The 277,352-nt window shown below is 52.3% G+C and overlaps 8 protein-coding genes across 14 annotated transcripts; 6 read left to right on the forward strand and 2 right to left on the reverse strand.

The window, feature by feature from the left end:
• The first annotated feature begins 1,215 nt into the window (after positions 1-1,215).
• On the forward strand, positions 1,216-83,223 carry LOC104375031 (phosphofurin acidic cluster sorting protein 2-like). The gene is made up of 24 exons (XM_086630613.1): positions 1,216-1,274; positions 60,675-60,762; positions 67,775-67,864; positions 68,229-68,354; positions 68,543-68,705; positions 68,875-68,954; positions 69,979-70,059; positions 70,855-70,914; positions 71,559-71,710; positions 77,007-77,100; positions 77,443-77,508; positions 77,814-77,944; positions 78,068-78,200; positions 78,325-78,429; positions 80,081-80,187; positions 80,504-80,658; positions 80,757-80,867; positions 80,955-81,057; positions 81,805-81,847; positions 81,934-81,976; positions 82,084-82,225; positions 82,416-82,639; positions 82,842-82,955; positions 83,055-83,223. The coding sequence occupies exons 1-24, from the start codon at positions 1,219-1,221 to the stop codon at positions 83,168-83,170; spliced, it is 2,583 nt and encodes an 860-aa protein (XP_086486739.1). The 5' UTR covers positions 1,216-1,218; the 3' UTR covers positions 83,171-83,223.
• A 1,008-nt stretch (positions 83,224-84,231) lies between these two features.
• On the reverse strand, positions 84,232-103,650 carry LOC147529312 (cullin-9-like). The gene is made up of 30 exons (XM_086631806.1): positions 103,619-103,650; positions 102,173-102,777; positions 96,336-96,490; positions 95,457-95,975; positions 95,180-95,315; positions 94,546-94,736; positions 93,685-94,069; positions 93,257-93,458; positions 92,742-92,949; positions 92,446-92,639; positions 92,085-92,302; positions 91,726-91,957; positions 91,266-91,371; positions 90,745-90,972; positions 90,491-90,581; positions 90,235-90,406; positions 89,918-90,023; positions 89,422-89,517; positions 89,159-89,334; positions 88,488-88,621; positions 88,232-88,408; positions 87,838-87,953; positions 87,176-87,358; positions 86,666-86,823; positions 86,102-86,312; positions 85,840-86,005; positions 85,553-85,698; positions 85,258-85,375; positions 84,628-84,830; positions 84,232-84,547 (listed from the first exon to the last, which is right to left on the reverse strand). The coding sequence occupies exons 2-30, from the start codon at positions 102,762-102,764 to the stop codon at positions 84,263-84,265; spliced, it is 5,904 nt and encodes a 1,967-aa protein (XP_086487932.1). The 5' UTR covers positions 102,765-102,777; positions 103,619-103,650; the 3' UTR covers positions 84,232-84,262.
• Positions 103,651-104,460: 810 nt separating this feature from the next.
• On the reverse strand, positions 104,461-106,076 carry MRPL2 (mitochondrial ribosomal protein L2). Its single transcript, XM_086630621.1, has 6 exons — positions 105,821-106,076; positions 105,573-105,714; positions 105,376-105,491; positions 105,182-105,292; positions 104,769-104,842; positions 104,461-104,679 (listed from the first exon to the last, which is right to left on the reverse strand). Exons 1-6 carry the CDS (start codon positions 106,074-106,076, stop codon positions 104,467-104,469), a joined length of 912 nt encoding a protein of 303 aa, XP_086486747.1. The 3' UTR covers positions 104,461-104,466.
• Positions 106,077-106,295: 219 nt separating this feature from the next.
• KLC4 (kinesin light chain 4) lies at positions 106,296-132,968 on the forward strand. Of its 4 annotated transcripts, none has more exons than XM_086631809.1 (16): positions 106,296-106,370; positions 117,253-117,519; positions 117,716-117,946; positions 118,313-118,391; positions 118,481-118,706; positions 119,029-119,116; positions 119,510-119,611; positions 119,937-120,110; positions 120,269-120,368; positions 120,919-120,971; positions 123,755-123,822; positions 123,914-124,022; positions 124,823-124,945; positions 131,728-131,852; positions 131,975-132,032; positions 132,537-132,968. In XM_086631809.1, exons 2-16 carry the CDS (start codon positions 117,271-117,273, stop codon positions 132,624-132,626), a joined length of 1,875 nt encoding a protein of 624 aa, XP_086487935.1. In that variant the 5' UTR covers positions 106,296-106,370; positions 117,253-117,270; the 3' UTR covers positions 132,627-132,968. The 4 variants fall into 4 exon arrangements, with proteins under 4 accessions (XP_086487935.1, XP_086487933.1, XP_086487936.1 ...); XM_086631807.1 differs by having other exon boundaries at positions 124,823-124,972; positions 132,537-132,967; XM_086631808.1 differs by lacking the exon at positions 106,296-106,370 and adding an exon at positions 108,206-108,281 and having other exon boundaries at positions 124,823-124,972.
• A 275-nt stretch (positions 132,969-133,243) lies between these two features.
• On the forward strand, positions 133,244-138,035 carry LOC104383399 (heme-binding protein 1-like). The gene is made up of 5 exons (XM_086631814.1): positions 133,244-133,403; positions 133,614-133,699; positions 136,336-136,477; positions 136,621-136,804; positions 136,995-138,035. Exons 1-5 carry the CDS (start codon positions 133,244-133,246, stop codon positions 137,167-137,169), a joined length of 747 nt encoding a protein of 248 aa, XP_086487940.1. The 3' UTR covers positions 137,170-138,035.
• Positions 138,036-140,319: 2,284 nt separating this feature from the next.
• Positions 140,320-181,293, forward strand: PTK7 (protein tyrosine kinase 7 (inactive)). Of its 2 annotated transcripts, XM_086631813.1 has the most exons (21): positions 140,320-140,336; positions 165,911-166,025; positions 167,585-167,878; positions 168,424-168,526; positions 168,981-169,171; positions 169,847-169,994; positions 170,999-171,129; positions 171,402-171,668; positions 171,891-172,024; positions 172,441-172,576; positions 172,707-172,826; positions 172,984-173,133; positions 173,403-173,553; positions 173,895-174,022; positions 174,320-174,523; positions 178,478-178,633; positions 178,817-179,049; positions 179,645-179,725; positions 179,806-179,957; positions 180,035-180,213; positions 180,436-181,293. In XM_086631813.1, the coding sequence occupies exons 3-21, from the start codon at positions 167,602-167,604 to the stop codon at positions 180,594-180,596; spliced, it is 3,102 nt and encodes a 1,033-aa protein (XP_086487939.1). In that variant the 5' UTR covers positions 140,320-140,336; positions 165,911-166,025; positions 167,585-167,601; the 3' UTR covers positions 180,597-181,293. The 2 variants fall into 2 exon arrangements, with proteins under 2 accessions (XP_086487939.1, XP_086487938.1); XM_086631812.1 differs by lacking the exons at positions 140,320-140,336; positions 165,911-166,025 and adding an exon at positions 148,849-151,052.
• A 6,084-nt stretch (positions 181,294-187,377) lies between these two features.
• Positions 187,378-200,639, forward strand: SRF (serum response factor). Of its 3 annotated transcripts, none has more exons than XM_086631817.1 (8): positions 187,378-187,821; positions 189,221-189,487; positions 194,782-195,043; positions 195,387-195,566; positions 197,211-197,330; positions 198,048-198,255; positions 198,772-198,848; positions 199,118-200,639. In XM_086631817.1, exons 1-8 carry the CDS (start codon positions 187,378-187,380, stop codon positions 199,207-199,209), a joined length of 1,650 nt encoding a protein of 549 aa, XP_086487943.1. In that variant the 3' UTR covers positions 199,210-200,639. The 3 variants fall into 3 exon arrangements, with proteins under 3 accessions (XP_086487943.1, XP_086487942.1, XP_086487944.1); XM_086631816.1 differs by having other exon boundaries at positions 198,064-198,255; XM_086631818.1 differs by lacking the exon at positions 195,387-195,566 and having other exon boundaries at positions 198,064-198,255.
• A 7,616-nt stretch (positions 200,640-208,255) lies between these two features.
• On the forward strand, positions 208,256-251,367 carry CUL9 (cullin 9). Its single transcript, XM_086631815.1, is given in 42 exon segments — positions 208,256-208,294; positions 209,457-210,064; positions 210,870-211,024; positions 211,385-211,918; positions 223,405-223,543; positions 225,355-225,545; positions 225,995-226,370; positions 226,598-226,799; positions 227,122-227,329; positions 227,432-227,625; positions 227,770-227,987; positions 228,115-228,346; positions 228,701-228,806; positions 229,100-229,327; positions 229,492-229,582; positions 229,667-229,838; positions 230,050-230,155; positions 230,552-230,647; positions 230,735-230,910; positions 231,448-231,581; positions 231,661-231,837; positions 232,105-232,220; positions 232,702-232,884; positions 233,237-233,394; positions 233,743-233,953; positions 234,050-234,161; positions 234,164-234,214; positions 234,355-234,500; positions 234,678-234,795; positions 235,217-235,413; positions 235,494-235,753; positions 235,831-236,194; positions 236,540-236,680; positions 239,885-240,049; positions 240,142-240,305; positions 241,216-241,309; positions 242,248-242,322; positions 242,815-242,925; positions 244,236-244,353; positions 245,862-245,995; positions 246,189-246,280; positions 247,238-251,367. Coding segments are annotated over 41 exon segments (7,542 nt in total). The 5' UTR covers positions 208,256-208,294; positions 209,457-209,469; the 3' UTR covers positions 247,440-251,367.
• The last annotated feature ends 25,985 nt before the right edge of the window (positions 251,368-277,352 follow it).

A 277,352-nucleotide genomic window follows, 5' to 3' on the forward strand; every position in this document is an offset into this window, starting at 1 on the left:
AGAAGTAGTGCCATCAGACCCTCTACTAAAGCCCTGCTAAAGATGAAGGTCCGGTAGGGGATCCTTCACGCTTTCTGCTGGAACAGCACCACAGTCAGGCTTTTCTTCAGCTGCTGTGCCACAGGCTTGCCCTGAGCCCTGCCCCTGCACACCGTGCTGGCTCTATAGGTGCTCCGGCGAGTCCTTGTTCCCGGGGGTTTTGAGGAACGGGTCGATTTGAGCTCTCGGCTCCTTTTGGCAAGGTTTTGCCTTGCTTTTGGCTTCAACTCGCCACGTCTGCGGGTCTCCACTTTCCCCGCTCCGGCACTTCGAAGGCCGTTCCTCCTCTTGCCCACCCGCGGACGTGCCGTGCTGCTCATCTGCTCCCGCTTCCCGTCACCCCCGTCGGGCACACGCACGCCCCTCCCCGCAGCACCCGAAAGCTCGTAACCGCCCCGGGGCTCCGACAGACCCCTCCGTGACACCCCCTCACGCGCCGCGGCCAGCGGCGGCGCAGCTCCTCCACGTTCGGGCTCCGAACCGGCCCCCGGGGACCTGCCCTCCCGGGAAGGCGGCCCGGGGGAAGCAGCGGCGCGGCAGCGGCCCCGCCCCAGCAAACCCGTGCGCAGCCCGAGACCCCGGGGCGGGCGGGCGGGCGCGGGCGCGCGCCCGACCGCGCCCCTCACAAGCTCGCGCAGGCCGCGGCTCCGCGCTTTAAAGGGATCGCCGCCGAGCCCCACCCAGCCCCGCCCCAGCCGGAGCAGAGGCGCTGTTCCCATTGGCTGGCCCCTCCCCGGAGGCTGCGTCCTCTGCCCTCTTCGATTGGCTACTGGCCGCTTCGGCCACCGCCCTCTCGGTTCCGATTAGCTCGTTGCCCTGGTCGCCATCCTCGTCCTTTCCCCGCTCCGATTGGCTCATCTCCCGCCGCAGGCCGCTCCCTAGCCGCACTCTGATTGGTCACGGGCCTCCCCCGCTGCCCCCTGCCACGCTCCGGTTGGCGGCCGCGGGGCACCGGGGCCCGCCCCGCCCCGCCGCGCGAGCGAGCGGGCGCGCGCCGAGGCGGAGGCCGGCGTTGAGGCGAGGGGCTCGGGTAGCCCCCCCCATCGCCAGCGGCGGCGGCGGGATGGCGGCGGCGGCGGCGGCCGGCGCGTTGGGCTCGGGCCCCGCCGCGGGGTCCCCGGCGGTGGCCGGCGGGCAGCGGCGATGGCGGTGGCCGGCCCCGGGCCGGTCCCGGTGCCCATGAACCTCTTTGCGACGTGGGAGATCGATCGTTCGGCGCCGAGCTGCGTGCCCAGGTGAGCCGTGCCGCCCGGGGCCTCGCCGGGGGCCGTACCGCTGCGCTGCGAGGGCCCTAGTGACCCCGGGGCCGATCGGGGCCGGAGATGGCACGGGCAGGGGGGAGGCAATCCCTGGCCGTCCTCCCGCTCCACCGGGATCTGCAGCCCCCGCAGCATCCCTGCCCCGCTGGGCCTGGGACCGCGCCCCCTCAGTGTAGGCTGGGCCTTGCCCCAGCCAGAGGCTGGATGCGCGGCGAACGGCTGCCCAGGCCGCCGTTCCCTCACCGTGCCGCCGGGTGTTCTTCCAGTAGGAGCAGCAGCAGCACCGGGGACCGGCGACGCTGGGTGTGCCAGCCCCGGATCGCGGCTGCGTTGGCTCCATTTTGCGGCCTCTGGCTAGTGTCCGCCGTGATGGCTGTGGAAGATCTCAGAGCAGGGTATATCATAGCGGCCATGCTGCTCCGAAAGCTGCCTCTTCACCCCCGAAGTGAGTGGTGGCCCTAGCAGCCAGTCCCCTGAATCCAGGCAGTAGCCCCTGGCATCCATGGGCCCGTGGGGTTACCTGTGTCACCCGCGCTCCAGACCATAGGTAACAGAAAAAAAGGATTCGCTGTGCTGCCAGCTGAACTCACACTCGTGTCTCTGGCAGAGCTGGAAGACAAGCTGAACGGTGTAAATGTCGTTGCTGACTGTATGGTTAAGGGTATGTCCAGGCTAGATGTGCTTACGGGAAGAATGCAAGACCTGTTTTGGAGCTTGGAGGTGCTGGATGTGTTAATGAGCTAGGTGTCTTTTGGCCCACTCATCAGACGTTGATCAGGAGGTCTTCTCATGAGTTAAGGGGCAGATTCAGGAGGTCACTCTGGATCCATGTATTTCTGGGCTGTGGTATGTGGTCTGGAAGTGATGTATTAAAGTGGTGCACAAAAACTAGAGGCATAACATTCAAGAGGGGAAAAATAATTGTTCCTGTAGGGCAGGAGAACACCAGGCTTTGTGAAAGGGCTACAGAAGGTTGATGTGTTTATAGGGAGAAGCTTGGTGACTGAGCGGCCAGATGGGTCAGAGTAGAAACTTTCCTAAATACTCTGAGCTAGTAGAGGAAGCCTGTGTGATTGCGGTGCCCAAGGAGGTCCTGGGCTGAGCAGGCAGCAAATGGGAAGGAGTTTGCAACATGTGTCTGTGAAAAGCCAGTGCACCTTTTGATGACACATGCTGAGGCTGTTGTGTAGACCAGGATTGTTCTATAGCTTTAAAGTGACTTGAGGTATTGTTTATTTGTGGGTAGGTTACTCCCAAGCTGGAATTTGGAGGGCAGGACGGAATTACCAGATTGACTCCCTGCAGAAAGAATAGAAATTCAGATACAGAGCACAGAACTTAGTGATGGTAAAGCATAGTCTTCACAAATGGAATTGATGCAAGAGCTAGAGAGGAGGAAATGCTTTGGGCAAACCAAAGACTGGGAACAGTGAGACCGAGTTTAGAAGTGGGTTACTTGAGTGGCTGAATGCCAGTGAGTGAGCACAAATGGTGCGTCACCAGTTTGAAAGTTGTTTGAAGAACTGCTCTTTGGCCCAGTGAATCCTGTGCCTTTTCACAAGGACAATTTCCATTACATTGTGTAGATGCTTATCCTAATGCACGAGCTTCTTGTGTGTTGATAGCCATGGGGGCAGCCCTCTGACATACCAGGTTGGAGAAAACTTGTCTAAAATTAATCTGAAATTTCATCTCTGGAACGTCTTCAAATGCAATGTTTGTTAGGATGGGAAGAAGCTGATGAAAGCCTATTCTTCCTTCAGAGGCCATGGCACTAACATGATGTGCTGCTATGCCTGTAGAGTCAGCAGGTGTCTGGTCAAGTCCTGTCAGGCCATAGTGACCGGTGTGAGACTGTGCTTCTGTGTTTTCTAGTATTCAGCTAGCCCAAGCTTTCCTGAGTGAGTGGGTCACAGATGGCCACCTATTTTCATCCTCTTCCTGAATTTTTCTTTGATACCTAGGGAAAAAAAATCATAGAATGAATGAGGTGGGTGTTTTGTGTTCTAATACCTGCTATCAGGCAGGTATTTGTGTTCGCTGAAACTAAAGGGAGGTCAATCCCCAAATCTGAGCTGGGTTAATAGCATATCTGTGTACCGTGCTTACTTATTGCTTGCCCATGTTCTTCCTCTGCTGATCTACTTGTAGAATGTTTTAGTCTTGATATTACGCTCTTCAGGGTAGAAACTCTGCTGTACTGTCTCAGCGCCCAGCACAGGTGGTCTCTGGTCTTATTGTGCTTTGGGGCTGGTAGTGGTGGGAAAATAATACCCACTTAAGGGCAATAATCCTTCTCCCTTGGGCCTCTCTGTCTCTACATGTGCATAGTCTCAATTCTTCCAGCCCTACGCATGTCTAGGGAAAGGAGAACTTTGCACTGATTTTAAAGCTATAGAACATGCTTTCTTTTTCTAGGCTCTGTATTGTAAGTCTTTGCTGTCCCTGTGCTCCTTCTTAGGTGTTTCATTTTCTGAAAATGCAGCTTCATCTGCTGCAGGAGTGAGTCCGGGCTAGATCAGCCTTTGTGGCGTTGCTCTGTGTTTGACTGTTAATGAAGGACAGTTGGGAAGTTGTCTTCAGGCCGTCAGGATTTCAGAGAGGCTGTCTGGGCCAGTAAAAATAGGCACTGTGAAGTATAAGCCCCAATGTACTGAACAGTTTAGTAGTATGACTGTAAGACTTCTGGTGCCTTGTAGGAGGATCTTGGCTTCTAAGATGAACTGTCACCCATAATGGAAGTCTTTCCTGCTGAATCAGAAATGTGCCACTGAACTAAGTCCACGTTTAGTTTTGGAAGTTGCCTTGCTCTCAGAATGGAGGTATCATCCGTCCTGCTGGGGTCTTTCTATTTTCAGGGCCAAGTTAAGAGAGATCTGTGAACTCTCAGTGCCCCTCCTATGAACGGAGTAAGCACAGCCTAGGCCCAGCTGCCTTGGCTCAAGTGGCTCTCAGGGGAGGCAGAGCTAATTTTCTGGGCAGTGGGCTATCATGCAGAGAGGCAGAAGGAAGTAAACACCTGGAAACCAAGCAAAATGTGCTTTGCATCTTCAGTTAGGCTAGTCACTGGGCTGGGGGTTATTGGCTTCCCATGGTGATGCCTTAGAAGGAAAGCAATCTTTGTGGATTCATGCTGCAGGGCGTGAAATAATCAATCAGCCTCAACTTCCACTCATAGTTATCTTGGTAAAAGTCTTCATAGTGGTGTTCTGAGGTGGGAGAAAGTGTCTTATTGTGAGACCATGCAAATAAGTACCCTTAAGGGTTGTAGCAGGTTTTCACGATGTGAAGACTCCAGGAAATGAACTAGAGCTTTTCCAAAGTAAAATGTCTATCTCCATCAAGGCAATGCCTTACTGTGTTTTCTTTGTTTTGTATGCTGATCAGGCAGTATGTTTGGAAAAATGTGTGAAAGGACTTAGTGCAAACATGCTTGGGGTTTTGTTCTTTCCAAGTAGCAGTATTTTTCAACCTCTGTTAATAGGACTGCTCTCCTTTTTTTTTTTTTCCCTTTAATATCTGAGAGCCCGTAAATGCAAGTTCTTAATTAGGAAACAAGATAAGATTGTGTGATTGTGTTCACTCTTACGCTTTTTCCATGACACAGCTGTTGTGTTCGGTGTTACGTGGATGTTGTTTCAGTGGTAAGTCATCACATTTCTAGTTAGAGGTGAGATATGAGCTGCATTTTCATTAACACGTCAGTATTGTTGAGCTCAGATTGCAAAGGCAGATTCTACCTGTACAAATCATGTTGTGAATGGCGCATCGAGGTTTCAAATACACTGTTTCCTCCGGAGTGCCTTGTATCTTAGTACAATGCATGAGCTCAAAAACATTCCCAGCCTTGCTGCCACCCACACAGCGTGCTCAAACACAGTGTCTCCTGTTTATGGTAGTCAGAAAAGCATTGACCTGGGGGAAACGCATGTGGTTTGGGCTCGCTTTGTGAGACTGTGCATGTGCACCTCCAGCATGTTGTGTTGCAGAAGGTGTTCTGAATTCTCCATCATTAAAATTCCCAAGTGTGCGTTTTGGAATGTTAGAGCCTAATGAATGTCTACTTGGAAGGAGAGCAGTTGTTGCAAGTACAACTGCTAATATCCCCTAAGTGCCAGCTACGGTGGTCCTTTGAAGTGCCACTAGGTGAATGTTCTCTGCCACCCTGTTGTCCTGTTTGGGTGGACAGTGTCTATCACCTGACATCTCATGGAGAATAGGGTAAGACTTCATTTGTGCAGCTGCTTTCCTTTGCCTGAGGTCAGGAAAGCCCAGCAGTGAGCAGTGCATGTCGTACAGCGTGGAGGAACGCGCTCTCCTCTGGCACAGCTGCATTCAACTGGGTTGGCAGCATCCCGCAGCCCATAAAGCAGGCAGCTCTGTCAGCTGTGGACTCAGGGATCTGTTTCCCTCTCTGCAAGGAGTATTGCCTGTCTTCTACAGCCCCTACTCTTAGAGTTTCCTTTTCTGAAGCTGATTTGGTGGTGAAGAGCCTCTGAACTGGGTGTTCCTTTAAGAAACACTTATTCCAGCTGGAATAACATGTATTTATCTGCCTGAGATGTTCTTGAGTGGTTTCCTGGGTAAATCAGGCATTTTCATGGTAAACTTCCAACCTCAGCAAAATCTGCTCCATTTGGGTAAGCTTCAGAGTTGCACCTCTGGGAACGTGAAATGATTCCAGATCCTTCCCTCAAAAGATACTATGATGCCGTGACAAACCAGAGTAACTCCAGGCAGGGAGTGCTTGGGAGAGGCCACAGTTTCTTGTAAGGAAACAGTCTCCTATAACTGGTGATATTTGCCATGTTTGAATGATGATTTCCTTTTAGTCCTATATAGAAAACAAAATGTTCTAAACAGCCATCAGATTGCTTGTTATTCTTAATATTGTGGGCTTGGCTACAAGCCTGCAACATAATACATCTGAAGTGTCATCCACTATCTGTCGCGCTCTGGGTCTTGTCTCTTGCCAAGGGGCATATTTGGGATTTCTCCATGGGCAGTGTTATGTTTCCCTTCTGAGCACATGCTAATTGATTTGGTGTCTGTTTTTCCTTCTTTCTGCTGGTTAGTGGAACTCAGGACGAGTGGCCCCTGCCAGTGTGACTGATGAGGGGGTGTGCTTCTTTCAGAATATTAATAGTGACTTTCCTGAAGGCTTAATTTAATTCGAAGTACCTGCCGCGCTGCCTCCCAGCCTTGCTCTCCAGTGTTTCATTCCTTAGCTGGGCTGTGTTAGCTTCCTTGTCAGTTGGCTTACCAAAAACATTACCTTGTTCTTATTCTGCTAGTGCCCCATGCCTGCTGGTTGTGCTTCCTCTGGCTACTTGGTTACTTGTGATTGATAAGTAACAGCCATGGAGTCTGCCCACAGAGCACTCCTCTGGGACGGAGATCCCTTGACCTTTATCCCGTCGAAAGAATAGATTGCTGAGCACTGGTATCTCGCGAGGTTCCCGCAGCAGACACATTCTTCGATGAAGTCTGTGCTGATGCTTTTGTGTAATTGTTTGTGACGTGGAATGATTCTAGATTGAATGCAGGTCTCCAATCAACTTCAGAAGAGGTTATTTCCAAAAATGAGCTAGAGGTGAGAAACATACTGCATTTTATAGTGTGCCAGATGACCTTCTGGGCAAGGCTTTTTTTTTTTTTTTTTTTGACTACATCAAAGCTGGTGGGTACTGTTTTGGGAAACAAGAAGTGAGAGTGTCTTACCCCTCTGTTTGGGATGTTGCAGCAGGAACCCCTCTCTGCCTGTGGGAAGCAGACAGCTGAAGTGATACTGCTCTTGTAGTTAGAAGTGTCTTAGATAAATGAGGCTTGTTTGGATGCTTCAGTGTAATCATTGAAGGAGAGATGCACTCCCTGCTCTGCAGTGCGATTCAGCCTCTGTACACACAGCCCAAAATTACACTGACTTTTTCTACAGGCCTGTTGCAATGCCATCTCCTTTATAATTTACTGCCCACTGTCATCTCTCATGCTCTTTCTGTTTCTCCTGTCTCATGCGGTCTAATCCAGTGAGGTATTCTGTTTAGTAAATAAAATCTTTTGTTGCTATTCTAGTTTTCTAGATTCTTGGTATTTTCCTAGTCACGCTGATTTTTACTGTAAATCTTTCTTATCATGCTTGTTATTCTTCAGTGTGAGCATATCTTAAGTAACATGAGATCCAAAGCCAGTGCATGTGGGACTATCTCCTGGACAGAAAATGGCCAGGTTCCATGCCCAGCTGTGTATTTTTAACTGTTTTTCTGTGCATATGATAACTAAATTCTCATCAGTATAGGTAGTTTGGGATGATGGCAGAACTCATGTTTTTGGTTCCATTTTCCAAAACTGAAAAACACTGACAATAAGCTGTTGTGCTGTTACAATGATAGCAGGGTTAGAATAAGAGTAGCTCTTTTGTAAGGGGTTCTGCTACTCTTTTCCTGTTCTTTAATACCTTTTCTCTACCAGGGAAGAAGATCATGTTCATCCAAAGCCTCTCATTGATTCTTATGCTATCTGATTTTCAGTAGCAGTTCAAGAAGTGTCTCTGAATCCATATTATTTAGATCAGGGTTTTTTTTAGATTTAAATTATTTGTGTATTTTTAGAAGAGCTCTCTTGTATTTGTTCTGCATTTTCCTCTGTGTTTCTTCAGCTATCTTCTAGTAGTCCATTTATTTTCTACCTTATCAATAGATTCACTTTCTTCTCATTGTTCCTTTCCCTCAAAAGCCCTGCACATGCCTGCTGATAATTTTGGCACTGTTCTCACTTTTTTTCCTTGCTTCTATCTAGCCTTGCACACCTGTAATTGAGTAATCTTTAGTTCTGAATCTTAATTTTTCTCTTTTCAAAGTAATTTGCTTTTATTCTCAGAATTTAGAGACTATTCCTCATGAAGCTGCAATGGCCACATCTTGTTCTTGTATGGCTTGTATTTTTCAGCTGGACTATGTTCTTGATGTGCTTGGGTTGTTTTTTAATGGCTTTTAGATATTTTTAACTGTTAATGAATATAATCTTTTCTCTTTTGTTAGACTTTCTGAATTTTCTTGTATATGCATCCCTGAAATACGGTCCCATAAGTCATCCCATTTCTTTCAGTCATCTCATACCTTATGCTTGAGGCTGCTTGCTCCAAGTATTCCTTCTTGTCTTGTGTGCTCCTTTGTCAGAAGCAGACTCAGGATGTCCATTTGAATTTCACAGCACAGTGTATATATGAATAATTTACTCATTTTTTCCTTGATGTTTGTCGAGTCCCTTGACTTCTCAAGCTTTTTCTCTGCCTATTACGTTCCTTAATCTCCAGACAAAAGGGCAACATTCCCATTACTCTGTATTTACACTTTGTTCATCTCACTTATACTTATTTGAGGATAACTCTATCTGTTGCAATACTGGTTTGTGGAAGCATGGACAAGTCACCCTTATTTCAGGGACCTGCTCCACCGATAAGGATATGAGCAGGGAACTGCATAGTACAGGCCCTGGTTATTAACAGCTTGTGTTGCAAGGGGATGAAAAGCCTATGCACAAATTTACCATTTTTGGTGAGAATCATTCTTTTGAGTGAAGAATGTTAACTGTGCAACTCTTTAGAATTAAACTTTTTTTTTTTTTAAATTTTTTTTAAATGTAGTATCTTTCTTACGGTTAGGAACAAGCCTGAAAAATGGATGCCCATGCTGGCTTGACACTGTTTCTTCCACAGGTCTGTATCACTGCTACTGTATTACTTCAGTCCCTCCCCTGCGCTTTCTTACCAGATGTATGTTCCCTTTTTCGTCAGTGTGTGTGGAGATCTCTACCAGGACAGTCTGGTCAATGGAGGATGCCCTGGGTTTTAAGCCACTGTAGCAGGGTTTGCCAAACAGATGTCTACCGGGAAATGAATAAATTCCAGCAGCAGAGAACTGGAGGAAGTTGGTGTGGATCAGTGAACCAACTTTGACCTAATTTAATTGCTTTTCCCAGCTTGGCTGCATTGGCATATCTCCAGCGGACTTGGAGGTGTACCTTAGCAAGCTCTGCCAGGTGATGAGCGTTAGGATGTAGCCTGTCCTGCATCCCCATTAGCACTTTCAAACTTGGTTGCCAAGGTACTTGTCACTGTGTCTGAAGCACTTGTTCTTTTCTTCCTGTAGACAAGGCTGCAAGTGGTGTTTTTGTAATCACTCACTGCTTTGTGGTGGTTATTTCATTAGCATATTTTATTTTAGCCTGGAGACACAGTGAGCAAGCCGTTTAGCAACAGATATCGTGGCAGACTGCTAGTGCTGTGGCTCCATGGAGGTGTGGTGCATTTGCACCTTGCCATGCCATCGACTGCTGCTCTCACCTAAGCTGGCAGTGCAGCATCTTTTGTTAAAGCAGTCTTGGGTTTGGGGACAGCTGATGCCACAATTCTGCTGCGTATGTAGGCAAAAAAGTTCAAAATGAGTTACATTTGTGAAAAAGTTCTGTGACGTTAGCCATACTAATGCTAATGCCTAATTTCAGCATGGCTAAAATGAGAGAAGAGCAATGTGCTGCTGCAGACTTCCACGTTTTTTCTGTCTGCACTGAGGCTGCTTTCGGGCAGACCCCAAGTGAACAGGTGGAAGTTCAAAAACAGTGGTCTTAAGTAAAGCAATGACCAGTTAAAGATGTCATGTTTCCCAAGTAATGTACACTTTCTGTTGCCTATAAAAAAATAATTTAAAAAGTTTGCTGCAGCATGTAGCCTTACTACTGACCTGTGGATTGTTTAGTAAGCATTTTGTAATGTTTCTAGGGAGGCTATTATGCAGAGGCAGTAAATTTGGTCACATGATTTTTGTTAAACAAGTAACTTGTTTGAAAATAGAGCAAATTAAAAGATGACGTTGTGGTTTGGACATTGAAGTGAGGCTTAGATTCAGATCCAGGATCTGAAGTTGCTCACTCCTCTTCCAGTTCAAGTAACCCTTTCCCTGCCTGAAGCCATAGCTATGGCTCACGTTACTGCTCTCCTCACTTTGTTCCCAGCTGCTTGTTTCCATGCTGCAGTGATTCTGTTTCCTTGCGTGTATTAGGGCAACGGTGGAGTTGTATTGTAAAGCAGAAATGATCTTGAGGTGTGGCAGGGTTGCTCTCAAAGCCAATGTCTTGCAACGTGGTGCCAGCACTCATAAAGGAAGAAATCTGTCCTTCTTGGGAAAAACAGAGCCTTACAAGACTGCCTATACACTCTGTTGCCTTTCCCTGAGCTGGAAAGATGAAGGTGAAGCCAGAGGAAATGGCTGGGGATTCTTCCCTGGATTCCACAGACTGGAGAGCTGGGCTAGGAAGCCTGAGGGTGCTCAGAAAAGGGCAACTGGAGAGAAACCATCTGAGAGCCAGATCACCAGCAGAGCTTTCCTTGCTGTCTAATCTGGATGCTGCTGGCTGGGAGTCCCCTGAACAGGCTCAGAGGACCATGGGAACTGGTGGAGTCTGGAGGAAGGTTTGGGGAGCAGTACATGGAAATCAGTTGGGATTTTTTGGACTTTCTGCTGAGGTTTTAAGGGCTCTTTGTGCTGAGCAAAGGTGTGCTCCTGGTAGGGACAATTAATGTCTGCGTAGCTTGCAGTGGAGCATGAGAGAGGCTAAGGGTTGTGTGACTGTGTAGCATGCTGTGCATGCTGGGACAGGCTGTCTGGACAGATCCTAATGCTTCCTCAGGAGATGCTTCTTGACAATGTGCTTATTATCTGGAAATCAACTTGTGTGACAGGAGGTGCCAGGAGGCTACAGCAGAGTCTCGTATCCTGTTGTGGTAGATGCTGCATGATGTGCTATAATGAAACGCTTGCCTGTGCTGTAGGGGTTGCTCCATGGTTTGGACAGGCATGGGTGAGGGGGAAGCAGATGTGAAGTGATTCATCCAACAGTTAAAAGTGGCAGAGACGGATTAAATCTCCTCTCTCTGCCTGGAATCAGATCTTAACCCTAAGTTGCTTCCTTCTGTAAAAGCAGTGAAGTCTCACTGTAGCAGAGCCTGAGGGATGTGGTTTTATCACTGCAACTCTCCTGTGCACATGGTGGGGCAGCAGTTGTTTGGTATGGTTTGTCCTCAATTAATTTTCCTTTTTTTTTTTTTCTTTTCCTCTCTAAATGTTTGGGATTTGTGAATAGCACAGCAAATGAGTCATAGTCTCACACAGGAGACTACCAAGAAAATACACAATGTCTGTCCATCTCTCCCAGCTTCTGATCTGTTTGCCCTATTTTGTCCTGGCTTGTCAAGGGCAACTGCCTCAAAGTACCACATTTCATAGAAATCAGTGGTTAGAGGGAGATTGGTTGTCCTGTTAGATCCCCTGTGAGGGAGAACCTGGCTAGCTCCCAACCCCTTGTTTGCAGGCTGATGTGCCTGTGTGCGTGGAGGAGATAACTCTCAACCATCCTCAAGGTTTGCTGTCTTTTTGCAGTGGGGTGGTGCTAAGAGTCAGGACAGCGGGGAAGGAGAGAAGACAGCCTGGAAAGAGCCGATGTAAGTGCGGGAAAGGGAGTGGGAGAGAATGGTGTGTTTTCTGGCTAAGCCATTCCATGACTAGTAGCAGTAGTTTAAGCACAATTTGAGTGGTGATCTTTCCAGTGATGGGTCTGTGTGGGTATTTAATGTGAAAGGATGCACAGTGATGGGAGAATTCGTTCAAGGAGCCTGTTTCATGCATTGTTTGTGTGGCAAGGTGCACTGGTTCCTTACATACATAGGTAAATGTGCCTTTAAACCAGTAAGGTGAGAAGCTCAGCTGTAAGTAGGAGGCAAAATTAACAACCCTAAACACCCCTCTTAGGCAATTAGAGGAGGAAAGGTTTAACAGCCACCCCCCTGCCTTGTGACTTCTGCCTACTCAGAGACTAGCCGAGAGGAGGGAAAGGAAATCTCTTAACCTTATTACTGTTTGTGACTACAGTAAGCAATCCAGTTACTGCCATCCTTTAATCCTGACACTGCTGAACAGAGGAGTCTTGGTTTTATACCCTTGCAAGCAGGGATGTGGTGTCTGTGAAGGAAATCACAAAGCATCTTTGTGCCTTGACCATTACCTGAAGAAACTGTGATGAGGCTTCACACCAATCGCTTGGAGTTTGTCCAAGGAGTGTGGGAACAGTTGACCCCAAAATTTGAATCCTGTCTGTCTGTCCGGGTAAGGAATGACTGCCTGGCTGCAATTCGGTTCTCCAGCCTCTCTTTTTAAGCAACCAGGACACTTCCTTCGTAGATCTAAGTGTCTTTTGAGGGAAGTTTGGAGCTTTCAGCAGATCCTGATAGTTCCTTCCTCTTCAGAAGAGGAATCTTGAAAAGCATGTTCCAAAGGCCACTTCTACCACTGCATCCATGGTTATTTCTCCTCTGGGTATCTAGCAGAGCTGTGAGATATGTAAGAAACTGTGCTGTAGGCTGTAGTAGCTTGTGTCTGTGCCAGGGGAATGGTGTTCTTTGGACGAGATGCGGAAAAGCAAAAATGGTTGGTGATGGGATAGCAGAAGTGGTCAACGTCCCAGCTAGATGCTCCTGCGAACAGAAGGCAGAACACTTAGTCATTGGCCCCCAGAAGATCTTATATTCTCTTCTGAAAAATGATGAAGCACTTTTGTTGTGTCCAGTCCTGATTGTAGTGGCAAACGCTCCTGTTGACATGAATATGAATAGGTTTTGGGTCCCAAGTGACAAAAGATTAATAACTCTGCTTAATTATAACCTAATTTTTTTCCTAATACTCTGAAAGTAAATGACTTTTCAAGGAGAATTGGCTGTGAGAAGTGCAGGATGTCAGAACTCTCTTGGGGAAGAAAGCAAAACTGAGTAGATCAAGGTTTAAAATCCAGGGTAGCTTTGTGTGAGAGAAGTTCTGTAGTCTCTGCCTTCAGAGTAGATGTGATTTTGAGCCAAATAAACTTTGTCGAGGTTAGAAGTGTTCAGTGTAGGTATTTTCCAGGGTGGTTCCAGCCTCAGCTGTCCAGATAGAGATAATTCTACAGAGCACCTTCCCTGAGATACCTGACAGCACAGCACCCTGAAAGAGGCTATGAAAAGGAAGTGTAGAGTTATGTGTTATTTTGTCAGCACTAGTTATATTTGATGGAATAAGTAAAGCACGTGAAGATTCAGAATTCAATTCCTGTTATCCAGAACAAACATTTGCTGCTGAGAGCCCTCAAGAAGGATCCCTGAGTTGTCAATAATGCAGCTGAATTGATACCCGGTATGATTTCTCTGTGTAAGCAGTAGGGCACAGAGCAAGATGAAGGACTTTATCAGAAGCAGCAGCAGCAGGTAGAACAAAACATGCTTAAAAAAGGAATCTTCTTAAAAAAAAAAAAAGAAGAAAAAAACCCACAAACGTAGGTTGTTGACAATGTGAGGATTTCTAGAAGTACCTTTGAGTATCCTGGCTCTTAGTTCTTGACTAACTGTGGGAGGTAAAGCCACTGAAGGGGAAATAACTTGCTTCTTTCTGAAGGTTGGGAGAGAGAATCTCAGACTGCCTGAAAGGAGACTTTTGAACAACTTCTTCCCTTATTTTGCAATAGCAAATCTTTTCTTCCCACAAAATATGTGGTGTATGTTCTGTAGAGCATTTATGGCTCTTTGGGCATGTAACTGAAACACACATGCTTGAGCACCACCGCCCCCTCTTCGTCCCCACCTGAAAGACAAAAGATGGACCTCAGCAACAAGTTACCACCCTTGTCAAGAACATTTTGGAAATGCATGCACAACAGAAGACCATTGAATTGGAGCTGTGGTGACATGTCCTTCCTGTGTCTCCCTGTATCTGTGGACTCTTTTCGGAGTGTCAGTTCTGTGTGCTAGCTTCCATACCTGTAGGGTGCTCATGGGGTTGCAAGTGACAGTTACCTAATGATGAGAGGTGGTGATGGAGAGTATTTGAAATGCTGCCTTTGAAATGCATGTCTTGGCTCCCCCAGCATGCTTGTCCTGGAAATCATGCTGGCACTGTGCTCTGCTTCTTGTGCGTCATCCTCCTCCTCGCACAAAGGTGCTCAGCCTTTTAGAAAAGCCATAAATCCATTTAAAGCAAACAAGTTGCTAGCTGGTACTGGCTATGTCTCTGGTGCAGGTGTAGGGAGAGGGGCAAAAATGGAGGAGATTTTGTGTTCTTCTGTCCTGTTAAACCCAAAGCTGTTTTGCAACTATCACTGTGCTGGGGCTTTGGTAGTGGAGGAAGGGCTGCAGAGGTAGCCCCTGTAAGGAGATTTGAGAAGCTTCCCTGGCTCCAAAACCAGTTGGACCTGCCCCTGGCCTAGCTGGACTCACCTCAGGCCAGGGCTGAGCCCATCAGTGCCTCTACGAATGCCCTATTTAAGAAGGGGACATAGGAACCCAAACCAGCCTGAACCTACAGCAAAGAGAGGGAGCAGGTCCCCTGGCCTCCCAGGTGGGTGGCTGCCTGTGCTGGGCTGCCACCACTCGACTAGAGATGGCCACGGCATCAAGGCTTGGAGAGCTTCAAAGTGCCCCACTGCTGGGGTGCCTGCTGGGTGAAGTTTGTTCCTGTCAGGACTACCGAGGTTCGTTGGCCCCGGCATGGTTGCAATGGAGAGAGGAGTGTGCGAGAGAAACAACTACAGTGACACCAAGATCAGTGAAGATGGAGCAGGAGGAGGTGTGCCAGAGCTGAGATTCCCCTGCAGCCCGTGGTGAGATGGCAGGTGGCCCCCCTGCCACCTGTGGGGATGACCAGTGGAGCAGAGATCCACCTGCAGCCTGTGGAGGACCCCACACTGAAGCACAGATGCCTGTGCCCAAAAGAGTTCGTAGAGGACCGTCTTCCATGGGAAAAGACCCCACACTGCTGGAGATTGATGGTGGAGCAGAGATGCAGCTGCAGTCTGTGGGAAGGAACCCTATGCTGGAGCAGGTGGCTGCGCCCTAAGAGGCTGTGACTGTGTGGGAAAAGCCCACACAGGAGCCATCTGGTGGGTAATGATTGTGTCCTAGGGGAACGACTCAGCGTTGGAGAAGTTCATGGAGAACTGTGTCCTGTGGGAAAGGACCCCATGTTGGAGCAGGGGAAGAGTGTAAGGAGACCTTCCCCTTAAGGAAGGAGCAGCAGAAACAGCATATGATGAACTGACCTGCAACCCCCATTCCCTATCCCCTGGGAAGAAGGGATGGGTGGAGGGAAGATGTTTCGAAGATCTGGCTTTGCCTCTTTCTCCCCTTCCCTCCCCTCCCCTCTCCTCCCCTCTCTTCCTGATAACAAATTAAATTGATTTGTCCTCAAGCCAAGTCTGTTTTGTCTGAGGCCGTGGTTGATGGGTGATCTCTACCTGTTTTTATCTTGACCTCCAGGCTTTTTGTTACATTTTTCTTATCTCTTCCCCATGGGGTGGGGAAAGGAGAAGGAGGAGTGAGCGAGCGGCCCTGTGGTAGCTTAGCTGCCAGCTGGGCTAAACCACAGCAATCAGTAAAGGACAGTAGGAACACCAGCCTGTGGTATTTGCTTAGGATCCCTCTGATTCCCACAGTTCTCAAGCTTTTCTCTGTTTCCTACGACATGCAAATTATATAAAGGACAGGTGAGGCTGGGTGAGAGACGGCCATGCTTTGCACTTGCTAATTTTCTTTCCTTTATATTCTTGGGATTTGTACTACCTTGAGATTTCCCATATTTCAGCTATGATACAAATATTTTGAAGGATTAAGCCTTAATGTTAGGATTAGATAAAAGGGGTGTTGAGGGAAGCAGTCTGTTTTTTGCATAGTGACCTTGTTGTTGTTGTGTGTGGACAACCTGCAAAGTTTGGGAGGAGAAACAGCTCCTGAACAAACCGTTTGTTGAGTAGATCTGCTAAAGACAGATGGGGTGGGATGGCAACTGCTAGTGACCTGGTAGTAAAATGACCAGGCCACTGAATCAGAGTAGCAGGGAGATTTTCAGGCTTGGGAATTGGTAAGAGGTTGTGTATGACTGATTCAAAAGAGCCTTTCAGTGTTGTGCTGTGTCGCACTTCAAGATGCGAATGTGCAGCTGTTGCCAATCTCAGATCTTCCGCCTTTGGTTTTGACATGCTGTCTTAAGGCTTACAGCCTGAAACACAAGGATTTATTGCTTGTGCTGACTTTCACCACGCTCTTTCGCTAACATTAAGTTGCCCCAGTGGAGGACAAACTTAGAGCAAGTTCACTAAGTTGAATGCTTCCTTTCCTCTGCCTTAGGCCTGCATGCTTTGGGGAGTGAGCCTCATAACCTCTCTTGCAGTATGTATGCAGGTCCACAACAAGCACACCCGAAGTGTGATTTTATTTTTTCCTTCTCTAACAGAAGGCCTTGAGACATGAAAAGCTAGGAAAAAATCTTGCTCTTCCATGTGGACACATCTGAGAACAAAAGTGTTGAGAATTGCCCAGGACCCACAGTGCCCATCTTCCCCATCCTCGTAGAATTTGGCACGTGGTTTCTGTTGCATTGACAGTAGGAGGTTTCCTGTAAAGCTTTGTGATTCTTAAGGCAGGCTTCAATTTCTTTTTAGTTTGCCTGCTGAGGTGGTGCTTGTGGGGAATGTCATCCTCTGAATATCAAGGATAGCAGCTTCCCTGTCCTTACGAGTAAATATCTGATTTTGAAGGCGTATGCAGACCTTGCTCTGAAGGAAGATATCTGATTAAGTAATTTTCCATTAGGACAAGCTGTGTGTTTCCTGGTGGCTGCAGCTTCTAGATGAAATGAGTGAGATCCTCCTGCAGCATATGTTTTAGAATCAAATCTTCTCTGTGCTGTGAATTACTAGGCTACGTCCAGTTACAAAGCTGAATGCAAAATCTTGCCTCTGAGTGCAGACAGCTCCTGAGGCCACAGCTCCAGAGTGTAACAAACGTCTTGAGCTTTAGGTTGTTCTTCAGGCACCTACTTTATTGCAGATCTGAGTATGAGGTGTGTGCTTGAGTTTTTTCCCCTGTCCTTTGGGATGCATTTGGAGCTGTTTCTCAATGACTGTTGGCAGACTTCCAGTCTCTTGCTGCTTTGCTAAATCACCTGTAGTGTGAGTAGTTTAGTAACACATGAGAATTGCAGCAAGCGTAAGGTGGAATGACTGCAGTGTGTGGAGTACACTGTTGTGCCCTGGGAGTGCAGATAGAAAAGCATGCCTGAAAGTGGTGTTTGGGGTGACTGATTAGTATGAATTTGAGTGCAAATCCAGCGCTTACTCCCAGCAGCTGACGTCACTAGGAAGGGATAAGCTGGTAGGAGTTGTTTTCTCTCTTCTGAGTTGGTTTTCTCACCAACCCAAAGGAGAATGGAGTACTGTGGCAAGGATGCTGAGAAGCTGCCCCTTCACAGAAGAGCGTTGCCTAGTGGGACTCTAGAGCTAGCAGCAGCTCTGCTGGAAGGCAAAAAGAGGGTTTGATGAAAATCTACTCTGAAACATGGCTGTTGGAAGGATACTATATTTTTGATTTCTTCTGACTTCTATTTTCTCTTGTATGGACTTGGGTAGGGTTAGTCAGCATGTTTTTGGTGGAGAGGAGACAATCTGCCTGCTTTCCAGTCTTTTCTAAGGAAACTTGTCACTCAGTGGGTGATGCGAGAAATGCCAGCTTTCCAGGCAGTGGTGCTGCTAGAAATGAGCACCCCTTGCCTTTACTCCTTCCTGCCGAGAAACCTCCTCTTCCAGTGCACCTGAAACCCTGCCCTCCCTCCTCTTTTCCAGAAGAGATGGGAAGGGGTGTGCAAGCTATCTGTGAAGTATCTACTAGAGATATTGATCTCCCATTGGTGGCTCTGCTTTTAGACAAAGCAGGGGGCTGGATAATTACAAATATTCTTTCTTAGAAAAAAAAAAATCAAGTTTTTCTCAAGCAGAACCCCACCATTTCCTCTCAGTTGCTTCTCCTTGGGCATACGGAGAAAAGAAAAGCTGTCTGCAGCCCTTCTGAAAGTTGCCCAAAAGTTTAGTTGACCATGGTGTGAAGCAAATCCTGCAGCTGCACTGATGTCCTTTGTAGGGTGATTGGTTCACATACTTCAGGTGTTAGGCGAGTGTGTTACGATACGATAGAAGACACATTTACAGTTCAAATATCATAGGATCTCCTGAGTTGGAAGGGATCCATGAGGATCTTTGAGTCCAACTCCTGACTCCACACAGGGCAACCTAAAAGTCTTGCACTTTAGATGGAAATGAATGCTTCCAAACCTTGCAGCAGGTAAAGCAATATTAAGTATGTGGGTTCAGGTAACTCAGTGGTGGGGCCTGCGCCAGGGAGGAAAAGGTAGAGAACGGTAAAGCCCACCAGACAACCAGCCATCTGAGCACTTGACATGGGAACTGACTGTGGACAGCTTGTGCAGATGGTTGTGTGCAGTTAAGCTCTGCTATCTGCTTGAGATGCAGCAGAACAGATGGGTCATGGTGTACTGCACTCTGGGTGCTTAGACTGTAACCTGCTGCAAGGTTGGGAGGATGGATGAAGAACATCTAAAGAACATCTTGTAGCTCCCTGGCTATGTGTTGGAGACCTGCAGGCCAGGAGTGTATGGTGAGGAAGGGAAGCTTTCTCCTACTGATTAGTACTTTCTTTTGGGAAAGGAAACAATTTCTAGGCAACAACTTGAGGAGCCATCTACGGATCTGGGCAGAGATATTCAGGATGAGAATCAGAGCCCTTCAAAGAGCTGTAAATTTTCTTCTAAGCGTAAAGATTTTGGTGCTGTTTAATACAATAATGACTTCGAAGTTGCTGAGTTTCAACTTTGCAAATGTTAAATTCAGCTCCTGTGGATGAATATCGGACACTGTGTGGCTGGAGGAGTTACTCCTGGAATCAAGCTGTTGCTTTGTCTATCTATTGAAAGGAGCTGCATTCAATATCTGATGAGGAGGCACTTTTTCAGCCATGTAGCCTTTTATTGTTTTGACATACCTTACAAAAAGGGCAATAAACATCAGAAATGGCTTGACACTGGCCCAAGTTATTTTGTGATAAACGATGGACTTCTATGGGTTTTTGGTGTGTTACCATTTTTTGTTTGCCTGAGCAAATACAGTGTTTGTGCATGCTCTACAGGAGGTCAGGCCAGACAGACCTTTAAGACTTATGTCCCTTGTGATCTTAAAAAATGTGGAGAAAACCCCCGATGGGAAGTCTTATATGCTGGGCCTTGGGAGGTGACGTGTTAGATCCTGACACAGAATGATTTTCTAATAATTATCTTCTCAAATATCGTCTTTTTCTTTTTTTTTCCCCTAAAGAAATGTAGGCATCTTTCATCTTCTGCAATGCAAGTAGCTGGGACGCATGACCCAAAGCTGTTGTGTGAGCCCTTATCACAGCACGGCCAGTGTTGTCAGTAGACATCTGTGTAGCAGATTGCAGGACTCGGCATAGGACAAGATTTGTGAAATAAAAGTACTCACAAAAGCCAACAATGCTGTCTTGATGGAGCTGTGTTAGCACTGTGGTATGCTGAGGGAGAGAAAGGTGAGAAGTGCTCCAAGGTGGCTAATTGCTGTTGTCTCACCTCAACTGGAATGCCTCACTGAGTTGCATACCTTTCTGCTGGGGTGCCGGGTGATATGTGTAGTTGGCATTAAAAGTGCTTCCTGTGGGTCACATGCTTTGAGTTGTTTCAAAAGAACGTAGGAGAGCTTGATTCCTTTCTCAGGCTGAATTCCAAACCCACTATACCTACACTCAGCATGACACCTTGGATGGCATGAGTTGGCAGTCCGAGCCTCACAGCTTGGGACTGGCATCCCCTCTCTGGTACTAGTTCCAGCACATGCCTGACTATGTGGAAAGCCATCTCAGTGCTGGCCTGGAAGGAGACAACTTGTTATTTTTTAGGTTCATTTTTTGCTGGATTAGCAGGTTGAGTCAGTTCAATGTGTGCTCAAACACATGGTGATGGCAGGGAATCACACGGAGTGGAGAACAAGGCATTGGCAGCTGGTGGTGGAGGCTGCTGGCTTGGTTCACTGACTTCTCTGTCTGTATCCTCTGCAAGGGATATTGGTGTTCCCAAAGAACTGGGGTGATACTTGATTTCTGTGGACATCTCTTACAAGGGCCTGAAAAAGAGCCTGGAAATGAACCACCTGGACCCCTGAGGGCATCGTGAGGGAAGCTGACTATGAGCAGCAGCATATTAGCCCAGATTTCTATCTGCTAGATGCAGCCCATCGCATGATCTCTAATGGGCGCAACCTGCAGCACGAGGTCCACAAAATGAAGCCGTGCTGTTTTTCCTGTGGAGGGGCAGCTGTATAAGGAAAAAGTCTTCCTGATTTACCCCTACTGTAAACAGATGAAACCCTCCTTGTTATTTCTTCACAAATGTCTTTTCATTCTTTCAATGAATGTGGATAAATAGCCCACTTTACATTTTGTTTTGGGCTGGCTTCAATTAATGATGATTTGGAAGATAACTTGGTAGAGTAAGGTATTTCTCACTGACTGCCAGTTCTAATGGGTGTGTTATCAAGTGTCCTCTTCCTGACACCTTCTCCAGGTGATTCCCTGACGGAAATTCTCTGCAGACATGAAAATATGTCTCGAACTGGAGGAAAGGGTCTTCCAAAAGCATCAAAGCATAGTGGAGTTGCACTGAAACATAGAGATTCCCAGGGAGATTGCAGCAGTGTGTGCATGTGTAAGAACTCATCCTTTCTCGTTATGTTTGAAGCTGTTACAGAATTTCCTGGGCACGGAGATGTTTTGAGCCCAAATTGCCATGGTCTACCTGGAGCCGCAAGCAAACGTCGTTCAGCAAGTGAGCGGCAGGCGTATTCACAGGGCTTTGAAATCTTATGCTAGAGACAGTTTAATTAGGAATGCAGTGCTCAATGAGAGGTGTGTGCTGGACAGATTATCAATAGTGCTCAGATACCAGCTTTATCAAAAGCAGTGCAAAATCAAGAAAAAGCTGCCAGAAACAGCTAACAAACAACCCCTACAGTTCTTTGTTCTACAACTGAAGTCTTTCCTTTAAGCCTTTATTTTTGCAGGGGGAAAATTGACCTTGAGTCTGAAACCAAGCGCTTTAATGTCTGTGAGCAGCTCTTCTTTGTGCAGGATCCTCAAATAAAGTAGCTTGTGGGAGGGTGTCTCAGCCTGCCTTGCGAGGAGTAAGCAGCATTACTCTGGAGAGGTGGGGTGCTGGTTCACACGCAGGGTGTGCACAGAGCTCATTCATAAAGAGCTGGGGGCAGGTACTGTGTGCTTTATGTAGCTACCAAACCTGGAAGCAGAAGTGGCTTTAACTGATGCAGGGACTTTTCATAGTCACATGCCTGATCTCTGTCCTAGATCTTGGTTGTCACCTGTGTCTTCTGGACTTTTTTCTTCATATTTCGTTCACATTGCTGGGTTAAATCTCTTTTTTGAAAGAAGAGTTAAGGCATATATCTTACATTTCCTCTGTCAATGAAACGTGTGCACATCTGGGTTTACTATGTTTTGCAAGTGCTCAGTTGCAGAGTTTTTGCATCCCACAGCATCACCAAAAGTGAGGCTGGACTTGCTGTCAAATTGGGATATTGCAGGAGGCAAAAGCAGTGCTGACAGAAATGCAAATTGTGGATGAGTCTCATGTTTCAGGTTATCTCTAGAATTGCTAGAATGATTTGTGCTTTCTACGTGGCAGTTACAAGCAGTCAGAGGGGCTGATAGGAGCGATGGTGTTAAGCCTACTAACTCTTGCTAATACTGCAAGCCAGCGGGATTGTGCCGTTGTCTGCCTGAGGCTTAAACCAGGTGTTTTATATCAGGTACTTCAGTTCAAGCTTGGAGAGATGATGGAAACAAGAAGGAAGGGAAAATACCAGTTTTATTTCTGGGGGAAAATGCTGGAAGACTACTGCAGTCTGAATTATCGTCAGCCCTTGTAAAGTGGCTCTGAGGACTACTCACTGCAGTAGGTCTAGTTTTATGTTTTCATTGCCTGTTGGGCTGAAGCAGCTCAGGCTACTTTTTAACAGAGAACAAGCTGTTTGTGTGGCACGCAACGTGCATGCTGCTCTGAAACCAATGTGTGTGGTCTTCAAAGATCTCCAACGTGTTGTTCCCTCAAATGGAAAAAGTTGGGGCATCAATCAAGGTTCAAGGATCTGCCTTATGGTACCTTCACAGCCTGGCTTTGCTGGATGCCAAGCCTGCACTGGATGTCCCAGCTGCACTGGCGTCCCTTGGAGACCTTCCATTCATAAGATTGAGCTGGGTTGATCTTTCTTAGACTTGCAGTCCTGTTGCCAGAAAGCAGGATAACTGGCTGTCATCCAGGTGCTAGAAGGGCTTTGCTGTCTGAATTTTCTGAGTATGGTGGTCTCTGGGATTTCCAGAGTTGCTGTGGCAACCTGCATAAGTTTCCTCAAGCCCCGGCCTTGTTCCCGGCTTCTCAATTAGCTTCGCTATTCATCCCACTTGTGAGAGGGGGAGTGGATGCTGGGGCTGGGGGCAGTTTGATGAGCAAAGCAGCCTCTGAAGGGGTAGGGGCAGAGAGGACCACCTTCCCAGAGCCTGTCCGGAGAACTGCAGTGCCATGCCTGCCCTCCCACCCCCGGCTGGGCAGATTGGCAAGAGCCGCTGCCTCTTTGCAGCCTCCCTGCTGCCTTTGCTTGCTTATTTCTGCCGTAGTTAAAGGGTTTCTTGTCTCCCGGGCCTAATGCATTCAGGTCAGAGTGAGCTAAGCCACAATCTAAATCAAGATTTTTGGAAGTGATTTGAAAACTTGTGATGTTTTCATTTCAGGTAAAAAAATATGGTAACTTAAGCAAAACATGGCTCTTAAAACATTGCTCGCTGCAAAGGAGCTCGTTCCTCTGAAGTTTGTTTGAGTGGAGTGTAGTTCAAACAGGGCCTTGAGCTAAGCCCTTGAAAGCAGAATTTTTAAAGGTCCCAAGGTAATTTAGGATCTCATGCTTCCTAGCTGAGGTCCTCCTTGGCACATGCAGGCTGTGCAGAACCATCCCCTTCACTCCTGTGAGTTCAGAATGCGGCACTCTTGGCTCCACATACTCACAAATTTTCTGCTGAAGCTCCGATGCCTCCTTGTGAGGATGCTCACAAGGCCTTGGGTGGCTGTCTCTTTGAGCGTGACAATGTGAATCACCAGGGAGAAAATGAAACTTCCCATTTTATGTGGATGTTTTCTAATACATAAGAAGCTGATTAATTAAATGGTAGACACAGCTGTAATATAGGGAAATTAAGAGTTGGAGAGAGATAAAGGTATCTTTTTGTTTCTTTTGAATTGAATTTTAATCATATTCTTATGATTAAATTATGCATCGTGGGGTATATATGCATATCTGGATTGAAATTTTCTCATCTTCTCTTCAGGATCTGACCACCCATCCCAGCATAATAGTCTTGTTTCCATGTTTCTCGTGAGGTGCCCAGCACAACTGTGGCACTTAATGTTCAGGTGAAGCTAAACATGCAGCGTTCATCAAAAGCTGTTCCAGTTTTTATTTTTCAGTCCAACAGGTTCTACATAACTGATGTCTTTTTGTGAATTTTGATTCAGGTATAAAGCACATAGTTTTCTCCTATTTCTGTGAAGTTTAACAGCAATTATGGAGAAAAACCTAAGCTTAGTGAAAGGCTGCTTGGAGTTCCAAGACAGCAAGAGTTGCTTATGTTTTGAGCTTTATATGCAGTTGAATATGCACTTGGGTCATGATCATAACAGTTTAGAGTTTAAGATGCTGGTCTGTGGACAGCAGAAGTATCAACTCCTCTTGGTGGCTCAGGGAAGCTGGAAGCATCGAAGTGTTTGGACCTGACCCTTTAGTTCCCATTGTACCTCTCAGTGATGCATGTTGGGAGCTGGAAGATGTAGAACTCGTGGAGTAGCCTTGGCTGATCAGCTGGGTGTAATGCCTGCTGGGATGCACAGGTTATTTTATTCCGTATACCTAGCAGATGAAGATGATAGAGCCAAATGTGGTCATGGACATTGCAAAGTCTTTCTGCAGCTTCTGAGGATTCAATGGCCCCAACACAATAGTGCAGGTCATGCTTTGTCTAGGAGGAAGGTTGATCTCAGGATCCCTACCCTCAGCTACCTTATTTGTGCCAGATCACCTCAACCCCTTGCATGTTTTAAGTATGCTGGTAAATGACGCTTTCTTATAATATAGACATTTTTCTTAGACTAGATTGTTGCCAGATGGACATGCGTGTCTGATGATGTTGTGGTGCATGGTCACCGCAGTTGTTGTTCCCTTTATACTGTCCAAGTCACACAGTTCATTTAAAGTAACTTTTGACTTAGCTTTGCACAGCCTTGAGCCTGGAGATGTTCTGGGTATTGTATGTGTGTGATAAAAGCAACAGAGAATCAAATATGTGATCAGGACTTTAATTCTTGCAGAGCTATTAGTGATCTCAGGAACAACAGGAGTGTCATGTTACTCAATTCCCAGATGGAGATGCCTTGTAATGCCTGTGTGAAATGTTCCAGCACACTACAAACATGGAGCCTGGATGCTGCAGATGCCATAGAATCATAGAATCATAGAATGGTTAAGGTTGGAAGGGACCTCAAAGATCATCAAGTTCCAACCCCCCTGCCATGGGCAGGGAAATCCTCCACTACACCAGGTTGCCCAAAGCCTCATCCAACCTGGCCTTGAACACCTCCAGGGATGGGGCATCCACAACTTCTCTGGGCAACCTGTTCCAGTACCTCACCACCCTCAATGTAAAGAATTTCTTTCTTATATCTATTCTAAATCTGCCGTCTTTCAGTTTAAATCCGTTGCTCCTTGTCCTATCACTACACACCCTTGTAAAAAATCCCTCTCCAGCTTTTCTGTAGGCCCCCTTTAGGTACTGGAAAGCTTCTATAAGATCACCCCGGAGCCTTCTCTTCTCCAGGCTGAACAGCCCCAACTCTCTCAGCCTATCTTCATAGCAGAAGTGCTCCAGCCCTCGGATCATCTTCATGGCCCTCCTCTGGACTCGTTCCAGTAGCTCCATGTCCTTCTTGTGTTGGGGACTCCAGAGCTGAACGCAGTATTCCAGGTGGGGTCTCAAGAGAGCTGAGTAGAGGGACAGAATCACTTCCCTCGACCTGCTGGCCACGCTTCTTTTGATACAGCCCAGGATACGGTTGGCTTTCTGGGCTGCCAGCGCACATTGCTGGCTCATGTTGAGCTTCTCATCGATCAGCACTCCTAAGTCCTTTTCCTCAGGGCTGCTCTCAATCCATTCTCCGCCCAGCCTGTACTTGTGCATGGGATTGCCCCTGCCCTCGTGAGACCTCACTTGGAGTATTGCGTCCAGTTCTGGAGCCCCCAACATAAGAAGGACATGGACCAGTTGGAGAGGGTCCAGAGGAGGGCCACGAAGATGATAAGAGGGCTGGAGCACCTTTCCTATGAGGACAGGCTGAAAGAGTTGGGGCTGTTCAGCCTGGAGAAGAGGAGGCTCCAGGGTGACCTTATAGCGGTCTTCCAGTACCTCAAGGGGGCCTACAAGAAAGATGAGGAGAGACTGTTCAGGAGGGCCAGCTGTGATAGGACAAGGGGTAATGGTTTTAAAATAGAGGGAGGTAGATTCAGGTTGGATATTAGGAAAAAATTTTTTACCATGAGAGTTGTAGAACACTGGAACAGGTTGCCCAGAGAGGTGGTGGATGCTCCATCCCTGGAGGCGTTCAAGGCCCGGTTGGATGAGGCCCTGAGCAACCTGATCTAGTTGGAGATATCCCTGTTCCTTGCAGGGGGGTTGGACTAGATGGCCTTTGAAGGTCCCTTCCAGCCCTAACGATTCTATGATTCTATGATTCTATGACCTACGTGCAGGACCTTGCACGTGTCCATACATGGACAGAGAAGAGCTGTTTATCGAATGGTAGCATTAAGTTCTGATCTTCGGTCTGGGCACAAGACTGTGCAGGCTAGTGTCTGTACAGTTAACTCACTGTGTGAAAAGAGGGTGTGCAAGGGGAGCTCTCGCACGTTTGAGTTGGGTTTGCAGTCCACCTTGTGTCTCCTGGGTATATCACAAACATACCTGAGTGTCCATTCCCAAACTTCTGTAGGGATGATGTGAAATTTAATAGACCAAGGGACAGGGGTGATGCTGGGGGCGCAGAATTGCCGTTAGTTGTTTCCGCTTTTGCTATTTCAGAGTCATCTTTAATATTTGTGTTACATATCATTGCATTCTGCCTCTTACTTGCCAAGGCTGGTTGCCTTAGTCACCAGGGCTTTGGTAACTAGGACAACAAGACTGAGCAGGCAAAGGTAGAAATAATGGTAATAACTTTCTCAACTCTTTCTGAAACTGGCTTGTATGAACCGATATCATGCATGTGGGCGACTTGTGTCAGCACTGTCTGTTCTCCGTTTCTGCCTGACACATACTGAAATCCTACTGGCAGCACCACCCTGACAAAGCTGTGTGCTGTGCCCTCCTGCAGCTGCAAACAAGCCTGTCAGGGACATACTAATGTTGCTGGCCACCTCCTTCCTGGAGCATGGCAGCCTGTGTTGAGGCTGGAGCAGAGTCCACAGGGCACCTAAGGCAAGCTCTCGGGGGCCAGCCCTTGTGTGTCCACAAACTTGGTGGCAGATCCTGAGTGGGAAACATCAGGGCAATGTGTCTGCTGGGATGAGGAGGCTGGTTTACAGTGCTGGGAGCAGCTGGTGGCTGCCATAAGGTCAATTTCTTCCATAGACATTGTCCTCTCCTGGAATAATTATCTATTTGTTGGTTTGTTTGCTTACTGTTGGGCTGAGGAGGGTCTGGGAGATAGTAATTGGTGTTCCTTCTCTCATTCCTAGGTGACTGGCTTTGGAAACTGTTTACACTATGGGAATAGTTGGAGGTCAGCATTGGACAGAGTTCTGCTTTGCTTTGAGAGCAGGTTGTTTCTATCCTACCAAGTAATCCCGTATACTAATTTGGGACAATGAAATTTTATTTCCCAACCCACATTCGAAACGTGTTGCTTCTGGAAGTTCCCATGGAGCCGGATCCTGCTGTGTCTGTGCCTTGTTACTAATGCCTTTTCTGCAGTAACAAACCAACACTGTGTTCTCTTCTCTGGAAAGCCCTCAGGTCCATGAACTTGTGCTAGCAAGGCACTTAGAATGAATCATAGAATCATAGAATGTTTGGGGTTGGAAGGGACCTTAAAGATCATCTAGTTACAACCACCCTGCCGTGGGCAGGGACACCTTCCACTAGATCACGTTGCTCAAAGCCTCATCCAACCCGGCCTTGAGCACTACCAGGGATGGGAAATCCATGTCTCTGGGCAACCTGTTCCACTGCCTCACTACCCTCATTGTAAAAAATTTCTTGCTTGTATCTAATCCAAATCTGCCCTCTTTCAGTTTAAAGCCATTTCTCCTTGTCCTATCACTCCATGCCCTTGTAAAAAGTCCCTCTCCAGCTTTCCTATAGGCCCCCTTTAAGTACTGGAAGGCTGCTATAAGATCGCCCCAGAGCCTTCTCTTCTCCAGGCTGAACAGCCCCAACTCTCTCAGCCTGTCTTCATAGCAGAAGTGCTCCAGCCCTCGGATCATCTTCGTGGCCTCCTCTGGACCCGCTCCAGCAGCTCCATGTCCTTCTTGTGTTGGGGACTCCAGAGCTGAACGCAATATTCCAGGTGGGGTCTCACGAGAGCAGAGTAGAGGAGCAGAATCACCTCCCCCGACCTGCTGGCCATGCTGCTTTTGATGCAGCCCAGGATACGGTTGGCTTTCTGGGCTACCAGTGCACATTGCTGGCTCATGTTGACCTTCTCATTGATCAGCACTCCTAAGTCCTTTTCCTCAGGGCTGCTCTCAATCCATTCTCCGCCCAGCCTGTACTTGTGCTTGGGATTGCCCCGACCCACATGCAGGACCTTGCACTTGACCTTGTTGAACTTCTTGAGGTTTGCACAGGCCCACCTTGAACACTTTAAGACAAAATTAGCCACCGTCCCCAGTAAAATTAAACCTCCAGAGAAACCTAGGTCAAGGAACTTAGCAGGATCTGGGGGTTTCAGCAGCATTTGGAAGAAGGGTCATAACCTGGTAGGTAGGTGTCGTGGTTTTTTTTTTTGGACTGAGGGTCGAGACAAGAACCGAAAAGGGAGCACCCACCAACCATGGTCTCGGGCAAAACATGACTCAGGCTTTCTTAATAAACCGGAACAATTTATTAACAGTTACTTAACAAAAAAACATAAGGGAACGAAACCGGTTACTTGAGAGGAGAAAAGAGAAAAACAAGGCCCGATCTTAAAACAACACCTCCCCACCCCCTATTTTCCTTTCGTTCCTGGCTCTGCCTTCCCCCCAGCGGCGCAGGGAGACAGGGAATGGGGGAGTACAGGTCAGTTCATCCATGTTGTTCACTGCCGCTCCTTTCTTAAAGGAGGAGGAGTCTTTACACCATTTTTCCCTTGCTTCGGTGGATCCCCTACTCACAAAGAAAAAGTCCCCAAACTTTTCCAAAGTAAGTCCTGCCCGCAGGATTGCAATCCTTCCCCATGGATCGCACCAGTTCGGGCTTTACCAGTCTCGGCCTCTTAGGGAGCTGCTGCCACTCGCGTCGGCGTGGGTCGTCCCACGGTCTCCAGATGCCTCCACGACCTCGTCGTGCATTCCATGCCCCATTATCAACAGTACCTGGTCACGCATCCCCTGCTCCACGACCTCTCCTGGGCTCAGGCATCTCCTTCCTGACGTGGGTTTCTCCACGGGCCACGAGTGGGTCGCTGCTCCGCCGAGTACACCCTGGCTGCAGGGGGGCCGCCTGCCATCTCACACCGATTTGCAAGGGAAGCCTCAGCTCCAGCACACCTCCTCCTGCTCCATCTTTGCTGACCCGGTCGTTGTGGTTGTCTTCTCTTAGATATTAATCCTCTCTGGGGGAGCTCGGCCCGGCGAGCACCCCGGGAGCGAGGTGCTTCCCGAGTCCCCCATGCGGCTCCCCCGGCGCCATCTTGAGCACATGGCGCCGGCCCGGGCCCGGGCAGCCGCTCGGCCGGGAGCCGGGAGCGAGGGCAGCGCCCTCCTGCTCTCTCCTCGCTCCTGAGCAAAAAGCCCTTTCCCGCCCCTTTGTCTCAACTTAAATAGGGCAATTCGCAGAGGCGCCAATTTGGCTCAACCTCCCCCGGGGGGGATGGGACTCAGATCTGGTGGCACAGGGAGCAAATCCCCTCCCCTGCCACCAGAACACCCCCCCACACATCAAACTATCACAGTAGGCCTCTGCGAAGACTGTCTTTGAAGTGGCAGGGGAATATGTGTGCAGGGCAGGAAATGGGAATAGCTGTGGAAGGCTGCTGCTGCTGTGTGCTTGCAAACATCACTCCACACTCCAATAAGGAATCCTGCTGCTTGCAGAGAAGAGAGCAGCCTAGACTGGTGTCTTTCTGCAAAAGGAACTTTGTACACGCTTTGCCTTTGGTTTGGATTTCATTTAAATTTTGATCTAGATGCTCAAAAATTGTTACTTTTCACATTAGAATGCAATACCCAAGCATTAGTGTGTATGCCAGCCTTCCTCCGAATTCCCTGGCCATAGTAGTCAGACATCTGTGACCAAGGCTCCCTTCTTCTGTGCCACAGTGCAAATTTGGGCTCATCCAGCAGTGCAGAGAGAAGGGCTGGAAGAACTGCACCTTCAGGAGCAGTGGGCTTTGGGGACTGCAGCATGTCCATCTTTTGCTCAGCCACAAAAAAAAGGAATAGTTTGGGCTGCTTTGCTCACCTGGCAATGATTAAAGAAATTTCATTGTTAGCTGTGGTTAGTCAAAACTGTCTGCAGGAAGCCTGCTCCTTATATCTCAGTTGGCTGTGACCATGTTTGTTCCTTGATCTTAGACAGATGATATCTGAGGTTGAACACCAGAGTTTTGTGTGGCCATGGCCTGGCTCAGAGAGAGGGTGTCCTGTATTGCTGAGCCTTACCAGTGGCTCTCCTCAGAGAGGTACACAACCATGCCGGGAAGGAAGTGACGGGTTTGGGCTAATGTGATGGGAGCAGTGTTGGCCTCTTGCTTACCAGAGGAGTGCGTGTCTGTAGCAGGGCACAGGGAATCACAGGTCAGAAATGTCAGTGATAGGATAACTCTGAGCTATTTCTGAGCTGGTCTGGGGTCCAGTGAGTGATTGAACCTTCCCCAAGATATCCATGCAGCCTAATGAAAAGCTTAGTTAAAGATCTGAGCCTTCTGATGGGATCCCTTTGACAAGCAGCACCTAGACTAGGGCTGCAGAGGATGCTTCTGCTGTGGTTATCATGTTCCAGTTTGAACAAGTATTCCTCTATGTGATTTTAAGAACAGTGGCTCCTGATTTGATCATGTGTTTTTTTTTTTTAATTTCCACAGACTTAGCTACTGCTATTATTTGTCACTGCTCACCCTTTGGATACAGACCCTGGGAGTCTTCTACAGGCCCAAGAGCATGTTGAGACTTTGACAGTGTTCTTGAGCTTCAGATGGTGCCTGGACTTGTAGCTGTTGAGTGTTGCGCGATGCCCGTGGTTATATGCTGTTGACCTACTGTGAAAGCAGTTGGTTACCAGCAGCAGGGTGCTAGACTGAAGGTGGGTGCTGTGGGTGCCCTCTGAGGAGTGACTGCCCTTAGCCAAATCCCAAGGGTGCCCTTAGCCTATTACCCTGGTCGTCGCTCTCCAGGGAGGACTCTGGAGAGCAGTGCTGGGGAGAGATACCGTGCCACCTCTGTTACCAAGGAAACAGTGGCTGTGTTTCACAGCTGCTGAAGATCTCTGCTGATTACAGAGTAAAATAATAATTTCCAGACTGGAGCTGCATCAAGCCTCTTGGGCATGAGCATGCTGATCTGTTTGGTTGTGCCTGACCTCTTGGCTGAGTTGCAGCTAGATCTCAGATGTGAGTTTTCTGATGCTTTGGATCTCTCTCCAGGAGCTTTTTAAGTATCTGAGGATGCTGAGATTTCAGGCTGGCTGAAGTACATTGAGAGGGTATTGGGAACAGGTCTTGGAAGGTCATCCCTTTCTGCTGAGCTCAGCTGGCCATCTCTATTCTGCCTTTTTTCCAAGAACCTATTCATTGGCTGTGTGTATTGTGTGTGTACACGGAGTTCCACAGTAGATTACTCTGGTGAGGAGGAGCAGTAGTGGTCCATGGTAAGAGCTGCAAATGCTCTTACAACAAAGACGTGGTTGGGCAGTATCTCACAGTAATGCATCGTATTATTGACCACAAATATTGCAGTCATCATTGTGAGGAGATTCTGTCTGCTTTAACTGAGCATGAGAGAGCTGTTGATTGTACTGTGGTTTGAGAAGTCTGGGGATAACCTTCCCTAGGGTCTGGCTGTCTTCTGTGACTTGTACTGGAGAGGTTATGCTTGTGGTTGAGCAGCTTGCTACTGACTGGTAATTTTAGGTAAGCTGTGGCTCCAAGAGCTGAGAAGTCTTTTGGAGCAGGTTCTCACTGGGACATCTTCTGGTCATTCTGAGCCATTGTCTGATCTGTGAGTCCTTCACTAAGATCACCTCCTAGGGTGAACCTGGAAGCTGTTCTTGCTCAGATACCTCATTAAGGACCTGTCTACCAAAGGAAAACAGGCCGAGCAGTCGTGACTTGGCAGAGGGGCAGTTGAAGTTGTAAATGTAAGTCCAAGTGTCATTTTCAGGAAGGGCACTGACTCTCGCACTCTGTGTGGCTGCAGAAGAGGTGCTCTGTTCCCAGGGTCGGGCGTGGAGCCTCCTATGTGTGCCAGGGAAGCAGCTGCTAGCACAGATATTGTGGAGGCAGCTGGTAGGTAGAAAGCTGACAAAAAGACCTTCTCTCTGCTGTCTCGGTTGCCAGGGGAGCAGTGCTCAAGAGCTCTGCTGTATCTGTTTGCCAGGAGCAGTCCCCTGTGCTTCCCCCACCCCAGCTCAAACCGCTGGGATTTTAATGTGGTGCCTATAAGTGACAACAGCGGAGGCTGGAATGGCAGCTTGTACATGACAGAGGGCACTCAGTGCCACAGCATCAGCACTATGGCTTTCTCCCGCTGTGGCCCCGTGCTCATCCAGCTGTCCCACAAAGGGTGGTGTGCTGTGGCGGTCTCTTTGCGCATCAGCAACTGGCTGTGATTGTGGGAACGCTGGAGGCCACCTTGGAGGAAGGAAGGAGAGGATGCCGGGTGTAGCTGCGTGTGTTCCGGGAGAGCTCTCTGCTGAAGTCTCTTTGTTAGTGCTACTGCCTCCCACGTCGCTGGTAGCTGTATAGGTTCAGTGGTATGTCTGACACTTTTCAGAAGGTGCCAAGCTCTTTGCTCTTTCTCTGTAAGGCTAGAGAAATGGGAGGCTTGAGACAAAGTAACTTCAGTTAATTTAGTGTCAGTGACTACATTTCTTTGTCTGTCCCTTCTGATGCGATGGGCTAGTTCCTGGGTTGAATTTGTTTTTAGGGAAGGATTTTCCATCTGAGGATGAATAATCTCGAGAATCACTGTGACAAATCAAGATTGGTTTGTCACCCCTTCTCATCCCTTGGTTGCAAGGCGTGGTGGCTGTGCTGTCTTTGTTCTGGTGGACAAGGTGGTACTAAAAGCTCAGCCTCACACAGAAGCGTTGGACACTGCATGAGCAGCGTCATACAGTTGAAGCTGGGATGCCAGTTGTTTACTAAGAAACCCTGCTCCAAGGATGGAGGGTTCTTTTTCTAAATAGTTTTGTATTTCTTGATTTAGAAGATGAAGTTCCTCTTGCCAAAGGGGTTGGGGTGTTTCAGTACAAAAAGAATGGACATACGTAACCACTGTTATAGAAGTTTGAAAGAAGAACATTAAATAAACCTGGATTAAAGGTATTCGTGTAGACTTGCCGTAGTTCTGCTATTCTCTTAGCCTTGACAGTTTAAACCAATGAATTTTATTTTAATGCAGTTTGAGATTGCGGAGTTTTTAACAAAACGGAAAAAAAAAAATCCCAAGTAAGTATCCTGCTGTGTGGCATTATCTTGATATTTGCATGGTCACTGCTTGGGTTAGGGTGGATCTAAGAACATGCATATGGCTGTACTGTGTTGGTTTAGAACTGCCTTAGCCCTGAGTCCTGACTGTGGCTGGCAGCATGCTTGAAGAAGGAGCATAAGAAGGGCAGGCATGGCCCCCTGGCTCTGAAGGTGAAGAGCTTGGGTGCTTCCTTGACTGGAACCTTTCTCTGTAGTGGGTGCATTGGAAAAGCCTTTAAGAGCTTGAAGTGGTGGCAGAAGAACTTACGGAAAAAATGGGGAAAAAACCTGTACAGGTGTCCCAGGACTAGATTCACAGGAGCAGTCTGGACAGATACCAGTCTGTAACAGCTGGACTACAGAGTGCAGTATTTAGCCTGTTGCTTCAGCTAGTGTCTTTCCCAGGAGACAGAGAGTAGCTGATGGGAAGCCACACTTTCTGAGGGTTTTAAGGGAGATTTGAGAAACTGTAGACTAGTAAGCGTCAAGCACATTAGTAGAAGCTAAAGAACAGAGGTAGTGGAGCACATGGATAGGTACAATGTTGGTGTATGGGCCCTTTTGTAAAAAGAAGACTTGCCTTTCATATGTTTTGGAGTTGTTGAGACATAAGAAGTGTGAGATCCAGTTGATATATTGGATTTCCAAAAGGCCTGCAGCAAGGTTTCTCAGAGGAGCTTCTTAAAAAGCAAGGCTGCTGTGGAACAAGGGGAAAGTCCTCACATGGATAAATAATTGTTTGAATAAATAGCAGGAACATGTAATCATTTGTCATGGTGAGAGCTTGCCAGTGGAGATCTGGAGGGATCTGCACTCAGATACCCACTCAGTATAATCCTAAATAGAATTATTCCTTCTTGGAGAAGATTGCTATAGCACTGAAGAGCTCCTGCCCAGGAGTGTTTGCTGAGGGACCGTCTTTTACACACGCTCACACATACTTACTCTCTGCAGAGATTTAGCTGCCTAAATTTTTAGGGAGAGTTTGTGATGTTGTGCTGCAGACTTGAATGTAGCTTAGGTTTGCATTTCAGGAATGCAAGCCTGTTCAGGCTCAATCTTATTTTTCCTTTTTGACTTGAGACTGTTAAGAATCTGACACATCTCTTCTTGGCAAAAATATTGGTTTGGAGCCCTTGAAACTTTCCAGAGATCAGCACGGGTATTTAAAGTAGGCATATTCCTTCATCCAGCTTCTTTTTGTGAAGTATTGGATGATATTAGACTTCTTCCCTTTCCTTAGAAAGAGAAACATCAACGCTGAATCCCAGGGAAATCATCGAGCATGGTTTAAGGAGTACATTCTGATCAGCCTCTGGCAGAAGCCATTGTGTGAGGTGCTCTGGCAGCTGGAGACAAGTGATGGAGCTTACTGTGGCAATGATATGAACCAGCTGCAAGTTTTGATGAGCTCTATGGTTTTTTTTAATATTCATATCATATGTAGTAGTGTAGTGGCAAGCCTTTATTCTATTATCTATGCTCATGTCCTCAGTGCATTGACTGTTCAGGCATGTTATGTATAAGCTCTGCCAGCCAGACTTGCTACTCTTCCATCTTCAGAAGCTGGCAGTGGTAGTTCATAGTGCAGTGGAAAGTGAGGAGGAAATAACTGGGAACAGAAAGCGTGTATTATTCCAGACACTGGGTAAACAGTTCACTCAGCCGTGCTTTGCAGTTCAGCTCTAATCCATGAAATGCACAGTGCCTGCTCGGGCACCCAGGGCTGAGTGGCACTATGTTGCACAGGAGCTCAGGAGGTGTGCAAATCCACATGCTGAAATGGATCACGTTTCAGACTCTGCTCTCACAGCTACTTTGGCTGCCAGAGCTGTATGTTGACCCTCTTGCTCTGCAAATGTTCATCTCTGCTCTCAGAAATGAGAACCTGAAAATTGAAAGGGTGGAATGGTGAACCCAGTTTACCTTGATGACCTCCCCTCCAAGGTGGTTGCTGTTGCCTCTTTGCAGTCCTCTCTCCTGCATTTTGCCCATGCAGGGGTCCAGCCAATTCATAGAGAGGCGCTGAGCATTTGGAGAGGGATGACAATGTCTTAACAGCTGCTAGAGGGGCTCATGGAGATGGGAGAGTGAGCGTTGCTGGGCTTCTCCTTCTCTGACCTCTGTGTTTGGAGACATGCACAAACAGAATGTGTTTAAACTTTTCACGGGGAAACACAGATATCTGTTCACATATGGAAGCCAGCTTGCATCATGTGTTGCTAGCCCCTGTCTTTGCACTGCAGTATCCATGGATGTTTGAGTGGGCTTGCATTGGTGGCAGGGCTCGGGAGCTTCAGGTTCTTTCATGGTGTGGCTGTGGGAAGTGCTGGCTACTCACTCCCCTGCTCTTGAGGAGCTGCTTGCTGGCATGTGGAAGCTCATTGCAATTCAGGGGAAGTAGCTGAAACTTCTCTTCTTCTGGAAAAGTAGGTCAGGGAAATCTGCCTGTCAGGAATGTCTGGAGGGAGAAAAGGGGATTTGATGAAGGCAGTAAGAGGCCAGCACAATCCACCTCCATCTGTTTTTGTTGAAGAGATTTGTGGCATAAATGTAAATCATAAAGGTTTCTATAAAAATGCCAGATCCTGCTAGAATGGCATCTGTTGACCTGAGGTGCAAGTCCAAAATGGAACATTTGGATCTGACTTCTCTGTGGTCTTGGGCATCTCACTTTCCCTTTCTGCACCATACCTTCTCGTCTGCAACAAGGAGCAGTTCTGATGGGGTGTTGAGGAGGTGTGACTGAACTACCAGCAGCTTTGCTAAGTTGTGCGGTGGGATGGCAGGATGAGGTGAATTGTCCAAGCTCTAGTGGTCCGTTATAGTACCAAAACAAAGAGATAAGTACAAACAGCTGTGTTTTGACTAGTTGCTTTTTATCTGGAGGGGAAGAGCCATGTGTATGTGTGGAAGGATTGCTGTTGCTTGTCTTCCACTACAGCAGTGGAAGGGAAATTTTGTCAGCCAAAGAAACGCTGGGTCCGGTTCAGACCAGGCTCAATGGGAACCGAGCATTACTGTCCAACTTCTGACAATCTGACTGGCTCTTGTTTGCACCCCTCATTCTCCCAACAGGAGTGTTTTGAGCCTGCTCCAAATGGGTCTCTTTCCTTTTACCTGAGAGGTCTCTGAAGATGTGCGATTGCTGCTGCAGGACTCCTGTCAGATGAGTGCTCTGGTGGGAGGAACATCTGCCACTGCGCCCTGATCTGCCTTACCTTCCGAACAGCACATCCTAGGCCAGCCTGCAATGGGAGTAGCTGGCAGCAAGTTGGCCGTCCTTCCCATACCTGTCTTATTTTCATGCCTGTGTGTCGTGCTGGAGACAGAGCAGCATCTGATAAAGGGTCCGTGGACATGCATTGCTCACAGTCTGGTAAAGGCAGGCAAAGAGCAGAGCCTGGCCATGGGCACGCTTGCATTTGCATGGGCTGTATTTGTGCACAGCTACACAAAGCAGCAGCTCACAGAATGTACTTGCTTGAGCGTCTCACAGCAGGAATTGAAGTGTGGACATGGACAAGGAGGGGCTTATCCTCTGCCACTGACTGGGCAGTGACTTGCAGCCTGTAGAAGACATTGTGGCATGGTAGCTCTTGTGTGTCTGAGGCTTTGCTACCTTGGAGACGGCGTTTTAGCAGCCTTCTGGACTTGCAGGGTACAGACTGATAAGTCTTGGAGGGCAGCAGTGTGTCTTGCTATAAGCTTGTACTGTACCCAGGGTTCCTGTTTTACCACGGTACAGTAGAACAAAAATGCTTTCCTTTCAAGAATGACTGTACTTATAACAGCATGTGCATAAGGCTGGATGGAGGAGTAACCTTATGAACAACAGCAGCCTCTGCTATTGTAGTAGGTAGACCTGTCCTTGCATTGCTGAGAGTCATCAGCATTTAGGTGCATCTATCCTGTCTCTTCCTTTTTGCAAATATGCATAGCTGGTAGCCAAGTGGGTCCTGAGTTTTCTAGTTGTCTCAAACATGAAAGAAATTTATTCAATGATGCTGCTTCCAGTAGGTGCTGGTCCGCTTACAAAGTGGCAAAAGCTAGTTTTGGTTATGTTAGTGAGGCAGGTCAGGTTTTCATGAACAGTGATGGCTTTATGCCATTCTCTGTGTATAAAATTCATTCTGGGTGGTGTGAGCAAGAGTTTCTCATGCTGACAATTCTTAGCCCAGCAACTGGTCTTTGAATATGGGAGTAACATGTCAAGAAGACAACGTCAGTTTCCTGCTCTGCCAATGCTTTGAGATTGAAGTCCAAATTTGGACCAAAAGCACTAGATGTGGGTGTCTTAAAATGCCAGACTCAACTAGGGGCATACATTTCAAGATGGAAGTGCCTCATCAGTTCATATGATAAAGGCATGTCCCCGGGGCAGAGGTTTGCTTCAGAAAACTCACTAGGACTTACACTAAAAAAATGGGGCCCATGAAGAGAATCTTGTTTAGGAACAACGAGATTAATGCATCTTCATGTTAGTTACTTTTGGCAATGTGTCAAAATCTGTGACTTCTGCCAGCACAAATGCAATGGACCTCAAGCGTCTTTGACAGAGTTCAAGATCTGTATGCTGCTAATAGGAGTCCTTGGATGATAGTTGGATCCCTTGTCCCATTTGGTGGTGAGAAGAGAAACATGCAAGGCTGTCAGACAACATAAACTTCCTTCAAAATGGATCAGAGCTGGAGTATCAAATGCTAAGAGTAACGCTGCTGCTACTGCTAGCAGGCTTCCTGGGGCTCTGCTGCAGCCTTAATTCTGGTTTCTTACATTCTGGTGCATCTCAGCTGTATGGAAAAAGCTTTATGTACCTTCTCACAGAAGCAGCTTGAAGTCAGTAATCCATCTCTGGAAAGTCCTTTACCACTTACCTATAACTAGCTGTTGACAGCAGCACGGGCTCAGGATGAGCACCAGGGTAAACTGTACCCAATCACATGCAAACTCCCTGTGGCTTTTCCTCCTGGAGCCCTAGAAAAATTATACTATTATTTAGTGTATTTGTTTCTAGCTTCCTTTTTTAAAAGGGAGTGACTCGCTTCCTATTTACTAGGTTGAAAATTCACAAATAATTAATCTACTTTTGTATGAAAATGAAAGTTCAGTTAAAATGTCCAAAGTCAGTCTTTAAAATTAGCTCACTAAAACTACTTCAGATATACTGGATTATAAGAAGATTAATCCAAACATGTTTTGTATAGAAATCCATTTAATTGGATGGAGGATTATTATTCCTGAGTGGTCAGAAATTAATGGATTTTGTCCAGTGCCCTTCAAGACTCTGGAGCTAGCAGATCTTATCATACACACTCTCTCTTTTTACTTGGAGGTTCAAAGAGGAAAATCCGCTTTCACAGAATCACAGAATGTTAGGGATTGGAAGGGACCTCAAAGGATCATCTAGTCCAATCCCCTTGCCAGAGCAGGACCACCTAGATCTTGGACCACCACAAGAATGCGTCCAGGCGGGTTTTGAACATCTCCAGAGAAGGAGACTCCACAATCTCTCTGGGCAGCCTGTTCCAGTGTTCTGTTACCCTTACTGTGAAGAAGTTCTTCCTCATGTTTAAGCAGAACCTCCTATGTTCCAGCTTATATCCATTTCCCCTTGTCCCATCATTGGATGCCAGTGAGAAGAGCCTGGCTCCATCCTCATCACAGTCACCCTTTAAATATTTATAAACATGAATGAGGTCCCCCCTCAGTCTCCTCCAAGCTAAAGAGACCCAGCTCCCTCAGCCTTTCCTCATAAGGGAGATGCTCCACTCCCTTCATCATCTTTGTGGCCCTGCACTGAACTCTCTCAAGCAGTTCCTTGTCCTTCTTGAACTGAGGGGCCCAGAACTGGACACAATATTCCAGATGCAGCCTCACCAGGGCAGAGTAGAGTGGGGGCAGAACCTCTCTCAACCTACTAACCACACCCCTTCTAATACTCCCCAGGATGCCATTGGCCTTCTTGGCCACAAGGGCACATTGCTGGCTCATGGTCATCCTGCTGTCCACCAGGACCCCCAGGATGTTCCTTTCTGTTTTTTCAAGCTTCCAGTTGGGTTTCTCAGCTCTGCAACTTGCCAGTGACCAAAGTGCTTCATTTCTGTTTCTTATGATATTTTGTCTGTGCATCCATGGCAGGAAACAACTGTCAAGGCTGGGGCTAACACTCAGCTAACTCTGGTTCCAGATGTCAGTCTGCTGATTTCCCTGTGCTCACTTCAAGTTCTTTAAAGCTATGAAGCATTTTTACTGCAAAACCTTTTTACTGCAAAAAAGTTCACAGAAAGTAGTTTTTGTTAGCTATATAGTAGGATGATCGTTAAAATGTCGATGTACTTTTTAGGTGTATTTCTCTTTTCTAGAAGATTGGAATAGAATATCTCAGCTTTTGTGTCCACTCTAAGAAGTGCTGGCTTGGCTTTTATCTACCCATCTGCTTTGGAGGAAGACCGTTACAGAAGAGATTAAAGAGAAGAGATTTTTGCAAACATTCTTGCTGCACTGAGCCTCCAGTGTAATGAAATAAGAAGGGAGACCCAGGATTGCTGAAGGATGGAGGTTCTCAGCCCAGAAGTACACTTACCTGAAAATCGTTAGTTGTGCAACCATGACTGACGAATCTGGCCTGAAGTCTGGGCAGAACTGTGTATTTTATTAGTGAAGTCCAGCTGTGAAATCCTGGCCTAGGGGACTGTGCCCTGTGAACTGCAGGTCCTGGGAAGGTGATTTTCAAGGGCAGGTGCTGTGCAGCCAGGACTTGCTATCTGACTTCCATTCATTCTTGGCTTCCCCAGAAGTAGCAATTTTTACCTACAGTGGTCCTGCCTCTTGCAAGATGCTCTTGCCTCTTCTTCTGACATGAATCATAGAATCATGGAATGGTTAGAGTTGGAAGGGACCTCAAAGATCATCTAGTTCCAACCCCCCTGCTATGGGCAGGGACAGCCTCCACTACACCAGGTTGCCCAAAGCCTCATCCAACCCGGCCTTGAACACTTCCAGGGATGGGGCATCTACAACTTCTCTGGGCAACCTGTTCCACTGCCTCACTCACCTCAGAGTGAAAAAATTCTTCCTTATATCTAATCTAAATCTGCCCTCTTTCAGTTTAAAGCCATTTCCCCTTGTCCTATCACTCCATGCCCTTGTAAAAAGTCCCTCTCCAGCTTTCCTGTAGGCCCCCTTTAAGTACTGGAAGGCTGCTATAAGATCACCCCGGAGCCTTCTCTTCTCCAGGCTGAACAGCCCCAACTATCTCAGCCTGTCTTCATAGCAGAGGTGTTCCAGCCCTTGGATCATCTTTGTGGCCCTCCTCTGGACCCGCTCCAGCAGCTCCATGTCCTTCTTGTGTTGGGAACTCCAGAGCTGAACGCAGTATTCCAGGTGGGGTCTCACGAGAGCAGAGTAGAGGGGCAGAATCACCTCCCTCGACCTGCTGGCCATGCTGCTTTGGATGCAGCCCAGGATACGGTTGGCTTTCTGGGCTACTAGTGCACATTGCCGGCTCATGTTGAGCCTCTCATCGATCAGCACTCCTAAGTCCTTTTCCTCAGGGCTGCTCTCAATCCATTCTCCGCCCAGCCTGTACTTGTGCTTGGGATTGCCCCAACCCACGTGCAGGACCTTGCACTTGGTCTTGTTGAACTTCATGAGATTCTCACAGGCCCACCTCACTAGCCTGTCAAGGTCCTTCTGGATGGCATCCCTTCCCTCCAGCGTGTCCACAACACCACACAACTTGGTGTCATCTGCAAACTTGCTGAGGGTGCACTCGATCCCACTTTCCATGTCACCAACAAAGATGTTAAATAGCACTGGCCCCAGTACTGACCCCTGAGGAACACCACTCGTCACTGGCCTCCACTTGGACATTGAACCATTGACCACAACCCTTTGAGTGTGACCATCCCGCCAATTCCTTATCCACCGAGTGGTCCATCCATCAAAACCATGTCTTTCCTGTTTAGAGACAAGGATGTCGTGTGGGACAGTATCAAATGCTTTGGATAAGTCCAGGTAGACAATGTCAGTTGCTCTTCCCCTATCCATCAATGCTGTAACCTCATCATAGAAGGCCACTAAATTAGTCAGGCAGGATTTGCCCTTAGTGAAGCCATGTTGGCTGTCACCAATCACCTCCTTATTTTCTATGTGCCTTAGCATAGTCGCCAGGAGGATCTGTTCCATGATCTTGCCAGGCACAGAGGTGAGACTGACTGGCCTGTAGTTCCCTGGGTCTTCTCTTTTTCCCTTTTTAAAAATGGGGGCTATGTTTCCCCTTTCCCAGTCATTGGGAACTTCGCAGATTGCCATGACTTCTGAAATACGATGGATAGTGGCTTAGCAACTTCATCAGCCAGTTTTCTCAGCACCCGCGGATGCACCTCATCAGGTCCCATGGACTTGTCCACCTTCAGGTTCTTAAGATGGTCTCAAACCTGATCTTCTCCTACGGTGGATGGTTCTACATTCTCACAGTCCCTGCCTTTGCCTTCTGTGACTTGGGCTGTGCCGCTGGAGCTCTTGCCAGTGAAGACTGAGGCAAAGAAATCATTGAGAACCTCAGCCTTCTCCATATCCCGGGTAGCCAGGTCCCCCATTCCTTCCGGAGAGGGCCTACATTTTCCCTAGGTCTCTTATCACTGACATATCTATAGAAGTTTTTCTTGTTGCTCTTGATGTCCCTGGCTAGATTTAACTCTATCAGGGCTTTAGCTTTCCTAACCTGATCTCTGGTTGCTTGGACAATCACTCTGTATTCTTCCCAGGCCACCTGTCCTTGCTTCCACCCTCTATAGGCCTTCCTTTTGTGCCCAAGCTGGTCCAGGAACCTTCTTCCTTCCTTTGATTGTGCTGTTTGCTTGTTCCCATCCTGTCCTTGCTGTCACCTTTCATCTCCTCTGATGACACAGACCATGGATGGATGCTGCGTAGAAGCTCCCTTGACACTGAACGTGAGTTGGATCACTTGGGATTTGTGGGATAATTAGGTATGATTGCGTGCAGATGAAACAAAACAAGTTTGAGAACAAGCTCACAAAAACCCTGTGCTGAACAAGGCTGATCTCTACATGCAGAGTATTCACTTTTGACTAGGGTATGACCAGCTCAGCTTGTGCATTGTGATAGTGCTGCAGAGTTAGTTGCTTTTAAGCAGGTAAATTTTGTCCCACAGCTGAGACGTGTTGGCTCTGTGCTGCACGTGCCTTGGCTGCTGCAATGTGACGGATGGCAGGGGCGGGTATATTCTTGATGAGGGCAGGAGTAACTTCAGTGTGATCCACTTTTAACTGACCTGTACAGGCTTCTCTAATTACATGCTGATTTTAAGCAGGGATTATTCTTGTAAAGCTGTATTTAAATTTGTCAGTGCAATTCTAGTGCATGTTAAAAAAACTAAACTAGTGCAGGCTTGGCATATACCCTTTGTCAGGTCGATAGCCAGTTATAGATAGCATGTAATGGGTGCAGCTGAACCTACTGTGGCAGTTTGAAATTGCATGTTCAGCCTCACGTGGGTGTTTACAGAGAAGTTTGAGGGTGGTGAAACACTGGAACATGTTGCCCAGAGAAGTTGTGCATGCCCCATCCCTGGAAGTGTTCAAGGCCAGGTTGGACGAGGCTTTGAGCAATCTGATCTAGTGGAAGGTGTCCCTGCCCTTGGCAGGGGGGTTGGAACTAGGTGATCTTTAAGGTCCCTTCCAACCCTAACCATTCTATGATTCTGTGACTCTAAGTTTTGGCAAGCAGTGCAGTAGTTGGTAGTGGACCCCAGTAAGCCCCTCTGCCTTTCCACTCAAAAGCATTGCAGTGGTTTCCTCTCTGGTTAGCCTTTCTAAAGCAAAAACCTTCTCCATCAATGGCTGATGCCTTGGAAGGAAGACCTCCAGACGTTCTTCCTTCTTTCAGTGTACAAACCTATTTTTAATTCTCTTGTTGCTGGTTCAGTTCCTGGGCTGTCTTTCTCCCTTGTACAAAGCAGGGTTGCCTGCACTCCAGATCTGTAAAGACCCACATGGAATTGCTCGTCACAACTGGTTATTCCCTTTAAACAAGCATTATTAGGTGCAGGTGACACCAGAGGACCACGGTGGTATTTGCTTCTGTGGACAGGACCAAACTGTACTCCTGTTCCCTCAATGTGTCTTTGTACTTGATACTGGAGCAGGACCTGGTGGTACTGCAAAATAGTTCTTCCAGACTGCATTGCCAGGGTTGCAGAGGATGAGGGGTTCATGTAAGATTGGATGGGACTTCCCTGTATCGTGACATGGCTCTGGACCATGTTGTGTTGGCTATGAGTGCTTGTTGGTGGAAAGCTGATGGGACCTAGCTTTTTTTTATCTACTATAGGGCTGGGCTGAATACGGGAATCCTGGAGATGCTGGGCTGCTGCTCTAATGCAGGCATTGCGAGGAAGCACACTATATCTGCAGTGGTGGTGATGGAAGTGTTTCTCCCGTGTCAGGTTTGTCCAGAGAGCTGCTCTGAGCATCCCCCTACTGTTGGGCTGGGCATCACCTGCCCTGCCACTGTTGGAGATGTGGCTTGTGTTTGTAAGGCTAGATGCTCTGAGCATGTTGGATGGTCTACGCAGCTTCCTGGATTCTAGAGAGTTTCTGAGTCTCCAGGTATTGTGGACCTGTATCTCCCCTCATCTCAGCCTCTGTGCCTCTGTGCCCTCCACCCCATCTGGGTTGATCCTGGCACCTGCCGCTTACCATAAGAAGCAATGATGATGCTTGATGTAGAATCTCTGATCAATCTTGTCTGTCTTACACAAGGGAAGAGTAGGGCGATTGCACCCAAGAATCATGCTTTTGTACCAAAAAGACCCTGTGCTTTTGTACTTGGGTGGCAGTGCTCTTCAGCCTCTCTGGGGGAACAGCTTCCTCTGCCTCCTCTCCGTATGTGATTATCCCAAGGAAGGGATTCACCTCTCTTTTGAACTGACAGCCTGTTTATAGCTGCAAACTGAGCACCAGCGAATATAACATGCTAGTAACAAGCTGTTGAATGCTTTGGGGGCCTTGGCTTCTCTGGGCTTGCGTTTTGTTCTTGTTTCTGCATGTTACTTTTCATGCCCTTGGTAATTTGACTTGGTTTCATCTTTTAGGTGCTTGTTTCTTGGCCCTGGGAACTGAATATAGCACAATCTAGCCAGGCTGCTGTGCTGCCTCTACCTTTGGGCATTACGGTGGGTTGTCTGATGCCTTTGCAGCATTTCTGTTAAGGAACTTCCAGATGTTTCTGAACTAGTTTTTCCTTTGAGTGGTAGACTATTGGTATGTCCAGATCCTGAGCCTTTAGTTAAGTTGCTCCCCGATGTTGCTGTCCCTTGACCTTGTCCTTCTCTTCAAAATTGTAATTGGCTAGAATTTCACAGTCACTTGCAGTTTTATTGCCTGCCCTTCTTAACCACTTTCTCCGTCTTAGATAGAGACAGATTCAGAGGTGTCCCCTCATAGCTGTTTTCAAAACTTTTCAGTGTTATTCTGGGCTTGAACCAGCCTTTATTTCTTTCATAGGTTTCTTTTACAGTTTGATCAGTGAACCAAAAAAAGCCAAATTTTTGTCTCTTCTGCTTCAGTTGGCTGGTGCAGAGCCGCCTGTGGGCCAGTCTCAAGCTATGTTCACTGGCATATGATTTTCTAACAGGCTGTGTAGAAGAGCCAGGGACGACTCATTTCAGAACGTTTAACAACCTCCTGTATAAAATTCAGAGTACTTACAAAGAAAACAAGGACACTGCATCAGAACATACAGGTTTGGCTTGGTCAACACATGCCCAGATAACAGGCACAAAGGAGCGCCTCTGTTGCACCAGGTGACTTTGTGTGCACCTTTTGTGCAAGAAACCCTTTACCTCAGCTACGGATTCCCATGAGTTTGTGGGAAGGAATGTATGATAAACCACTTGTCCCTCCATTTTCTGAGTTCTCCGTTAGGTACTCTGTTGCTCTGGTGAGCACTACAAAAATGTGCTTTAAAGAGAATAAGTGGACGGTAGGGTGTTGAATTTTTCACGCATGTTTTGAATTCAGATTGTCTGAGCCAGGGTGTCTTTGGATGGCTGCACGTGCCTGGTGTGGCTGTAATACAGGATGTGGTGAGAAGGCACACTAGATTATTCACAGACTCTTTTGCTAGATGAAATGATAGCTCCTGGCTCTGCTTGCAATTTGCTGAGATGCTGGATGGGCACAGTTGTTGCTCACCAGCCTGGGCTGCAGCACCAGGGACGCTGTTGCATCTTCTGCAGCCAGGAGGAAATGGCCTGCCTCTTGTAGGCAGGATAGGTACCTTGAGTTAAGTAGTTAATTAGTAGTTCATTATCTCAACTCAGTCCAGCTGGATGAGAATGATTGGTGCCATAATTCCCCCTTTTTGTTTTACCATTTTTTCTGTTTTCACAAAGGCTTTATGGGTGAGCAGAGACCCGGCCCATTCATCCAACTCCAGCACGCTTCCCTCCCGCAAATACCATGTCGGGGCTTGCGGCTTTACCTTCTTCTCCAAAGGACTCTCGCTTGAGCTCCCGGCTCCGGTGCTGGCTCCGGCTCCTTAGGCTCAGGCTCTCAGCTCGGCAAGGGAGTCGGGGCTTCCCAGGGCTTTCCAGGGTCTCATCGATGTATCACGTCAGGGTCACCAGTTGTTGCTCACCAGCCTGGGCTGCAGCACCAGGGACGCTGTTGCATCTTCCACAGCCAGGAGGAAATGGCCTGCCTCTTGTAGGCAGGATAGGTACCTTGAGTTGAGTAGTTAATTAGTAGTTCATTATCTCAACTCAGTCCAGCTGGATAAGAATGATTGGTGCCATACACAGTGATCCTTGGAAAGAATGTCCCGTTCCACTGGGACAGTGGCTGGAAGTGAGCAGCTCCAGGTGCATGGAGCTTAGTCTATGTGCTGCTTACCGGAGCCCCCGGAGCCCTGTCAGCCTGTGAGTAACTGTCTGACGTGGCTGAGCCCAAGCTGCAGCACCTTTGAGAGCAGGGATTGTGCCTGCTGGGCAGCCTGGCAGCCTGCTGGGAAATCTTGTCGTGCCAGTGAGCATGAATGACTGCAGGCAGCAGCTGCCTGCGTGCTTTGCCTGGAGACGTCCTCAAGGGGAAACCGCCTTTGCTTTGGCCCGCTGGAGCTCAGGCTGCTCCCTGGGCATATCTCCTCTACTTTCGCAGGACAGCCAGTCCATGCTTCTCAATGCCTGCTTGTGGATACTAAAAAGCTAGAAGGAGAGAAATTTTCCAGTTCCTGCAGCATCTTGTGAAAGTTCTCTGCTTCTAGCTTTTTAGTATCCACACCTGCTCCCACAGATCCTGATGTTACAGAGGTGGACCTGAGCACAAGGCACTATTCTATTGCTGGGGTTTTCTGGTAAATACCGTGGTACCCCTCAGCTAGGGATCTAGCATGAACCATAGCAAAGTGTACAGCCTTCTCACTTCCACTCCAGCTGCGTGGCTTGTGTGGCATCTCTGCCTCAGAAAAGCATGCGTGGTTGGGTGGAAACAGCTCAGCAGCGTTGGATTGCAGTGGTGTGACAAGACGGACGTCTCTGCCAGGAGGGGCTATTTCTGCAGCTGACTGATGAGGAGAAGCAGTGCACGCTAGTGTATTTGCAGGCGTCTCTGTTAAAAGGAAAACTGTTCTGTAGCAGCAGGTAAGCTGCAGCTCCTTGCCATGTGGTGTGTGAGATAGCTCTGGTATGTCTGTGACAGTGACAGCTTGGAGCAGCCGACAGGGTCTTTCTAGGCAGATCTCAGGGCTTCCGTTCCACCTTCTGATCTCGCTTTTGACACTGAATGCACAGAGTGATTGTTCTCCCGTGATTTTAACAACTGTCTTTTCATAGCTCCCCCACTTTTCAGACAAGGGTCCTTGTGTCATGTGTGATGAGCACGATGGCCTCGCTGGTCTAGATTAGAAGGTTAAAGAGACCTGTGTATCACAGAGGTTAAAAGCCTTTTGGGAAACTCTGTGCAGAAAATTTAAGCTCAATTTTAGTCAGCCTCAATCCCTTTTGCGACCACCTGGGAAGTAGTCCACAGAGACCCAGAGGTCTGGGGTGGTGGGTGAAAAGCAGTGCTTTAGCAGCACTGCAGTATGAAGGTACAGGTGGGTACCAAATTACAAACTGGTTAAAAGGAAAAAAATTAAAGCGAAGCTAGTGAGGAAAGCTGTGAACAGAGGCTGAATACATCTGGGAAGACGGCACAGCAACTTTATTAAAATAGCAGTGTTCCAGCCTCTGCAGATCTTGGGGATGATACTACTAGGCCATGATGCTTCAGTAGGACATTTTTCTGTTGCTGGCTTTTTCTAGCACAGAGCAGCATGACCAGACTGTAAAATGACGTTATGAGGTGCCAGGTTTGTATCTGACTTGAATCCAATTAAATGTTAGCAGGAAAAGAATTTTGTTGGAAACATGCAGTTCCCAAGAGACTTTTTAGTCTTTTTTTTTTTTAGACTTTTCTCTTAGCTTTTGAACCTGTTAGGCAACTGCATTTAGTATTTATGGAAGAATAGAAGGAGAGAAGTTTAAAAACCACATCGCTAGGTATAAGGAGGGTGCGGGGAAGCCTCACTAGCAGCAAAATGTGTCAGTTCAGATTTCATAGAATCATAGAATCCTAGAATCATCGAATGGTTTGGGTTGGAAGGGAACTCAAAGATCATCTAGTTCCAACCCTCCCTTTCCAAGCTGCAGCCCCATCAGAGTGGAGAGCTGAGCATTCTCTGCCTTGTCTTTGGTACTCATTCCTTATGTTTTCCCTTAGTGTAGTTATTTTGCCTACCTGGGTAGGCTGGAAGCTTGTGGAGCAGAGCTATACTGTGTGAGGGAGGTGTTTAGTGCAGCTTTACAGGCAGGCATGAAGCCGTGATAAAACAGTAGCAGCCTGGCTGGTAGCTGTGTGGGGTCCAGGGCTGTACCAGTGCCATCAGAGATGGAGCAGCTCTTCCCTGAAGTGGCTTGGCTCAGAAAGGATTAATAGCACAGAGGAAAGCTGGATGTGCAGAAGACTGTAGCTTGCCTCAGTGAACAGTGGTACCTGCCTTAACTCCCCTTACTGGTGGGTTCAGTCCCTGCTAGTTTACACAATCTGCTGGGTAGAGCTCTGTGTTGAATTCCGTCTGGAGAGAGGAGACTGGGGAGGAAGGAGGGGCAGGAATAGCCCTGCCAACGTTGACAAGCTGTAGTGGCTTGTTTCCCATTGCCCAGGTTCTGCGCTGGCTGCATAGTCAGGCTGTGCTCATCTTGTCTGGGAATTTGCCTGGTGCCACAGTAGCAGCTGCTCTTTCTTCCCACAGTGGGACTAGCCACACAGGCAGGAATGACCCCTGAGATCAATGTAGGAAGTATGCATATCTTTTGTGTGATTTGCTCTCCAGGCTGGCAAAGCATGTGGCAGCTCTCAGTCCACAGCAGGGATGGATCAGGAGGTGGCATTTCTCAGGAGAAAGCAGTCCTCGAGTCAAGAGGTGGCGTTCAGGTTATACATTGACATTCAGGTTATATATTGACTCTTTATCTTCTGTGTACAGTGTCCCATGCTAAGCCATCTTTGCATAGCAGCAAGTGCTTGTGTCCTAGACGCAAGTCCACAGCCCAGTTAGCAGGCCAGAGTGGTCCACTTCTTTTCAAGGCTGTCTGGATTGCTGCGTCCAAAACTGTGGAGCTGTCTGTGGCTATTGAGCCTGCGAAGGGCAGTTGTTCTTAGAGAAGTCCACTTGGGAATAGGAAAGGATGATTTCATCATATAGGCTTATCTTTGACTTGCCTCCATTGTGGCATTTGCATTGGTCTGAGAAAGCAGCATCTGTCTTGTTCAGAAGCAATTTGCATGGAGAGACACTCGCGTCGTACACTCACCCATGTGATGAGGCATGTCCAGACCTCAGAGGATGGCTCAGCAGCCTTGAGAAGGAAAGTACACATGCACTGGAGCAGTCGGCTGCAGGCCTGACCAGTGAGAGTCACGGGCAACTTCACTGGGTTGAGTGTCACTGCTGTCTGTGTGTCGTGGGGACGCTGGAGAACAGGGAATACTCCCTGGTTTGGTGTATGGCCTTGTGTCGTGGTTTTTGGACTGAGAGTTGAGACAAGAACCAAGAGGGAGCACCCACCAACCATGGTCCCAGGCAAAACATGACTCAGACTTTCTTCTTAAAACAAAAAAAATTTATTAACAGTTACTTAACAAAAGACACAAGGGTACGAAACCGGTTACTTGAGAGGAGAAAGAGAAAACAAGGCCAGATCTTAAAACAACACCTCCCCACCCCCTATTTCCTTTCGTTCCTGGCTCTACCTCCCCCCCAGCGGCGCAGGGGGACAGGGAATGGGGGAGTGCAGGTCAGTTCATCCATGATGTTACTGCCGCTCCTTTCTCAAAGGAGGAGTCCTTACACCATTTTTCCCTTGCTTCGTTGGATCCCCTACTCACGAGGAAAAAAAATCCCCAAACTTTTCCAAAGTAAGTCCTGCCCGCAGGATTGCAATCCTTCGCCATGGATCGCACCAGTTCAGGCTTTACCAGTCTTGGCCTCTTAGGGAGCTGCTGCCACTCACGTCATCATCGTGGGTCATCCCACGGACTCCAGATGCCTCCACGACCTCGTCGTGCATTCCATGCCCCATTATTAACAGTACCTCGTCGTGCATCCCCTGCTCCACGACCTCTCCTGGGCTCAGGCATCTCCTTCCCGACGTGGGTTTCTCCACGGGCCACGAGTGGGTCTCTGCTCCGCCGAGTGCACCCTGGCTGCAGGGGGGCCGCCTGCCATCTCACACCGATTTGCAAGGGAAGCCTCAGCTCCAGTACACCTCCTCCTGCTCCATCTTGACTGACCCAGTCGTTGTGGTTGTTTTCTCTTAGATCTTAATCCCCTCTAGAGGAGCTCGGCCCGGCGGGCACCCCGGGAGCGAGGTGCTTCCCGAGCCCCCCATGTGGCTCCCCCGGCACCATCTTGAGCATATGACGCCGGCCCAGCTCGGGCAGCCGCCCGGCCGGGAGCCAGGAGCGAGGGCAGCGCCCTCCTGCCCTCTCCTCGTTCCTGGGCAAAAGACCTTTTCCCGTCCCTTTGTCTCAACTTAAATAGGGCAATTCGCAGAGGCGCCAATTTGGCTCAGCCTCCCCGGGGCGGGGGATGGGACTCAGATCTGGTGGCACAGGGAGCAAATCCCCTCCCCTGCCACCAGAACAACCCCCCCCCCATCGCACTATCACACCTTGGCAAAGCATTTGCGTGAGAGGGATGTTTTTGCCTCGCAGCCAGGCCTGCTCTGTCCTGGCTTGGGATGCCATGACTTCTGCAATGGCATGGAAGAAGCCGTGCATCCTCATGCCTCTGCTTTGTTGCTCTGTTGCTTGGAACAGCCAACCCTTCCTCACTATGCCACAGGCAGCAAGCAAGCAGAGGGATCTTGTTGTTAACTCTTGTTCTGAACAGCCATTCTTTCAGCAGAAATGCAGTGTTATGAGTAGTTCAGATCTTCTTCCACATGCACTGCCTGCATATTAACATTGTGGCAGCACAAAGGCAGCTGAAAGCCTGTAGTAGATGTTCTTTTTTGGGGAAAAAAAAAGTACTACGCAGCCTGAGCACAGCACTGCTGATGGTCTATCTGCCTCTCCTCGCATGACTCCCTGTGTTTAGGGCTGGTGTACGCTCAATAACGCATCTTGTCTAATCTCTTTTAACAAGGATCTTTCAAAAACATAACCCCTTAAAACCATGTGAAGGAAACATAGTGGCTGGTCCAAGAACAGTTTTGGCTACAGCTTGACTACAGCTGTCCGAGACCAGTTTTCAAAGCCCTAGGGAAGAGAATGATTTTGCAGGACATGTTAGGTGTTTAGAAAGATTTTTATATTCTCCTGCATAAATCCAACAGTTCTCTTCTGTAATGCTGAGTGAATCTTATGTCTCCCAGACAAAACCAGTGAACTCATTGCCTCGCTGTGCTTGATCCTCCTTCAAACCTGGCTGCTTTCACATAGGTAGTGAGCAGCTCTAACAGCTGTTGCTGGTGATAGCTACTGCTGCTGACTGAGACATGCACATGGTCTGTCAAACGTTCTTGTCCTTCTCCGAGCCTCCTTATCTTGTAGGTGCATTTAGAATCATAGAATCATAGAATCATAGAATGGTTAGGGCTGGAAGGGACCATCAAAGGTCATCTAGTCCAACCCCCCTGCAAGGAACAGGGATATCTCCAACTAGATCAGGTTGCTCAGGGCCTCATCCAACCTGGCCTTGAACGTCTCCAGGGATGGAGCATCCACCACCTCTCTGGGCAACCTGTTCCAGTGTTCTACAACTCTCATGGTAAAAAATTTTTTTCTAATATCCAATCTGAATCTACCTCCCTCTATTTTAAAACCATTACCCCTTGTCCTATCACAACTGGTCCTCCTGAACAGCCTCTCCCCATCTTTCCTGTAGGCCCCCTTGAGGTACTGGAAGACCGCTATAAGGTCACCCCGGAGCCTCCTCTTCTCCAGGCTGAACAGCCCCAACTCTTTCAGCTGTCCTCATAGGAAAGGTGCTCCAGCCCTCTTATCATCTTCGTGGCCCTCCTCTAGACCCTCTCCATGTCCATGTCCTTCTTATGTTGGGGGCTCCAGAACTGGACGCAGTACTCCAGGTGAGGTCTCACGAGGGCAGAGTAGAGGGGAAGAATCACCTCTCTCGACCTGCTGGCCACACTCCTCTTGATGCAGCCCAGGACGCGGTTGGCCTTCTGGGCCGCAAGAGCACATTGCCGGCTCATATTGAGCTTCTCGTCCACCAGTACTCCCAAGTCCTTCTCCTCAGGGCTGCTCTCGATCCATTCTCCGCCCAGTCTGTACTTGTGCCTGGGATTACCACGACCCAGATGTAGGACCTTGCATTTGGCCTGGTTGAACTTCATGAGGTTGGTACGGGCCCACCTCTCCAGCCTGTCGAGGTCCCTCTGGATGGCATCCCTCCCTTCCAGTGTGTCGACAGCACCACACAGCTTGGTGTCATTGGCGAACTTGCTGAGGGTGCACTCCATGCCACTGTCCACGTCACCGACAAAGATGTTGAAGAGGGCCGGGCCCAACACGGACCCCTGAGGGACGCCACTCGTGACCGGTCTCCACTTGGACATCGAGCCGTTCACCACTACTCTCTGAGTGCGGCCATTGAGCCAATTCCTTATCCACCGAGCGGTCCATCCATCAAACCCATGCCTCTCTAGTTTAGAGAGAAGAATGTTGTGCGGGACAGTGTCAAAAGCTTTGCACAAGTCCAGGTAGATGATATCCATTGGTCGACCCTTGTCCACCGATGCTGTCACCCCATCATAAAAGGCCACCAAGTTGGTCAGGCATGATCTGCCTTTGGTGAAGCCATGTTGGCTGTCACCCACCACCTCCTTGCTCTCCATGTGCCTTAGCATGGTTCCCAGGAGAATCTGCTCCATGACCTTGCCAGGCACAGAGGTGAGGCTGACCGGCCTGTAGTTGCCCGGGTCCTCCTTGTTCCCCTTTTAAAATGGGGGTTATGTTCCCTCTCTTCCAGTCATCGGGGACCTCGCCAGACCGCCACGACTTCTCAAATACAATAGCCAGTGGCTTGGCAACTTTATCCGCCAGTTCCTTCAGGACCCGCGGATGGATCTCATCAGGTCCCATGGACTTGTGCACCTTCAAGTTCCTCAGATATTCCCGAACCTGCTCTTCAAGTACAGTGGGCGGTGGTTCATCCTCACAGTCCCTGCTAGTTCTTTCCACAGCTTGGGCAGTAAGACAAGAGGCTTTATCAGTGAAAACTGAGGCGAAAAAGTCATTGAGTACCTCAGCCTTCTCTATGTCCCGGGTAACCAGAGCACCAGTATCCTTCCGGAGGGGGCCTACGTTCTCCTTGGACTTCCTTTTGTCCCCTACATACCTATAGAAGCTTTTCTTATTGCTTTTTATATCCCTTGCCAAATTTAATTCCTTCAGGGCTTTAGCCTTCCTCACTTGATCCCTGGTCACTCGTACAGCTTCTCTGTATTCCTCCCAGGCTATCTTTCTCTGCTTCCACCCTCTATAGGCTAACCTCTTCATTTTCAGTTGGTCCAGGAGCTCCTTGCTCATCCACGTGGGCTTCCTGGTCTTTTTGCCCGACGTGTTCTTCATCGGGATGCACCTCTGCTGAGCTTGGAGGAGGTGCTCCTTGAATGTGGACCAACTTTCCTGGGCCCCTCGTCCCTCCAGGGCCACCTCCCATGGCACTTTGCCCATCAGGTCCTTGAAGAGGCCGAAGTCCGCCTTCCTGAAGTCTAGGGCACAGAGCTTGCTGTATAGTTTCCTTGCTGCCCCATGGATCTTGAACTCCACCGTGTCGTGGTCACAGCCTGGTATGACCCAGCCTGGTATGTCTGCTATGCCTTGTCCTTAACTGTTGTGTCTTTGGGGTGTGACCGGCTCTTTCCTTTTGTGAGTGACTGTGCCGTCTCAGTGGTATTGCAATACTACGAAATATGTATCTGAACACAGGGGAGTGCGAAGAGCTTGTGATGGGAGAGCGTGCGATTCCCAGGAGGACTCTGGGTGGCCTTCAGGGCTCCTGGGCAGATTCGTGTGTGGTCCCTGCAGTGGGAAAGCTGCTTCTGAGTGTGTTTAATAGAGCAGCTGGGTGCAGCAAGCTCAAGGACAAGAAGTCACTGACCAAACCAGAGCTGTTCCGAGATCATCTGCCCAGAGATTAAAGAGTTAGGCACTCTTCCAAGGGCTGATCAAAGCAGGGCATGCCTGATAAATGTACACGCATGGTGAGGTGGTGATGCTTCGTACGATTAAGAATGGACTGCCCAGTCAGAGGAGAACAGCAGGAGCTGTTGGAGTGGGCTTTCTCTCCTGTGAGGATAGGAAAAATGAAAAAATGAGGTGCTCCAGTTCAATACAGTGGTGCTACAGTCCCATTTAATGTGCAGCACTGGCAGGGCCTGCACTTGCCTCTTTGGAAAGAGGCCGAAGTCTGTCTCGAATGGCCATCCCAGGGATGATGGGCTAGCCAGGACTCAAGGCTGTGAGGAGGACTCTGGGCAGCTGACTGAGGATGCCGTCTTGCTCTTGGTAATGTATACCTTGCCGACACTGGCATTTTTTGCTGTTCCCAGTATGCCGTTGCCCTCTGTCTTCCTCCTGTGTAGTGTGGCCAACTTGCTGCTGTGGGGAGAAGGAACCTCTTTTCAGCATGGGCTTTACGTTCCTTTGCTGTTATAACCCTCAGAGACAAAAAGAAAAAGTGTCAGCTGGTCCTCCAGAATGCCTGAGTTTTGGCCCTGGCTTTGGTCTGTCTAGAGGCACTTGGAAGGAGGTGGGATGGAGGGGACCAGGAATAGTCACGTGGGAAAACAGGCTGGGTTTCCTAAGGCAGACAGAGTCAGAAGCTCTTAAATGCTTTACAGGAAATGAAGGGACCTAGCAACCTGGGAAGTTTTTTCTTCCTCATGCTTTGAGGGTTTCCTTTGGGAAGGGCACCTGGGAATTGGGATGAGTCAAACCTACTGCAATTCACACTAACAGAAGTCTGCTCTGGATCCAGCAGTAGGACAGATGTGTGCTATTGGTAGCAAACTGCTGTCAGCCAGGATACTGGGGAGCCAAAACGCCCCTGTCGTGGCAAGGAGAGGATTGCTGGTCAGCACCAGGACCCTTGCGCTGCACAGCTGGGGGACTGGATACACAGCAGGCATTTGATGGCCCTGGCCCCAGCTCTTTCCTTGGGGACCCCAGGAGGGTGCTGTTGTGGTTTTTGGCCTCTGCGTTATATTTCAGTGCAGCTTGCTTTACTTTGCCCTTCCCAGGCTGCAGCAGAGGGGCAAAAGTGTGCTAGCAAGCCTCGCATGCTCTGTCACACTTTCCGTGGGGAAGGCTTTCAAAGCAGGCTGATGTCAGCCTTCATCCCAGTTCATCTTAAAGCACATAATCTGCCCACCCACCCATCCTGATACCTGAGCTGCAGAGCCTGATGAAGAGCCTGCTGCTGTCCCAGTTCATCACTCCTCTTCGCTGGCAACAGGGACATGGTTTCTGAAAGTGGAGTAGGTCTCTCATTCCCTCTGCATGAATCAGTGGTGTCTCATACATACATATATCACTTATGGCTCAGGGAGTATCTCGAATTTGGAGAGCTGTGACTAAGAGCATGTTCCATGCAGTATCTCGCTGCTCGCACCCGGTTTGTGTTCCCTTCTCTGCCTTGGTCACTATCAGAGGTGACCTGGAGGGCTGAACACCTCTCTGGTCGGAGCGGGTAAAGCTGCTTTTGCAAACTGCAATTTGAGGCTCGCCAGTTTGCAGGGCGAGAGCTGCAGGGCATCCCTGTCGCCCTGGGTGTCTGGTCCTGGCTGGCTGCCTTCTGCCCTCTAGTGGGAAGCTTTGCGGGGAATAGGTGCTGCACAGCAATGGAGCAGGGGTGCGAGAGCGTCCCGTGCTTTGTGAGCCTCACTGAACATCTGGCATCTCTCCAGAAGCCAGTCTCAGAGGTAAATATCGCTTTGAAAGGCACCCCTGAGCTGTCAAAGTCAGACAAAATATTGAGGAACTGCCAGCAGGTCAAGAGAGAGATAATTCAGCCCCTCTACTCTGCTCTCGTGAGACCCCACCTGGAATACTGCGTTCAGCTCTGGAGTCCCCAGCACAAGAAGGACATGGAACTGCTGGAGTGGGTCCAGAGGAGGGCCATGAAGATGATCCGAAGGCTGGAACACCTCTGCTATGAAGACAGGCTGAGATAGTTGGGGCTGTTCAGCCTGGAGAAGAGAAGGCTCCGGGGTGATCTTGTTGCAGCCTTCCAATACTTAAAGGGGGCCTACAGGAAAGCTGGAGAGGGACTTTTTACAAGGGCATGTAGTGATAGGTCAAGGGGCAATGGATTTAAACTGAAAGAAGGCAGATTTAGATTAGATATAAGGAAGAAATTTTTCACTCAGAGGGTGGTGAGGCAGTGGAACAGGTTTCCCAGAGAAGTTTTGGATGCCGCATCCCTGGCAGTGTTCAAGGCCAAGTTGAATGAGGCTTTGGGCAACCTGGTGTAGCGGAGGGTTTCCCTGCCCATAGCAGGGGGGTTGTAACTAGATGATCTTTGAGGTCCCTTCCAACCCTAACCATTCTATGATTCTATGATTCTATGTAACTCAGGGGCCAGGTTGCTGACAGTGTTACAAGTGTTTCATCAGACTTCAGAGCAACAACTCCCAATTCGTCATTTAATTACAGAGGAAGGAAACAGATGGGAAGCTGCAACCTGGAGCAGAAAAAAAAAAAAGGGGAAAAAATGTGTCTAGAATGATGCTTTGGGGTGTTTTCAAAGTATGACTTCAGTGTTTAAGAACATACTCTAGAAGATGCCACATTTGAGGTTTTAATGCTATTGGAGGGTTAACTCGGTGAGTTCCTGGGTTTGTTCCTTTCTTTCCCTTCCCCACACTCCATCTTATTTTGATGTAACTGCTAGCAGTTTAGAATCCCAACTTTGAAAGTCAGTGCTTGCTTAGCTAAGGTGAGTGAGAGTGTGTGTATGAGTGCACGTGTGTCAGTGCACACATGCACACGGTCCTTAGCTGGAGTGGTGCTGTTGGGACGCGTGTGTTTGTGTGTTGCTCACCAGCCTGGGCTGTGGCACCAGGGACGCTGTTGCATCTTCCGCAGCCAGGAGGAAATGGCCTGCCTCTTGTGGGCAGGGTTGGTACCTTGAGTTGAGTAGTTAATTAGTAGTTCATTATCTCAACTCAGTCCAGCTGGATAAGAACGATTAGTGCCATAATTCCACCTTTTTGTTTTAGTATTTTTGTTTTCACAAAGGCTTTATGGGTGAGCAGAGACCTGGCCCATTCATCCAACTCCAGCACGCTTCCCTCCCGCGAATACCACGTCGGGGCTTGCGGCTTTACCTTCTTCTCCGAAGGACTCTCGCTCGAGCTCCCGGCTCCGGCTCTGGCTCCGGCTCTTTTGGCTCGGGCTCCTTTGCAGCCAGGGCTCTCGGCTCGGCGAGGGAGTCGGGGCTTCCCAGGGCTTCCCAGGGTCTCATCGATGTATCACGTCGGGGTCACCAGTTGTTGCTCACCAGCCTGGGCTGCGGCACCAGGGACGCTGTTGCATCTTCCGCAGCCAGGAGGAAATGGCCTGCCTCTTGTGGGCAGGGTTGGTACCTTGAGTTGAGTAGTTAATTAGTAGTTCATTATCTCAACTCAGTCCAGCTGGATAAGAATGATTAGTGCCATATTTGTGTCTATGTGCATGTGCTCCTTTTCATTGCCATCATCTTAACTGGGGGCGGTGGCAGTGATGGATGGGTGTGTACATGAGCTCCACTCCTGTTGCCTCCTCAGCCAGCAGCGGTGGTGAGATGTGTGCTTGTGCTTGCTACCAGGTCGAATAAGGAGGTAGAGCGGAGTCAGTGAAAAGTAGGAGCTGCTTTACTTTGTTGCATGTTTAAAAAGTCATGGTCAGGAAAGGGGATTTTTGGCTGACTGACCATCCCAGTTAGCGATGGAGAAAAGGCAGCATTTTTGAAGATAATACCAGGAAATAGTGAGTACCTCTCACCAGTAAACGACCAATAGTGAGTGTAGGAGTACTGAAGTTCCAGGAGGCTGTCAGACTGCCCTGTTGGAGCTCATTTTCTTTGTTGCTGTCAGTCACTGTTACTGTCAGTGTTGCACAGTCATGTTCGCCACAACTTGATATAGAGGAGTTCTTGCAGTAGTTCCACAGCTCAAGAGCAGATACTACTTATTCTGTTTAATTATATGAGCAAGCAGTTCCAGATTCATAACTTATCTATCAAAAAGTCCAGTGACTTGGGAGCATCACACAGTGATCAGTTCTGGACAAGACCATGGGGATTGGCCACTGGACGTTTGCCTCTGGACAAGCTGTGGGATTTGTCTGAAGTGTTCAGAGAGGCATACCGTTTTGATCACTGTGGATCAATCCTGTCCTACAGAGATCTGCAGGGATTCATGTGAGACCCACTGCTGTCTAGTACTGGTGCTAAATTCCTAATGGTGACACAAATCTGGGTGGCGCAGGGATGGGTTAAGTAACAGATCAAAAGAGGGTCATTAGGCACAGCCAAGCTGCTAGGGAGCACTCTTTTAATAATTGCGTGCTCCTGTGCTGCAAATAAGTACATTTAGACTCCAGAACATGCGTGCTAATCCCTGCGGGAAGGGTAGTGGTATTTTAGAAGGCACTGTTTTGAGAAAGGGTTGCAGTTGCAGAGAGCAAGCTATACCTGAGCTGGTGAGATCTTTGAGTGCTGGTGGGGGGGCAGAGCAGAGGGTGGAAGGGGGTAACCACCTTCCTGCATGTGGTATGGGCAGGACCGGGGTCAGAGAATAGGGTCGCCCACTGCGTAAAAGAGATCTTAAAAACTGGGGAGAGGTAGAAAGAGTAGAAAAAAGCTTTAAAGTGCCTTATGAGAGATAAAAGAGCTGCCCAAGTGGGCAGAGCTGACCAGTATGCACATACTCTTCACCAAGGAAAAATACCAGGTACTGATGGGACTCCAGGAGTGCCTCAGAGAGAAGCATGAAGAGCTAATGAGTGGATTAGTTTGAATAAGGAGCCTGGTTTTATAGTGAGAACAGCTGCCAGGTAGAATTATAATCTTTCAATATCCTCAAATTAAGAATGGATATCCTTGTGGAAGTTTTAATCTTTTGGGGATAACTTCCATGCAGGTAATTATCTCAACTAGAGCAGTGCTGTATGGAAAATTTGAGTAGATGTTCTGTCCTTGGCTTACACATTCATGCCTCATTCCTCTCTGTGGCTTGTCTAGGGACTAGGGACAGTCAAAGTTAGCACTGGCTACTGATGATGTTGGTTAACTTAGCAAGTTTTTCCTTAGTACATCCGGTGTGGTTGCTGTACCCCATCTTTCTGGCCAGCATCCAGTCCTACCCTCCCTGCCCTAGAGGTGGCCACCTTGTCTTTAGCCACACTCCCCGCAGCTCACTCCTAACCTTGCCTAAGTATTTCTAGGGAGCAAGAAGCCTGCCCTAGATGACAAGATTTCTCCCTTCCCAGAAACAGAGGCTCAGAGGGGAAGGGTGGACAGAGATGAGGTCACTGATTGCAGTGTGAGGGTGCAAAGGGTATGAGGGCTTAGGGAGCTGTAGCCCTGGGCTTTGACTGAAGGAATCCGGGCCATCTGACAAAGAGGCAGGCAGAGCTTGCCTGCACTCCCAGCTTCCTGACTTCTGGTCACCCCCATGCCCTGCTATCCACACACAAAGGACAGAGCAGCAGGGTTGCAGTCACAGTCCAGCAAACCTTCTGCGCAAGCTAAAATCATTCTATCAGGGAGGGCAGGAATGTGGTGGAAGGTGAGTGCTTGCTAAGCCCTAAACCTGTCCTGCAGTATGGCTGGCTGTCCTTCCCTTTCCAATATCGCTCCACCTCTGGGCTGTTCTACACGGTTGCTATACATTAGCATCGCAAGAGCAGGTTTTCTTTCCTTCTAAAAAAAAAAGCAGAGAAAAATAGCTTTGGCCCTTGGAGAGCACAGTGTGACAGACAGAAGGGTATTTGGTAGCAGCCCATCTGTTCTCCAGGAAGGGTGGCCTAAATCTCAGGTACAGCACACTGATATCCACAAAGGTCCTGGGTACCACTGACTGCGGCAATGCAGATTTTGAGCGTGGAACAGAGGATAGCTTGCAAAACACGAAAGCGCTGGTGTTGCTTGTTGTAAAAACATGTCTGGCCTGTGCTCCCTGACACGTAGTTCCTCGCAGGTAGTCCGTGGGTGTCCTGCTGCAGGCTCCTAGGCAGGAGGTCGGGGTGGCTGGCTGTCTCACAGGCACCGACTGATCCTTTGAGCAGCAAAAGTAGCTCTTCTCACTCAGCCTCAGGCTCTGTGGTGGGTTTTGCCTGGAAGTGCCGCTTACTGTGCTGAGTCCCCAGGGTTTGAGATTGTCAGGGTGGCTCTGCTGTATGAGGCTTCCTGCAGGGCTGCTGCTTCCCACCTTCCCAAGTCAGCTCTGCGTGGCAGTGTGCAAGAGAAGAGCTGAGTTATAATGTCTGCATGAGAACATTTGCCTTAACTAAGTCCAGGATAAGAGTGGATTTAAGTGCTTTGGTTTATAAATAAACAGTGCTGTGGCCAAGGTAGATTTAAGCAGAGCTGGCAACAGCCATGCATAGGCAGGGATCTCTTTACCACATGGCCTGCTGTTGGGCTTCCTGTCACATGCTAATCCCTTAAGCCTGCTTTAGCTCTGTTAATTTTCCTTCTTTCCTTTTTTCCCCAATGGGCTGTCTCGGTGGCGCATGAATGCCAGTGTTCCTCGGCCAAGCTTGTGCCTGTGGCTGGGCCAAGCATCCAGGCTGCCTTCTGAGCACCGGGTACCATGTGACAGGGCCCCAGGGATGGTGGTGCCTGAATGTGTCCCATTCTCTCTGTCTTACAGGCTCTGCAGTCTGCGCCTGAAGAAGCTCACGGTGCTGAAAGAGCTGGACAAAGAGCTGAGCTCTGTGCTTATCGCTGTGAAGATTCAGGTAGGCTCCTCTCCTTACTGCTGCCTGATGGCAGCAAGCCCATCCTTGTGCCCCCTGTGACGTGCTAGTCTGCATGTCCCTTGCCTTGTGCCAATCTGCTGCTTCTGTCGTGGTTAGCACCCTTAGGGAGATTTTGGCTCCCAGGCAGGTGGAAATGATGCCCCAGGGACAGCAGCAAGCCGCCTGATGCTGGTTCATATCAGAGATGAATTTGGTTAGGCCTCTCTACTGGAACAGAGTGTGTCTTGCTTCCCTGCCTGCCTCAGCCAAGGCTCTTCTCTCAACCTGCTGTTTGGAGTTTGGCATTCCCTACCCCGCTGTTCCCGACCCTTTAGACAGGCTCAGCGCTGGGTGGTTTCTGGCGGTGCCCTCAATCCGGATTGCCTCCTTGAGCAGTGAAGGGTGGGAAGAGAAGGGTGCAAGGGATCAGCAGCTCTGTGCATGACTTCTGCTGACATTTGCACCCTGTGTGATCTCACTGCTGCCTCTATGGTCCCTTCCCTTTCTCTGTGCATCCCCACTAGGCCTGGTGCCCCTGTTCTAAACCAGAGAGGGGTGGGGAGAAGATCTTTGTCACCAAGGAGAGAGGGAGTTTGCCCCCATCCTGATATGCGCGATCCTCCCCACTCCCTCTCTGCAGCTGGTGGTGAAGAGATGGGTCCCTGTGGGTGCAGGCACATCCTTTCCCCCTGCCAAAGGACAGCATGGAAGAAAAGATGCCTCTTGAGTATGCTGTCCTCGCCACAGCTCCCCTGACCCAGCCGGGATGCTGGTGTCCTTCCTTCGTTCTTGTCAGCTGGCATAAAAGCTTCTGATTCCATTGAAAGCACCGTGAGGCGGGAGCTCGGAAGCTTTGTGCTCCCACAGAGCTCTTTGTGCAGCACACATTAAGATCTAAATCCTGGATTAGTACTGGAAGCTGCAGTATTAGTGGAGCTCTGGGAGCTGGGGTTTGCCTTCATGGCAGACGCGATTCATTTGCATAGAAGGAACTGAAAGCAAAATGTGTGAAACCCAGGGCCAAGACAGCAGGAGGATGCTGTGGTCCATATGCTATGGGTCAGTGTCCCACTTTGCTGGTCTTTCCATCACTGTGTGTATGGTGCCATTCAGGAGAGCTGAAAGCACTGGGCTTTCAGCCCTGAGACCTCTGTGATTTGTGCCCCTTTGGTGCAGGCTTTAGCAAGGGAACAACCTGGGCAGGAGAGAGCTGCCTGGCCCCCGGAAATGCGGGAACAATCACGGCTGGGCCACAGGTGCCACCTGCACAGGACTGGAGGGCTCGGAGCCAACTGAGGACTGTGGGTCCCACATGGCTGGGAGGGCTAGGCTGGTCCTTCGCTCCTGTTATCTCCTATGCTGTCGGCCCAAGCTGTCTGTGCTTCTCTGGACTGGGGAACTTTGGGCTCCTGTGCAGCCCCCTTTATGCCAGGGCTGCCATGTGTTGAGCATATGTGTCCTCAGCTGCCCCCTCTCTCATGCACTGCAGACATGAGACTGTGGAAGAGACTGCACAGTGTGACTCCAGGTTTTTCAAACAGATTGTCCCTGTCCCTGCCACAGGCGAACCTTGCTCCCTGTTGGCAAAATAAATTAACAGGCCTCAGCAATGACTGTTTGAGGCCAGAGGTGCTCTTCACTGCAGGGCTTCTTTCCCTGCCAAGGAACAGAGGCTGCATTCAGGATTTTAATCTAAACATGGTCACCTCTTCTCTGCATGGCCACGTACCCAAGGCTGCATGCTGGTGAAGGCTCCCTGCAAAGCTGAAGGAAACTGGAGAAGAATGCTTCTGCTCCCATTACCCTGTGGCTTATCACTCATTGTGGGAGTGGGGTGGACTTGTGTGCCTCAGCCTTGTGGGCTGTTTCTACCTGCCTGATCAGCCGCCTTGGCAGGGTCTGGGATTGCTGAGCCTTCCTGGAAGGCAAATGGAAGCTATAGGCAGCTTCAGCAGAGCCTGCCTACAGAATGGCCTCAGATGGATCCATCCCTCCTGCTCCTCTCCTAGGTGATGATGAGTCATGCTAGCAAGAAGCTGTTTGAAGGCTGCCCAGCAGGCGTTGCCATCTCCATCTTTCAGATGGAAACAGCTGATGCATGTAATTTGTGGAGGACCTGCAAGTTCCCAAGGGGGCAGCTGGGGACTAGTGGAAAAGGGAGATATATTTTCTCTCATTTCAGTAGTAGTTCTGTTGGCTTAAGGAAGTTGCCTGTCAGGAAGTTGCAGCTCTGAAAGGCAAATTTCATGGAAACAAAGCTCTGACCCTGCTTGAGTGGGGCTGGCACGAAGACAACAGCCCCAGCACTGGAGGCAATCTGCTCGATGAATGTACGTGACCCAAAGGATAGCATAAGCCTGTCTAGACTTCATCTGAAAAGACCTCTGTCGAAGGACTAAGGGAGCTTTCTGTGTCTACAGAGCATACCCATTTCCCAGAGGTGATTTGAATATTTAATGTTCAGTGGCTTCCAGTGAGATAAAGTCTAAACTGCTGTGAAAAAGGGACTTACTCTCATATCACTTGAGTGGTTTTTAAACCTTTGTCCCTCGTTATTTAACAGACTGGAGATGTCAGAATGTTTCCTTCTGTATATTGTTCAGCATGGCTTTAAGAGATTCAAATGTGCCTGGCTCAGCTCCATAAAGGTGCAGGTACCTGTCTTTGTGGTGTAACTGATTATGGTGTGAAGGGAAATGTGCTCCCTCTTGGCAAAAAACACCCAGACTTGAGCTATGAATAGAGAAAACTATCAAAGAAAAAAGAAAATAAGCCCCAGTGCTCCCAGAACTTTTAGCTCCCGTGGCAGGTGCTGTGGGAGGGATGAGGATCCTCTTGCAGCTGCTTGCAGGATGTGGCTGGTGACTCAGGTTCAACACTTGGTGCTGCTGTAGGGGGATGATGCTGGCAGCCCATACATAGTGGACCAGAATGTGTGCCAGGCTAAGAAAACTTGTTTGCCTCTGCCAGGCCTGCCTGCTGCCCCAGCCCTGCTCCCTGCAGGAACTTGGATTTTTTGCTCCTTTTTGCTACGCATGGAAGTTACATGCAGAATTTTCTGTCTACACCTCACTCATGCTTTGTTTCTAATCTTTTTGCAACCATTTGAGAATTTTCCACTCCCAGCTATCCCCTAAACATATAAATTTGCAGATGACATTTAGTGGGCTATTCTCTCCCAAAATGCACCTTTAGCTTGAATTCTGAGTAGTGCTTTGCTGTCTGCCTTAAGGTGGTCTCTCTGTTGTGTTAGTTCTCTCTCCTTTTCCAGGTTTAGTATGCACTTATAGCCTCAACACTGCATTTTACACAAGACCCATCAGGACAGATTTATACCTGAAATTGGGGATCATACATTGCAAACCAAATCTGGGCATTGTACACCTGTGTATAGTAGTGTAGTAGTGTAGTACACACCTGTGTATAGTAGTGTAAGCTATACTAGTGTATGTTTTCAGTCTATTAGGTACTGAATATCTGTGACCACAACCTCTCCCTATTGCTTTTCACTCCTTTGGCAGTGTTTTTCATCCGTGATCTTCACTGTAACAGTCGGATATTAAGTTTTCCTGTAGTACTGATGGTGACACTCAACTGCTTTGCTGAGAAATTGGTCTTGCCTGCCATGACTCGAATTGCAGAATAGCTGAGCTACGTCAGGTACTCAAGGCCATGTCCAGTTGAGATTTGAATTTCTCAAGAGACGAAGAATCCTCAGTCTTCCTGTGTCCTGTCCCAAGGTTTGACTGCACTCATAGAGAAAAAAAAATAATCCCAACATCTAATGGTAGTTTCCCATGTTCTGGTTCATCCCCATTGCCTCTCACTCTGTCCCTGTGCATCTCTGAGAGGAGTTCAGTTATGTTTTTTCTGCACTCTCCTGCTAAGTGTCTGTAGACAGCACTAAAGTACCCCTTCACCCTCTCTTTTTCCAGCTAAACAAACCCAGCTTACTTGGGCTCTCCTTGTATGTCCTGTGCTCCAGCCCCTGACCATCCTAATGTCTTCTGCTGAGCTTGCTTCAGTCTGTCAATGCCTGTCTCGTACTGAGGAGCCTAAACCAGCACTGGAATCCAGTTGTGGTGTCACCAGTGCTGAATAGAGTGGAGGAATCCCTTTTCTCTGCTTGCACATTCTCTGAGGCTGAGATTGGTGTCATTGCTGCAACACGGCATGCTGCTGATGTAGGGGTACCTTGATGTTCTCTAGGATTCCCCCTGTCCCTTTCTGCTGAGTCTGTTCTGCTGCCTGGGCTTCTTCCCAGGCAGCAAAGTCATGGGATGTCCTAGGGAAGGACTTTGCTTTTGCCTTTATCTAACCTCATGAGGTTTGTGTTGACCTTACTAGAAATGGCAAATTGTTCTTAACTCCCTGTTGCTGATAGGCAGGTAGCAGCCCCCAGGTGCTAGTTTCTAATCTGTTTAATTGGAACAATGGCTTCTGCTGGGTCATGGTTTACTTCTGAAGGTGCTCAGTGTTTCCTACTAGATATGTGAGAGCCATCCATTTAATGAAACCTAGCGTACCTTGCAGGCTGAACTTGAACTGTAGGTAGTGGCTTTACCTTGCAGAGAGGACTGTGCCTCACCCATTTGCAGGACAATATCTAGCCCTTTTTCTACCCCTTGTCCCAAGTGCTATGCTCCATGGTGCCCTGGGAACTGGTCCTGTGGCTGAGCTTAGACATGATGATCTCTCTCCCTTCATGTGACCTCACAGGCCACGTATCGCCTAGGGCTTGAGCTCAGCCAGGGTGCAGCCTGCCAGGTCATTGCACCCATAAAGAACTGGCCCGGACCTGAAAAGTGCTGGTGTTTACAGGTCTCTGAGCTCCACTGCTGCTCCCTTCTGCTTGTGCTGTGATAATGAACCAGCCTTTGTCCCAGTCCTTGCAATGCCATATGGATGTACACCAGCGTTTGACTGAGGGCCAGAGCTTAGGTTTGGAGCTGAGTGTGTCACTTCTGTAGTGGTAAATGACAGTGACAAACAGGACGCCAATGTTTATGAAACCTTCACTCACTGGATATGCTACCCAGGCTGTCCTCACCTTTCCTTTGCGGTAACTCTATCCCCAGAAATAGCATCGTCCAGAAAAATAATTGCACCAGTATGTGTGTTTTGATGAAAGAACAAATCTTAGGTGGATAGTCTCTCTGCAACAAACAGCAAATGGTAAATGTGCTAAAGTAAATGGCCACTGTCATAGTGACCAACCATCATCTCATATTAAAGAAGAGTTCAGGAAGGAAGAGTGAGTGCATTCTTGGCCAGGAAAGCTCACAGATGTGAAGGGGATAAGCTCTACCTCCTCTCTTTGGTTTTAGGAAGACCTTTCACAGGAAAGCCTCACTCCTGGCACAGTTGCTGGGATCAACGTTGCAGGCAGCTCAGACTGGGCCTCTTGAAAACCAAGGAGGGTTTTGCTAGAGCTTGTCTTTGCTCAAGTATCAGTGGGAGCTGTAATGCTGCATCACTGCAAAGTGTGGAGGCCTTTCTTGCCCCCCTCTATAGGTTGTTTGGTGTTTCTTGCTAGCATGGGCAACACCAGCAATGGAAGTGCAAGAAAGGAGTTAAGTCAGTGGCACCCAGGCTTGCTGGATCCTGCTGAAGTTCCCATCAGAAAGCTTCCTTGGTGTTTGCTGGGTGCGGAAACATGCCTGTTCCCATTGCCGTTCTCTTTGATTGCAGCGGGGATGTAGCCATGGCCTCCTTTACGGTGCCACCAGCATGCTCCTGCAATGACTTCTGGGGCTGCTGTCTCATTTGCAGTGGAGAAGAAGAGCTGGGGCTCCAACCTCGCCAAGGCTCTAACCTTAGCCAAATCTAGGATTTGTCTACATTTCTGAAGGGTCTGTGACTATGGCCAACTTAGGATCCTGCTGGCCACGACATCTGTCAGAATCAAGCTGGAAAGGGTATGGGAATGCAATGAGGTCCTGGAAAGGGGTAACATATATGAGGTGGATCCTGTTTCCTTTGGACTGCTATGCCTATTTGGTTAGCTTTGACCCATGGGCTCACTAGCCCACAGTTTAAACTAAGGAGTGCTCACAAAAGCAGCGATAACTGATTTGCAAGAACAGCTGCACTGGCCTGTTCTGTTGCCTCCCTAAGTCAATGTCTCAGCTTGCTGGCCCATTCACAGGGAGGCAGGAGAGAGTGAGGAACCACTACAGGCTATTTTATACTTGGAGCTGATCCCACAGCCCCGCAGGGACACAGCCAGTGGGCATGGGTCTGTGAGTTGTGCCACCCTGCAACCAAGAGAGCCTGGTGCATGCAGAGAGCGTTTTTCATCCTCCAAGTCATTCATCAACGGTCAGGCTGTAGGGATAGTAAAGCTAGGACAGAAGTAAAGGAAAGAGGTGAAGTGGGCACATGGTTAGAGTGCCACATTTACTGCCCTCCTGGGGCAAAAAAACATTTGTGTATGTGGAGAGATAAGGGCTGTTGCCCGAGGGAAAGATTGGAAGGAGTTTTCGAGAGACAAGCTGGGCAAGTGGGAGGACCCCTGTTCCCCTGGGACATCCTGCCATGGTCCCAGCAGAGCCATCCTGCCATCTGTGCTTGGGCAGGGGTCTGCACCGGGCCTGTCTGCTGGGAGGCAGAGCTGTGCTGCAGGACCCAGGAATGGCTAGGCAGTGTGTTGGGACCCTTTCCTTCCCCTCCTGGTGCTGTATGCGTGGCTCCCTCTGGCTCGAGCAGTGTCCCCCTCCGCAGTGTCTGATGGGCTCCAGGTGCAAGGAGTTAGATTAAGCAGAGCAGGCTTGGGAAAAGCAAGTGCTCCCTGGCAGGTGGGCAAGGAGAAGAGGCCTTTGTCAGCTCAGGAGAAACTGCAGGCTTTTGGGAAGCATTGGTTGGTGTGTGTAAGGTGGCTCTGCAAGGTGGAACAGAACAGTCAAGGCACTGGCTCTTTCTTTGTGGACTGTGAACACCATTGACTTGTGTGTGTGATCTGGTGGAGTCTGTGGCCGAGACACTCCAGTGTGTGCTTCTACCGATCTTGTAGGGTTCAAAGAGAGTCCTGAGATCAAATGAATACATCCTTCCACCTGGTGGCCTGATGGAGACCGAGCTGGAGTTGACCTTCTCACTGCAGGTACCTTGCATTACCTGGTCCCCTGATGCTCCCCTCGCCTGGCATTTCTCAGTAAGCATGGCTTTGGGGGCCTCAGCATGAAGGGGACAGCCTCTGAGGAGGGGCCTCCTGTGGTTGCCCATGCTCAGATCATAACAGCACAGATTCCTGCTGCTGACCAGCTGCTCCATTGCTCCAGGGGTTGTTTTGCTGGGCAATGTGGATTTGGAGGATGAAGCAGAGTGCAGGTGGCCTTTGAGGGGCACCTCAAAGCTCAGCAGGTCAGGTCCTGCTGTACATCAGCACTGAGGAAGTGTTTTCTACCTGTGTGTCATGCTGAGCCCTGCCCTCATGCTGCTATCTTCCCTGTGTTTCCTTTCACCAGTACCCACACTTTCTCAAGAGAGATGGCAACAAACTGCAGATCATGCTGCAGCGGAGGAAGAGATACAAGAACCGCACAATCCTGGGCTACAAGACCCTTGCAGTGGGCATCATTAACATGGCCGAGGTACAGATTGCTGGGAACAGAGGGGAGCTTTACATGACCTCCCTGTGCCCGTACTGGGAAGGGAGCTGGGCCGGCTGGCAGACGCTCGGTGCTGTGAGTGCTTTGGCTTGTTGGTTAGCTATGAGACAGGGGGTGGGCTGCCAGCTGCTATTGTGTCACCCTGACAAGGGGCTTGTCTGTCTGCCTAGGTGATGCAGCACCCGACAGACGGCGGGCAGCTTCTGGGCCTCCACAGCAACATGAAGGACGTGAACATCCGAGTGGCTGAAATCAGCATCTACTCTTTGTCCAGTCAGCCCATTGACCATGAGGACGGGAGTGTCCCCTCAGGTCCTAAAATCAAAGCTTCAGGTGTGTTGGCGCTCATCACAGATCTGAAGGCAAGCGTTTGGGACAGGACATGGGTAACGGAGTGTGTCCCCAAGTGCCTGCCTGCAATTCCTGTCATTTTACTGGAGTCATGACAAGCATCAGGCTTAGTTGTGGCATCTGCACTGTCTGCTTTCAGATCGCTCCCCAGACATTGATAACTACTCTGAAGAAGAGGATGACAGCTTCTCCTCAGAGCAGGAGGCCAGTGATGATGCTGTGCAGGGTCAGGTAAGGGAGGCCTGGCAGAGTGGCTTATGTCCTGGTCCCATTTATGGGGCAAGAGTCAGGAGCTGAGGGTCTTGATCACCCTGAGCCCTCTTATCTCCCTTGTAAACATTTGTCATGATTTCAGAGAGTAGAGAGCCACAATACCTGACAGCTGCTGTCAAGTCCGTGGTGGGGCAAGGGACTTTGGAGAGCCATAGGTCTCACCCATATGTTCTTGAAGCTGTCTGGTCTGCAGCATAAAACCCCTGCTGAGCCCCCTCTACCTTGCACAATGATTCTCTCCCATCTCCCTGTGATAACAGGCCAGAGGCTGCCCTCTCTCTGAGAGAGAACAGAGATTTTAGGAAGAAGTACAGTCTTGGTCTGAAAATGGTCGGAGGTGACAGACCATCCCAGCCCTGTGATGAGCTATACTGCTGCTGTTTGCTGTCCTCTTGTTGTGGTGCCTACACTTGAGGCCAAAAATGACTTGTGGTAGCCTGCTGATCAAGCACAAGGACAAATCCCTGTTCAGGGTTCTCTGCATTACCTGTCCCATTGGGCTGGGTTGACACATCAGGGCCTCATGTTCCTGGGAGGTGTGTGTATTGTTGAGGCTGATCCCTGGAAGAACATTTTGTGTGAGCTCAGGTGCTGTGCCCTCTGAGCTAACTCTGGAGAGAGAAGAGCAGGAGAGCAACACATGGGTTACAGGGAGGCTGGTGAGCACAGAGAGAAGAGTTTTAGGTTGTAGCAAGGACTGTTGCAGAAAGCTGCTGTCTCTCTTCTGAATCATGCTGTTTCATGTGCCCCTGGAGGGGCCTGAGGGCAAAGGCACTGGGGAAGAAGGCCTGTTGGGGACAGTGCTAAGGAGGGAGAAGGAGCTGCATGGAGAGAGGTGGGAGAAGTTGAGAAGCAAGACTCTGGGAGCAGAGTGGACCAAAGACTTCAAAATGTGGGGCAAGTGTGGGGCAGGGGAACTTCTAGGAGGTGCTGCTCCCTGCAGTCTGAGTTGCTCTGATGTACTGTGACCTTTTGCCTGCAGGATCTGTTTGATGAAGAGGATGACTTGAGGAAAACCAAGAAGGCTAGGAGGAAAATGATCCGAACAACATCAATGACCAGAGTAACATCAGCATTTACAACGTGATCAAAAGGATGGAAGGATTCACTTCCTCCGCTCCCTGCAGGGAGCGAGGAGGGTTTGAGGGGGATGCTGGCAGTGGTGTAGAGCAGGAGAGAGAGCCCTTGGCTCTGAGAAAAAGGGGCAAACCTCTTGCCATTATGAGTTAGCTTACTGCTCAGAGCTTTACCCGTGCTTGTAGTCTGTACTGTGTTTAGCCTGTATCATTGATGATATGTGGCAGCACAGTTTTTGACTTGCTGCTGCGATATGGTCGCTTCTCTTCCCACCCTGAGGAAGGGGAAAGTTGATGCAAGGAATGGTGAACCATTAGCACCTCCTCTGCCTGTCAGTAGAAGGGGGGAGTTGCCCTGCCAACCCTCTGCTCTCCAACCATCTCCTTGTCCTGATCTGCTTCAGCCCTGCAGATCCCTGGGCATCCTCTTCCTGAGTTTGTTGCCTGTCTTTCTTGCTTGAAGGCAGTATTCTTGACGAGATGATCTGGGAGAAAGAGATTTAAATGGAGAGAAAGTGCTATTCCGGCCTGTAGCAGAGAGAGTCTGAGTTCTTGCACCCTCTCTCATGCTCAGATACAGTGGCTTCTTGCAGTGTCCCAGATTTATTCCAAATCCTACAGCAATTTAAAGAGCAAGAGACATCATAGCTGACCTTGGGCCTATGGACCCAGAAAGATGCCAATGGCATGTTAAAGAGAGCAACTGTGGTCTGTACATTAGTCATCTTGGAAAGTGGTTTGGTAGATTTGCTGATCTTTTTTCTTCCTTTGTTTTGTTTTAGCAACCAAACTTCAAGCAGAAATTTGTGGCTCTGCTGAAGAGGTTTAAAGTGACGGAGGAGGTAAGAAGCAGGAAAGCTGCTCCACCTGGCAGTGTCTCCTTCAAATGTGTAGGTGTTAGACTGCTGGTTCCCATTCACTGGAAGCACAAGGCATGAGCTGCAGGTGCTCAGGGGTGTCACCAAAGGTGGTGTGAGACATGACACAGACTAGGCCTTGGCTTTTCCAAAGCCTTCTGCCTCAAGAAGGCAGCTCTGAGCCTCATGATCAAATCAAAAACACTTTCCTGTTGGGGAGAGGGGCCAGAGGAAGAAGAGTGCTGTCACACACTGGCTCTGCCCCAGGAGATGGCATTGCAGGCACAATCCTGTTCATGACTGAGAGCAGGCTAATATCAGCCTGGGCATAGCTGGCCTTGGCTGGGAGCCTGCATGGAGTGTGCAGCATAGACAGTGGAGGTCCCTCCAGGTGTCTTAACTCCTAGCAAGTATTATGAGTATCTGAAACTCCTTTGGATGTCATGCTCATTGCACCTTTCTTTGGCCCAATGACAGCATCACTTGCGTCTTCCACAGCCTGGATTTGGCTCCCTGAGGTAGAAACAGTGTTGTGGTGTACCTCGTGGCTGGGAGGGAGCTTGTACGTGCCGGCCTGGGATGCAGGTGACTCCATATCTCTTCATTGCCCTCTGGGCTTGGTCCCACAGGTCCTGGACTCTGACCCGGTAGACCAGACCCAGGAGGTGGAGGAAGATCTGGGCTTACTCTATGACAGCCTGGAAGAGTGCAACAACAGTGACAGCGGCCCGGAGATTGAGGACAATGAGAGTGTGCACAGCACGCCCAAGCCCACCCTGAGGTAAGGGCTGCAGGGTGTCATTGACAGCACAGTCTATGGGACCTGGAGAAACGCCCTCTGACATTTTTCTGTTCCTTGGGCTAAAGCAGGCATTGTCTTGTCTCCGCTCCCATCACCATCTTCTATCAGCAGCACTGAGCTCCTCACTTGCATATCCTGTTTAATAATCTCAAAACTGCCCATTAAAACTGCCTTCCTTCGCATTTAGTCTCATTTAATTCCCTGCCACTCCAGCATCTGACACTTGCTGATCTGCTGGACGAGGAGCTACTTTATCTAAGCCCCCGCTGTTCCCAGCTCTCACGTCTTTCTGCTGACAGTTCTGGCCTTCTCAGGGCTCTCCACACTGAAGCATGCCTGTCTTTTGAGCACTTTGTGACTGCTTGGGCCAGTCCTTGTGTCCCTGTGAGACCTGCATGCTGCGTTCCCACCCTTTATGGAGATGTGTGACTAGGAACCATCAGCGATGTTCCTCACCTCATTCCCCAGGCATCCGGTGGCTTCACTTACTCTGCCAAGCACTGGTGACTTGGCACAGATGTCTCCAGTGGACCATGCAGTGAAACCAGGCTTTTCTCCCACATGATCTATGTTCGCCTGGCCTCTCTGCTCATGGCTGTTCTGTTTCTGAGCTGTCCTTTTGTGAGAAAGTTGCTTTTTATTGTCTTTCTACTTGACTGCCTCACAATGCGCTTGTTCTCTTCTAGGCAAGCCAAGCTTACTTGTCGTTGTTGTTTCTATAGTTCCATATTTAAATACGATTTGGCTTAGTTGGAATCCCTGCAAGGTACTTAGCAGGGGTAGCAGACTTGGTTTGCCACAGGCAAACTGTTTGAAATTAAATCTACTGGATTCAGGAACCCATGGGGCACTGGGGAAGAAGCAGGAACATGGCAGAAATCATGTCTCCCACAAACTCACAAGTTGTTGTGAAGGAGACAGCAGGCGCATAGGCAAGGGGGAGCTGCTTAGGTGGTCTGCTTGGACCCCAAAAGGAGTTTCACATGGTCCCTCATCAAAGGCTTTGAAGAAAAAAAGGTGCTGTGGGAGAAAAATAAAGATCTTTTTATGGTCAGATAATGGTTTATATGTATGTAAACTACGTAAAACTATGTCAACTGTAAGAAAAGTCTATTGAGAGTATTTAAATATAAGACCCTGCCCTGGTTCTGCAAGTGCCTACTTGCAAACATCTGGTCACTGGGAGAGCATCCTAGAATAAGTGCTGATTTGTGCTTGTACCTGCTGTACAGTCTTCCTTGGGTGTTTGCTGCTGTCTGTGGTAGGACAGCCTATTGGGCCCTGTGCTGTTTTTCAGCCTCTTCACAAAGCATCCCTAGCTTGATTTGGTCTCTAGTGCCTCGGTTTCTGACAGTGCTGAGTGTGTATCCCCTTGAATTCATGTTACTGGGTCTGTACTCCTTCTAAGGGTGGGATGTGGGAGCTGGCTGCCAAGGTCTTTAGTGTAGACTGCATGGTTCCAAGGCCCTGTGTAGACTTCTCAGCTGGTGATGACCTTCCAGCCCAGCCTGTAAATTCAAGATGTGATCCTCACACTGGATTTATTTATTGTCATAGACAGCCTTGCTAGACACTGTCAAGGTCTCCGTGGAGCAAGGGTATTAAGGTAGTCCTTAAGGGTGAGCAGTGGCCAGTGACTGGGAAAGTGGATGGGAGAGAGAGGGCTTCGAACTGCAAGTGAGAGAGGACAGAAACAGACACAGCTTCTGTGGAGAAGGGGGAGATAGCCCCATTTAAATGGGATGTTGAAAGTCAGACCAGGTTTATACAATCTAGACACGTCCAATGTCTAAGAAAAAGGAGGGGACAAAGATACCTTTTTGAGGTGCCAGTGGCACCAGGGCTATGTCACATTCTCGTAGGATTACTGGGACAGTACAGAGGAGTGTGGGAGAGATGCTGATTGGGAGATGAATTAGAAAAATTACATATTTCTCTGGTTTGACTCTTAAGTTATGAATATAGTCTGTACGGATTGAAATTGCTGGCTGAGAAAAGGCGAGTGTAGAATAATGACTGTATAGGTGGTGACAATGCCTGAGATCCTGTAGCAGAGATTGGAGGCATGGAGAGAGCAGAAATGTGTAACAGGAGACATAATTTACCCCTGTGTGACCTGGAGAAAATGTCCCACCAGTGTCGCTCACCAACCTGGGCTGCAGCACCAAGGACGCTGTTGCATCCTCCACAGCTAGGAGGAAATGGCCTGCCTCTTGTAGGCAGGATAGGTACCTTGAGTTGATTAGTAATTAATTAGTTCATTATCTCAACTCAGTCCAGCTGGGAAAGAATGATTGGTGCCATAATTCCCCCTTTTGTTTTAACCATTTTTGTTTCACAAAGGCTTTATGGGTGAGCAGAGACCCGGCCCATTCATCCAACTCCAGCACGCTTCCCTCCCGCGAATACCACGTCGGGGCTTGCAGCTTTACCTTCTTCTCCGAAGGACTCTCGCTCGAGCTCCCAGCTCCGGCTCTTTTGGCTCGGGCTCTCGGCTCGGCGAGGGAGTCGGAGCTTCCCAGGGTCTCACGGATGTATCACGTCAGGGTCACCAGTTGTCGCTCACCAGCCCGGGCTGCAGCACCAAGGACACTGTTGCATCCTCCACAGCCAGGAGGAAATGGCCTGCCTCTTGTAGGCAGGATAGGTACCTTGAGTTGATTAGTAATTAATTAGTTCATTATCTCAACTCAGTCCAGCTGGGAAAGAGTGATTGGTGCCATAACACCAGGGCACAATGCCAACTCTAAACCTGTAGCTTTGGTAAATGAACATGTCGTGAAGCAACAGGTAATGGAGCCAGTGAGAGAAAAATTGAGCCTTGACTTCCCCCAGCCAGTATATAAACACTGCTGCTGAAGAGCTGCTGTGTGGTGGGGACCATTGTTTACTGAAATGAAATGTCCTTGTAGGAGCAGTAAAAGCAAAGAACCTGACAAACACTGTTGTGCCTGGCAACACACTGTGCTGTATACAAATGAGGAAACGTGTTAAAAGAAAAGTAAAAGGAGAAGCCAGGATGTTCAGACATTTGTAGATATCCTGCAGAAAGCTGCAGATATATCCAGATGAGGACAATAGAAAACAATGGAAACCCTGGCTGAGTCCTAACAGAAGAACTGCTCTGTATCCTACACCTCTGTGGCCGTCTCTGGAAACCTGCAACCTGGTATCCCCATCTGCACACCAGGAGAATCAGGAGAAACTTTTCCTGGGAATTAGGGAGCAAATACATACATACGTCTTAGAAGGAAGCTGGCTCAGAGCTCTTACATGGAAGACACACATTGCAGATGGGCTGCAGTTGCTGCAAGAGTCCTGGGATAGCTGATGGGTGAAATCCAGTGATAGAGTCTGCTTGTTTCCTAAAGACTGGTATTTGAGCAGCACCACAGGATGTGGAGGGGGCCCTTGACAAATAAATAATGGGTGGAAAAAGAGTAAACAAAAGTGGAAGCTCCCGCTGTCGTGGCAGAGACAGTCCTGCTGCCCAAGGGGAGTTCCTGTGTTGACCATTGTGACTTGGGAGCAGGACTTTGGAGTTGCACTGTCCAGCTGTTGCAAATGGAGTATTTTAACATGGTTATGATTTAATAGCAATTTAAGGTTTATTAATGCTTTGAGGTAGATGAAAGGTTAAATTTTAGCACCACTCAATGATTAGTCAATTTAAAAATTAACAAGATGATTCAGGAGGATATGTTATAATCAAAACAGCGACTTCTTAATTACAGATTTGAAAATGACAAGATTCACACTGACTTACTACAAGCTATCCTAAATCAATATATATATATATGTACATATGTATAAAATGAAGCATGCAGACATAGAAATATTTGGATCCAGTGAAATATAGACACCCACATGGGTGAAATGTGTATGTTCAAACACGTAGATAGGTAGAGGTGAATGGAAGAGGCTGGTCTATAGGTAAAATTTCCCTCTCGAGTTTAGAGTAAATACTCACAATGCATCAACATTCCTCAGTGGTGATAATTGAGACTCAAGGACAACTCGCCTTGGCCTTCCATCACCTTTGTCGGGAGACATCCCACCTAGTTGGTACCTGAGAGGTGTCCCAGCTCAGGGGAGATGCTGGTCACAGCCCGCTGCGATCCAGGAGAGCTCAAAGGATCTCACTTAGAATCTCTGTTTATAGGGTCTGAGATAATTGACTTTTTTCAGGTACTTTTCCATTTTGGATACAATTTGTGTTAGGTAATCTTTGGCAACTTTCAAAGATGGCTGTGGTCCAGGCAGGAGGGGTTTCAGGTATGTTTCCCAGGCCGCAGGATTTCCAGGTGCAGTTAGGGCATGCCTAACTGTCCCAACTCATTGTATTTGTACCTAAGACTGAAAGGTACCAGACTGTTTCAACTCACTGCTCCAGTAGATGAGATCAGAAAGTGCCAGATGGTCCCAGCCCACTGCACTTGCAATTGAAACAAGACCAATGCTGGCTGGTGCTAATACCGCAATGTGGCCTGGGGTGGGGTTTACACTACCACAGCAGCTCTACCAAAACATCACCTCAGAGACCTAAAAAAAGACAAATTTTAGTGCTGGGGAACAATAGAGGATATTGCTATGCTGCTGCGCTACCTGCGGTGTGATTCTGTGTGCAATACTGTGGTCTTCAGAGCCTTGGGAAAGGAGAATGCAGAAAGGGAAGGTGGAAAGTGCTGCTGGAAGTGTGCAGCAGTAGCAGTCAGAGGCGAGGAGCCCTCCCTGGAGAAGGGAGAGCAGAAGGGAAGGCATCAGAAATCTGTGGAAGCTGTGGTGGTGCAGAGGGGCAGAGAGGCTCAGCAGCGCATTGAAGTTGTGGTGTTGACAGAGACCGTATACCCGTGAGATGGGGCAAGGTGGCGGTTCCTCACCCTGCCCTGCAGTGATAGGGGATCACCTGAGAGAGAAATCACTGCTGGCTAGGGGATAGGGACCCTACCTCCAACTCACCGGGGTCACAGGCTTAGCCCTGTTGGTCTGGGGTGGCCTTATCCCATCCCCACACCCAGCGTTGTTGAGGCAGATCTCCACATAGTGTGTGGGGCTGGCAGTCTGCTGGCAGGTCTGCTTCGAGGCTGGGAGTCACTCAGACACTTGAGTGTCTGGCCCTGTGTCCTGCTGGGGACCTCTCCACAGTGCTCTTGTGCTTGGGACAGGCAGGTGGGGGTGTGCTGGGATCATGGTGACTTTATTCCTCTCTTATTCCTGCCTTTTTCTCTCCCATCTGTCTGTCTGTCCGTCCGTTCGTCTGTCTGTTTCTCTGCAGGCGTTTCTTTGAGGGAGTCTCTCATTCTGGTTCCCAGACTGAGATCGGCAGTCTGCACAGCCAGAAAGGGCAGGATCAAGAGTCGGGCAGCCCTGTGAGTTACACCACCACCACCACCACCACCACCACCACCTCTTGCCCCCTTCCCTCCCCAGCCAGCCCAGCAATGCCTGCAGCTCCCTCTGAGACCACAGCTCCCTCTGAGACCACAGCTCCTGGCAGCACCTGCCTGGGACTGCTCCTTCCCTTCTTTCCTCTTCTTTTTCCCAGCGCAGGCAAACAGATAGCGATGGGGGGCATCCTCTGGGGCCAGTCCCAGGGGGATGCCAGGCTCCCCTGTGGGAGCGTGTATTCTGTGAGGCATGGGTCACTGGCAGCTGCCCCGCTTGGGGTGCTCCATCCTGCTCTGACCCCACTCCCTGTCCTCCAGGGCGAGGCAGACAAGCGGAAGCCAGGAGCACTGCGACCACAGGAAGAGCCAGGAGCAGAGGTCCCTGCAGTGGTGAGTCCAGGCTATGGGATGTGCAGTGAGGCTGGAGCTCCCTCAGGCCTCACTTGCTTTCTGGGGTACCAGGGCTGCTCAGCAGCCTGGGAGCAGGGCTGAGAGGCCGAGTAGATTGGGCTGGAGAGCAGCAAGTGTGGAAGGAGGGTTAGGGTCTGCAGCAGATGCAGCCCAGCCCCCTTGAGGCCCTGCAACCTTGGCTCCCCAGCAGGACCACTAGCCCTGTCCTGAGTGGGGGCACTCATGGGTGCAGGGAGCAAGGCAGGGAGAGCAGTGTGTGCAAAGTGACTGTGTGTGGCCCTCAGGAGCTGGCCGCAGAGGAGCCGTGTTCACGGCTGGCCCCCGCAGAGGCTGCCACAAGGGAGGGCAGTGTGGACAGGCTGGCCCAGCTGGGCCCCGGGACCAAAGCCGAAATCCCCAGTGCCCTGTCACCCAGGTAAGGCAGATCCGTGCCCTGTGCCAGGGCTGAGAGGGCTCATGGTGGCTCCCTGCAGTGAGTGGGGATTGGTGGAGATGGGAGTTCCTCAACAGTGTTGCCTCTCCTGCTTCTCGCTCACAGCAAGGCAGAGAGCAAGCAGTTGTGGCGTCCCCGCAGCACCTCTGTGAAGGACCGGCAGAGCTCAAAGGGACCGGGTGGCCGCGCCAGCAGCCTGGACAGTGAGAGCTCTCCAGACTCATGGCACAGCACCCAGGTGAGGCCCTGGAAGCTGCCTCACCTGGAGGCTTCTCACTCAAGAGACCTGCCAGACCTTCAGCCAAGGTCAGAGTGGCCGAGGTGACTGGCTGGGGTTAACTTCCATGGTGATGCTGTCATAGGTGCCCCGAAAGTCTGTTTACGATCAGCTGAACCAGATCCTGGTCTCAGATGAGCAGCTACCTGAAAGCATTGTGCTGGTGAACGTCGCTGAGTGGCAGGGGCAGGTGAGTAGGCGTGATGGGAGCTGGATGCATGGGAGGAGCTGTAAGCAGGGTCCCAGGGTCTTCTCCCAACCATGACAGGGTGTCCTAGGGAAACTGGCACCAGCTGTGCCCTCCTCTGCCACAGCATGGCCCTTCCTTCGAGGAGACAGTGCATTTGCACAGTGCTGAGCTACGTACACAAGAGTCTAGTGTGTCTTCTCTGTCATGTGCCACACACCAGCAGTGCTGGATCTTCAAAGCACAATGCCCTGAGCAGTCCCAGAAAGGCTGGTTAATGGGCCGTGCCTCGTACCCTCACTGCTTGATCCTGACTCCCAATGAGAGGACCTCTCACTGGTCAGAGCTTTGTTGGATGCCTTGGCAGAAGGATGACACTCCCTCTGCTGGCACCAGGCCCTGGGAAGCAGCAGAGGTGCAGTTTCTCACTCGCGGATGGGAGAGCGTGGCCCACCACTGCCAGGGAGCATTAACTGCATTGTCAGAGCTGGGGTCTCTGGGCAGGGAGGCATGTGAGGTCTTCCTGCCTCGTGCTGGTCACTGTCGTGTCCATGTGAGGTCGGGCCCAGCCCCTGACAAGCACATACCTCTGCCATGCATGGACGAGTTGACTGCTGAAGGTGAGCAGGGTCATGTACCTGTGTGCAAACATGCAAACAGCAGTTATATAAAGCACTGGTGAGACTCTTTTGGGATCTTGCACCTATGTCTGACATCCGAAAACAGTGCTGGAAAATCAAGGCAGGGTTTATGGCTGAAGAACTATGGCTTTAAACCGAAAGAGGGTAGTTTTATATTAGATAGAAGGAAGAAATATTTTACAATAAGGGTGGTGAGGCACTGGAACAGGTTGCCCAGAGGAGTTGTGGATGTGCCATCCCCAGAGGTGTTCAAGGCCAGGTTGGATGAGACTTTGAGCAAACTGTTCTAGTGGAAGGTGTCCCTGCCCATGGCAGGGGGGTTGGAACTAGATGATCTTTGAGGTCCCTTCCAACCCAAACCATTCTATGATTCTGTGATTCTATAAGAAAGGGCTTCTCAGTGAGAGGCGGTGGAGTCTTTGACCCAAGTCGCACATCCTTGGCATGTTCCTGCCCTAACTCTTGTCCTGATGGGGGAAAAAGCAGCAAAGCCCATTCCCAGACCCTGTCATGGCATCTTCTAAGCCCCCCTGTCTACCATGACTGCCTATTTTACCACTGTTCAGCTGCATGGAGGCACCTGAAAAGGCGCAGAAGGATTTTGAAGTGCGACAATAGGAGAGAGCAAGAGAAGGGAATGAGCAGAGGGAAACTGAACCTAAATCTGGGCCCTGCTGAGAGATGGCAGGATTTAAATCGGAGGATCCCTGGACCAAACCCTTTATCTGGTTCTTGGGACAGTTTTGCTCGTGCCATCGCAGGGTGCTGACTGCTGTGCTCAAAGGCAAGAGCAGGGGGCTGCGGCAGCCAGCCCCCTGGAGCAGAGCTGGGAGGAGTTGGGGTGCTCAGGCCAGGGGTGACCTGATGGTTTCAGCCTTCTCTCATGGCACAGTGTGGACAGGGGTGCCAGCTCCATCCCAGGGGACACAGTGGCCAGGGCAGGCGTGGGTTGGTGCTGGCCAGCACAGCTGTGGCCCCCAGGGTGCCTTAACCCAAGCTCTCTGCATTGGCAGTACGTGAGTGAGCAGCTCCAGGCGCACAAACAGTTGGTCGTATCCACCTGCTCCGTGGCGGACATCCAGGCAGCTTTCAACACCACTGTCTCCCGCATTCAGCGATAGTGAGTACAGCTTGGGCTCAGCCCGGCATCTCCCTATAACTGCAGAGAAGGGCTGGGAAGGGCCCTGGCTCTCCCAGGGCTTATTAGGACCCTTTGGAATTGTGGATACAACTATAGGAGCAGGTGTAGGCCCTGGGGAAAGCCAGGGATCCTGGCACTGGTTCTGCCCACAGTAGTGCCCAGTGAGCTGGAAATTGTCAGCAAGTGGTTTCTGATGCTGGGTCAGCTGGCCTGGCAGGGCATATCCCTTGCCATCTGACCCACCTGCCTTGCCACAGCCCATCCCTCACTGTCTCCTTGTCTCTCCCTGTGGCAGCTGTAACTGTAACTCCCACATGCCTCCCCCGGTGAAGGTGGTGGTGGCGGGGGACCAGAGCTACCTGAGCATTGTCCTCCGTTTCTTTGTGGAGCAGCTGGCCAGCAAGACTCCTGACTGGCTCAACTACCTTCGCTTCCTGCTTGTGCCTCTGGGTGAGAGCCACCATGAGCCCAGCAGGAGGGTTGTCCTCTCCCACCCACCGGGGCTCCCCCAGTTAGCCTGGAGCTAATGTCACACTTCTCACCCACAGGCTCTCACCCTCTGGCCAAGTACCTGGCCTCGGTGGATAACAAATACAGCACTCTCTTCCTGGACACTGCGTGGCGGGAGCTGTTCAGCAGGGCTGAACCACCCATTGCAGGTGAGGAGCAGGGCAGGCTGGGGCCAGCAGCGCCCTGAAGGGGAGCCCAGCTGCCACCAAGGACTTCACTGCTCTCTGCACCCACAGACACTGTGGACATTGCGGGCCGCGTTGCCCAGTTCATCGCTGGAGCCAGCCTGTCTCACCAGCTCCCCATCTCTGAGGCCATGCTGACGTACAAGCAGAAGAGGTGAGCATGGCCCTGCGGTGCCTGTCCTGCCTCACGTTGCCCCAGTCTGGGCTGTGCCCGGGACAGGGCTGTGGGAGACAGGGGACAAGCGAGTGAGACTCCGCACTCTACTGTGCTGGCGAGCCGCGTGGTGCTGGGGGGAGCTGGGGCTCCACAGAGAGAGGCCCGCAGTGCTATCCCCTGCCACCCGCTGGTGTGCTCGGCCCCTCCAGCAGCTGTGGGCTGTGATGGCCCCAAAGGTGGGGACCGGCTGCCAGGGCTGGGCTGGGCTGGGCTGTGGGCTGTGAGCCAGCACTGTGCTGCCCGGGGTTGACACTCATGTTCCAGCTGCACTCTCACCTCTCCCTTCTCTTGGTTTCTGGCACCCAAGGAAGAGAAGTCTCTATTTTGATTTTTATATCAGGTATTGGCTTGTGCTTGCTGTGCCGCTGCCTGGCCCCCTCCCTTCCCCATGTGCGTCCATCCCTCTTGCTGTGCAGAGGAGCTGTGACCCCAAAAGGGGGCAAGGCTGCCCTCCCGCATGCAAGCCCTCTCCCAGCACCGGAAGGGCCAACTCCTTGCCTCCTTGTGTAGTGTGCCCTGTGCTACCATGTCGGGTACAGGGGGTCCCATGGGAGGGAGGGCAGAGGAGACGGTCCCCGTGGCCGTTAGCCAGCATCGGCCCCTGCCAGCGTGGGGGTCCCTGGGCCACAAGGCACTCAGTGCTCAGCACACCCAGACCCTGACCAGCCTCTTTTCCTTGTGCAGCCCTGACGAGGACTCCTGCCAGAAGTTTGTACCCTTTGTGGGGGTGAGTGGGGAAACTGGGGCTGGGGTGAGAGGGGCAGCGCACAGCCCTGCTGTGCTGGGGATCGTCTGACTTGCCTGTCTTTGCAGGTGGTGAAGGTGGGCCTGGTGGAGCAGTCCTTCAGCGCCTCCGGTGAGTCCCTGGGAGCCCACAGTCCCTTGCTCCCTTCTTCGCAGTGGGGAGGCCCTTGCTGGTGTTCCCCAGCGCCTCCCCCCCCAACCCACACTCTTTCTCCCCAGTGGACTCCGATGATGCTGCAGTCTGCACCCCCTCCCTCCTGACCTCAGCACCAGCCACTGGCGGAGCAGCCCCCTATGGCAAGGAGACTGTGAGCACCCCGCCACCCTCCCCGTCTGTCAGCAGCGGCCTCTCAGGAGCTGGGTAAGGAAGCCCCACTCAGTCTGAGGCAGTGGGTGCGGGGTGGGAGGGTCTGGGGTGCTTGCTGGTCAGGCTGCCACATCCGGGGGCTACTGGGCCAGTGTGCTCACACGGCAGCTGCAGCTGGGCTCTGGGGAGGGAAAGGAGCAAGGACAGCAGCTGTGTGCTGCATGGTGCTGCCCATCTTGCCCAGGTCTCTAAGCCCTGGTGTGGAGGTGATGGGCCTGCAGGTGGACTACTGGACAACACAAGGGCTGGACAGGAAGAAGGAGGGCGAGAAGCGGGAGACGGGTATCAAGAACACACTCAAGAGCAACTTCCGCTCACTCCAGGTCAGCCGCATCCCCAGCACAGGGGAGCTGGTGCCTCCTAGCACCATGGCCATGACCGTGGTCACCAAGGAGAAAAACAAGAAAGGTAACCAAGCCCACCCTGGGGTGCTCACCGGCTGCGGGGCCACAGCCCATTGCAAAAGGGCAGGGGGGGAGCCCACAGGAGGGCAGCGCTGAGACCCAGCCCAGCAGGGGCCAGTCAGTGCAGCCAGCCCGGGGGTGAGGGCTCCCACCCAGGGCCAGGTGGGGACATCCTAATATTGGTCCTGTCTGTCATTGGCCCCCAGTGATGTTCCTGAGCAAGAAGCCGAAAGAGAAGGACCTGGAGCCCAAAAGTCAAGTCATCGAAGGGATCACACGCCTCATCTGCACAGCCAAGCACCAGAACACCATGTTGCGAGGTGAGGGGGGGCACAAGCCCCATGGGGGCTGTAGGTGCCAGACCAAGCAGCACAAGCTGCCTGTGGCAGGGCTGTGCCTCACCACACCTCTCCTCTCAGTTTCCATAGATGGGGTGGAGTGGAACGATGTGAAGTTTTTCCAGCTGGCAGCACAGTGGCCAACGCACGTCAAGTACCTCCCTGTGGGCATCTTTGGCTACTCAAAGAGCGCGTGAGATGTGGGGGGCAGCCCTGGGATGGAGCTGTGGAGGGTCGCAGGAAGACACAGGGAGACAGCAAGATGGACATGCTCTTATCCCCTCTCTTTTGTGGCCCAGCCCCTCCCTGCTCTGCAGAGGGAGATACCACACTCGCACTGCTCCCTGTGGGCCAAGACCCATGAAGGTGAGGCCAGTGAGACCGGGTCCATTCACCCTCCAACACCAGCCAGGGCACCATGCCATCTGCCTCCCATGACCCCCAAGAGCAGCCTGGGATGAGGGTTGGCACTAGCCAACAGGGATCCAGAAAGGGCTCTGGGCCCCACTCTCCCCATTCAGCTGCCAGGCCAGCTCCCCAGCCAGCCGGGGCCCCAGCTGGGCTGGGCCCAGGCTGGTTCCCCAGCACTGGAGCCAGCAGGATCACTCATGGGGTGGGCAGGTGCTGAGCAGGGCCCACCAACCCTGTGCCGCCCCTCACCAGTCCCACTGCCAGCCTCATGCTGCTGTGCCTGGCCCTGCCCGGTGGGGCTGAGCCTCAGCAGCTTTTCTAGTTGCCCTACAGCTCTGCTGCTGAGGCTGGCATAGCACTGCTGAGGCTGCCCCAGGCTGCTGGGGCTCACCCTCATCTCCCCATCTTTTCCTGGCCAGCCCTGCCCCATAGTGCTACCAGCTGGAGGTGTGGCATGGGGGCACTTGGGTTTTTTTTTTACAAGATTCTATTTTTTTTAAATTTATTGTACGGTTACTTTTCACGATTAATTTTAATAAATTAATGCTGGTACCATTACGGCAGAGGAGTGTGTGTGTGTCTGTCCATGACTGACAGCACAGCCCAGCACAGCAAAGAAAGAACAAATGCAGGCATGGTGAGGCTACCACCACCAGCCCAGCCATCACGGCTGCCTGGGCACAGCAGCCAAGGGTAGGACCTGGCCATGCTGCCAGCAATGGCCACACTCCCAGCAATGGCCCAGCTGAGCTCACCAACAGACTACAAACTCGGACTGGGTGGAGCCTGGCTCGTTTATTTAAAACAAAACCCGCAAGTACTCAGGAAGAGATAGACTGGACTCAGCCTGTGTGCTCCCAGCCCAGCCAGGTCCTTGTTTACCTGAAGGTGGAAAAAGTCTGTCTCCTTTCAGCAGAGGCGGGGCTTGCTGCTGTCTTGATCTCGACAGTCTGGAAGGCAACCTGTGGCTGGACCTGGGAGGGAGGTGTGGTTGTGGGTTCAGCAGAGATGTATTCCAAGACATGAGGCCTCTCCTCCTGGCGCTGGAGATAGCCCTGGTTCAGCAGGTGCAGGACACAGGACAGCACGTCCACGCTGTGGCAGTAGAAGCTCAGGAACTGCAGCCCTGGCCCCAGCTCACCCTTCTGACAGGCATCAATCACCTACAGCAGCAAGGGAGCCCCACACTGCAGTGCGGCGCAGCACCCAGGCGGCCCCTCTCTGCCCCTCAAGCCCTCCATACCCTGAACACCAGGTTGTCAATGTGGAGCTGCTTCTCCGACTTGAGGATGCGGGTGATGAGGCAGCAGAGTATGTTCCTCTTCCTTTCCAGGGCGCTGACCTCAGCCCTCTCTGCCCACAAGTACCTCTGCCGAGGCAGCAGCCTCAGGTGGCGGCCAGAGGCATGGGCCAGGGCTGCCTGGTTCAACCGCAGCGCACCTGGAGCTAGCACCCAGCCCAGAGTCAGCCGAGCCCTGAGCTGGGCCCTGAAGGAGCCCCAGAACACACGTGTGGCTGTTGGACACAACCCCGGGCCTCCCGCTGCTGCCCTCACAAGTGTCAGTCCCATCCCTGTCCCCCACACATGGCCCCAGGCAACAGCTGCCCGCACAAGCCCTGGCCCCGGTCCCCAACCCCACTCACAGACCTGAGACCCAACCACCCATGCACGGCCCCAGCCTCAGCCCCACACACCACCTCCAGCCCTACACATGGCCTCAGGCCCCAACCTGACACACAGACCTGCGCCCTGAGCACCCACAGACTGACCCCAGCCCACTCGCTTCCCCTACAAGCTCACGTACCCCCACCCCAGCACCCACGTGGGGCTCAGACCAGCACCTCCCCAGGGCTGTCCCAGCCCCACGCTCACCTCCCGGCGTGCAGCTCCACACCAGGACACTCTCGCCGTGGGTCAGCGGCGCCAGTGCGTGGTGCACCAAGTCGGCAGGGAGCCCTGTAGTGTGCACCAGGGCCTCCACAGCCACCTCCTGCAGGAGAGCGTGGGAGTGGGATGGCAGCCAGGACCCACCAGTCATGGGCCCAGCCAAACCAGGCGGGGTCTGTGCCCCAACCACCGCTGGAGACACCACCAGAAGGGAGGATGTGTCCCTGCTACGCTCCAGCATCTGCAACCTCCCTCACTCCGCTGCAGCCTCGGCCCCTACCTCGGCACTGTTGAAGTGCAGCAGGATGTACATCTGCAGCGTGGACACGTGGAGGATGCAGTCTCCGAACCGCAGTTCCGCGTGGCCCAGCCACGTCCACTGCAGCTGACGGGGCTTCATGCACTGCCAGCCCAGCTGGCCCTGGCCTGCCAGAGACAGCACCCGCACAGGGGCCGGGGGTCAGCCCTGCCAGGCGCTCCCAGTGGCCCCAGCACTCATGACTGGGCTGCTGTGGAGGGCCTGGCCCCAGCAAGACCCACACACACTCCCACTGCCGTGACACTCACGCCGCCTGCAGAAGTCGACAAATTCTTCCAGGGGGGAGCTCAGGGCTGATGAAAAAAACCTCTGAGGTTCATCCATGTAGCAGAATGGGGAGACGGGCCAGCAGCGTGGGGACAGGGCCAGCACCTTCACCTCTGGCACATCCACCACCGCGGCCGTCCCTGGTGCCTGGCACATGGACATGAGGACAGCTCAGGACAGGCCCCAGGATCCCTGTGAGGAATGCAGGAGACCCCAGCCTGCCCATCCCACCGGCACACTCACCTCCTCCAGCCCTGTGTCCAGCTCCAGCAGCCGCTTGTCCCGCTCCTGCAGCTGGAAGAGGTAAAACTGCTGCTGGAGCTCTTCTGACTCGGCCAAGTTGCTCAGCATCTCTTGGGGGAAGCGGCTGGGGAAGCACAGCCCAATCTGCTCCACAATGGCTCCTTCCAGCCAAGACAGCCCTTGCACCAGGAGTCGGTCGCCCAGGTAGTGCCTGCCACAGCCGCCAGCATCTGGTCAGGGGCCAGCCTGAGCCCCAGGGCCATCACCCACCCGCCAGGAGACAGAGACGGCCCTGGCCCTGGCCTCACCCCAAGGCACACAGGCCTGGCAGCATCTGCCTCCCCTCCCTGTCGCCAGCCAGGAATGTGCCTCCGCAGCCTGGCAGCGCCCGCGGGCCCCCACAGCCTTTCCCTCCACACTCCAGAGCCGGAAAAAGCAAAGCAGGAACACTGCTGCCACACCGGGCTCAGCCATGGCCTCAGCGCTGCCTGCGCCTCCCCCGCACACCACACCAGCACCAGCGTGCCAGGCCCTTCAGTCCCACGGAGATGTGGCATCCCTCACCGGTAGAAGTGCTCGAAAGTGTGGGCGAGCTCCAGGCCACTAAAGACAACAAAGGGCTCCAGGATCCGCTGCAGCTGCTGCAGTGACCCTGCGCTGCCCACAGCCCCGTGGAGCTCCTGGATCTGCCCATCGAGGTAGCGGGCAAACTGCTCACTCACCTGCAAGAGACAGGGCTGGCTGCAGAGGGGGCTCACCAGGACTTGGAAAACATCCCTGGGGGAAGCAGCTGGCAAACCTTGAGGCACTCGGGCAGGGACTAAGGTTGTCCAGGCACTGGCCCGAGGCAGGAGCACGCCAGGGCTGGGGCCACTCCGTGAGAAGCGCCACACACCCGCAGCTGGGCACCATCCAGGGCTGCCACAGGGCAGGGCTCCGTGGCGTGGTGGGAGGCGAGGACACCACCCGCCTGGAGCTCTTCCCGAGGCCATGGGCCAGAGCAGCCTCCCCAGCATGCACCCGGCGCTGGTGAGGCCAGGGCTCCAACACCGGTGCCACGCTCCCTCGACTCACGTGCAGGGCAGTCAGGAAGGAGAGCTGCAGCAGAGCCCTCGCAAAGCCCTGGGCCAGAGCCAGCATAAAGGCAGCCCGCTGCCCAAACAGCTCCTCCGTGGCACCGCGCAGGCGCTGGTACAGCCCACAGTATTGCTCCACAAGGTCTGGTGCCTGCCCTGCCGCCTCCAGGAACCGCTGCACCTGCAGGACACAGCGTGAGAGGGGCGAGCCCTGCAGCAGGACGTGCCCGTGGGTCATGGAAGCATCCACAGCCTGTCTCACTCTGCTGATGTCAACTGCCTGGATCCGGGCCAGGGCCTGACCAGAGGTCCCGGTGCTGCCACAGGCTACCAGGAGCTCGTGGCGAGAGGAGCACAGCCCCAACGGCCAGGCAGGGGCTGCGGGGGCAGGACAGAAGCGCAGCAGCATCCCAGCAGGAAACAAACAGCCTGAAACTGTACCTGTCTCCTGGCCTGCGGCACCAGCCTGGGTGCAGGGCCAGGCTTACAGGCGCTGCAGGGCTGTCCCCACACCCCTCTGGATGCTGCAGGAGCCAGGTGCAGCCCCGCATCCTCCCCGTGCTCCCTGGGCACCCCTAGGCCCTGCTCCCCCTACATCCTGCCCAGAGCAGGGCCCCACGCGCCCTCTCCGGCCCCCACACCTGGCCCTCCACGCTCTACCTGCTGCTGCACCACTCCACGCCAGCACTGTGAGATGCCCCACAGGCTGCTCAACTTCTCCACCACCGCCTTCGCAGCCCTGGCCGGCACCTCCTTGTTTTTCCCCTCCTTCCCGCCTGCCAAGGGACAGCCCTGGGCTCAGTGTGGCTCCGTGGCCAGGCTCCGCACACCGACCGCCAGCAGTCTCCCCCTCTCCCTGGGGAGCACAGGCAGAGGAGGTGCTGGGAAGGCACAGCCACTGCAGGGGCATGGCCACGAGCCTTCCCCGGCTTGGGAGCCTCCCGTGTCACAGGGCCCTCCCCAGAGCTCCCCAGTGTGAGGACCCCCACAGACACAGCCTGGCACTCCGCACCACGGCCCTCCCAGCCTCACGGGACGGCAGCCCCTCACTCACCAGCTGCTCTTGCCTTCTCTGGCTCTGGGCCACGGGGGTCCACGTGCACTAGGAGCTGGGTCAGGCGCCGCACACGGGAACCAAAGACGGCACCGCGGCTCATGGAATGGCAGGGTGGCTCTGCGCTCTCCAGGTACTTGCTCAGCAGCCAGGCCAGGGGGCTGATGCCGTGGGGGTCTGCGAGACCAACCAGACTCAGAGCAGGGTGCCTCAGCCTGGGGCACAGCGCAGATGGGCCCGGCAGAGCGCAGGGTACCTGGGCTGGTGATGCTCTGCACCAGGGGGTTCACCAGGGCCTCCCAGCACGTCCTGCCCAAGGCTCGGGCCGCCTCGTCGTCAGGAAGGAACCGGTCGGCGAAGCCCTGCTCGTGCTGCAGTGCCCGGTTCAACCTGCAACAGTGACCAGGCAGCACAAGGCACTACTGGGCACCTGTCAGCAGCCGGGAGGACTCCTCAAGGAAAGCAGAGCATGGTGGTCGCTCCCTGTCCCTTGCCAGGCACAACAGCTCAGCAGCCCCACTCGCCTCCAGCAGCCAGGGCCCCTCACTGCCCCCAGGCCCTGCCTGCACTGGACTCTGGCACCCTATTGGCCCCTGCCAAACTGGGCGGCTCTGCGGGGCCTGCGGCCACGAGATCCCACCTGCACCTGACCGGCCTCCAAAACGTCAGGACGCGCTGGCCCCTGCGATGCACGTCTCTGGTGGGTTAGCTGTGCCCACGTGCCCAGCTTAAACCCGTGGGAAAAAAAGGTTGCCTTGGCCCTCCGGGACCACCAGTGGCCAGGGACGAGTGAGGCCCCCTCCCTGTCCATGCACGACACCCAGTTTCTCCTCTCCTGGCTCTGCAGTCCCCTCGTGGGCTGTCAGCACCGTCCTCCCAGGCCCTGGGATGCTGGGGACGCGACAGCACAACCAGGAGACAACTCACCTGCCAAAGAGCTGCAGCAGTCGCCCCCGGTCGCGGCAGATCTCCTGGCACCAGGCACGAGCCCGAGCAGTGCAGGAGAGGAATGTCCGCCGGCACAGCTGCTCCTTGAAGATGGGCCAGAAAGTGGGCTTGGGACCCAGCACCTCGATGCCGCGCACACGTGTGTCAATGCCGCCCTACAGGAGAGCGCAACCCTCAGCTCCTCAGGCACAGCCCTGACACCCCACACTGCCAGCCCCCTGACCCGGACCCTGCTCCCCTACCTGCTGGCACCGCTTCACCTGGATCTGGATAACGGGCCAGAAGCAGGTCATGTTCTCCAGCAGGATCACTCTGCTGTCTGAGGGCAGGACAGTCACCTGTGGGCACACAGCAAGCCGTCAGCACGCCAGGCAGCCAGCACCAGACACCCTGCATGCTCCTCTGGCCACCCCTGCTAAAGTCATCACCTCCATCCCCCCAGCAGCCCCTAGGCAGCCACAGGGCACCCCCCACCAGCACCCCACTTCTGGCTCATACATAGCTCCAACACACCAGCCTGCTGCAGACTGTGCTGCAGGGTTGCCCATGCCCAAGTCTCCAGCACCCGCTGCCTACAGCGAGGAGGAGGCTCCCACAGCCCAGCTCCTGCCATCCCCATCTCCCTGGGGGTCACCTCCCAGGGCCCCGCACCAGGGTGAGACCCTCACAGGGCACGACAAGGACCAGCCCACCGCTCCCATGGGGCACCATGGCCTGAGCGGCCCATGCAAAACTCACCACGTTGAGCTCTGTTCTGATGGTGGCAGGACTGTCTCCCCCCAGCACAACAACATGGGCCGGCATGTAGCTGGAATCCTCGCTGGCCACCAGCATGCTCATCTCCCTGCAGTGCAGCCAACACGGTGCTGCCCAGCAGCCCCCACCTCCCTGCCCTGGCCCCTGCCAGCCCCCTGCACTGCTGCCCACAGCCAGCAATCCCCAGGACAGGTGCCACAGGGGCAGGGGTGAAACCAATTCCCAAAGCCCTCTCCTCCCAACACGGTCACTGGCCCTCCTGGCCTCAAGACCTCCCTGCCCTCCTGGCCCAGCCCCACCTGACCACCACACCACACTGCATGTGGACTGTGATGAAGTGGGAGCCGGTGCTGCCGTTCGACTCCCAGTAGGTCTTGGGGTTCCTGTCCGTGAGCCTGCTGGCCCGGTGGGGGTTGGAGGAGACCTCCACCTTCTCCCAACACTTGTCCTCCTTCACTTCCACGCTGGAGCCTGTGGAGAGAGCACATGGAGCCTCCAACTGCCAGGCCAGCACATGCCAGGCACGGGGCTCCAGCTCCTGCTCCCTGCACTCACCTCGGCACAGGTTGTGCAGAAAGACATCAAAGAAGGGGATGCTGATGGGCTGGTGGGTCCGGCGGTGCTCCTCAATCTGCCCCAGGACCAGCTATGAGACGGGGCAAGTCTCTTACAGGAGGCTCTGGGTCCTCCTCCCCTTGCCCACCGCAGCGCTGGGCAGGCAGAGAGCAAAGGCTGCTCCATGGTGCCAGGGACAGCTGGACAGCCTCAGGACCTTGAGCCCCAGCACAGCCAGGCCTCCCCAGGCCCACCTGGATGCAGCCAGCCAAGATGCTCGTCATCAGCTTCTTGGAGAGGCTGGCGTACTTCTCGCATTCCATCACCAGGTCGAGGAGGGCTGGCGCCAGTGACAGGGCTGTGCTGTGCTTGTCCAGGGCTTTGGACAGAGCCTCGTGGGTGCCCACATGGCACATCACCACCGCGCAGTCCTTGCTGGTGGTGGCCAGGCGGTGCAGGAAGCCAATGACCTCCTGCACCACCTGCTGAGCAGGCAGCTGTGAGCGGCCAGGCCAGCACCGGGAACCCACCGGGCCCCAGCAGAGGAGTACTGCAGTGCTCTATCCCCTCCACCCCGACATCGCAGCAGCACCCGTGAGAGCCTGGCCGGACACAGCACTGGGCACGACGCTCCCCGCCTCTCCCAGTGTGTTGGCCACAACAAGGCCGGGCTGCTGCAGCCAGGAACCCCACTTCACCAACGCCAGGCCCGGCCGATCCATGGCACAGCCAGCAGAGCCACCACTGCCTGTCGGGAGTCCCGGGGCCCCCTCACCTCCTGGTCGTTGCTGTGGGCACTCAGGAAGGACAAACAGGGCTCCACACACTCATGCCAGGGCAGCACATCCTCCTGGTAACCGTCCAGGAACTTGTTCAGGATCCTGAGTGACAGAGGGGGCTCACTCAGGCCAGGGCATACAGACAGTAGTGCCAGAGGTGGCCCTGCTTCCCTGCTCCACGGGGAAGGCCAGCACCCCACAGGCACTGGGAGCCAAGGCTCCTCAGGCACCTCAGACAGCCCACCAGCACCCAGCATGTGCTGCTCGTCCCCACATGGCCCATGTGCCCCAGGACACCCCAATCAGCACCTGCACATGTGCTGGGTACACCTGCCCCTGCTGAAGAACAGCCCCACCAGGACCCACAAACACGTGCCGTGTCACCCCAACATCCCACCAGCACTCACACACTCACTGCAGAGCCACCAGACCCCCACCAAATCCCTCTGGACCCACCTGAGGATGCTCAGGCTCACGGCCTTCTCTGCCCCCAGCAGCTCAAAGCTGCGCAGCAGCAGCCTAAAGCACCTCTGGTCCCGCAGCAGCTGGGCTGCCTCGCCAGCGCAGACGTGGCCTTCACTGCAGAGCTGCCGCTCCAGGGCCACCACCACCTCCTTGGACAAGACGCCATCCCTGAGGCCGCTCAGAAGCATCCGCATGTCCCTCAGGTCCAGCGGGGCCTCTCTGCCTGCCACGACAAGGACACACGTGCCCAGCCCAGGCACTCGCTTGAGAGGCGGCAGTGGGCTGCTCTGTGCTGGCAGCCGAGGCAGCCCTGCCCACTGCATCCACGGGGCCATGGCACAGCACAGTACCTGCCGCCTCCGAGCCGAGGCACAGCTGGTGCTCCGCGAGGCGGTTGATCGCGCTGAGGGCCAGCACTGCGTGAGGGCAGCCACTGCTCTGCCCGTCTGACCAACAGCCCTGCAGCACCGTGGGCAGGTTGCAGCTCACCAGCTGCTCTGCCAGGCCCCGGTGGCTGTCGATCAGCATGTTCACCACCAGCAAGCCGTTCTGCACGCCTGAGGAGCCCCTGCAGGGACACAGCAACGCGGGTGCCCTCCTCCCCTAAGCATAGAGTCCACTCTGCATCCACAAGCCACCCGCCTCCCTTGCCTGACCCCGCCCCCCACAGAGGGTACTCCCCCCCAGCCACTATCCTCACTCTGCCCCTACCCTGGCACCCTCTGCATGGTGCTCATGGCAGCAGGGATGGCACTCAGCAGGCTTGCTGAGCCCTCGCTGGAGGTGGAGCCGATGCTGGCAAAGATCTCCCGCATCATCTCTGTGTCGGCATGGTTCAGGGGCAAGGGCTTCCCACCAGCACCTCCTGGCTCACTGGCCACAGCTCCCACCAGCACTTTCAAGGCCTGCAAGGTCAGCAGCAGTCAGAAGGGCAGCAAGCATCTCCACCATACTGGGGCAAGCCTGCACCCTGCCTGCCCCCTCAGCATCCCCTCTGCCACACTCACCGCCAGGCCAGCCTGCTGCACCAGCGCAGAGGAGGTGTGCTGTTGCATGCAGGCCAGCACAGCCCGCACACCGCCCTCCATCGCAAATGGCACACGCCAGTCGTACTTCGCCATGAGCATGGCCAGCAGCCGCAGCATCACCACCACCAGGGCCTTCTCTTCTACCTCAGTGCTCAGCAGCTCCACTGCCACCTTCACCAGCTTCTGCCTGTATGGGAAAGGACACCTCAGGAGGAGCCTCCTGGCACTGCTTCTGGCATGCCAGCACCCTGGATCCTGCCAACAACCTTCTCCATGCCCACATGGCTCTACCACAGCCAGGAATGGTTCTCTGGTCAGCCCCAGGAATGGGCCTGCCTGGGTCAAAGGGACACAAGATGCACCTCTCTTCTTGCCGAGCATGCAGGCACATGCCGGCCTTCATGCTTTCACTGCCACCTCCCACACTCCCACCTCCAGTGCTGTTCCTCACCCTGCCACACAGCCCTCCCCAGCCAGCATGGCCCAAGGCTCACCCAACACTCCTGGTCCCCAGCCCGCCCTGGGCTTTGCTGACTTGCTGCTCAGGCTCCGGCTCCTCCTCCAGGATCTTCAGGATGTGCTTGAGCCTGGCTAAGCGCACTCCCACCTCCGAGCTGCTGCTCTGGATCACGTCCATCATGGCTGCAATCTTGGCCAGTGAGCCCCTTTTACTTGCTCCCTCAGAGCTGCCCAGCACTGGCGGGAGGGAAGCAGGGGTGCGGGCGTCGGGACAGAAGTAACACCCCCAGCAACTCCTGAGGTGCCAGGCACCCACAGACCCAGCACCCACAGGCCCCCTTCCCCAGACAACCTCCATACACCTGGCGTCCCATGCCATGCCCAGAGCCTTCCTCTGTCGAGGGAATGGAGATGCCTCCAGTCGAGGTGCGTGTGCCCCAGCGCGTAGCAGGCGATTGATTACCTTTGATCTGCTCCTCCGTCACCTCTGGGAGGAACAGCCCTTCCCTCTCAAGGAGCTCGTTGAACAGCTGGCAATCCGACTTCGCCGCCTCAGCAGGGGCTTGGGGCAGCACTGTGGCTGCAGAAGGGTCTTCCTTCGCTGCCTTGGCTGTCATGGCTTCAGGGCCAGTGCTCCTGCAGCCAGAACCCTCTGAGGACACCACGGTGCTCCCCCTGCCATCCTGCTCGGCCTCCCTACCAAGGAAGTATTTGGCATAGATGTGGGAACCACGCAGTTCATGCTGAGTGCTGCCCTGGCACCGCTCCTCCAAGATTCGCAGCACCTTCTGCGCCAGCTCCACAGGTACTGACAGCTGGATCAGGGCTTCTTCATCCACCTCTGACAGCTGGACAGATGGGATCAAGTTAACCCTCACGGACCCACCACAGACCCCACACCCCTTATGACAGCCAGTGCCAGAATGGGCAGAAAGGCTGCACTGCCAGAGGCCCTCAGGGCCATTCCCCAGCACCAGCCTCCCCTGGATGTCCCCAACTCAACTACCACCAGCCCAGACCTCCCACCTCCGCTCACCACTCAACCACAACTGGCAGAATCACCCGATGGCTTGCCTCGCTGGGTACAGCCACTCTTCCAGGGTCATGGCAGACTGCGTTTCCTCCCATCTCTCCTCGCCCCTTTGCTGTGCCCAGCTCCCCATGCTTTCGCCATCCCCTGCTCACCCTCCCACTTCAGCCCCACTTCTGCCCCGTTCAGGCTGTCCCTGCACAGCTCACACTTGCCGTCTCCTCCTCCACATCCAGTCCCTTCCCTAACGTTCTCCCTTTCTCCTGTCTCCCCACTGCAGGCTCTGGCCCATACCTGCTCTCCCCGGTCCTGCTGGATGAGACAGGTGATCTCTTTCTGCTCTTGCGCTTCCAGCGTCTTCACAAAGAACAGCAACTCCCACCACTCGGCACGGCTCAGGGCCTCTGCAGCCTTCGTCGGCTGCTCCCCCAGGTAAGGCAGGGAGTACAGCCCCGCAAAGGGCTTGCAGAAAAACGGCTGCACGACTGCAGGAGAGCAGAGAAGGGAAGGGCACTGTCACTTCTGACAATTCCCCCATCCTCTACTGCACACCCCACATTCCCCAGGGAAAGAGCTCATGTGGACTGTCTGGCGGAAGAGATCCCCGCTATCCCTCAGCCTGCTGTGGGAAGGGGAGGTGACAGGAGGGTAGAGAGAGAGAGGGGGAACATGCTGGGAGGAGACCCCAGAAGCTGTATGGGTGGGAACTACCCTCTTCACTTGAACCTCTTTGGGCTGTACAACAGAAAAAGCACAGCTCAAAATGGGCACCTATAGCTCACTGCTCCCTCAACCTGTTCCCACAGTGCCTGGACCAGCCAGGGCAATGCATTTGGATGCTTAGCACCAGCAGAACCCACAGTGCCAGCGTGCAGATGCAGAAGAGCTGGGGAGAAAAGCTGAAGGCCAAGCTGAACAGGTTGCTCACCTGCTACCGATTTGTGGTTGTGTGTCAGGGTGGACACCTTCTCATGGCCCTCATGCTCCTCTTGCCTGCAAGGGCCAATGATCTCCACCATGTGCCAGTGAACCCAGTAAGTACAGCCCAAGGCTTGCCAGTACACCTGAGGAGGAGAGCCCAACACACACTCAGCTGAGGGAAGGCAAGCCCAACCCCATTGCTCTCATGCAAGACTGCGTGCTTCCTACAGCACACCCGAGCAGCCAGGCCTCTTGACAGCCCCTGCCCTCCCAGCAGAGGATACCTGCACAGGTGGCACGCTGTTGTTACTCTGTCGGAAATCTCCCTCGTCGCCCGCGCTGACCTGCTCGTAGTCTTCCAGCATACGCACCCGCATGCCGCGCACCAGGTTCGCCTGCACGTACTCCACGTAGCTGCTGCGGCTTGGGAAGGTGGAGCGCGTCTTGAAGATGCTGGGCTCTTTTGGTGGGGGAGTGGGGGCTGCTTGAGTAGTGGTGTAGAATGTGGCCCCGTGCTGGAAGATGGAGCAGGTGGTGTGAGGCTGCAGCTTCTGTTGGGGCAGCAGCTCTGGCTTGCAGCTGTGGTCCCAGCCCATCACATGCACCAGCTCCAAGATGAGGTTTGCCATAGCCATGTTGAACTCAAATTCCTGCTTCACACGGCTCCTCTCCTCAGGGAGCACACTGGGCACAGCGCAGTCCTGCTGCTCCCCTCCCTGCTCCTCCCCACTGCTGAGCTTGTCCAGGAGAGAAGTGACACACAGGTAGCGCTTCACCAGGACGAACAGCAGCTTCCCAGGGATCTGCAACAAGCACGGCTGTCACACCCTAGCCCGCAGAGCACCTCCAGACCCCAGCTCTCTCCGAGCCACCAGCTCATCCACAGTCAGGCTCCTGCAATAGCTGCAGACCAGCAGGCAGCAGCAGAGACCTCTCAGCCCACCCTCACCTCCCTGCTGAGAGACAAGGCTCTCCACGTGCATCTCCATCACTCCCCAGCCTCAAGTCAGGCTCAGATCCTGTGCCAGCTCTCCCAATACCCAGTCCTGCTCAGCTGCCCACTCCCAACTACCCTCCTGTCCCAAACAGGAACACCAGCTCTGCCCCCCACCCTCAACCCTCCTCATCCCTAAAGCCCACAGGCTAGCAGGGCCTGTTGCTACCTGGGGGAGGTGAATCCCCTCAAAGGACATGCAGTGCTCTTCAGAGGAAATCGTCTCAGCAAACAGCTCCAGCAAGGTGTAGCGACTGTCAAAGTCCATGTGCTGCTCAATGCCATCCTGCTGGCTCAGGGACAGCAGGACATAGGCCTGGCTCCCTGCAACAACAACAGAACCCCTTCAGGCCCCCTAAAGATAACCCTCACCCCACCCTCCCTGCGTGAGACAGACTTGCAGGCAAGGAACACTGCTCAGTGTGACCTAGAACCACGTTCTGTCCTTTCATCTGGACTGGCAACATTTTGCTCCACTGAAAAACACTGAGTTTTTTCCAACCCTAAAGCTGGAAGATGACCCCAAAGCAGCAACTCCAAATAACTGATTCCAGAACAAGGTTCCAGGGAAGAAAAAAGTTAAGTTTTAATCTGAATCAGCCCCCCATCTGCCCCACTGGAGAACCATATGAACCAAGGCACTAGGAGAGAAAAAGTCAGGTCTCTCATGAGACACACCACCACTAGCAACCTTCCTGGTGCACCTAAGCCTCATCAGGCACTTCCAAGCCATGGCAGCTCCTCTAAAATGAGACGACTGGGTCAGGACCAGGCCTCCACCCACCAGGGCTCTGCCAAGCCCCTTGGCACAAGTCTTGATTATAAGGGAATGTGGAAGGTGACTGACTGCTCCTTTAAGTGTATCTGGTCAAGGACCTTTTGCACGCGAAAAGGGATTCTAAGAAGGAAGCCATAAACAAGAACATAACAATCGTAAACCTCACTGACAAATGCTAATGGAGGCAGCGAGGAGAAACAAATCTGGTCAGTCACACTAATTGTTAAGGACATCTGGAGTGTGAGAATGATTATTTTTCAGTAAGATTGTCTTAAGGACCTTGTCAAATTGGGATGATAGGGAAAGGGATGGAGACAAACACACAGAAACATAAAACCTGACCAATTACCGCTTCCAAAGACAATAATCAGAAACAAACCTGTCAGTTCCACTAACTGACAGGCTATGAAGAAACTGCAGGCAAACAAGGACTTTGCAACTGATAAGGATATAACCCTGAGGGTCCAGGATGTGGGAGGGGAATTGGTGGAACTATGCTAACAGACAGGGCAATGTGCAAGGGAAAGAACAGGGGGGGTGCACAGAAAGGGGTATAAAATGGGGCAGTCATGTGTAAACTGTGGCTGGTCCATGCACTTGTCTGACTGAGCCCTGTGTCTAACTGCCGCAGTCTGTCCTACCTTCTGACATCTTCTTATCAAATCTTTTCTATTTCTCGATCTTGCGTGTGTGTGTGTGTGTACTGCAAGGACTGAATGCCAGCTAATGGTGAAACTGGCGTGCGTGTGAGCGGAATTTGGTGCCAGCAACTGAGCCTGATTGAGTGTGTGGGAGCCCTGTGGTCTGTGGTGTTAACAACTGGAGCGAGGGTCCTGGCATCAGCAGCTGGAGGGGCCATTGTGCTCTGGATCTGGAGAAGGTCCTACAGACTTTGAGCCCAGAGTGTCAGCTACTGGGAAGACTGGCATAGAATGGACTGACATAGAACTAGCTGGGATCGTCAATAGGGCTTTAAACTAGATGTGAAGGAGGTGGGGGGCATTGCCAGACTTGGAGGAATAACAGCCGAGGACGGCCCTCCAGTGTCTGATGACAGGAGTGTAGGCAGGTACCTTCGGCCTGCCGCCTCAGTGATAGTAGGGGGTGATATGTGTAGTAAGGGGCAACACACAAGTTGCCTTGAGGTAAAAGAAAATCCCAAAAATAACGGCTCAGGAATTAAAGCTACCCCCCCCAGGGGTGCAGTGGGGTCGAGAGCCCAACTTAAGTGCTTCTATACAAACGCACGCAGTATGGGCAATAAACAAGAGGAACTGGAAGCCCTTGTTAACCGGGGAAACTATGACATAGTTGCCATCACTAGAAACATGGTGGGATGACTCGTATAATTGGACCGCTACCATGGATGGCTACAAGCTCTTCAGGAGGGATAGGAGAGGTAGGAGGGGTGGCGGGGTTGCCCTTTATGTAAGGGAAGGTCTAAACTGCTTAGAGTTAAATGTTGGGGATGACTTGGTGGAGTGTCTGTGGGTAAAAATCAAAGGGGAGCCTATGAAGGCGGATATTGTAGTGGGAATCTGCTACAGGCCAACCTATCAGGACAGTGAGGCTGATGAACTATTTTTTAAACAATTGGGGGAAGTGTCGCGCTCACTAGCCCTTGTCCTTGTGGGTGACTTTAACCTACCTGATGTCTGTTGGAAGTATAACATGGCAGTCAGGAAACAGTCTAGGCGATTCCTGCAGTGTGTGGAGGACAACTTCCTATCACAACTGGTCAGTGAACCGACTAGAGAAGGTGCTCCCCTAGACCTGCTGTTTGTGAACAGAGAAGGCCTCGTGGGAGATGTGATGGTTGGAGGACGCCTGGGGCATAGTGACCATGAGATAATAGAATTCTCAATTCTAGGGGAAGTTAGGAGGGGAAGCACTAAAACAGCCAAGCTGAACTTTGGGAGAGCTGACTTTGGACTGTTTAGAAGTCTGGTTAACAAAGTCCAGTGGGAGACAGCTCTCAAGGGTAAGGGGGCGCAGGAGGGCTGGTTACTACTCAAAAAGGAAATTCTGGAGGCACAGGAGCGAGCTGTCCCTGTGTGCCGGAAATCGAGCCGCCGGGGTAGAAAACCAGCTTGGATGACAAAGGAGATTTGGGAACACCTCAAAAGAAAAAGGGATGTCTATAAGTCTTGGAAGAATGGGCAGGCTTCCAGGAATCAATACAGGGAGGAAGTTAGGGCATGTAGGGAGATAATCAGGGGGCAAAAGCCCAACTGGAACTTAGACTAGCCTGCTCCGTAAAGGACAACAAAAAGTCCTTCTACAAATACATTAATAACAAAAGGAGGGCTAAAGATTACCTCCAGCCCCTACTGGACACAGGGGGTACGTTAATCACTAGTGATGAGGACAAGGCTGAGGTCCTTAATGCCTTCTTTGCCTCAGTCTTTAATAATAAGGTTAGTAGTTCCCAGGTGAGCTGGCCTATGGTGTCTGAGAGCAGAGAGGGAGAGCAAATCAAAGCTCCTGTGATCCAAGAGGAACGGGTCAAGGATTTGCTTTGCCAGCTGGATGCGCACAAGTCTATGGGGCCTGATGGTATCCATCCGGGAGTCCTGAGAGAGCTGGCGGATGTCATTGCCAAACCCCTGTCCATTATCTTTGGGCAGTCTTGGCTCACTGGGGAAGTTTCGCTGGACTGGAGGCTGGCAGATGTTACCCCCATTTACAAAAAAGGGCGGAAGGAGGATCTCGGGAACTACAGGCCTGTCAGTCTGACCTCGGTGACGGGCAAAGTCATGGAACAGGTTATCTTGAGTGCTATTAATGAGCACATACAGGTTAACCGGGTGATCAGGCCCAGTCAACATGGGTTTATGAAAGGCAGGTCTTGCCAATCAAACCTGATCACCTTCTATGATGGGGTGACCCGCCTGGTTGACAAGGGAAGGGCTGTGGATGTAGTTTTCCTTGACCTCAGTAAAGCCTTTGATAGTTTCTTATAGTGTTCTGGTTGAGAAACTGATAACTGCTGGCCTGGATAGGCACACCCTCCTTTGGGTTAAAAACTGGCTGGATGGCCGGGCCCAAAGAGTGGTGGTAAATGGGGCTAAATCCGTCTGGAGGCCGGTCACCAGTGGGGTTCCCCAGGGCTCGGTGCTGGGGCCGGTTCTGTTTAACATCTTTATCAATGACCTGGATGAGGGGATTGAATGCACCCTCAGTAAGTTTGTGGACGACACCAAGCTGGGAGGCTGTGTCGATCTGCTCGAAGGTAGGGAGGCCCTTCAGAGGGATTTGAACAGACTGGATCATTGGGCTGAGGCCAAAGACATGAGCTTTAATAAGGCCAAGTGCAGAGTCCTTCACTTGGGGTATAAAAACACCCCAAGCATCGCTATAGGCTTGGGGAAGATTGGCTGGAGAGCTGCCTGGCAGAGAAGGACCTGGGGGTGTTGGTTGACTACTGGCTTGATATGAGCCAGCAGTGTGCCCAGGTGGCCAAAAAGGCCAATGGGATACTGGCGTGTATCAAGAATAGTGTAACCAGCAGGAATAGGGAAGTGATCCTGCCCCTGTACTCGGCACTGGTGAGGCCGCACCTGGAATATTGTGTCCAGTTTGGGGCCCTCCGCTTTAAGAGAGATATTGAGCTCCTGGAGCAGGTCCAAAGAAGGGCGACCAAACTGGTCAAAGGGATGGAAAATAAAACCTATGAGGAGCAGCTGAGGGCGTTGGGGCTGTTTAGCCTGGAGGAGGCTGAGGGGAGACCTGATTACAGCCTACAAATACTTGAGAAGGGATGGTGGGGAGGTAGGGGAAGGGCTCTTTACATTAGTGATGGGTGATAGAACAAGAGGAAATGGGTATAAGCTTAGTCAGGGGAGGTACAGGTTGGATGTTAGAAAGTATTTCTTCTCTGAAAGGGTTGTCAGCCACTGGAATAGGCTGCCCAGGGAGGTGGTTGAGTCCCCATCCCTGAATGTGTTTAAGAAAAGGGTGGATGAACTACTTAGGCATATGGTTTAATGGGGGATTAGGGACGGTTGGACTGGATGATCTCGAAGATCTTTTCCAACCTAGAAATCTATGAATCTATGACTGGGTGCCAGTTACTAGAGTCAGACCAGGTGTGTAGGCACCCCTGGCCTGTGATGCCAGTTACTGGAGCGAGCACGAGGGTCTCAGTGCTAGCGACTGGAATGGGTGGAGTCCTCAGCCATCAGTCAGTGGGGAGGGAAGGGTGTGTGTCCCTAAAAACAGCTACTAGGAGGGAGGCAAGTGAGGAGCTCAGCACCAGCAGCTCAAGCAGGACTGCAGTGCCTTGCGCTGGGGGTGCGAAGGCGAGTGTCTCTTCCTCAATGCCACTGTGCACGGGGTGTGCCTGTAATTTGTTTGCAAAACTTTATGCTGGACTAGCTGGCAAGTAGGAGGCCTTGGGTCCCGGCCAGGGTATGAAGCAGGTGGCAGTCTGTGCTAGAAGTCCAAAGGGACCTGCGAATGTGGACTGCACGAGGGACAAGTGTCTGAGTGCTACACATTTGCTAATGAGCATCAAGCTTGACCAGCTGGCGAGCACAGGGTCTAAGGTGGGTAGAGGGGCTCAGACCCAGGCAGGGGTGCCAGGTAGACAGAGGGGCCATGCTGGTACTCAAAGGATCTGTGAATATGTGTGTGCTTGTGAACCTGGAGCGTGCTGTGTGTGCTAGCATGAATGACCTTCTGTCTCTGCCAGTTGAAGAGGAGAGGACATGGCTGGCTGTGCTTGTGTTTATGTGAGTCCCGTAAGTGTGTCCTGTTGAAGGCAGCGCCTTGTCTGTGGACAGCTGCGTCAGTGTCCTGTGTGTGTCTGTGTGTCTCTGGGACAGGTGCTCAGATTTGCTGCTGGGTGAACCTGCAAACAGGAAAGCGGCAGCTGCATCCCTCAGCCTCAGGGACCCTGGATCCTTGGGCTGGGCTCCAATGGTGGGGCCCGAGAGGTGCTGAGCCTGCTGGAGAAGATAGCTATCCCGAACATCCCCTAACACTCCTAACAGTTAAGCAGCACCCCAGCTCAGGAACCCACCAGGGGGAAGAGCTATCAAGTTTTAGAGCACCCGAGACAACTACGACCAAGGAGATGCTTAGAAGCTTTAGTCTGATTCTCCGCGGTTTGCCAACAAGCCCTGAGACACGCTGCTTCCCAGGCATCTCACACCTACAAAAGGACTGGCACCCCTCAGCGGCCCTGCAGCACCTCCTCAGTGGCACTGACAAGGAGCAGTCCCCACCTGCATCATGCAAAGCCAGAGCCCTCAGCATCTTGCCAGCACTGCGGCGGATTTGCTTCTCCTTGTGACACAGCATCTTCATCAGCAAGTTGAGGGCTCCCGTCTCCTTGAAGGCACCCGCCAGCGAGCCAATGCTGGCGTACGCGCTCAGCACGTGGATGGTGTTGAGGATGGACGACTCTGGGATCCCAGTCTCAGCTATCTGCCGGCCAGCTCGCTGCACCAGGCTCCTGACATCAGCCTTCATCTCCAGCAGTGTGGCTTCATCCAGCGGGACATCTGCAGCGAACACGCTGGCTGTCTTCTCTTTCACCCACTGCCCTTCCAGCTTCCTCTTGCCCAGCAGTGCCGGGCAGCTGGCACAGACTTCTTCTGCAGACATCCACATCAAGATGTTCTCTGGCTTGGTCTCTGCAGAGGAGGCACTGCTGCCTCCCACCGCTCTCTCTTCCAAGCTGACAATGCTCCACTGGATCAGGTACTCCGGTTGGCCATTGTGGCCTCGCCGCTGTCGGAGCAGCTCCTCTGGGTAGGCCTGCAGTTTGGGTCCCAGGTGCACAAGCAGGTTGTCATTATGCCTCTCATTCACCATGACAGGAATGTGCCTGCAGAGGGGAAGCAGGAGCGGGGAAGAGGTGGCTGAGGCAGAGGCTTTGCTATGGCCAGAAATCTATGATCCTGTGGGTTGCAGTGCTTGCAACATGGCAGTGTAACAGAAATAAAACATGCTATGGCACTAGCTGCACTCGAGGTCAGCGCTGTGAGCCCCTCACACAACAAGACAGCTGAAGTATGAGACATAGTTCACTTTCCTCTTGGAAAATAGCAGACATGCAGCAACCAGGTAACAGAGCAGGACACAGCGATCTTTGGACTGTCAAACGGGTGGTGGGTACAGCAGGAACACGGACAGCAGCGCCCAAGGAGGGAAGCTTTTCCCAGGAAGCTCAGCTGTAAAAGCCGGCTGTGTGCTGACAGAGCTCTCCCAGCCAGGCACGCTGGCCCTGAGCGCCAGCACACGCCTGTGCACACCACCCGACCAGGAAGCACGGTCCGGCAACAGGCCCACGCACCGGCCGCCCGGTTCCTGGGACACGCACGCTAAAGGCGGCGGCACGGCACCACGATTACCGGAGGGAAGGCTTGTGTGGGCAGGTCCGCTGGCAGCAGGAATAGGGCTCCTTCTAAGCGTGGGCCAAGCGAAAGCTGCCGGGGCAACGAGAAGCGCCTGGCCCTGCCCGGCCCGGCCTGGCTACCGCAGCCCCGCCCCGGCAGGCCGGGCTACTTCATCCCACGGCTCCGGTGCCGAGACCTCCCCAAAGAAGAACGGCCTGGGACCGCTCCGGGATAGCTCCGCCCGAGGCGCTCGCTAGGCCAGGCCAGGCCAGACCCATCCCCGACCCGCCGCCCTCCACCGCGGAGTCGGGCCGGGCTGCTCCGCGTTACCTTCAGCACCGCTCACACGCCGCTCCCGGGCCGACAGAGGCGCATGCGTCGTGGCCCGCCCAGACGGGAGCGCGCGGGGCCGATATCCGCCCGCCGGCGGACCGCCCCCCGCTGACGGGGCCGCGGCGAGCGGTACTGGGGGGGCCGGGGCAGTCCAGCACCAGCGGGGACCGCATGGGCTGAGGCGCACGGAGAGCTGGGGGCCAGGTGGGGCACGGGGCGGTGCAGTACGGCACTCGCGGGGCAGCCGAGGACAGCGGCAGAATGGGGGCTGGGGAGGTAACGGAGCGGGACACAGCGATCTTCGGACGTTGGATACAGCAGGAACATGGACAGCAGTGCCCAAGGAGAGAAGCTTTTCCCCAGGAAGCTCAGCTGTAAAACCCGGCTGCGTGCTGACAGAGCTCTCCAAGCCAGGTGGAGCATGCCTGCTGGCCCATTGCAGCGAGGGCAGTACTGGAGCTAGGAGGTGCTGAGGTCTGAGCTCACCAGCTGCACAGCAGGTTGCCCTGGCTGGCTGCCACCTTCCTGCCTTACCCCAGGGCTGCTCACTTGCCTTTTCTGCTCTGAAAGCAGAATGCAGGGGAAGAGCCTGGCTGTCCTGTAGTCAGGCTTGGCACAGTTGTGCAGTGCTCTGTTTGAGCCCACCAAGACCTGCACCCACCCCAAGCCCACGCCAAGGTAGACCACAGCCCCGCAACTCATCTCTCTTGGCAGCCCAAGTACCACCAGGGGCTGAACGCTGCTGAACATGTCCTGTGGGGAAAGCACCCTCCGAGGCCCCGTGCAGAAAAGGCAGTAGTAACACGACAGCAGTGCCATGGAGAACGCTTTATTGTCCCCCAGCATCACTCCTGTGCTGTGACCCGTGGCAGGTTGACATAGCTCTTCATGGGCGGAAGAGGCTTGATCTTGCGCCCGGCCCAGCCACCCTTGCGATGCCACAAGCCCGTGTGTGGGCGCTTGCCCAGCCAGCGGTTCCGGCCAGCCTTCCCAATCACTCGCTTACTGTGGTCAACATTGGACACACGGCCCACCGTAGCCACACAGGTCTCCAGCACCTAGGGGACAGAGAAAAGCTGCAGGCCTACCTGGGGACATACAGCTTCATGCCCAGGTGGTCAGGTCAGGGACAGCATGGCACCTCTACCTGCATATGCCTCTTGGAGGGCAGCTGCACGATGGCTGTCCCATTCACCTTCCTCAGTAGCACCCCACAAGTCCCTGCAGGCAAGAGGAGAGGAGGTAGCTGCCCTGAGCAGCACGACAAAGTATCCTACCCTGTGGCAAGCACATCCCCATGCTGCGAACTCCCCAAAGTCGTGTTGTTGCCCTTCGTGTAGCACTTTTTCCTGAAGACAGGAGCTCAAGGCATCACCAGGAAGCGACGGGGCAGAGCTGCCCCTGCCTCTCTGGAGGGATGTTTTGCACCCTAACATGGGAAGAAGAGAGGACAGCAACTCACTGTCACTGGCCACCCAGAGCAGTGCCCCCCTGCCCTCCTCTCTGCCTACACTAAGCCAAACCTGGCTAGAGACAGTGGGACCCTGCTGAGAGGCTCACCAGCTGCCCGGATGTACTGCGCTCCCTTCCCAGGGTGGCTCTCCAGGTTGCAGATCAGCGTGCCCACAGGCAGAGCCCCCAGTGGGTAGGCGTCCCCTTCGTTGGCTGCCACTAGAAGACAGAAGCTGATGAGTTGGGCAGGGAGCAGCTGACAAGCCCCTGGCAGGGCCGGCGCAACCACCCCTGGCACGTACCTGCCATCCTGCCTATGTGAGAGGAGTTTTTGATGATGTCCCCTGGCTGCATATTCTCTGTGGCAATGATCCAGCGCTTCCGGTTACCGCCGGCCACCAGGGCAATATCAGCTGACCTGCACGGGGAACCCACTGTGGGATGCTCGCCACAGAGGCAACCGCCCGGGCTCGGGGTTGAGACCGCACCCCGCACTCACCTGCACGGGTCGTATCGGACGTTGATGACCTTCTCGGTGAAGGGCTGCGGCGGGGCCCCCTCCTCGTAGCGCAGCCGCTGGAAGTCAATCATGCGGTACCGCCGCTTGTGTCCCCCGCCGATCCCCCGCACGCGGATGCGGCCTGCGGGACAGGGGAGCGGCTGCGGGCGGGCCTGCGCCCGGCCCCTCGGCCCCGGGCGCCTGCCGTGGGACCCCACCTGCCCCCAACCGCCCGCCCGCCCGCCCACCTGTGTGGTCGCGGCCGCCCGTCTTCTTCATGCCCACGGGCCGCACCGTGTACTTGACCCGGCACTTCCACATCGGGTCGGTCGTGCAATGCGGTACCGAGCCGCTCAGCTCGCGGCTGGCAGCCCCCGGCGCCGTCGCCGGCAGGCGAGGCGGGCGGCCAGGCGGTGGGGCGCAGAGGGGGGTAGGGAGCCGGGCGCGGCGCGGCGCGGCCGACAGCAGGAGCGCCCCGAAGGCGCGGCACAGCGCCACCGCCATCGCCGCCGCTTGCGCCGAGGCGGAGAACCGCGGGCCCCGCCGGAAGCGGCGGGGCGGGGCGGGGGCGCGCGCGCGCCGCTGGAAGTCCGCGGGGCCGCCGCGAGGTGGCGCGCGCCTGCCAGCGAGACCAGGGCGGCGGCCATGTTGGATTTAAAGGGGCTGCGCCGCTGAGGGGGCGGGCGGTGCTGGGTTCGGTTCTTGCCCCGCCCCGCCCCCGCACCGCGATCGCGACTGTGACGAGGACCGGGGCAGAGACTGTGCCGTCGGCGGTCACCGAGGCCTCGCGACAAGCAGGTCGGACGGGCGGGGGTGCCGAGTGGGGCTGCGGCGCCCGGGGGCTTTGTCGTTTCTCCGGCCGCCGAGGGCAGGCGGCGTGGCCGGTCCGTGTCCCTGGCGGCCGGCTGACTGGCTGCCGCGCGGGGCCCGCGGGAGTGTGGTCGTTCGCCTTGGCGTGGGTCTGGGCGGCCCCCGCACCGTGGGGGGAGCACGGCCCTGGCCCGGCGGATGGCGGGGGGACAGGGCGCGCGGGCCCCGGGCAACGCTGGCCGGAGCTGCGCGGCCTTCCTGGGGCGGCGCCCGTCGCGAGCAGCGGGGCCCCCGCGGAGGAGGCCCCCGTGGCGGGGCTGAGCTCGGAGACGACGGGACGCGGGAGCCGCGGCGCGCCCTGGCCGCCGGGGGAGCGGGGCAGCGCCCGGCCCGGGACCGCCGTGCCTAGAACCGGCGGGCCGCGGTAATGCTGCCGGTCGGGACGCGCTCTCGCCCGGCGGCGAGGTCGGCGGTGCGGGCGCTGATTCTGTGGACTTTGGAGCCGGCGAGGCGTGCCCCGCGGCCGGCGGGACCCGGCACCAGGGCGGGCCCTTGGCGCGGGGTGCCCCGCCGGCTCCTGCCCCCTCGGCAGCACCGGCTCCTGTGCGGTCAGCCTCCGTGCAGGCGCGGCCAGCTGCCGGAGCTGCCGCCCGCCTCGCACGGACGGCTGGCAGGCCGGGAGCCCCCGAGGGAGGCGTGTGTTCGTGACAACGGTGGCACCGCCTGGAGTCCCAGTCATGGCTGTTTCCAGGGTGCTGTGGGCTGTGGGATTCGATGTTCTATAATTAGGCTGCGTCTTCGCTGCCAGGAATGGCTTTCAGTGTAAGATAAATAATACATGTTTGCCCTTCTGCTATGTAACTTGTGTGGATTTTCTTTAACCCTACTGTAGCCAACTAAGTTTGCTCTCCACAACTAGGGAAGGGAGAGCAATAAGATGCTTTAGTGAAAACGCATGTGTTGTGAGATGAGGGAAGAAAGCCTATGTGTCGTAATGCCTGGGCTCCCTCCTGGAACACCTGAAGCCCTTCCCTCTCTGGGGGAACCTGCGAGGAGGAATAGGAATCCAGATGAAGCACTGGCTTGGGCAGATGTAGGTAGTCGGGGACAGCATGCCTCCAGAGGCTCACGAAGCACTGTAGAGAGCACCATGAAAGTTGCGTGTTATTGTGGATGGCACATTGTAGCAACAATCCGCTGGCTGCATTGGATGCTGTGGTGCTTATCCTCTCTCTGCATAAAGGATCTAGAGATCAAACGCACGCTTCCAGGTGGCGCCAGGCCCAGCTCTGCACTGCGCAGTGCTGATGCAGTAGGACTCCCAGAGATCTTGTCCTGTATCTGGTCGTTTTTGCAGGCACAGCAATAGCGATCACACAGCTAGAGGGTTCTCTGCAGCTCTACCTGCTTGTCTCTAGGGGCTGAGATGGGGCAGCAGTGAGGGCACAGGTGAGGATGATACCAAACAGGATATAAAACCTTTCGCTGCAAGATTGAGTGTAGGATGGAGGGTGCAGGGTGGGGGTGACTTTGGCCATCCAAAAGGAGCTTGATGGTGGGCTAGAGCCCCTTGGGCAGGATGCGATGGCAGCTTGGGGGCTCTGCCCTGCTCCTTGGTGCTCCACTTGGTCCTTGAGGAGGGAGCCCAGGGCTTGGTATGGGTGCCGCTTTCTGCGCTCCCAGGAGAGCATCCTGTTTCTGGAGCTCGGCTGCATCTCCTCCCCTCCCCCTGCTGCAGTGTGGTTGGCTGCCGAGCGCCTGGTGCCTGCGCTTCTGCTAGAACCGGAGGGCAGCGCGGCAGATGCCGTGGGAGCTGTGCATCGCTGCGGAGGCTGCCTTCTCTGCGGTACTGGGGCCTCCGGGAGTGCCAACGCTGGACAAGCCACTGCAGGCAGCCAGGTACTGCTCCTCTTCTGTGCGGGGTGGGGAAAGATTCCCATCCAGTGACTGAGATGGGCAAGGTGCCCAGCCGTCCTCTAACAAAGGACCGTTTTGAAGTGCAATTTCGGGCAGAGCTGATGAAAACTCTTCTGCTTGGGAAGCTTACAGTTAGCCAGGTGGGCACAGAATTTCTCTGTGGTGATATTGAGGAGGGATGAAGGGGTTTCTCTGGCTTGCGTGTCCCAAGGATACGCAGCGGGTGTGCCTCCTGCTGCCAGACAAAGCCGGAGAAACAATGACGGAGGCAGCTCCTAGCACACAGTAATGGCTCTCAAACTTTCAGAATCTTGTTTCCTCCCAAACCTTCCTCCTTTTAATAATAAACTGCTTACTAAGCTATTGTGAAATAGAGGTGCACCCTACCAAAGGCAGGGGGGCAAGGGGGCAATTGCTGATAAGCTTCTGGGAGGGAAAGGATGCGGCTGGGAGGAGGTGTCTGACGAAGGGCTGGGGGATGGCGTGTCAGCAGAATGCTCTTGCCAAGCAGCTGGGAGAAATTTGCACAATAGTAGGAGGCAGCGGCACATTACCAGTAACCGAAGGCTTCGCTGTGTGTTGCATAGCTGGCATTTGGCACTCTCTTGTGGCTCCATGCTAAGGTCTCCTCTAGTGCCCTTGGTCTCCTGTCTCCAACGCCACCGTGGAGAGATGGAAAGCACCTGTCCCTGCCTCTGTGGGAGGAGGGTGGTGTTCAGCACACATCGGGTCAAAGATCTGGCCAGCTCAGACACAGGGTAAATAAACATGGCTGAGCTTTGCTGTAGTTGGCAGAAGGAGCAGGAAGAGCGTGTTCTCTCATCTGCTGTTTTGGAGGAATGTCCAGGTTGGAACAGCACTAACCCCAAATACCAAAATGGCTCTCAGGGCACAAAGGACATGTGGCAAAAATTTGACTGTGGCAGAGTTACTGGATAAACGCTTGATTTGCTAGGAAAGAGCCATGTAACTCCTCAAAGGACTCCAGCTGTTTGGGAGAGCCAGAGGTAAAACAGATCCTTTGCTTATTATGCTGGTAGAACTTTGTCTCTGTGGATTCGGATGCCCTGTTACGATTTACAAGACCTGTTTGCTTCTGGAGATGTTAGCTCAGTCTTGCAGCCTGTAGTCAGCTTGTCTTTGCAGCTGCCCCAGGTACACCGTAGAGGGAGTGTGGGCACTCCAGAGCCCTTCAGGGTACACAGAGTGGCTCCAGGACGCTTACTGGTCCTAGCTGCATCCTGGCCATCTCCTGTACTCCTGAGGCACGTACAGTGCATAGCTCTCACATTAGACAGATACCTGCAGAGGTACTGGCTCCTGGGAATTATTCTGCCTGCTTCAATACTACATCATGCTGTCAGGGCAAGGTAATGGCTCTCACTCTGTCTTTTATAGAGCGAGACTCCCAATCAGATTCTGAAGCTAGGAAGAGATGCTTGTCCTGGCTTCATTCCAGCTGCTTAGCTTTTGTCTCTGCTAGCCTGGAAACAGGTTTTAATGTTTTTCCACTGTAGTCCTAGGCACAGCAGATGCAGAATGGATTTGGTGAGCTGCTGCAGACATGAGCAAGAGTTTAAAAACAAGGACTTATCAGCTGATCTGGAGGTGCTAGCACAAGCTTGCTGGTAGGGGTGGTGAAGTCTGCTATTCTAGTTCCAATGGCCTGCTGAAAGGTGCATGTTTCCCTGGCCAGCTGGGGTTGTAAACAGCATGAACTGCAATAAAGAGCAAAATGGCTTTTGCTAATAGCATATGTAGGTGCTGTTTTGTTTGGTTAATTGTTCTGTTGGGGTTTTTTTAACCCTTGTTTCCTCCAATGTCTGTATTCTTTGATTGCTAATGAATGAAAGGAGTAAGAGCTTTCTGTTCTTGAAAGGAATGAGTGATCTGATACAAAGCCAACCAGGCCATCTCCTCTGTCTTCATCAGGCATATATGCTTATTGGAATTGGATCCTGCTTTGGTAACAGGAATTGCTTGCTTTGGTCAATCAGAACAAACCCTAGCAGCTCTCCACTTACCTTTTCTAGCTGTGGGCTGGAAAGCAAGAAGGGAATGGGGAGCTCCTGGGTCCTTTCTGTAGTGATGTGAACCTGAGTCACTGTAGCTGAGTCCCTGTAAAGCCAGCTTACCACTACCTTGCTCTAGGTTTCAGGAAGGTTATGCTATGAAGTGTTTTCTGTTAGAAATTGTAGGTGGTGGGGAGCTGAAGCTGAGAGGAGTGTTTTTAGTACTGAAAGGAGCCTCGTATCTTCTTTCCACAGAGCCCTTCCACTTGAGCTACAAATCTAGTTCCTTAGTCCTTGTTCAAAGCCCCTGGGGCTCTTGCAGCCTGCTGGTTAGCACAGGCTTTCCCAGCGCAGACCTTCCGGGATCTAGAGAAATCCCTGGAGCTTCACACTCAGCTAGAGCTGGCATGTGTCAGCTGCTGCTGAAAGAAGCAATCCTGGCCTTGATGCCCGTCCAGGGGATGGGAAGGGCTGGGCTGTTTCCAACAGCACAGTCAACTTGTACTGAGTTATGCATGACTCTAAAGCTTGGGGAACTGGCTAGGTGAAGCCTTTCTGGGCTTGGAGATTGACTTTAAAACCATGTGAGGGGATGCCTGCATGCTAAGGAGAGTCCTGAGTTTTGGGCGTGGGAGAATGTGGGTGAGACAGCTCCTTGCCTCCACTCGCTGCTCTGCTGCTGGAGGTGGATTGCATTGCCTCTCTCGCTCTTAGAGGGACCCTCTCCCCGTGGGACCTTGCTGAAAAGGAGATGTGTGCTGCATTCCCTTCCTCTGGGCCTAGGGTCAGTTTGTAGTGCTGTGGTGCCTGGCCCCTTTGTCCTGAAGTGATGTTCAGCAAATGTAATAAGGAGTTTATCTAAGGAATTCAGATGAGGAATTTTTTTTTTGGTTTTTCTCCCCTCCCACATGAGGATGGTTAAGCCATGGGACAGGAGTCTGAAGAGCTTGTGGGATCTCCACTGTGGGAGATGAGATACTCAACCCTTGACTAGACACAGATACCTGATCAGATACCTGCTTTGAGTGAGGGGATGGACCGGAGGCCTCCAAGAGACATCTAGACATCCCTTCCAAGTGATACAACAGCCACACTCTTATCAGTGGTACTTGAGGTCATCTGTGTGTTGGTTTGACTCTCTGGACTGCCTGCAGTGCAAGAAAGGGCCAGGCTGTAGGCTGGAGTTGGGACAGAACTTTGAGCAAAAGGTGGGGCTCTAGGTGTCCCCTGTTTTGGTAGTAGGGTGGAGAAACTCATGAGCCAGAGACAAATGGTGACAGAGGACCTCATGCACGTCAGAGTTTGAGTGACATCTTTTGGCTTTGGGATTGCAGCTCAGAGATGTGCTGAATATGAACTCCCAGGGTACTGACCCCTGACTGATCTGCTCTTTGTATGTTCTTAGTGGCTCTAAGGGAGCACGAGATGTACCAGGCATTTCTGGCAGTGGTAACAAGCATCACAGAGCATCGTTCCTGCTCTGAATCTCACGTGAACCTCAGCAGACACATATCACATGGTGGAGCTGTATACTGCAGTTATTCCACCAGTTCTTACTTGTAAGAGTCCAGCATTTGCTCTCTACTTTCTGGCTCTTATTCATCTTGCAGTTCTTAGTGTTACTCTGAAGCTGATTGCACACCCATCTGTCCCTTCATTTGCAATACATCCTTCTCTTGCCTTTGTTTTTAAAGCCTTAACGTGTGTGTGCAGCTGCTCTTAGCTGTGAAGTTCTTGGACACCATACAGAGCTGATATTTCTTGTTTTACCCATACTGGAGCAGCTCTGGAAATGTCGGATGTGCACCAGTTCATCCCTTTTCTGTGGCTCTGTTGCAGGTGGCCTGGGATGGTGATCTTGAAGCACAGTGGCTCTTCTGGCAGTGTCGTGGCAGTGTGCAAGTTTCCTGGCAGTGTCAATATGTCCTGGCTGTGCAGTGGAAGCCTCAGAGGCTCTGTGCAGCTACCTGTAGTCTCCTACAGTCTCTGTTTGTTTTCTGACACTATGGTATCAAAATAAGGAGAAAACTTGTGCTTATGACACAGTGTCTGCAATGGTTGCAACCTTGGCACTATGTTTGCTTTTTACTGATTTCATTTTATATTTTAGCATCCAAGGTATTAGGTCTAAGTTTTGTTGCAGTATTCCTTAAGAGTGGAGATTCAGCTGTATATTGGCAAACTCGTAGCTTCGTTGGAGGTCAACCAATCTTTTCAGAGACCCTTTATTCTGTTGTTTAACTATAATGAGCTGGCAGAGGTCCAAGGGGAAAAAAACCCCATACCTCCTTGCTTTTATCAAGTTGTTTTGCTTTCCAAATACATAACCTTACTGTTTCTCCAGGTAGAAAAAGCATGTCTCACAGCATGAGACTGGGATAATTATTGTGAAAATAAGACTTTAAGCCCTGTGTTTCCATTTCTAAGTGCTACTATCTCTATTTGTCTCCCAAATGTGTTCACCCATTCTTGCTATGGGTCAGACTTACTCTTTTCCACAGGAAGCTTTTTTCCAGAACCCAGTTGTTGTCTGCAAATACCATATCCTTAAATCACCTTCTCCTACTGAAGAATTTGCTGCTAAAAATCCGTGCCCACTTCTACACAGAAAGTACTGTCAGCCACCTGCAGTTTGAAGGAAGCAGCAATTATTGTCTTGACAGTATCGCTTGTGCGAGTTTGATGGTACCCTGTGTCTCACATATACTTGCTCTAGGGACATGTAGGGAGTCAGTGAAGTGAACTGTATTTGTGGAGGCATATGTAGACCTGAAGTCTCTGTCCTATTGTAGTTGACTCCTGATTTCCCTGGTGCTTATTTTCTTTGCTCTCTGTAGTCTTCTAGCATTAGGCATTGTAACCTAAGCTTTAAGCTTCCCTTGGACCCATTCAGTGTGGCATCCTTGTTTCTGTTGTGGCAACTGTTGTGAGTTTAAGATATAAGCAGTGAAGCTTCCAGCTCTTTCCTCTTACAGCTCTTGCATGTGGGAGCAGTTTTCAGAGGCAGAAAAGTGGGCTAGTGAAATTGCTGATGCTCAGTGATTTCCGGGTTACATACTTGAATACAGGAGGAAGGTTTCTGCCTGGCAGAATGTGCTAGTTAGTGGATTCCCAGCTGATTGCTGCAACTGCCACAAACCTCAGTGTATGCATGTTCCTTCCCTGTCTTCCTGCAGCACTTCTCCAAATGGGAGCAGGGGAGGAGAGATGAGATGGGTGTTGCCAGAAAGCCAGGCTATTCTAGCAGCTCACTGTAAATAGGGAAGACATGTCAACTAGAGCAGAAACATGCTGATGGACACCTGAGCTGTGACACCCGCAGAGCCAAGAGGAATGCAGCAGGATAAACTAGGAGCTGAGCTCTCCAGCTCCCGAGGAACTCACTGGAAAAATCATTCTTCCTATTGCAGTCTGAATCTCCCCCTGCCAAAGGCAAATGATGGCGTCTCCTCTTCTCTCTGCAGGAACTTCTGAATGCCTTTTCTGTCTGAATAAAGGACACTCAGTGCCATTTACTGAATGTGTGGGAGTAGGAGTGCTTATACAGCAGCCTCAGCCTGCCTGACCTTGGCTTTGGTTGCCATAGAGTATGTTTCCTCTCTGGAGGGCTGGGCACTGAGTGTAGACCTGCCAGCACTGGGGAGAGCTAGAAATAAGGCTCTGTAGGGAACAAGTGTCACTTTGGAGGATAATAAGCTGTCTCCTACCAGTGTTTGTTGGTTTTATTTGCTGTGCAAAAGATAGCAGTGTTTAAGTGACTTCTCTCCAGTCTTGTCTTTGTTTTCTTGTTGGTACTTTGAACTGAACAGCCCGTGCACTGTTCTCAGGTTTTGCACCCTGTGTCCAGCCTGGACAATCCCCTATCCACCCTTGAACACTGGAAGCATGTTGGCACCTAGCAGAGCTGTGCTTCTAGGATGCCATCCCAGGGGTGAAAGACCAGAGTTCTGTAGAGATGTTTGCACAGCCAGTGAAAGAAGAGGAGCCTGTGTTGGTATGTTCTGAGGATCTGTGGATATAGTTGCAGAGTAGGATGAGTCTGATGTGCTGTGGGTCAGGATGCCTAGATTATTTTCCCTTCTCTGTCTGAAATTTTTACAGTTCTGAAAAACAAGTTGATTGTGGGGGCTGTGAAATGCTTGAAGCTTTTTCTGCTGGAAGGGCCGAAGAAAGACAGGATGTTGCTGGAGTAGAGGCACTGGTGTTTTAATACACAGCTCAGTGATTTCTCAGTTGAGGAGTGTTCTGTGAACAGTGGAATTAATGAGGCTGATTTTCTATGGATCTGGGTCTTGTCTGACTCTATTACCTAGCAAGGTGTAAGCTCTGGTGGCTTTTTGTCATGATTTGTAACATGTTCTTCTTCCCATTGTGTTTGTATTGTACATTTTAAAGATGGCAGCAAGATCTCTGAATGGATGTTAAGTAATGCTTCCACAAAAACTTTCAGCATTTCACAGCTGACCCAGTACGCAGAGGGACAGATGAAGAGGCACTTGTGCTGCACAGCTGTGTGCGCCTTAGGACAGCTCTGATTTTGTTGTATGCTGGGTATGAGGCTGCTCCTGAGGGATTTCCTTGTGTCCCAAGCATTGCCTGTGCTCCAGAGGGCTCTCGATTTCCCTGTTTCTGAGTCTGGGGCTGTGTTTCTCTATGAGTTGAGACCAGTGTTGGGGCCATTTCACCCTTTAGCAGTTGTTACCTTGGCTTTTGTGGAAGCAGGTAAGTGCCTGTTGAGCCTTTCTGAGAGACTTTCTGAACCCACTTTGGCACAGGGCAACAGTGCTTTGCCAGATGTGGCAGCGCTGGCATCCTTTTGGGCTTTTTCTGGAGCTGGTTTTTCATTTCTTCTCTCTAAAGCAAACTGGGAAACATCATGGTCTAGATGAGACTTTTCAGTGTAAAATGCACAATGCACAGGATAACTGCATGTGGACCATGGCAGATACTCAAAAGCAAAGAATATAGTGAAGTATGGCTCAGGGTTGGTGCTGGATCATGAAGTGAATGTGAAGTCAGCATTGTGACTCTTGGGTAGGTGGGGGCAGACTCTGGTCTTGCTCAAAGGTATGAACAGGAACCCAGTCTTCAAGAAATATGAAGTGTTTCTGCCCTGGTGATGTTCAGTAAGATCTCTGCTGTGTGTTGAGAGTCTGCTGGCCTTCATGAGGGATGGATGCGCATCACTGGAACAGAAACTGAAGAGAAGCTGAGAGGAGAGCTCAGGCCTATAAAAAACTCAAGGAACTTCTGGAAGAGTGTGGCTAAAGAGGTGGAAATGGGTGGGTGCAATCTGATGTGTGTACTTATAGTAACTGCCCCAGCACTGTTCGCCATCTTCACTTTCAGTGCTGCAGTGAGGAAGAAGCTGGACCTCTCAGGGCCCACTCCTGGGCAGGGATGGTGGTAGCTGAGCTGGGGGATTGTCCTGAGCCCCCCTGGGTAGAGGGCACAGCTGGGGAAGAAAGGAGCCCTGCCAAGATGAAGAGCTCTGCTCTCTCTGTTCCTGTACCAGGGGCAGCATTTCCACTCGCTCAGTAAACCAGGCACAAGGCTGCTGCTGAACAAAGAGCTCGAACCTGCGGAGGTGGGTCCTGCAGGAGGACAAAGACAAATCTGTTGACAGCTCTGCCCCCACCTCCTCTGGCAGAGCGCCTGGGTGTTTGGCCAGCTTCTGGCCAGCAGGGCCCTGGGTGCTGAGGCTGCTGTGCCTCCTGCCAGCTCTGGGCGCAAAGGTGGTGTGGCTGGGCAGGTGCTGCTGGTGCAAGGCATTGCAGCAGCAACCAACTGCAAGGTGGGTGGTGGCTCTTCTGCCATCGCTGAGTAATGTGAAGAGGCTGCTGGGGTGGCCCTGCAGGAGGAACGGCTGGGGGAGAAGCTGAGAGTGGGTTAGATGAGGAAGTCGTGGAGTGTCCAGGGCACTGTCAACCTGCCATAAGGAGTCTTGCCTGCTTCTTATGTCTCTTGCCCTCTGGCCTGCTGTCTTTCCTTAGCTCCTGGATTTTCTATGCAGGGATCTTGCAGCCACGCTAACGTCGTGGGTTGTAGTGCTTGGTGTCCCTGTGCAAAGGCAGTAGTAGCTCAGTACTCTCCTGTTGTATATCTGGGGGAATGGTAGAAGTACAGAGTCTTTAAGCTATCCTGAGGAGTCCTTGGGCTGGCAGCAGGGCAAATGAGGCTGGAAAAGCTGTTAGTGTTTCAAGCTGACACCCACACAAGGGTTACAGTAGTGTAACTGTAGCAGTTGGTGTATGTAAGCTTTCCCACACAGGCTGATTCAGGTCATGCTTGCGATGTTATGTCCTTTGTCACCACGATGTCCACCCTGTGCTGGAGCTGGGATTGTCAGGGTGTGCTCTTCTGGACAGGGAATTTTTTGTTCTGCCCAGTAAGGCCACTGATGCCTTCCTGTCTGAGAGATGCTCTTCCAGGAGATTTTTTTTTTTTTCCATTGAGAAAGCAGAAAGCTTTGAGCTGCCATCCCTCCACTTTCTATTCCCGTTCTTCTGCAGTTGGAAGTGGTGTTGAGCTCTGACAGCCTCCTTGCATCAGTGGTCTGTGGGCAGGAGGCATACGCCTTGCAACCCCAGCTGCCAACTACAAATCTCTCTGCTCTTAAATGGAAGCTAAATCAGCTTTCTTGGTGCTGGGAGCGTGAGGGTGTTAGAGGTTAGCACTGATTCTGGTCTTTTTGTCTGCTGTCCACGTGTGCCACCCACACTGGTTGCCAGCACTCCATGCCACAAAAGCAGAGACACGTGCCCTGACAGCTGTGTCCTGCCAAAGTGAGAGAGGAAGATGAAGGGGAAGGGCTTAGCGTGGACAACCAGTTGAACACTGTCTCTGGCTGCTTGAAGGAGGCTATGATGCTTGTGTCTGGTTGTGGATCTCTGAAACAGCACTGAGGCACTCAGATTCTCTCTCTCTCTCCCTCTCTGTAGGGCTGCAGGAGCAGGGCTATGTCCACCATGGTGTACCCAAGGGAGGAGAAGCTGGACAAGCTGAGCCAAGAGGAGATAATTTCCAACACCAAGCTGGTGATGCAAGGGCTGGAGGCACTCAAGAATGAACACAACTCCATCCTGCACAGCTTGCTGGAGACCATCAAGTGCCTGAAGAAAGATGAAGAAGCCAATCTTGTGCATGAGAAATCCAACCTGCTCCGCAAGTCAGTGGAGATGATTGAACTGGGGCTTGGAGAAGCTCAGGTGAGAGTGATGGGTTCCCCACTAGGTGTTACCCAGGATAGACAGGGGAAGGCGGGCATGTGGCCATTTCCCATAAGCTGCAGGGGCAGCAAAGGGTTGTGTGTAGAAGGCCAACGTGACCGTGAGGTTGGGCCATAAGCATGCATGTGAGGGAGATACAAGATTGTGGTAGTTACTGACTGAAACTCTTAACAAGGTGATGATGGCATTGTCCAACCATCTGAATGCTGTGGAGTCAGAGAAGCAGAAGCTACGTGCTCAGGTGCGGAGGCTGTGTCAGGAGAACCAGTGGCTGCGCGACGAGCTTGCTAACACCCAGCAGAAGCTGCAGCGCAGTGAACAAACAGTGGCTCAGCTGGAGGAGGAGAAGAAACACCTTGAGTTCATGAACCAGCTGAAGAAGTATGATGAGGATGTCTCACCCTCGGTATGCCCTTTTCCTCTCTAGCAGCTACCTTCGAGGGTGGGAGAGGTTGAACCGGCAGGATTGCCTAGGTGTGATAACATTGACCTGGATTTTTCCCCTTCCCAGCTACTGTGCACAGCAATGTCTCTAACTAAAGGGAGCATGCATGGGGCAGGGTCCCTGGAAGAACATAGAGTAGCATGCCAGGGTGTGCTGGGGAAATTTGGCTTTTAGTTTTGTTGAATGAAGGGAAGATGGTGGCAGAGACAACAGGGGAAATTGAGGGTGTTGGTGGGCTGCAGCAGAGAGAGATTGGCAGCTGACTCAGCTGAGACCGCTGCTGTCTCCTCTGAGAACCGATGCGTATTGTGATTCCCATCCTCTCAGGAGGAGAAGGAGGGCGACTCCACCAAGGACTCTCTGGATGATCTGTTCCCGAATGAGGAGGAGGAGCATGGTCCTGGATGTAAGTGTTTGCTCATGCACGCTTGCTGGCTGTCTCTGCTCAAGCCTGCTGTGCCAACTGTGCCCATGTTTATTTGTCTGTGCCTGCAGTGCCCCACCAGCACAGCAGTGCAGTGGCAGCTGCCCAGCAGGGAGGCTATGAGATTCCCGCACGCTTGCGCACCCTCCACAACCTTGTCATCCAGTATGCCTCACAGGGACGCTATGAGGTGGCTGTGCCGCTCTGCAAGCAGGCACTGGAGGACCTGGAGAAGACATCAGGCCATGATCACCCTGATGTGGCCACCATGCTCAACATCCTGGCACTAGTGTACAGGTGAGCATGATGGGGAGAGCAGGGCTGGGCCAGGAGAGCTTTCTGCCTCTCCCGTTTACCAGGGCAGTGCATTCTGGTGACAGAGAGCTCCCCCAGCTTCCAGTGGTTTGCCTTTCAAAAAGGTTTTGGCACAGATGAGGCGTTTGGACTGCCAAACTCCCTGATATAACTAGGGAGTGACTAAGGTAGGGAGGAATGGAGAAATGAAAGGGCTGTGGGGGCTGGATGTGTGCAGAACGAGGATGTGTGTGTTGTTCACAGTTCTGCTTGCCATGGGCTGTGGTGTCCAAATCCCAAATAACTGGTTGCCTTTGTACTGCAGAGATCAGAATAAATACAAAGAGGCAGCACACCTCTTGAATGATGCTCTTTCCATCCGTGAGAAGACCCTGGGCAAAGACCATCCAGCAGTGAGTGTCTCCTCCTCTTTCAGCCACTTCCCTTGGCCTGTGGGTGCTGCTGGGGCTAGAACGGTGCCCTTATGGTGTGTCTGCAGCCAGACTGCCAAGGGACAGCAGTGTGCTCTCTGATGTGGAGAGCGCTGTTCACATGGTATGGGGCTCCATTTTACTGCTTCAATATTTCGTTCTGTCTTATTCAGTCTAGCGTGTCAGGAGGTGGCTTCTCCTGGATCCTGCAATGTAGGCAGGGTAGCCATCTGCCTCTGGACCTCCTTATCTTCAGAAACATCTGTACTGCAGGCATGAAGGAAATGGGACAGTCACTGCTACTGCTGGTTGCACCTCTTGTTTGGTCCCATTGGGTTCTGCTTTTGTTTCACAGAGAAGCTTATGTCTCTTCAGGTGGCAGCAACTTTGAACAATCTGGCTGTTCTCTATGGCAAGAGAGGGAAGTACAAAGAAGCAGAGCCACTGTGTAAGCGAGCCCTGGAGATCCGTGAGAAGGTACTGGTCTCCCATGCTCCCCTTCCTTCCAGCTCTCTCTAAGGGTTTTCCCCTGTTACCTCACTGCACCTGGGAGATCCAGGACCTACCTAGTCTCTTCAGCTGCTGATTCTGCCACCGCCTTTCCTGTCTCTCCAGTGTTTGCAGCCTTGGAGAGACCTGCCAGGAGGTGGAAGCTGGGATTTCTCCTCTTTACCTCCCTAGTCCTTGGCTCCTGTTTGACATAAGCATGTCCTGGAGGGACTAGAGTGTTTACCAACTCCAGGAGTCCACTGCAGTCTTTAAGTGTTGACTTTTTGTGGCTTCTCTTCTTTTGTTTACCCAGGTCTTAGGCAAAGACCATCCTGATGTGGCCAAGCAGCTGAATAATCTAGCCCTGCTGTGCCAGAACCAGGGCAAGTATGATGAGGTAGAGTACTATTACTGCCGGGCCCTGGAGATCTACGAGAGCTGCCTAGGTCCTGATGACCCCAATGTGGCCAAGACCAAGAACAACCTGGTGAGACCCTGGGGAATGGCCATGTGGGGATGGGGAGTGGTGCCATGGGAAAGGTGAGCATTGCCTGGTCCTTGAAGAAGGAGAGAGATACCTACAAGAGGGGGGGCAGAGTTAATCTGTGTTGTCCAGTGGGGCTGGAGCCATTTTCTTGGTTGCAGGCCTCCTGTTACCTGAAGCAAGGCAAATACAAAGATGCAGAGGTGCTGTATAAGGAGATCCTCACCCGTGCTCATGTGAAGGAGTTTGGCTCTGTCGATGGTTCGTACAGCAGAAGCTGTTGGGGCTGGGGAAGGGTGAGCAGTGCGGTCTCATGGCTCTCAGCCTAGGCTTGGCTGGTTCTGGTATCCTATCCAAGATGGGATGTCTTGCAGAGTCCCTGTTGGGCAGCCCTTGAGACACTGCCATTCTAGTGTGTTATACTGCTCCACCTCTTCTCTTAGAAGGGGTCTTGGAGAGCTCTGGCTGTCAGTCTTTACCGGGTTGGGAATAGTTGTGGCTAGAAAGGAGAATGTGGCACAATTGTTCCCAGGCATAGGCTGAAGTTCCTCCTGTACACCTGGCACAGGTATTCCCCCATGGGAGGACCTTTCCCTTCCTTCCCCTGCCCTGCCCTTGCAATGTGGGTTGCCTTTCTCAGGGCTCTGGCCCAGGGACCAGGGGGATCTGGAAGTCTTGTCACTTCCCTCTGGTGAGCTGCTGGCTCCGGGGACAGAGTGCTGGACTGTACAGGAGGCAGAGCCCCAGTGGAAGTAGCAGAGCAACAGGGTGAGGTGGTGAGCGAAGGTGTCTTGCATTCTTCCCCACGCAGATGAACACAAGCCCATCTGGATGCATGCAGAGGAGAGAGAAGAGATGAGCAAGGTGAGTGAGCTGGTGGTGCTTCCTGTTGATAGCAGCAAGAGCCTTGGGAGGGGAAGGAGATCCAGTTCTCCTTTCTTATCACAGCCAGACCCTCCTTCCTGCAATCTGAAGAGCTGCCATGGCCACTGATGAAGGCCAGGAGAGGTCTGGAGAGTGGGAAGAGAGCATGGCTGCTCGTTGGGGCAGCAGAGAAGGAAGGCCCTTCGCAGAGCTTGATGCTGTTCCTGAGGCAGAAGGTTGTTCAGCCTCTCAATGGTGGCTGCATGCTCTCTCTTTGATCTAGTAATCCCTCTAGGGCACACAGATTATGGACGATGGTGGATGGCAGAGGGTTGTGCTGCAGGGCCTTGGCACTCTGTTCCAAACTGCTGCTAGTACCCAGTGCACAACCCGCTTCTGAAGCAGTCCTAAGGTTGCCTGAGGAAAAACGGAGGTCGAGAAGAAACTGCTGCTGTCACCTTGCTTAGGAAATGGAGCCAAACCTCCTGAAAATGATCTCTGCACAGGGCAGGCCCTAGCTGTTCTATGTCCTAGCAGGCCTCTGAAAGAGGACAGACATGGGTTGTGCTTGCCTCGGACGAGGCCAAGAGGCCAAGAAGCTGTTGCTCCTGTTGCTCAGGCCCTGCTTTTTGCTCAGCTGATAAATGCAGCAGAGTCCTGTCTCTCTTTTTCCCAGGTCTAAGACCTCACCTGCTTTTTGGCAGGTGGGTGAAGCAGCAGAATGAAGGGCTATGGTCTATTCCTGTAGCTGCAGTGGGCACAGACACTCTCTCTCCTTTTCCTTTGCCCTCAGAGCAGGCCTCTTCCCTACATGGATTCAGACAGCAGGCTGGCAGGCTTGGCTTAGTGATTCCAAGAGCAGGGCACTAGCAGCTGTCTCCTGCCAGCATGCTGTGTCTTCTCCTTGAACCCCTCTGTGTGGCCCCCAGTGCAGGGCAGTGCTCGGCTCCACCTTGCACTGCTCTGGTTGCTGCCCTACGGAGGCTCTGCTGCAAAGAGACTACACTTGCTGTGGCGCTTTCCTATGCAGGAGAAATCAAACTTGGGAGTAGAGACCAGGCTCCCCTTGTCCCCTCTGAGACTGAGGCACCTCTGATGGTATCTTTGGAGAACAAAAGTAGATATAATGTGAAGCTACGCTCCAGATAACACAAGCTTTGCTACAGGGTGAGAGAACAGGCTCAGGGAGCTACAGTTGGAGTGAGATTTGTGTTATAGCCTGTGGCAAGGGCTAAGCCTCCTTCCCTGCCCCTGGGGCTCCTGTCCCCAGGGCAGCTGCGTCCATGTCCCATGGCACAGCATGACTGGCATGGCCTTCCCAGCCAGCTGGTGGTAACCACAAACCTGCTTGTACTGCTGGCCCAGGAGCTGGGGCTGCTGTGCTCTGCTTTGTGCTGTGTTTCCACATCTCCTATTAAAAAGCATCAAACCTCTGTTGCAGAGCTTCACTTCTTTTATTTTTTTTTTTCCTCACCCTTCTTTCCCTGTGCTCTCAGTGGCAGCAGGGGAAGGCCAGCTAGTGCCAGCAGGAGGGCCTTGGGCACAGCTGGCAGCCCTGGCCTTCGAGGCTCTTTCTGCCCCGGGGAATTTGATACCTTTCCCCTTGGATTCAGCCACCCTCTTAGGGCTGCCTCTATGCAAGCTTCAGGGATGTTTGGAGTCCTGAGCTCTCCTGTCCCTGGGGCCTGCCCAGGCTGTGCAGGCTGTAGTGCAAGGAAACCCACATGTGCCTATGGCTCAGGCAGGCTCCAGCATGTGGGGTAAAGATCTGAGAACTGCTGTGTAAGTAAGAAAAATGGTCCCTGTGAAGCCAGTTTGTTCCGGGCTAGAACCCCTGCCAGAAGGAAACTCCTGCTGTGGAGCAGTGGCCCCCTGCACCTTCTTGGTGAGAGCAGCCCTACTGGGTTTGGGGCTGAGTGGGGTGCTTCCTGCCCAGCCCATGTGTCCTGTGGGTGTGGAGCCAGGGACATGGCACACCCCCAAGTGCTTGCCATGCACCTGGGTGCACAGTGTGTGGACAGGCAGCTGTAGAGTGCAGCAGTGATGATTCCTGTCCAGGTGCCATGGTCCCTACTGACCCAGGGCAATGCTGGGTAGCAGCTAGTGCCCTGCGGAGTGGGTTTTCCTGGCCCTAGATCTCTCTTCTTGAGCATCAAGCTCTGCTTCTCCTCCTGTTGCTCTGGCCAGCAGCCTCTTTGCTCCTGGCTGTGGCAGGGCCAGCTGGCCAGCTTTGGAGTGCAAAGACCGAGCATGGAGAGGAGACAGCCTGCTGGGCTGAGCTGCTGTGGGGCAGGCCTGGCCTTGCAGGCAGAAGGCTTGGATGTGCCTGGCTGATCCCTTTGCTAGCCATAGTTAAGGGGATTTAGTGCCCATGCTGCCTGGCATGCCTATGAGGTTTTTGTTGGTTGGAGTTTTTTTTGTCTCCCTTTTGCATGCTGGAGAGAGTGGGGTGTTGTGTCCTCCAGAGTGCTGTGAGGATGGGCTATGTTCTCCCTGCTGCCTTTGGTACCATGGAAGGGGCAAGGAAATGGGATTATGTTTCTTGCTGGGGTGGGGACATCACTTCTGCTTGTGGCCCAAATCCGTTGCAGCAAATAGGCTTTTAGCTTTCCCTCTAGGAATGTGCTGGGCTTCATCACTGTGTTTGCATGTTGTGTTTCCAAAGGCTGGAGTGGTGTGGGGCTGCAGCGTGGGGCCCGACACTGGTACCCAGTGGGAGAGCACAGGCCAGAGAACAACAGTAGGTGCAGGGCTAACAGTTCTCATCTCTCCTCACCCTATAGAGCAAGCACAGAGACAGTGCTCCCTACGCTGAGTATGGCGGCTGGTACAAGGCCTGTAAGGTTAGCAGGTAAGAGGTGGATCATGGGCAGCTGTGGGCTCTGGAGAGAGTGGCCCCAGGGCTCCCTTACATCTATTCCCACTTCCATCTATTGCTACAGCCCGACTGTGAACACCACTCTGAGGAACCTGGGTGCGCTGTACCGACGCCAGGGGAAGCTAGAGGCAGCTGAGACCTTGGAGGAGTGTGCAGTTCGCTCTCGGCGGCAGGTAACCCCAGAGGGACCTTCCCTAATGGGGCAGGTTTTGTGGGGCTTGGGGTGGCAGGTCATGGCACAGCATTTGGCTTGGGGTGTGGTGAGGGACTCCCCTAAGCCTTGCAGCCTCTGATGTCCTTGGTTTACATTCCCACGACACCAGAGCACCTTGATGGTTGGGCTTGTGTTTGTGCAGGGATACACACGTGTGTGTATGTGTGGGGCTGTGCATGTGTGCATGGGTGGAGCAGATGTCAGCATGTGTACATGTGGGGAAGAAAGCATGGCTTTTTGAGTGTGGTAATACTGCAGCTGGATAAGGGCAGGTTACTGGGCTTTGTCAGTTACTGAGGAAATCGGCACTCGCTGGGTTGTTTTCTTCCCGCTAATTTTTTTTTATCCAGGGAATGCACTAGGAATTTCTTAGAGTACCTCTCATCCTAAACTCCTCTCAATCCTCAAATAATAGAGCAGGAGCTATAAGCAGCTAGCACAAAGACTGAAGGACAGCAGAAACCTTCACACACCAAAATGTGAAGGAAAAAAGCTGTCAGCTTTGGGGTAGCAAGCCCTTGTCCCTCAGGGTGGTTTATGGCTTGGTCAGGGCTCACTGAGCTGGGAAGCCAAACAGGGACTGCTAAGACCAGGATGCCATTTGGCTCCATCCTTCTTGTACTGGAGAGTTTTGGCTGTGATGGGACAATGGCCAAGAGAGGGGCCAGGACCAAGCGCAGTGATGGCACAGCAGATCACTAGACAGAAAGAACACAGAAGAGCAAAACGTGGTGCTTCCTTATCCCTTTCTACTTGCAGGGCATTGACCCGATCAACCAGACGAAGGTGGTGGAGATCCTGAAGGAGGGCAACGGCACAGAGAGACGTCGGAGCCTGGGGGGCAGCGTCAAGTACGAGAATGCCACTGATGGTAGCGAAGAAGTGAGTATGGGCGTGGAATGGAGCGGGGTAAGTACAAGACACCATCAAGAATGGCCTCAGCCGGCTGCCAGAGGGAAGGGACAGCCTGGCTCAGGGCTGTCCCCGCGTGGCCTGTCGTGGCATCCTTGTCTGCCTCCATTTGTTCCCTGCACACTTCCTTCCCCTCTTTCTTGGCATGAGCCAGCTGGCCCACAAAGGTGCGTGCCTGGGCCTGGCCAGGTATCCCCAATTGAGAGCTCCTGCTTCCAGGGGCAATGCACAGCATGAGCTGGTCCTGGTCCACCCCTAATCTTAGCCTTGCAACCTTATTAACATCTCTCCCTGCTGCTCCCCTCTTGAGGCCCTGGCTGAGAGCATTGGCCCCATCTCGGGCCCACACAGCCTCTGCGAGCAACTTGGCCGGCTGTCCTGCACTGTGCCACAGGTGATGCTGAGCCTGGGGAGGGTCGTGTGTGTATGTTCCTGGTGTGTCTGTGGCTGAGTGAATGCAGGACACGGGAATAGTCTGCAGCCAGCATCTTTGCTGTTCCCCTCTCCTGGTCGCATGCCCTCCGTGGGCTCTGGCCAAGTAGAGGTGGTAAAAGGCAGGTCTCTGTGGGATGCCAGGCTAGGCTGACTGGTGGTGGCAAAAGAGGCTGGTGTTAGCTGAGGCACAGACAGGGTGACCTCAGCCTATCTAGGCTTACTCTGAGACTGAGAGGCAGCTTTGGTCACTAGTGCTGAGTTTGGAGGAAGGTAGCAGTCCAGGTCTGGGACAGATGCCTTTCGTCTTCTGCAAGGAGGAGGAGGATGGAGAACAGGCAAGCGAGCATGGTGCTGGTGGGTGCTTGGCTCAAGGGCTGCTAGAGCTGTTAACGCTTACCGTTCCTCCTGCAAACTCTAGTTGAAAACATAGTGTTGCAGCCTGCCATAGGTGACACAATAGGCACACAGAGTCCTTTGCTCCAACCTCACATCTGCTGTCACTAACCCTTCCCTACCTGGCTCAACTCTATCCCCACCTGCATGAGCTCCCTCTCTTCCTTCTTCCTCTTCCATGTTGCCATGACAGCCCCTCAACACCCAAGCCTGCAGCCTGCTGGCTCTCTTGATTGTGGATTGTACCAAGGAGGTGGCTTGAGGAGACCTGGGAGCAGAGCTTTGAGGGGACCCGGCAACTTTGCCAGATGCAGGGCCATCCCCTGTCCCAGCTCTTGGCATCAGGAGTGAAGAGGGTCCTAGCCTTGGCAAGGCACCAACCTTAGGCGCTTGCGCTCCCTGTTAATGGAAGGGCTAGACAAGTGCAGAGGCAAGGCTGCAGGTTTGGTTTAGGATTACCTGATCCCTGTGCCAGCTGGTGTCTCTCTGCTGTTTCTCCTGGCTGTGGTTGGTGTTGGGTAATCACTTTGCACACAGGTGGTGGTCTGGGAAACCTTCCTGACGGTCTCCAAGCTGATCATCGCAAGGCAAGCAGGCAACGCCACCCTCTTCCGCAGCATGACCTAGCCAAGGGGGATAGTCCCTGCTCCTATGACCCTTCCGCAGGGGGCTTGGCAGGGCTTGCCAGGCCCAGCCAGCTGTAGATAGATGGTGTGAGGGTTAGCCCAGCACCCTAGGGGACACAGCTGCTGCCACATGATGCTTGGTGCTTTTTCCAGCCTGCTGCATATATGGCTAGCCTCCTCTCCCCAGTCAGCAGCCCTGCACTGGGCTGCAGCTCCCCCGAACAGAAGGCTCAGACAGCTCCCGCTGCTCCTGTCTGTCACAGCCAGTTATTCCCTGTGCTGGTCTAGAGACCTTGGACATGCTGCTATGCCTTAGCTGTTAGCTGCTGTAGGCAGGGCCATGGGAGCACCCGGGGTGCCAGTAACCTCTTTGCCCTGCTGCCAAGGGTTGCTCTGGAAGCACCATAGGGCCTGAATGAGCTACTTGCTGCCCAGGTAATTAAGCTGGGAGAGCCAGGGTCTGGGCAATGAGAGCAGGGGTGGCACCAGCTCAGTGGCACCAAGGCCTTTACGGGCACCCCATGTCCAAGGGGCAGGAGCAGGGACCCCTCAGAGCAGGAGGTCCAGACCATTCCTCCCTGAGCTAGCTGTTCCTGCCAGCCTGCTTCAGCACTCTGGCAAAGTTTCAGCCTCACAAGACTTCCTCCCTGCCCAGACGTGGCCTGTTGTCTCTGCATGCAGCCTGGGCCCTGCCCCAGCTGCTCCTTGGGTGGCCTACAACCTCACGGCCTTGTCAATTGTGTCTCTCTCCTCTCTGTGCACTAGGCTTAAATGCCTCCCGAGACTCCCTCTTTCCCCTCCACCGCAATCACCTGGATGTTTGTGTTGTATCCTCCGACTTTTCCTCCACACCATCCCTCCTTCCTCGGCAAGAACTCCACGCCAGTCCCCCAACCCTCCCGGTGCGCGAGGGCACCGCGACGCCTGCAGAGGAGTCCCTGGCCACGTGGCCCAGCTCCAGTCCCGTGGCCAGCAAGAGCAGGAAGAATCTGCGAGGAGCTGCCTGCTCCCCCAGGCCAGGGCGATGGGCCCACCGTCCCCTTGCGTGTCCCCCACCCCCAGCCTGCTCTTGCACATCCCTGGGGACCACGCCTGCGGAGGATTGTCTTTGCTCCAGGCGTGCCGACTCCACCGTCAATAGACATCCTCAACCCTCCTAGCTTGTTCCCTCCATCTCTGCAGAGGCCAGGACGGAGTCATGACGATGGGAGGCTGTTTAGGACAGAGAGGCTTGGCCTTAGCAGGGCAGTTGTGTGCCCAGTTACTTTCTTCCCCGTAGGCTTAGCTGATGTTAGTGCCCTGTAGAAAACCTGCGCTGGCCACCGGTGAGCTGGGTTCTTCCTGCAGCACAGAGTAGTGCTTGTCTTGCTCTCCACCCTGCTGAGCTCCGCAATCCAGGGGCAGCATGTGGCTCTCCCTGCAGGGGCACAGATATGTGGGGTGACCCATAGCTACTGTACATCCAAGATGAGGTGATGGGGTGACAGCCACGGGCTGTGCATGAAACAAGGACCTGCCAGGACAAGCAGTTTGATTGCAACCTCCTGACCTGATGCTGTAGCTGAGTTCCTTCCGAGATGGCATTAAGAGGTGAAGCAGGTCCCCGTTGCTTCAGGGTCCCCAGGTGTGGCTGCTGGGAGAGGGAGAGGTGAGGGTGAAGCTATTTGCAGTTCCTTGGAGTCAGGGGGAGGGTAAGAAGAAAGCAGAGCTTTTCTGCAAGGGGCCGGGCCCTAGGCCATTAGAAGTGGCCAAGATGGGGAATTCGCTGGTTTGGAGCAGAGTGGTTGGGAGAAAAAGGAGGTGCAAAGAAGGATAGGAGGAAAGGAAGAGCTGGGGCTTGGGGTGCTCTGAGCATGTGGGGGCAGATGGGATGGCTGGAGGGAGATTTTCACAGGAGAATGGGACAGGTTGCTCATAGAGAAGGGCAATTCTTGAACACAGGATGTGGCTTGCCAGTTGTGGTTCCTGGGGCTGTGACTCCTTGTCTGGTTGTCCCTAGCCAAGTGCGTGGGAAATCAGTACCCTGTCACTGCCAAGGAGACAGTGCTGACCCTGGCCATGGATGGGAGTGGCACGATGCCTCTGACAGCACTCCAAGCCTGCACAGAGTCTGGTGCTGTTGGTCACTGCTGAGAAAGGGTGTGTTTCCCAGTGCCAGACCACTGCTACCTTGGGCCTCACGCCCTTGGGTGCACACCCTCATCCCACCTCCTGGAGGAAACAAACCTCCCTGGCCCTCCTACCTGGGAAGAAAGCTGGGGAGGCTGCAGCGAGCAGGACAGAGCCCAGAGGCCAGCGCAGGCCATCCCCCTGGCTCCCCTATTTATTTAGCTAGATAGTTTTCTCTTACGCTAGTCATCTGGCAGGTTGTGATACAAAATGTGCTCATGTCTGTCTGGGCCTGGCTTTCCTGTGGTGGTGCAGAGGCCATAGGGCACATGCATGCTGCTCTCCTGGGAGCTTGTGCTTGCTGAAAGGATGTTTGTCCTCAGGATCAAGGGAGTGTGGAGCCCACGGCTGAGTGGTCTAGGGCTGCGCCTTGCCTGCCTCTCTCTCCCCGCGCTGCTCCATGCTCCTGGAGAGTGGTGAGTCCCCAGTGCAAGGTGCATTCAGGCCTCAGTGCCACCTGCCCCTATGCTTTGCCACATCCTAGACCTGGTGCTGTAACAACCATACCTCTGATTAAAGGTAGACAGACCCGAACTGCTGCCCTGTGCTTCTTTCCACACTCTGTAGGCCAGCGTCGGTCAGCCCTGGGGTGACGGATTCAAATGCTGCTGGAGCAAGTGTGGGGTTGCTTGGTGTCTGTGTCTGTGCAGAGGGATATGCTGCCCCCAGGGCACCTCTCCTAGGCTGAACATTGGAGATGAGAGACTCAGCTCCACTGTGCCTCTCCCTAACCTCCAAACTGGGGTTGCTACTAACCTCAGCTCTGTAGCTGTGTGTGGCAGGGCTGCTCTGGGGCATCTGAGCTTGGGCCTTCCCCAACAGGTGTTTCCATTAGCCAGAGAAGTGCCCCATTGTGTCCCTCAGTGCTGAGCTCCACATGCTGCCAAATCCTGCCCAAGTCCTCTGCATCCATGCAGCAGGCAGAGTGGGAGCATGCAGTGCAGAGCAGCTTGGTGGTGGAGCTGCTTCTTTGTTTCTTTGAGTCCTCTCATCCTGGTGGGTGCAATGGGATGAGGGCTCTGTGGTAAACCAAGCCCCATAAATGTTCTGAGCTAAAAATAACCCTACAAAAAAAGGGAGTGGGGAGAGAAGGGAGGCTATTTTTAACCCAGCATGCAGCAGCATTTGGTTCTGGTGTTGGTCTGCAGTCAGTCTGCATCACTGCAGCTGAGAAAATGTGACTCCATCCTCCCTGACCCCAGAGCATACTTCCTGGCTGGATCCTGCTGCCCTCGTACCATGGTTCCGCTCCCCTGCCCCATCTGTGTTCCCTTCTCCACCCCTGGCTTGTGTGCCCTCGCAAAAGGAACAGTGCCTGTTGGAAGTACCCTGCAGGGAAGGTGGTGACCAAGTGCAAGTCTGGTGCTAAGGCAAAAGACACCCCACCCCTGTCTTTGCTAGTGCCACATACTGATGACCAGCTCCTCCAAAACAACGTGCCCAGGATGCCTGGTGCAGGAGTTGAATTGTTTATCTTGGTAATGCTTTTGGTACTCTCTGCATTCCTGGTGAGTGAGTCCCTTGCAGCAACAGCACATGGCACCCAGTTTGGAAACCCTTCATCCTGAGGAGAAAGTGAAGAGATTCAATGCACTTGGCTTATCCAAGAAGGGATGAGATGAATGCCAGGATAGAGGTTCGCTGTAGGAAAATTCCTGTTCAGCTGTTGGAGAGGGGTCTAGTCTGGGTCAGCTTTGGGTAACCAGAGCAGGGAAGTATTGAAAAGGCTTCCCCAGGGCCATAACCCGTAGGGGTCAGTACAAGGGGGTGACTGGCCTAAGGCAGAGACCTTACTTACCTACAGAGCTGCATGGACAGTCCTGGGATAACTGCTGCTGCCAGCCTGGGCCACAGGGCACTTTGGTCATTTGAAATGGTACAAAGGGGTTCAGGCATCCTCGTAAGGAGCAAAGGGCTTTTGAGGTTGCTTTATCTCCATTTCTTCTGCTCTGATGTCCCAGAGGCCATTGGGATCAGGAACAGGGAGGACTGCTGTTATCAGGCCATCAGAGCACACATCAGCAGCGGTGCTACAGCCTTGTGTAATGAGCATGTCTGGCTGCAGGGGAAAAGCTTGGTGCCCTGATGGCACAGTGGCACGAGGTGGTGTCATGCTGGCAGCATGTGCCTTGCATGCATGTGGAGCTAAACACAGGATGGGCTAGAGCCTGTCAAGGGCTGAGAGTGCCTTTCTGAGTACTGAGCACTTCTAGGGGCATGTGGGAGGAAATGGGCTAGGGAACAAGACTTAGGGCTGGTTTTGGTCTTTGGAAAAAGCAGGCAGCTGTAAAGAAAACACTGCAGTGCCACCCTGGGGCAGCTATCAGGGCTGGGCACAGCTAAAGTTCAGGGGCCAAGTAGAGTGGTATCTGCTTGGCAACACAGTGCTGGTGGAGCCAGATGAATACATCCCAAACAGAGCTGCCTGAATTGCTCAGCAGGCTCAAAGCTAATCGTCTCAGGGGTATTAGAGGTGAGACAGGGCTGTGTGTGCATGTAGGACTGGTCTTGTCTGACATGAGTGAGACTGTAGGCCTGGCATGCAGGACCAGGATGTGCATCAGGATGAGTGGTGGATGGAGAGGAGAAATAGCAATGGCATAGAAGGGGGAAGTGGAAGGATATTCTCCAGATAGCAGCAAATGAGTAGGGAGTCTTTGAAACAAATGTCCTGGCAGCATGTGCTGGCCTGACAAAAGTACTCCCAAGCTTGAGGCTTGGTGCTTCCCTGGCCACTGGGACCTCCTTGGTAGCTGTTGCCTGAGCTGTCACAGGTGATGGAGCTATGGCATGTTTGAGCAGGACTGTGAGGATGCCAGTGCCATTTGTACTGGTCATCTGGTGCCGGTCAGTAGCCTGGCTGGGTGTTACGCTTGCACTGAGTAGGACATGAGCCAGGCCATGGTGGTGGGAGTCCTGGACTCCAAGGTCATCGTATCCAGTGGAGAACCAGGGTGAGGGGCAGCCATGTAGTGAGCAGTAAGCCTGCACTGGGCCAGGGCTAAATCCTCAGCACAAGCGGGCAAGAGGGTGTTTGGAGCCAAGCCCAGTCTGGCTACTCGTTTGCAGCATGCCAGAGCCTGATCAGTGCTGCTCAGTCGTCGCCCTGGCTTGTGTCTCTATGTCCAGGATGGCAGTGGCACCCTCCAGCGCAGCAGCTCCCTGGGGAAAATCCGGGATGTGTTACGGAGGAGCAGTGAGATGTTGGTCAAGAAACTGCAGGGCAATGGTCCCCTGGAGCCCAGGAACACCAGGTAGGGACTAGGGCTGTGAGGGCCAGGCTGGGTGCAGGGCAGGTGCAGGACCTGCCACCTTGGGGGTCGAGGTCTGGCCAGGCACAAGAAGATCACACCTGCTCTCCTCTGCTTTCTCGTAGCATGAAACGAGCTGCATCGTTAAATTACCTGCACAAGTCTAGCGATGCTTCGTTTGAGGTAAGCACTGGGTGGGCGACAGGGCTGGTGCAGCAGTGGGTGCTGGGGTGGGGCTATGTGGCCACAGCTGGCTATGGGGGCTGTGGCCAGTGATGCAGGCGGTGAGGGGCACAGTAGGCCACACATGTGGAGCTTGAGACTCCACCAGAGGTGTTTATCTATGCAGATGTACTCTGCTGCTGTGTGGTGCTGGAGCTACTCTATTTTCCCAAGGGGTAGCCTGGGCCAGTGCCCTCACTGCACCCCCTGGGCAGCTACACAGCCCCTCTTCTGAGATCATAGCTCCAAAACTGGAGGTATTGCTTCCAAGTAACCACCTCCCTGCCTGCTGAGCTCAGCAAACCCTCCAGCCGCAGAAGGGCAGAGGTGGTACCTAATGTGACCGACAACAGCACTGGGGGAGTCCTGACTCACAAGGCAAGGGGTGCAGGAGGTGGGCTGGCAGCTTTGTGGGCATGGGTGTGGATTGCAGGTACTGGTCCTCATGGGCAATATATTTTCCAGGGCACCCAAGGCCTTCGTGCAGAGAGTAGAGGCCTCAGCGCCAGCAGCATGGACCTGTCCTCCCACAGCTCCCTGCTCTCCTCCAACTGACCCGCCTGCAGGTGCCCCTGGCATCCAGCCCCTCTGCTGCCGGCACATCACAGCTTTGTGCTGCATGCCGCAGCACCCAGCACCCTGCCCACCTCAACTGCTCCGTTTCCCCCATCGGCGGCTCTTGTGCCACTTGTCTGCCTATCCCACCCGCGGCCCCAGGGCGGTCCGCAGGCCCCGGGAGGCCGTAGCTAGTTCGGGAACCGCAGCCTGCACGCACGCTCCGCAGCTGCACCGCCGGGCCTGGCAGCTTGGGTGGCAGAACGCTCGGCACCACTCGCACACGTCAGCCAGGTCGCAGTGCCAGTCTGGGGGGAGCGCGGCAGCTTCCCTGCCCCAGCTGCGGCGAGGGAGGAGCGGGGGCGGCCGTGCGGTGGTGCACCCCGCGTTGGTTGATGGCTGTACTTCATTTTATTAAATAAAACCCACCCTGGAAGCGACCGCGCCTCGGCCCCTGACGGGGCGGGGGGGCGGGCGGTGGGAGCGGGGCGCATGCGCGGCGCCGGGCGCGTTCGCGGGGACCCGCCGGCGCGCGAGGGGGCGGTGCCCTGCCGGGAGCGCGGGGGCGGGGCGGTGCCCGCCGCAGCGCTCACTTCCGGGTGCGCGGCGGAGGGGCGATGGCTCGCATCACGCTGGAGGACCTGGACCGGCTGGGCGAGGAGGCCGCAGCCGGCAGCGGCGAGGATGGCGACGGAGAGGAGGAGGAGGAGGAGCGGGGCCGGTTGTTCGCCCACTGGGAGGCTGTAGCCAGCACGCACCGCGTGAGCCTGCCCCGAGGTGAGCGCTGCGCTGCGGCGGGAGGCCCCGCCGCCGGGGCAGCCCCGAGCCGTGCCGCGGGGGCGGTGCGGAGGCGAGCGCCCTGCGTAACCGCGGCGGGTGGAGTAGCCCTTCCGGGGCCGGCGGCACGTTACGGGCCCGGCGCGCTGTGGGCCTCCCCCTGCTCTCCAGCCCTGGCGAGCCTGGCCGCTCCTGTGCTTTGCCTTGCAGACATGGCGGGCCCGATCGTCCAGATGACCCGGCACAGCCAGGCTCGCGAGCCGGTGCCGTACGTTACCCTCTCGCAGCACGAGAAGGTGAGGCCTGCTCCTCTCTGCGCACCCAGGTTTGTCCGTTGCCCGCCTGCGGTGAGGCTGGCGCTCGTGCCGCTGCCGGCCTGAGGAGCGGGAATAGCGTCTTCCTCGCGGAGAAAGCAGCCAGCCGCACGTTGGCTGGCGTCCACCGGCCTCGCAGAGGTTTCTGCAGAAGCGCTGCAGCCAGGAGGGCAACTCTGGATTGGTGTAGCATTCTGCCGTTCCTGCATCTTCTGCGTTGAGTAATGGCAATGCTCAACATCCTAGCTTTTATTTTAGACTTGGACTGGTTTTGGTGCTTTCTCTGGTCTCCTGGCTTCCAGCTGCCTCCTTTGCCAACCTATCTTCTGCTGCAGTGGGCACTGCCAAGAGAGTGAATTTTCGGTTCCTGCCTTGCTCAAAGCACTTTGTTGCGTAGCTGGAAGCCCTGCTGGAATTGTGTTTGTGCTAGTTATGTGTCTGCTGGTTAAGCTGGAGATCTCAGCTGGTACAAGATAAGAATGCTTCAGGAAGGAGCGCAAGGCCTGTGGCCCTCGCTGTCAGACCTGAACACGTGGTGTTTGTCACGACTAATCCAAACATGGTAGCTTCTGCCGAAAGATCTCCTGTTCTTGCCAGCTAAGTTGCACACCTCGTCTTATCTGTTGCACACCTCCTGTCATCTGTAGCACACAAGGCTGCGTCTGAGCTTTCAGAAATAACCATGAAGAAGTGCTTGTCAGACTGATTCCTGTGTCCTTGCAGGCTTGGTTGGGCTTGCTACCAAGAAGACATCTGTCATTTGTTCTCCGTATGAGGAGAGCTTAACCAGTTTCTTCTGGGCTGAGGTCCAGCACTTCTGCCTGTAAAACATATCTGAGCATGTGGGGTGTGTAGCTCTGAACTGTGGCTTCACCACACTCCCTTTTCCTCTGTTAGTCTGGGTACTTCTCTACCTATGCCGGTTCCAGGCAGGAATGGGACCCCAAGACTTTGTGGGTCTTGAAGATCTTTTGTTGCTATTGGCATCCCTGCTGTGCCTGAGAGGGATTCTTGGAGTTTGACTCCAGGGCTGGGTGAGGAGATAGAAGCATCTTCCTGGCATTAGTGCTGAGAAGACTCTGAAGCTGCAACCCTTAAGGGCTTGGGCAGGTCAGCAGTATTTGGTTGCTTCTCCTGAGCTGTCAGTGCTACAAGCCCTCATCTTCTTGTAGGCAAGTGAATTGTTAAGCCACCTACAGAGCCTTGCTCTGTCAGTACTCAGTCAGATTCCCCAGCTCACATTGCAGGGACCTGTTGCCACTGGGTCCATGTGAAGTGTCTTCACTCTTTCTCTTGATCAAGTCTGATCTTCTAGAGTGATGGTGTCTAATACAAGGATCAAGCTGTGGAAGGACCAGACACCATGCCTTGCTGGGTTGGTAGGTTTATTCACAGATGCTGTGGCAGATGAGAGTTGCGAATAGTCTAGAGGGACTGGTGATTTCCTTGCTTGGAAAATGCTCTTGCTTTGCTTTTCTTGATGGGACAACAGCAGGCATGGCTCCATCTAGAGGGAGAGTGCTGGTTGGCCTGCAGTGTTTTGGGGCACTCTTCTTCCTGGCACCGCACTGATACACACGAGCAGCCCAGGTGCCTTCCTTCTGCCTTTGGTTTGGCTTTCTGAGTAAGGACCTGATTTGAGTGGAGGCACGGGGAGGCTGCACTTGGTGCTGAGGCTGGCACAGCTTCCTGGCTCACTCACTGCCAATGCAGCTGTGGAGCACAGAAGTTGGACAGGTGCCCTGAGCTCTGTGGAACAAGGTTGTCTCATGACTTCTTTAATCTGGCTGAAGAACAAGCCGAGAGCAGAAAAATAGCTGGCTACAGCTTCCCAGCCCCTCTTTGTGTGGTACCTGTGGTTATAACCATGCCATGAGCTGAACTATAAGCAGAACCAGATGCAATTTCCCCACTCCCCCTGCCCCTCTTCTGTGTTGAGTTTGTCCAGAAAACTGGATATCAGTGCTGGAAATAGGGATTCTGATCCATCCCACGAAGCTGTCCCCTCTGCACCAGCAGAGTTCATGTCTCCTCTTCTTCCTGTCATTTACTGGTGTGGGAGAAGGATCTGAGAGGAGTTTGGTTCCAACCTTCACAGCTCTTCTAAGTGCTAGAGCTCTTCTGCCAGACTTTCCTTTCTACTGGGCAGGAGGCTTTTTGCTTGTTATCTTGTGCGTATGCAATGCTCCAGGGAAAAGGCACTGCACTTGAGAATCACGTTAAGCTTGCTGGAGGCCTTTGGGTGCCTGGAATGAGCAACATCCTTGTAAGTAGGCAGGAGAGGAGAGGAGCAGAAAGTCTTGTGCTCCTTGCTGAGGATGTGCTGTATTCCTTGCGCATGCCAGGAGCCTCCAAGCCTCCCTGCACCCTGTCCACTGCCTGTGCTTTTCCTTTCGCTGACTTTTGCCCAGTGTTGTTAAGTGTCCTTGTCTGAGGCGCGTGTGATGCCAGTTCCCCTTGCCTTTGCTGGCCTCCCTTGCCGATCACTGACTAGCAGGGGGTCTCATTTTGGCAGGGTCCTGTCTCTCCACTTCCTGCCTGTCAGTGTTGGTTTTGGCACCCAAGTGCTGCGGTGTTGTCTCTTAACTCTGATTTGGCTTGTCTGTGGCCTGTTTCAGTGCGAGGAAGCAGCCTACGAGGACCGGCAGTACCCAGCTGGGAAGTGGGCATGTGTCACCAAGGGGGAGCCCCTGTATGAGCAGAGCATCTCCATGAGCTTCATGAAGCTCATGCGCTACATCTGCAAGGAGAACTCTGTAGGTGTGTGCAGGCAGGGGCTGGAGGGGGCTGGCAGGCTGCACAGACAGATGGCCCTGCTGCTTGTTCATCTGGAGTGGGGAGGAGGGCTGCTGCCACTGCTCCAGCTGTCTCACTGTGCCCACTGCCTTCCTACCTCCTTCCAGGTTGCTACCTGGGCATGACAGTCCCAGTGCTCAATGAAATCCACCTGACCAAGGAGGGGACTGAGCTGGAGCGTGAGGTCGTAACTGCCTATTATCTCCCAGGAGAGTTCCAGCAAAACCCCCCCATTCCCATGGACCCTGAAATCCACATCATCGAGAGGGCACCGCTCCGGGTTATAACGAGGTGACCCCAGCACCACAGGTGTTTTCTTAGCTCAGCAGAGGTGTATGAATTCCCTGCATGGCTGCAGTGGTTCCTTGGGCAGAGGGATGGGAGCCATCCTTGGGCAGAGGGATGGGAGCCATCCTTGGGCAGAGGGATGGGAAGGGGGAATGTGCTGGCTCCATTACTTACATTGCTCCGTTTGCTGCAGGGTGTTCTATGGGGTGACCACTGAGGAGACGATTCTGCGAGAGATAAGTCTCTTCTGGGAGCTCTTGGGCTCCACAGACACTGTGCTCCGGGAGACCTACATCGTGGCTACTTATGAAAATCCCAGCATCCCTCAGCGCCGCAATGAAATCTGGTTCATCTGCCGAGCAGAGTGAGTCCCTTCGGTGGCCACAAACCATCCTGCGACTGGACCTGGTGTAGATGGCAGTTCTGACCCAAAGGAGACAAATGCACATCCTGACCCTCCATTCGCCCACAAAATAACAGACTAGGAGACTGTGGGGTGGGTTTGCACTCAGCCCTGCGAAGGTCCAGCCAGGAGACAACCTGCTTGGTCCGCACTTTACCTGCCCCGACAGGGGCCAGCTGAGGCTGGAGGTGGCACTGGGGAGAGCCTCTGCAGCAGGCTCTTGGTGGGAAGCATGTGGTTGGGGCTCATGTAAGGCAGTAACCATGTGGGCTTGTGCAATGTGGTAGCCTGACCTGGGCTTCTCTCAGCTCTATGCAGAGGCTGCAGAGCTGTGCCAGGCACGCCGGTGGGGCTTGTGGTTGGCAGAGTCACAAGCTGATGGTGTCTGGAAGGCAAATTACTGTGTATGAGGTGTGGGGCTCTGTCTGGGCTCTGGCCTGCTTCCTGTGAGAATGGCTGCAGGTCCCAAATGGAGCCACTGAAATGCTGCTACAGGGACAGGGGTTCAAAAGGGGAAAGGGCTTGCCACAAGCAAGATGTGGATCCTGGACATTTCCTGCTGGGCTGGCTCTCTTTAGACTGTTGGGTGCCTCCCTGGCTGTCACTCACCATCCGTCAGCCAGGACCGGGGTGCTGGCAGCCTCTGTCCATCAGTTGTGGGTGCTGTTTTGTGGACCTGCTGCAAGCTGAGAGGGACAGATCCTAACAGCAGCAGCAGTGACACCGCTGTGTGGTGAGCATTGATCAGTGAGTTTCACATCCATGAGTGTTGTCCTGTTCTTGTAGAGGAAGCTGGCAGTGCCAACCGTAAATAAACCTAGCTCAAACCACTGCAGCTGCAGGTCGCTGATGATGAGGATGGGGTTTGCCCAGGTTGGCTTGGGAAGAGCCTCGCTCTCTCCCTGGTCATGGTGCTCCAGGCTGCAAAGCTGTGGCTAATTAGAAGGGATTTAATGTTTGTCCAGGTTATGGCCTCGTGTTCAGCCAGGTACAGCCTCTGCTTTGCTGCACAGGCTGCTTACATTACTGTTACAAATGACTGTGGCCACACTCCCCTGCAGGTAAGGTGGTTTTCTGTTGGATGGGGTGTGCTCTAGCCTCAATTTTCCCCTGTGCAAAAAGTTATCTCCTTTGACTGCACATGGGCACCTGATCTTGGGGGCTGAGAATTTGAATGTAACTGCACATGGTGCTGGTTGGCTGCAGGAACTGGTCTACTTTTGCAGGGATGTGCTTAACTGGCTTGGTGTGGAGGGAATTCTGGCTGCTTCTGACCCAGTTCCCAAGGAGTTTCCTCCTGCTGTAACTGGAAGTGTGCTGTGCCTTGCTTCCTGCTGCTACTGCTTGAACTCTGGCTCTACAATGCAGCTGGAGGGGGGGAAGCGGGGAAAGGCCGGGGTCTGCTCCAGTTCCATGGTCTTATTGCCCTAGCAGTGCAGGTGGCTTCTGCCACTCTGTTCTCCAGTCAGATGCTGTTCATTGCCCTGTCCAGACTGGCTTGCCCTCTGGCACCAAGGGAGCCTGGCTGCCCAGCCTGTGGCTGTGAGAAGAGCAGGGCCGAGCATGTTACACCCTCCTCTTCGAGGGAGCAAGGTAGCTTGAGGCAGAGTCTGGGCAAGCACAGCAAGAGCATACAGTGGTTTCCTGGGTCTCTTGTGATGCAGTTCTTGTCCCTGGGGCACTAAAGGCAGGTAGGGCTGGACAGATGCTGTGACAGCACCTTTGAGGGCTGATGTGGCAAGTGCTCCTCAGGTAAGAGCAAGGATACCTGGATCAGCAGTGCTGTGCTAACTTCCCTCCTGGGGAACGAGAAGCAATTCCCTTATCTGAGGCTGGGATCAGGTGGCTCATCATCAGTGGGAGAGCAAAGTCAGCCAGCATGTGTGGGACAGAGACCCTTCCTCTTAATACACATCAGCTGCCTTGCTTGCGATGAGCTTGCAGGTGGAAGTAAAACTTGCTTTCTAGAGCTTGCTGAATAGGCTGCCGCTTCCTCTGAGGTCCCCAACCACAACCAAAACAGCTTTTGGTGACAGGAAATGGTGGCTTCCCAATAAGAGAGGACTGGTCTGTGGGTGCCAGCGAAGCCACACGCCCTGCCGGGGCAGCCGCATGGTCTCCTAGGCCCTGCTGGAGGTGGTGATGGTAGGGGCCTCTGGTGCAGCTCCAGGCTGGCACCACCATGCAGGGCAGCAGGCATGCTCCAGTCCTGTGCCACAGGCTTTGCTGAGTCAAGGCTTCAGCATCCTCTGTGACGGATCCAGTAGCGCTCTAGGGGATGCTGCAGGCTGCCTGATGGTGAGTCTTCCATGCAGTGCAAAAAGGCAACCAGCGTTTTGGAGACTTAAACTGGCTGGAAAGCTGGTGTTCAAAGCTGCAACTGCCATAGCCAGTGGCACAGAGTGGCAGCAGGCTGCACGGGAGGTGTTCTGTGGGGCAGGGAGGTCTCCAGCCTGGGCTGTGCAGGTGGCCAGGCCAGTTGCACTGCTGTGCCCCGACTTTGGGTGATGTGGAGGAGCAGCAAGGAGCAGACGATGTGTTGTGCAGCTGGGGCTGCGTGTCCAGCCCCTCTGCCTGTGACTCCCAGATGCCCCTGTGCTTTCACAGGGTCTCCAACAACAGTACAGCGGGGGTGCTTCTATCATTAAGAGCCTGTCTGCGAGGAGCCGCGTGGCTGGAGGGGAGCTCTGCTGCTTTTCGCTGCTCCGGACACCCCATGCTGGGGCTTGCTGTGGACAGCAGCCGGGGACACCCAGCACCCTGCGGCCCTGGCTGGCCAGCCCAGGGTCTCCTGGCGCGCCCCTCGTCCTCGGTGCTGGTGAGGCTCGGCGGCCGCCGAGGCTCTCCAGCGGCCCTTCGGGCCGTCGCAGCAGTAGACGATACCGGCGAGCCCTTCGCCGCGAACACGGCCGAGGGGGCTGCCAGCCAAGCGCGGGGCTCAGGCGGGCGCTGGCGGCGAGGCCCCGCTCCCCCTCGGCCCCGCCCGGTTTCCGGTGGCCGCCCCTCCCCCGGAAGCCCCGCCCGGCGGCGGCAGGAGGGGCGGTGGCATGGCCACGGGCTGCGGCGCGCACTGACCGGCGCGGCGGGGAGCGGCGCGGAGGATGGCGGCGGTGCGGGCGCTTCTGGTGCTGGGTGAGTGCGGGCCGGGCCAGGCGCCGCAGCCTCCTCTGCACGGGGGATGCGCGTCCCGGTGCCCGCCCGTGGCGGCGGGGCCTCGCGCCCCTCGGCGCCCGTAGTGGGGCTGCGCTGGGGCCGTCGACGAGTTGGGGGCAGAGGGGCTCCCTGGCCGCCGCCCCGGGGTACGGAGGCGGCGCGGCGGCTCTGGGCCCCCCGGGTTCCCGTGAGCCCGGCGGTGATGGGGCTCGGGAGAGGCCCGCTCATCCCGCGGGGCTCCAGCGCGGAGCAGGGGCTGCGCGGCGTCTCGTCGCTTCCAACCCGGAGGGCGGCCGTGCCCCGCCCCGCGGAGCCCCGCTGCTCTGCGGGAGTCGCCGGAGCGCCTGGCCCCGGCTCCCCTTCCCCGGCGTGCGCCGGCTCGCCCTGCCCGCCTCCTCGTAATGGGGAGCGTCGTGCCTAAATGAACTCGGATGCAAATGCGCTAGGCTTCTGCCGGCTGGGAGGTGACGAACAGGCGCTCCCGGAGTCCCGTCTCGCTGCGCTCAGCCCGGTCTCGCAGCCTCTCCGGGCGCCGTGGTGAGAGCTGCCACCAGGAAGGCTCTTTGTGTGCAGCGGTGGGTGGTTTTCCCATGAAATCTGAGCGGATCAAAACTCGGAGAAAAAAACCAAGTAGGTGTGCGGTGGGCTCCCACCCGTAGAAATTGGCTTCCCTTCGCTGAAGGGGTTTTGTCCCTTGCTGAGCACGTCCGCATGAGCCGTCCCCCCGGGCCACTCTCCGTGCTGGGCAGGGTGTAAGCCAGCCTCCCCGCCTGTTCCCAGCTCTGCTGTCCTCGTCGGTGGCCCCAGAGGCTCGGGGGTGGCTGGTTGATTTTCCCGGCTGCTGCTTCTTTTCACAGTGGTCAACTCCAGCCGCGAGGCCCAAATCCACCTACCCTACCTCTGCTCCTTCGTGTTTCTCCCTGTTGGCCTCCTGGTGCCGTTTTCCTTGCCTGATGAGCCCGGGGTTTTGGTTGTGGTGCGAGAGCCGCGGGCGCTGTGAGCTGTTTTCCAGCCTGGCTTTGAAGGGTACCTCGTCTGCCCCACGCCATGCCACCTTGTTTTTCACACCCTTCGGTTGGGAACCGTGCAGGCAGGGTCCTGCGTGTCGCTAGTACCTGCTTGTGGTTCCTTCCGTAGTGCTGTGCACGGCTGTACAGTTTGCTTTGCAGTTTCTGCTGCAAAATCAAGAGTAATCTTAGCCTAGCACTTCGGGATGGAGGGGAGGATACTGCTTCTGAGGGAAAGATATTTTTAACGCCACTGCTCTTTGTGTGTCTGGAGCTATGGCTGAGCCCTCTGTCAGGCTTCAAGTAATGTCCGGTTTACAACTGATAAGCACGAAGAGCAGCACTTATTTAGCTGATTAGCATTGTAATTGCCGGTTGCCTTGGCAGCCCTCTGGGAAGGCTGTTTCTAGAGGGGGAGCGAATGCTTTGCTTGCGCTCTGGTTTAGAGCCACAGGGCCCTATGGACCTGCCACAGTGTTCACCTACCTGCCGGTGTGCCACCACTGGCAACTGGGATGTGCAGGCCTGCCTGTGAGGGCTGTCTGCCACCTTTCCTGCTGGCATGCTCCCCTCTCCAGTTGCCGGAGTTTCTTTGCTGCTCCAAGCATATACTCTCCTCATTTCTACTGCTCAGCAGCACTGGGAGGAACATGCTGCTGTCTGGCTCGTGGACAATGTAAAAAAGTCTCAGATGCCAGTAATGTGGCTGAAACCTACAGTTCAATGTCTAGGTTTTATGGGCTAGTGGTAAGTTTTGCAGGTTGTGGGGCCAGTGTTTCCCTTTGCCTGTGGATGCTGTTTAGAGAGAGAACTGGAGAAAGACCTGTGAAGTGTGGGGTATGTATCTTTCATGCAGGTACTTTCCGTGATCCTCCTTTGCCACGTATGTGTTCCAGGAGTGCTTGGTGCCTGGACTTCTGGTCCCTGTTCCTCCATTTCTGTTGCTCAGCAAAGCTGTGATCTTTCCGGCAATGACACTGCAGTGTGCCAGATGTGTGCTGGCTTCTGCTGGAACATGTGGTTGAAATGCTAGCAGAGGAAATATTTGCTGAGTCAACTTTTCTTTAAAGCTAAAAAAAACCCCCAGAAGGTCTGTTTTGTTCTGGAAGTGCCTCCATGTCCTGTGTTGAGCTGTACGTTTCTATATGGCAGTGCTTTTCTTGTGTTCACTGGCAAGCCTGTTCCTAAAGAAGAAAATCTCTGAAAACAGGAATGATCAGATAGGATCTGAGAATTTCTCTTGAGTTTAAAGGGTCCAAAATAAATTTCCAGTAGTACAACTTGGGTTACTTAACCCTCTTTGAGCTGAAGCTGCCATCTGTTTTCCAGTGGCTCCGAGTCCTCTGCAGCCATACCAAGTACTATGAGTTGATCTGAGTGAGCTTCCCTTCAGCAGCTGAAAAGCTGTGCTCCTCAGCACATTTCTGGGTTGTTTTGGGACAAAGTGGTGACAAGCCAATACCATTCTTTTCTTATAAAGCACATGATCCCCCTTGGGACCCCGACATGGCAGGAGCTTCAAAGGCATGGTGACTCCATCATCACAGCCGTGGGCACTTCTTTGTCTGCACCGTGGGTCCTAGACCACTGAGAACTGGCACCGACCAGAGGGATGTCATGTTCTGCATCTTTTAAAGATGTCCTCTGATCTCTTAATTGATCTGGAATGAGATCATCTTCTAAAGGCAGATGGGCAGATGTTTCAACTGCAGCAAGCACCTGTATTAGTTGCACACTGGGCGATGAATGCTCTTGCTGATGGGAGCACGTTTCCTCCCAGTCTGCTGAAGCCTTCTAGCTCAAGAGAGGTGGGTGGATGGCACCACACATCTGCGTGTTGCTCAGTCTTGCCTTGTTTGACCAAAGGCTGGTCCGTGTTGCATCCAAGCAGATAGATGTATGTGTTCTGGGAGGGCAGGCTGCACTTTCTCCAAAGGCCACAGAGCCTGAGGGGAATGGAGGGAAGAAGGTAGGAAAGGAGAGGGAAGAGGACAGCCTGGCTTTGGGGCAGTGGGTGAGAATGCAAGGGCCAGTCTGGCTGTAAGTGATAAGGCACTTAAAAAAGATCTGAAGGCTGTGAGGCCTGGTTACAGGTATTTACTAGGGTAACTTTACACTAATGTTTTTCTTCCCTTCATTGCAATTCATCTACCATTTGAGCTGCAAAGATCAAAGCTGTCTTCCAGCAACCACACGTGGACTTAAGTAAATAGCTGGACCTACACCTCTCTCCAGTGAATAAACACTCTTTCCTCTCTGAACATTTTCAAGCGTAGCTCTCGGACCTGGAATGCAAAATATTTCGCATTAGCAGTGGGTGTTTCCACTGCTTTCAATATTTGGGAACTTGGAACAAATGCTGATTTAGCAGCAGACTGACTTGGGTACAAACGTGCTCTTTGTGAAGGCAGTCACTGCTGTGGTGTTTGCAGGGAAATTCCCATGAGATCGGAGGACATGCGATTGTTTGTCCAGACCCCAAGGAAACAGGACTCGTTCTCCTGACATCAGTGGCAGTCTCATGGGCTGGGACAGGCAGCTCTTTAGAGGCCTGGAGGGCAGCGAGGCTGACAAGATGCTTGGCAGATGCACAGGAACATTCTCCTTTATGAGGATTTAAGTTGGGCGGGCTGTTAACATTGAGTTTGAGGGAGTTTTCAAAAGCTGCAAACTAGTACAGTGGATTTTGCTGTGTAAATGAAAGAGGCAGCTGTACCAATTCACTTCCCCAGGCCACCAGGTGAACACCTTTGGCATGGTGATACCTCCCAGAGAAGGCTGGTCATGCCCAAGGTGGGAGAAGGGCAAGTGTAGTGTCTTTTACCTTTTTAAGAAATCAAGTGTGTCTTGGGGGAGAGGGGGAAGGGAGATGAAGAAATGATGATTTGAAAATTGGTAACATGTTGGTTCTTGGGCATCAGTGTGCCTTTCAGCATGGCAGAGGTGCATATTGGGTGGCTTCTTTCCATGTCTTGCTCCTCACCTGAAGGATGTTGGGAGATGGCACCCAAGAGCTGCTTGTAAATGCTTTTAGTTGTATTGCACAATGGAGTTAAAGGGCTGTGCTGTGAATGCAGCATGCTTCTGTGTCAGCTTGCCTAGAAGAAGCAATCCCACTGCTGGGCATGGAAGGAGTTGTTCTCTGAGACACCTGACAGGGAGCAGATAGTGATGCTGCAGGTTTTCAGGCTTTTCATGTGGCTGCCTGCTAGAGCAGGGGCTGTTCCCTGAGCTTTGTTGTGGTTGGGAGGCTCTGCACGTGGTTCTTGTCTTGTTCCTGATGTCCTTGTGAGCTTGCAGCAGTCCAGGTACATTGTGTGTCTCTTGCCTTTTAGGGCAGTGGTTCAGAGGGAGTGCGAGTAAGGTGGGGGACCCTGTGGTCTTTCAGATGCTGTTTGCTCGTATCCTAATGCTAAAGCTAATTGAACCACAGCATAAGAAAGCAAGCATGTGACTTTTTGATTCTGGAGGATGTGGCCTGGGTAGGATCCTGCACTTCCACCTCCTCCATCCTACCCAGCCCTGTGAGGATCTGTTGTGCTGGTTGTGTTGACAAGCTGTCAGCTCTCCATTTATCTCTCCTCTTCCTCATCTGCTGCTGGGGTATCTGATCTAACGGCTGCTTTCCTGCATTGCTGTTGAGTGCTCTGTGAGGGAGCAGTGTCCCATCACCTCTCAAGTCATATGGTGCCAGCAAACCCACCTTGCATTGTAATGGGAACTGTTGCTATTTGGTTTAGTCCAGACAGCCAGTGTTCCTAAACAAAAAAGGGCCAGATTGAAGCATCATCGTGAGGAAGACCATCTTCTATTTCACTCTCCCTCTGCTTTCTGAATGTACCACTGTGCAGGCAGTGGGAAGGAAGAGAGGCTTGCAAGGCATGTGTTTATACAGATGTAGGTTTGTTTGGGAACTAGACCAGAGTGCAACAGAAGCTTTGCAGGATACTCACAAGTGACTGCAGTCTCAAAGAGTGGAGCACTGGAAGAGTAGTTGTCTGAGGTTTCTTCTGCATATTTTCCTCTATGGGAGGTGGGCGCAGGCTGGTTGTATTGAAGCTTCTATGGGCTCTTGAGGTTGGAGGCACATTCAGTGCATTAAGCAGCTGCAGCTTTCCAGGTCCAGGCTATGAGTCTGGGTGCTGCTTGAATTCAGGTTGAATTCCTGTCCAAAGGTTTGTCCAGTGTTTCTTCTTGCCTCTGCCTGCTTTGGCATGTTGCAGCATGGTGAGGATGAACCCATGCCACCCCATCGAGGCAGGGACTCCATTTTGGGTTGTTCCTTTGTTCTGGGGAAGTACTTGGTAGCAAGCGCTGTTCTCTTGTGTTTATCTGTGTCTCCTTTTAATCTGTGCAGTCCCTGTGGAAGATCTTCAAGCCAAACACAAGTGGTCTTTGTTTCAGAGCATCAATTTGTGTTGGCAGCCAGGTCTGCAGCGCATGTGCTTTTCATTGACGGCTGCCCCAGCTCCGTTCTTCACTCTTGCCAGCTTTTTTTAAAATTTAATACAAAAATGTTTTTTCTGAGCTTAAAGGCTGAGCCATACAGTGCTGCTAGTCTTAATTTAAGCCTTGCCTTTTTCAGGGAAGCAATCTGTGCACAGAACAGACTGCTTTCCTTTCCTCTGAGACGTAAATAATACGTGCTGTCTGATCAGCAAAGAGAGAGGCAAGGGGGACTTCAGAGTGGTTTGCAAGCTTCTGAAAGCCTATTCTGTGGACCTGGGACATGGAGCTTTGGTGTGCTGGCCCAGCTTGGGCCCTTCCTGAGCCTGCTTGTCTTAGAACGCTTTGAGAAGGTTGATGAGTAGGTGCTTTTCTTGATACTCTTTGCAGACTGTTACTGTCTGGGGCTGGTCCTTTGATTTGGTCAGCTTTCAAAAATCTGTCCTCTGTTCTCCAGTTTTGACCCTTTGAAGCTGTTCTGCAAGGACTTCTTTTGAAAATGCATTTTAATCCTTAAAAATATGAGGTGACATCCAGGCAAGGCCCAGGTCACAAAAAACATTCCTGTTGATAGTGAACAGATGGATGCTGAGGTGTCCAGCTGCCCCAGAGAGCAGAAATGAAAACTAGCCAGATCCAACCACAGGAGAATTCAGACTGAGACTTGCCAAGGTGGAATGTCACAGCAATGAGTACTCTCATGAACTCACTGTCCCCTTGCGCAGTGAGTGCACAAAAATTCTGTGTCTGGAGAGGAGGCATGGCCATTTTTAACCGATGATTCCTTGTGTGAGATGAGGCTTACCAGTGAGATACCCATGGCCTGTCTTCTCGTTGTCAAATTAAGCTCTGATTTGAATGGAGCAGGCAGGAAGTTTGGTATTTGTGGACTAGGGTGTGCACAGGGCCCCTGAGTGTGTGCTAATTGAATCCACAATTGTCAGATATTCTGGTCCTCTGTGAGGTTGGTATGTCTTGGATTCGTGTTCGTATTGTGCAGGAAAACTGATACGAGCAGACTCCTGTCCGGAAAGTGGCGTGACACATTGGACTTCGGATGTGTGAACCCTCCTGCTCTGGAAAGTGAGATGTTGCAGGCTGGGAGACAGCGATGACACACACAGGATTGCTGCCTGTGCTGGGAGCTGGTGCAGAAGGGGGCTGCGCCTTGACTGAGTGATTCTTAGAAGTCTGCTTGTTTTTCAGCTCCTGATTGACATATGTTCAGTTCCTATATGACTTCTATCTGAAGGGCACTCAGGCCTCAGTGCTATTTATTTTCAGGGTAGCTCTAAGGTGACAGGCTTTATAACTTTTCCTCTCCTGCGATGCTGTTGTGAGGTGAGGTTTGTCCCAGCAAATTTGTCCCCCAGAATTTTATGCCTGGGTGCAGCTCAAGCCACCCTGAAGAGCAGCCAAGACAGTGCCCTACTGCTGTCGATATGGGCACACTGGTGAGTTGGCTCTGTCCTCAGTCACCCCAAGGCAGAGGGCTATGTCCCCAGAGCCATGGCACAGGGAGGCCAAGCCGCGTTCTGACTGCAGAAAAGAGGCTTGTGTGCCTCTGGGCAGCTCTCTGCGGGTTTGTCCTTGCTGATGAACCCAATACTGGCACAAGACAAGCATGGTATTGCTTAAGACCAACTGTAAATGCTGCTCTCGTTATGGTTGCTCGTGTGCCTCTTCAGGAGCACAAAGAAAGCCTTTGATTCCAAAACATACAGTGACTCTCCAAATGGTTAAAGGCAGGACAAGCTGCAGCTTGCAAGTGCCTTTATTGTTCTCCATGCAGCCTGCTTTGGTGTGTGTCCTGGCTCTGCCGGGGAGTCCCGTCACTTGTGTGGCATGGAGCTGCTCCATGGTGCTGGCTCTGTTGAAGTTGCTGGCAGTGACTGTGTCAGTGGGAAGCTTTCATGGGAGCAAAGGTTATGGTTTTTGTCTTTCCCAGCAAATACAAGATCAGAGAAGATAAAACCGGAAAGTTTCGTAGGGCGCCACACAAGGCAGTTCATCCAGCTCTCCCAAGCCATCCATGGGAGCATAGATGGATTTGTGCTGCTGAGGACGAGTCATTCAGCTGCCTCTGCAGCTGCCCTGGAGAGGGGCCAACATTGAAAGTCTCCTCCAGCAGTTCAAGAATTGTGTAAATCATCTCGGACCAAAGAAAACAGAGCTTCCTGTGAGTTACTTGGTGGTGTTCTTTGTCCTCTCCATACTGCCTGCTGTGAACACTGGGAGCCCGGGAGACATCTGAGAGCACCTGGCAGGTGCTCTGGGAGTAGTCAGTTCCTGGGCTGACATTCCTTCTGTAGCAGTGAGATGGCTGGATGTCAGCCTATTGTTTTGACATCACCCTTTCCTTCAGCCAGGTTTGAACAGATGTTTATCCACCATATTCCATGCAAAAGCTGAGCTACGAAGGTGATGTGTGTGATTTTTCTCTGCTGAGTTAGCTCCTGGTGGCCCTCCCTGCATGTTGTGTGTGCCTGCAGCCTTCGGATGCGTAAGTGGAGGAACTGCTTGCTGGGGCCTCACCTAGCACAGCAGCATTGACCCTTCCACTCAGGTCCTGCCTTTATCTTGCTGCCTTGTTGCTCTGGCCCAGGTGCAGCCATTCTTTTTCCAGTTGTACCTCCTGTCTCCCTCTTTCTGGTTTCTCCTCTGTATCCAGACTCCCCCATGGCATACCACGCATCCCCTTCTCAGACGTTCCTGTTCCTTGGATTCTCTCTGATGCCTGACTGTGAGCACTGCTGTTTTGCCAGGTGAGGCTGTAGCTTCCTCATCCCATCTTGAGATTCACGACAGGTGGTGAGAAATCAGAGCAGGCTGAGGCAGGGGCTGCTGAGATGTTCAGGAGTTTTTTGGAAATCAGAGACTTTTTTGATAAGAATTCTTCGACTCGGCTAAGGAAAAATCTCAAAACGATGTTGCCTGAAGCAGAAATTATTGATGATCAATCTGAATGATAAACATTTTGGCAAGGAAATATGGACCCAGGAAACAAGAATGTCATGCCACAAGAAACATGATGGGCATCCATCAGTGTCACACTGTGTTCCTGTGGCCTTGCTGAGATTTGGCCCTGCCTGTCACTGGCTGGAGATGCTCTCCTGCATGGCTTCCATGCAAAGACATGCCATGGATTCGATGGAGCAGTCCATTTTATCTGGATTGCTGAGCGGCTACAGTGAGCAGCTAGGCACCTGCAGATATCTCAGCCCAACTTCTTACTCACCAGCACCTGGTTGTTGGATATCTGCTGCCACTGTTTGTGTGCTTCCTTGGCATATGGTTCCTTAGGATGTCCTGGTGCTCTTCCTACTGGTGAATCAGTGACTGTCCAATAAGAATTATTTGTTCTCCGGGCACATTGGGAATCAGCTATCCTGCTGCCATGGAGAAAAGCACTTGTTTTTCAAGGACATTTGATTAGTATGAATTTCTGTCTTCGTGAGTCTGTTATACCAGGGCTTGTCTTTAGTTTGTCACTGGGGCTTTGCATTAGATCTATCTGTAGCAAGCATTCTGCCTAGTTATCGATTTGTAAAAGTATTCCAGAAAGTGGCCTGCTTGCATATTCTTCCTGCTCAGTGACTTTTCTCCATTTTTAGCTGAGAGGTAATGTAGCAATATCTCATAGAGAAGCTGCCTTTTAATTAATATTGCATGAGAAGAGGAAATACTAGCTTCTCTGTCTACTCTCTTATTTTTTTTGTGGCTTTTAATATAGATTCAAAAATGGGTTTAATGAAAATAAACAAAGAACTGTTTCTTTCTGTGCCCTCTTTGCTTTCAGAGGTGATGCTGCAGGTCCAGCCTTCTCAGTGATGTTTCCCTCAGTAGGCAGGTCCTGGACCGTAGCTGGACAGCAGTGCTGCCCTGCACAACCATAAATGGTGGTTTTGAAATGGGGCTGGTCTTCACCTTTCCAGCAATGAAAAGAGAAGGAGCTGGATGAAACCTGCAGACCTGTAGGGTGTAGTTAGTCAGATGTGGGGAGTTGTGGTTGATGCTTTGTAGCCAGGAGGAAGGTAGAGCCACATAGGCAGAAAATGGATGTGTGATGCACAGCAGGCAGTATTAACTAGTGTCCCTGAAATGCTCGTGAGGGGTGACGCAGACATGATACGAACCCAGAGAGAAGTTCTGGGCAAGGAGTCCCTCCTCTGCAAGCTTCAGATGCAAGCAGAGGTCAAAACCTAGCAGTGTAGAGCTGATACGAATTGGAGAGGCACCAATGCAGCCAGTGGAGTGAGGCTTATTTCACATGTCTTCTCAATGCTTTTTGGCAGCTCCACTTGTGTCTCACACTGCTGGATGCAGGAGGCAATTTTTAGCTTGCAGTACCATGGTGGCTGCTAGGAAAAGCTGATGTGTGTTGTTGGGAGCACCTTTCCTGGGAGCTTCTTCCCTTCCTATGGGAGGGGATCAAACTGGTCAAACCTGCAGTAAACCAAGTAGCAAAGTAGGATGCTCCAGAGACTCACTCACCTTGAGCTGCACCCATGGCGCAGCCTTGCTCTGTGAGGAGTACGGCTGCAGGATTGGTCTTGATGTAGTGCTGTAAGTGGCATCTTTGAGCCTCTGTGCTATCTTCTTGTTCCTGGGAAGGCAGGGTGGCTGTGGATGCATGCTCGTGAGCGGGCCATGCAGAGGCAGTTGCATGCAGGGGTGCACAACTGAATCACTGCAGCAGTTGCCATGGCATGGGTGTTGTTTTCAAGACTATGGCATTCAATGAGCTGTTTCTCCTATGAGCTATAAGCTGTCTGGAGAGCTTGGCCAGCTGGATCTCCCTGTCTTTGCGGCAAATCCATCTGAGTCTCTACAGGCAGTTAACTAAGGGAAACTTAGCTGTAAATATACTGCTGTGACCTGGGGAGAGATTTAAAATATTTATCCCAGAGCAGGCCTTGGGAGGTAAATAAGCTCCCTGTCTGCTTCCTTGCACACAAGGCTCAGGAGTGCAGCTGTCCCTTTGTCCCCAGCTCTCAGAGTCCTCGTAAGGGCTGGAGGGTTGCTTATGGGTGGGCTTGAAGTCCCTGTAGATAGTGTAAACATATAGCTGCCAGCAAAATGGAGAGGAGAATGCCAAGGGTACTTGTGCTGGTGTAGATGCGAGTTCTTGTCTGCACCCTCTCTCCTCCCAGTTGGCCCCCCAGCTGCTGTCCCTGCTCTGTTGCTCTCAGGATGTTTGTGGAGGTTGCTGGTGAACTGCATCTGGCTTGGAGTCTGCCAGGTAAGGTTGTAACCCTCTTCCCTGGCCGCCTTAGAAAGCAATATCTGCAAGACATCCTGACCAAGCACATCCAAGAGCCAGCGCAGGTTTGGGTGGTACTGGGGAGGTTTTCGTCCTTCCAGTGGGTTTGGTGGCAGCATACAGAGAAGCAGCTCACCCAAGTAGCTTCACTGTCAAATCTGCTTTGTTCTCCGCCAGCCATGCCTGGGAGAGCAAGGAAAGCTTGCTGGCAGAAGTGTGCTGTGCCTGGCGCAGCCTTGGCTCCGGTGCTGACCTGATGGCCTCGCTGCATGGAGAGGAGCTGGCTCTGAGCAGCAGCCTTGTCTTCTCTGACAGTGTGTTGATGAAGCAGCTGGCTTTGCTTGGAGGCCTCGTGTGTGTGCTTCTTCTCTTTGCACTGCTTCCCTTGTCCTGGCCTCCTTCTCCACTCCCCCCCTCTCCGCCCCCAACTTCCCTCCCCCGCATCCCTCTTTGTCTCTACAGCCTGAGTTTCCATTCTCTGGGCTGACTGGGCTCCTGTTTGCTGAAGGGAAGTGCCAGGCAGCTTTATGGAGCTTGTTCTGGTTTTTCCCATCTCCTGGAACAGTGTTTCAGCTGGAACAGGAAAAACGTGAAGCCCTGGCCAGGGGCTTCCCTCTGCACACATGGTGCTGTTGTGGAAGAATCCTTCTTGGCTGGGTTTTGTGATAAATGAGTGAGTCCCAAACAGAACTCCAATTAAAGTTTACAATTTATTAGGCGAATAAAAGCAAGCAAACAGCGCTGGGTGCGCCGGGAGTCTCTGCTTCACCAAGACGCACACCGTATAGTTCCTATTTCTGGTTTATATTTCTTTTACTAATACATATTCTTAATTATTTCCGAGAAAAGGTGGTCTTATTACAATGAGCTCAGAGAAGTCATTTCCATAGTCTCCACCCCTAACCCCCCCAGTTGTGCATGCGCAGTGTCTCCTGGTGGTCGTGAGTAGGGATCTCACGGATGAAGACTGTATGTCTTCCTCGTGATGACTTTTTCACCTCCCCAGAAAACTAGCGAAGTCATCAGGACCATCCTTGTTCTCCATCTTGGCTCCTGCTTATCTTACACAAGGGTTATGCAACTTACAGATATATGGCTTGAGCAAGCTAATTTAAAAGTGTTTAAGCGAGATTAGAGATTAAGCGCATACAGGCCCCTAGGCCCCTCTTGTCTAACACCTTGCAACTGGCAGTAAAGCAAAAGAAGAAGAGAAAAAAAAACCCAAAATGTTAGGTGGCTTTTGCAAGAAGTGAGAACTATATACATACCATTCTGCTTTCTCTAGGACTACGGTTATACAAGAACGAACAGAATGGTTAAAGGTTACATATACAGAGAAGGTCATATTTCACTGTGCGGCCCTAACATTGTTTTATATTGCCATGTATCAGGTGAACACATTTCACAATTGGGGCTCCTGGTTAGTAGCATCATGAGGCATTTCGCAGGTTTACGTTTTTGCATTTCACAGAGATCTTAAACTAAGACAATCACTTATCTTGAATAAGCACACCCTACTCCTCACCACTTATTTGCACATCCATCCATTGTTCCATATTGACACGAATCAAATGAACATATTTCACGTTTTGGAATGGTGGGAACAATGTCAGCCCTCAGCTTGAGCAAAGGGGTGCAAGGATGTAGAGGTGAGCACTCATGTGATACCTGGAGGTGCTGGCCCCAGCTACCATGGGATGAGTTCTCAGCCACATGGACTTTGGGTGAAGCAACGCAGCCTCGTTGCCACAGGATCTCGCTGTCAGTCCCAGGGCAAGGAGTGCTGAGCCCTGAGCCAGCTCTGTGGAAGCTCACCTGACTGTTCAACACCGCTTGGGCTCTCCTTTACCACCAGAGGGGTTTTGCTTGGTGAAGACTTTTGCATTGTTGCATGCCCCTTGCTTAAATTATGGGGGAAGCATCGTCCTTCAAGGCTACTGAACAGGGAGAACATGGCTTATCCTGGCTCCGCGTGGCACCTGTCTGCTGTGTTTCCTTTTGTGGGGAAAAAAGTGCAATACCTTTGCTGTGCCAGCCAGAGAGCTTGGCCTTCAGGTCAGCTATGTCTCCTGCCTGCTGTGCACTACTGGTAGCACACGTCAGCTATAAATCACTGTTTCTGAGGAAGCCAGGGAATTGCTGAAGGGCTCTAAGCAAGCCTGGAAGAGTCGGTTGGCAGGACTGATGGGTGCAGCAAGCCTGTCACTGGTGCTGAGTCACCCTTGAAGCATTTGTATTTCTCACTGGGGCTTGGCGATGTCTGCTCGGGAGCCTTTGGCTGACGTACTGTTAAAGATGATTTAATTGAGCCAGCGGGATTCCCAGCTCCTGCATTGGACTTGTGGCCTTCCTGTCTCACTTGTTCCTCTGTCTCTGTTTATCTCCCACCAAGATACTGTCCTGGCCTTCCTGGGAGTCCCATGGCCACTGGTGCCTATGCTGCTCAGCAAGCAGGCACAGGTCCACTTGCCCAACCAAAGCAAGCTTTCTTCTCCACAGGCTGAGTGATGCAGATAGCTGCCTGCATGTGCCTGTGCTTCCTCTCGTAGCAGATGCCAGGAGCACAGGCGCAGCCCTGTTGCAGAGCGTGGCTCAGAGCAGTGTCAACCTGCTCCCAGGACAGACAGAGGCTTCCTGCGGGGCCAAGGCCAGTTTTTCTGGTTCAGCACCCCCAGCTGTTGCGGGCAACCAAGGCTACCACTGGGACTTCCCTGGCTTGCTCCAGCTTTCCCTTGTTTGAGCAAGGTGCTGAGATGTCAGGAGAGACTGTGGGGCAAAAGCACAGCTAGAAGTCCTCCATACCCTAAAGACCATTAGTGAATCACTCAGCCTTGGAGACAAACTGTGCAGCATGGTGGCTGTCTCACCAGTACAAGGAAGCCTGCAGTTGAGCGTTGATTGGCAGCAGCCCTGCTCTGCTTGGGAACGAGGAGGAACCTCCTGTAATGTTCTCATCGCTCTGTGGCTGCAGAGTAGCACTTATGTTGCTGTTCTTGCCCATTGCCAGAGCAGCAGCTAGCTCGTGCAGAAATGCCTGGACCTCGCTCCCCACCTCCACCCTGTCCCTGACAGCAGAGGTTATCATGTTGTGTTGCTTTGGAGTGGCTCTTCTCTTACCCTGCTGCCTGGCTTTGAGCACACAGGAAAGCGAGGTCTGTGCTTGCTGCCAGTGCAAGGGTAAAGTCAGGAAGCTGTGGAGGATGGAGGCTGCAGAGCTCCTATGGCAGAGTTGGAAAACTGAGCTTGGGATTGTCTTGGAGGAAGCAGACCTGAGGGGTGTGTGGCTGGAGAACTACTGGGATCCACAGGGTCTGTGCTGGGGAAGCAGGATGGGCAGCATGAGGAGAAGAGATGGGGAAACCCCAAACTCCCTTGAACTGAGTGAGTGAGGTCAGTGCCAGGGTAGCCCTGCTGTCCTGGCACATGCTGGCAGCCATTGGGAGTCTGCAGCTGGGTACCTGGGCTCACTGTCCTTGTGCTGAGCCTTTTTCTCAGTTATACTGAGTCTTTCCTCCTGCAGCACACGTGTGAGGAGTTCCTGCCTGCTTTGGGACTGAGGCTGTGTGTAATGGCGGCTGCAGGCCCCTCCCCACTGTGTGTGGCAGCGAGCTCGTCCCATGGCCAGCTGCACCCCAGCGCGTTACTGCGAGCGCTGCCTCAGCAGTTGCTCCAGCGATTGATTTACAGTGTTCAAACCCCAGTGGCTTTGTTCTGGTTTCTTGCGATAATTGCTCAGAAATTTGGCTTAGCCATTCCCAAGTATGGGATCCGGGGCCTTGAAGGGCAGGGAGGGTTGCTAACCATGGGGGAGAAAATTCCTCACAGCTTGCAGCCTCTCTGAATGGTTCTGAGGAAACTAATGGGAATTGTGCTAAGTGGTTGTGGCTTTTGTGTTTTTTTTCAATCCTAAAGCTTGGTTTGAAGGGCAGAGTTGGCTTCTCAGTGGTTGCTTGGAACCTGTGTCTAAAAGTACCCCTCCATGCAGAGGGCAGTGGAGAGAGGTGCCATGGGCCACTGCAGGTGAGCTCAGGCTGCGTCCCATGGTGGAGCAATTGTCACTTTTCGGTAAACCAGCAGCCAAGATGTTTCCAAACAAGGGCTTGTATCTGCCATACATTATAGGGCTCCTAAGGGCGTCCCTGAGGGTGGCAAGGGTCTGGGCAGATACGATCTTGCATTGGCACACAGGGACGGAGGTGAGGAAGGAGTGGACCAGCTCTGCAGTTTCTATTTGGGACCCAAGCAAAACAGCCAAGTGCTGTGGGATGAACAAATTCCCCCAGCTGGTACAGGATGGGGATGCTTCTGTGCCTACTTTCATCCTGGGTTGCTTCTCCTCTAGATCACTAGATCCTGCTGGAAAATTGTGTATCTGAGTGCTTTGCAACTGAAACTCTGCTCATGGATGCAAACAGCTGTGCTACAGGCTGATTTGATGTAGCCCTCCATGGAGCATGTCAAGAAGAACTAGACGCATGGCCTGTATGGTGATATGATGACTGGCATGAAGCGGTGGTATGCAGACATGGAGTCTCCTGCGAGTCCAGAGCAAACCCCCGTGAAAGCGAGAGGCTCAGTGGTCATCTGAGCAGACTCACATTCTCAGAGCAGGGCCGTTGGATCCAGGTGTGTGGAAAACTGTAAGGGCAAATAGAAGGTGTTTTCCCAAGTCCCTCATTGTCTTAACTGACCTCAGTATAACCATGCTGTGTATACCCCATACCTGGAGCTCCTAGCTGCTGCTGCAGTTCCTCCTGGCTCATGAAGCCAAAGCTGCTCCTAGCTGAGCATTTTTTGGAAGTGCTGTTTTGTACCCATCCAGTTGTGCTGGGGACTCGAATAAGAATGACTTTTTTTCCTGGGTGCAGAGTGAGTTTTTGGTTTTATTTTAACTGGAATGGGAAACGACAGAGTTTTAAAAGGCTGATATGATGGGTGCCCAAAAACCAGATGTTGGGCTTGATCAGACCAAGACTGCAATGTTCAGAGCTCCTTGCCTGCACCAAACCATTTCCATCTGGTCTGGTGGGAGAGAGTGGTTTATTGCAACTCTACCCGTCTGAGAGGCTTTCTCAACTGGAACCTCTTGCACAGAGGAGCATGCTGGCTGGAAATCATTTGGAGATGCAAATCTCTCTGGATGTTTGGCTTGGCTGCTGTTTCCATGGTATCTGCTAAGCAGTGGAACAGACTGTGTGTGGAGCAGGCGTGCTCCGAGCAGCTGCTTTATGCAGCTATAGGGACTGACCTTCAAGGCAGAGGAATCGCTTATGTTATTAAGCATTCATGATTTTTCTTGCCTGCCTCTACAGCTTCAACTGACGCAAATGAGCCTGCTGGCTCTGTGTGTGTGACCAGGAGGGAGGAAAAAGCTGACCCATGTGTTGTTCCCAGTCCTGGCATGCCAAAAATCGGCTTTTATAGGAGCATGTTCGTAGTGAACTGTGCCAGAAAACACATGGCTTGCTTGAGCCGTGAATGGGAGGTCTGTATGGGGCCCTGTGTGCACCACAAGCCTTGCAAGGACAAAGAGCAGATGCTGGTGTACATTACTTGCTTTGTGGCAGCCTGCATTCTCTAAACTGCAGCCGATGGGGAGCAGGAGGTGGGATCAAGGTCCTAAGCGCTTGGCTGGTCCAGTGACGGCAGAGAGGGCAGGGTGAGAGGCCGGGCAAGTGTTTTTGCTGCGTGCTGCTCTTTGTGGCTCCCCTGGCCTCAGGAGAGCAGGCTTGCTTCTCTGCAGATGTGGCTGTTGGCAGCGGAGGCTGGGTTGGAAGGAGCCTAGGTGCTGCAGGCAAGCAAAGAAGCGCTGTTGGCAGCTTGGGATGATGATTGTGGATGGGAAAGAGAGAGAAAAGGAGGGATGTGTGGAGTTCATTGGGGCCCAGATGTCATAGGGACCATGGGGCTGTGTGTGCTGTGCCTGGCTGCAAGCAGGAAGGAAGGGCTGTCAGGTGAGAGTTGCAGCCCTGAACATTATCAGCACTCTTGTGTCTGGAACATTGCTGCCTTGTAGGAACTGTTGTCAAGCCTGCATGGGCTAAGCTGCTGGTGAGAAGTGCGCACCCAGCACATGAGGAGTTAAACCTGCCTGCAGAGAGTGAAGCCTTGTTTTCACAGGAGGCTCTGGACCAGCAAGCTCAGGATGCTTCAGCTCAGTGATTTGATTGCCCAGCCTTTGAAAGCAAGCCAGGGCTTGAACCCAGAATCTGCTGCTCTCTGATCCAAGAATGTCTAAAAGCAAAGCCCCAGCATTGGAGCCATTGGCATTGCCAAGGACTTGACAACGCAAGGAATTGCTGCCTCCAGATAGTAATGTTTGATAAATTGCTCCTAAAGACAAGACATGTTTGATAATGCTTTCTGGGAATGTGTTATTGAAACCTGTGAGAGTTCAGGATCCCAGACCCTGACATGATCCCTGCTGTGCCTTTTGTGGCCTTGGGATGGAGCACAGGTCATGGTCTTTTCTGAAAATATGTCTGTGGTTGCCTTTGCTGTGGCCTCATGTCCTTTCAGAGAACATGGTGATAAATCAGTCACACATTCAGGGCTGTCCGTGTTCAGCCCATGTTGAGCTCCTTTGGAAAACGAGATCTGAGCGTGAGCTTCTCAGTCCCTTCTGCTGAAGTTTGATGCTCTTTTCCTTCAAGGGCTGCCTTTCTTGTGACCATTAGCTTTGCCTCTGGCCTTGCAGGGAGCCAGGTGGTCTTCATAGCTGTGGCCTGGGTTGTTGGTTTTGCTGAGGGTTAGCGGTAGCTAACCGTGCTGCTGAGGGGTGCAATGGCAGCTTCAAAGCAATGCTCTGCCAGTGTCTTCCTTGCCTTGTTACAGGTGTGCAGAGTAGGGAGCAAGTGCTGCAGAGTGGTATGAGTGTGTTAGCTCGTTCACACCTTCCTTTTCCCTTAGTGATTCCTCATCCAAGGGGAATAGCCTGTGTTGCTGCTGGGTTGATTGCAGAGGCTTTGTTTCCTCAATGGTCTGAGCAATGGCAGTGGCAGAAGCATAAAGGTTCATCCTGTGGATATGGTGGGGTGGTGATACATCAGCAATGGATTCCCACATTGCAAAAAGCTATTGCTGCCACCTTACTTTGCTGAGGTTAATTAGGTGACACATCCAGAATTGATTGCTTGGTAGAAAGTGGTGAAAGTGTCTCTTAATCCTGCTCTTTCATTCTGAGGCTGAAGGGCTGCAGCCTGGGGATGGACTTGGACTACTCCCGCTGCCCAGCTCAAGTTAGAGGTGGGGGCTAGGGCATCTCTGGGCAGGTCCCCTTCCTCTCTCCCAGCTCTATCCCAGCCTCCTCTCTGCAGGAAAGTGCACCGTGTGGTTGCTGCAGGGTATTCAGGGCCTTCCCCAGGTGAGCTGCTGTGCTCATTGCCCCTTTGGTGTTGCAAAGGCCCTATGGGTTGGGGAGCTGGGGGGAGAAGGCTCCCTGCCTGTGTGCCGCAGCAGTGCCTTCTTAGGGAACATGGCATCTTTGCTGACTATTAAGGAAAACAGACAGGGAACAAATGTTTAGCAGGGTGTTACCAAGCGCTCTGTCTAGTTAGGGGGTGAGCTGGTGGTATGAATACATTCAGCTCCCACCTCAGGGCTGAGACTTGCAAGTTAGTTGTGCATCCCCGGGAAGTACTGGCTCCATAGTGGAGCTGTGACAGCTGTGAGCCTCCCCTACTCTGGCATGGGAGCATTTGAGGTCCTCTCTGCTTTAAGGGGCCAGAAAAGATGCTGGCCAGCCATGTCCTCTGCCAGAAGAACTCCTTGGGGGAGCTAACTGTGCTAGTTTTTGCTGCTAGCTCCTTCCATTGCATCCTGGTACCTGTGGGTCTTCATTTTATTTGTTTTCTGTAAGCCAGCTGTCCCCCTCCACAGCTGGGGCAGATTGGAGGCAGGGGAGAAGAGGAGGAGGAGGGTTATTCCTCTTTAAGGAGAAAGGATGCAGTTTGGGTGCTCTGGGCTGTGCTGCCTTGGGCACTGCAGATGAATGTAGCTCCTCTAATCTGCTGTTCCAGATGCAGAACATTAAAAGAGTGAGTTTGCACACCTGGCTGAGCTGAGCCTGGGTGAACTTCGCTGAAGTGCCCCTGGAAGCAAGACTGGAATAACTCTTCTGTGGCCTGGCTGGAGAGTGGGACCAGGCTACAAGCTGCAGAAGCCCCACAGTGCTGGGCTTGCTTAAGGAAGCCTTAAACTTGCACAAAGCTGTCTCCCAAATCCGATTCCCATGCTTTTAATTCCTTGTTTGGTTGCAAGCAGCTTTGGGATTACTCATACCCTTGCATCAGCTGTGGTGTCTCAAGAGATTGGTAACCTAGGCTCTTTTGGGTACAAAGTGAAGCGGATCCTTTCCTTTTCCCTTTCTGTCCTCTGTCCAGAGCTGTTTTAACTTGGTGAGGAGGTGCCTAGGAGCTGAGCTCTGGGCATGCCTGGGGGTGGGCAGCTCGGGGTTGAGGGGAGTATGGATCTCCCATGGATTTGGGTATGTGGAGCACTGCAGTGTGTTTCTGGCTCTGCTGGCACTGCAGCCATGGCAAACGCTTGCTGAGGGTGGCCATTGCCTGCCGAGATCTGTGCCAGCTTGCTTTCTTCCACAACTGCTGCCCGGTGCAAGTGCCCCAGGCAGGCACCCTCTGTGCTGTGGCAGGCACGTGCTGCCGCCAGCCAGCTTGTCTGTTGCTTTCCCAGCATTGCTGTAGGTGGGTAAGATGCCTGCAGAGACAGCAGGGATCAGGGGTGTGCAGCAGTTGAAGGCCTTGTGGTCAAAGCTGCATTCCCAAGCGATGTCGTTAGGCAAGGAGACAATGATTTTTAGATGGCTTCAAGATGTAGGCGACTCGGCCTGTCAGATGGGGCAGGAGATGTGCTGCCTGGTCTCCCCAGCTTGCATAGGTTGCTCTGCAGCACCCAGATGGGGTTGGGCTACTGAGGTGTCCCCAGGCAAGCATGCCTGTGGGGCTGGCGCTGATGCGTTAAGTGATGGATGGAAAACCGACTCAGGTCGAGGCCTGGCTTGTTATGCTGCCCCATGCTTCTGCAGCCTGAAAGATGAGCATGAAGGTTTGGGCTTGCTGCTATGGCAGGGATTCACCAGGCCGCATCCCTGGTGCTCTCAGGCCTCTTGGTGTGGTGCCAAAGATGGGCTGGGTGCTTTCACTGCCATGCTGCACTAGGGCCACAGACCCTCTCGTTGGCTGCAGCTCTAAATATAGTCTTAGAGATTGCTGATCCCCTAGGAGCGAATCCTGCCACCCCATGCTGGCTGTCTCCTTGATTACAAAGCCCAGCACTCCATGAGGGTCTGCAGTCCATGAGGTTCGTTGCCCTGCTGTCTGCACGGCACGATGTGGGAGGTCAGTGTCCAGCCTCAGAGGTGAGCATTGAGACACACAGCTGGGCAGTTTGTAGGGCTCTTGGGGAAGGAGGTCGCAGCAATGTCTCTGTACCCAGGATGTACCAAACATGGTGCTGCCCAAATGGGAACAGGGATGTGGGATCCTCCCAAACTTCAGCTCCGATTTCCTGGTGCTAGCCCCCAGCTCTGCCATGGCTCCCTCAGATCCTTGTTACTCTTTTGGTGCATTTGCTTACAGCTGGTGAAAACACCAACACTGATGTGTCTCGCTTTTCTAGCTCTGGAGAATGGCCTCAAACCAAAGCCATTCCCAAACTGTGCCGCAGTCTGCTGCCAAATTGCTGCAGTAATGCTGTGGCAGCACTGAGAGCGTTGGCTACCATGGAGCCGAGTCTCCTTTGCCAGAGAGGTGGAGAGCCCTTTGCTCCCTGCCAAGCTCATAGGATTGAAGACACTCTGCAGAGCTTCAGGCAGCAGTGGCTAGCTTAATAGGGCTGCTCACAAAGTCTGAATGTGGCTTTTCTGGTTTTATTTGTCACTCTGAAATGCTCTGCACATGCTCAGCCCACTGCGGCCTTTGGAGGAGGCTGCAATGTCTGAGTCCTGGGGACATCCAAAGCCCAAAAAGTGAATTGAGATACACTCGTAGAAATTCAGTCTGGCAATGCAGATGTTAGTGTGAGTGTTTTTCCTGGGAAGCTGCTATTTGTCTCCTAAATAAATGAAATTAATTTTGAGCAGAGGGATACCTCTGCATGAAGGATGCTGTGTTCCGGCATTCAGATCTTAGCCATAAATACGCTCTCAGAGCTGGAATGTGATCTGAGACTCCTCTCCTCTCCATCCCTGTGTGTCGTGCTGGTGCCTGTCCCCTCCCTGTAGATTATTTGCTTTGAGGTGTGTGGGAATGATACCCTGGAGACCTGTAGGTACCAGTTTGACTTCCCTACACAATTCACTTAACCATCATCTATTACCTCAACAGTAGGATTTTGCATTTCAATTAAATATCCTTTGGGTGAAACACCACTGGATGTTTGTTTCAAATGCATTTATCTAATCTAGCTGAAGCTTTCTTGAAAAGCTTTCTGTAGCCGCAGCTGAAATAATTTTAGGCCAGAAACATGTGTCGAGGGTTTCTTTTTCTCCCAGCCAGGGGTGGTTTGTGTCACACAGATATGCAGAGAGCCTGGGTTTGCCAGCGCACACGTTGCTGCTTGGCATTCGTCGGCTTTGCGGGACTGTGGCTGGCCCAGCTGTGTTACTAAGGGGAGACTGCACTGGCTTGGATTTGCTAGGCTGACTTCCAACAAATTTGGTGGTGTTGGGTATTTTTTGAGCTGACTTTTGCTAATGGAAGAGAAAGAGTCATTTTGCTTCTTTCAGCATCTCCTAGCAATGCAGCCCAGCCCAGATGAGCTCATGAAACTACAGCAGAAACATGGTGTTGTGAAGGTGTCCAGTCAGACTGAGAAGGGGTCACCTTTGCTCTCCATGAGGTGCTGTGAGAGCTCTCTCATCTGCCAGCTCTGGCAGTTCTGACAGCCTCTGATGGTGAAGCCGTGCATGACCATGGCTCTGCCACACAGTGGTGCTGGGAGGTCCTCTAGCTGGGCGAGTGGAACAAGCAGAGGCATTTTGTTCTTCATTCGGTACAGGTGGTGATATCTGTTGGCTTTATACAGATTTTGCCCAGACTCTGACATAATGGCATCCCACACAGATAGCCCTCTGCTGGGACAGGTTTCTTGAGCCTCTGTCCCAAAAGCCTAGATGAGGTGGAGGGAATGGAGAGGGTGTGTGAACCCTGCTGACTGCAGCCATCTCCTGAACCAGGGCTGTACAACTTTTATGGGCAGGTGCAGCCGTTCCTATCTCCAAACACTGGGCCCTGATGCTCTGCATTTAGAGTACTGTGATGAAAAGCTGTGTTTAGCTGTGGGCTTCTGATGTCTTCCACCCCAAAACGTCTGGACCACATCTAGCTTATACTGGGCTTTCCTTGCAGCCCAAGTCTGATACATGGTTGGGACACTGGTTTCCAGCCTGTGCAGCCAGTCCATTCATGGCACCTTGGATGCTATTGTTAAAACAAAACATGAGTTTGTTGCTCTTTAACACTTATTTATCTCAGTTTGCTTTGGCACTTGTGCTCATGAGATGCTCATTGTAGAGATCTTGCTTGAGCTGAAACGGTTGTATCCATTTCCCCAGGATGGAAGATAAGACATAAATAGTTTCTCCTGTTTCACTGGGGAGCTGCATCCCAGTGTTTCCTGACACCTTGTAAAATCCCTGCTTTGCATATGGAGCTCGTGCCAAGCCTTCATCATGTCCCCTATTCACAGAGCCATGTCCTCCTGCCTGGACATGGGGGATGCTGAGGCAGTGTGCATGTGATGAGGCTGCTGAAGCTCTAGGCTGACCAGCGCTGAGTGAAATGTAATTGTGCTGGCAGTGATGGGGTGAAAGCAGTTCTGCTGTTTAATGTTATATTGTTAATGCTGGCAATTTAGTGCTAGAAGCACACCTAATTTAGAAATGATGTCTTAATACCCTAATGGCCTATACCTTCGGAGAGAGGTGCCTCATCACTAACTCCAGCACTAGCATGACTAGGAGACTGTGAAAGGTTCTAGGATGCTGAGACCCCAAGAGGAGAACTGATCCATCTCCTTCATGAGCTCTCCTAATGCACGCTGCCATCCTGCACGTTTTGTACCATACAGGTATGGTTTGATGGACATGTGCCTCAGTGCCCAGAAGCGTATCTGTGGAAAAGGACAGACCCACTTCCTGTAGGTTCAAACCTGAGTGAATTTGACTGTCCTGTTCCCCTTTGCTCCTGTTTGTCTGTCCCAGCAGCCTGTTTTGGCACGAGCTGAGCTCCTCATACCCTGGAGCTGTTGTGCTATTGAGTGCACAGCTGGGTTTGTCTGGGGTCAGGTGGTTGCTACCCTGCTGAGTGCTGTTGGTGAGACAGATCAGATGTGTGGGGGAACTAGATGTGTGTACCTATGTAAGAACACGTTCCCACACATTGTGTCGCCTTGGGGCGTGTGTTCATCTTGTGGGGTTCGTGAGACAACTGTCACAGGCTGATAGAATCATAGAAGTTAGGGCTGGAAGGGACCTTCAAAGGTCATCTAGTCCAACCCCCCTGCAAGGAACAGGGATATCTCCAACTAGATCAGGTTGCTCAGGGCCTCGTCCAACCTGGCCTTGAACGTCTCCAGGGATGGAGCATCCACCACCTCTCTGGGCAACCTGTTCCAGTGTTCTACAACTCTCATGGTAAAAAATTTTTTCCTAATATCCAATCTGAATCTACCTCCCTCTATTTTAAAACCGTTACCCCTTGTCCTATCACAACAGGCCCTCCTGAACAGCCTCTCCCCATCTTTCTTGTAGGCCCCCTTGAGGTACTGGAAGACCGCTATAAGGTCACCCCGGAGCCTCCTCTTCTCCAGGCTGAACAGCCCCAACTCTTTCAGCCTGTCCTCATAGGAAAGGTGCTCCAGCCCTCTTATCATCTTCGTGGCCCTCCTCTGGACCCTCTCCAACTGGTCCATGTCCTTCTTATGTTGGGGGCTCCAGAACTGGACGCAGCACTCCAGGTGAGGTCTCACGAGGGCAGAGTAGAGGGGGAGAATCACCTCTCTCGACCTGCTGGCCACGCTCCTCTTGATGCAGCCCAGGATGCGGTTGGCCTTCTGGGCCGCAAGAGCACATTGCCGGCTCATATTGAGCTTCTTGTCCACCAGTACTCCCAAGTCCTTCTCCTCAGGGCTGCTCTCGATCCATTCACCACCCAGTCTGTATTTGTGCCTGGGATTGCCACAACCCAGATGTAGGACCTTGCGTTTGGCCTGCTTGAACTTCATGAGGTTGACACGGGCCCACCTCTCCAGCCTGTTGAGGTCCCTCTGGACGGCATCCCTCCCTCCCAGCGTGTCGACGGCACCACACAGCTTGGTGTCATCGGCGAACTTGCTGAGGGTGCACTCCATGCCACTGTCCACGTCACCGACAAAGATGTTGAAGAGGGCCGGGCCCAACACGGACCCTTGAGGGACGCCACTCGTGACCGGTCTCCACTTGGACATCGAGCCGTTGACCACCACTCTCTGAGTGCGGCCATTGAGCCAATTCCTTATCCACCGAGCGGTCCATCCATCAAACCCATGCCTCTCTAGTTTAGAGAGAAGATTGTCGTGCGGGACAGTGTCAAAAGCTTTGCACAAGTCCAGGTAGATGATATCCGTTGGTCAACCCTTGTCCACTGATGCTGTCACCCCATCATAAAAGGCCACCAAGTTGGTCAGGCACGATCTGCCTTTGGTGAAGCCATGTTGGCTGTCACCCACCACCTCCTTGCTCTCCATGTGCCTTAGCATGGTTCCCAGGAGAATCTGCTCCATGACCTTGCCAGGCACAGAGGTGAGGCTGACCGGCCTGTAGTTGCCCGGGTCCTCCTTGTTCCCCTTTTTAAATATGGGGGTTATGTTCCCTCTCTTCCAGTCATCGGGGACCTCGCCAGACCGCCACGACTTCTCAAATACAATGGCCAGTGGCTTGGCAACTTCATCCGCCAGTTCCTTCAGGACCCGCGGATGGATCTCATCAGGTCTCATGGACTTGTGCACCTTCAAGTTCCTCAGATGTTCCCGAACCTGCTCTTCAAGTACAGTGGGCGGTGGTTCATCCTCACAGTCCCTGCTAGTTCTTTCCACAGCTTGGGTGGTAAGACAAGAGGCTTTATCATTGAAGACTGAGGCAAAAAAGTCATTGAGTACCTCAGCCTTCTCTATGTCCCGGGTAACCAGAGCACCAGTATCCTTCCGGAGGGGGCCTACATTCTCCTTGGACTTCCTTTTGTCCCCTACATACCTATAGAAGCTTCATGGATAGTTCTGCCTTTTGGGGAGGTGCATGGTATGAGAATTAGAAACTTCTCTGGATATGCTGACCCTTGGAGCACAGCATGCTAATGGGGCTTAGCTCAATACAAGACTCAGGCTGGCACTGTCTGCAGCTCTGTCCTTCAGGCCACAGGGGTCAGTCTGTGGCTACTCCTGGTGGCCTAAAATGCTGTGACCGCAGTTGACAAGTGATATCCGTCCAGGAGCTGTGGGACTTAACCTGGCTGGGGACAGTCCCTTGGGGATGTTGTCTGCACACCAAGGTCAGTGGCACGATTGGTAGAAAGCCAGGCTGCAACGAGATCCACATCTTAGACCCTGCGGTACATCGTTGTGCACTGCTGTTCTTGTGACCTCCCAGTTCCTTGCTGCCCCCTTCCCAGTGAATTCTTTGGGGTCACTGAAAATTAGTCCACAGTCGCGTCTTGCAAAGACTGCAGGCAGGAAAGACCTCTGGGCTTCGGACTACTGTCTGCTCTGCCCCAGTGTCTTTGGGAAGAGGCTTCTGTGGTTTTCATAACAGGAGGATTTTGTTGCTATCTCTGTCTGGACAATAGGTAAAGGGTGTCAGCAGATGCAAGCCAAGGTGCCTTCTGGAGCTGAGAGACTGGAGCCTCATCCTGGGGAGCAGCAGTGCTGGATGAGTGCCTGTGTCCACACCTCGCTGTCGCTGTGAGTGAGAGAGCTCAGGGTAGCTGTGCTAGAAATGTGTGGCTGGCACTGGGGGTGCCCGTGAGCAGCTGCAGGAAGGAGAGGGTTTGCTTGGCGCTTGCACTGTGCAGCAGGCTCCAAAGGCTTTCCAGCATGGAAAGGCCTCTTGAGGCTTTCTGGAATGTGGTGATCCTAGATGCCCCCTTCAAAACATCCCCTTCAGAATAGGATTCCTTACCCTTAGCTCTGGGTGACTGAAATGTCCTGTCCCTTTACCAGGCTTAGGCAGGAGGATGTGGCTGAGCCCCTAAAGAGGAGCTGCCCTTCAGCTGGGCTTGGATCCTGTACATGTAACTCGTCCAGGCAACCACTCTCTGAAGCCCTTTTCTTTGCAGTTGTGGGAATGCACCATTTTGGCCACTTTCTTGTTTGCCTTCATGAGAGATTGCTTCTAAGATGATCAAAATCTGCCTGGCTTGGCCTCTTTCCCTGCAGAGTGTGGTGCTGGGAACAGAGTCCAACAGCAATCGGCATGTGCTGAATTGCCCTTTGTCTGCTTTCCTTTCTGCAGCCAGCTGGTAACTGGAGCAGAGCGCCTGCATGGCTGGCTGCAGCCAGGCAGCAGCCAGATTTAGGAATCTGCTAGCACAGTCCCTCAACTGCCACATCAGGCAATGCCTAAGGAAGCACTGGGTGCTCTGTCCCCAGGACCCCGAGCGCTTGAGTGGGGGTTAGTGTATGGAGGAGAATTCCTGGGCTTTTCCAGCACTGCAGAGAGATGCTTCCAGCCTGTCAGAGCCACCCCACGGCCGCTATCAGACCCTGGGGTCAACCATTGCAATTTCTTATTTCCGATCTTACTTGCGAGGTGGCTGAGTCCCCAGCACAAGCTTGGGGTGTCTCTGCTGCATTTTCTTGTGCTGTGCTCCAGCAGCCGCTGTGTTTATTCACATGCACAATCCTTGTTCCGGAACAGGTTTTTTCTGGGTAATTTCTGAGGATGTGGAGATGAGACAGGGACATGATCCCAAGAAGAGAAGCTTTGAGGAAAGCCTAGAAATGATCTATGAGTGTTTCTGATCTGGGGCAATCTTGATGCATGTCTGGGACTTAGGATGTGTCCCAAAAAACAAAACAAGAGGAGCTCAAAGAAACATCCAAGCTGCCTGGGAAGCTGCTTGCTCTCCAGTGTTTTGGTGACTGACTTCCCAGCTTATACACTGCGAGACAGCTCTCTGTTCAGGCTGGAAGTGCTGCACTCAGCAGTGGGTCACAGGAGCTCCCTCCCTAACACCTCAGACCCCAGAAAGCAGAGAGCTTTCCTTGGCTTGTGGCAAGCTCAGACAACCCTGTCCCAGTGATTGCTGGAGAGACAGCCTTAAAGCGGCTGTACTGGAATCTGTGCACAGATCTATCTAAACTCCTCCATTGGAGTTGTTTTTGCAGATGTGTTTTGGGGTATGTTTCTCCTAACACAGCGGTTTCAGCTGTCTGGAGACCCTTGAGAACAGCACATGCTTACCTACTCCCTTCTCCCTGTCCCCATGCTCTAAATGTGCCCTCCTTTTTCTGCCTTGCAGCTGTGGGGACTCGAGCAATGATCCTTTTCACCAAGGAGCCCTACTCCCAGGACGCCCTGCACGGCCGCAGCGCCATTCTACGCTGTGAGGTGGAGAAGCCAGCGGATGTGGAGTTTAAATGGCTGCAGAATGGGCTCCCTGTTCAGGACACGGAGCAGCGTTTCAAGGAAGGCAGCAACCTCCAGTTTGTTGCTGTTGATCGACACCGGGATGCTGGGGACTTCCAGTGTGTAGCAAGGAACTTGCTCACTGGGGAGGAGGCCCACACAGCCAATGCGTCTTTCAATATCAAGTGTGAGTGTGGGGCGAGGGCAGCGGGCACATGCCACAGCCTGATGCTGCCCACTGTGGACAGGGTAAAACACCCTCTCAGGAGGGCGAGACTGGAAACGGATTTGCCAGGCTGCCTGCTAATGCATATGGGAGTCGTGGTCAGACAGGGGTCGAGCAGCGTGAACTGTTCAAGCAGGATTCCTCTCCAGCTACCCTGTCCTTCGTGTCCTCTAGGCTGCTTGTATCTCCTCATGTCCCCAAGGCTGTCAGAGATGCTTTCTCCTGCTGCCTTCACCGGCTGTATATATGAAACAGGGATATTACCTCACCAAGTGTGTCCTGAGCACTGCAGATCCTTTCAGAGCCCCTCTTATCCCTCAGAGAACAGCTATGCAGAGCAAAGTGGGATGTTTGCAGGGTGGGTGTCCCTTTACTCCCTTGAGGGTTTATGTGTCTCTAAGCATGTTTGTGTCCTTCGTGCCTGCTCTGATTATTACTGAGTCGATACCCACCTGGGCTCTGTAGGTTTGGAAAGACAGCTGCATTGATGTTCTTTGATCCCACAGGGATTGAGACAGGCAGTGTGGTGCTGAAGCAGCCAGCCAGCATAGCTGAGATCCAGCCCTCCTCCACTGTGGTGCTGCGGTGTCAAATCGACGGCCACCCGCGGTAAGAGTTGCCTCCCAAGGAGTGGACCCTGCCAAGGGTCCCCCTGCACCTTCTCTGCGTGCTCTTCCCTCTCTCTCTCTGTCTCTCCTCTCTCCTGCGAGGATTCGGTAAAGTCTAGGGAAGGCGAAAGGCAGGATTGAGCCTGTGGCTGAGCACCGGGGGAGAAGGCCAATGGCTTCCTCAGAGCCGCGTAGCGAGGAGCACAGTAAGGACAGGCTGTCACAGTCCAGTCGCTGAGCTGCTTGGTGTGCTGCAGTCACTCTCTGTTGCTTTCCAGTCATGTCCCGTTCACTTGGCTGCATGTCTCATGGCTTCGTGTCTGTGTCGGGGCCAGCACTGTGGACAGAGAGCCAGGGAAACGGGCCATCTCTGGGCTGTCTCTTCCGCACACGTGCTCTCTGGGGAGCCCTGCTGGTGCCCTGCACCTGCTCACCCTCTCACCCCTGTCTTGTAGCCCCACATGGCAGTGGTTTCGGGACAGTACCCCCATCCCTGACGGCCGCAGCACCTATTCTGTCAGCAACAAGGAGCGAACGCTGACCCTGCAGAGCGCCAGCCCCGATGACAACGGTCTCTACTACTGCTGTGCCCGCAGTGCCGTTGGCTCCGTCTGCAGCCAGAAAAATTTCACGCTGAATATCATTGGTGAGTTGTGTCTCAGCTGCTCAGAGCTGGGGGCTCGACTGTTTTACTGCTCTGCTAACAGCCTCCCCTCTGCTGCAGTGCGAGGGCCAGGCTGCAGGGGAAGTGTCAGGCTGGTGCAACCTTCTCTGTGTGAAGCCTCTGTCCAGAGACAGGCCTGACACACCTGGCCAGGTTTGAACCCTACGCTGTCTACAGGTGTTAATTTGCCCTGCATCTTTCTGGAGCAAGTCTTTGTTATCTTCTCTGGTACTGGAGAACCAGGGTCCTCCCTCCTTCAAGAAGGTTTGGACCCTGGAGGTGGAGGGATTGCTGCTGGTTTTGTTAATACCAGTGTCACTGGTGCTGTGTGGGTGAGTCACCCCATTGGCCTTTGGAGGCAAGGCCCAGGAAGAGGTATTTGGAATTGGACAAAGGAATTTGCAGTCCAGTGACAGGTTTGATCTGTTTGCTAGGAGCCCAGGGTGCTCACAGCCTTGCTGGAAGCAGAAGGGGCTTTCTCCAGACCAGCTACCGCATGCAGTCCTGGGCTGTGGCTGTGTTGCGTGCTGGTGCGTCTGCCTCCTTTGGCGCGCAGGGCGCACCCAGCTCTTTTTTCAGTTTCCCCCAGAGCACTGATGAAGGGATACCATGGGACACTCTGCTCTTCTAACCCTCCTGTGGTCTCTACTGTTGCAGACGAGAGCTTTCCTCAGGCAGTGATCGTCCCACAGGACCTCGTTGTGACCAAGAACGAAGAGGCCATGTTTGATTGCCAGTTTGCAGCCGTGCCCCCTCCCACGCAGGAGTGGCTCTTTGAAGACAGCCCCATCACCAACAGATCCAAGTAATAGGGACTCCAGTGATGTGGGCAGGGCTGGGAGGAGAGGGGGCACCATGTTCCAGAAGAAACAGAAAGAGGCCAAATCCTGGCTGTGCCTGAGGGCATGTGTTCAACATCAGGCTGGCCATTGAGATTGGTTTCTTAGCTTGTCTGGTTTGGGTTTAGCAGAGCCTTGGTATTTATGCATGGCCTCTATCCACATAGGATAGTTTGTCCTCAAATGAGTCTGTGAAGCTGTCAGTCCTAGATGCCCACGCATAATGATCCCCAGAGTTGGGGATGTCTCCCAGCCCTGGATGTCCGTGTGTGGCAATTTTTGTGGAGCCAGGGACAGTTCAAGCCCCAGACACTCACTTGGGGCAGTTCCCAGAGTCAGAGACATGTCCCAGTGCCAGATGCTGACAGGCGATGATCCCCAGATTCAGGGACACCTCCCAGCCCCCAACATCTGCACAGCAGTCACTGGGCCCATGGCTGTCTTGAACCTCCAGATACCAGTGCATGGTGATCCCCAGAGCCAGGAATGTTTCTGGGCTCCAGACACCTACGCATGGGGCAATCGCCAGAACTTAGGGCATCTCCCAGCCCAGGCTGCCTGTGAACAGTGATCCTGGAGCCAGCGATGTCTCTCAGCCAGACTGTGCAAGGCAAGTGGTGCTGTCTGGGTGCCAGATGCCCAGTGGCCTGGCAGCTCCCGGGCGCCACCTTGTGCCACCTACCCCCTTTTTGGCTGTGTGAGCTTTCAGAGCTGGTCCGATTTAGTGATGTATCTTTCGGTGGGAGCCAGCTGTTCTCCAAGAAAGAGACTTCTATTAACTTGTTTCCTCCATGAAACATGTGTCCCACCATCTCCCACATGTGCTGCTCCCCCTGCAGTGGGAAGTTTTGACTCTGCACAAAGTCTCCCTCTTGATTCCATGGGCTCATGTAGGACATCATGGGGCTGTGGTTCTGGCCCATGTCCTGCAGAGATGCCTACTGAGCCCTGCCTCTTCCCACATGCCCAGGACCACCGTGTTCGCCAACGGCTCCCTGCTGATCACCCAGGTGAAGGCGCGCAGCACCGGTGTCTATAAGTGCGTTGGTCGCGGGCAGAGGGGAAAAGCTCTTGTGCTGAAGGTGACTCTGAGGCTAGCAGGTAAGGTCCTAGGGCTGGTGGCAAGGTGGGCAGCAGGTCTCAGAGTTGCAGTGTCACTCTGGAGTTACATGACAATATAGTGATGGGTCAGTACATGGAGAAGTGCTTGGTTTATCTGTGAAATGGCTCATCCTTGCTGCCTGGATGAGTGGAGCAAACATAGCTTGTGCGTCCTCTCCCTTGGCTGGTGCCTCCCATGGGGATGATGATGTTGTTGGGTTGGCTACACGTTCCTGCCCTGTTTGAGCCCTGCTGTCTATTACTCCTCTCAGAGATCGAAGACATGGCACCCTTCTCCCCGAAGGTGCTGACAGCGAACCAGGGGCACCGTGTGACCTGTGCTGCCCCGCGAGGCATACCCATGCCCCAAGTCTGGTGGGAGAGGAACCAGGAACGAGTTCCCACTGCTGGCAGGGTGCACCAAGAGGCAGAGCAGCTCGTTTTCACCAGTATCACTGAGATGGACGCGGGGACCTATACGTGCCATGCTGCCAACAAGGCTGGAGAGAAGAAACAGGAGCTGAGCATCGCCGTGGCTAGTAGGCAGCTTTCAGAGAAGGGCTGGGAGCAGACAAAGGGGCTGGGTAGGGGGTTGGGGTGAGCTTGGGCAGGATGGTGCATCACCTCACTCATACAGAGAGGCACATCTCTCATGGCTGGGCTGCAAGGCCCTGTGGCTGCATACTGCCTGTCTGGTCTGTGCTGGTGCTAGCCAGAGGGGTGCGGAGTGGCCCTGTGTAACCCCTTGCCTCTGTGCCTAGCGGTACCTAAGTGGGTGGAGATGCCCAAGGACAGCCAGCTGGAGGAGAGCAAGCCAGGATACCTGCACTGCCTCAGCAAGGCCTCACTGAAGCCCACTGTCACGTGGTACCGCAACGGCGTCTCCATCTCTGAGGTGAGGCGAGGGGGCAAGCCCCTGCTGCTCATGGGGACTTCTGGGCACCTGCTTAGCTGCTTCCTCTGCTGCTGCTGTTTCTCACCTTGATCTTAGGCTCAGCATCCCTGTCACCCCCACTCTGGCCACATTCGTGGCACCATCTCCATGCTGCTGGTGTACGGGTGCATAACTGGCTGTCTCTAGCCACTTGGCAGGCAGCCAGCCCTGTGCTTTTGGGGCAGTGACAAGAGAGATGTCCCTCAGAGAGATGTCACTGCAGCTTGTCTCAGTTCTCCATGTGGGTGTCAGCAGGGCTGTGTATATCTGAGGCACAGTGTGGGCGTGTGGAGCATCAGGAGTACCACAAGCAAGGTCTGAGCCCAGGGCTGGTGATGGTGTCATTTCTGCCTCGCCTTCTCTTTCCCTCTGGGCAGGACTCTCGGTTTGAGATCTCCGAGAATGGGACGCTGCGCATCAACAACGTGGAGGTATATGATGGGACCATGTACAAGTGCGTGAGCAGCACTCCAGCAGGCAGCATCGAGGGATATGCACGAGTGCATGTACTAGGTATACTGACAGACACTTCATATCCTCCCCTTGTGGGGAGCTCTTTTCCCTGGTGGGGTGGAGGCATGATACCCCCAGCTCCGGTACCTGCTGTGGCTGGAGGGGTCCAACAGTGATCTGTCTCTTGCAGAGAAGCTGAAGTTCACCCCCCCACCGCAGCCACTGCAGTGCATGGAGTTTGATAAGGAAGTTACAGTGTCCTGCTCAGCCACTGGCCGGGAGAAACCCACCATCCAGTGGACAAAAGCAGGTACAGGGGACTTGGACGTGGTATGTCTGTTTCTGACCTGGGGCCTCGGGAACTTTACATTGACCCATCTCCAACATGGGCGAAGCAGCATGGGAAGCCACCATGTGGGGCAGTGCTTCATGCATGACTGCTGCGTCCCACTTCTTGCGTCCTGCAGATGGGAGCAGCCTGCCATCCCACGTCAGCCACAATGCCGGCATCTTGTCCTTCCGCAAGGTGAGCAGGAGCGACTCGGGGAACTACACATGCATCGCCTCCAACAGCCCACAGGGCGAGATCCGTGCCACCGTGCAGCTCGTGGTAGCAGGTGAGAGCTCTATAGCAAGCAGGGGGGTTTCCTGCTGTCCTGGCCTTGCAGTGGGTTTGCCTGGGTGGCACCCAACTGGCATGCCTCTGCAGAAAGAGAAATGTCTGGCCTGATCCTGAGCTCTGCCTAGTGGCACTTGTGTGTCTGGTTTGTCAGTGCTTTGCATACAGCCCATAAGGGCGTGTGCCAGTGCTGGCCCTGCTCCCTTGTGAGAGCTCAGCACCATTCTCAGGAGCTGACAGCGTTCATGTTGGCCTCTTTGCCTTCAGTTTACGTCACCTTCAAACTAGAGCCAGAGCCCACAACAGTGTACCAGGGACATACAGCTATGTTCCAGTGCCAGGCAGAGGGGGACCCCATGCCGCACATCCAGTGGAAAGGGAAGGACAAGATTTTCGATCCTGCCAAGCTCCTGCCCAGGTACACAGTCTCCATTCCAAACCGAAATGTGGTGCAGCATGGTGCTCCCCGTGCCTACTCAGCTTGTGGGTGTTGATGGTGTGGTCTCGAGTTCCCAGCTGAGGGGCACACAATCAGTTGTCTCTATGTCCCAGGGCCTGGGCTCTCCTGGCCCCAGGGTGACCTTTTCTGCCACAGTGTGCCAAGCTGCAGCCATCTGTTCTTGAGCACTGCACAGCCTGAGATTCAAGATGATTGCACTGGGAACAGGGGGCTGAGGCATTGTGGGGAGATGGGGGTGCAGGTGACCTGAGCCTGCCTCTTCCCACTGGTGCTTGCAAAGGACTCTGTGTGGTTGGCAGGATTCAGATCATGCCCAATGGCTCACTGGTGATTTACGACGTTACCACTGAGGACTCTGGAAAATACACCTGTATCGCCGGCAACAGCTGCAACATCAAGCACCGCGAGGCCTTCCTATATGTTGTAGGTAAGGGGAGGCGCCCAACATCGGGACTTGGCCTCCTGGTGTCCCAAGCAGCTCTAGGCCCTGTATCTGGCTCCATCAGTGGGTGCTGTGTGTCAGGTCATGCCTGACAGGTAGTCGTGGCAGCATCCCTATTGGGATGCAGCACAGTGTGCTGTGGGCTGTGCCCAGCGTTCTGTGTCTGGACAGGGAGGTAGCCACAGCAGCGGAGGGGCTTTTCTCATTCTTCCAGCACATTCATGAGTAGGATTTGAGAAATCCCTCTGCACTGTAATGGGTTCGGTGCTTTCTGCTCCACAGACAAGCCAGCAGTGGAAGAGGATGAGGGACCTGGAAGCCACACACCCTACAAGATGATCCAGACCATTGGGCTTTCAGTGGGAGCAGCTGTTGCCTACATTATTATTGTGCTGGGGCTGATGTTCTACTGTAAGAAGCGGAGAAAAGCCAAGAGGCTGAAGAAGCACCCAGAGGGCGAGGAGCCCGAAATGGAGTGTCTGAATGGTGAGGCCGGCACCCCTGGGGGTGGGGGCTTCACTGCCACCCTCTTACCCCTGAGCTGGAGGGACTGAGGGGCAGGGAGGTCCCAGGGAACAGGGGACTGCTCCTTACCCTTGGAATCTCTTGCTCTTGGTTTTGTCTATGGCTGGTGGCAGAGACCTGCGCGCAGGTGAGAAAGAGGCAAGTTAGTGTTAAACCTGCATCCCAGACCCATGTCGTGGCCTTCTCTGTCTGCTGAGTTACGTGTTGCTCCTGCTTTCTGGCACCCATATGTGGCATCACATACACCCTTTGCCAAGGAGACGGGAGTATCCTTGTTGCAATGTAGTGAAATACTAGTACTCGCCAGCCTGTTCCAATCGCAGTTCAGCAGTTCCTGGGGCTGGAGGGCAGGCTTTTCACTGCATAGCCCTGAAATCTGCTTTGAGCTTACCCTGTTACCTCTGAGTATAAGCTTTGAGCATCTACGGCATCCTCCAAGAACTTCTGGAGCATAACAGGTTATCAAAAAACTGTCTCTCTGCTTTTCAAACTTGTCACCTATTGGCTCTGCACTGGAGCACATGGCTCTTCTGTATGTCTGATCGTTCCTGTGAGTGATTTTTCTGGTTGCACTATCACCTTTCTGAGATGGGGAGTGAGACAGGACTTGGTGCACCCAGCTTTGCAGAGTGACACAGCTGTGCTACTTGCTTCAGTTCCCTGTCCACAGAGATTGCTCTGGAGAGAGAGCAGGTAGCTCAGGGCTGAGCCCACCACTATAGATGGGCCATAGGGGTTGCTTTCCCCAGGCCTCATGTTGTACCTCTGGCTGCACCTCCCAGTGCTCGGTGTCCCTCTGCAGCTGGCCGCAGCTGGCCTGTACCTTTCCTGCTAGCTAGGTTGGTGGCTTTGGCAAAGAGCTGCTGGCAGTGCCCCTTCCATGTTGGCAGCATGTTGTACCACGCTGGTTCCTACTTTCTGTGTGTCCCTTGAAGGATGTTCCTTCCTGTCCTGTGGCAGCTGAGCTGCTTTTTAGCAGCTCTTTCCATGAGACCCTGCAAAATCCCTGCAAATAGACTAAACTGGGTCCCTGTTGTGCGTGAGCTACATGACTCTTTCCGTGTACCCAAGAGATCTCTGGGGCATCATTTTCATTTCCAAAAGACGTTAAAGTTCTTTCTCCTGATGTCATGGTTGTCCTTGCATCACTGATACCAGTGAGGACTTCTAAGTGGTGGTGTGCATTTGAGTTTGCTGCCCTTAAAATTCCCTGTATCTTCCCTCACACCACTGTAAACACAGACATCGTGCTTCGCTCTCCCAGTTCTCCAGCTCACAGCCATGTCCTGATCATGCTGGGGTTGCTGTGAGGTCCTGGCAAAACATCACAGCTGGGTTTGTCTACTGTTTTTCCTCTTGTATTGGTACTTTGAACAGAGCCAAACCTCCAGAAGAGAAGTCTGGCTAGGGAGAACCTTCTGGGAGCAGGGATGCACGAGCATCTCTGCAGCTTTGTGCTCTGCTGCTGTCACCACTGTGGGCTCTTCCTGTGGACAAGTTGCAAGCGGCTCACCTGTGCCAACAGGCTCTGGCCATCATCCTCTTCCTGGGAAAGGATTTGTTTTAGTCATTTTTGAGGTGATCTCAGATTTTTATTTTGGCCTATCTTTATTATATTTTTCTTTTTATTCTGCCAGAGTTTGCCTCTTCTTATCCCCTTCATTTGGAACCAGTTTAGCTGTCAGAGAGATGCATCCTCACTGCTACAAGCAGACCCAGCTGTCCAGATGTCTACACTCCTTTTTGGTACTTCCATAGCCTCTCTGGAGAAGTGGTTTGTGTTTGCTGTCAGCACCGCTGGAGTCAACCCCTTCACCTTGGCCTTCAAAGATTTGGCTCTTTTCCTCCTTTTGATGTGGTCCTTCTTTAGCTGGGTGCCTGAAGTATCTCAGCACCTACCTGATGACAAGTACTTCCTGGCTGGCCACCAGCTGACTTTTCCAGTGCCCTCAGGATCCAGACAGATTTGGTCTTCCTATGGATTTGCAGTGGATCCTTCCTGTGGATTTCCTATGGATCAATGCACTTCTCAGTCACCTTCCAAGGTCACGTCCTTGGTGTGCCACATCTTCTGTAACAAGGGTGCTTGCACAGACATAGCATTTGGGGAAGTTAACAGCTGTGGGGACTGAAGAGAGCATTTGATTATTGTGTCGGCATGTGCTAATTTCTCTGGGGCAACTTGGCTGTGTCTTTCTCCAGGAGATGCTCAGGGTGTTGCAAACAGGTGGGCAAAGCAGGCAGATCCTCTACACTTGGTTCCCTTCTGGACTGCTGAATACAGAAATTAAACTTCCTGTTCATTTTTGCAGTCCCTTTGTTATCGACTGTCTTGTCAAAGCTTTGTGAAATATGGGGATATCTGTTCTCAAAAGTATCTGTCATTGCTGCCCACTGGTGCTGTGTCTCAGTGTCAGCGTACTCACTCTGCAGCCTTCAGTATTTTCTTGGTACAGTTGCAGTGATCGTCTTGGATTATCCTCTTGGCTTCAGGCTTGTGAGATGCTATCAGTCATGAGTGCAGACAGCACAGGATCAAACAGTCTTACTAACAATTAGCATTGAAACAGGGAGAGTGTAATATAGGATAGATGGTGGTTTTTTGCTACTGTCTTCTTCAAATGTTACTCCAGCATGTGAGAGAGGACAGCTGTCAGTAGCCAGGGTTCTTAAGTCAACATATCTTAGTCTTCACAGCTCCAAGCCTACCTGTGACAAAGCCAACGGTCCCTGTCATCATGGCCAGACCTGCTCAGGATGTGCTGGTGGGCTGGTACCTCTGTTATATGCATGCATTGTAAGCATGTATGTCCACACACTGCTGTACAATACCCCTTGATGGAAACTATAGGCAGTGGGATTCCTGTTGGAGTTACCTCATGTTGGGTCAAGTCTTAATTTTGTGATTAAATTGTTTTGCATGGCCAGGTGTTTCTTTAATGCTTGCTCCTGGATTTGCTGGCATGGACTCTGCACAGTAATGCAGGGTGATACTACATGTGTCAGCCACCTTAGCTCAGTGCTATGCCCTGCTTTACATTCAAACTCCTGCATTCAGCTTATGGAAGGTAGTGCTTCCTAGTGCCAAGTCTGATCTAAGCAGTAAACACATTCAAAAGCAAGGTTTGCTATCTATACAGCTGTCTATACAGTCTTTCCCATACAAGCTGCCAGTAAAGTGCAGGGTTCTCTACTTTCTTAAGGCAATAATATTTTGTCCTGTTCACTGGCTTCTGTTTGTGCAGGGGAAGTTTCTAATGAAGTTCCTGAGCAGCAAGCTTGCTGGGTTTGATTGCAAGGAGAGTGTTTCCTAGCATTGCTTTAACCTAGGCAGTAAAAGAAACTCTAGGCTGATCTGGTCTGACAGGTTCAAGATTACCACGGACAGGAGCACTGTTGGCTTGCTGGGAAGTGAGCAGGAGCAAGGGGCTCAGACTGCAGGAGCCAAGGCCAGATAGACATCAGAGTCTCTTGGGCATCAAGGGACTGTGGTTATACTGAGGTTAGATACTGTGGTTATACTCTGCTCTATCTCTGCCTCACACATCCAATCTCCTGCTGCTGTTCTGCAGAGTCGTGTTAAACCTGGGGTTTGGGTGTAGCCACTGCTTTGGGATGACTGAGTGGCATAGGATGGGCAAGGCCAGATGAGGCTGGTTGGCTCTGGGACCAAAGTCATTGCTCAGCATCTGATTTCAAGGGTGGCTGCAGGGCTGTCAGAGATGGGGCCAGATGTGAGCCCAGAGGGAATGACTGTGTTGAGGCCACTCTGTTGTCTGGGGCTAGATATCAAGCTGGGGTGCTTGATCCAGCTGTAGGTGCTTGGAGTGTCAGCCCCAGAAGGGGCTGATCCCCAGCAAGACATTCTCTGCACAGCCTGGTGGGATGCTGAAGCCATTTGTGCTTCTCTTGCAGGTGGTGCTTTGCTGCAGAACGGGCAGATGACAGCAGAGATCCAGGAGGAAGTGGCCTTGACCAACCTGGGCAGCAGCGCTGGGGCCAGCAAGCGGCACAGTGCTGCCGACAAGATGCACTTTCCGCGTTCCAACCTGCAGACAATCACAACCCTGGGTATGCTGGGCCACTCTGGCCCTGACCTCACTTCAGCAGGAAACCTGTGGCTGAAGCCCCAGCATGTCTTAGCCAGAAAGCTGGATGTGCTGGGGTACAGAGGGCCCTGCAGCTGCTGGGCTGTCAAACACACATGCTGTCCTAATGTGTGGTGTCTTCTCATGTGCTGCTCTATACTTCCAGGCAGGGGGGAGTTTGGTGAAGTGTTCCTCGCCAAGGCAAAAGGTGCAGAGGATGGTGAGGGTGAAGCACTGGTCCTGGTGAAGAGCCTGCAGACGAGGGATGAGCAGCTGCAGCTGGACTTCCGGCGAGAGGCAGAGATGTTTGGCAAGCTGAACCACTCCAATGTGGTGCGGCTGCTAGGGCTATGCCGTGAGGCAGAGCCACACTACATGGTCCTGGAGTATGTGGACTTGGTAAGGGCCCTGCCAGCAGTGCCTGCAGTGAGGAGGAGGAGGAGGGGTGGACAATGGGCGTGATGCCTGCAAGGATGACATGGTCCAGGCTGGCAGCACAGGGTGAGCAAGGTGTAGGGAGACTAGGCTGAGCTTGCTACTGTTCCCAACATGTGGAGGAGTCTCAAGGGGAATGGAGGGGTCTCCTGCAGGACCTGGAGGTGACTTCATCCTCTTACGCATCCTCCTGATTTCTGATTTATGTCCAGGACTCAGCTGAATAAGTTAAGCTGTGGGACTCCATGCTGCAGAATGGCTGCAAATGTTAAAGGCTACTGTGGGAAGCCTGGAATTCACAGGAGAGAAATCAGTTTGGGCCATGAGAAACCTCCTGGAAACATCAGGCCTGCTTGCCCTGATCTTAGCCAGTTAAGGCCGAGAAGTGAGATTCTGGCTTGCCCTATAGGATAGAGACCTGGAGGACAGGCAGGGTCTATGGCCCAGGAGATGAGGATCTGTGGGGCTCCCAGTGGGCCTGCCACATCCAGGCACTGCAGGGACCAGTGCAGCTGGAGCATGGAGAGGTGCTGCCTCTGAGTTGATGTCTGTCTCCCAGGGGGACCTGAAGCAGTTCCTGAGGATCTCCAAGAGCAAAGATGAGTCTATGAAGCCGCAGGCCCTCACTACCAAACATAAGGTGATAGTGCAGATTTGGAAGTGCTGTGGGGCTGCGGACCCTGAGGAGGGCAGTCAGTGCTGACATCTCTCTGTGGTCAGGTGTCTCTCTGCACACAGGTGGCCCTGGGCATGGAGCATCTTTCCAACGGCAGGTTCGTGCACCGGGACTTGGCAGCCAGGAACTGCCTGGTCAGTGCCCAGCGGCAGGTCAAGGTCTCATCCCTGAGTCTCAGCAAGGACGTGTACAACAGGTCACCTGGGAGCCTGGCAGGGGAATGGGAGGGGATGGGATGGTGCCAGTCTCATTGTATGTTTGTCCTGCCTGCAGTGAGTACTACCACTTCCGCCAGGCCTGGATCCCGCTGCGCTGGATGCCACCCGAAGCTGTGCTGGAGGATGAGTTCTCCACTAAGTCAGACGTGTGGTCCTTTGGGGTGCTCATGTGGGAAGTCTTCATGCATGGGGAGATTCCCTACGCTCCACTGGCAGATGATGAGGTCCTAGCAGGTATGTGGAGTACCTTGTGCGATCCCTGGCATTGTAGTCTAGTTCTTTTTCTTGTGGTAGAGGGGCCAGCCAGGCTGTGTGACATCCCTCCTCTTGACACAGCACTGGTCTGGCTGAGGAGGCTGTTCCAGGCTGCGTGGAGAGGTGCTGCTCTCCTTGCACCCCACGGAGAGGATCACAGCTTTTCCCAACAGCCCTTTTGGCCCTTTGCTTTCACGTCAGGTCTGCAGTCAGGAAAGACGAAGCTCCCACACCCTGAGGGCTGCCCTTCCCGCCTTACCAAGCTGATGCAGCGGTGCTGGGCCCCCAGCCCTAAGGATCGACCCTCCTTCAGCGAGCTCACCACCGCCCTTGGGGACACCTCAGCTGACAGCAAAGCCTGAGTATCCCAGCCCTTGCTGGGAAGGACGGAGCGGGGTGGACAGGGATGGTGCCTGAGGAGCTTCTGGCACTCCTGTGGCCCCTTGCTCGAGCCTGACCCCAATGCGCTAGCGAGCAGCTCGGCACCAGCACCTGCTGGACTCAAAGCACAAGCCAGTGTACCCCAGGCCCCCCACCCCCCTCCGCCACGGGTCCCAAAGACAAGCCCTTGCTGCCTCTTGCTCTCCTCCTGCCCCAGCCCGGTGCCCTTGGGCTGATGGTAAGAATGGAGCACAGCTCCCCTCACCTGGTGAGAGCTGGGCTCCAGCATGAGGGCTCTCCATCCCTGCTCGCCACGTGCCAGCCCGGCCTGGCCTCTCTCTCCATCCATCTGTGCTAGCCATGGCTGCTTCCCCCGCGCCCCACGGGTACAGGCCTGCCAGCAGGAACACAAAGTGCCTGGCATATGAAGGAGCTCACTACCTTTCCCAACTACCCTGTGCCTTTTTCTTGTACCACAACTTTGGGCAGCGCTCCCTCACTCCTTCTTCCTCTTCCAGAGCGCTGACTCCTCCCTACCATAGTATTTCTGTTACTGGAATGCAGCCTAGAGCGGGTTAGTTTGTTTGCTTGAGCAGAGGGTACTGCAGCCAAGAAGGGTTGGGTTTTGTTGGGTTTTTATGTGCTGCTCTCAATAAAGAAGGCTTTTTTGGGGGTTTTTTTTTTTGGTCTTTGTAAGACGCTGCTGTCAGATGGCTGTTTGACTGTTTTCCTCCACATGGTTCCTTGGAAGGGTTGGGGGCCGGGTCCTCAGGCATCTGTCTTCTGTGTTTAACCCTGCCCTGTTCCCAGCTGGATCTGAGATGCTGTTCCCAGCCTGTTGGGCCCTCAGGGAGCACTTTGCCTCAGTGCTTACTTGTCTCTCTGGGCAGTTGTGGTTTGCCCTCCAAGAGGGTCATGTGTCTCAAGAGAAAATGTCCCTCTCAGACTCCCTGCAAGCAAGCACTTGTGGACACGTTGGCAAGAACCCTCCCAGTTCAGGTAGCCAAGCTTTCTTAGCAACTTTTCTGCTTTGTAATTTGGTTTGTGCACCCACCCCTGTGGCCTGGGGCAGCTTTGCAGCCAGCACTGGGTTGTGTTTTCGCATGGGAGATTTCTTCTTACAGGACGGAGGAGCTAGCAGGGCCAAACCTGGATGGGGATACTGGTCACATGTGGACTGCACCCCACTCCCCTGTGCCAGTGGCCCAGAGCAATGGCAGGGTCCTGGCAGACTTCTTGGGGGAGGAGGTGGGCAAATGATACACAAGAAGCCCCAGTCCCCACAGCATGAACATGAGCCAAGCCAGCACAGGGTGGGCCTTTTCCCTTGGAGCCAGAGTGGGACCCTGGGTTTAGCAAAGCTGCAGACCAGCAGTTTCAGTTGCTTGCACAGCGCTGGGTTGGGCGTGTTATAAAGAAAGATCTGAGCTCTTCTAGGAGGCCTACTGGGGCTGGACTTGAGGCGATGGGCACAAGCTGCACAAGGGAAATTCATATTGGATGTTAGGAAAATGTGTCCCCCCAAGGGTGGTAAAGGTCTGAGACAGTCCCAGAGAAGCTGTGGGATCTCCATTATTGGAGATACTTGACCTTGGTAAGCCCTGAACAGCCCAATCTAGTTGGCTCTGCTTTAAGCAGGGGTGGACCACAAATGTCCAGGATCCTCTTTCCGCCTCTGCTACCCAGAGAGGCTGTGAACATGCTGGAGGGTGAAGAGGGATCACTTCTTGGAATGTGCTAGCTGGCTCTGAGCTCAGATTTGGTCCATGGGTTGGGAACGGGGTTACGTGGGCCTGTCTGGGTGCAAGCAAGTTAGCTGGCTATAGAGCAGTTATAAAAAGCATTTGTTCGTTTCCTGACACTTGTGTCTTGCAGCTGGGAGCTGCGGAGTCTCTCCAAGCTGAGGTCTCTTGGTGAGCTAAGATGTGACTGTGGCTGGCTGCTGGGCCGCTCTGTCCTCCCTAGACCTGGTGTTCCTTCATGTAGTGGGCTTGGCAGCAGGTTATCGCCATCCTGAACCCTCGTCGCCTCCATGACTCTTCTCCAGATGGCCTGGCCACAGCCGAGGGTTGGTGGCATTGTGAACACTGGGAGGGGGTGTTATGGGCAGAGGTCTCAAGATGTGCCTTCTCTCCCCCTTGCAGCTCCATGCCCCTCTTGTCACTCCTCCCAGTCCTTCCCAGTGTGTACACAACCCTTTGAAGTGTGCAAGTGCTATGGCGCTGCTGCGTGCATGCTCTCCAACTTGGCAAATGATGTCTCACATGCATTTGCTGCTGTTCGATGTCCTTTTGTTCCATCTCTCCCATTCATCCCATTCCTGTGGACTTTCCTGCCTGCTGCCCTATGTCTCAAGCAGGATGGCTGTACGCTGTGGACTGATTCCTGCAGCCAAGTCACTAATGGATGTGTCTTGTCTCACCTGTGCATCCCTGTGATATTCCTTACCTCTAGAGCACGTCTTGTCCCAGAAATACTCCCAGGTGGTTCTGCAACTGCTTCCTTGGGCACTCGTGGATAGATCTTATAGGAGCCTGGAGGTGAGGCCAGGCACCATCACTTGCAGTGGCCTAGCCGTGCAGCATCTCTGTGATGCTACAGCTAAAGAATAGAGATGCCAAGGACTTCTGGAGTGACATCCTTGCTCTTCTAGCTTCATGCATGCAAGTATCTCTGTGTACTGTGAGGGAATGACATGGCTGCAGCAGACTCGTTCTGTGAGCTGTGTGAGGATGGGGTGTTCAGCTTTATCCCAGCACATCCTGGGGACTCGAGTGCCTGTTTACCATGCAGTCAGGACCTGGTGACTACAGGGAATCACCCATGGAAAGGCGCCAAAGCTAGGACAAACTCCAGACCTAAAGGGTGCAGAAAGATGGGGGTTGGGATTGCGTATTTTTGGGAGTGATGTCATGAAAAAGTTCTATATCCTTGGGGACTGGACAGATGTTGGCCAAACTAATTGGAAGCCACAAGCTGAGCAAATACTGTCCTAGCTAAATGTGGTGGAGGAGAGCAGGAAATCAGGGCCTTGCAGGAGAATGAGAGGACTTGGGCAGTTGACAGAGGTGAGATCCAATTGCCTCCACCCAAATTGAAGGAATATCTTTAAAAAAACCAAACAAACAACAAAAACAAGCTTGGGAAAGAAAGACGACCTATGGTATCCGGGGCTAGAAAGAACAGCACAGCTTCATTAGTGCAAAGGTCCACCTAGTGGGCTACCAGCTGTGGCCAAAATTGAACATTTACTGAACAGTGTAAGAGGGGATAGCAAGCAGGTATGCACTGTCCCAGCTAACAACTCCCTAAAGCATAAGGACCTCCAAACCAGACATTTCTGGAGTCCTTGATGTTTTTTTCTTGCCAGAAAGTTGTCCGAGTTCCCCTTAGAATTATATGTGCTTTGAGCAGCCCAGGGCAATGAGTGCACAGATCCACTATGCAGCTTGAAGAAGTACTTTTTAGTTTGCTCTGATTTCATCTGCTGCCCCATGCCTCTTATGCAACTTTGTCAAGCACCTGTGGGGGATCTAATGGGCCTCACCTGGGACCTCCAACCCTCTTGAGCTGCATTAAGCTCAGTTCGGGCCTTCAGTTTTATTTTGAGCAATCTTGTAGGTGTTCCTGTTTGACCTTGCCTCTAGCCCTGGGGTCTGGGCATATATTGTAGCCTTATTAACTAGGACCAAAATCAAGACTATCTCCTCACTGGATGGATACTGGACTTGATTCATCGCTTGCTCTGTGGATGGACCTTGTTACCAACACCAGTTTCTGCTCTGCTCAGGTACTGTGGCACTATACCTGTTAGTGAGGGCATGGGGTCATGCTTAGATACTGGCTAGTCACCTCTTATGGAGCAGCCCCGCTCATGCTGTTCCTCGATATCATGTATGAAGGTCAGATGCACCCCTCTGCTGACCAAAAAAGCATGTTAAGAAAAGCCTCGTTTTATATGTGCAGCAGTACCTCCAACCTAGTTGTTACTGCTCACAGGAGAGATCTGGCAGTTAAAAAACCAGCATCTATATGTACTTGGTAGCAGTCAAAAAGGCAGCTGAAGTATCAGTGGTAGAGAAGATGAGCAATAGGATGGAAACCATCACAATCCCAGTGTTGAGTGCAGAGGGTGTTTAATAGTTCCCTGGTTGAAATATGGATCAGGAGCTGGAAAAGGATGAGGAAAGGGCTTGTTGCAGTAGCCTAGAGGAGGGATGAAAAGGGGACGTGGAGAACTGGGGTGATGCTGGGGGCAGCTGGCAGCAGGGCCCATGCTACAGTGGAGCTGGCACAGGCAGCAGCTTGTCTGGAGGAATGCTTGAGGGTAATCAAGTAAGAGGCTTCTATGGCATAATGCAAAGTGCTGTGCCCACAGCTATGTAAGATGAGGGTTAGAAATGTGAATTTTATGAATGGGACTTGTAAAGGAGAACAACCCTGAAGATGAAATGTCAAGTGACCAAAAACTCAGTTTAAGCTGCTTTCAACTGCCACTGGGTGCTGGTTTGGTTAGGGAAATCCAGTGATGCTGGAAACTTGTTCACTATGGGCAGTGGTGACCTGGGGACAGAATTTGGCTCTACAGGGTGTGTCTGACTGCCTTGGTGAGAGATTAGCATCCCAGGAAGCTCAGAGGCAGGCTGATGCTCTGGTCTTGTTCAGAGCACAAGGGGGACAAGTGTCTCAGAAAGCATCCCCAAGATAAGGCTAGGGAGGGAGAGGATGGCGGCAGAAGGGATGAGCCAGCCCAAAACAAGCTAGCTCTCACCTCTTGCCTCTGCAGACTATCCTGCAGCCTGGGGAGCAAAAGGCCTCCACCTGGCCTTACGACCAAAAGGCCCAGGGGGGAGGGTGAAGGAGGGACTGTGTAACAGCCTCATGGGCAAGAGGAGCTCCAGTCCTGGTACCTGCAGTGGTTGCACACTTGTGCAGAGCAGGCGGATCGGCCTGGTTTTGGCTGTCAGATCCATGTGGTCAGCCTAACAGGTGCCTCCAGCTGTGCAGAGGGTCTCACCAACCCTTCCTCAGCCTAGTGTGACACAGTGAGGCCTCCGTCTCACCTGTGCCAGGTGTAGTTTGTGCTCAGCTTGAAGGGAGGGTTGCCAGGACATGTGATGGGAGGCATGTGAGTCCCAGCAGCCCTGCTGGGAGCTATAAATGGCATGTGTGCTCACTGGAGGAGCATGGCTGGCGGGGAGGAGGGGAGGCGGTGGCAGTGGCAGTGGAGAGGGGGGGTGTTTGGTTTTGCAGTTACTCCCTTGCTCTACAGGAGGTTGGCCCTAAAGAGTGGGAGACAGCTGTGAAGGCTGGTGGCAGGCATGCACGTCCTCTGAGTGATGAGGCAGATATGGAAAGGGCTTGTGCAATCTGAGGAACCCTCCATGGAGCACTCACGAGGCAAAATGGGTCTGGTGCTGGCAGAGGTGAGGTCTTGCCCTGGGCTGCAGTTCCTGTTTGTAGGACAGGGTATGGGAGAGCCCTTTTCTCTGCTAATTTTGTAGCTCTGTCAGCACAGCTTTGAGCTGTGGGGCTGTGGTCCCTCCTGCACCCTTACTGACTGACATGGAAACAGCCTTGCATCCAGTTGTCCTGCCTGCATGGGCTGTCTGTCTCCTGCAGAGGTCCTGGTTTATACCTGAGCAGAGGACAGGGCCTATGCCACCACCCACTAGGAACTCTCTAAGCTGCAAAGTGGGGATGGACATGGACCACTGTCTGTGTACTGGGGTCAGCCCAGCCATCTCCCCAGGGGACAGCCGTACAGGTGGTCGGTCTGTCCTGCCCACAGATGGCTGTAGTACAGGACCCCATTCTCTACTCCTGTGGACTTTAAGGTGGCTGTGGCCCATCCAGTTAAACAGAGACCCTTTTTCTTCAGACTAGCGGTCAATTTATGCTTAGGCAATGTGTATTTTGGTCATATCTGCCCATTCCTGTGCCCTTCACACCCTTGAGCATCCATGTGGCCCCCACATCTTGTCAGTGCCCCTGCAACCCGTCCTCATGACCCTGGGCAGACCCCGAAGCCACCAGAGACAAGCGGCCAGCACCTTGTACCCTGTAGGGTAGGGGAGCAGTGGGGGTGGAGGGTTGCCTGGAGCAATACCTGGTGGCATCACCAAGAGGCAGGCGGGATGGTGCGGGAGTCCTCCCGAGTGCGTCCTGAGGATGGCGAGGGGTAGGCAGGGAGTCTCGGCCACGTGGTGTGTCCCCCTACGAGGGCACGAGTGCCTGTAGCTGGCAGCAGGAACCGGGCAGCGAGGGCTGAGCGAGGGCTAAACGAGCCTCAGCCCAGCCTCCGCCCAGCCTCCCCCGCCCTGCCGTAGAACGGGCCGGGCTGCGCCGTTCGCAGCGCTGCGACGCCGTCGGTGCTCGTCGCCCACCGGCTGGCCGGCGCGGCCCGTGCGGCTCGGCGCGCTGTCTCTTTAAGAGCCTCCCTGCGTGTGATGGCAGTGAGTTCAACCTGGCAGTGATGCGAGCGCACTCGGAACGTATGCAAATCAAACGCCAGCCGCCGGCCAATGGGCGTCGGTGCTTGACGGCCGACAGCCAATGGAGTGGCGCCTCCCAGCGGGGCGCCGGCTCGCCCCATATAAGGAGCGCCTTCGCCATAAAAGGCAACATTGTATCGCTTTATATGGGGGCGGCGCGGCGCGGCGGGGGCGGCGGGTGGAGCGGGGCCGTGAGCGCGGAGCGGGTGGCGGGGCCATGGCGGGGCCGGCCTGACCCGGCCCGACCCGACCCGCGCTCGCCGCCGCGATGCTGCCGAGCCAGGCTGGGGCCGGGAACGGCGCCGCCGCCACGCTGGCCCGCGGCTCGGGACTGGGCCGGTCGCCGGTACCGGTGCCGCGTGGGGCGAACGGCGGCGGGGCGGCGGCGGCGGGGCCGCCCGGGGGCCGCCTAGAGCGGGAGGCGCTGTACAGCGGCAGCGAGGGCGACTCGGAGTCGGCCGAGGAGGAGGAGCTGGGCGGCGAGCGACGCGGTGTGAAGCGTGGCCTGGCCGATGCGGCGACGGCGGGGCCCGCGGCGGGAGCGGCGACGGCCGCCTACAGCGGCGGCGGCGGCGGGGGCGGCGGGGCCGTAAGCGGCGCCAAGCCCGGGAAGAAGACGCGGGGCCGAGTGAAGATCAAGATGGAGTTCATCGACAACAAGCTGCGGCGCTACACCACCTTTAGCAAGAGGAAGACCGGCATCATGAAGAAGGTGCGGCTCCGGCTGGTGCGGGGGAATGGCTGAGGTTGTCGGCTGGCGGCCATCTGACCGTGGCCGACGGCCCGGGAGGAGCCCTGGCCTTGGGCGGTACGCGCCCAGACCGAGCGGGGAGTCGGCCGGCGGGGCCGTGCCCGGAAACGGCGGCGGCTTCCCGGTCCCGCGGCGGGGGGTGGGGTGGTGGCGGCGGCCCGGCATCAGCTTCTTCCGGGGGGCCCTCGCAGGATCCTCCAGCGGGGCTGGTTGTTGTTTGCGGCCATTCCCTAGTGTCCGCGGGGGGACCCGGGCAGCCGGGAACCGGGAGGCCGTCACGGTCACGCAGCCTGCGGCCGGGGCATGCCGGCTGCGCCCGGCGGTCCCCAGCCGGCTGTTGCGCTCGGGGAGGCTCGTCTCGGCGCAGCTTCCGGCCCTCGGCTGGAGCTGATCGGCGCCCCGGAAGCCCTGAGGACCCCTCTCCGTGAGGCGTTGCTGGGTGCTGTGCCAGTCCTGCGGCACAGCTGGGCTGCCTTGTCCCGCCAGGGTCCCAGCAGGGCCGGCTCCTTCGGCCGCGGAAGGGCCGGCGCCGTGCCTCGGTCGGTCCAGAGTACTCTCTGGTTTCTGGTGGCTGGAGCCGTAGTGCGAAGACAGGTTAGAAACTTGGGGGAATTTGCGTGCGGTTGGATGCTGCTGGCTCATCTGCATCCCCGTTGGTGCCCATAGCATCTTCTGAACAACTGGGCAGTGCTGCATCCTAGCTGAGCTGGGTTTCACATACCCTGGGAAGTGTGGTGGCATACGGCTGGGCATGTTCTGGCTGTGTGGGATGCAAAACGAGGCCATCCTCTCCGTGGTAACTTGTGCAAGACCACTGAGTGTGCTGCAATAGCACACAAGAGTGTTCTTCCCAGCCCACAGGTCAGTCCTGGGGGGTGGTAGCCTCGCTGCAGGGCTGTTTGGGTGCAGCTGTGCTCAGGAGTGTGGAGACAGGGTGGAATCTGGGTCCTGATGTGGCTGGGGTGTCGGTGAGGGGAAAGAGGTAGTGGGGGCACGTGGGCCAGGTAGCATCCTCTCGTGTGGCTCAGCAGAGGTGAGGGGGGAAGGCATCCAGATGTACCTAGAGAAGTGGGTGGGATTTCCAGAATGGGACCACTCTTTTCTTATGGCCTCTTGGCATGCACGTTCTCTAAGGGTGTACTAAAGGAGATGGGATTGCAGCATGGGGCTCTTCAACCTCTAAGGAGCCAATCTTGAATTGGTTTTAGAAGCTGAAGCTCCTCTGGGGTGACAGGTAGCTGGAGCTGGTGTGAGCAAAAGGAGGGCAGTACTGAGAGCACAGGGATACGCCAGGGACTCTTGTCTTGCACTGTGTCCCTACTGACTGCGACTCCTTGTTCTTTCCTTGTGCTGCTGGCAGGCCTACGAGCTTTCCACGCTGACTGGCACTCAAGTCCTGCTGCTGGTGGCCAGCGAGACGGGCCATGTGTACACATTTGCCACACGGAAGCTGCAGCCCATGATCACCAGTGAGACGGGGAAGGCGTTGATCCAAACGTGCCTCAACTCCCCAGACTCGCCCCCGCGCTCAGACCCGACCACTGACCAGCGCATGAGTGCCACGGGCTTTGAGGAGACGGACCTCACCTACCAGGTGTCTGAGTCGGACAGCAGTGGGGAGACCAAGGTAACATTCCTGTGCTCAGCCACCTGGACGTTCTGGGAGGCACCAGCTCTGCTTGTGGGGCTGTGCTGGGAGCCCTGACCATCCCCAGCCCTCCTTGTATAGCAGCTAGGGAAGCTGAGGATGAGACCCCTTTTGCGGTGACTCCGGCAAGCTCATGCTGTGGTCTCAGGGCTGGCTCCTTTGCTTGGCTGGCAGTAGTGGCGATTCGGAGAGGGAGGGAAGTGGGTGGCAGATGTCCTGGCCCTGGTCTTCGCAGCGGAGCTCTCCACTGGCCCAGCCCACCCCCCTGGCCAGCTCTCAGCACTGTTATCTCTCCCCGGGTGTCTCCATGCTCTTGCACTCATTGATAAAAATTTGATTCTGCCTCCATGGCCTTATAAGGCCTGGTTTCCCTCGCCAGAGTCCCTGGCAGGGCCCCTCACATTCCTTATAAGCTGCAGCTGTCTCTTGCTTTGGTGCTGTTTTGGAAGGGGGCAGGGAGGACACAGGGAATGGAAACATTTGGCTGGAGGGACCATTTCTGCTCCCTGCCTAGTGTCCCTGCAGGCACCGGCCCTTGCCTGCCTGTGTTACTCATGGCGTCTTGCCTAGGGTGCTGTAGAGGGCTTGCCTGTAGGTGCAGAGTCAGGCAATGACCCTTTTCTGCTGGAAGGGCTCTGTCTTGTCCCTGTATCCCTTGGTGCTGTTCCTTGGAGCTGTTACAAGAAATCTGGCTCCCGTATCCCTGCTGCTTCCTTTGCAGGCTGGTGCTCAGGTCCACAGGCGGTTGGGTATGTGAGGCCGCGGAGTTTGTGGTGCAAAGCTGGGGTGACATGCTGAACTGGGAGTTGTGCCACAGCTTCCCGGGCCTGTGTGGAGTGCCGTTGGGTGCTGTGAGTTGCTGCAGCTCTGCTGTACCTGTGCTCATGGCATGGATACTGGGCTTGGTGCAAAAGCATCTTTCCAGATGAACTGTGGCCTTGCTCTAGGAGCCCTCCAGCCAACTGTACGCAAGCCACAGCAGCATCCTTGCTGTACAGGAGCCACTAAACGTTAAGCAGACAAGAACCTGGAGAACGGTGTTGGAGATCTCTGCTGTAATCCCAAAGGCAGTGAGTGCCCAGCATGTTGGCTGGGGCTGCAGGGGTGTTCAGCTGTGTGTTTGTATCCTATGGCAGCCCAACAGCTCTGGTCACAATGCTGCTGGGTACCTGGCAGCTGTGATTCCTCCATGCCGTCTTCCCCACATGTGTGTAGAGCTGCACCAAGCAAAAGGTTCTCGCTGCTGAGCCCTGAGAAATATCGGCAGTCCCAGAGATCCCTGTAGGCTGAGGAGCTGTGGTGGACCAAGGTGTTGCTGGCTGGAGAGCTCTGTGCTTGAGCCCAGAAGAGTCCCTGGGAAGGCTTCCCTCTGATGGGAGTCCAACAACGGTCCTGACTGTCCCAGTCTGGCGTGACTCCCCTGGGTGCCTCTGATTCCTAGTGTGAGCTGTGCCAGCCCTTTCCAGTAGGCAAAGGAGTTCATTGTCACCAGCAACTTCTCCCTTGTGCAGCCTGTGTTTGTAAGGACTTCCGTGTCTTGGGCTTCTCCTGGATGAAAAGGCAAGTCCTGTGGGCATTTTGTAATGAGACAAACTACCTGTGCCTGGAGCATTTTGGAGGTGCAGGAAGTGCTGTGCATGGCAGCTGACCTGTCCCTGGTATGGAGCTTGTGCACATTATGTCCCTTAAGATTTTCCCTGAAAATATGGCTAGGTGGCCCCAAGGGAAGTGTGCTCTTGGGATGCAGTTACTCTGCGGAGATCTTAACACAGCTTATCTCTGCCGGCTTTCTGATGCGACCCCTGCTTTGTGCCTTGCAAGCTCCATCCCAGTACTCAGGAGTGGTAATGCTTAGTGTGGGGTGCCTTGTGGCCACAGCCAGCACTTAGTGTGACGCTGAACGAGCCCTGCCACCCTGTCTTCTGCTTGATGTTCTGGCTAAACGCACCCCTGGCCTCCTGAGGGTTCTTGTTGTGGCAAGCTGGGGACAGGCTGGAAGCCTAGTTTGGTGCTCTGGCAGGGACCAGTTCAATTCGGATAGACCAAGAATTCCCCTGAGAATGAAGGGAGCCTGTGGGTGAGCCATGCTAGGTGGCTGGTATCCTTGCTGAGGGGTGGGTGGCACACAGGGCTGGGTTAGGGATGCCTCATTGGAGGAGGTGGCAGGAAATTAAGTGCCTGGACTGTTGAGCCCAGCCACATAGGATGCTCTAAGAGGGTTGGGCGATTGCTCCCAGGCCTTCCCGTGAACTTTGCTCCCTGGACCTCTTTATGGAGCAAAGCTGCTTGTGTTCAGCTGCTGCAGCAAACTGGGGAGCAATGCAGCCAGGCTGTTACCCACAGTCAGCAACCCGCTGGTATTCCTTAGTGCTACAGCCAGCAGCACCTATGAGATGCTCCTGCTGTGCCGAACTCACAAACTCCCTGCCATGGAGCTGAGCTCAGACTGAGGCACGCTGTACTTTCAAGACAGCAGCTATATCCTCATGATGATGCTGTCATGCACTGATGTGTGGGATCTTTTGTGGGCCCCAAAGGACACAGTGCTCTCATGCAATCTCCTGCGTGTGGTTATGTGGGAGAGGGGATTTTGGAAGGAGCACAGGGGCTCTAGATTGGGTGAGAGTATGGGAGCAGCCCTGATCTGGTCATCTTATTTTGGAGTGGGGGAAAGGTGGGACTTTCTGCTCCATCTGGAATTCAGACCAGGTGTTGGAGACCAGATTGGAATTTCTGATGTACCTCCAAGGCCAGTTGTCCTGCAACATCTGTGTAATAATACTCACTGGGGGCTCTGGGCCATGCTGAACACCATTGTCCCAGGCAGGCCCCAGAAACGTGGAGTGGGATCATTTCTGTCCTCAAGACTCTACTGTGGTGCAGGATGGGCATTAGGTGGCCTGGGCCATGCCCTGTGGTCCACTCATGCTGTGTAGCATTTATCAAGCATGCACAGTGGTGTGGGTCTGTGCAGACATCTCCTGCTGCTGTGCTTCACCTCTCTGCCGCATGTCGATTCCCCAGGCACTGCTCTGCAGACTGAAGCTTGCAGTGAGCTATGGTGGAGAACGGATGTGCAGCTGCATCAGGAAGGGAATGACCTTCAGGGCTGCTGTGCTGCCTGAAGGTCATGACTTGACTCTTACTGAAGGCTGGCTTCGTGCATGTAGTCTGGGCTTTGCAGGGTGCTGGGGGGAGCCAGGGTGCCCAGGAGCTCTGAGGCATCCCAGACAGGCATGGGGAGAAGGAAACGAGTGTCCAGTCCCAAGGTCTCTCCTGCCTCTCTTTCTGTAGTAGGAGATACTGCTGCAACCCAAGACAAACACAGCAAAGATGGGAGGAATCTGGGTCTCACCTGTGGCAGAGTAGGGAGGTCAGAGATGGGGCACGCATGGTTTAGCCTGTAAGTACAGCATCCCTTCCAAGCACCTTTGCTGTTCTGATCATACTGAGGATTGCCCTCATGCTTCTAGGGAGTCCTGGGAACCCCCCTGAGTAGGGTGCTGGGAATCTTTTGAGATGCCTCCTCTAGTCCTGAGAGTACGGGGTGCGTAGGGTTCCTAAGTGCCCTGGCTGCTTGGGGTTATATCTCAGGGATGTACAGCTTCAGAGTTGTGCCTGGGGATGAGGGAGCCTGGCTTTTCCAGCTGGGAACAGGACTTGCCCTGCTCTGCTGTGGCTCCTATGGCCTAGTGGGCTGGGGGTAGCTCTGCCATGTCACGGTTGCAGGGCAGGCACCCACAGCCTCCATGTCCCATGGTGGGATGGCAGGAGTTTGTGGTTGAGCTAATGGAAAGTGCTTTTGCTGGGCTCTGCTCTGTTATCATGTGCCTCTTCTAATTCGGACTTCAGGGACTGGGGTGCCAAAGCGGAGGGGCATTGCTCTCCTCCCTCCCCAGGCCCTGGGGCATGGCTGAGTGCCCAGGATTGGCTCCCCCTGTCCAAAATGGGCTGCCTTCCCTTTTTTAGCTGTTTGTTGAGCTGTGAATTCCTCGTTCCTGGCAGCTTGACAAGCTGGGAACAAGGCTTAGCACGTGGGAGAGCTGGGCCCACCAGCCTGCGGTGGGAGGGGTGGGAGTGTGGCAGCCTTAACTCTTCCCAGGCGTGCTGGCAGCTGTGGCAGGGCACGGGGACAGCAGGTCATGTGTGGCCTGTGGTGTCCTGTGGAGCAGTGTATTTGCAGTTGCTCTTGGCCAGCTGAGCAGGGCAGGAAAGGGGCCATGGGGACTCTGGGTATCCAAAAGGGTACTGGGGGGAAGGAAGCATGTTGGGTGAAATGTGACTGCCAGGGGTGGCAGCGATTGTGCTGGGCTTGGTTGGTTCCTGCAGATCCAGTCCACGTCCAGCCATGTGCTTTGTGGCTGCAGAAACTGGGATGTTACGTGCCCTGCAGCCTGGCATACACGTTTCTCCCTTGTTCCTAGACCCAGGAGGCCATCCTCTCAGGCTAGCGTTGGCCCAGCGCAGGACCCTTTTCCTCCTGGTGCTCAGCTTCCCTGGCGATGCTGTCCTCAGCCATAGAGCTCCAATGCTTCTTGCTGGATCATGGTGCGTGCTGGCTGTAGCTAACATGTGGGGTCTCTTGGAAGCATTTGCCTCATGCCCATCTCTTGCTGGTAGACTGTCAAATAGCTGCTTCCCCTGGCAAGGTTCTCCTCATTGCTCCAGGAGATTTGTGGAGGCATTCCCCAGGACCTGCCAAAGCTGGGTTTGGGCCTCCCCGGTGTCCCTTGGCCTTACTCACCTCTCCGTCGCTGCTTTCTGCATACAGCTGCCTTTAAGAGCCGGTTCTCGACTTGTTCCTGGCCATGTGTTTCCTGCCATAAGGGAAGTGGTGTGTGTTCCTGACAGGAGACAGTGTGTTTGCCTTTATGTCTGTCCCTGCAAGGACTGCTTTTGCCTGTTGTGTGCCAAAAAGAGGCTGTTCTCTTCTTGGAGGCTATGGGGACTCCTGGGGAGGAGAAGGTTTACTCTGTCCCCTGGTGTCTTGCAGGGAAGTCTCTCAGGGAACCTGAGTGGCCCTGGGCTTGTATCCAGGGTTTACGCTGAGCGCTCTCCAGGTCTCCTTATGCTGTGTTATTGGGCACAGACTCCTCGTGTTTGTAGAGGCAACTCCCCTCTGCTACCCTTGCTGCAGTCCATGTGCTGGCAGGAGGCTCTGGGGGTATGGTTTAGCATAGTGACATAACCCATGGAGCCTGATGTGGTCTCATGGGCAGATGTTGACCAGATCCAGGGGCTGGTCTGAGTTGTCACAATCTCTCCTTCCCCAGGATGCACTGAAACCAGCGTTCACTGTCACCAATCTGCCGGGGACAACGTCCACCATCCAGACAGCCCCCACCACCTCGACCTCCATGCAAGTCAGCAGTGGCCCATCATTCCCCATCACTAATTACCTGGCGCCAGTGTCTGCCAGCATCAGCCCCAATGCCGTCACCAGTGCCAACGGGACAGTGCTGAAGACTACTGGAGCCAGTGCAGTGACATCTGGGGGCCTCATGCCCATACCCACCGGCTTCACCCTCATGTCAGGTCAGTGCCTTTAGGGGCTGAGGACCACATCTGTCTGTCTCTGCACCCAGAGTGTGTTGCTGCCCTCTCCAGAGGAGAGGAGACCTAGTGGCAGGAGGAAGCAGAGCGGTTGCTGCTGTAGGGTGAACCTGGCTGGGATTCCTTGCTTGAGCCCAGCCAGGCCAGTGGCTGGAGAAGGGTCATGTAGTGACTATTTCCTTAGAGTGCTGCTAGCTGGCCCTGCTGCTGGGAAGAGCACGGTGGCAGGGAGCTGAGCTGGGACCCCAGAGCAGCACCAAGAAGCCTGGAGGGAGTGAAAAGAGCTGATGATGACAAAGCCTTTCTTTCTCCCTCCTTTTGGCAGGTGCTTCCCTTTCTCCGGGGACCCCTACCATTCCTCTCACTCAGTTACAGCCGCACACCCTGGCTCTTTCCAGCCAGCAGGGCCAGGTGGTCACGGGTACAGCTGGACAGCTGCAGCAGGCACAACAGACAGTCTTCCGCTTCCCTGCCAGAGCTGGAGGGCAGATCATGTCGCTGACAGGTCAGCACTTGCTTCTCCTCCACTTGCTTGAGGTGGGGGGATGGAGGCATCTGTGGGGGTCCTGGTCCTGGCCAGAGAGCTGACCCTCCCCCAGCTGAAGTGGGAACACAGAGGAGGCAGAGCACAGGGCATCCTGGCTGTGGCTGCAGGGGAGAGGTGGGAAGACAGGGCAGAGAGTGCTTGGCGTAGGCAGGAGCAGCATCCTGGGGGATCCAGACCAAGGGAAGCAGCAGGTTGTCAGTCTTCTGCCGCAGGGTTTACCCTGTGGCTAGCCAGCACAGAGGAGACACGTCCCTGGTGCAGCTGTGCTGAGGCTGAACTGTGCTGCTAGGACTGATGGAAGGAGACCGCAGGGGCTCAGATGCCCAACGGATGTTTTTTGAGTGCTGGCATTTGGCTCTGAGCAGCTGCCCTTGCTTTAGTATTTGGATTCACAGTCAGTCACCGAACCGCAGTGCAGAGGATTAGGAGAGACCCAGAGCAGAGGACAGAGTGGTGCTGCTGTGCTCCCTTGTGTGCATTGTCCTTTGTAGGAATTTCTTGTTGTGCTGAGTCAAGGCTCTCCAGGTGGTATACTGGGGCCGGACATGCTCCTGGCTGGAGTTTCAGAGCAGGGCTAGGTTCTCCTTTGTGGGAGCAGCTGTCACCTGGGGACCAGCACTGAAAGTGAGACAGTATTTCTTGTGTCTTGCCAGTTTGTGCCCAATTCGATGAGTCTGATAGCCTGCATGTTTTCTTGGAGCCCATATGGCTCTCATGGGCCCTGGGAAACTGTGTGGTCTCATGCAAGAGAACTGGGTTTCCCTTGTTATCTGGAGGACCTAAGAGAATAAAAGATGTGTGTGTCTCTGGTTTGACGTGTGGGGAGATGCCCAGTCTGGGCGAGGTGGCCAGTGATTCCTGCTCTCTGGCATCCCTTGCTCTTCCCTCTGGAGACAGGACCTGAGCCTGAGGGGAGCTTTCTGTGCCAAGCTCTGTCTCTGGAGCTGAAGAGCTTTGCAGTGAATGGGCTGGGCCAGAGGCTGTGGGGCTGGGCCCCTGCCACTCTGGGGTGCCCACCTTGTGGCCCAGTCGGCTCTAATCACTGTGTAGGGCACTGTCATGTCCTTGAGATCACAAGCTTGGTGAGGCAGCTGTTCCTCAAGTGCCCTATAGAGGACTCCAGAGTGTGAAGATAGCAGAACACAGCTGGCCTCAACATTTGGGCTCTTGCAGTTCTGTGTGGTGCCGTGAGATGGTCCTCCCAGGGCTGGCTGAGCATGGTCAGTGCTGGGGGCATGGACTGGGCTCTCTCTCTTCCCATTGTGTTCTCTGCTGTGTGTTGGTGGAGCCAGGAATGGCGAGGAGGGCCCCAGACGTTCCTGAACCATGCCTGGGAGCTGGACAAAAGCTGCTGTGGCCTTCTTTTTCTCTCTGGAGTCCTATAGGCCAGCTAACCCCTGTTTGGCCTTTGCGTGCCAGGAAAGAGTAGGTTTTGGCCTGCTCTTCAGGGCAGGGCTTTTGCCACATGTTGCTTTTGGCTGTCCTTCCCCAGCACAGTGCAGAGCTGTGTCTGGCCAGAGAAGGACTGGGAGGATGTGGCCTCTCCCAGACTGCACGTGTACCTGCTGAGCCATAGGCTCATGGGCTCCCCTTTCTCCTCAGGTGGTACCATGGCTCAGCAGGTCCCAGTCCAGGCGATCCAGGTGCACCAGGCACCGCAGCAAACGTCTCCTTCTAGTGACAGCAGCACTGACCTTACCCAGACCTCTTCCAGCGGAACAGGTAATTGGGACCCTACAGTAACCATGTTCTGTCTTCCTTCCTAACCACTGCTGATAACAACCCACACCAGCAGACCTCACACCTGCTCCCTGCCCAGGATCCTTCTTCAGATCAACTCTATCCTAGCCTTTCTGACGATTTCCCAGGTGTATTCTGTTGCCAGCCCCTGTGCTATGCTATATCTAGGTAGATGCTGCAGTGCGTAGGGCACTTTGCAAGGGATTTCAGAACGTCTTCAGTTACATCATCTGCTCTTACTTGCAGCGTGGAGCTGGGAACAGGTTGCCCAGTTCTCAGATGGTTTCTTAGTGAGCCATCGTTGCCCCTAGCACAAGGCATTGGCTCACATCTACTTGACATTTTTACTGTATGTGCAGAGGATGTGTCTGTTGTCAGCAAAATCTGAATTCAGGTGCCTGGATGCAGGCTGAATGCAGTTCAACAGTTTTATTAAAGCTTCATCAGGAAACTTGTATCTCAAGTTGAATTCAGTCCTGGGATATTTGGCTACCGTGCTTTTCTGCCCTCTCATACTCGCTCATGAAAGGTTTGAGCTCTCCTGCCTGTTCCCCTGGGGCTTTTTCCCAAGAGCTTGGGAGAACAAGATGGGTATCTCCATGCACCTGCCGCTTCAGGACAGCATGCCAAGGGTGGCTGAGGGAGGGGTGCTGTGTGTGTGTGTGTGTAGCAGACTCCTTTCGTGTGGCTCACATGTAGTCTGTCCTGGTGCCAGTGACCCTCCCGGCGACCATCATGACGTCATCTGTGCCAACCACTGTGGGTGGCCACATGATGTACCCCAGCCCACATGCAGTGATGTATGCACCCACATCTGGCCTTGCGGATGGTGGACTTGCAGTCCTGAATGCTTTCTCACAGGCGCCCTCAGCGATGCAGGTGTCCCATGGCCAGGTCCAGGATCAGGGTAAGACAGCTGTCTGGGTCAGTGCTCCCTTAAGTGCTCCGATACTCTGTTTTTCTTCGTCTTGCATGTATCTATGCTCTACATTAATTTCAAGTAATTTTCTTCTAAGCAGTCCTAGTGGCTGTACAAAGGCCTGGCAAGGGTGATGCTTGATGTGTGCTTTTAGATCCCACCATTCGGCTGTGCAAAGGATTGCTTGAGTCATTTGCTGGGGAAAAAGGATGAAGGTTGCTGGGGGATGGGTGGCATATGGGGCAGGCTAGACTCTGGAGAGGATGTGTGGCTGCATGAGGGTGCAAAGCAGCATGAAGCCATGCAGGCAAGACTTGGATTGAGGGCTTGTGCCTGGCTGGGCCAGCATTTGGAAAACTAGTCCATATGGCTTTCTCCTGGGATACATCCATGCATGCAAACAGGCACCTTCATCCTTGTGAAGCTCCATAGAGCTCAGAGAAAGGACCTAGAGGGGAGCGCTGTTTAAGGGATGGTGTCATTTGTGTGTTCTCTCTGTGACAGGTGGTGTCCCCCAAGTGTTCCTGACAGCCCCATCAGGCACTGTTCAGATCCCAGTCTCAGCTGTCCAGCTTCACCAGGTAGGTGTAGAGTGGTACTCGCAGGTGTTCACAGGGCGTCCTTGCTCTGCCCCTGCCTGCACATCCTTTGTGGATCTGGGCAGATCTGGGCCCTTGGGTGGGGCCAGACCTCAGGTTTGGGAAAGCTGTCAGTGCCACCCACCCTTGGGTGAAGAAGTCTTGCCCTCCTTGGACAGGTGCCCAGAAAGGACAGTGCCACCCTGGCTGCTGGCACATGGGGTCTCAGGGCATGCTGTACCCCAGTGCTTCCTCCTACCTTTTCTCTCTAGATGGCTGTCATCGGGCAGCAGAGCAGCAGTGGCAGCAGCCTGACGGAGCTGCAGGTGGTCAACTTGGACACCTCACACAGCGCCAAGAGTGACTGAGAGGCCTCTGCCGCCGGCCTTGTACTGTCCCTGGCTTGTCATGCCAGTGCTAGAGCTGGCGGCAGTTCCTTCTCGTACAGACTGCACCAGTTATTTATTGTTGCCTTTTCACGTTTCCTTCATCCACACATGCACACACGCACACACTCACCCACACACACACATACAGGCATGCGCGTGGGGCTGCAGGACCCGCCTGGGGTAGGGCTGTTCTGGGGCTGTGCAAGGCTTGGGGGCGTTTGGATGCTGCAATAGCTGTGCTTGTCTCACGCCAGCCAAAGAAACTTGTCTCTTGAGAGGAGGATAGCTCTGCATTGTAAAATACTGCAGGCTGTTCCCGGCCGGAGGCTCTGTCTCCTTCTGGGCTCTCTGAGGCTCTGGCTTCTTTCTGGGTGCTCTGAGTTGCCTTGCACATGGGCATTTGCTCTGTGGGGCACTCAGCTCAGACCCATAGCCATCCTGCGGGCGCAGCTCAGAGCAGAGCAGGCCGAGGCTGTGCTGCTAGCCTCAGCAATGTGCCTTTGTGAGCGTGACAGGTCCTGGCCGCAGCAACTCGCCCTGGGCTCCGGGCAGGGCAGCCAGCTTGCACGTGCATCTCTGGTTGGGCCTGTGCACCCTCCCTCTGGAGGGCAGCGGCACAGCCTGCGGCATGCAGCCCTGTCCTCATATGCACTACAGTGAGCACTCTGCCCTCAGTGCCTCCTTGCTGGGTTGCCTGGTAGATGTGCAGCCTGCCTGGCTCTGACCCGGCAGCTGCCCTCACACAGCTGAGATGGTCGGTGGATGCCTAGGAGCACGATGCCCTGGAGAGCTCCTGGGGGGGAACTGTGGCCGGCCCAGCCCCACACTCCTCTCAGCCCTCGCACTGCTTGCGGACTCCATACACCCAGGGGAACGTGGCTGGGTTTTTCCCACATGCCCCTGCAGCTCCAGACAGCGCTTTCTAAATTCCTGTGTCTGATGCAAGGTGGAAAAACAACTCAAGTGTCAAAGGAAAAGAGCCCATGGGGCACTGAGCTGCTGGGCAGGTGGCAGGCTCTTCCTCTGAGTACCAGGCCATACTGGGCTGTGGAGGAGCAGCTGTGATGCCTGTGCAGGCTCAGCAAGGCCAGGGGAGAAGGGCTGGAGCATGCTTGGTCCTGCATGGGAGTTGCTGTGAATGGCTCTGCTACCTAGCCCTGTCCCTGGAGGGAGAGTGAGCAAGTGAGAAGCTGCTGAATCCTTAGGGGAAGAAGCAGCTACCGTTACCTATTTTTTTTTTTTTTTAAGTTAAAAGAAGCCTTGGAGAAAAAAGGAAAAAAAAAAAAAGAAAAAAAAAAAGAAAATGACTTTATTTTTCTAAGTGTTAAACTCAGTATTTATGTAATTCTTTAAGGAATAAAAGTTTGGCTCCTGTACAGTTTTCATGGGGTTTGTACCAGGGGGATGGGAGAGGGGTGGGTGGGCACAGAGGCAGGAAAGGGGCCTTGCTTTGGAGTTTGTATTGTAATCTTGGACATGTTCCCCCAGCATTAGCGTTTAAGCTGCACTCTCCAGCCACCAGCATGTGCCAGGGATCTTGCTGAACCAAGTGGGATGCTTATTTCCTGTTTGCCTGTACTGAGAACTCCATCATTCTGGGCTTAACAGGCAGAAGGCAAGTGAAGCAGTGGCTGGTCTCTAGAAGTGGGAATCCCATCCCTTAGGAGCAGGGGGCTTGAAGTTTGTCCAGGAACCAGAGATGGGCTGGGTTTTCTGATGGTCACCCTATTTGTCTCTGGTCCTGGGGCTTGCTGCTGTTCTGTCACTGCTCCTGGTGTGGAGCAGTGCTACCTGTGACTGCCTAAGAGGTATATGGGCATCCCTACTCTTCCCTGGGTGGCAAGTGACCAGCAGCAGCTGATTCCTGCTTGCTTGTGCAGGTAGCATCTCCTGAACTCCTAGCTGATGATCTGGGCTGTAGTTGGGGATCCCCTTCTACAGCTGTTCCTTAGTTTGCAGATGTGGACAGGTTCCCTCCAAGCCCCTGTACAGAGAGCTCCCAGAAGGGTCTTTCAGTCCTTCGGTCTGTTACACAGCCTAGGAAGGGCTCCTGGGGAGTGGAGTGGCCCATCTAGTGAGAGTGATGTTGCATGCTGCCTCCCCTTAGTATCCTCGCCCTAAGAGTGGTGCGTACCCCATAGCTCAGAGCACACAGGAGTGCTATGCCCCAGTGCTAGGTGTATGAAAACTGCCCAGTGATGCTTCCAAAACAAGGCTGGGTATCTAGGAGTTCGTCCAGGGAGAAGGATGTGGTTGGGGTTTGTGTTGTCCTTTGCCCCAGCACATCACTGTAGCCTGGCTTTGCTCCGCTTTGCTTCTGCTAGCACTGCAGAGCAGAGCTGCTGGGCAGGGTGGCAGGAGTGCCCCTGCTGCTACAGGGTGTCTGCGTCCCCTCCCTGGCTCCCCAAAGGCAACTGCTGGTTAAACGCTAATGGTGTATTTTATTTAAGTGCAGACTTGTAAGAACACTTGTGTATCAGGGATGAAATGGCATTTATTGTGTGGTGATATTTTTAGTTCATTTTACTGGTTTGAGGGTTGTGTGTGTGTGAGCGCGCGCGTGCATATGTGTGTATGTACGCATAAGTGTGTGTGGGATTTTTTTTTTTTTTTTTCCCCTCCAGTTTCCAGGTTGTGTTTCTGGAAGGATGTGGAAGTAATCACAGTACTATGTACAGAGCTTTCTTTTGTATTAAAAAAAAATTACTCTTTCAATAAATGTTATCATTTTGTGCACAGATTTGGGATCTTGGCTCTGCTTTGCAGGAGGGGACAACACACATCTTAAGGGCAATGAGTGGAGATCAGAGGCAGATTCCTGCACCTGTTTGTGTACTGCAGAGGGTGGGGAGACTGTCTGGGCATGGCGTGGCAGAGAGGGAGTCTTTGCAAAAGTCTCCGTCCCCACTGCTTCCTGCACAGCAGAGACCTCACCGGCTGGATGTCTACTCTGGGAGTCCCAGAGCCAGTGGGTGGGCCAGAGGGGACCTCTGGTGGACAGCAGGGTCCTGGGGGCTGCCCTTTTTGAAAGCTTGGGAATGGCACTGGTGAGCAGGGCATGGTGTTGAGTCAATAGAAATAAAAACCAGGAATGAGGAGGAATGGGCACTTTTGAAAAAGAATTGTTCTAATTCATGGATGTCAACAGGGAGCAACAGGAGGGTCTCAAGCAGGGAGGATGAACAGCCCATGTTGCTTATGGGGTAGTTAGGCAATAACCAAGGCCTAGGAAGAGGAATTTTTGCCATTGTAACATCAAAGAAAAGATGATCCCTAGGCCTGGCCCCAGGTGGATTATATATGTATATATTGATCAACTACCACAAACTAAAGGAGGATAGAGTATATTTTTAGTAGTAGCAAGTATTTCCAGGATAGATAAAAGTTTTGTATGAAGATGCTGCTGTTAAGGTAGTGTTTACCTGATATGGGACTCAACAGATAAGTGATGCTGGCCAACACCCTGTCATCACAGTAGATATCATGCAGCTGGCATCTCAGAACATCCAGACATGGTGGCTGGTGTGTGCAGTGCTATCCCCAGGCCTCTGGACAAGAAGAAAGAACAAACTAGGCTTTAAAATAAACCAGTTGAAAGGCTGCAGGTATGCAGCCTCTGACATTGACAGGCATCTGATCCAAGTCTCTAATGAAAATGACGTTGTTTCCCTTCTTCCAAGTCCATTACTTTTGGACAACTGATGCCTGTAAGAATGGAGTGTAACTTGTCTTTATGAGGTCCAGCACCGAGACTGTTGAATTACCTGCAGAAAACTGCTATGAGAAGATAACGGCAATATTCAAAGTCGAAACTGGAGAGGCATTACTTAAAGTCAGGTCAAAGGTGGATGCTTGTAGGCTCCTAGAAGGCAGGTCAAGGGCACATGGGGGCTCAGTAAAGCACCTAAAGGTGGGAAAGAAACCAAAAGGAGAAGGGCTAGTCACAATTGCCAGTGCTGCTGGGCCAACAGTATGCCAGCTAAAAACTAGCCTCTACACCATGTCCTGGAGCAGATACCACTATAACGTAAGGAAAGCTTAGCACTAATGAAAGTCTGTGCAGTGGAGGGACTGCACTATTCCTCACAGTGCAATTCAGAGAAAATACATCTCAGTGTAGCAGGAGAGAAGATCATACAGAAAGTGCTTAGAAGCAAAACAGAGCTGAAATGGCTCTTTCCCGACTGGGAGAAGAGGTGCCTCGCTTTTACAGGTTACATCGCAGCCTACACAGATATGTCTTGTGGTTCAGCACCACAAAACCCACATCAGCACAAGTAACCTCATGCTACTTGTGCACAGGGGTCTGTGTATGACCTATAAAACTCCTAATGTGGAGCAAGGTACCACAAACATAATCTTTATTTTTAGGGTAAGTGACTGACTAAGCATGGTATCAAGACCACTGGAGCCAAGATATAAGTAGGACTTATGAATACCTCAAAAAACCTTTCAGCGTCACAGACAAGATGCCTATGTCCTATCTGGCCACTGCCATTTATTGTTGGTGACAATTTTGGCTATGGGATGTTGCAAGCTGATGTTACCAGCCAAGCTGCATTTCCCACTGCAGAGCATTATCACCACCTTGTGATTGTGATACTAAACACAGCAGTGTTGCAGGTGCAACAGTGCAAAATAACAGCTGCCCAGAACAGAGGAAAATAGCAGTGATTGTGCATGTGGTATCAGCTTTTATATAATTGTGTGGCGTTTAGGAAGTTATTTTCCTCTTCATTAGTGCAAATATACTTTGTTTATGTCTACAAGAGACGAAGGGACTTGTACAGGCAAAGTATGATATAACTAAATACCAGTTTGATCCTCAAATTTTAAATGCCTCGGGAGTTAACAAGGAAGGAAAATGACATTAATGGAAAACGCAGAGATTTCAAGAGCATCCATGCGATTCTGGAAATAGAGCATCAATAGCATCAACAGAGGTTACACGTACCAATGGAGAAATCAAGAGGCTGCCTCGAAAACGCAAACATTTACAGTACACCATTGGTGCAACACAAATTGATGCAGCACCGCACAGATTTATTCAGCGTCTAGTTAATTGCAATCATATAGTTTGTATTAATTGCTGATTGCTATTGTAAAACATGGAAATTGTCTAATCAGCTGCATTAGTACCGAGGGTAGAAATAAGGTTGGGCACGTACATGAAGTTGCTCCAAGATCAAATAAGAAAGCAGACTCGTGTCCTTTTGGCCTCTGATTTTAATGTTTGTTTATAACTGAAAACAAATATTAACAAACTGATAAAAACCTCCATCTACTGGATTGTAGCTAATGACTGTGAGGCCTGTGAAGGAAGGGAAATATGGACAAAGGGTAAGAATTTAGATTTTACAGTGTGGGCATTACAGATCAGTGTAACACCAAAGCAGTAAAGGAACCTGAAACAGGGCAAAGTTGTGTGCGACTGGCTTCAATTACCTCTCTAGCAGCATGGAGAATATGGCTGTCTTATGACCCAAAACCTGCGGAGAGCAGGCACAGCTCCCACTGCAGTAAGCCAAACAAAGTGGATGGAGGGTGAGGTGCAGGGCTGAAATTATCCCAGAACCACAGGCCTGAAGAAGTCGCTGCACTGGCTATCTGTAATTTTTTTGTTAATCCTGCATTTGCAATAACGTCAGTGCTGACATCTCATACTTTTAGCCTTCCTTTCACCTACCCTGCAGCAGTCCCGAACAGAGTTCATGGATCACAAACCGTACCAAGCCAGCATCCTGAGCTCTTGCAGACGCAGCCGTCAGCTCCCAGCCTCGCTCTTCTCTCGTTTTCTAGTTATTAGGACAACCAGAAGATGCTCCGATTGTCCATGTTTTCGCATCCCTCACGCCCATTTCTGGCGCGCAGGCAGCGCAGGAGGGCGGCAGCCCTGCGGTGTGTCCCACCGCAGCCGGCCGACCGCTTTCCCGAGCCAGACCGGGCCCGCGCCCCCCGCAGTAGCGGGGCTGCCGGGCCGCCTCTCCCGGCGTGCGCCACGGGCCGCGGCCCAGCTCGGTGCGGCCGGGCAGCGCCGCGCCCGCAGCAGCGGCCACGGCTGGGCCCCTGCCACCACCCGTAGTGGGCGTGGTCTGCCCGCCCGCGCGTGGGTGCCGGGGACCCGGAAGTGAGGCGCAGCGGCAGCGTTCGTAGGTGCGGGCGATCGCGATGTTCCCGGCCCCTTCCCCTCCGCTCGCGGCGGCAGAGGGAGCGGGAGGGCCCGTGTCGCTTCTCGTCGCCTTTGGCGGAGGCTGGGAGCCCTAGCCGTGCGTCGCCCTGGGCCGGTAAGGGTGCGAGAGAACGGAAACGGCGCCAGGTGGGGACGGGACCTTCCGAGGTGGCCGACGCGCGAAGAGGCGCCTCCTTCTCCCTGTGTCGGGGCAGGCCTGGGCGATGAGCAGCCTCCCCGTGCGCCGGGGCTGGGCCCCGCTGCCCTCTGCGGTAGCGCTGCGGCAGGCCCGGCTGCGGCCCTGGGGCCGGGGCGGCGGGGCAGCAGTGAGCGAAGGAACGGGCGGTGCAGCAGGGCTTGCTGAAGGGTCCGGAGCGGCCTGGAAGAAAGCTTGTCCCTTCCGTGGTGGGCAGTGCCGAGGCAAATCGGTTTTCTGTGGCTTTGCCCGTTTACATGCGCGGGCAGGCCTCCCGCCCTGCGTCCCGGGGGCTGACGGGGTGCGCTGCCTGCCCGTGCGCAGGCTGTGCCGGGCTGCACTTCTGAACCGGGTGCCACGGTGCTTTATGGTCTTGGCATCATAGCTGACGTATCCCTTTGCCACAACTCTAAAACCTACTGCAGTGCCTGTGTTTCAGCAGTCTAGTGATTTCACTGTGGGTTTTTGTAGGCTCTGTTGTGCCTCATTCATCGTATGCATTGCAGCTACTTCTTCAGGTGCCCTAAATAGAAGTTCTTCCCTACCTAGCTACAAATCCTTTTGGGCCTCTTCTGATAGCTCTGCTCCGAAGAGGCTTTTTCATGCTAAATGGCATGATGATCGAGTGCACCCTCAGCAAGTTTGCAGATGACACCAAGTTGTGTGGTGTTGTGGATATGCTGGAGGGAAGGGATGCCGTCCAGAGGGACCTTGACAGGCTGGAGAGGTCGGCCTGTGAGAACCTCATGAAGTTGATCACGGCCAAGTGCAAGGTCCTACATGTGGGTCGGGGCAATCCCAAGCACAAGTACAGGCTGGGCGGAGAATGGATTGAGAGCAGCCCTGAGGAAAGGGACTTGGGAGTGCTGGTGGATGAGAAGCTCAGCATGAGCTGGCAATGTGCACTGGCAGCCCAGAAAGCAAATCGTATCCTGGGCTGTATCAAAAGAAGTGTGGCCAGCAGGTCAAGGGAAGTGATTCTGCCCCTCTACTCAGCTCTCGTGAGACCCCACCTGGAATATTGTGTTCAGCTCTGGAGTCCCCAACACAAGAAGGACATGGAGCTACTGGAGCGAGTCCAGAGGAGGGCCATGTAGATGATCCAAGGGCTGGAGCACTTCTGCTATGAAGACAGGCTGAAAGAGTTGGGGCTGTTCAGCCTGGAGAAGAGAAGGCTCTGGGGTGATCTTATAGCAGTCTTCCAGTACCTAAAGGGGGCCTACAGGAAAGCTGGAGAGGGACTTTTTACAAGGGCGTGTAGTGATAGGACAAGGGGCAATGGCTTTAAACTGAAAGAGGGGCGATTTCGATTAGATATAAGGAAGAAATTTTTTACATTGAGGGTGGTGAGGCAGTGGAACAGGTTGCCCAGAGAAGTTGTAGATGCCCCATCCCTGGAAGTGTTGAAGGCCTGGTTAGATGAGGCTTTGAGCAACCTGGTGTAGTGGAGGATTTCTCTGCCCATGGCAGGGGGGTTGGAACTAGATAGAATCATAGAATCATAGAATGGTTAGGGCTGGAAGGGACCTTCAAAGGTCATCTAGTCCAACCCCCCTGCAAGGAACAGGGATATCTCCAACTAGATCAGGTTGCTCAGGGCCTCGTCCAACCTGGCCTTGAACGTCTCCAGGGATGGAGCATCCACCACCTCTCTGGGCAACCTGTTCCAGTGTTCTACAACTCTCATGGTAAAAAATTTTTTCCTAATATCCAATCTGAATCTACCTCCCTCTATTTTAAAACCATTACCCCTTGTCCTATCACAACTGGCCCTCCTGAACAGCCTCTCCCCATCTTTCTTGTAGGCCCCCTTGAGGTACTGGAAGACCACTATAAGGTCACCCCGGAGCCTCCTCTTCTCCAGGCTGAACAGCCCCAACTCTTTCAGCCTGTCCTCATAGGAAAGGTGCTCCAGCCCTCTTATCATCTTCGTGGCCCTCCTCTGGACCCTCTCCAACTGGTCCATGTCCTTCTTATGTTGGGGGCTCCAGAACTGGACGCAGTACTCCAGGTGAGGTCTCACGAGGGCAGAGTAGAGGGGAAGAATCACCTCTCTCGACCTGCTGGCCACGCTCCTCTTGATGCAGCCCAGGATGCGGTTGGCCTTCTGGGCCGCAAGAGCACATTGCCGGCTCATATTGAGCTTCTTGTCCATCAGTACTCCCAAGTCCTTCTCCTCAGGGCTGCTCTCGATCCATTCACCGCCCAGTCTGTATTTGTGCCTGGGATTGCCACGACCCAGATGTAGGACCTTGTATTTGGCCTGGTTGAACTTCATGAGGTTGCTACGGGCCCACCTCTCCAGCCTGTCGAGGTCCCTCTGGATGGCATCCCTCCCTTCCAGCGTGTCGACAGCACCACACAGCTTGATGTCATCGGCGAAATGATCTTTAAGGTCCCTTCCAACCCTCACCATTCTATGATTCTATGATGTGGGGACGGAGTGAAGTTATAAAACAAAATAATGCTTCACAGGTTCTTTTGGTTTATTACGATTTTTATTTTATGTGAACCTCTTGGGGTAGGTTTTTGTACTGTACAAGCACAGTTGGGGAAAACAATTGTTTGGCTTATGGTGTGACATTTAAAAACTGTTGCAAGGCACAGGAGAATAACTTGGTGCATTTATTACAGAGAGACAGCAAGAAGATTCCCAGCAGGCTTGCTGCAAATTCTGAGGAAGGCACAATTGAAGGTAGGTGTGAATTTCTCGGGAGTTCAGGCTTCTCTCTGCACCTGAGAAACATCTTTAACGTGCCTATCATCATCTTTGATGGTCAGTATCTTCTTTGGTTGTACGTGGATTCACTATTTCCTGTGTATGTTAACTCCTTTTTTAAGAACGACTTGTGTTGCCATCAGCTGAACAGCATGTTGCTTCACTGCTTGGCTTGCTAGTATGCGTAAGTGACAACAAGAGGACCTGATCATAAGATTCCACTACCACTTGCCTGAGCTCCTCTTTGAACCTTCTTAACAAACTCTGATCTGGCATCCTTTGTAGTAGTGAAGTCAGTTCATTGTGTGTGGTATTGTCTACAATTGGCCAGCTGATTGCTGACACTCAGTTGTAGACAACAAATTATTTCACGCTCCTCTTTGCTTAGATGAAAGCAGAGAAGTGTCGTGGCTTCTTCTTTGTAGCCCTAAGATATGCAGAAAAATCAGGCAGCAGAGAGTAACAATATTTTCATTTTGTTGAATTTGCCCATTGACTAAACATTGTAGAGGCAAAGAATATCTGAGAGGAGGCCAGGGAGGAAATACTGAGTGGCTTCTAGATAGTGACCTGATTGCATGTCTATGAACTTGATTGGAGAAATTGCTGGTGGATTTCTTCAGAGCCTGGTGACTCAAGTTAGGTCCAGCTTGACGGTGAGAGACAGTGTCATCCTGAAGCCTTGAGCGGTGGGTAAACTTGCAGTCTAAACAGACGTAAATGGTAAATAAGAAGAGGGAGGACAGAAGTGCAAAAGCAGCAACTTGCGCAGGGTCATGTGGACAGTGGCAGAGCTGAGAACAGGACCAGGTCTCCTATTGTTATTTGCTGTCTTGTAAGAGGATCTGAATGGGTCCATTTTCCCTTGGGTGTTTTGAGGAGAACCTCTTTCCATGTGTGCTAGTAATGCTGGGAGCAGTGTTTGTATATGAAACACTGGCTCATATTCTTGGAGGGGAGATGTGAGCTTCTGCAAAATAGGTTTTCTTCAGAGCTTCATCCTGGTTCTAGGATCTCAGGATCAAAAGCTGTGCCTCAACCACTTCTACTGTCAAGCAACTAAGGTGCTTGCTCACGCTTTCCCTTGCATGCAGTTCAGAAATAAAAGCTTGCATCTGCTTCCCCTCTGTCTCTGCAGGCACATTCCTGTCATGGTGAATGAGAGGCATAATGACAACCTGCTTGTGCACCTGGGACCCAAACTGCAGGCCTACCCAGAGGAGCTGCTCCGGCAGCGGCGAGGCCACAATGGCCAACTGGAGTACCTGATCCAGTGGAGTATCGTCAGCTTGGAAGAGAGAGCGGTGGGAGGCAGCAGTGCCTCCTCTACAGAGACCAAGCCGGAGAACATCTTGATGTGGATGTCTGCAGAAGAAGTCTGTGCCAGCTGCCCGGCGCTGCTGGGTAAGAGGAAGCTGGAAGGGCAGTGGGTGAAAGAGGAGAAGACAGCCAGCGTGTTCGCTGCAGATGTCCCGCTGGATGAAGCCACACTGCTGGAGATGAAGGCTGATGTCAGGAGCCTGGTGCAGCGAGCTGGCCGGCAGATGGCTGAGACTGGGATCCCAGAGTCGTCCATCCTCAACACCATCCACGTGCTGAGCGCGTACGCCAGCATTGGCTCGCTGGCGGGTGCCTTCAAGGAGACGGGAGCCCTCAACTTGCTGATGAAGATGCTGTGTCACAAGGAGAAGCAAATCCGCCGCAGTGCTGGCAAGATGCTGAGGGCTCTGGCTTTGCATGATGCAGGTGGGGACTGCTCCTTGTCAGTGCCACTGAGGAGGTGCTGCAGGGCCGCTGAGGGGTGCCAGTCCTTTTGTAGGTGTGAGATGCCTGGGAAGCAGCGTGTCTCAGGGCTTGTTGGCAAACGGGGGAGAATCAGACTGGAGCTTCCAAGCATCTCCTTGGTTGTAGTTGTCTGGGGTGCTCTAAAACTGATAGCTCTTCCCCCTGGTGGATTCCTGAGCTGGGTGCTGATTAACTGTTAGGAGGATTTATGCCAAGGGGCTTGGCAGAGTGTTGGGATGTCTCTGATGCATGCTGTCAATTGGAAAGGCTCTGTCCTGTTTTGGCAGGGAGCCTTTCCTCAGGCCTTGGTGGATAGAGGCCTGGTCCTGACCCAGTCGTCTCATTTTAGAGGAGCTGCCACGGCTTGGAAGTGCCTGATGAGGCTTGGGGTGCACCAGGAAGGTTGCTAGTGGTGGTGTGTCCCATGAGAGACCTGACTTTTTCTCTTCTAGTGCCTTGGTTTATATGGTTCTCCAGTGGAGCAGATGGGGGGCTAATTCAGATTAAAACTTAACTTTTTTCTTCCCTGGAACCTTGTTCTGGAATCAGTTATTTGGAGTTGCTGCTTCAGGGTCATCTTCCAGCTTTAGGGTTGGAAAAAACTCAGTGTTATTCAGTGGAGCAAAATGTTGCCAGTCCAGATGAAAGGACAGAACGTGGTTCTAGGTCACACTGAGCAGTGTTCCTTGCCTGCAAGTCTGTCTCGCACAGGGAGGGTGGGGTGAGGGTTATCTTTAGGGGGCCTGAAGGGGTTCTGTTGTTGCAGGGAGCCAGGCCTATGTCCTGCTGTCCCTGAGCCAGCAGGATGGCATTGAGCAGCACATGGACTTTGACAGTCGCTACACCTTGCTGGAGCTGTTTGCTGAGACGATTTCCTCTGAAGAGCACTGCATGTCCTTTGAGGGAATTCACCTCCCCCAGGTAGCAACAGGCCCTGCTAGCCTGTGGGCTTTAGGGATGAGGAGGGTTGAGGGTGGGGGGCAGAGCTGGTGTTCCTGTTTGGGACAGGAGGGTAGTTGGGAGTGGGTAGCTGAGCAGGACTGGGTATTGGGAGAGCTGGCACAGGATCTGAGCCTGACTTGAGGCTGGGGAGTGATGGAGATGCACGTGGAGAGCCTTGTCTCTCAGCAGGGAGGTGAGGGTGGGCTGAGAGGTCTCTGCTGCTGCCTGCTGGTCTGCAGCTATTGCAGGAGCCTGACTGTGGATGAGCTGGTGGCTCGGAGAGAGCTGGGGTCTGGAGGTGCTCTGCGGGCTAGGGTGTGACAGCCGTGCTTGTTGCAGATCCCTGGGAAGCTGCTGTTCGTCCTGGTGAAGCGCTACCTGTGTGTCACTTCTCTCCTGGACAAGCTCAGCAGTGGGGAGGAGCAGGGAGGGGAGCAGCAGGACTGCGCTGTGCCCAGCGTGCTCCCTGAGGAGAGGAGCCGTGTGAAGCAGGAATTTGAGTTCAGCATGGCTATGGCAAACCTCATCTTGGAGCTGGTGCATGTGATGGGCTGGGACCACAGCTGCAAGCCAGAGCTGCTGCCCCAACAGAAGCTGCAGCCTCACACCACCTGCTCCATCTTTCAGCCCAAGACCCCGGCCTGCACTGCTGCCCAAATGCCTGTACTCACTTCAAATCATCGTCCCCACAAAAAGCAGGGTCGTGCCTTCCTGACCCCGTCAGACTTCGTAGACCGCAGTGGCTATGTGGAGTACTTACAGGCAAACCTGGTGCGTGGCATGAGGGTGCGCTTGCTGGAGGACTGTGGTGATGTTAGAGCTGGAGAGGAAGGCGAGTTTCTTCAGACCACTAATAGCATGCACACAGTGCAGGTAGGTCACTACTGGAAATAGTTTGGCTGGGATGGCAGAGGAGAGAGATGGGGTGACTGATGATTTCCTAATGATGTCTTCATGTGCAGGAAGTTGAACGATAGGTGTGTCATAATTAGGACACTATCTACATCTGTCCTAGCAAAAAAGTCACCTTTCAAAGCTGCAAGTGCAGGTCCTGGGGAAAGCTAGTCTGGTTTAGTATGGCTGTCCTGCTAATATTTCTTAGCCTCTCAAACAGGTGGCTATATCCTGCTTCTCAGGAAGAGTCTGTAGCCCTAGTTTGACCTTAGGGGTTGATTAGGAACTAATTACTGGCACAAATGAGTAACAGCAAAAGATGCTCGAAGGTATTGAAGCCTTGGTATGTGAGTGGCAGTACTTGCAGCATACTGTTGTTCTTATTGCATTGGACACAGCCTATATAGTTGTTTCTTTTGATCTGTGAGTATGTGCTAGGATCTGTTTCTCTTTAAAAATGCCCTTTGGGTGAGTAGACCTTAAATGAGAGTTTATGTTGAAAAAAGCTGTTCGAGCTGCGTATTTGCAGTTGACTTGCTAAGTTTGTACCAGAGATCAGGGAAAAGGCTTCAATATTTGAGAAGGGGAAATAATCATAGAATCATAGAGTAGTTTGGGTTGCAAGAGACCTTTAAAGGTCGTCTAGTCCAACCTCCTTGCAATGAGCAGAGACATCTTCGATTAGATCAGGTTGCTGAGAGTCCCATCCAACCTGGCCTTGAATGTTTCCAGGGATGGGGCATATACCACCTCTCTGGACAACCTGTTCCAGTGTTTCAGCACCCTCATTTTAAAAAAATTCTTCCTTATGTCCAATCTAAATCTTTCCTTTTTCAGTTTAAAACCATTGCCCCATGTCCTATCACAACAGGCCCTAATAAAAAGTCTGTCCCCATCTTTCTTATAAGCCCCCTTTAAGTATTGAAAGGCTGCTATAAGGTCTCCCTGGAGCCTTCTGTCCTGGTTTCAGCTGGGACAGTTAGTTTTTTTTAGCAGCTAGAAGAGCTCCGTGTTTTGGTTTTAGTCTGAGACTCGTTCTGAGAAGAATGCTGGTAGCGCACTGATGTTTATAGTTGGCACTGAGGCCTCAAGGACTTTTCAACTTGCCATGTTTTTGCCAGTGTGCAGGAGCACAACAGGCTGAGGGGGGAGCATGGCTGGGACAAAGGGTCCACAACTCCCCTTATGATTTGAACTTAGATTTAGGATTGAGGGCCAAACTGGCCAATGAAGTATTCCATATCATGCAGCGTCATGCCCAGTATAAAAATGAGGGTCAGCTGGAAAGAAGGGCATTTTCTTTTCCGGGGCTCTCACTCTTGGTCTCTTGGAGTGCTGGCTCTCTTTTGCTCTCTTTTTGAGTCTCTTGCTTGTCTGGGATTGCGGTGTCAGGACTTGCCTTTTTTGGGATTGCTACTCCGGGACAGGCCTTGGTCAAGGGGTGGTGAGCAATTACAATGTGCATCACTTGTTTGTATATATATTCATCATTGTACATATATATATTCATATATTATTATTAGCAGTATTAAATTGTTCTTATCTCAACCCACAGGTCTCTTTCCCTTTTCCCTTTAATTCTCTTCCCCGTCCTGTGGAGGTGGGGGAGGGTGAGTGAGTGGCTGTGTGAAGTTTAGTTGCCAGCTGGCCTAAACCACAACACCTTCTCTTCTCCAGTGTAAACAACCTCAGCTCTCAGCTTGTCCTCATATGTGTTCCAGTCCTCTGATCATTTTTGTGGCCCTTCTCTAACGAGTTCCAACAGGCCTGTGTCTTTCTTGTGCTGAGGACTCCAGAGCTGAACGCAGGTGGGGTCTCACGAGAGCAGAGTAGAGGGGCAGAATCACCTCCCTGGAGCTGCTGGCCACACTTCTTTTGATGCAGCCCAAGATACGGTTGGCTTTATGGGCATCAAGTGCACATGTCCAGTTTTTTATCCGCCAGTACCCCCAAGTACTCCTCTGCAGGGCTGTGCTCAATCTGTTCATCCCACAGCCTGTATTGATACTGGGTGTTGCCTCATCCCAGGTACAGGACCTTGCACTTGGCCTTGTTGAACTTCATGAGGTTCACATGGACCCACTTTTTGAGCGTGTCCAGGTCCCACTGGATGGCATCCCATCCCTCAGGCATGTCAACTGCACCACTCAGCTTGGTGTTGTCTGCAAACTTGCTGTGAGCGCTCGATCCCACTGTCTATGTCACTGATGAAGATATTGAACAGTACTGGTCCCAGTACAGACCCCTGAGGGACACCACTTGTCACTGATCTCCATCTGGACATTGAGCTGTTGACCACTACTTTCTGGATGCAACCGTCCAGCCAATTCCTTATCCACTGAATGTCGCAACGGGAAGCCTTCAGGCCCCTCCAAGCAGACCAATAATTCCAATGCAAAGGGAAGGCTTCAGGCTCTACTCTAAAGCAAGCCCACACTCCTCCAAAGCTCAGGAGGAAATGCCTCACCCTTAGGTGTAAACGCTCCACCTTAAATAGTCAGGAGTCACGTGGTTTACTAGATGGGTCAAGGCTATTGGTCACTTGACCATCCATCTCTCAGAGTGATTGGCTGAATGCTACAGCACCTGTTTCAAGGCAACTTTCCCAGTGTAATGAGCCACAGGTGTTTCTTAGTTAGCCTGCATAGGGAAAGAACTTTCACAGGATGCTGCAGCAGCCAGAAGATTTCTCCACAACTGAATAGTTCATGCATAGAATCATAGAATGATTAGGGCTGGAAGAGACCTTCAAAGGTCATCTAGTCCAACCCCCCTGCAAGGAACAGGGATATCTCCAACTAGATCAGGTTGCTCAGGGCCTCGTCCAACCTGGCCTTGAACGTCTCCAGGGATGGAGCATCCACCACCTCTCTGGGCAACCTGTTCCAGTGTTCTACAACTCTCATGGTAAAAAATTTTTTCCTAATATCCAATCTGAATCTACCTCCCTCTATTTTAAAACCATTACCCCTTGTCCTATCACAACAGGCCCTCCTGAACAGCCTCTCCCCATCTTTCTTGTAGGCCCCCTTGAGGTACTGGAAGACTGCTATAAGGTCACCCCGGAGCCTCCTCTTCTCCAGGCTGAACAGCCCCAACTCTTTCAGCCTGTCCTCATAGGAAAGGTGCTCCAGGCCTCTTATCATCTTCGTGGCCCTCCTCTGGACCCTCTCCAACTGGTCCATGTCTTTCTTATGTTGGGGGCTCCAGAACTGGACGCAGTACTCCAGGTGAGGTCTCACAAGGGCAGAGTAGAGGGGCAGAATCACCTCTCTCGACCTGCTGGCCACTCTCCTCTTGATGCAGCCCAGGATGCGGTTGGCCTTCTGGGCCGCAAGAGCACATTGCCGGCTCATATTGAGCTTCTTGTCCACCAGTACTCCCAAGTCCTTCTCCTCAGGGCTGCTCTCGATCCATTCACCACCCAGTCTGTATTTGTGCCTGGGATTGCCATGACCCAGATGTAGGACCTTGCATTTGGCCTGGTTGAACTTCATGAGGTTGACACGGGCCCACCTCTCCAGCCTGTCGAGGTCCCTCGGGATGGCATCCCTCCCTTCCAGCGTGTCGATGGCACCACACAGCTTGGTGTCATCGGCGAACTTGCTGAGGGTGCACTCCATGTCACTGTCCACATCACCGACAAAGATGTTGAAGAGGGCTGGGCCCAACACGGACCCCTGAGGGACGCCACTCGTGACCGGTCTCCACTTGGACATCGAGCCGTTGACCACTACTCTCTGAGTGCGGCCATTGAGCCAATTCCTTATCCACCGAGTGGTCCATCGATCAAACCCATGCCTCTCTAGTTTAGAGAGAAGAATGTTGTGCGGGACAGTGTCAAAAGCTTTGCACAAGTCCAGGTAGATGATATCTATTGGTCGACCCTTGTCCACTGATGCTGTCACCCCATCATAAAAGGCCACCAAGTTGGTCAGGCACGATCTGCCTTTGGTGAAGCCATGTTGGCTGTCACCCACCACCTCCTTGCTCTCCATGTGCCTTAGCATGGTTCCCAGGAGAATCTGCTCCATGACCTTGCCAGGCACAGAGGTGAGGCTGACCGGCCTGTAGTTGCCCGGGTCCTCCTTGTTCCCCTTTTTAAAAATGGGGGTTATGTTCCCTCTCTTCCAGTCATTGGGGACCTCGCCAGACCGCCACGACTTCTCAAATACAATGGCCAGTGGCTTGGCAACTTCATCCGCCAGTTCCTTCAGGACCCGCGGATGGATCTCATCAGGTCCCATGGACTTGTGCACCTTCAAGTTCCTCAGATGTTCCCGAACCTGCTCTTCAAGTACAGTGGGCGGTGGTTCATCCTCACAGTCCCTGCTGGTTCTTTCCACAGCTTGGGTGGTAAGACAAGAGGCTTTATCAGTGAAGACTGAGGCAAAAAAGTCATTGAGTAACTCAGCCTTCTCTATGTCCCGGGTAACCAGAGCACCAGTATCCTTCCAGAGGGGGCCTACATTCTCCTTGGACTTCCTTTTGTCCCCTACATACCTATAGAAGCTTTTCTTATTGCTTTTTATATCCCTTGCCAAATTCAATTCCTTCAGGGCTTTAGCCTTCCTCACCTGATCCCTGGTCACTCGTACAGCTTCTCTGTATTCCTCCCAGGCTATCTGTCTCTGCTTCCACCCTCTATAGGCTATCCTCTTCTTTTTCAGTTGGTCCAGGAGCTCCTTGCTCATCCACACGGGCTTCCTGGTCTTTTTGCCCGACTTGTTCTTCATCGGGATACACCTCTGCTGAGCTTGGAGGAGGTGCTCCTTGAATGTGGACCAACTTTCCTGGGCCCCTCGTCCCTCCAGGGCCGCCCCCCACGGCACTTTGCCCATCAGGTCTTTGAAGAAGCCGAAGTCCACCTTCTTGAAGTCTAGGGCACAGGGCTTGCTGTATAGTTTCCCTGCTGCCCCGTGGATCTTGAACTCCAGTGTGTCATGGTCACTGATCCATCAAATCAATATCTCCAATTTAGAGAGAAGGATGTTGTGGGGGACCATGTCAAAGGCCTTACAGAAGTCCAGATAGAAAACATCAATAGCTCTTCCATTGTCCATTGATGTAGTCACTATCATAGAAGGCCACTGAGTTGGTCAGGCAAGACTTGCCTTTGGTGAAGCCATGCTGGCTGTCTCAAATCACCTCCCTATGTCTTACCATAGCTTGTAGGAGGATCTGTTCCATGATCTTCCTAGGCACAGAGGGGAGGCTGGCAGGTTGGTAGTTCCCAAGGTCCTCATTCTACCCCTTTCAAAAATGAGTGCAATGTTTCCCTTCTCAGGTCTCAGACTTACGTGTGTTCAGGTTCCCCAGGTGGTCTTGAACCTGATCTTTTATGGTGGGAGGGACTTTGCTCCCCCAGTCCCTGCCCTGAGGTCCATCCACTTGAGAGGCGTGGCAAGAGAGATTGCCAGTGAACTATAGAATTAGAATGGTTTTGGTTGGAAGGGACCTTAAAGACCATCTAGTTCTAACCCACCTGCCATGGGCAGGGACACCTTCCACAAGGTTAGGTTGCTCAAAGCCTCATCCAACCAGGCCTTGAACACCTCTAAGGATGGATCAGACACAACTTCTCTGGGCAACCTGTTCATTGCCTCACCACCCTCAGAGGGAAGAATTTCTTCCTTCTATCTAATCTAAATCTACCCTCTTACAGTTTAAATCCATTACCCCTTGTCCTATCACTACATGCCCTGATAAAAAGTCCATCTCCAGCTTTCCTGTAGGCCCCTTTAGGTACTGGAAGGCTGCTATAAGATCACCCCGGAACCTTCTCTTCTCCAGGCTGAAAAACTCCCAACTCTCTCAGCCTCTAGGAGAGGTGCTCCAGCCCTCTGATCATCTTTGTGGCCCTCCTCTGGACTCGCTCCAGCAGCTCCATGTCCTTCTTGTGTTGAGGACCCCAGAGCTGAATGCAATACTCGAGGTGGGGTCTCAGAAGAGCAGAGTAGAGGGGCAGAATCACCTCCCTGGACCTGCTGGCTACGCTTCTTTTGATGCAGCCCAGGACACAGTTGAGCTTCTCATCAACCAGCATCCCCAAGTCCTTCTCCTCCGGGCTGCTCTTAATCCATTCTCCGCCCAGCCTATACTTGTGCGTGGGATTGCCCCAACCCATGTGCAAGACCTTGCACTTGTCCTTGTTGAACTTCATGAGGTTCGCACAGGCCCACCTCTCAAGCCTGTCAAAGTCCCTCTGGGTGGCATCTCTTTCCTCCAGTGTGTCAACCACACCACACAGCTTGGTGAAGACTGAGGCAAAAAAGTTGTTGAGTGTCTCAGCCTTCTCCTTGTCTCTTGTTACCAGTTTGCCAGTCATGTTCGTCACAGGGAGTACACTTTGTTTGACCTTCCTTTTCTGGCTGACATACCTATAGAAGCCCTTCTTATTAATCTTTGTCTCCTTTGCCAAGTTCAGCTTCGGCTTTGCCTTGGCCTTCCTGACCCCATCCCTACACCACTGGGCATCATCCCTATACTTTTCACAGGATATCAGTCCCTGCTTCCACTGCATGTGCATTCCATGTCCTTCTTGCCCTTTAGTTTGACTGGCAGGTCATGACTCATCCATGCTGGTCTCTTGTCTTCCTTTCCTGATTTCTCACATCTGGGGATCAAGAGTTCTTGCGCTCTGTGGAAAGTGTCCTTAAAGGTGTACCAGCTCTGTTCTTCTTCCTTGTCCCTGAGTGCAGTTTCACAGGGAGTCCCATTGACTAACTCCTTGAACAACTGGAGCAACTTTGCTTTCCTAAAATTCAGGGTCCTGACGTTACTCTTTGCTTGTCCCATATTCCTCAGGACTGTGAACTCCACCAGTGCATGATCACTGAAGCCCAGACTGCTTCCGATCTTAGTTTCTGTGATTAACTCACTTTGTTGGTGACCATCAAGTCCAGTATAGCATCCTTTCTGATAGGACTGTCTATTACCTGTCTCAGGAAGTTATCCTCAGTGCGTTCCAGGAGTCTCCTGGATTGCCTGCAGCTCACAAGGTACTTTTCCAACAGATGTCGGAGTGGTTGAAGTCCCTCAGCAGGACGAGAGCTTCTGAGTGCGATGCCTCCTGTAGCTAGACTAAGAAGGCTTTGTCAATAGGCTCCCCTTAATTGAGCAGCCTGTAGTAAACACCAACCACAAGATTCCCTTTGTGGGAATGCAAAGGCTTGGTCTTTAATTCTTGGCCTAATGCATTGAGCTCTTGCCACTCCTGGAATATCCTGCTAGTGTATGGGTCAGTGCTGGAGCAGCAGGGCTTGGACTCAGGCCTGGGAGTGGGAGAAAATTTGAGTTCCAGCCTTTTTGTGGGCATGGGGAAGTGTTTGTTTCTGCTTACGCCTTTTTCTTGATACTTTCTTCTCAGTCCTGGAAGCTGGGCATATTCAGTGAGAACTGAGATCTTGTTTTGACTATGCAGCGGGGAGCTGGTGGGCTTTGTGAGTCATTAATCTATGTATGGTTATTTGTGCAGGCTGTCTGCTGATATTGTGCTTTGGCCATGCTTTTGAGCTTTCCAAACACTGCAGCTAGAGGCACAGTTTGTGTTCTCTTAAATAGCAAGCTTTAGCTGACTGTCATCCCTAAAGAGAGGGCTGTCTCTGTTCATGTCCTCTGCTTAGTCCAGGATTGTGTTGGCTGCAAACAGGACTGTAATTCAGTTCATGAAATCTTTACTAAATTGAGATAGTAACCAGTAAAATGAGAAACTGTAACCACTGCACACATGTTAGTGTGTGCAATTGTGGGTTTGGTGGGTTTCTTTTGTTGTTTTCCCTCCCCCAAGTAATTTGCTAAAGTGCATACTTTGGTTTTGCAGATGATAGATAAGGAGTCTGAGGCCACTTCAGTTGGTCATAGCTGTACTTCATGTGCCACTTCAGCCTGTGCTCAAAGGCTTCGCTACTTCAAGCTAATTACTGTGAACATAGATGGCCTGTAAATAGACTAAAGTGCCATGCTAGTTCAGAGCTCTGTGTTGCTGATATTCAAAAATCAATAGTTGAAAAGCCTCACTCTGGTGTCTGTAGAAATGCATGACTTCCTAACGCTCTTTCCAAATCTGTCTTGCTGTAACTTCATTACCAACCTTTCTAGAGGGGAGGTAGAGAATTTAATGTTACCTTCTGCCTGCTTGAAGACCATCTCTTTTAAATCTACTTTCAGCTTTTGTTAAGCATGAGATTCTCTAGCTTTCTTGGACTACAGCCCACTTTTATTTTGTGTGATGCCGTTGTTTTCATTTACAGCCAATTTAGCCAATTAAGAACACTGAACACTGACTTATTTCTTTTCTCCTATTGTCTCTCTTTGCTTTCTTGTGCACAGGAAAATTGTGTGAATATTCATTTGGGTTTTTTTTCCTCAGTCAGTTGCAGACTGCTTCTTCCTTCTGATACTCTTCTGTTTATTAAGTGAGAACTGGTTTTAGGATGAATTTTTCCAGTCACCTTTCAGTAACTTTAACTTACTCAGGTCTAGGCTCCTTAACTGCTTTCTAGTTTTGGAGCACTTCTTGCAGATGTAATTTAAACTGTCAGCTTAAAATGCTCCCAAATCTGCACATGCAAGAGGATGCTTCCAGCCTTTTCCTCTTGTTTGGTGGTGGGTATTACCAGTATGTGCTTGTACTGGGAGAGCATAAGTGTTAGGGCAGCATGTGCTGTGCAAATATGGCTTGTCCATCTTATGCGCACTTTCTTTTAGTCCCATTCTTTCCCCTTCATACTTCAAAATTTGTGGGTTCTGTTGATCAGATGTCTTGCCTCCAGGTCCTCTACTTAATCACTTTCTTCTCTCATTTAATAATTTACCCTTTGATGCCATGTCCTTTACTGAAGTTGACAATTGAAATTGATCTTTTTCTTTTAATCTAGAAAATCAGTTACTTCAGCAAAGAAAGCTAATGCATCAATCTGTTAGAACTGAACTTGAAACAAATTTGCCTGTTAATTCAAATTTATTGTTTGTCTTGAACACTTGTAGTTGTTCTTTCCACTAAAATATGCTTTAAAAGTTTGGATACTACTGAAGTCAAAGTAGTGAAGCTGTAGTGATGATTTAATTAAATATTTTTCTCAAATGAGAAGCACTGGCTTTAGTGTTTGTCAGTCACATGGAAACACCACTGAATAATGTAAATCCTTCCTGCTTTCCAACTGTGCTTCTGTTAGATTACTTGGCATGTCTTTCAGCTCTCTCCTCCAAACCAAATTTTGCTTCTCTCTCAATTTTGGCAACTTCTAGATTTGTATCTGTCTACCTGTTATCGGTTTGCTTTACTTTCGTGTTTACTCCATATTCAAGTAAAATACTCCTCTAGCTTTCGGCTATGCATAGGTTATTTTTCATTTCAGGCTCCTCAATTAAATAACTGCTTTGCATCTTATTTTTATGTGGTTGATAAACCTTTTGTCTTTTATAACCCAGTCTGTAAAGATGAATTGCAAAGAAAATATGTTTCCTACAAATTCTCTCTTTGTCCTTATGCTCATTGATTTCTAAGATCTGTGTTTTTCTAAAATTCTGTTTTCTATTTCTTACAAGCTTGTACTTGCTTTATTCTTAATGTAATTGGACACTTGGAAAGAGCACCAAGATCCTTTCACATTTTTCTACTGTTGCTTGTGATATAAATTTCAGAGGATTTTTTTATTCACTGTTGAGCTGAAGTGTACTGTCAACTTCCATTCCCTTTGTCCAGTTGATCCCTTGGTTTCCTTCTGCTGTCTATTTTTCTATTTAATTAGGTCGAATGAACTTGCAATTACTCCATCCAGGCTTATTTTCAATAACAGTCCTCTGTAAGGCTTCACACTACTGGCAAAACCAGATCTAAATGGTAACAAATATTCAGTGAAGTTGTTGGCCATTATGCTTGGAAGTACCTAATTTCTGCCAGTGTTCCTTGTCCTCCGATTTGTCTAGGAAGTTGGGAATGGACGTGCAGTCTTTGGGAGGCTTGATTTTTACTCTGCTCTTTATGTTTATATCCGTGTATGTGTCTGTAGCAGTCCCCTAGAGTTATGTGAGAAACTTGAGTCAAACCATTCAATGATGTGTTTTTCCACAGGGAGATACTAAGAATCTGACATCTCAAAATTATCTTTGTAATGACATCTCTTGATCATCATTGCTTTTCTGGGCCTCATCATTCTCTCTTTGAAGGGAAACTTGATTTTTGTGTTCCTCTTTCTTGTCTTGTGTATACACTTGCTTTGTATTGACAGGGTTTTTTCTGCTGGTGACTAGTGAGTTCAAGTTACAAGAACTGTTTCTCTCTGGTCTTTGTTAAAATTTTGATCCTTTGTTAAAATTTTGATCCTTTCCTTTTTTATTAGTTCTGCTTTTGCAGCTCATCCTGCCTGAGGCTTGCTGTCACTCTTCTGTGAGCAAAATGCAAATTCATGTGCATTTTTGATTTGGGCCAGTCCATCATGAGTCTGTCTCCTACCTCCTCTCATGTTTCCTTTGTTGCTCTGTTTTCTGTTGCTTTCTTTGCCTCTCCAAAGAAAAAATTTCACAGTTGTGTCTGGTCCTTCAGTCATATCTTTCCATGACTCCTTTGAAATGGTATTTGGTAAATAACTAGTTTGGGTTAGGGATTTACTGGTGTTGTGTGTGGAGTTTAACTCAATTTCCTTCCATACAGTGCTTTCTTAAAGTCTCTTATCTCTTTAGATTTCCCACACAATGGAGTCCTCGTAGCACTGACGTAACTCCAAAAACACTCAGTGAATGAGGCAACCCATGTGTTTTACTGCTGTTTTTTAAAAATTAATGACATGTTGTACTTGCCATTGCTGGGTCCTCCTTCTGCTCAGAAGGTTAAATGTGAAACTACGGTATGGAAAGCCATAAAAAAAATTCTTTTGATTTTGAGAGAGAACTTGGACAAAGCATAGGAAAAAGTTGCTGCCTTTGAGACACGCTTGTCAAGAGCCCAAAACCTATCAGAGGACTGGTGAATGGTCAAGGTGTAAAAGTATAACCGATAGAAAGTAAAGTCAGTGTAGGAAAAATAATTTTCTTTACATTTACATTCACCAGGTGGTTTGTGCCTCCAAACCCTTTATGTACCGCTCATCTGCCTTGAGGTAGTGTTAAGGTCTTCCATTGTATGCTTTTCCCAAGGCACCTGCAGCTGAGCACTTCTGGAGCAGAAATGCTTAACTAGATGCCCTCCTTTCACTGCTGCTGTGCTAGATGAGATCTGTCATGGTTGCAGGCAAAGTTTGTGGTTTTATTAATAAAGATCCAGATGTAACCAAGGGAACAAGTTAATAAAGATGGTATGCTTAAAAATTAGACAATGTGTGTGTTGAAATCTGTATGTGAATTAAGCGGTCTTCTGCTTGAACAGTGCTTGTTATCTCCATGCATTTGGGAAATGGGAGGACAGGTGTAGCATGAAGTTTGAATGAGTGAGCAAACCTGATCATCTAGGTCTGTTTGACCCACAGGTTTTATGGCAGTCAACAGGTCGGACCTTCTGGATGCGCTGGCACATGTTGGAGATTATTGGCTTTGGAGACCAGTGGGAAGGTCCTGCTACTCGGGAAAAAGAATATGGTCTGATAGAACACTTTAATCTAGACACAGGTGAGATTGTGCTGCATGTGTGTGGCTCTGTCACCTCTTTCTGATTCTGCTGTGGCTTATTTTTGAGTGGTGAACTTTATATGGCTAGGTATATAGCAACTAGCAACTTGGATTTAGAAAGCACTTTTAATTTGTATGACCATGTAGAGCTGGTTAAGTAATTACATGGCTTGTGGTTGCACAGAGTATTTTTGAATCCTAGACTTGTGTCATGATATCATAGAAGTTGATATAAAAAGCATATAATTTGATTTAAACAGCGAGTGTCAAAAAGTGTGTGTTTGAATTAACAGAACAAACTGCCAAATAAGAACATAGAACCTCTCTGAGATTAAGCTAGTTTAGGGACCCTCAGATCTCCTTAAATAAGTCATGTGGATTTTTAAAAACATTAACTTGCCAACAACTTGTTTAACTTCATACAGCTTAGTTTTGGGCAAAGTGAGCATTAAATGCGCTGTTTTCATAAGGCATCTGCAGAATCTCTTAGACTTCTTTGACATTGTCCTGGTACTGGGAGAAGATAAAAGGAAAAATCCAGACTTCAGATACCCCTTTCTTGTTAAGTGTTTGACATGACTCTGGCCAGGGAAGCCTGTTAAAGTAACTCTTTTTTCACACCTGTGATCTTGCAGGACATCTTTTGGGTAGAGTGATTTAGATTTAGCTGCTGCAAGAGGCAGAATATACATGAGATCAGCAGTTAATTATCCACTTTAAAAATATTCTACTGCCAGTTGAAAAGATGGCTTCTTCAATGGCTTCTACCTCTTCTAACTAAAGACTTAACTGCACATCAGTGTTTGAAGTGATTGAGTTAAAACAAACTTGGTCAGACTTTGCCTTTTTTCTCAGTCTCTCATTTTGATAGAAGCATGGGCTCTGTTTCATTTCTGTGTAAAAACTTTCTAGTCATTATATCCCACATAGAAATTGAATTGAAAAAGTAGATACTTTCTGATTTGGATTTGACAGTTGGATGAATTAGCTCATGTTGACTGACTGTTGGTAATCAGCCATGTATATAGTTACTCTTATCAGGCTTGAGCCTCTTGGAGTGAGTTTGGCCATTTTCTGTTGAGTCTTGAGGTGGTGAATGTCTCCCATCTTGCATTTGCAGGGAGCTGCAAGTTGTTACTTAGCAGATATCAGCAAGTGTTGATTCAGCTCTTTCTAAATTACTGAGAGAATATCTAACCTACATAATGGATTTTATCTCCCTTCATTTTATCTCCCTTCATTTTGGGTGCGTTAGCTAGAAGTGTGATAACCGTGTACTCTAGTTTTACTTTTGCCTGTTAAGTATTTCCCCTGTTAGCCAGCAGGAGGTGTTCGGAAAAGACAGAAGCTCATGGCAGAATTAACTTCCTATTCATTGACTCGTTTAGCATCTTGAGCCAGCTTTGTTTCCCTTTCTGTATCTGCACACTGGCACTGTGGGTTCTGCTGGTGCTAAGCATCCAAATGCATTGCCCTGGCTGGTCCAGGCACTGTGGGAACAGGTTGAGGGAGCAGTGAGCTATAGGTGCCCATTTTGAGCTGTGCTTTTTCTGTTGTACAGCCCAAAGAGGTTCAAGTGAAGAGGGTAGTTCCCACCCATACAGCTTCTGGGGTCTCCTCCCAGCATGTTCCCCCTCTCTCTCTCTACCCTCCTGTCATCTCCCCTTCCCACAGCAGGCTGAGGGTTAGCAGGGATCTCTTCTGCCAGACAGTCCACATGAGCTCTTTCCCTGGGGAATGTGGGGTGTGCAGTAGAGGATGGGGGAATTGTCAGAAGTGACAGTGCCCTTCCCTTCTTTGCTCTCCTGCAGTCGTGCAGCCGTTTTTCTGCAAGCCCTTTGCGGGGCTGTACTCCCTGCCTTACCTGGGGGAGCAGCCGACGAAGGCTGCAGAGGCCCTGAGCCGTGCCGAGTGGTGGGAGTTGCTGTTCTTTGTGAAGACGCTGGAAGCGCAAGAGCAGAAAGAGATCACCTGTCTCATCCAGCAGGACCGGGGAGAGCAGGTATGGGCCAGAGCCTGCAGTGGGGAGACAGGAGAAAGGGAGAACGTTAGGGAAGGGACTGGATGTGGAGGAGGAGACGGCAAGTGTGAGCTGTGCAGGGACAGCCTGAACGGGGCAGAAGTGGGGCTGAAGTGGGAGGGTGAGCAGGGGATGGCGAAAGCATGGGGAGCTGGGCACAGCAAAGGGGCGAGGAGAGATGGGAGGAAACGCAGTCTGCCATGACCCTGGAAGAGTGGCTGTTGTGGTTGAGTGGTGAGCGGAGGTGGGAGGTCTGGGCTGGTGGTAGTTGGGTTGGGGACAGCCAGGGGAGGCTGGTGCTGGGGAATGGCCCTGAGGGCCTCTGGCAGTGCAGCCTTTCTGCCCATTCTGGCACTGGCTGTCACAAGGGGTGTGGAGTCTGTGGTGGGTCCGTGAGGGTTAACTTGATCCCATCTGTCCAGCTGTCAGAGGTGGATGAAGAAGCCCTGATCCAGCTGTCAGTACCTGTGGAGCTGGCGCAGAAGGTGCTGCGAATCTTGGAGGAGCGGTGCCAGGGCAGCACTCAGCATGAACTGCGTGGTTCCCACATCTATGCCAAATACTTCCTTGGTAGGGAGGCCGAGCAGGATGGCAGGGGGAGCACCATGGTGTCCTCAGAGGGTTCTGGCTGCAGGAGCACTGGCCCTGAAGCCATGACAGCCAAGGCAGCGAAGGAAGACCCTTCTGCAGCCACAGTGCTGCCCCAAGCCCCTGCTGAGGCGGCGAAGTCGGATTGCCAGCTGTTCAACGAGCTCCTTGAGAGGGAAGGGCTGTTCCTCCCAGAGGTGACGGAGGAGCAGATCAAAGGTAATCAATCACCTGCTACGTGCTGGGGCACACGCACCTCGGCTGGAGGCATCTCCATTCCCTCGACAGAGGAAGGCTCTGGGCATGGCATGGGATGCCAACTGTATGGAGGTTGTCTGGGGAAGGGGGCCTGTGGGTGCTGGGTCTGTGGGTGCCTGGCACCTCAGGAGTTGCTGGGGGTGTTACTGCTGTCCTGACGCCTGCACCCCTGCTTCCCCTCCCGCCAGTGCTGGGCAGCTCTGAGGGAGCAAGTAAAAGGGGCTCACTGGCCAAGATTGCAGCCATGATGGACGTGATCCAGAGCAGCAGCCCAGAGGTGGGAGTGCGCTTAGCCAGGCTCAAGCACATCCTGAAGATCCTGGAGGAGGAGCCGGAGCCTGAGCAGCAAGTCGGCAAAGCCCAGGGCGGGCTGGGGACCAGGAGTGTTGGGTGAGCCTTGGGCTGTTGTGCACCTCTCATGCTGTCTGGGGAGGGCTGTGTGGGCAGGGTGAGGAACAGCACTGGAGGTGGGAGTGTGGGAAGTGGCAGTGAAAGCATGAAGGCCGGCATGTGCCTGCATGCTCGGCAAGAAGAGAGGTGCATCTTGTGTCCCTTTGACCCAGGCAGGCCCATTCCTTGGGCTGGCCAGAGAACCATTCCTGGCTGTGGTAGAGCCACATGGGCAGGGAGAAGGTTGTTGGCAGGATCCAGGGTGCTGGCATGCCAGAAGCAGTGCCAGGAGGCTCCTCCTGAGGTGTCCTTTCCCGTACAGGGAGAAGCTAGTGAAGGTGGCAGTGGAGCTGCTGAGCACTGAGGTAGAAGAGAAGGCCCTGGTGGTGGTGATGCTGCGGCTGCTGGCCATGCTCATGGCGAAGTACGACTGGCGTGTGCCATTTGCAATGGAGGGCGGCGTGCGGGCTGTGCTGGCCTGCATGCAACAGCACACCTCCTCTGCCCTGGTGCAGCAGGCTGGCCTGGCGGTGAGTGTGGCAGAGGGGATGCTGAGGGGGCAGGCAGGGTGCAGGCTTGCCCCAGTATGGTGGAGATGCCTGCTGCCCTTCTGACTGCTGCTGACCTTGCAGGCCTTGAAAGTGCTGGTGGGAGCTGTGGCCAGTGAGCCAGGAGGTGCTGGTGGGAAGCCCTTGCCCCTGAACCATGCCGACACAGAGATGATGCGGGAGATCTTTGCCAGCATCGGCTCCGCCTCCAGCAAGGGCTCAGCAAGCCTGCTGAGTGCCATCCCTGCTGCCATGAGCACCATGCAGAGGGTGCCAGGGTAGGGGCAGAGTGAGGATAGTGGCTGGGGGGGAGTACCCTCTGTGGGGGGCGGGGGTCAGGCAAGGGAGGCGGGTGGCTTGTGGATGCAGAGTGTACTCTATGCTTAGGGGAGGAGGGCACCCGCGTTGCTGTGTCCCTGCAGGGGCTCCTCAGGCGTGCAGAACGGCTTGCTGGTGGTGAACATGCTGATCGACAGCCACCGGGGCCTGGCAGAGCAGCTGGTGAGCTGCAACCTGCCCACGGTGCTGCAGGGCTGTTGGTCAGACGGGCAGAGCAGTGGCTGCCCTCACGCAGTGCTGGCCCTCAGCGCGATCAACCGACTCGCGGAGCACCAGCTGTGCCTCGGCTCGGAGGCGGCAGGTACTGTGCTGTGCCATGGCCCCGTGGATGCAGTGGGCAGGGCTGCCTCGGCTGCCAGCACAGAGCAGCCCACTGCCGCCTCTCAAGCGAGTGCCTGGGCTGGGCACGTGTGTCCTTGTCGTGACAGGCAGAGAGGCCCCGCTGGACCTGAGGGACATGCGGATGCTTCTGAGCGGCCTCAGGGATGGCGTCTTGTCCAAGGAGGTGGTGGTGGCCCTGGAGCGGCAGCTCTGCAGTGAAGGCCACGTCTGCGCTGGTGAGGCAGCCCAGCTGCTGCGGGACCAGAGGTGCTTTAGGCTGCTGCTGCGCAGCTTTGAGCTGCTGGGGGCAGAGAAGGCCGTGAGCCTGAGCATCCTCAGGTGGGTCCAGAGGGATTTGGTGGGGGTCTGGTGGCTCTGCAGTGAGTGTGTGAGTGCTGGTGGGATGTTGGGGTGACACGGCACGTGTTTGTGGGTCCTGGTGGGGCTGTTCTTCAGCAGGGGCAGGTGTACCCAGCACATGTGCAGGTGCTGATTGGGGTGTCCTGGGGAACATGGGCCATGTGGGGACGAGCAGCACATGCTGGGTGCTGGTGGGCTGTCTGAGGTGCCTGAGGAGCCTTGGCTCCCAGTGCCTGTGGGGTGCTGGCCTTCCCCGTGGGGCAGGGAAGCAGGGCCACCTCTGGCACCACTGTCTGTATGCCCTGGCCTGAGTGAGCCCCCTCTGTCACTCAGGATCCTGAACAAGTTCCTGGACGGTTACCAGGAGGATGTGCTGCCCTGGCATGAGTGTGTGGAGCCCTGTTTGTCCTTCCTGAGTGCCCACAGCAGCGACCAGGAGGTGAGGGGGCCCCGGGACTCCTGACAGGCAGCGGTGGCTCTGCTGGCTGTGCCATGGATCGGCCGGGCCTGGCGTTAGTGAAGTGGGGTTCCTGGCTGCAGCAGCCCGGCCTTGTTGTGGCCAACACGCTGGGAGAGGCGGGGAGCGTCGTGCCCAGTGCCGTGCCCGACCAGGCTCTCACGGGCGCTGCTGCGATGTCGGGGTGGAGGGGATAGAGCACTGCAGTACTCCTCTGCTGGGGCCCAGTGGGTTCCCGGTGCTGGCCCGGCCGCTCACGGCTGCCTGCTCAACAGGTGGTGCAGGAGGTCATTGGCTTCCTGCACCGCCTGGCCACCACCAGCAAGGACTGCGCGGTGGTGATGTGCCATGTGGGCACCCACGAGGCTCTGTCCAAAGCCCTGGACAAGCACAGCACAGCCCCGTCACTGGCGCCAGCCCTCCTCGACCTGGTGATGGAATGTGAGAAGTACACCAGCCTCTCGAAGAAGCTGATGACCAGCATCTTGGCTGGCTGCATCCAGGTGGGCCTGGGGAGGCCTGGCTGTGCTGGGGCTCAAGGTCCTGGGGCTGTCCAGCTGTCCCTGGCACCATGGGGCAGCCTTTGCTCTCTGCCTGCCCCAGCGCTGCGTTGGGTGAGGGGAGGGGGACCCAGGGCCTCCTGTAAGAGACTTGCGCCGTCTCATAGCTGGTCCTGGGACAGATTGAGGAGCACCGCCGGAGCCACCAGCCCATCAGCATCCCCTTCTTTGATGTCTTTCTGCACAACCTGTGCCGAGGTGAGTGCAGAGAGCAGGAGCTGGAGCCCCGTGCCTGGCATGTGCTGGCCTGGCAGTTGGAGGCTCCATGTGCTCTCTCCACAGGCTCCAGCGTGGAAGTGAAGGAGGACAAGTGCTGGGAGAAGGTGGAGGTCTCCTCCAACCCCCACCGGGCCAGCAAGCTCACGGACAGGAACCCCAAGACCTACTGGGAGTCGAACGGCAGCACCGGCTCCCACTTCATCACAGTCCACATGCAGTGTGGTGTGGTGGTCAGGTGGGGCTGGGCCAGGAGGGCAGGGAGGTCTTGAGGCCAGGAGGGCCAGTGACCGTATTGGGAGGAGAGGGCTTTGGGAATTGGTTTCACCCCTGCCCCTGTGGCGCCTGTCCTGGGGATTGCTGGCTGTGGGCAGCAGTGCAGGGGGCTGGCAGGGGCCAGGGCAGGGAGGTGGGGGCTGCTGGGCAGCACCGTGTTGGCTGCACTGCAGGGAGATGAGCATGCTGGTGGCCAGCGAGGATTCCAGCTACATGCCGGCCCGTGTTGTTGTGCTGGGGGGAGACAGTCCTGCCACCATCAGAACAGAGCTCAACGCGGTGAGTCTTGCATGGGCTGCTCAGGCCATGGCACCCCATGGGAGCGGTGGGCTGGTCCTTGTCGTGCCCCGTGAAGGTCTCGCTCTGGTGCGGGACCCTGGGAGGTGACCCCCAGGGAGGTGGGGATCGCAGGAGCTGGGCTGTGGGAGCCTCCTCCTCGCTGTAGGCAGCGGGTGCTGGAGACTTGGGCATGGGCAACCCTGCAGCACAGTCTGCAGCAGGCTGGTGTGCTGGAGCTGTGAGCCAGAAGTGGGGTGCTGGTGGGGGGTGCCCTGTGGCTGCCTAGGGGCTGCTGGGGGGATGGAGGCGATGGCTTTAGCAGGGGTGGCCCTAGGAGCGTGCAGGGTGTCTGGTGCTGGCTGCCTGGCGTGCTGACGGCTTGCTGTGTGCCCACAGGTGACTGTCCTGCCCTCAGACAGCAGAGTGATCCTGCTGGAGAACATGACCCGCTTCTGGCCCGTCATCCAGATCCGGGTGAAGCGGTGCCAGCAGGTAGGGGAGCAGGGTCCGGGCCAGGGGACTGGCAGTGTGGGGCATCAGGGCTGTGCCTGAGGAGCTGAGGGTTGCGCTCTCCTGTAGGGTGGCATTGACACACGTGTGCGCGGCATCGAGGTGCTGGGTCCCAAGCCCACTTTCTGGCCCATCTTCAAGGAGCAGCTGTGCCGGCGGACATTCCTCTCCTGCACTGCTCGGGCTCGTGCCTGGTGCCAGGAGATCTGCCGCGACCGGGGGCGACTGCTGCAGCTCTTTGGCAGGTGAGTTGTCTTCTGGTTGTGCTGTTGTGTCCCCAGCGTCCCAGGGCCTGGGAGGACGGTGCTGACAGCCCACGAGGGGACTGCAGAGCCAGGAGAGGAGAAACTGGGTGTCGTGCATGGACAGGGAGGGGGCCTCACTCGTCCCTGGCCACTGGTGGTCCCGGAGGGCTAGGGCCACCTTGTGTTCCCCCGGGTTTAAGCTGGGCACGTGGGCACAGCTAACCCACCAGAGACGTGCATCGCAGGGGCTGGCATGTCCTGACGTTTTGGAGGCCGGTCAGGTGCAGGTGGGATCTCGTGGCCGCAGGCCCCGCAGAGCCACCCAGATTGGTGGGGGCCATGAGGGCACCAGGGCCCAGTGCAGGCAGGGCCTGGGGGCAGTGAGGGGCCCTGGCTGCTGGAGGCGAGTGGGGCTGCTGAGCTGTTGTGCCTGACAAGGGACAGGGAGAGGCCATCGTGCTCTGCTTTCCTTGAGGAGTCCTCCCGGCTGCTGACAGGTGCCCAGTAGTGCCTTGTGCTGCCCGGTCACTGTTGCAGGTTGAACCGGGCACTGCGGCACGAGCAGGGCTTCGCCGACCGGTTCCTTCCTGACGACGAGGTGGCCCAAGCCTTGGGCAGGACGTGCTGGGAGGCCCTGGTGAACCCCTTGGTGCAGAGCATCACCAGCCCAGGTACCCTGCGCTCTGCCGGGCCCGTCTGCACTGTGCCCCAGGCTGAGGCACCCTGCTCTGAGTCTGGTTGGTCTTGCAGACCCCCACGGCATCAGCCCCCTGGCCTGGCTGCTGAGCAAGTACCTGGAGAGCGCAGAGCCACCCTGCCATTCCATGAGCCGCGGTGCCGTCTTTGGTTCCCGTGTGCGGCGCCTGACCCAGCTCCTAGTGCACGTGGACCCCGGTGGCCCAGAGCCAGAGGAGGCAAGAGCAGCTGGTGAGTGAGGGGCTGCCGTCCCGTGAGGCTGGGAGGGCCGTGGTGCGGAGTGCCAGGCTGTGTCCGTGGGGGTCCTCACACTGGGGAGGGCCCTGTGACACGGGAGGCTCCCAAGCCGGGGAAGGCTCGTGGCCATGCCCCTGCAGTGGCTGTGCCTCCCCAGCACCTCCTCTGCCTGTGCCCCCAGGGAGAGGGGGAAGCTGCTGGCGGTTGGTTTGCAGAGCCTGGCCACGGAGCCGCACTGAGCCCAGGGCTGTCCCTTGGCAGGCGGGAAGGAGGGGAAGAGCAAGGAGGTGCCGGCCAGGGCTGCGAAGGCGGTGGTGGAGAAGTCGAGCGGCCTGTGGGGCATCTCACAGTGCTGGCATGGAGTGGTGCAGCAGCAGGTAGAGCGTGGAGGGCCAGGCGTGGGGGCCGGGGAGGGCGCGTGGGGCCCTGCTCTGGGCAGGATGTAGGGGGAGCAGGGCCTAGGGGTGCCCAGGGAGCACGGGGAGGATGCGGGGCTGCACCTGGCTCCTGCAGCATCCAGAGGGGTGTGGGGACAGCCCTGCTGCGCCTGTAAGCCTGGCCCTGCACCCAGGCTGGTGCCGCAGGCCAGGAGACAGGTACAGTGTCGGGCTGTTTGTTTTCTGCTGGGATGCTGCTGCGCTTCTGTCCTGCCCCCGCAGCCCCTGCCTGGCCGTTGGGGCTGTGCTCCTGCCTCGCCACGAGCTCCCGGTAGCCTGTGGCAGCACCGGGACCTCTGGTCAGGCCCTGGCCCAGATCCGGGCAGTTGACATCAGCAGAGTGAGACAGGCTGTGGATGCTTCCATGGTCCACGGGCATGTCCTGCTGCAGGGCTCGCCACTCTCACGCCATGTCCTGCAGGTGCAGCGGTTCCTGGAGGCGGCAGGGCAGGCGCCAGACCTTGTGGAGCAATACTGTGGGCTGTACCAGCGCCTGCGCGGTGCCACGGAGGAGCTGTTTGGGCAGCGGGCTGCCTTTATGCTGGCTCTGGCCCAGGGCTTCGCGAGGGCTCTGCTGCAGCTCTCCTTCCTGACTGCCCTGCACGTGAGTCGAGGGAGCGTGGCACCGGTGTTGGAGCCCTGGCCTCACCAGCGCCGGGTGCATGCTGGGGAGGCTGCTCTGGCCCATGGCCTCGGGGAGAGCTCCAGGTGGGTGGTGTCCTCGCCTCCCACCACGCCACGGAGCCCTGCCCTGTGGCAGCCCTGGACAGTGCCCAGCTGCGGGTGTGTGGCGCTTCTCACAGCGCAGCCCCAGCCCTGGCGCGCTGCTGCCTCGGGCCGGTGCCTGGACACCCTTAGTCCCTGCCCAAGAGCCTCAAGGTTTGCCAGCTGCTTCCCCCAGGGATGTTTCCCGAGTCCTGGTGAGCCCCCTCTGCAGCCAGCCCTGTCTCTTGCAGGTGAGTGAGCAGTTTGCCCGCTACCTTGATGGGCAGATCCAGGAGCTCCACGGGTCTGTGGGCAGCGCAGGGTCACTGCAGCAGCTGCAGCGGATCCTGGAGCCCTTTGTCGTCTTTAGTGGCCTGGAGCTCGCCCACACTTTCGAGCACTTCTACCGGTGAGGGATGCCACATCTCCGTGGGACTGAAGGGCCTGGCACGATGGTGTGGTGTGCGGGGGAGGCGCAGGCAGCGCTGAGGCCATGGCTGAGCCCAGTGTGGCAGCAGTGTTCCTGCTTTGTTTTTTTCCGGCTCTGGAGTGTGGAGGGAAAGGCTGTGGGGGCCCGCGGGCGCTGCCAGGCTGCGGAGGCACATTCCCGGCTGGCGACAGGGAGGGGAGGCAGATGCTGCCAGGCCTGTGTGCCTTGGGGTGAGGCCAGGGCCGGGGCCGTCTCTGTCTCCTGGTGGGTGGGTGATGGCCCTGGGGCTCAGGCTGGCCCCTGACCAGATGCTGGCGGCTGTGGCAGGCACTACCTGGGCGACCGACTCCTGGTGCAAGGGCTGTCTTGGCTGGAAGGAGCCATTGTGGAGCAGATTGGGCTGTGCTTCCCCAGCCGCTTCCCCCAAGAGATGCTGAGCAACTTGGCCGAGTCAGAAGAGCTCCAGCAGCAGTTTTACCTCTTCCAGCTGCAGGAGCGGGACAAGCGGCTGCTGGAGCTGGACACAGGGCTGGAGGAGGTGAGTGTGCCGGTGGGATGGGCAGGCTGGGGTCTCCTGCATTCCTCACGGGGATCCTGGGGCCTGTCCTGAGCTGTCCTCATGTCCATGTGCCAGGCACCAGGGACGGCCGCAGTGGTGGATGTGCCAGAGGTGAAGGTGCTGGCCCTGTCCCCACGCTGCTGGCCCGTCTCCCCATTCTGCTACATGGATGAACCTCGGAGGTTTTTTCGTCAGCCCTGAGCTCCCCCCTGGAAGAATTTGTCGACTTCTGCAGGCGGCGTGAGTGTCGCGGCAGTGGGGGAGTGTGTGGGTCTTGCTGGGGCCAGGCCCTCCACAGCAGCCCAGTCCTGAGTGCTGGGCCACTGGGAGCGCCTGGCAGGGCTGACCCCCGGCCCCTGTGCGGGTGCTGTCTCTGGCAGGCCAGGGCCAGCTGGGCTGGCAGTGCATGAAGCCCCGTCGGCTGCAGTGGACGTGGCTGGGCCACGCAGAACTGCGGTTCGGAGACTGCATCCTCCACGTGTCCACGCTGCAGATGTACATCCTGCTGCACTTCAACAGTGCCGAGGTAGGGGCCGAGGCTGCAGCGGGGTGAGGGAAGTGGCAGATGCTGGAGCGTAGCAGGGACACATCCTCCCTTCTGGTGGTGTCTCCAGTGGTGGTTGGGGCACAGACCCCGCCTGGTTTGGCTGGGCCCATGGCTGGTGGGTCCTGGCTGCCATCCCACTCCCACGCTCTCCTGCAGGAGGTGGCTGTGGAGGCCCTGGTGCACACTACAGGGCTCCCTGCCGACTTGGTGCACCACGCACTGGTGCCGCTGACCCACGGCGAGAGTGTCCTGGTGTGGAGCTGCACGCCGGGAGGTGAGCGTGGGGCTGGGACAGCCCTGGGGAGGTGCTGGTCTGAGCCCCACGTGGGTGCTGGGGTGGGGGTACGTGAGCTTGTAGGGGAAGCGAGTGGGCTGGGGTCAGTCTGTGGGTGCTCAGGGCGCGGGTCTGTGTGTCAGGTTGGGGCCTGAGGCCATGTGTAGGGCTGGAGGTGGTGTGTGGGGCTGAGGCTGGGGCCGTGCATGGGTGGTTGGGTCTCAGGTCTGTGAGTGGGGTCGGGGACCGGGGCCAGGGCTTGTTGACTGGGGCCACGTGTGGGGGACAGGGATGGGGCTGACACTTGTGAGGGCAGCAGCGGGAGGCCTGGGGTTGTGTCCAACAGCCACACGTGTGTTCTGGGGCTCCTTCAGGGCCCAGCTCAGGGCTCGGCTGACTCTGGGCTGGGTGCTAGCTCCAGGTGCGCTGCGGTTGAACCAGGCAGCCCTGGCCCATGCCTCTGGCCGCCACCTGCGGCTGCTGCCTCGGCAGAGGTACTTGCAGGCAGAGAGGGCTGAGGTCAGCGCCCTGGAAAGGAAGAGGAACATACTCTGCTGCCTCATCACCCGCATCCTCAAGTCGGAGAAGCAGCTCCACGTTGACAACCTGGTGTTCAGGGTATGGAGGGCTTGAGGGGCAGAGAGGGGCCGCCTGGGTGCTGCGCCGCACTGCAGTGTGGGGCTCCCTTGCTGCTGTAGGTGATTGATGCCTGTCAGAAGGGTGAGCTGGGGCCAGGGCTGCAGTTCCTGAGCTTCTACTGCCACAGCGTGGACGTGCTGTCCTGTGTCCTGTACCTGCTGAACCAGGGCTATCTCCGGCGCCAGGAGGAGAGGCCTCATGTCTTGGAATACATCTCTGCTAAACCCACAACGCCTCTTGGTGGCCAGGCACAAATGGTTTTGCAGAGCAGGCCACCAGAGGCATCTCCGGATGAGGACAGCACAGACTGCCTTTATTGGTAGGGCTTCATGTCAGCAGGTGTGGAGGGGTGTGCATCTCCACCCTGTATAGTTGTGACATGTTTCTCCATGTCAGGTTGAATCCTGGCATAGGCAGGTCAGAGGAGTTTCTCATGGCAATGCTGCAAGTGCCAATGGGGCACACGCTTAGTCCAGAGGAGGCAAAGCTGCTCATGAACCAGACAGTACAGCAAGTCCAGGATACTCTCAGCATCCCGGATGATGTTGCTCGCCACCTCCTCATGCACTGCAGGTGGAATGTGGATTTCCTGATCCAGTGCTATGTGGAGAACCCAGAGACCCTGCTCATCTCCTCAGGGCTGCAAGTGCAGGATGCCCAGCCTCCCCCAAGCCCAGGAACCCACTGCCCAGTCTGTGTGAACCAGCTATGTCCCACTGAGAAGCCACCAACCCTCTGCTGCATGCACTACTGCTGCAAGGTGAAGGTCCTGGGGTCTTGGGCTCCAATAACTTGGTAGGGAATTGCTGCTGCTTGGTTGGAGTAGCTGTTCTTTGTCTGAAGCTGTTACCAGGTGATTTTCACAGAGCTCATACATTCTCTTTTCTCAGAGATTTTTGATTGTTTGATCTCAAGATGTTCCCTTGTTTGTTGTGATCCTTCAGCTCTTGATTAGTCTGTTCCCACTTTTGTGCTTTTGAGTACTTATCCATGATTTATGGTGGTTTCATGCATCCACTGCTGGGTGGGGTGGGCTTCCAGGGTCACATCACCCAGATGGTGCAGCTCCTGTTTAGCTCTGCTCTCTCCTCTTCTGCCTTCACAGCCCTGTTGGAGTGAGTATCTCACAACTCGCATCGAACAGAACATGATCGTCAACTGCACCTGTCCCATATCCGAGTGCCGTGCACAGCCAACTACAGCCTTCATTTGTTCCATCATTTCGTCCAAGGAGATTATAGCCAAGGTGAAGTAGTTACTGGGTGTTCAAGTTCTGTTTCATTTTGTTCGGTTCTAGCAGATAATCTTGCTTCTGCTTTTCCCCTTCCTATTGCTAAGACTGGCAGTGTGATAATTGAGGCAGACCAGATTTCTGTCCAGTAGTATCTGTTGTCTCTGATCATGGTTGATACCAACTATTCAGGAAAGTGTAACATCAGCAAAAAGAGCACAGTGGTATTTCCGCTAAACATGTCTCCAGCAAACAACACTTCAGGTGCATCCTTAATTGAGGACCAGGTGAGAGCCATGGTAGCAGGTCATGACAAGTATCCTCTGCTGGTGTGCTGGAAACAATTGTAAAATCTAGGGCAAATGAAGAGAGAACATTTGAGAAATTTCATTTTATTACTGCATCAATAACCACAATGTCCTTTCTCTTCCATCAGTCTCCGACTTTGAGCACCTCAGGTTTTTGTAAAGATGACAGTAGTTACCACATCAAACTTAATCTTCACTCTGATGAAAGTCTGTGTGGGTCTACAGACTTCTGTAAACCAGGCTTCCTGATCTCTGCTCACCCTAGTCCTCAATCAGGGAGCAGCAGGAGCTGCTTGTTCTGAGGTAGAAAGTATTTTTTTTTCCCTATTTTTTTAGTTATTACTTAGAGCTGAATGCCCTCCCCACCTAATGGCAGAGCTGTGGCTGTCATACAACAGACTATTTTTGTTAATTGCTGGACAGAATAAGTGTGTCATCTGTTTTCACTGCTCTGTTGTTTGCCTGATCTCCACCAGCAATTGCTTCTTCCAAAAATTTTCTCCTCTTCCAGCTCATTACTGTCATTATGATCCTGTGTGAACAGTCATAAGGAGAAATGAACAGTAGTCATAAAGACATATAACTTTTCTTTAAGCCTGCAAATTAGCAACCAAAATGGGCAAGGCTACAGAAAAGCATTTCCTTCAATGCCTTTTTTGTCTTATTTTCTGTAAGAAATGCTTGAAGAATTAGTGCATGTATCTGGACAGTTAGTTCTTACTGGGTTTTCAAATCCTGTGGTCATACCTGTCTGAGAGCAGGATTTAATATGCTGTTGCTACAGCTATTTTATAAAAAAAATAATTATTGCAGGTCAACATTAATTGCAGCCAATTTTAACAAGTTGCTTCTGATCCTGTCACTGAAATGTTAACATTACTGTTAATGTCAGTAAGTGTTATGGCTGGAGCGTTAACGCCTTGTGCAGTGTCACATGTACAGGCATAGAGAATAATTTAGATTGCAATAATCTGTGGAGATGTCTGGTCCCACCCTGTGCTCATAAATAGCCAGGCTTCCTCTATGTGTGAAGATCTAATGCTGAAGTTAAAACATACTGCTTCAGGTTCAGTCTTCTCTGCAGCTTACATTTAGGTAGCTCTAGGCAGTGGTAAGATCCTCCTCTGCTGCCTTATCCCCATGCTGAACAAACCCAGCTCTGTCAACCTCCCCTCGTACGTTCTGTGCTCTAGCCCTTGACTGTTTTGGTGGCCTATGGATCACATTTTCTCTAGCCTGTTAATGTCTGTCTTGTACTTGGGAGGCCAAACTGTTCCTGGTATCTAATTGTGTCACCAGAGCGAAATAGCTGTGAGAAATCCCTTCCCTTGCCTCCTTACACTAGAGTGATTGAGCACAGAAAACTAAGCTACTATGTGTAGTGTAGTTGCATCCCTGGGTCCCGTTGCATGAACGGTCCCGTCTTGATAACTAATTTTCCTGTCCTCTGGAGTAATATCTAGAGGCTATGGGCAAAGCAAGTCTCCTTCCCCTTTGCATGTCATGTAACTAAGCAAAAGTCTGTTGAGGAACTTAAAATCAGAAAAAAGTTAAAAAGTGCACCTGGTAGCTTTCTATGGTGAGATGATTGGCTTGGCGGATGAGGGGAAATGTTGTTTATCTCAGCTTTAGTAAGGCTTTCTACACTATCATCCACAACATCTTCATAGAAAAAAAACTGATGAAGTACAAGCTGGATGAGTGGATAGTGAGATGGCCTGCTGAGCTCAAAGAGTTATGGTCAATGGCAGAAAGGTCAGCTGGAGGCCAGTCACTAGTGGTATAACCCAGAGGTTGATACTAATGTTTAACATTAACGTCTTCATACCTGGATGATGACACCAAGTGCACCCTCAGCAAATTTATAGATGATAAACATCTGGGAGGACTGGTTGATGCTCCAGATAGTTGTGCTGCCGTTCAGAGGTACCTCAACAGGCTAGAGAACTTAGCAAACAAAAATGTCATTAAGTTCAAGAAAGGGAAATGCCAAGTCCTGCTCCTCAGGTGGAATAACCCAATGCAACAGTATGTACCAACCATCTGGAAAGCAGCCCTGCGGCGAAAAAAAAAAAATGGGATCATGGTGGACAACAACTTGAAGATAAGCCAGCAGTGTGCCCTTGTGGCTATGAAGGTCCACTGGCATCCTAGTTTGAATTAGGAAGAGCATTGACAGCAGACTGAGAAAGGTGATCCTTCCCCTCTACCCAGTGCTTGTGACACCACATTTGGAGTACTATGTCTGTTTCTGGGCTCACCAGTACAAGAAAGACATGGACATACTGGGGAGAATCCAGAAAAAGGCCACAAAGATGATTTAGGTTATGGAACACCTCTAGGAGAAGCTGAGAGAGCTAGGGAGTTTAGCCTGGAGAAGAGAAGGCTCAGGAGTGGATCTTATCAATGCATAAATACACAAATGGGATTAAGGAGCCAGATTATTCTTGGTGATATCTAGTGAAAGGATAAAGGCAGTGGGCACTAATTTAAGTACAATAAATTCTATTTAAATGTAAGAAAACTTTTTGTTTCTAACAGTAAGGGTAATGAGACATTGGAACACGTTGGGCAGAGAGACTTGTAGACTCTATACTTGAGTATGCTCAAAGCCCAACTGCACATGGTCCTGAGCAACCCTGCTTTGAGCTGGAGGGGTTGGACTAGTTTTTATCTCCCAGAAGTGCCTTCCAGCCTCAGGTATTCTGTGATTACATGAAGCAGCCTCCAGATATGACATGAGGGGTGGGGAATTGACACACGGGGAATGAAAGAGTAAACTAACTCAGTGCTGTTTTGTTGTGAGCAGTTTGTCAGTCAGATGCAGAGCCCAGAGGCACGAGCCCCCTGCTGTAAGGCCTAACCATGCAGCTTCTCTGCCTTAAATCTCCTTCCTGGCTTCTTATTGCAGTACGAAAAAGCCCTTCTCAGAGGCTATGTTGAGTGTTGCTCCAACCTGACATGGTGCACCAACCCTCAGGGCTGTGATCAGATCCTCCTTAAGGATGGACTTGGCTATGGGGCAGCCTGTTCTAAATGCTCCTGGATATCCTGCTTCAACTGCAACTTCCCAGAGGTGAGGTTAAGCTGAATCACAGACAATACTGTCTTGGGCTTGGCACACACCATTCTTCTTTTGTATGATTGACTGGCTGCTGTCTCTTTCAGGCCCATTATCCTGCCAGCTGCAGCCACATGTCTCAGTGGGTGGATGATGATGGATACTATGAGGGAATGACAAGTGAAGCCCAAAGCAAACATCTGGCTAAGCTCATTTCGAAGCATTGCCCAAGCTGCCAGGCTCAGATAGAGAAAAATGAGGGGTGCCTGCAGTGAGTATCTATTTTGTTTGCTATTTGGGACAGGAGAGGGCAAAGACATATGGTTAGGTCCGTTCTGCTTTTTTTTTCTTTTTCTTTTGGCTGTGGAGTAGGAGTTATAGCACATCTGGTTTATAGTTTTAGAGGAATGAGTGATTGCTTTTAATTCCTAGGAAAAGCAAAATGTTCCCCAGCATTCAGAGTTAAATCCATTGATAGCTCTGTAGTAGAACTAAAACTCATTTTTCAGGACGTTTTTATTGCGCACGCTTGTCTGCTCTCAGAATCTGCTATAGACATGCAGAGGTACAGGTTAGGGGAGTGGATATCTCAGCACCATGTTTTCTTTCATGCTCACCTATTCTTGTAACTTTAACCAATTGTCTTTTAACTGCCTCTTTTGAATTGGCTTGAGTCTCTGGCAGCTTTTTACTTGATTAGGGGAGTCACCTTCAGCTTTGAAGCCAGGGCTTAGGAGTTGCCATTTGTTTCTTTCTTGCACTGGCACAGCCCTTAGTGCCCAGCTGAGATTTGTCTCCACACATTATGTGTGGCCCAAGGGCTGTACAGTACCTTTCTGCACTGTGGAGTGCTGCATTACTGAGGGAAGAGGTGAGGTGCTCATGTGTGTCTTGCTTCAAACTGTGGAATGCTTAGTTCACCCTTCAGGTACTTGTTAAGTTGGTACTGTGAGATCATGCTGGCAGTTTACCTAGCTCATTTTTGTAGACACAATGACTGGTTTTGAACATCATATGCCACTAGGAAAAGCTTTAAAAAATACCTGCAGGGAAATGCATAGTGAACAAGTGTGACTGGGTTGCACACTCCAGCCCTGTGATGTAGAGAAGCACTGCGAGGATCTGTCTGCAGGTGGCTGTTAGGACTGAGTGATTTCCATTGTTGTTCTCCTACTGTACAGTATGACGTGTGCAAAGTGTAATCATGGCTTCTGTTGGCGTTGCCTCAAGCCCTGGAGGCCAGCTCATAAGGATTATTACAACTGCTCTGCTATGGTGAGTGGTTTGTTATATCCCAGTGGTTTATGCTTGTGTTCAGATGCATCTGGCTTCTCAGAGAGAGGGTGAGGATCTCCACTTGTGCCCTTTACTCTGGGTGTTGGGTGCTTACCAATAACACTGATAGTAGTCAAAGCCTGTATGCATGGTAGCTATTTCCAGGCAACCCTGGTACTTGAGGGAAATTGCTACAGGTTTGTTGTGGTTTAGCCCGGCTGGCAACTAAACTTCACATAGCTGCTCGCTCACCCTCCCCCACCCCCGGGGTTGGGGAAGAGAATTAAAGGGGAAAAGGGAAAGAGACCTGTGGGTTGAGATAAGAACAATTTAGTAATACTGTTACTAATATATAAATATATACATATGTATAATGACAATAATATATACAAACACGTTATGCACAGTGTGTTTACTCACCACCCCTTGACCAAGGCCTGTCCCATCCCAGACTAATGATCCCAAAACAGATAAGTCCCAACACCACAATACCAGATAAGTGAGAGGCCCGAAAAGAGGGTGGAAGAGAGAGATAGCACTCCCAAGAATCCAAGAGTGGGAGCCCTGGAAGAGCAAAGGCCCTTCTTTCCAGCTGACCCTCATTTTTATACTGGGCATGATGCTGCATGATATGAAATACTTCATTGGCCAGTTTGGCCCTCAATCCTAAATCTAAGTTCAAATCATAAGGGGAGTTGCGGACCCTTTGTCCCGGCCATGCTCCCTCTCAGCCTGTTGTGCTCCTGCACACTGGCAAAAACATGGCAAGATGAAAAGTCCTTGAGGTCTCAGTGCCAGCTATAAACATCAGTGCGCTATCAGCATTCTTCTCGGAAGGAGTCTCAGACTAAAACCAAAACGGAAATCTTCTAGCTGCTAAAAAGAACTAACTGTCCCAGCTGAAACCAGGACAAGGTTACTTCTACCTTTCCTTTCAGGTGAGCAAAGCAGCTTGGCAGGAGAAGCGTTTTCAGGATTACAATGAGAGATGCACCTTCCATCATCATGCAAGGGTAAGGCCTCCTCCTTTCTTTGCAGATGGTGACTCTGTTGTTTTAGCCTTGGTGAGCAGGACAGTTTCTGTTGTGTCTCAGTGTATTTCACCTGAAGCTAAGAAGCAGGCTTCAGTCCGGATGAGGATGCCTGGTCATTTCATCCCTCCTTTGACATAAGGGATAGTTCATGGCCTGCTTTCTTCTACAAAGTCCATTGTGGAAACTGAACACCTGACTTGTGGTGTTCGTGTGCTCAAACTGATACAGTACTTTGAAGCAATGGCAATTGAAAGAAGGCCGAACTCTGTCTAGAGCTGAGATACTGTAAAAAGTTGAAGTGATGACACGGTAGAGGTATAACAGTTGAATGCAGTAAATGCTCTCCTGCTGCCTACATCTTCTGGGATGGCACTTCAGGATGATTAGCAGTTGTCTGTGTGAAAGGTGCTATTTTTTTTGATCTTGTGGAGCTTGACGTTGACTATTTTTTATCTCCTGAGGTTATTGCAGGAATTTGCCATGAGTCTGAGAAACAGAGTTTCTTCCATCAGTGAGATGCCAAAAATTAGGACTTTGACTTTTGTTCTTGATGCCTGCAAAATGCTAGAACAGGCACGGAAGGTAAGGCTGGATAACAGACTTGCTGAGGTTTCGCCCTAATTCTGTTGGTATTTTACGCCTTTCTTGAAGTGAGGAGATGCCAACCTTTCTCTACTCCAAACAAGGGAAGACAAAAAAAGCTTGAGGGGAGGAATAGCATCAGGACAGAGAAAGAGCTCATGTCTACTTTCCCCTGTTCTCACTCAGAGTTGGGCTCTCTGCAGTGTTCCTCACAGGTCATAGGATTTGGAGCTTTGCCCAAGTTGACATCATGGAATCAGCACAAAGATCTGTATTTGGGGTTTTCATATACTGGGTTTGGTCCATTCCAATTTGAAATGCCCCAGTGGTGGTACTTACCTTTTGAAAACCTCTCCTGATGCTGTGTTAAAATTAGGAAGTCCCTCTTGATGCTCATGTTATGATTTTCCTCTCTTAACTTCATTTCATGAGCTGTAGGTGTTTTGGGAGCACTGAGTTAGCTACTGCATGCCCTGATAGCCACATTATGAAGGATTTGTAGTGCTGGATGTGTGCAGTAAGCCTCTGACACTATAGACCTGCAATGTCTTTTGTCCCCTGAAACATGGGAAGGAGGTGGGAATTGCCTTTGCAGTATTGCCTTTCCAATATGTATGTTTGTGCAGGCGGACTTGGTTTTGAGAGAAGCATGTGGAACAAGGGTGTCTGACCCAGTTTTGTCTTTGCAGTGTGATAGCCCCTGTGTTTGCCAGGACACTTATCACTGTTGCTGTTGCTGGCTTTTCTGGCCCATTTCCTTAAGTGGAAACAGTGGTCTTATTTCCTGCTAGGTGCCTGAATGGCTGTAGGGGTCATTCATTCATAACAGTAGTTTGTCACTTGTTAAAATGACTTTGTCATGGGCTCTTGGTGCAGTGTAGCACCATGCCTGCTTCCCTTTGGGCTCAGTTCTCTTGGTTCATTGCCACTTGAGTTCAGCCTGGGCTGCCCAGCAATGTGGAGATTCTGTGTGCTGGTTGTTTTGACTCTCTACCTGCTGGTCAGTCACACTCGTTATGCATTTACAGTTTGTGTTCTTGTGATGGTTTGCAGGTGGGAGCTATCAGTTATTTCAGACTTCAGTACAAAATTCCACATTCATTTCCAACCCTACGAGTAGCTCTAGGTAGCCTGGCACTGCTGTCACTTGACATTATGGTTCACTGGGCCATCGCCACAGACCAGAAGCACTGTCAGGCTTCTCTCAGCCACTGATAAGTAATGAAGTCTGGAAGAGTTTGATGCTACTCTCTTCTTGCTCACTCTGAAGCTGAAGGAGAATGCTTACAGCATGATCTGTACTGCTCCAGGTGCTGGCCTACTCCTGTGTGTACAGCTACTATAATCAGGACACTGAGAGCATGGATATTGTGGAACAGCAGACTGAAAGCCTAGAGCTGCACACCAATGCTCTGCAGATCCTGCTGGGTAAGTCCTGCAGCCTCTCCAAAGTAGAGACTAGCGTTCCCAGCTGTCTGGTTCAAAGGGTGGCAGCTCTGTAGTGGGGCAGTGTCGTGGTTTTTGGACTGAGGGTCGAGACAAGAACCGAAAAGGGAGCACCCACCAACCATGGTCTCGGGCAAAACATGACTCAGGCTTTCTTCATAAACCAGAACAATTTATTAACAGTTACTTAACAAGAAACATAAGGGAACGAAACTGGTTACTTGAGAGGAGAAAAGAGAAAACAAGGCCCCATCTTAAAACAACACCTCCCCACCCCCTATTTTCCTTTTGTTCCTGGCTCTGCCTTCCCCCCAGCGGCGCAGGGAGACAGGGAATGGGGGAGTACAGGTCAGTTCATCCATGTTGTTCACTGCCGCTCCTTTCTTAAAGGAGGAGGAGTCTTTACACCATTTTTCCCTTGCTTCGGTGGATCCCCTACTCACAAAGTCCCCAAACTTTTCCAAAGTAAGTCCTGCCCGCAGGATTGCAATCCTTCGCCATGGATCGCACCAGTTCGGGCTTTACCAGTCTTGGCCTCTTAGGGAGCTGCTGCCACTCGCGTCGGCGTGGGTCGTCCCACGGTCTCCAGATGCCTCCACGACCTCGTCGTGCATTCCATGCCCCATTATTAACAGTACCTGGTCGTGCATCCCCTGCTCCACGACCTGTCCTGGGCTCAGGCATCTCCTTCCCGACGTGGGTTTCTCCACAGGCCACGAGTGGGTCGCTGCTCCGCCGAGTACACCCTGGCTGCAGGGGGGCCGCCTGCCATCTCACACCGATTTGCAAGGGAAGCCTCAGCTCCAGTACACCTCCTCCTGCTCCATCTTTGCTGACCCGGTCGTTGTGGTTGTCTTCTCTTAGATATTAATCCTCTCTGGGGAAGCTCGGCCCGGCGGGCACCCCAGGAGTGGGGCGCTTACCGAGTCCCCCATGCGGCTCCCCCGGCACCATCTTGAGCACATGGCGCCGGCCCGGGCCCGAGCGGCTGCTCGGCCAGGAGCCGGGAGCGAGGGCAGCGCCCTCCTGCTCTCTCCTGGCTCCTGAGCAAAAAGCCCCTTTCCCGCCCCTTTGTCTCAACTTAAATAGGGAAATTCGCAGAGGCGCCGATTTGGCTCAACCTCCCCCAGGGGGGATGGGACTCAGGTCTGGTGGCACAGGGAGCAAATCCCCTCCCCTGCCACCAGAACACCCCCCCACACATCAAACTATCACAGGCAGTAACATACACACCAGCAGCCAGCTGGTCTCTCTCACTACTCCCAGCCCATTTTTGCCTTCTTGATGCCATTTCTGGGAAGTCCACTGAAGCAGTTTGACTGCGCGTGGAGATTGATGGAGTAAGGAGCAACATGTTTCCTTCTGAAAGAGGAACGTATGTGAACAGGAGACCTAAGTAGCTGTGACTGGGTTGATAATCAGAGCCAAGGGACTTGATCTCTGCTCAAGAGTGTGAGAAGCAGAATGACTTTGTTGGCCTTGCATTGCAGAGGAAACCCTGCTGCAGTACCAGGACTTGGCCTCTTCTCTTCGGCTCTTGAAAGCAGAGCATTTCAGTGCTGGTTTGGAGTTGGTACACCAGATCAAGGAGCGTCTCTTTGCAATTCTCTGGCACTCCACACAGGTGAAGTCCACATGCCTGTTAGTGGCTTATTTTGCTGTGGTCTAGTTTGATCTTGGACAAACCTAGAGAGGGGCTTGATCAGCTGAGGGAAAAGACTCTCAGTGCTGTGTGTGTAGGGAAGGGGTCTGCAGCACAAAATACATGCCAAATCTCATATTGTGTCTGTCTTCTGGCTTTTTTTCCGTGCTAGCAGGATTTCCGGGTTGGGCTCCAGACTTTGGCAGATCCTGGTCAGAGAAAGGCGAAACTCTCAAATGTGCCTACTTCAGCCTCTGCCTGTATAGGGTGAGTTTTCTTAGTGGGGTAACAAGGAAAGCTGGGTGAATGCAGACAAAAAGCAGGTGACCAGAGTTTTCTCCTGAGATCACTGACATACAAAAGAGTTAATAACAGATACTGGTTATTTGCATCCTGTCTTGTGGTTTGAGATAACAATGTAAGTGACATAGTGGTGTAGGGAGACCAGCAAAACCTCCACTTGGTACACAGCTATGATCAAAAAGCTTCGTCACTGGCAGACCCAGTTATGGAAGTTGCTTTCCCTGGACTCTCTTGGGTTTCTGTGGAGAGTCGCACTGTTTCTTCAGAGGCTTTTCACAGCTCTAGGAGGTGTCTAGATGAGAGAAGCAAGAACAACAATATACATGGGGAGACACAGAAGAGGTGACACAGTATTAAAATAGTGTGTTGAGAGGGCAAATGAGTGGTTTGTTGTTTCCCTATCCTAGAGTACTCAGGCGGCAGGTGTTAAGTATGATTGGAAGGTGATGAGTGGGAAACAGTCCATTCCTATATGACATGCTGTTTAAACCAAGAAACACAACTGGCATCTGCTATGTCAGTGTGACCAATCCCTTCTGACAGCTGCTGTGTTTCCAGGAGCTGGACAGGGTGCTGAGTGTTGCAAGACAGAATGACAACAGTCATGAGATGCTCTGTTTCAGAGCAGAGTTTCTGGTCTTGGAATGAGGCTGAGACACCAGAGCTGGTGTCAGACTACAGCTCTACAGCTTGTTGGCCCAGTCACAGGTGGCTCTCTGACACAGGCCTGTGCTGCATGCATGGATAAGGCCATTTAATCACCACCTCCTAGGTACACCTGCATGGCTGCCATATCCCTGACACATGGCTTTGGATGGGATGCTGAGGTGATGATAGTAGGGAGGATGAGGGTGGTGTGGGGCTGGTTTGTGGTTGCCACTCACAGCCAGGGCTCTGCTCTGATGCTCTCCTCCTCAATAGGTCAAAATGTACCATTTTGTGTGACTCCTCCAACACAGATGAAGGTGGAAAAGACGTTGATGATGAGGAGTATGAACCACAGTGGGAGGAAGACTATGATGATGATGATGATGACCTTGATGAAGACAACTTTCTGTTTGATGATGAGTCAGATAACCTTGATTGTGACTCCTACTTTGATGATGATGATGCCTATGACTAGAAGTGGGTTGTCACCCAGCCTGCCAGCCTGGACCTCTGCCTTTACTCTATCTTGACCAGGTTGTATTAGTGTCTTTCCTCAAAGGCAGTGAGGAGCTCTCAGGCAGAATGAAGAGACATTTCCTCTGGGGATTACTTGCTCAGTGACTTCCCTTTAATATGCAGAAACATTGCTCTGGACAGGTGGGTGATGTTACTGTGGCCACCTCTCTCAGAAGGACATCTCCTTCCCTTTCTCCCTTGTCTTAATTTCTGCCCGTAGGTATCTAATTGAGTTAGAAAGTCACAGTCCAGCTGCAAAGTGAGAACTGCTCACCACCTGTTAAGGGACTGTTAAGCCTCCTTGGGTGTGCTCTCCCCAAGGACTGCGCACAGGTGCATGTGGCATGTGTCCCAGCATGGCACTGTCTAATCCAGACGGTGACTAGAAATACTGTAAAACAATGCCTCCCATCTGGACCTGGTGGGATTCCTTACAGAGCCACAGATGGATGTGGTTCAGTGCATTCCTCTAGTTTAGGGGGTCAGCATTTTTGCTGTTTGTTGGAGTTGTTGTCTTCTCTACTATGAAACAGGATGGTCTGCTATAAGAGGCACAAGTTTGCAGGACTGTTTTTAAGTGTATAAATGTATGCACGTTCACACATACACATATTTGAGAGAGAGATATGTATCTGCAGAGGTTGTTCAGTTAATACTTCATCTTTGCAAAAAAGAAAACTGAGGAACAAGGATTCGAAAAAGTTCTGTTTAAAAAAGAAACTGTTTTCTTCTAGCACAAGCCTCCTTGTTGTCTGTGGGGAGCATGGGTGTGAAGGGAGAGCAGGACATTCTTGAGTGAGGAGAATGTGACCTGGATGCGCTCATCCCAGGAGTTATTTGTGAAATTGGTGTGGGTTTGGGATCCTGACCCATGCCATGCAGTCTAACCAGCAAAGTGGCTTTTCCTTTCTGGGTAGTTCAGGGAACAGTAAGAGGTATGGGGAGAGATGGGAAAGAGGGCAGGGGACCAGACCACACAGAATGATGGGTCTGGTGTTTCTGGCAGCAGGTGCAAGACAGAATGCCTGCATGTTGATGAAGGTGGTAACATCTGGTGCCCAGCAGAAGGCAGATGTGGGACTGCTTTTGGGGCTTGAGGGGTGATTGGGAAGTTTATGGGATTGTTTTTAGAGATACAGGGCTCTTCTCTGAACTTAGGTATCATCTGGGAAGGATGTGGGGTTGTTAGGGGATGCTGGGCAGGGGACAAGTGCCAGGGGCAGACCAGGGAGAGAGGACTGATTTTTTCCATTCCCCACCACCCCCTTGCTCCTCCTAGTCCTGCATGGAGCAGTTCACCAGGAGGCTGAACCCCAGTCTGTCGTGGTGGAAGTCCCAAGCCTGCTTCCCCTGTGTGGCAAATGGGTTCCCTGCCACACAACCAGAGAGTGAGACCTCTCTGGGCTGTCTCCTCAGGGTCCCTAGAGGGAGAAATGTGGTGGGGATGCCCCGATGGCCTCCTTTTCCCCAGTGTGACCAGTCCTTGCAGGAACAGCCTAAATTCACCAGGTTGTTGGGAAACAGCAGAACATCCTAGATGTCTGAGTTCCTTATCTGGAGACTCATGCTTGGAGTTCCTCATCCATTATCTCCTGGATGACTGCTTAAAAGCCAAAAAGTCAGAAGGATTGTGAGGGCCTGCTTTCATGGGCAATATTTGTACTGAAAAATCAAGATCAAGCCCTGGTCTTCTACACTGTGAGAGGTTTCTGTCCTTCCTGAGCTCACCTTAGGACACCTGTGTTACAGTTCGACAGGTGTACTGCCCTAGTCAAACTCCCCACTGACACTGTCCCTGGAGCAGGTTGTGCCGTGCACTTGGTATCAGAAGTGAGAGCCCTTTGGGGCTCACCCCCTGCCACATCTCACTGGGTCAGTGGAAAAAATGATCAGTAATAGGTCACTGGCAACTGGACCATGGCCTGAGCTGCACAAGTGTTGGGCCTCCCATTTGTTCTACACCTCTGATGTATCTTCACAGCCCCAGACTAGAGTCATGCTCAACAGGGTCTTCTTTCTCTGCCAATTCTGCCAAGGCTGTTCTGTTGGCTGTGGTTTCCTTGGATAGTAAGTAGGGACAGTGAGGATCTCATCCATTTATGCACATCACTAATTGGATGATGAGACATTTGGCTATTTACTCATGACACATAAATTACACATTCCTTTTCCAGGCTAGGTAAGGTGGCCTGTCCACCTAGGTAAAGCTGGTTGATTTTGTTGACAGATAAGATTATGCAATGTGGTTACCAAGTTCCCTTTTGTTCCCTCCCTCCTATCTCCATTACTTCCAGTGAGCATCCGCTCCCCTAGATCATGACAGCCCATAAACGTAATTTATTTACAGTCAAATGACTTTGCACATAACTTGCAAAGATATGTGCAATATTTACAGATGTGCTACCTGCCCACTTTCCTTCCTTCTTTTACATTCCTTCCTTCCCTCCTTCTTTCCTTCCCCTCCCCCTTCATTATTTCCCTCCATTCTCACTGCACGTCCTTCCTTCCTTCCTTCTTCCTTTCCTTTTTCTTTCTATCCTTCTTTTATTCCTTCCTTCCTTGATTTCATTCTACTTTCCTTCCTCCTTTCTTTATTGCCCTCTGTGTTGTCCGCCCTCTGTGTACTTACTTAACTTACTTTATTTCTCTTTTTCCTGCCCTCCTTCCTTCTTGACTTTTTGCTTTCCTCTATTCGTCCTCAGCCACTTCCCCGCCTCCTGACTTCTTTCTTCAATTACAATCTTCTTTCTTCTCTGTTGTGATTGAGCTCAGCCAGCAGCTAAACTACACTCAGCCGCTCGCTCACTCCTCCCCCTTGGTGAGGTGGAGAGGAGAAAAGTGTAACAAAAGGCCTGAGGGTCAAGATAAGAACAGGGAGGGATCACCCACCAACCATGGCCCTGCGTAAAACAGGCTGGGCATGGGGACAAATCTGTTTAATTTATTATCAATTACTTTAGAGAGGATATTGAGGAACAAAGCCAGATCTTAAAGACACCTTCCTCCCACCCCTCCCTTCTTTCCTGCTCTACCTCCTTTCCCCAGCACAGGGGATGGGGAATGGGGATTGCAGGTCAGTTTGTCACATGCTGTTTCTGCCGCTCCTTCCTTAAGGGAGAGGACGCCTTACACTCTTCCCCTGTTCCAGTGAGGGGTCTCTTCCCACACGAGACAGCTCTCCATGAACTTGTCCAATGTGAGTCTTTTCTGCAGGATGCAATCCTTATCCATCAGATTGCTCCAGCTTTTCGCTCAGACTGCAGATGCATGGCTGCTCCACTGTCAATCTCCAGCAGTGTGAGGTGTCCTTTCCCACAGAGGCAGTCCTCTATGAACTCCTTCAGGCACAGGCATCTCAGCTCCAGTGTGGGATTCTCCAAGAGCTGTGGGTGAATCCCTGCTCCACCGCTCATTTCACCATGGGCTGCAGGGGAATCTCGGCTCTGGCACACCTCTTCCCATTCCATCTTCACTGACCTCAGTGTCTGCGTCGTTGTTTTTCTCAGATTTCAGTCCTCTCTTTGCTGCAGCTGCGCTGGGCCTGACCAGCCTGGCGAACCTCAATGGTCCTGCCAGGAATGAACTCCCAGGAGCAAGGCACTTCAGAGTGCTCCAGGCTGTGCTTCTGTGGCCATCTCCAGTTGAGTGGCGGTGGCCCAGTGCGGGCAGCTGTTCCTGAGAGAGTCTGGAGGGGAGCCAGCCCCCCACCTCCCCGCTCCCTTCACTGCAGGTCCTGCATGGCAAGGGTTCCTTTGTCCCTTTCTTAAATATGACATTCACAGAGGTACTGATTGGCTCAGCCTTGGCCAGAGGTGAGTCTGACCTGGCCAGAGACAAGTCCGACCAGTTTTGGAGCAGGGAAGCTTCTTGCAGCTCCTTACAGGGCCTGTCTCCTCTCTGCCTTTCTCTGCTACCGAAAGCCCATCACATAAACCCAGCACATTCTGTCGCTAATTTCCTCAGTACCTCCTTCGTTCCTTGATCCTTCTCACCTGCCAGTCTGCTTTTACTTTCCTTCCTTCCTGTCATTTCATCCATCTTCTTCACCTTGCCCTTGCCTTGCCCTCACTTTCCTTCTTTCCTTCCTCCTTTCTCCTTTCCTTATTTCCCTCTGTTCTCGATTTACTTCCTTCCTTCATTAATTTTTCATTCCTTCTTCCTTCCACTGTTTCACCTTTGCCTTTCTTCGCCTTTGCCTTTCTTTCTGTGCCCATCTGCTGGAGGACTGGCAGCATACATACAGTTCTTCATCCTGATCAGCCAACGAGAGAAACAGGGTGAGACCATTGGTGGTGCTTGTTTTTGTGTGAGTGAAGCGTTTCTGTCTGTGTTGATCTGCATGGCTGGTCATGTATTATTTATACTCGTGTTTTATGCTTGTCTGTGTGCCTACATGGAATACCTGCTGGTTGGACTTGGGGGCATGGAGCTGCAGCAGCCTTGTCTCTGTTGAGCTATCATATTTGACTTCACCTAACACATAGAAGGTAGAAGCAAGGGCAGACTACTTGTGAGGTTTACAAAGACATTGCTCACATACATAGGAAGGGAGTTACGAAAGCTAAAGCTCACTTTTCACTGGTAAGATTTGCCCTCAGGCCTCCCAGGTGCCCAAGCCTCCTAGCAGAGCCTGCAGGAGTGAAAGTGTATCCACAGCAGTGGAAGATAGAATTAGGGACTGCCTAAGTCCATTAGACATGCACAAGTTGATAGTATCAGATGGGGTGCATCCAAGAGTCCTGAAGGAGCTGGCTGATGCCATGAGGCCACTCTTCATCGTCCTTATCGTGGCAATTAGGGGATGCTCCCAGCAACTCAAAAAAAGCAGACAGTATAGCCATTGTGAAGAAGGACAATCCAGGAAACGAGGCCAGTCAGCCTCACCTGAGTCCTTGGGAAAGATATGTGTCCTAGTTTTAGCTGGGACAGAGTTTTTAACAGCTAGAAGAGCTCCATGTTTTGGTTTTACTCAGAGGCTCACTCTGAGAAGAATGCTGATAGCAAGCTGATGTTTGAGACTCCAATGACTTTTCAGTGTGCCGGAGTGCAGAAACACAGCGGGATAAGGGAGGAGCATAGCTAGGACAAGGGGGACACGATTCCCCTTGAGATTTGTGGTGGAACTTCAGATTGAGGGCCAAACTGGCCAATTAGTATTCCATATCATGCAGCGTCATGCCCAGTATAAAAGTGAGGGACAGCCGGAAAGAAGTGCTTTTTGCGCTTTGGCTCTTTCGCCTCTTTTGCGCTTGCTGCGCTTTTACTCTATTGTTTTTCTTTTTTTCTCTCCCAGTACTCCCACTCTCAGAGTACTATCTCTCTCTCTCTGTCGCTCTCTATTTCGGGGCCTCGCGTTCATCTGGGATTGCAGCTTCGGGACGAGACGGGCTTCGCATACGAGGGGGTGGTGAGCATCTACACTGTGTATTAAATCATCTGTATTAAATTGTTCTTATCTCAACCCACGGGTTTCCCATTTATCCTTTAATTCTATCCCTCATTCCTGGGGGTGGGGGAGGGGGAGTGACCGGCTGTGTGGGGAGGTTCAGCCTAACCCACGACAGTCTTAATTGGCGCCCAACGTGGGGTCCAAAGGGATTGAGATACCGATGTTGCTGGCTGGAATGCTGTTTGTTATGCTCACATACATGTTACCAGACATTTATAATTTATTGCCTTATTTACCCTATATGATGTTAGGCGGAATGTTTATGTAGTTTTCTGGCTCTGGGTGTTGGACCGGCATGAAAAGTATGTTATCGGTAACTAAGGGCTTTGCTATACTGTACGGTGTAACTCTGATAAGATCATCGGTGCTGGGACCGGCTCAGTCTTTGTATTCGGCGGTGCAGAGGGGGATGGTGATGTGGAGCTCGTTTATTAATTTTGAGCGTCACCTGGTGGATATCATCGCCAATTATACCGGTGACTTTTCATTCACAAAAGCTTACGTTGATTTTGATAATGCCGAACATCATTGGAATAATTTAACCGGTTTGATTGTCCTGCAAGGTTTCTTGAATATATGTTTAATTATTTATATATTCAAAGTTAATCGGCCATTTAGGGGTGTATATCAATTTATTTCTCGGGTTATTGTGCTTGCCATCTCAACTCCCGTGACAAGCACTATAGCTACTCAGACTACAACGGTATCAGTTGCCCCCGTAAGGAAAAGAAAATGTATACAAAAGTTAGAAGATGAAGAAGAGCAATCAGGGCCATGACAACGATTGGAGGAAGAGCAACCGAGGAAATGTGTGCGAAAGTCAGAACGCAGAGGAGAGGATGATGATGATGAAGAGCAACCAGGGCCATCATGGGAAATGAAACAGGAATGTTCTGTTTCGCCCCAGAGAAAATCTCAGTGGAGGAGGAGTGACATCATAGATGAGACTATAACCACCAGATCTCTAAAAATGAGTGAGCTGTGAGATATTAGAAAAGATTATGGCCGTCTTAGAGGTGAGCCCATTGTCACTTGATTGCTCAGATGCTGGGACATGGGAGCCAATAGTTTGGAGTTAGATGGTAATGAAGCCAGGCAGCTAGGAGCCCTTGCAATGGATGGAGGCATTGATAAAGCAATTGGAAAACAAACACAAGTTCGCAGCCTCTGGAGACGGCTCCTGGCAGCTATAAAGCAAAGGTATCCCTACAAGGACGAGGTGCCATGTAATGTAAGCAAGTGGACAAACATAGAAAAAGCTATTCAGTATCTGAGAGAACTGGCTGTGCGAGAGTTGATTTATCTTGACTCGAGAAGCGGACCAAGACTCGAAGATCCAGATGACGTCCGGTGCACACGACCAATGTGGCAAAAGATTCTACGGAGTGTGCCACCAGCATATTCCACCTCCTTGACAATAATGGACTTCGGAGACGATGAAGTACCACTATCCGTAGGTAATCTGGTCACCTACCTCCGACGATATGATGATAATACTTCTATACAAACCTGTGTTGCGGCTGTAGAAAAGCTGTCTGAGGAGGTCCGAGAATTAAGAGAAAAAGTAGATTTCCCACCACGTGAACGTTCTAGAATTTCAGCTGTCAGAACCAGGCGTTACCCTCCTCGAGAGAGACAAGAGAGACAAGAGAGACGGTACAGATCACGGGGTGAGCTGTGGTTCTACCTCCGTGATCATGGAGAAGACATAGAATCATAGAATGGTTAGGGCTGGAAGGGACCTTCAAAGGTCATCTAGTCCAACGCCCCTGCAAGGAACAGGGATATCTCCAACTAGATCAGGTTGCTCAGGGCCTCATCCAACCTGGCCTTGAACGTCTCCAGGGATGGAGCATCCACCACCTCTCTGGGCAACCTGTTCCAGTGTTCTACAACTCTCATGGTAAAAATTTTTTTCCTAATATCCAATCTGAATCTACCTCCCTCTATTTTAAAACCATTACCCCTTGTCCTATCACAACAGGCCCTCCTGAACAGCCTCTCCCCATCTTTCTTGTAGGCCCCCTTGAGGTACTGGAAGACCGCTATAAGGTCACCCCGGAGCCTCCTCTTCTCCAGGCTGAACAGCCCCAACTCTTTCAGCCTGTCCTCATAGGAAGGGTGCTCCAGCGCTCTTATCATCTTCGTGGCCCTCCTCTGGACCCTCTCCAACTGATCCATGTCCTTCTTATGTTGGGGGCTCCAGAGCTGGATGCAGTACTCCAAGTGAGGTCTCACGAGGGCAGAGTAGAGGGGCAGAATCACCTCTCTCGAGTTGTTGGCCACTCTCCTCTTGACGCAGCCCAGGATGCGGTTGGCCTTCTGGGCCGCAAGAGCACATTGCAGGCTTATATTGAGCTTCTTGTCCACCAGTACTCCCAAGTCCTTCTCCTCAGGGCTGCTCTCGATCCATTCACCACCCAGTCTGTATTTGTGCCTGGGATTGCCACGACCCAGATGTAGGACCTTGCGTTTGGCCTGCTTGAACTTCATGAGGTTGACACGGGCCCACCTCTCCAGCCTGTCGAGGTTCCTCGGGATCGCATCCTTCCCTTCCAGCGTGTTGACGGCACCACACAACTTGGTGTCATCGGCGAACTTGCTGAGGGTGCACTCCATGCCACTGTCCACGTCACCGACAAAGATGTTGAAGAGGGCCGGGCCCAACACGGACCCCTGAAGGACGCCACTCGTGACCGGTCTCCACTTGGACATCGAGCCGTTGACCACTACTCTCTGAGTGCGGCCATTGAGCCAATTCCTTATCCACCGAGTGGTCCATCGATCAAACCCATGCCTCTCTAGTTTAGAGAGAAGAATGTTGTGCGGGACAGTGTCAAAAGCTTTGCACAAGTCCAGGTAGATGATATCCGTTGGTCGACCCTTGTCCACTGATGCTGTCACCCCATCATAAAAGGCCACCAAGTTGGTCAGGCACGATCTGCCTTTGGTGAAGCCATGTTGGCTGTCACCCACCACCTCCTTGCTCTCCATGTGCTTTAGCATGGTTCCCAGGAGAATCTGCTCCATGACCTTGCCAGGCACAGAGGTGAGGCTGACCGGCCTGTAGTTGCCCGGGTCCTCCTTGTTCCCCTTTTTAAATATGGGGATTATGTTCCCTCTCTTCCAGTCATCGGGGACCTCGCCAGACCGCCACGACTTCTCAAATACAATGGCCAGTGGCTTGGCAACTTCATCCGCCAGTTCCTTCAGGACCCGCGAATGGATCTCATCAGGTCCCATGGACTTGTGCACCTTCAAGTTCCTCAGATGTTCTCGAACCTGCTCTTCAAGTACAGTGGGCGGTGGTTCATCCTCACAGTCCCTGCTAGTTCTTTCCACAGCTTGGGCGGTAAGACAAGAGGCTTTATCAGTGAAGACTGAGGCAAAAAAGTCATTGAGTAACTCAGCCTTCTCTATGTCCCGGGTAACCAGAGCACCAGTATCCTTCCGGAGGGGGCCTACGTTCTCCTTGGACTTCCTTTTGTCCCCTACATACCTATAGAAGCTTTTCTTATTGCTTTTTATATCCCTTGCCAAATTCAATTCCTTCAGGGCTTTAGCCTTCCTCACCTGATCCCTGGTCACTCGTACAGCTTCTCTGTATTCCTCCCAGGCTATCTGTCTCTGCTTCCACCCTCTATAGGCTATCCTCTTCATTTTTAGTTGGTCCAGGAGCTCCTTGCTCATCCACACGGGCTTCCTGGTCTTTTTGCCCGACTTGTTCTTCATCGGGATGCACCTCTGCTGAGCTTGGAGGAGGTGCTCCTTGAATGTGGACCAACTTTCCTGGGCCCCTTGTCCCTCCAGGGCTGCCTCCCACAGCACTTTGCCCATCAGGTCCTTGAAGAGGCCGAAGTCTGCCTTCTTGAAGTCTAGGGCACAGAGCTTGCTGTATAGTTTCTTTGCTGCCCCGTGGATCTTGAACTCCACCGTGTCGTGGTCACTGCAGCCAAGGCTGTCCTTAAGTTTCACATTGCCCACCAGTCCCTCCCTGTTGGTGAGCACAAGGTCGAGCATGGCACCCCTCCTTGTTGGCTCCTCTATCACCTGCAGGAGGAAGTTGTCATCCACGCATTCCAGGAACCTCCTGGACTGCCTGTGCCCTGCCGTATTGTCTCTCCAACAGATGTCAGGGTGGTTGAAGTCCCCCATGAGGACCAGGGCTTGTGACCGCGAGACTGCTCCTATCTGGCTGTAAAGCGCCTCATCTGCTCTGTCCTCCTGGCCAGGTGGCCTGTAACAGACCCCTACTGTAACATCCCCTATCCATCCCCGTCCTCTAATCTTGACCCATAAGCTCTCTGTCAGCTCCTCCTCCGACATGAGAAGGTGGAATGGAAAACCCACCTCTGCTTTAGAGGCAAGGGTACGCCAGTTGGGAGGAAGAACCAACAGAAATAGAATTTTCTCCAATTCCTCCAGGACAGCTGTTGCCCCAGTCTACAGTGAGCAGTCCACTAGTCAAAATGGGAGGGCTGATCCTCCTAGCCACCCTGACTCTAATCCTGCTGATTCCTCTGATGAGTATGGTAACAGGCATTAGAGGGGCCCTGCCTCCAGCCAGGTGGAGGAGAGGGATAATCGAGTTTACTGGACTGTGTGGATTCGGTGGCCTGGCACATCATACCCCCAAAAGTATAAGGCTCTAGTGGACACTGGTGCCCAATGCACCTTGATACCGTCGAACTTTAGAGGGGCAGAATCCATCTGTATTTCTGGAGTGACAGGGGGGTCTCAACAGCTGACTGTGTTAGAGGCTGAAGTGAGCCTAACTGGAGAGCAGTGGCAAAAACACCCTATTGTAACTGGCCCAGAAGCACCGTGCATCCTTGGCATAGATTATCTTAAGAGAGGGTATTTCAAAGACCGAAAAGGGTATTGGTGGGCTTTTGGCATAGCTGCAATAGAGACAGAAGAAGGCAGACAGCTGTCTACTTTGCCTGGTCTCTCAACGGACCCTTCTGCTGTGGGATTACTGAGGGTCGAAGAACAACAGGTGCCAATTGCTAATACAACAGTGCACCGACGGCAATATCGTACCAACCGAGACTCTCTAATTCCTATCCATAAGTTGATTCGTCAACTGGAGAGTCAAGGAGTCATCACAAAGACCCGCTCACCTTTTAACAGCCCTATATGGCCTGTACGTAAGTCCAATGGCGAGTGGAGGCTGACGGTAGACTATCATGGCTTGAATGAACTTACACCACCATTGAGTGCTGCCGTGCCAGATATGCTGGAACTTCAGTATGGACTGGAGTCAAAGGCAGCCGGGCGGTACGCTACAATTGATATCGCTAATGCATTTTTCTCAATTTCTTTGGCACCGGAATGCAGGCCACAGTTTGCTTTCACTTGGAGGGGCATCCAGTATACCTGGAATCGACTGCCCCAGGGGTGGAAACACAGCCCCACTATTTGCCATGGACTGATCCAGACCACACTGGAACAGGGTGATGCCCCAGAACATTTGCAATATATTGATGACATCATTGTATGGGGCAACACAGCAGAAGAAGTTTTTGAGAAAGGTGAAAAGATAATCCAAATCCTTCTGAAAGCAGGCTTTGCCATAAAACAGAGTAAGGTCAAGGGACCTGCTCAGGAGATTCAGTTTTTGGGAATAAAATGGCAAGATGGGCGTTGTCAGGTTCCGATGGACGTGATTAATAAAATAACAGCTATGTCCCCACCAACCAACAAAATTGAAGCACAAGCTTTCTTAGGCATTGTGGGTTTCTGGCGAATGCATATTCCAGATTACAGCCAGATTGTAAAACCCCTCTATCAAATAACCCAGAAGAAGAACAATTTTGAATGGGGCCCAGAGCAAAAACAAGCCTTTGAACAAATTAAACAAGAAATAGTCCATGCGGTAGCCCTGGGACCAGTCCAGACAGGACGAGATGTCAAAAACGTGCTCTACACTGCAGCCAGGGAGAATGGTCCTACCTGGAGTCTCTGGCAAAAAGCGCCAGAGGAGACGCGAGGTCGACCTCTTGGGTTTTGGAGTCGAGAATACAAAGGATCCGAAGCCAACTATACTCCAACTGAAAAAGAGATACTGGCAGCATATGAAGGAGTCCGAGCTGCTTCTGAAGTGATTGGTACGGAAGCACAGTTGCTCCTGGCACCCCGATTGCCAGTGCTCGGCTGGATGTTCAAAGGGAGCGTCCCATCTACACACCACGCAACTGATGCCACATGGAGCAAGTGGATCGCACTGATCACACGAAGAGCTCGGATAGGAAACCCCAGTCGCCCAGGAATTTTGGAAGTGATCACTAACTGGGCTGAAGGTAAAGACTTTGGAATGTCACCAGAGGAGGAGGAGGTGACACGTGCCGAGGAGGCTCCACCTTACAATGAACTATCAGACAATGAGAAGAAATATGCTCTGTTTACTGACGGATCCTGTCGCCTTGTAGGAAAACATCGACATTGGAAAGCTGCTGTATGGAGCCCTACTCGACGGGTCACAAAAGCTACCGAAGCAGAAGGCGAATCAAGTCAGTTCGCAGAGGTGAAAGCCATCCAACTGGCTTTAGACATCGCTGAACGAGAAAAGTGGCCAATGCTCTATCTCTATACCAACTCTTGGATGGTAGCAAATGCCCTGTGGGGATGGCTACGGCAATGGAAGCAGAGCAACTGGCAACGCAGAGGTAAACCCATCTGGGCTGCCCCGTTGTGGAAAGACATTGCTGCTTGAGTAGAGAAGCTGGTTGTAAAAGTATGTCATGTAGATGCCCATGTACCCAAGAGTCGGGCCACAGAAGAACATGAAAACAATCAACAGGTGGATCAGGCCGCCAAGATTAAAGTGTCACAGGTGGATCTGGACTGGCAACATAAAGGTGAAAAATTTCTAGCTTGTTGGGCCCATGATGCCTCAGTCCATCAAGGAAGGGACGCCACATACAAACGGGATCACGATCGAGGGGTGGACCTAACTATGGACACTATTGCAGAGGTGATCCATGAATGGGAAACGTGCTGCAATCAAGCAAGCCAAGCGGTTGAAACCTCTTTAGTATGGAGGGCGTTGGTTGAAATATCAGTATGAAGAGGCTTGGCAAATTGATTATGTCACACTTCCACAAACTCGCAGTGGCAAGCGTTATGTGCTCACAATGGTGGAAGCAACCACTGGATGGCTGGAAACCTATGCTGTGCCCCATGCCACCGCCCGGAACACTATCTTGAAAAAGCAAGTCTTGTGGCGGCATGGCACCCCAGAAAGAATTGAGTCAGACAACGGGACTCATTTCCGTAACAATCTTATAGACACCTGGGCCAAAGAGCATGGCATCAAGTGGGTATATCACATCCCCAATCATGCACCAGCTTCTGGGAAGATTGAACGATATAATGGATTGCTAAAAACCACACTGAAAGCAATGGGTTATGTGGAACCTTTAAACATTGGGACACACGTTTAGCAAAAGCCACCTGGTTAGTCAACACTAGAGGATCTGCCAATCGAGCTGGTCCTGCCCAATCAGAACTTCTACGTACTGTAGAAGGAGATAAAGTCCCTGTAGTGCACATGAGGAATATACTCGGGAAGACAGTTTGGGTTTTCCTGCCTCGGGTAAAGGTAAACCCATTCGTGGGATTGCTTTTGCTCAGGGACCTGGGTGCACTTGGTGGGTGATGCAGAAGGACGGGGAAGTCCGATGTGTACCTCAAGGGGATTTGATGTTGGGTGAAAATAGATGATAAATGAATTGAATTGTGTGATATTAATTGCTGTATAACCCTGTCCCTGCATACCATCATTGCTATGGTTGTCATATTGTACTAATGTCATTATAGTAAGAATCATCCAGGTTAATGAAGAATGAACTTCGTCAGAATCAGAACCGATTCCAAACACCCAGCAACTTCTTCGAGATCAACATCTTCAGCCTGCAGACGGTGGCTGGATACACCAACTATGAGCTCCAGACGCCACACGCAACAAAGACTACATGTCATCTGTTCTACCGACTGAGCGAATTCCACGTCATCTTTCCTTCCCTGACAGACTGCTATATATGTAAGGCTTGAGCATGACGTGCATGGTATGGAATAAGGGGTGTATACTGTCCTAGTTTTAGCTGGGACAGAGTTTTTAACAGCTAGAAGAGCTCCGTGTTTTGTTTTACTCAGAGGCTCACTCTGAGAAGAATGCTGATAGCAAGCTGATGTTTGAGACTCCAAGGACTTTTCAGTGTGCTGGAGTGCAGAAACACAGCGGGATAAGGGGGGAGCATAGCTAGGACAAGGGGGACACGATTCCCCTTGAGATTTGCGGTGGAACTTCAGATTGAGGGCCAAACTGGCCAATTAGTATTCCATATCATGCAGCGTCATGCCCAGTATAAAAGTGAGGGACAGCCGGAAAGAAGTGCTTTTTGCGCTTTGGCTCTTTCGCCTCTTTTGTGCTTGCTGCGCTTTTGCTCTATTGTTTTTCTTTTTCTCTCTCCCAGTACTCCCACTCTCGGAGTACTATCTCTCTGTCTCTGCCCCTCTCTATTTCGGGGCCTCACGTTCATCCGGGATTGCAGCTTTGGGACGAGACGGGCTTCGCATACGAGGGGGTGGTGAGCATCTACACTGTGTATTAAATCATCTGTATTAAATCACTCTTATCTCAACCCACGGGTTTCCCGTTTATCCTTTAATTCTCTCCCTCATTCCTGGGGGTGGGGGAGGGGGAGTGACCGGCTGTGTGGGGAGGTTCAGCCTAACCCATGACAATATGGAACTGCATATTGGCTGCACCAAATTGCCAACTCCTCTGATGACACTATAAAATTGATAGTTCATTGACAAAGTATTGAGAATTAATTTAGAAACTTGTGATTTTCTTCAGGAGGAAAGGAAAAGAATGTTCCACCAATTTGGGACGCAAAAGCAGTCATGGTGATTACAGAAGCAGTTTGTGGTTGAGTCCCTTGTCCCAGAATGGAAGATTTCCACTCCAGGTGTCATCTTTCTGAGACTTAGTGACTGGAGGAAGGAAGAATTTTTGCATGATACTAGGTTGCCGTGTCACGGCTGTGGAATTTCCAACTTTGAAAAGCACAAAATTAGTAACAACTGCAGTGAATGTTATGGGGCATTCCCCAGGAGAAGCTCATTAGTGCCTTAGCATTAAGACTGAACATCTACCCCATGAGGAAATTTCTAGCACAGCGTAGACAGGAAATTCAAGGTAAGATCTACCAGCATTGTCAAGAGAAGCGTGAGTTGCTTTCATATGAGTGGGTGCTGCCCTGCAGATCAGGAAGCCAGGATCAAAAGACATAATCAATAGTATATTTTACTGGCTGAAGAAACTCAAAAGGACTAGCAAGATTTTAACAAGCCACTAAGAGATCACCAAAATGATCCTTCAGAGATCCCTGCTCGGTGGACCATGTTACATAATCCCAGGCACTGAAGCACGCAGCATCATGTCCAACCCCATGTAACTGGTGGGGCTAGGGCTTGCCTGCCCAGCAGATTGTGCTCCTTAGTCTCAGGATACTGCGAGCCTCGAGAATCATGCAAAGCAGAGTGCCCTGGCCCGCTGTAGCAGCAGGGCTCAGCTCCTACAAAACACCATGCCTGTCTTAGGGTAGAGAAAATGCCACCTCCCTTGGCAAGGATGTTAGGGTTTAGGGGTTAGGAATAAGTTCACAGTTTGAGTTATGGATTAAGGTTAGGATTAAGATCATCAGGGTTATGGTTAAGGTTAGGAGTAGTTTAAGGCCTCACCTTCTCCTTGTAGTCTCTTCAGGTATGGTTTAGTTTCAGGGTTGTTAGGGTTAGCAAATAGTGTGAAGAGACAGGGTTAGGATTTAGGGTGTGCATTATCCCTCACCTTCAATTGGACACTAACACTAGACAGAGCTAAGTCCAAAACAGACATTTGCAACCTAGGTTTATGGTTAGGCGTTAGGGTTATGATCATGTGCTGGGTTTGTGTGAAGGGTTTCTGGTGGTGGGAGAGGGGATTTGTTCCCTGTGACTTCCATGGTTTCAGAACCAGATCAGACCCAGTTCTGGCCACCAGATCAGAGCCCCATCCCTAATCAGCTCCTCTGTGAATTGCCCTCTTTAAGTCGCGACAAAGAACAAGAAAAGGTGCTTTGCCCGGGAGTGAGGAGAGAAGGGAGAAGGGCGCTGCCCTAGCTCCGTGGCTTCCGGCTGGGTGGCTGCCCGTGCTGGGCTGGCACCACCCACTGAGGATGGCTGTGGCAGAGCCACCCGGGGAACTCAGAGAGCGCCCCGCTCCCAGGGTTCCCTCTGGGCCAAGTTCACTCAGAGAGGACTGAGATGTGAGAGAAACGACCACGCAGACACTGGGTCAGTGAAGATGGAGCGGGATGAGGTGTGCTGGAGCTGAGTTTCTCTTGCAACCAGTGGCAAGATGGCAGGTGGCCCCCAGCAACCAGGACAGAATCGGTGGAGCAGAGACCCACTCGCAGCCTGTGGAGAAGTTCATGTTGGAGAAGAGATGCCTGAGCCTGAGAGAGGTCGTGGAGAATGGGACGCGCAACAAGGTAGAGACACATCTAGAGTCAGTGGGATGACTCATGCTGGAGCAAGTGGCAACAACTCCCTAAGAATCCGAGACTGTGGTAAAGCTCGCACTGGAGCAGTCCGATGGGGAAGGATTGCATCCTGCTGGTAGGACTCACGCTGGAGAAGTTTGTGGATTATCCTTGTGAGTAGGGGATCAACTGGAGCAACGGAAAAGGGTGTAAGGACTCCGCCTCCTTTAAGAAAAGGACTGGCAGTAACAACATGGGATGAACTGACCTGCACTCCCCCATTCCCTGTCCCCCTGCGCTGCTGGGGGAGGAGGTAGAGCTGGGAAGAAAATGGGGGTGGGAGGGAGGTGTTCTTAAGATCTGGCTTTGTTTCTTTTTATCCTCTCAAGTAACTGGTTTTGTTTCTCTTTATCCTTTCAATTAACTGTTAATAAATTGTTTTGCTTTGTTCCCAAGCCGAGTCTGTTTTGCCCAGGACCAGTCTTGACCCTCTGGCCTTTTGTTATATTTTCTCCTGAGGGGAGGAGTGAGCAAATGGCTGTGTGGAGTTTAGTTGCTGGGGCAGCCTAAACCACGACTGATTATTAGGGTTAAGGTCATCAAGGTTAGGTTTCAGTTTAGGACTTAGGGTTAGGGTTACGGTTACTGTTCATAGGATTAGGTGGTAGGCTTAGGATTAGATTTACGGTCAATTTTGTTAAATTTAGGTTTAGAGTCATGGTTAGGGTAACAATTAGTGAGAATTTAGTGATAAGGGTTAGGGTTATAATTTTGGTTAGGGTTTAGGCGTAAGGATTGGAGTTAACCTTACGGTTAGGGTTGCTAGGTTTAGCAGTTAGATTTAGGGTCAGGGTTACTGTTAAAAAGGGTTAAGGTTAGGTTATAGTGTCACCAAAAATCCAGGCAGAAACACTCTAAAACTATTTGTAGCATTAGAAAGCAGACATTACTTTATTGCGGTGGCAGGTGCATGGGGAATATTTCTGCCTAGCGTGCACACAAAGCCCTGGGATAGAAACTTAGTTATATGCTATAATCATATGTATTTATCACATTCCCTGAAATCGTACATATTCATTGTTATTCTCTTAAACAATTGGTTCACTTTTTCTCACCTAGCATGCATACTCGGTCCTTTGCCTCTGCCCTTTTCTTTTGAGTCTGGGGTATGTTTATGGTAGGTAGGTGGTCTGTGAATCGGTGGTCGCCATCTTCTCCTGCTGGAATTACTTTTCCCCCAGTTACTGCTGCACATGCTGACGATCCAAAACATGGTAACAAAGTTTATGCATTTTCTGGGGTGTTCCCCCTTGATGTATGGCAAAATCTTTATAGGAAGTTTTTTAATGAGTCACTTTTTATACCTTCAAGGATGATCATCCTGTTCGCAGACCTTGTGTTCATATCTGTCTTTAGATATGTGCAAGCAGCCTACTAAACCCTTCATTCAATTCTTTCACAAAATGTAACTCCTTCATTGTTCGATAATGGTAGGGTTAGGCTTATGGTGGTTTTGGTTAAATTTAGGGTTAGGGTCAGGTTTAAGGTGAGTGTTTAGGGTTAGGGCCTTAGGCTTAGGGTCAAAGTTAGGGTTAAGGGTAAAAGTTTGTCTTATAGTTTGAATTTGAGTTAGGATTACGTCTAAATGTTAGATTTAGGGATATGGATACAGTCATTAAGGTTAATGTTACAGTTAGGCTTAGGTATATCTGAGCTATAGGGTTGGAATTTCAAATGTTAGGGTTAAGTTTCAGGTTTGGTTTTAGGGGTTACGATCGTTAAAAGGTGAAGATTAGAGTTAGAGTCTTTGGTTAGTATTTTGGTTAGTGGTAGGCTTAGATTTATGGTTAATTTTTTTCATAGAGTATGGCGGAATTGTGATTGTTGAGTACGGCATGAGACGAAAGTAGAACAATCCTAATAGTGTGAGTTCTTTGATGATAAGTCATTTAGGTGCAAAGCCTGTCAGTTGAGGAAGTCCTGCTATAAAGGTTAAGACTAATAATACTATATTTAGTATTCGTTTTTATGTTCATGAGGATATTATCAATGACAGTTACAGAACTTAAGTTGTGTTGATGGCAAGGAATACGGTGGCATGTATTAGGGAGTCTACGTAGAAAGTTAGTAGGGTGAGTTTGTGTCTGTAGATAACAATTATGGCTATTCAGCTGAAGTGGAAGACAGATGAGAAGGATCAGATTTTATAAATTTGTGTTTAGTTTAGTCCTATGAAGACTCCTAGGGCTGCTGAGGCAATGGCTGTGGTGGTTAATAATGTTGGGCTGAGTGAGTTAAGAAGAGAATGGTGATTGCGGGAGGGGGAGAATTCATTACTGTTGATAGTAGTGGTAAACGGTGATTAAGGATGAGACTTGAAGTACTGGGAATTCTGATAATCAGAAATGGAATGGGACTTGTACTAGTTTGATTGCAATTGCTATTGTCAATAGAAGGCAAGATGTTTGGTGGCTTAGTTGGGTAATGTCTCATTGGCCTGTGGCTAAAGAATTGGTTATGCTTGAAAAGAGGACTAAAGCTGAGGCAGCTGCTAGTACTGGGAAGTACTTGATTGCTACTTCAATGGCTCATGTGTGCTGGGAATAGTTTATTCCCTTTGCTAGCAGCTGTAATAACCCAAAGGGGCCTACAATGTTTGGGCCTTTTCATGCTTGTGTGTACCAGGATTTTTCATTCTAAGGTTAAGAAGGCTAAAACAATTAGAATTGCAATACGATAGGTAGAGGGTCAGGTCATGACTAGGTGTGGTGGGAAAGAGGAGAACTCGGGCGAGGATTTGAACCTCTGAGTAAACGGCTAAGCTTTTTGCATTTTCTGAGGGCTGCCATGCTAGCAATCCTTTTCTAGATGGGGGATAGTATGGATGGTCTCTTAGTAGTTTAGGAGTTTGTTACTTACAGAGTCACATGCGTGTACTATTTTTTTGTACGCCCCATTTTTCTGGTTCTTTTTTACTAGGTAAAGTTCATCATAGAGAGAAACCAACTTGGATTGCTCCAGTTTGAGCTCAGCTCATGTAGGACTGTTAATTGTTGAAGAAATGAACTCTTAATAGCAGCTGCACATTTAGGATGTCCTGATCCAGTGTGGAGGTCGTAGACCTCCATGGCTATATGGGCTCTGGGAGGGAAACTGGGCTGTTATCCCTGGGTAGCTAGGTCCATTGCTCAAATATGTCGGATCTAGTCACTATTAGTACTTTCAGGAGTTGCTCTTTGTTAAGAGGTGTGGTCTTATTTTTGGAAGATTTGTTTTTCTCCAAGGTTGTCCCAATCAAAAAATGTGGGCCAGCAGTTCAGGGCAGAGGGGATAAAGAACTTGGTGGGCTTGAGCTTGTGTGTAGTGGCTGCTGATTTTTAGGTTCCAAAAAGTCTTCTCATTTCATCTAGATGTTCCTGCTTTTGTATGGGAAGATCAGCTCTCTTTGTGAGAGACAGTTAGGGTTGGGCAGGCATTACCTTCGATGCTTGGTCAGGTGAAGGCTATGTTTTTGCTAAATGGTCAGGCCTTGATTTTGCCTAGTTCCTTTTACAGGTTTAAATCTTTCTGATAGACACTCCTGAGTTGGGTTAACTGGGTAGATTTAATATCTAATACTGTTAAAACTGAGATATTATTTGTAATCTGTTAATAATGTGATGACATAAGCCTGCACTTGAGAGGAAGAGTCCTGTCCCATTCTTTTGCAACAGACAGGTTTGCTAGTGATAGTCAGTTGTAAGTAGCTGCTTGGGATTTGCGATGGTGTAGGGAAGCGTAAAAAAGTTGAGGCGCAAATGTCGTTTGGGGTCCACTGATTGAATGACTTTCGATTGATTGATTAATGCTGTACTGCTTGGTTGTTTGAGTTTTGCTTTTTCAGTGAGTGTGCAAATGCTGATTTGCTAGTTGCAACATTGAATCTGAGAAGGGGAAAATCTTGTGTGCAGCTGAACTGGACACAGGATTTCAGAGCTGGTAGAACAAAGCTGGGACTATAGCTCAGCAGATGGACTGGATACAATGTTTCAGAACGGATGGATCAGGACTGAGACTTTTCAGAACTAAGTAGAAACTCAGAACTTTTGGCAGGCAACCAAAAAGCGAATGTGCAAGACATGAGAAGAGAAAGACTTAATGAGGAAGGCAGATCACGGGGGTGAACCCACACAGCTGCCATGTACAGGTGCAACAGCGGGCATCTTATATAACAAAAAAGGCAGAGTGGAATGCTACTCCTCCTACCATGTCCTGGCCCTACGTGGACGGAAGAAAGTTATAATATAGCTCGCAAAAGGATGCGGGTTGAGATGCACTCTATCATGGAATTCTCCGCAGGGACACCTGCTACGTAAAGTTCTTGTCAGCCTTGACCCCGAAGGGCAACAATATCCAAGGGTCGCTACTAATGTCATCACATCAGGAGCAGTAGATATGGGTAAGAAAAGCATATAGGCAAACTGCTTGTAGGAGGATTTTTAGGTACCCATATATATAACATGTAATCAATATAACCCTGTCCTGGTTTCAGCTGGGACAGAGTTAGCTCTTCTTTTTAGAAGCTAGAAGAGCTCTGTGTTTTGGTTATTGTCTGAGACTTGCTCTGAGAAGAATGCCGATAGCGCACTGATGTTTTATAGTTGGCACTGAGACCTCAAGGACTTTTCAGCTGCCTTGTTCTTGCCAGTGTGCAGGAGCACAACAGGCTGAGAGGTGAGCACGGCTGGGACAAGGGGTCCACAACTCCCCTTATGTTTTGAAATTAGATTTAGGATTGAGGGCTAAACTGGCCAATTAGTATTCCATACCATGCAGCGTCATGCCCAGTATAGAAGTGAGAGTGAGCTGCAAAGAAGGGCTTTTGCTCTTCCGGGACTTACATTCGGACTCTCAGAGTTCTGTCTTGCTCTCTATTTTTAGGCCTCCCATTCATCAAGGATTGTGGTATTGGGATTTATCTGCTTCGGGATGAGATGGGCCTTGGTAAAGGGATGGTGAGCGATTACAACATACATCACTTGTTTGTATATATTTATCTTTGTGCATATGCATACATATATATTGGTAGCAGAAGTAGTAAATTGTTCTTATCTCAACACACGGGTCTCTTTTCTTTTTCTTCTTTAATTCCCTTCCTCATCCCCGGGGGGTGAGGGACGGTGAGTGAGCAGCTGTAAGGCATTAGCTGCCAAAGCGGCCTAAACGATGACAGTCCTTTATTTTTGGTGCCCAATGTGGGGCTCGAAGGCTTGAGATAACAACACGTTTGACTGGAATGTTTTAAAACAAATTTGTCATTATATTTTTATAATTATATGAACATTATATTTGTTCATTATATTTTCGTAGATGTCACTGGATGGAATGTTTTTTTATGTGCTCTAGTACTTGTTGCTGGAGCTCTATAATTTAACATCTTATCTGCCGTATATGCTATTACTCATAACTGTTATGCAGTTTACTATCTCTGGCTGTTGGACCAGGATGAAAGGCATTTTTTTGTTAATTAAAGATTTTGCTGTGCTGTGCAATGCTGATAAAATTGTGGGTGCTGGGACCAATTCTGTATCTGTATTCAGTGGTGCAGAGGGGGATGGTGATATGGGCCTCGTTTATTAATCTTAAGCTCTAACTGGAGGGTAATGTTACCAATTACATCAGTGGCTTCTTTCATTTGAAGAGCCAAGTCGTAAAGGGAACGTCTTCCTTTGTGTTCCTCCCCCCAGGCCATTTACCAAAGCTTATGCGAATTTTGAGAATACTGAACAGCATTGGAATAATCTCAACAGTTTGAATTTGTTGCAAGGTCTCCTGAATATATCTTTTCTTTTATATATGTTTTTATATATATTTAGAGTTAACCGACCATGTAGAAGTGTGTACCAATTCATTTCTCGTGCTATTTTGCTTGCTATCTCAACCCTTTTGACAAGCACTACAGCTACTCAATCTGTAGCTTCTGGTACTTGGCGCAAAAGCACCCTGCTCAATCCACTAGAAGCACTGCATCTACTTAGACTACAACTTTATCAGTTGATCCTGTAACTAGAAGGAAATGTGTGCGAAAGCCAGAACATAGAGGAGAGGATGATGGAGAGCAACCAGGGCCAGCACAACAACAACGAGAGACAAAGCGAGAACGTTCCGTTTCTCCCCAAAGAAGTGGGTGGAGGAGAGATGACGATCTCATAGAGAAGACAATAACCACCCGATCTCTAAACATGAGTGAGCTGTGAGACGTTCGAAGAGATTAGAGTCATCATAGAGGTGAGCCCATTGTCACTTGGTTGATTGGATGCTGGAACATGAGGGCCAATAGTCTGGAGTTAGACGGTAAAGAAGACAGGCACCTAGGAGCCCGTGCTATGGATGGAGGCATTGATAAAGCCATTGGAAGACCAACACAAGTTCGCAGCCTCTGGAGACGGCTCCTGGCAGCTATAAAGGAAAGATACCCCTACAAGGACGAGGTGCCATGTAATTCGAGCAAGTGGACCAATATAGAGAGAGCTATTCAATACCTGAGAGAAGTAGCTGTTCGAGAATTGATTGATTTTGACTCGAGAAACAGACCGAGATGCGAGGATCCAGATGACATCCGGTGCACCATGACCGGTGTGGCAGAAGATTCTACGGAGCATGCCATCAGCATATTCCACCTCACTGACAATAATGGACATTGGAGACGATGATGCACCAACAACCATAGGTAATCTGGTCACTTACCACCAACGATATGATGATCATACTTCTATATGGATCTGGCTCACCCTCCATATATCGGGTACTCGCGTTCGTCTGGGATTAAACATTTGGGACGAAATGCACTTCGCATAAGAGCAGCTGGTAAGCATCTACACGGTGTTTAAACCATTTGTATTAAATTGTTCTTAACCCACGGGTTTCCCGTTTATCCTTGAATTCTCTCTCGTCCCTGGGGCTGGGGGATGGTAAGTGAGCGACTGTGTAACGTTCAGTTGCCAGAGAGGCCAAACCCACGACAATAAGGAAAGGTCAGAGCCCTAGTTTTCTTGGTGCATTCCTCATATGGCTAAGGGCTAGTGAGAACTAGCCAAGGTTTTTCTTCTCTCTTGGCTCCTTTGGTTTGGGAGGAATCACTGGACCGTTGAAGATTCCGAGCTGGACTTTTGGCAGAAAGAGAAAGGCTAGTGAGAACAAGTCAAGCCTTTCTGTCATGGCACCTTTGGTTTGGGAGGATTCACTGGAGGTTTAAGACTTCGGAGCTGGAATTTGGGGAGAAAGGGAAAGCGGAAAGTTACTTTTGGTGAGCGAAAAATGGGCAGAGGCCAGAGCCCCCGTTTTCTTTGTGCCTTCTCTAGACGCCAAAGGGCTAGTGAGAACCAGCCAAGGTTTGTTAATGGACAAAGAGAATTGGGCGTCTGCCCTTTCCTTATTTCCTTAAAGCATCCTTAGCCTTGTCCTTCGTGCAAGAGCCCAGCTCCGCATTCTTGAACATTCGGCGATTCTTCCTACACTAAAGTTGCCAGGAGGGAACGCCTCAGTTGGTTCTCACTAGCCCTTTACCACGTAGTGAATGCACCAAGAAATCTGAGCCTCTGCCTTTTCTTTATTTACCTCACATCTTAAAAGGGCTGCCCACCAGGGAAGGACAGGACCTGAGAGCTGTGGGTCTAAGCAAGGCACCCAGCAAGCCTTACCTGCGTGTTGGCCTGAGTGACTCTGGGGCAGCCGTGTCTCTGGCAGACACAGGGTTGGCCCTCCCTGCCAGCGCAGTGTCAAGGATTGTCGCCAGGCTTCCAAAAGACGGTCCCCGGCGGCTCTTACTCACTGCAGAACCTTTCGCAAGGTGGCCTGCAGCAGGTACGGCAGGCTCTGATGCAGGTAGTCTGTCTTCCATCCTGCTCCTGTCGTGCGCTAACCGAAGAGAACACAACGGCACAGGGCTGATACGGACCCTTCCCAGACATCCCGATCTGTCCCTCTTAGCAGAACCCCCTCCCTCCTGGTAATTCCTATCTCCTAGCCAGGAGCCCTGTGGGCCGGTGGGCAGAGAGACACAGGCAGAGGGGAACCTGGGGGCGCTGAGTCTCCTCTGTTCCACTGCCAGGGCCCACATGGGCCAGGGTTTCCTTCGCTGAAGTGTGGGGTGGAGAGAGGCCTGGAGAAAAGCCCTTGGTTGGGGTGGTCCAAGCTTCAGTTAAGGAAGAAGGGTGAAACTCCAGGCTGAGGGCTCCAGGATGGAGCAGGACAGGGGAGGCACAGTTGGCAACCTGCACCATGGGCATGTGGGGCAGCCCTCATCCAGCCCGGCCCTGAGGGTTGTCCTCACCAAGCGCTTTCCAATCAGCCTTTTCTGACATTTCTTGGCCACCACCTCAGGTATCTCCAGCAGAGCAGAGCTCCTCAAGAGCTGAAGGGCAAAGGAGGTGTAAACCAACGGCCACAGGCAGCGAGGACTGGAGTCCCAGAGACACAGGGCGGCACCTGCCATGGCAATCCCCCAGCAGTACACTTGGCTCCCCAGCTGCGGCTGCCCCAGCTCCTTCATGCCCAGGTTCCAGGCGGACAGAGCCTTGATGCTGGGACGCAGGTCCTGTCCCCCTCTGGCCGCATCTCCCTTCCCACCACTCTCCCTGCCCCATGCCGGGGAACCAGCTGGCTTTCCACCCCTTGCAAGCGCTGCGCCCCTCTGGGCAGACCAAGATCACTGGCCCAATGAAGGGGCACCTGGGTGAGCAAGGCTTCATTCCCAGGGCTGTCCTGCTCTCTGGGATTACTTTTGGTAACTAAAAGAATGGGGAGAAGCAGAGGCCCAGTTCTTTCAGTGCATTCACTAGAGGACAAAGGGCTAGTGAGTATCAGCCAAGATTTTCCAGCCTGGCCGCTTTGGTTTAGGCCGAATCACTGGACTTTTTAAGATTTCGGAGCTGGACTTCTGGGAGAAAGAGAAAAAGATTACTTTTGCTGAGTAAAAAAACGGGCAGATGCCAGAGCCTCCGCTCTCTTGGTGCATTCACCAGACGGCTAAGGGCTAGTGAGAACTAGCCAAGGTTTTTCTTCTCTCTTGGCTCCTTTGGTTTGGGAGGAATCACTGGACCGTTGAAGATTCCGAGCTGGACTTTTGGCAGAAAGAGAAAGGCTAGTGAGAACAAGTCAAGCCTTTCTGTCATGGCACCTTTGGTTTGGGAGGATTCACTGGAGGTTTAAGACTTCGGAGCTGGAATTTGGGGAGAAAGGGAAAGCGGAAAGTTACTTTTGGTGAGTGAAAAATGGGCAGAGACCAGAGCCTCCGTTCTCTTGGTGCATTCACTGGACGGCAAAGGGCTAGCGAGAACCAGCCAAGGTTTGTTAATGGACAAAGAGAATTGGGCGTCTGCCCTTTCCTTATTTCCTTAAAGCATCCTTAGCCTTGTCCTTCGTGCAAGAGCCCAGCTCCGCATTCTTGAACATTCGGCGATTCTTCCTACACTAAAGTTGCCAGGAGGGAACGCCTCAGTTGGTTCTCACTAGCCCTTTACCACGTAGTGAATGCACCAAGAAATCTGAGCCTCTGCCTTTTCTTTATTTACCTCACATCTTAAAAGGGCTGCCCACCAGGGAAGGACAGGACCTGAGAGCTGTGGGTCTAAGCAAGGCACCCAGCAAGCCTTACCTGCGTGTTGGCCTGAGTGACTCTGGGGCAGCCGTGTCTCTGGCAGACACAGGGTTGGCCCTCCCTGCCAGCGCAGTGTCAAGGATTGTCGCCAGGCTTCCAAAAGACGGTCCCCGGCGGCTCTTACTCACTGCAGAACCTTTCGCAAGGTGGCCTGCAGCAGGTACGGCAGGCTCTGATGCAGGTAGTCTGTCTTCCATCCTGCTCCTGTCGTGCGCTAACCGAAGAGAACACAACGGCACAGGGCTGATACGGACCCTTCCCAGACATCCCGATCTGTCCCTCTTAGCAGAACCCCCTCCCTCCTGGTAATTCCTATCTCCTAGCCAGGAGCCCTGTGGGCCGGTGGGCAGAGAGACACAGGCAGAGGGGAACCTGGGGGCGCTGAGTCTCCTCTGTTCCACTGCCAGGGCCCACATGGGCCAGGGTTTCCTTCGCTGAAGTGTGGGGTGGAGAGAGGCCTGGAGAAAAGCCCTTGGTTGGGGTGGTCCAAGCTTCAGTTAAGGAAGAAGGGTGAAACTCCAGGCTGAGGGCTCCAGGATGGAGCAGGACAGGGGAGGCACAGTTGGCAACCTGCACCATGGGCATGTGGGGCAGCCCTCATCCAGCCCGGCCCTGAGGGTTGTCCTCACCAAGCGCTTTCCAATCAGCCTTTTCTGACATTTCTTGGCCACCACCTCAGGTATCTCCAGCAGAGCAGAGCTCCTCAAGAGCTGAAGGGCAAAGGAGGTGTAAACCAACGGCCACAGGCAGCGAGGACTGGAGTCCCAGAGACACAGGGCGGCACCTGCCATGGCAATCCCCCAGCAGTACACTTGGCTCCCCAGCTGCGGCTGCCCCAGCTCCTTCATGCCCAGGTTCCAGGCGGACAGAGCCTTGATGCTGGGACGCAGGTCCTGTCCCCCTCTGGCCGCATCTCCCTTCCCACCACTCTCCCTGCCCCATGCCGGGGAACCAGCTGGCTTTCCACCCCTTGCAAGCGCTGCGCCCCTCTGGGCAGACCAAGATCACTGGCCCAATGAAGGGGCACCTGGGTGAGCAAGGCTTCATTCCCAGGGCTGTCCTGCTCTCTGGGATTACTTTTGGTAACTAAAAGAATGGGGAGAAGCAGAGGCCCAGTTCTTTCAGTGCATTCACTAGAGGACAAAGGGCTAGTGAGTATCAGCCAAGATTTTCCAGCCTGGCCGCTTTGGTTTAGGCCGAATCACTGGACTTTTTAAGATTTCGGAGCTGGACTTCTGGGAGAAAGAGAAAAAGATTACTTTTGCTGAGTAAAAAAACGGGCAGATGCCAGAGCCTCCGCTCTCTTGGTGCATTCACCAGACGGCTAAGGGCTAGTGAGAACTAGCCAAGGTTTTTCTTCTCTCTTGGCTCCTTTGGTTTGGGAGGAATCACTGGACCGTTGAAGATTCCGAGCTGGACTTTTGGCAGAAAGAGAAAGGCTAGTGAGAACAAGTCAAGCCTTTCTGTCATGGCACCTTTGGTTTGGGAGGATTCACTGGAGGTTTAAGACTTCGGAGCTGGAATTTGGGGAGAAAGGGAAAGCGGAAAGTTACTTTTGGTGAGTGAAAAATGGGCAGAGACCAGAGCCTCCGTTCTCTTGGTGCATTCACTGGACGGCAAAGGGCTAGCGAGAACCAGCCAAGGTTTGTTAATGGACAAAGAGAATTGGGCGTCTGCCCTTTCCTTATTTCCTTAAAGCATCCTTAGCCTTGTCCTTCGTGCAAGAGCCCAGCTCCGCATTCTTGAACATTCGGCGATTCTTCCTACACTAAAGTTGCCAGGAGGGAACGCCTCAGTTGGTTCTCACTAGCCCTTTACCACGTAGTGAATGCACCAAGAAATCTGAGCCTCTGCCTTTTCTTTATTTACCTCACATCTTAAAAGGGCTGCCCACCAGGGAAGGACAGGACCTGAGAGCTGTGGGTCTAAGCAAGGCACCCAGCAAGCCTTACCTGCGTGTTGGCCTGAGTGACTCTGGGGCAGCCGTGTCTCTGGCAGACACAGGGTTGGCCCTCCCTGCCAGCGCAGTGTCAAGGATTGTCGCCAGGCTTCCAAAAGACGGTCCCCGGCGGCTCTTACTCACTGCAGAACCTTTCGCAAGGTGGCCTGCAGCAGGTACGGCAGGCTCTGATGCAGGTAGTCTGTCTTCCATCCTGCTCCTGTCGTGCGCTAACCGAAGAGAACACAACGGCACAGGGCTGATACGGACCCTTCCCAGACATCCCGATCTGTCCCTCTTAGCAGAACCCCCTCCCTCCTGGTAATTCCTATCTCCTAGCCAGGAGCCCTGTGGGCCGGTGGGCAGAGAGACACAGGCAGAGGGGAACCTGGGGGCGCTGAGTCTCCTCTGTTCCACTGCCAGGGCCCACATGGGCCAGGGTTTCCTTCGCTGAAGTGTGGGGTGGAGAGAGGCCTGGAGAAAAGCCCTTGGTTGGGGTGGTCCAAGCTTCAGTTAAGGAAGAAGGGTGAAACTCCAGGCTGAGGGCTCCAGGATGGAGCAGGACAGGGGAGGCACAGTTGGCAACCTGCACCATGGGCATGTGGGGCAGCCCTCATCCAGCCCGGCCCTGAGGGTTGTCCTCACCAAGCGCTTTCCAATCAGCCTTTTCTGACATTTCTTGGCCACCACCTCAGGTATCTCCAGCAGAGCAGAGCTCCTCAAGAGCTGAAGGGCAAAGGAGGTGTAAACCAACGGCCACAGGCAGCGAGGACTGGAGTCCCAGAGACACAGGGCGGCACCTGCCATGGCAATCCCCCAGCAGTACACTTGGCTCCCCAGCTGCGGCTGCCCCAGCTCCTTCATGCCCAGGTTCCAGGCGGACAGAGCCTTGATGCTGGGACGCAGGTCCTGTCCCCCTCTGGCCGCATCTCCCTTCCCACCACTCTCCCTGCCCCATGCCGGGGAACCAGCTGGCTTTCCACCCCTTGCAAGCGCTGCGCCCCTCTGGGCAGACCAAGATCACTGGCCCAATGAAGGGGCACCTGGGTGAGCAAGGCTTCATTCCCAGGGCTGTCCTGCTCTCTGGGATTACTTTTGGTAACTAAAAGAATGGGGAGAAGCAGAGGCCCAGTTCTTTCAGTGCATTCACTAGAGGACAAAGGGCTAGTGAGTATCAGCCAAGATTTTCCAGCCTGGCCGCTTTGGTTTAGGCCGAATCACTGGACTTTTTAAGATTTCGGAGCTGGACTTCTGGGAGAAAGAGAAAAAGATTACTTTTGCTGAGTAAAAAAACGGGCAGATGCCAGAGCCTCCGCTCTCTTGGTGCATTCACCAGACGGCTAAGGGCTAGTGAGAACTAGCCAAGGTTTTTCTTCTCTCTTGGCTCCTTTGGTTTGGGAGGAATCACTGGACCGTTGAAGATTCCGAGCTGGACTTTTGGCAGAAAGAGAAAGGCTAGTGAGAACAAGTCAAGCCTTTCTGTCATGGCACCTTTGGTTTGGGAGGATTCACTGGAGGTTTAAGACTTCGGAGCTGGAATTTGGGGAGAAAGGGAAAGCGGAAAGTTACTTTTGGTGAGTGAAAAATGGGCAGAGACCAGAGCCTCCGTTCTCTTGGTGCATTCACTGGACGGCAAAGGGCTAGCGAGAACCAGCCAAGGTTTGTTAATGGACAAAGAGAATTGGGCGTCTGCCCTTTCCTTATTTCCTTAAAGCATCCTTAGCCTTGTCCTTCGTGCAAGAGCCCAGCTCCGCATTCTTGAACATTCGGCGATTCTTCCTACACTAAAGTTGCCAGGAGGGAACGCCTCAGTTGGTTCTCACTAGCCCTTTACCACGTAGTGAATGCACCAAGAAATCTGAGCCTCTGCCTTTTCTTTATTTACCTCACATCTTAAAAGGGCTGCCCACCAGGGAAGGACAGGACCTGAGAGCTGTGGGTCTAAGCAAGGCACCCAGCAAGCCTTACCTGCGTGTTGGCCTGAGTGACTCTGGGGCAGCCGTGTCTCTGGCAGACACAGGGTTGGCCCTCCCTGCCAGCGCAGTGTCAAGGATTGTCGCCAGGCTTCCAAAAGACGGTCCCCGGCGGCTCTTACTCACTGCAGAACCTTTCGCAAGGTGGCCTGCAGCAGGTACGGCAGGCTCTGATGCAGGTAGTCTGTCTTCCATCCTGCTCCTGTCGTGCGCTAACCGAAGAGAACACAACGGCACAGGGCTGATACGGACCCTTCCCAGACATCCCGATCTGTCCCTCTTAGCAGAACCCCCTCCCTCCTGGTAATTCCTATCTCCTAGCCAGGAGCCCTGTGGGCCGGTGGG

Source organism: Tauraco erythrolophus, chromosome 2 (genome assembly GCF_009769465.1).
Source record: "Tauraco erythrolophus isolate bTauEry1 chromosome 2, bTauEry1.pri, whole genome shotgun sequence".
NCBI lineage: Eukaryota > Metazoa > Chordata > Aves > Musophagiformes > Musophagidae > Tauraco > Tauraco erythrolophus.

Coding starts and splice junctions, on each gene's coding strand:
- LOC104375031 (XM_086630613.1), top strand. CDS start 1,219: ATGAACCTCTTTGCGACGTGGGAGATCGATCGTTCGGCGCCGAGCTGC. Junction 77,101..77,442: donor ATCAAGAGTCGGGCAGCCCT/GTGAGTTACACC, acceptor CTCCAGGGCGAG/GCAGACAAGCGGAAGCCAGG. Junction 82,640..82,841: donor CAAGGAGAAAAACAAGAAAG/GTAACCAAGCCC, acceptor ATTGGCCCCCAG/TGATGTTCCTGAGCAAGAAG.
- LOC147529312 (XM_086631806.1), bottom strand. CDS start 102,764: ATGGTGAATGAGAGGCATAATGACAACCTGCTTGTGCACCTGGGACCC. Junction 94,737..95,179: donor CAACCACAAATCGGTAGCAG/GTGAGCAACCTG, acceptor GCTCTCCTGCAG/TCGTGCAGCCGTTTTTCTGC. Junction 93,459..93,684: donor GACGGAGGAGCAGATCAAAG/GTAATCAATCGC, acceptor CCCTCCCGCCAG/TGCTGGGCAGCTCTGAGGGA.
- MRPL2 (XM_086630621.1), bottom strand. CDS start 106,076: ATGGCGGTGGCGCTGTGCCGCGCCTTCGGGGCGCTCCTGCTGTCGGCC. Junction 104,843..105,181: donor GCAGTACATCCGGGCAGCTG/GTGAGCCTCTCA, acceptor TCTTGCCTGCAG/GGACTTGTGGGGTGCTACTG. Junction 104,680..104,768: donor CCTCCAAGAGGCATATGCAG/GTAGAGGTGCCA, acceptor TCTGTCCCCTAG/GTGCTGGAGACCTGTGTGGC.
- KLC4 (XM_086631807.1), top strand. CDS start 117,271: ATGTCCACCATGGTGTACCCAAGGGAGGAGAAGCTGGACAAGCTGAGC. Junction 119,612..119,936: donor CCCTGGAGATCCGTGAGAAG/GTACTGGTCTCC, acceptor TTGTTTACCCAG/GTCTTAGGCAAAGACCATCC. Junction 124,973..131,727: donor TGGGCGTGGAATGGAGCGGG/GTAAGTACAAGA, acceptor CTCTATGTCCAG/GATGGCAGTGGCACCCTCCA.
- LOC104383399 (XM_086631814.1), top strand. CDS start 133,244: ATGGCTCGCATCACGCTGGAGGACCTGGACCGGCTGGGCGAGGAGGCC. Junction 133,404..133,613: donor CCGCGTGAGCCTGCCCCGAG/GTGAGCGCTGCG, acceptor TTTGCCTTGCAG/ACATGGCGGGCCCGATCGTC. Junction 136,478..136,620: donor CTGCAAGGAGAACTCTGTAG/GTGTGTGCAGGC, acceptor ACCTCCTTCCAG/GTTGCTACCTGGGCATGACA.
- PTK7 (XM_086631812.1), top strand. CDS start 150,929: ATGCGAGTTCTTGTCTGCACCCTCTCTCCTCCCAGTTGGCCCCCCAGC. Junction 168,527..168,980: donor CAAATCGACGGCCACCCGCG/GTAAGAGTTGCC, acceptor CCTGTCTTGTAG/CCCCACATGGCAGTGGTTTC. Junction 172,827..172,983: donor CATCCAGTGGACAAAAGCAG/GTACAGGGGACT, acceptor TGCGTCCTGCAG/ATGGGAGCAGCCTGCCATCC.
- SRF (XM_086631817.1), top strand. CDS start 187,378: ATGCTGCCGAGCCAGGCTGGGGCCGGGAACGGCGCCGCCGCCACGCTG. Junction 195,044..195,386: donor CGGCTTCACCCTCATGTCAG/GTCAGTGCCTTT, acceptor TCCTTTTGGCAG/GTGCTTCCCTTTCTCCGGGG. Junction 195,567..197,210: donor GCAGATCATGTCGCTGACAG/GTCAGCACTTGC, acceptor CTTTCTCCTCAG/GTGGTACCATGGCTCAGCAG.